At 42.3% G+C, this 288,358-nt stretch overlaps 2 protein-coding genes and 1 long non-coding RNA gene across 9 annotated transcripts; 2 read left to right on the forward strand and 1 right to left on the reverse strand.

The window, feature by feature from the left end:
• The first annotated feature begins 10,158 nt into the window (after positions 1 to 10,158).
• Positions 10,159 to 217,377, forward strand: SGMS1 (sphingomyelin synthase 1). 6 transcript variants are annotated; one of them, XM_030568771.1, is made up of 12 exons: positions 10,159 to 10,323; positions 46,311 to 46,462; positions 101,938 to 102,005; positions 113,918 to 113,996; positions 126,195 to 126,245; positions 147,855 to 147,911; positions 148,297 to 148,592; positions 174,670 to 175,516; positions 195,390 to 195,507; positions 209,566 to 209,719; positions 211,329 to 211,495; positions 215,807 to 217,377. In XM_030568771.1, exons 8-12 carry the CDS (start codon positions 174,876 to 174,878, stop codon positions 215,984 to 215,986), a joined length of 1,260 nt encoding a protein of 419 aa, XP_030424631.1. In that variant the 5' UTR covers positions 10,159 to 10,323; positions 46,311 to 46,462; positions 101,938 to 102,005; positions 113,918 to 113,996; positions 126,195 to 126,245; positions 147,855 to 147,911; positions 148,297 to 148,592; positions 174,670 to 174,875; the 3' UTR covers positions 215,987 to 217,377. The 6 variants fall into 6 exon arrangements, with proteins under 6 accessions (XP_030424631.1, XP_030424630.1, XP_030424628.1 ...); XM_030568770.1 differs by lacking the exons at positions 10,159 to 10,323; positions 46,311 to 46,462; positions 101,938 to 102,005; positions 126,195 to 126,245; positions 148,297 to 148,592 and adding an exon at positions 155,841 to 155,873 and having other exon boundaries at positions 113,945 to 113,996; XM_030568768.1 differs by lacking the exons at positions 10,159 to 10,323; positions 46,311 to 46,462; positions 101,938 to 102,005; positions 126,195 to 126,245; positions 148,297 to 148,592 and having other exon boundaries at positions 113,945 to 113,996.
• Positions 75,288 to 85,960, reverse strand: LOC115654458. The gene is made up of 3 exons (XR_004001194.1): positions 85,949 to 85,960; positions 79,460 to 79,465; positions 75,288 to 75,490 (listed from the first exon to the last, which is right to left on the reverse strand). It is a non-coding gene; the product is annotated as an uncharacterized LOC115654458 (long non-coding RNA).
• Positions 217,378 to 224,506: 7,129 nt separating the features above from the next.
• LOC115655515 (putative neutral ceramidase C) lies at positions 224,507 to 283,205 on the forward strand. Of its 2 annotated transcripts, XM_030571041.1 has the most exons (23): positions 224,507 to 224,574; positions 234,340 to 234,423; positions 248,244 to 248,355; positions 249,341 to 249,519; positions 252,775 to 252,848; positions 253,673 to 253,822; positions 254,848 to 255,024; positions 256,076 to 256,203; positions 257,436 to 257,513; positions 260,039 to 260,159; positions 262,461 to 262,586; positions 263,251 to 263,337; positions 267,632 to 267,736; positions 267,866 to 267,947; positions 268,593 to 268,708; positions 270,368 to 270,462; positions 271,172 to 271,211; positions 272,009 to 272,104; positions 272,297 to 272,392; positions 273,114 to 273,263; positions 274,485 to 274,544; positions 277,260 to 277,348; positions 282,783 to 283,205. In XM_030571041.1, the coding sequence occupies exons 3-23, from the start codon at positions 248,258 to 248,260 to the stop codon at positions 282,970 to 282,972; spliced, it is 2,337 nt and encodes a 778-aa protein (XP_030426901.1). In that variant the 5' UTR covers positions 224,507 to 224,574; positions 234,340 to 234,423; positions 248,244 to 248,257; the 3' UTR covers positions 282,973 to 283,205. The 2 variants fall into 2 exon arrangements, with proteins under 2 accessions (XP_030426901.1, XP_030426902.1); XM_030571042.1 differs by lacking the exons at positions 224,507 to 224,574; positions 234,340 to 234,423; positions 248,244 to 248,355; ... (7 more) ...; positions 262,461 to 262,586; positions 268,593 to 268,708.
• Positions 283,206 to 288,358: the final 5,153 nt, after the last annotated feature.

The raw sequence follows: 288,358 nt of genomic DNA on the forward strand, positions 1-288,358 counted from the left end.
AATAGGTGTGGCTCTGGTGCTGGAGGAGAGTCAGGAGGGGAAAATTCTGCCTGCTGTGTTATGTCATTCTCACTGTCAGTGAGTGTGGCCAGGTCAGGTGGTGAGAGTGGCTGATCAAAGAGTGCGCGCTTGGTGCCAAGGAGAGGAGAGTCAGGCTCTGGGACCATGAAAATGTCAGCATGGTTTAAGAACTGTTGCTGCTCCATGGGCTGAGGGGGTCGGGGTGTGAGCTGATGTCCGCAGAGATTTCTGTTTAGCCTTGGAGGGTGCTGGCGGACTCATATAGGTGCCCTCCAGTGGTGGTGCGTCTGCAGTAGGGGTTATTGTCAGTCTTGGTGCTGATGGTCTTGTCAGTACCAGGGTGGACCATGCAGTTGGTACTGAGTCCATCGGCAGTGCCGCTAGCTTCGGTGCCAACCCCCCACAGCGGGCAGCTTTCCTCATGTCCTTGTTTCTGCGCCCCATGTGCGCCGTGCCTGAGATGCTGAGGCAGTTGTCTGTGCCAGTCTTTGGTGCTGTCAGCACAGAGGGAAATGACTTCACTGGAGACCTTTTTTGTTTGTTTAGGTCCCTGTGTGGAGAGTTTGAGGCTTCCTGCCTCTTCACATGAGAGGGTGAAGCCGTGCTCCTGGTCGGTTCTGACCTGGTAGGGGAGTGTGAGGGTGAGGGTTTACTTGTGCTTGTCTCCACTGGTGGCTGCAGGGATTTCTCCATTAGGAGCATTTTCAGCTGTAGGTCTCTGTTACGGGCAGCCCTGGCTTTCAGGCTATTACAATGGACACATTTTTCAGGGACATGTGTCTCGCTTACTCACTTCCCACACAATGAGCGTCCATCAGACCATGGCACAGACTCATTGCAGGAGCCACATTTTTTTTAATCCAGAGGACTCCAGCATCATGAAGCTATGACTGCCTGGGGAGCAAGTCTCAGCGGGAGATGAACTTGAGAGAGAAAAAGTTGTTGTTTTTTTAAAAACTAACAAACAATGAATAACTATTCTAAAGGAAGGGAAAGAACTCGGATATTTCTAGCTAACTATTTCTACTTGTTTCCTTCAGTGATCAGGGCAAGAGGTTCAGCACTGCCCCGAGTCCCATCTTCAGCCGAGGATGGTTGAGAAGGAACTGAGGGGGTGTGGGACACGCGCACACAGACAGACCCTAACGCTGCCACATGACAACAGCTGGGCATGTGCATCCCGACTGGGCACTGCTACCGAAGATCAACAGTGCCAGGATGCACCGTCACCTGGAGTGGAGCACCCACGGGGACAGCCGTCGAAGAAGAATTTATCTTTATAACTGTAGGCCTTTACAAACTTGCCTGCACCTTTGCAGAATATTATGATAGCTACAAGTATGTGCAGCAAGGATTCTTGAAAACCTAACACTTCCTGTATATGTTTTAGTTAGTTATATTATATAATGTTCAAGCTAATCAAAAGAAATTGCAGGAGGTTTCTGCTTTCTGTCCCTTCAAAGATAAGCCAAATGTCAGGAAGATAACCTCCTCTTAGCCATAAAACCATGTTTATTACCCCTAAGAGTGTTTATAAAAATCTAGAATGCATTCTTTTTCATTCTTATTTTGCTTTAATTTTTACAGCAAGTCATTATGCTATGTTTTGAAGAGTGGGTGTGTGATAGGTGCTTATATAGAATATTTAAGAGTTTTAACTGCAAATTGTATATTGTAACTGATAAATACCATTTAGCATAAAAGGTAACTAAACCACAATGTCTTATCAAGACCAGGACACTTCCCTTTGTAAAAAATATTTGTTGCTACAAATGTAATCCTTGTCTCAAGAAAACAAACCATGTAAAATATTTGTGTCTTAAGAAAAGACTTGATTGTGTATTTAAAAAAAAAATGTAAGGATGCTTTGCCAGAGCAATAAATCTAGCTTATAAAGTGGGCTTTTCCATGCTCCCAAGAAATATCTGTAAGTAAGCCCACGCAAAAAATTCCAAAAATTTGCTTGTTGAAATGAATTTTTATGACTCTAAAAAGTCATTCAGAAAAGCCTCAGAAAAACATTCAGTTAGAAATGTTTTAAACCTTTTGTCTATTCCTTAAATGTTGAAATGGCAAAAACCTTTAAGAAATGCTGTAAGAAGCCATTTGAGTATAAAATATTTATATTAATGGGGAATTGATTAATTAGCAATCTGGCAAACTCAAGCAATTCCCTCACCCAAGTCAGGAAGACACAAATAATAATCTTTCCAAAACTTGTTATCAAGAATCAACAACTTCTTTAATAACTATTCAGACTAAGTGCTCTTTTAAGAATTATTGAATTTTAAAAAGGCTATTCTGAGACCTAAAAACTTTATATAAAAACAGGAGTATTTGGACTTCTTGAAAACAGTTTCATTGCCTATTGAATGCTAATAAAACTGAAAGAATACCTCAGAAAATGGGCTGAATACAAGGAATTAAAATTCTAAATTTAAAGATGTTCTGAGAATTTTCTGCCACAAAGATGACAAACGAAATACAACTGTCAAGGAAGAATTACAACACTAATGCATATATGTATTAACAAACTAAATGCGCATAAGACTAAGAGGATCCTAACAACAACCCATAATGGTACTGAGCCAATGAAAGGATGACAGCAACTAATTTTAAATCTAAAGAAGCCTGAAAACAGGTTTATTTTCCTATAACTTCATGAAAATAGAAAGGAGAAGAGTATACAAACTGAAATAAGCACTATCTTACACACCCTCTGCTACCCTGCTTAAACACATCAACACTCATCAATTTATCCTGACCATCCCTACAAACAAGTTGCCATAGACAGCTAAAGGAATCTAATATCTGGGAAACCTCAAGATAACCAATCCAAGGAGAGCCTCTGGAAGACTTCAACAAGCACTGATGAAAAGACATTAACTAAAGACACTACCAAGGGATTCGTTTTTTTTTTAAACTGTTCTGATGATTTTAGTGGTACAGTATATGGACGTGCTGTTATAACTAAAAATATTAACAGTTTCTCCTGTTTAATCACCAAACCAATAGACTATATATTCCTGGATAGGAGACAAGAACTAACCAGAGAAAACAGTGCGATTCAACTGGATTTAAGATTCTTACCATTTATTAATGTGCCTGTCTCAAGACAGCGCCTTAAATGGATTCTTCTAAGTGATGGATTAAATATTTTCTATGATTTCATGGGATTTAGTAAAATTATTTACCTTGCTCTCTACAAATTGGTTATTAATAATAACCAATAGGATCTAGCTGTCCTTAAACTACTTTTGCTCTTTTATAAACAGTCTGTTTTCTTTTGCTACACTAAGATTGAACTCTCTCTCAATAATTTTGGGAAATTAAGACCTTGATCTCAATTTACAAAGAGAAATGTCCCCCACCAAAGGGGTGTCTACTCTTAAAGGTGTAGTCTCTGGTAATAGCTTCCAACAGATAGGGCCGGCTCCAGACACCAGCCAAGAAAGCTCATTCTTGGAGCGGCAGATTCTACAAGGCGGCATTCCATCCAATCCTAGGGCGGTGTGACAGAGTTTTTTGTTTTTGTTTTGGTTCCCCGATCCGGCCGTCCTGTAGGGGATGGAGGAGGGGAGCACCCTGCAGCAAACTCAGTAGGGCAGCCCGCGTTCTTCCCTCCCAGCTGATTGGAGCAGCGCAGCAGAGGTGTAGCGAGCGTCCTCCGACTGGAGGGGGCCCCGCAAGGAAGGGGGCCCCTAAAAATGGCAAAAAAAATGTAAGGTATAACTAGGTAAGTGACATTTATTGACGCTATTGCACAATCCATGTTGGTTTTACTGACAAAACCGTGAAGTCATTATGATACATCATAATGCTATTGGCTACATCAGTTATCTGTCGGTCAGTTTCGAATTTTAGTTGGACCCATTCAAAGAATGTGTATTTGCGTTCATAATGGCGGTCGGCGGATAAATGTTATTAATTTAGTTGTTTAGTTTTTTATCGTTTCCAATGCAGAAGCGTGCTTTGTGATGTCTAAGAGAATGTATAAGAGCTAGTAAACGAAAGGCAGCAAAAGATGCCGAGAAGGAACTTGAGAAAATAAAAGACAAATTCCGTGCTGGACTGTACCCTGTGCAATCCCATTAACTGCAATGGAATTGCACAAGGTATACATTAGTACAGAATCTGATGCAGAATATTTTTCAATGTTTTCCATTAGGCATCCCAAACTGAGTTGTGACCTTCCAGTTCTGGTGTAAAACATGTTCTTACTTGTCATGTAATAGATGTGTGCACTTTCAAGACTGAGTCAAAATATTACCAATCTAGGGTCCTACATGTTCTCCAGGAGTATGGCATGTAAGCAAATCTCAATATTGTAAAGTTGAAACATTAAAATTTTTTTCTTCTGTACAGTGGATGTTTGTTTTGCATGTCACGTTTGGTTTGGTTTTTCTTTCTATTTGATGATGATGTGGGAAGGGTAGGTTGTAGAAGAACATTTCACATTTTGATCCGAATGCTCTGAAATTTATTCTCATCCAGATCTCTTCTGGGAGTGAGTTTCAGATTCATAAGCCAATTGCCGAAAAAGCTGTTGCTCATATGCAAGAGTCTCACTCCTGATGTTGCCAGCTTGATGGACCAGTAGAACGTAGCTGCCATAAAAAAATTTGTTCAGGCAGGATGAAAATGTCCCCAGGTAACTTCAGTTAATGCCTGGGAGGACTCTGACCTAATACTGAAGAGAGCCAGTGAAGAGAGGAAAACACTGAGGTGATGTGTTGTTGATGAGCAGATTGCTGTATTCTGAATCAAAAGGAACTTTCTTAAAGCTATCAGAGGGGTAGCTGTGTTAGTCTGGATCTGTAAAAGCAGCAAAGAGTCCTGTGGACCTTATAGACTAACAGATGTATTGGAGCATGAGCTTTCATGGGTGAATACCCACTTCGTCGGATACTTTCATTATAGTAATACACTATAGCTAGGAATCAGCCATGCCAGCCACAAATGCAAGGATCACCATGTGTAAAGGCTGATTCCCCACTCTGGCTCTTAGAGTGCAGAAGGTGGGGGCCTGCAAGGATTCTAAAAATTAATACTGGCCATTCCAGGCTGGTATTAAACTCCCAAGGTCACAGTTTCTCTCTGACCTTGGAGGGGTAGATGCTGCCACCACCCAAGTGCAAAAACCCCTGTAACTCAGGAAAGCTGGGGAATTCCTCTCTGTAGGGTATCCTCAAGCCCTTTCTCCCTCCCTCTGGGGAAAAGTTGAGAAAGAAAACAAAGGAAATTAGCTGTTGCCCCAAGCTAATTAGACAACATATGCACAAACCAACTAGGACATCAAAAATCCAATCCTGTTCTTAAAAAATAGTAAATTTTGCTAGATATAAAAAAACCACTTACAAAATTTAAGTATCAGTACTAACTTTTTTGAGGTCCAGCTTAAAGGTTACAAGCAAAACAAAAAGCATTTGGTGTTAGCACAGGGGAGTCCACAAGCCAATAAGAAATAATCCTAATCACGTCTTTTCAGACATTCCCTGATTTACTTACATATCTGGGGATTCCAAATACGTAGTTCTAGGTATGATCATATACCTGGCTTAAAGCTTCTCATAGCATAACTCCAGCCTTGTCCTGCTCTTTCCCAGAGAACCACAACAGATAGACAAAGGGAATTTTTTTCCCAATTTTAAAATGTTCTAGCCCTCCCATTGGCTCTTTTAGTCAGTGCTCACTCCTTTCCTTTTACCTGTGGGCTTGTTAACCCTTTATAGGTAAAGCAAGTAATGAACAGCTCCTGATGGGTTTTATAGCTAGCTGGCTGGCTGAGTGTCCATAAAAGGGAGCTCCCCCCAACCCCTTCATTTATCACACCGTGGTTAAAGCAGAATTTGACAGAAGTGAGGGCAGTATTCTTGCCAGCTGTAGATGGAAAAAGGTATTTTTTGCAACCATAGCTATTAGGATATCCAGAAGTAGTGTGGAGTCCAAGTGAACATGAAGGTTGTGAACTGTGGAGGAAAAATTAGGGAATTGTTATAAAAAACAGAAGACTCAGCTTCTGTTATAAATACAGATATACATTAGACAATGCTTTTATAAAGAAGACCCCAGAGTATCAATACTAAATTAATTGACACATTTAAAAACACCTTCATAATTCTTGTAATAACTGATTGAGTTGTTGGTTTTATTCTACTCTGCAGGTCAAGGCAAAATGTAGTAGTTCTTTTTTATGCTGTTTTTCTTTGCCTTCTACTGAATTAGTATCAGAGGGGCAGTGGTGTTAGGCTGGATCTGCATGCATCCGATGAAGTGGGTATTCACTCATGAAAGCTCATGCTCCAATACGTCTGTTAGTCTATAAGGTGACATAGGACTCTTTGCTGCTTTTACTGGATTAGTGTACACTCGTTTGTTCAATTAATCGTAAATAGAATTTTAAAATTGACTCTTAAAATCATAAAGGAAAATTAAAATTGATATGCTGCTACCAAGTAGCCACTATTGATGTTACAGTAGCCTGGTACTTAGATACACAGAATCCAAGGCCAGAAGGAACCACTGCATCTCCACTGAAGGTAAGACAAAAAGTAATGGGCTTAATCTACAGCAAGGGAGAATTAGGTTAGATATTAGGAAAAACTTTCTAACTGTAAGGGTAGTTAAGCTCTGGATAGGAAGGAAAAAGGAAAGTTGTGGAATCCCCATAATTGGGTTTGAACAGGTTGGACCTGTCAGGGATGGTTTAGATTTACTTGTTCCTGCCTCAGGACAAGGGGCTGGACTTGATGACTTCTTGAGGCCTCTTCCAGCCCTAAAATTCTGTGATTCTATATTTTTACTTTCACAAACTTTTAAATCCGGATGTGGGATTTATTTCAGTGAACCAGGAGAAAGCTTTTGATAGACTTGACCGTGTCTATCTTTTTAAAATATTGGAAACATTTTGGATTGGGCCAGTTACTTTATATATATATTGTACCATAATGTTTTAGTGTTTTAAAGATTAAAGGAGGGTCTTAGTTGCTGCTTACCAGTACATAGACGTGCTCTTCAGGGGTGCCTTCCGTTTGGGATGTTATCGGCCCTGAGCCTGGAGCCACTCTTGTACCTCATAAGAAGCCCACTGACAGGCTTGCCTTTGCCCAAGGGGCCAGATGCTTTCCTGGTTTGTCTGTCAGCCTATATTGATGACATCTCAGTTTTTATCATGTCTGAAGGTGATGTGCAGGCAATTTGCACCTGTCCAATATATGAACAGGTATCCTCTGCTCGAATCAATTAGGCAAAGAACAATTTGATCTTACTGGGATCTTGGCAGTGTAGTAGTTCCCAATTGCTGCCCTCGCAACTGCAATATTGGGGGCATCTCTGGGATGAAAGTGCTGTTTTTTTATTTCTTATCTGAACAATATAGATGTGGGAGACATCTGTGGAGGGTGAAAGGCCTCCTGCAGAAATAGTACTGGTTGCTTGCTGGACTTCCTTTTTGAGGATAGGCTTTGGTTGCCAACAAATTCATGACCTCAATGCTGTAGCACCTACCGCTGTATCTGGACCCTATATCAGAACTGCTGGACTGGATTCAGAGTCACATCAACTATTTTTTGGAACTGTTACATCTGGTTTCCCTCTGATTTGCTGTTCTTGCTGTTAGATTAGTGAGAAAGGGTCATTGACCTGGTGAGTAGGGTGTCAGCTTTTTGCCTTTGGTCTGTTCAGTGGCTTTCTTTCTCTTGCTGGGGAGATGGGCTTTGACTCTTATTTGTTCTGATAGGACATGGTTATTTAGCCTTGATTTACCTACATTCTACAATGGCCTTTTCAACTCCTGATGACTCCTGCAAAGTGCTCAGCCAGACAAGGCATTTTACAGTTCATGGCTCTTGGACAACACACATTTTTGTAACCCTCTTTTCCCCTTCAAGGCTGTCTCCTCCAGGAGCCTTCTTCTGCTTTTACCAGGTTGGGTAGACCAAGCTTATCCTGCCTGATTGCTCTGGGTTGGTTGAGTTGGAGTTGGTGGTAGCCATCACTATTCAGATTGGAATCTGATCTGGGTGGTTATGGGTAAGACCCTCTCTGATTTACAGTCTCAGCAAGCTGCTCAGTGTCTGCAGAGGGTTTTTGAGTGACAGTTCTTGCAGATGGCACTCCTGCATTCCCTTCACAAGCTATCTTCCCTTTTGTGACCCAAGATTTCGTTACAGCTGGGCAGGCTCTTATCCTCAAAGCGTCTGACAGATGCTTCTTTTCCACTTATGAATAGGGCCCTTCCATGTTCACAGCCATGAAAAATGCCTCACGCAACATGAAATCTGATCTTCCCTGTGAAATCTGGTGCTCAGCTGGGGGCTTCTACCCTATGCAAGACTCTAGCTGCTAGTCCCAGCAGGGAATATGGAGGGACAAGTCTTCCTCTTCCTGTACAGGGGCCGCACTCAGGATGGGTCTGACACACCTCTGGGAACCTTCCCTCTCTGCAGGAAGCTGCACAGCTCAAGCTGTCACTTCCGCACATGGAGAGGCTATAGTTCAACCTGTCACAAACAGCCACACACACACAAACCCTGCACAGAGAGGCTGTGGCTGAAGCTGACACATACACACACACCCCTGCGTGGAAAGGCTGTGGCTTCAGCTATCAGTCCTCCATGCTGCTGGGAAAACTGGACATATGGTAACCCACCCCCTGCATCCTGTGATCCTCACTTCTGCACTGCTGCTGGCTGTGGCACTGGCTTTAGAGAAACAACAAGGAGTCCGGTGACTCCTTAAAGACTAACAGATTTATTTGGGCATAAGCTTTTGTGGGTAAAAAACCCCACTTCTTTGTTAGATACAAGAAGAAGTTGCATCTGAAGAAGTGAGGTTTTTTTACCCACGAAAGCTTATGCCCAAATAAATCTGTTAGTCTTTAAGGTGCCATCAGACTCTTTGTTGTTTTTGTGGCTACAGACTAACACGGCTACCTCCTGATACTTGGCTTTAGAGAGGCAGCTGGCCAGCTCAGAAGGCAGCACCTCTGAGCAGCAGCGCAGAAGTAAGCATGGCAATCCCATGACCCCCCTACAATAGCCTTGGGACTCCCTCTCCCCATGGTTACAACACTACTGTGAAATTTCAGATGTAAACATCTAAAAAGGTGAAATTGACTATTTTTAAAAAAACCCTGGCTGTGAAATTGACCGAAATGGATCTTGAAGTTGGTAGGGTCCTACTTAAGAACAAGAAGCAGCTCTATGGGTTCTGTGTCAAGATGTGGCATTATACTGCCCAATCTGATCTCCCCACACTACTTGGATACATTAGTCCCTGAGTGACTCCATGTCCCTAAGTACTTGGGTGACTTGGCAGTGGTGAGTCTTGCTTCTTAGCAATTGCTTTGTGAGCCACATCACCTGAGGGGGAGTGTAGGCCTCATGCCTTCTGTTTGGCCTCTGCTATGGCCTTTCGTTTTCTCCTCCATTGTCCGTGTTTGATTCCTCTTTGATTTTTTACAGCAGCTTCCCAAGGATTTCAGTCTGGGTTTTTGCACGTCCCTGTTAATTCTGGGAGTGAGCTACAGCACTCGCATGTGACCTGTTTCCTGCCTGGGCAATTTTTTTACTGGGTCAGACCAAACTGGCCTTTTTGACGGCAGGGGCGGTGGGTTGTGATGCTTTGGTGCTGTTCTGTGCACTACCTGCCCCCCGGCCTATACCTTTTATAACTTGTAGCTTGGCCGCCTTGTGGTTCATCGGTGCGTTCGCAGTGTATTGGGTGAACTTGGCGGGGGTGACGCCTGGGCTGTGTTTATCTTTAATTACAGCTGCTGCGTTTACACTGCAATACATGGTATCAAATAACACTTTGTATATGTTTTATATGCTTCCTTCTGGAGTTTACACGTCATGTTTCTCAGGCCCACAGAGGCATGAAGGTGCAGACACCCTCCCCAGCTCGCTTGTTCTGCAGTCTCCGCCCCGTCCAGGGCCCGTGTGTGCGGGGCCGGGCTGCCGGCGCTGTGGGCAGATATCAAGGGGCCGTGGGGCTCCCCCTTCTGCGTGCGGGCCGCTGCCGGGTCCCCCCGGGGGGCGCGGAGCGCGCCGTACCGGCGGCTGATGGCAGCTGCGCAGGATGACACGGGCCCATCACGTGGGTGAGCCCTCCCCGCCCCTCGCCGTACGGGACCCACGGGCCGCTGCCGCCGCCGCCCAGGGGACTCCGCCAGCGGCCGTGCCGTGCGCCACAGCTCGGAGGGTCCTGCAGCCACACGGAGCCTCAGCGACCCGTGCCCAGCACCCCGACGCCCATCAGCGCTGGGCTTCCGCTGCAGGAGGCGGCCCGGCCCGCAGCATGGTGAGTGCCAGGAGCCAGCCGGCCTGATCCTGCCCAGGGCGCCGTGCCCGGAGGCAGCCCCCGTCCCTGGAACCCGGCTGCGCCTTCGAGAGCCCAGCGAGCGGTGGGGGCGAGTGCCGGGTGGGGGGCGAGCCGGGGCGGGGGACGGGCAGCGAACCGGGACTCGGTCGGTGGAGACGGGGGCGGGCAGCGAGACGGGGCTGGTGGTTAGCGAGCTGAGTTGGGGGGCAGGTAGTTAGTGAGCTGGGGAGGGGGTGGTTGGCGAGTCACGACTGTGGGGGGATGGTTTGGTGCTGGAGGATTATCGCGCTGGAGTGGGTGAGGGGTTAGTAGCCAGGGCGGGGGGTAAAGATAGGGTGTTGGGTGGGTTTTGGGGTCAGGGAGGCTGCTGGCTTGTTAGGGTGGGGAGGGTGTCAGTGTTCCAGGACAGGGTGGGGACAGTCAGGGAGTTGTGTGTGCGGGGAAGGAATGGGGTTGCCGTCTGGATTACAGTGTTGTGATGTGGCGGTGTCTGGGAGGCTGGAGGTTTAATGTGCCAGATCAGAAAGTAGCTGATGAGGGAGTTGTGAGCTACTGAAGGATATGCTGGTGCTGGCAGAGGTTAGTGAGCTAGTTTGCCATTGGGATTGGGGCATAGTGCCACAGTGGAGAGACAGCTGCTGAGGGAGAGGTTTAGTGTGCCAGGTTGGATGGGGGCACCCAGGTGATGGATGAAAGGGCTTAGAGTGCCCAGGTGAGGGTTGCTGCTGGAACTGGTATGTTTAGAGAAAGAGGGTAATGAATATGGCCTTCTTGGTTTTAAATGCTGTAATGTCTGGAACCTCACATTGCAACAAGGGGGAATGATCTTGTCACTATCCTTTCTACTGTCAAAAGATAGTTTTAGGATTTTACAGACATTATTTTCAGTGATGGAAGTGGCCCAGCGATGTGTTTTGAGTTACAACCTGGGGCAGACAAGCAGCTGCAGTCACAAGTTCTGAATTCTTGAGGGAGAGAGGAAGGATGTGAGTGAGTGATTGATAATGACATCTCTTTAGGCCAAAGCTGTTGGTTACATCTCTACTTTAACAAGGGAGCAGTGAAATGGGTATAGTTAACCTAGACATTTGTGGTATGAAATTCCAGATTGGGAATTAAGCAATAGGTACGAAATTCTCTTTTGTGAATGCTTCCAGACTTTCTCCTCGCTACAACCCCAGAGCTATGAGAAATGAAGGACGTATCAGTAATGAACGGATTCCTCCTTGGCTCTTAGGTAGATTGATTTTGTTTCTAGGTGGTTATTTGAGGCACAGTTGCAGGGAGGCTGCCTATTTGTGTAAGGGAGGCCTGGACTGAAGAATCCTGGTGTTGCTTCCTCTGACTCAGCAGTCCTACCTCAAAGACTCATGGATTGTAGCCCAACCAGCCAAGAACTCCCCAGAAAGGGTGATCTGTTTACAGTAGCCCTTCTAAGGACTATACTGGAGTCAAATAACAAAGACCTCATCTGAATTGCCATCTTTTATACAAAATGGCAATTTTTTTGTTTCCTATGTGGTTGGGGAGGCCTGTACTGAAGAGCCCTGGTGTTGCTTCCACTGAGCCAGCAGGCCTAGCTGAAGACTCATCGATTTGTGTGTGTGGGTGTTACAGGGCTGGGGATGGTTAATATGCTTTGTGGTAGTGTGCTGGAGTGGGCAGGGCTTAGTGAGCTAGGGCAGGAGATGGTTAGTGCTAGGGCTGGGTTACTGGACCACAGATATGGGTTATTATGCTGGAAACTTCAGGTTTCCCATTTCTGTTGTTCGGAAAAGTATATGGAGTCACAGACACCCCAACCCCTTAAAAGTTTTAACATTGACTTAAATATTCTACCTTATTGCATTTTAAAATTATAAATGGAAGTATGGCCCTGAAATTACAGGGCTTTCTGGTGTGCACAGTTTATAAATAAGGAGAACAACTGTATAACCATTGTAAAGAATGACAGGTGTATACTTCCTTTTTTTGTGTGGAAAGGGATAGTCTCAGCTCAAATTTGGCTTCGGATGTGAGTTTTGTAAAACAATACTTCTCTGTTGCTCTTAGAGCTTTTGTCATGTCTTCCTGGAATCTAGATTGAAAAATAGATTTTTTCAAACAAATAAGCACTGCCTTGTAGGATTCATAATCCCAGCATAGAACTACGCCTGGATCCTGCATTGACTGTAGTAGACATTGGGAGCTCTCAGCACCTTGCAGGATCAGACCCAATTGTATTAGAAGCTGAACATGAAACTGACCCATTTATATATCTGGGCGGAAAGATATTAAAAAAGTTTACAAAAATCTTGTAATTCTAAGGTGCTATTGTAACAAATAAAGACAATTAAAAATAGTATGAAACTGACGTTATGCTCCTTAAAATTTTTGGGTGTTGCTTGTAAAACTAGTGATCTAAGAGAAGAAATACCATTCAGAAAGACAGAACTAGCCTTTCAAATTTATCACTGGGACCTGCATACAACTCCCAATTAGCCCATAAAACTTTGCTTGCTGAATGAAGGGCCAAGTTTTGCTTATTTTTGTAGGTAGTTTCTTTATGATGTATTTATATTATAGTAGCTTCTAGAGGAACCAACCAAGATGGAAGTCTGCTGTTTGCTAGGTGTTGTCGTCACCATCATCATGATGTTCCTATTACACTTCTGGCATTTAGGACAGTGATGAAGCTCCTCCACTCCTGTCTGTTTCTGACAAGTCTTTCAATGGTTCCCCAGCCATGCCCTAGGTTTTTCAGCTCGAGTTCCACAGCACTTTGCCATGTTGTTTTCAGGTGGCCTCATTTCAGCTTGCCTTCAGGTGTCCATCTTATTGCTACTCTGGTGATAGAATCAGTTTCCATCTGAAGCACATGACTGATCCATCTCCAACGCCTCCTGGCAGTGACGGTGCTCAGATCCTCATGACTGCACTGTGTCAATAGAACTTGGTTTGAGGTTGTTCTGGCCCAAAAGATATGGAGGATTTTTCTGAGGCAGGTTGAATGGAATGAAGACAGTTTGGACATACCATATTTTCTCATTCCCCAGCATTCTGCATTATAAAGTAGTGTTGAAAGCAGGGTGGATTTGATTTAAATCACTAGTCAGGAAGACTATTTATTCATGGATTTCTACATAAAAGTGCATTCTTGTTGGTTGTTATAACCTTAATACATATTCTTCACAACTCAGAGATAGATGTAGGTTTCATTTTTAGAAGATACACACTGTACATTTTTAAAGTGATTTACTTTGAAAACTTTTCAGATTAGTTTTACAGCTATATCAGAAAATGAATGATTGGTTATTTCATTTACCAAAGGTAATTGAAGCAGATATTTATGAAGTAATTGGGAGGTGAACTGTCTCCCATTCAACAGGTTAATCATTAATATTTGGAGGATTTTCTTGCCATGCTGTATTAGGAGGAAAACATCACCAGACAAGCATTTAAACTGTTTTATTTAACTAAAATAACTTTATGTATTCTGGATTTTTTTCTTCAACAGCAAACACATTATTATATTTTAACAAAACAAGCATATTAATTTTTGAATTTTAGTTAAACATTCAAGTTTTTTAAAATCAGGTTTTTGTTAAAATTGTTTTTAACTAAAATAGTTAATTTTTTTTTTGTTAAGAAACAAAAATTAAATCGACTATGTCAGCCAGGTCAACATGAGAAACTTAAAATATTGGCTTCTGCAGCTAATTTAGTCGTTCACCTTCATTTTCCTTCTTTGTTCATAATCTGGAAAAGAAAAACAAGCTTTTCTGCTTTTTCAGGTTCCAAACGATTTCTCAATTTGGAATGAAATAGTCCAAAGGAAGAAAATAGTCTTTCTACGGCGGCAGAAGAAAGTACTGCTGCTAAAAGTGAGATTATCACTTCAGCAGTCTCTGAATCCAAGTGCTTAAGTGACTTCCACCAGTTCACTGGTGTGACTTTCTTTAAAACATCATCAACAAACATATATTTCTTGAATGGTTCACCCTTAGCTCTGAAGTTTATTATAGCTGGCATTATGGAGGGATGATTGCTGGATGTCCACGTCATAGCCAACTCCTCTTCTTCAGCAGTTAAAGTTTGACCCTGGTACTGAGTATTAAGAATACCTGTAAGAAAATGAGCTGGCAATAGTGCTGTTCCCATTTGTTTTTTTTAATGCTTGTAGTTTAACTCTGTTATTGCATATTTCTCTTTTTAAGATCTCACTAAGTTCCTTCAAATTTCAAAAGTATCAGCAGTAAAACAGCTATTTTCTTGCATTTTGTTCAAGGCTATAGAAATAGTCTTCAGGGTACTCAGCATGTGTTCAACATTTCTCTCAAGCCCAATGTTGAGAACTTTGGCTGTGATGATGCCATCTATTTTTTCATGATTTTGTTCACAAACTATCATCAGATTAGGCAGTTCGTGATATAGTGCTCAAAACAGTCCACTACTGAGTTCGATCGCACGTCTTGTGGGTGAGTTAGCTTGGTTCCTTCCCACTTTTTTCAGAGTAGCTGCTGCAAAGTGGTTGTTATGGAAGTATTTTGCAATTTCAGCAACATTAGGCTTTATTTCTGGAACACTGAAGTCTTTGGCTAGGAGGTACATGAAATGAGCACTGCAACTGTATGTTATTAGCTTGGATTCTCTTCTAAATAATTTCTTCTTATCTTGGGTACATTTGCAGCATTGTTTGTGACCAAGCTGCGTACTGAACATTTGAATTTTTTTTCATAGTTTGTTATAGCTTTTACTGCTACTCCTTGTACATAAGTATTCTGCTGTGTGTGCATTTCCTGATTTATCAATTGTTTCTGTAAGGAAGACTTTCCCTTCTTCTGTGGTCATATACGTGCATACAACAGGATCATTGTGGACATTACTCCACTCATCAAGACTCAGGTTAACAATTTCATCCTCTAGATCTTTTGCACACTGCTCGATTTCTCTTCCATACATATCCAGCAATTTGCTTGCAACATTTGCTCTGTTGTGTGGACTGTATCCTGGTCTTAATGACTGAACCGTGTTAATGAAGTGTAGGTTCTCAATCATACAGAAAGGAGAGTTCTTTGTATAAATAAACCAGGCAATTTTTTCATTAATTACCTCTTTTTGTAATCTGCTGGTTCTTATCACAAACTTATCTATGGCTGTTTCTGGATGATGGGAGTTTTTTTTCGTTTTCCCACAGATATTATGGCTATATTACATACACAATGTGACTGAAACACTATCATTGGCAGATAACTCTGAAACTAATAGAAGATGATGGTGATCTTGAAGATGGCTAGTCTTCAGAATCCTGTATGTTGAGGACAGAGTCTCCTAAACAAAATAAGTCAATGCCGTTATTTAATTATTATTACCAAACTGCTCATTTAATATTACTCATTGCATTCACTGACACTCAGTACTACCTTAAAGGTGACATAGTAAAAGAAAGATCTGCCTATTTCAGCTATTTATTTTTTTTTATCACAATTGCATCTAAAATTATGTTACCATAGAGTAACAACTATATTTTTTTCTCAGACATGAGAATTCAAGCATAGTCCAGAAAGAAGACAGGCAGTCCTTAAGAAAGAAGTACGAAATAAAAAAGATTACCAACCTGAAGATCCTGGATGTTCAGACGTGTTCCTTTCATCCTCTTCAATGTATCTGCCTACTGTGAAGGAACACTTCTCATGATGGTGTTTCATTCGGGCAACCAGGCCTTGCATTTCTTTGTTGCACTGTTTGCATTTTGCATGCATGCCTGTCTTACCCACAGATAGAGGAACTTCATTAAAATATTCCCAAACAGGGTCTGTTTTACAGCCTGCTGCCATTATAGGTTTTTCCTTCTAGTAAGAGAATGGTATGGTAGATCTCAAATCAATGAAGGTTACACTCAGAAAGACCTCAAGACTTCTGGAATATGCTGCTCAAACAGTTTCACTTTTGTTTCTGCTGGCTGCCCCTCCCTTCTCACATTTATCTCCAAACTGTTTCTCCTTGTCCAAATCTATTTCGCCCCCAACAATCTTCTATTAATTGAACTTTTTGAAACTTTGCACTTTTAGAGAGAGGTAAGGGATTGACTATGTACACAAATTTGCAGAGGCACAATTGGGTTGAGTCTGTTATTTCTCACCTCTCTATATTATTTATTTAAAACGTTTTTGCTGTTAACAAGCATGTTATCTCTGGAGACAAATCTACAGTTTGAGAACTGCAAAACTAAGCATCTCCAATGGTATCTTCTAGACTGAGCACTGAGTCCCATTGGGTGGATAGAAAGTTTAACCTAAATAATCTATACAGAAGTCCCTGGAACCCCATAAAATTGGGTCCCCAAACCATGAACTATTGGAACTCATATACAAAATTTTTCTTAAACATTACATGACTATATTGTCTTATACTATAGAGTTAAAATTTATAATCCCTATTCCATGATGAGATATCTTTGAGCTATAATGTATCTTAATTAAAACTATAGATAGAACACTTTTTTAGAAAAACATCTATCAGAAACATCCGATTTATATTAAAAAAAATTAATTTCTAAATTTATTTTAAAAAAATCATTGATTTTTATCCACCCTGGTTGAAAGTATGCAGCTCTGATAGATCTTGAGGTTGGTTTTTGTGTTGTATTTGATGATTTCCAGACTGAATGTAAGCTCCTGAAGGTGTTCCTGGCTTTATTGATTTTTGTCACGAATGTTCTGACTCGTTCCGCTGTCCTGGCTGATGGTGCTGCCCAATTATGTGACTGTTTCTACATTGGTGAGAACATAATCCTCTATCCGTGGTGGGGAGGCAATATTAAAGGTCATGATAGCTGTCTTATTGCGATTGATTTTCAGTCCAATTTGCTGGCTGAATGTATGTGTTGTAATAGACAGTCGCTGCCTCAAGGAGTTTACAATCTAAATGAACAAGAAAAGTAAAAAATGGGAGAAAAAGAGGTGGTACTGTCACTATTTTGTTTGATGGAGAACTGCCATACTGATGAGTTACATAGGGATTGTGACTTGCTGGAATCACTTGCCAGATCTGGAAGTTTGACCTACATATTCTGAGTCCCAGTGCAGTGCCTTAACCTCAAGACCATCCTTTCTCTCAGATTGACTGGCATCAATATATCGGCCTGCATCAACAGAGTTCCTAGAAGTTGCATCAAATCTGTTGAGGCCTTTGAGTCCTGAGTAGGTGAAAATGATGATTGTTAGTTTTCTTTATAATAATCTGAAAATTACAAAAAAAGGAACTGATCCTTCACAATTTAAGTCAGAGTTTTGCCATTGATCTCTGTAGACTGGATCCTGTGTTTAGGGTTGCCAACTTTCCAGTTTCTCAAAACTGGACTCTACAAAATGGACCCTGCCCCCAATCAAAGGCTCACCTGACTATAAAGAGAAGAGGGAGGTTGAAGGGAACCATGTCTCTCCTGCTCTGTCCATCAGCGGCTCTAAGGGTATGGCTACACTTGCAGCTGTGCAGCGCTGGGAGTTACAGCTGTCTTCGTACAGCTGTGTAGGGAAAGTGCTGCAGTGTGGCCACACAGACAGCTACCAGCGCTGCAGTGTGGCCACATTTGCAGCATTTGCTGCGCTGTTGGGAGTGGTGCATTATGGGCAGCTATCCCACAGAGCACCTCGTCCCATTTTGGCGTCATGGGTTGTGGGAAGGGGACGGAAGGGTGCCCATTCCGCTTCCTGTCCCAACGCCCCGTGATGCATCACTTCACATCCCAGCAGTCACTGTGTTTCCATCCACGTTTGGCGCCATTGAGACTCTCCCAATGGTTTCTGTGCAGCGCGATTTCTGTGGGAAATGGAGCCCGAGCTGCTGAGGAGTATGCTGATGAGTCTCGCCAACACATCACGTTTGGCAGTTGAGCTATTCCTTCAGCTCCAAAGTGACAGTGAGGAGTCCGATGATGATATTGAGTCACCTGACGCATATGACACTAAATTGCTTGTGGCATTTACGGAAATGCTCAGCACCGTGGAATGCCACTTTTGGGCTCGGGGAAACAAGCACTGAGTGGTGGGATCACATCGTCATGGAAGTCTGGGATGACGAGCAGTGGCTGCAGAACTTTCAGATGAGAAAAGCCACTTTCATGGGACTGTGTGCTGAGCTCGCCCCCACCCTGCGGTGCAAGGACACGAGATTGAGAGCTGTCCTGCCAGTGGAGAAGCGGGTGGCTATTGCAATCTGGAAGCTGGCAACTCCAGACAGCTACCAATTGGTCGCAAACCAGTTTGGAGTGAGAAAGTCGACCATTGGAATCGTGTTGATGCAAGTTTGCAGGGCCATTAATCGCATCATGCTAAGAAGAACCGTGACTCTGGGGAACGTGCAGGGCATTGTGGATGGCTTTGCACAAATGGGTTTCTCTATCTGTGAAGGGGCGATAGATGGGATGCATATTCCTATTCTGGCACCACCTCACCTAGCATCCGAGTACATTAATCGGAAGGGGTGTTTCTCTATGGTTCTCCAGGCGCTTGTGGATCACTATGGGCGTTTCATTGACATTAACACAGGCTGGCCTGGAAAGGTGCATGATGCACGCATCTTTCAGAACAGTGGCCTGTTCAGGAAGATGCAGGCCAGGACTTTTTTCCCAGACCGGAAGATTTACAGTAGGGGACGTCGAAATGCCCATTGTGATCCTTGGAGACCCCACTTACCCGTTAATGTCTTGGCTCATGAAACCGTGTACAGGGAAGCTTGACAGGAGCAAGGACCGGTTCAACTACAGGCTGAGCTGGTGCAGAATGACTGTGGAGTGTGCTTTTGGCCGTTTTAAAAGGGCGCTGGCCATCTCTGTGTGGGAAGCTAGATTTGGGAGAAAGCAGCATCCCTGCAGTTATATCTGCATGCTGTACCCTCCATAATATTTGTGAACGGAAGGGTGAAACATTCAATCAGGAATGGACCTCCGAGGTTCAACGCCTGGAGGCTGAATTTGCACAGCCAGAGAGCAGAGCTACTAGAGAGGCCCAGCACAGGGCTACAAGGATAGGGATGCCTTGAGGGAGGAATTTGAGGCTGAAAACCAACAGCAATGTTTGGTGCCTTGCACAGGAGTGAAGTGCAGTGGTTACAATGTTAGTAGGAATCTGTTTTTCCTAAAGTGATTTGCAGTGCTTGTTTTTTTCCTGGGCTATGGTATCTTTCACATTCTGCAATAATAAAGACTGTTTTCAAAGCCAGGAACTCATTTATTGAAAAGAAAATAACTTTATTGACAGACACGCAACATTTTGGGAACGTAAAAGGGCACGGGGGTGGGGTGATGAACTGTACAGTCAGAGGTTTGAATACGTCCTGTCTTGAGTGCTGTGCAATGACTGCTGCACTTCAGAATGAAAATACTGCATTGTAATAGGGGTTGAGTGCAGAGGGTAAGGGTCGTAGTTCTCAGGGCTGGTTGGTGAACGTACAGGTGTTGGGGGCAGCTGGTGGTGGTAAGAATCTGGATGCTGGGGAAGGGGGTTGGGAGCTGATATTGGAGCACAAGAGCTTTGGGACGGGGGAGGGCAGGGCCGGCACGGTAGTGCTCTGCCTGCATGGCTACGAGTGACTGGATAGAGTCCGCTTGGTGCGCCAGGATGCTTATCAGTTGCTTTGTGCTTTTCTTCTTAGCTGCTGCGTTTCTCTGGCGGATTCTGCTTTCCCTTTCCCTCCAGTCCTGCAGTTTTTTACTCTCTCTGACAGAGTGATCCATAACTGCTTTCAGCATGTCGTCCTTGCTTTTTCGTGGCTTCTTCCTGAGGTTTTGTAGCCTCTGAGCAGTCGATGATGTGGGCAGTTGAGTAGTCAAGGACACTTTTCGAAAAGCAAAAATGGCAACCGTTAACAGAGGCAGCATTGTTTATAATCTCACCCAGACAGTTATTCCTACACAGGGAAGGAGTTTACAGTCTTCACTTTAGCATACTTTTCCCATACCAGAGCGCACATAACCCACAGGAGCCACGAAATGGTGAGTAAGGGGGACTGATTGCTTCAGGGATGTGCAGGGGTTTCTGTGCGTTGGGGAAATCAAACTGCTGCAGGGGGCATCTACACTGAACACTCTCCCAACATTTTCCACAGGAGTTAATCCTGGAAGATATCTCGCTGTTGCGGGTCACCTGGGAAGAGCGGGAGGGTCTTCTACAGCAATGCGGATTCCGCCCTGTCTCCTATGCAGCTTGCCTGTGTGCAGCAATGGTCCCCCCCACCACTCGTGGCACAGTGGCACGGACGCGTTAGCCTGACTGGGACAAGGACCACAGTGGCTCTCCCTATAAACTTGCGCAAGCACATTGCCCACGCTCTGGCTGAACCTTTTGAAGAGATTACCGAGGCCGATTACCGCAACATGATAGACCACATCAATGGGCTATTCCACATCTAGGCATGCATGCAGCCCAAACACCCCCCCCCCCGAAACATTTCCATCCTGAAAATAAAAGCTGCTTACCGGTAACCCATTCCTCTGCTTGTCCTTCAGCAAGTACTGGCTGCTGCAACTGGCTACCTTCCTCCTGGCTTGAGAAGAGCTCCTGGCTGCATGCTTCCTGGAACTCCAGGGTGTCTTCCCCCACCCCAGTACCCTCAGTCTCGGTTTCCTCCCCCGCTCCCCCTCTCCCTCCTCCTCCTCCTCCTCTTCCCCTTCCTGCCCCCCCTGCTCTGAAGTGTCCATCGTGGTTGTCGGATTGGCAGTGAGGTCACCCCCAAGTATCACGTCCAGCTCCTTGTAAAAACGGCAGGTCGTAGGGGCAGCGCTGGAGCAGCGGTTTCCCTTGTGGGCTTTGCAATATGCACTCTGCAGCTTCTTCACCTTAAACCTGCACTGCACCCCGTCCCGGTCATGGCCCCTTTCCAGCATAGCCCTTGAGATCTGCCCATAGGTATCGTAATTCCTACGGCTGGAGCGCAGCTGTGACTGCACAGCTTCCTGACCCCAAACGCTGATGAGGTCCAGCAACTCGCCATTGCTCCATGTTGGGGTTCGTTTGGCGCGTGGAGGCATGGTCACCTGGAAAGATTCACTGATTGCACTCCATACCTGGCTGAGCAAACAGGAAGGGGATTTTTAAAATTCCCGGGGCATTTAAAGGGCGGGTCACCTGAGGCCAGGGCAGTAGAGTGCAAATTGATGAGCAAAGTGGCTGAACAGGCATTCTGGGATACCTCCAAATACCTCTAGAGGCCAATTACAGCGCTTTTGGTGGCCACACTGGTGGAGCAGCGCTGCATCACCAGCGCTACAATCGTTATACCCTAGGCAGAGCAGGAGTACAGCCAGTGCTGCAGCCAGAGAGATGCAGCGCTGTATGTGCCTTGCAAGTGTGGACGGTGAGTAAGTTGCAGCGCTGTAAACCCACCACCAGCGCTGCAACTCTCCAGTGTAGCCAAGCCTTAAGGCAAAGAGTTTGAAGGGAGTGATGGGGGCAGGAAGCAGGGGGAGAGGGAGGAGCTTCCTGCAGCTGGGGAGGTTCCCAGAGGTGGGTCTGACCCGTCCCTGAGAGCAGCCCGTGCAGAGGAAGAGGAAGTGTCTCTCCCCAGGTCAGCTGGGACTAGCAACTGGGGCGCCTCTAGCTCTGCCCCTCCCCGTCTCTGGGCCCAGTACTTTTGGGTTAAATAGGCCTTGGGCTGAGGCAACAATGGAATTGTAATAACTAGACTTTTGGTGTCCAGTCAATATTTCTGACTGGAGACTGTGTAGGCCGCCTTAAAACTGGACACCTGGCAGCCCTATCTGTGTTAAGAGTGACCTTGATTTTTGTCTTCTGGATTGAAATTATGTATGCTTTTCATGCATATTATACCTCTATGCATTTAGTACACCTCTACCCCGATATAACACAGTCCTCTGGAGACAAAAAAATCTCACCACATTATAGGTGAGACTGTGTTTATATCAAACTTGCTTTGGCCCTCTCTGTTCCTTGTTCCCTGACCACCTCCTCTAGAGACTCCTGTCCCCTGACTGCTCCGACCTCTATCCACACCCCCCACCCCCTGACAGGCACTCACCGGCAGCGGCGGGAAGCAGAGCATCCCGGCCCCAGCCCAATCCACTCTGCCACCTCCCAGCTGCAGTGCTCCACTTCCCGCTGCCGGTGAGTGCGGGGAGGTTGGGGAAAGGATGCCCCCCTGCACTCACCTGCGGTGGGAAGTGGAGCGACGCGGCCCCAGCCCGCTCCACTTTCCTTGCCTCGGCCCCAGCCATGTTGCTGGGGGGATGGGGGGGAAGGTCCTGCACTCACCTGCGGTGAGAAGCAGAGCGCTATGTCTGGGAGCTGGCAGAATGGAGCTGTCTGGGGCCGCCACTGGTGAGTGCAGGGAGGTTTGGGAAAGGATGGCCCCCATACTCACCTATGGCGGGAAGTGGAGCTCCGTGGCTGGGAGGTGGCCGAGTGGAGCGGGCTGAGGCCGGGCTGCTCCACTTCCGCTGCTGCCCGTGAGTGTGTGTGGGGGATCCCTTCTCTCAAGCCCCCTCCCCTGAGCGACATGGCTGGGGCTGGAGTGAGAGAAGCAGAGCTGGCTGCTCCCGGCCCCCCCGCTAATCTCCCGGACCACTCTAGGACTGCGGATTCCCCCAAAGTGCCCCCCCACCTCCTGTCTCCCAGACCCTGGGGGTGGGGGGAGCTCCTGACTGCCCCCGAGACCCTCTGCCCCTTATCCAACCCCTCGCCCCGGCATGGCCCGGCACCCTTAACACGCTGCTCAGAGCAGTGTGTCGGAGCTTTACTGTGTTGTATGTGAACCCATTTTATATTGGGTTGCATTATATCAGGGTAGAGGTGTAATTGGAAATTGGAGAGAACATACAAAAATCTTATTTGGTTGAAAGTGCAAGATAAAGACTTAATTTTTATATTCAAAGGACTACATCTGAAGTGACTCCATTAAGGTCTAAGAGTTTCCTGGAGGTTTGTGTGTGTAACAGAATGAAACTTGGCCCAGAACTTTTTCAAACTGGATTTATAATGTATACAACAAATTATGGTTCCAAGCTGCTTGTATTGTGTGCTTTGTTGTTTTTCCCCTTAGTGCCCTAGAAGCAGTGTGGAACTATATATGTTTTCATTAGTTTTTATTTTTAATCAATACCTATTGCATATAAGGAAATGGTGTATATATAAATTAAATTAAAAATGTATTGTAGAAGTTAAATATTTAATTTAGAAGTTGAACTGTAAATTAAAAATTTAGCATGACTGAGATTTACACTTTATTTTCAAACTTTATAATTGCCTTCTTCATTATTTGCACATACACAGACACACACGTACACTGAGATTTTCTTTGTGAATGTGTTGAAAACAAACCTGCAACTGTTAGTGATCAGCCTTCACTTAACAATTAGTACCAGTATGAAGTATGACAGCTATTTCACATTCTGAATATGACTTCATTGGTACCTTTCACTAACATATGTTGGGCTAATGTGTATATCACATTATCAATATGTGTTATCTATACTATATATGCTAATACGCCTTGAGTAAAACAGTATTAATATAATATTAGGCCAATTTAGGCTATGTAACTCCTATGTCTTTTTCTAATCTGCTAAGTATGCCATACCACATTGCCTTAGCTGAAGTAAGTTTTGGCTTAGGTAGACAGGAAAACTGTTAGTAAACACTTACACGTTGTGATCCTATAGCAACTGATAGGGAGTTAAATGCTCAGAACCTAGTACTGGTATGTCCCAAAGGACAAGATATGACTGTTCTATGCTGGTATAAACCAAAAAGGTGCCTTCATGTTCCCTGGTACCTGTAACGTGTGTGCTCAGAACAAAGAGATTAAGGGTGCACCCTGGTACCAAAATAACAAGTTAGAAAGTTGATTGATTAAATGAAGCTTCAGATATTGTATACAGTTCCCCTTTGCTTGTAGACAGGTAGGATATAAAAAGATGGCTTTAGCAGTGTAACTTTGGGAGCATGCCTTTCCTGTAAGGTGAAGGTGAAAATGCTGCACAAGGTATTATATTGAACCTTTTCTCTGTGCTATATTATTATTATTGATTTTAGCAATAAGCCTCACTGGTATTGGTTATTTGGTCTCTTAAATATATTTCAGAATGAACCAATGTGTGGTCAAGCAACTGGCTGTACGATTTAACAGGGACTGCCTATGGAGTCTGGTCCTAAGGAATCTTGGAGACATCTGTGTGGTAGCAATTGGTGAATAAAGACTTTTTTTTATGGGAATCACTGTAATATCTTGTAAAATACCTGTTAAAACAATCCAGGGGATTTTTCCCTTCAGATTATATTTATTAGGATAAATCAGTCTGGGTTGTAAAATCTTGATAAGCCCATTTAAAAAATGCTAGATTAGTTGCTTGATATGGTGAATATTTGTTCTCTTCTAATAACTCTTAGCATGATACTTGTTTGGTTGAAAAAGATTGTTTGGCTCCATACGAGCCATATTATGTAGTCATGTTTTTGAGGTCTCACAATGGAGTTGGCCTAAACTTTGTGGCTGTCACAACTAATGCTCATCGGAATACAAAACATTAGCATACACAAAGCATTATCCTTTGTCAGAGAACTCTTTGCGCAAAGACCAGTACATTAAGATGAGGCTATCCATTTTGGTTAAATCTCTTCATTTCTTTCTGTCCTCTGCCTGTTCCTTTTCATTTGTCTCTGGAAACACCAAGAGCTATTGCTAGAGGGATTTTACACTACTTAAAGAGGTAATGACTGCAGTGATTCCATTTCTGGTGAGACCAGACCAAGAGCTGGAAATCTGGGCAAGACCTCGTTCTTGTTGCAGTCATCAACCTCTTTGGGCCTTTATTACTACTAAGGAGGCATTATTAACAAAAGGTGGGAATCATAAATGTTTCATCCCTAGCTTACCTGAGTTGGAAGTAGGTGAGGGAGAATTACCTGAAGCAGTGGCAGCTAGAAAAGCTGATGTGTATCTGTACTTCTTTGGATGAAGCATTTCTAGAACTTTCTGTTCCTGAGGCTTCTTAGGGCTTCTCTTCACTGTATTGTTAGCTCAAGTTATAACTTGAGTTTTGCCCCTTCACTGCACCCAGAAATCTCTCACTTGAGTTGAGTGGTGCTTTAGGCTTTTGCTAGCTAGCCAGTGGGGGTGCGTTGGAGCTTGCGTGCTGCTGACCTGGAGCTAGTAATACAGTGAGAGATGCAGCCACTCAGGGCTGGTCCACACTAGGGGGGGGAAATCGATCTTAGATACGCAACTTCAGCTATGTGAATAATGTAGCTGAAGTCGAATATCTAAGATCGGATTACTCACCCGTCCAGACGGCCCGGGATCGATGTTCGCGGCTCTCCGTGTCAATTCTGGAACTCCGTTGGGGTTGATGGAGTTCCGGAATTGATATAAGCGCGCTCGGAGATTGATATATCGCGTCTAGATTAGACGCGATATATTGATCCCCGAGCAATCGATTTTAACCCGCCGATACGGCGGGTAGTCTGGACGTACCCTCAGTGTATAAGTCACAGCTGCTAATCCTGTCACTGGGCTGCTGATCAAACCCGTGCAGGCATTTCTCAGGAGGTGCCTTCTCAGCACTGTTAGTTATAACTCTGTCCATACACAAAAATCTCTAACTCAAGTTAAGTGATGCTTTAAGCTTGAGCTAGTTGGCCCACTGGTAGGGCCTTACTAAATTTGACCATTTTGATCAATTTCATGGCTGGAAGGTTTTAAAGTGGGTCAATTTCACGTTTTCAGATGTGTATGTCTGAAATTTTGCAGTGTTGTAACCTTGGGGCCAGACCCAAAACAGGGTTCGGGGGGGAGGCACAAAGCTGATGTTGGAGTGGTCCACAAGATTGCTACCCTCACTTCTGTGTAGCCGCGGAACTTCCTGCAGCCTGGGGAGATTCCCACAGGTGGAGGTGGATCTGATCTCCCTCATGCTGCTGGGAGCTTTCAGAGCTGAAAGCAACTGCGGAGCTTCCTACAGCTGGGGGAGGTGCCTGGAGGTGGGTCTAATCTCCCCCTGAAAGCAGCCATGCAGGGGAAGAGAAAGTCCTGTCCTGTCTCAGCCTATCCAGGACTAGCAGCTAGGAGCCTCTGGCGAGGCCACTCCCAGCAGCACGGGGGAGGTTAGACCCACCTCCACCTCTGGGAATCTCCCCTGGCTGCAGGAAGCTCCGCTGCTGCTGTTTTCAGAGCTGGACTCTGAAGGCAGCACAGCTGCAGAGCTTCCAACAGCCAGGGGAGGTACCCAGAAGTGGGTCTGATCTCCCCCCGACAGCAGCAGGGCAGGGGAAGAAATAGTCCTGTCCCTCTCCAGCTAGAGGCACCCCCAGCCCTGCCCCTTCCCTGCCCCTCCAATAGCTAGATTTCATGGGGGAAGTCTGATTTAATGGTCTGTGATGTGTTTTTCACAGCTCAGTGGGTAGGGTCCTACCAAAATTCAAAGCTGTGACAAACACGTCATGGGCCATTAAATCAGATCTCCCCCATGAAATCTACTATTGAAAATGTGAAATTGACACAGCACCTAGTCAAACTCCTCATAAAATGGGCATGATGTTGTTGAGTTGACGAAGGTGTGGTTATGGTCCCTTGTTTTCCAGTACTTGGTCTTGAGCAGCTTAATTTTTTCCCTATACTGGTCACTGGTCTGGTAAAAAGTTACCCGCTTCTTTATTCTTTGCTGGTATGCGTGGTCATTCCTGGTACTATTACCTAAAATCCACTGTTGTACTGATCTCGCACCAGAGATTAATCAAAATCGGGATGTGCTCCTGTGACCATGAAGTGGCATGCTTTGCAAAGGACGACTTCTGCTTGGTTTCCATTACAAATGCAGAAGTTTCTCTGAAGGTGTGTTTGCAGCTCCGGAGTCAGAAAACAATGGAAAGGTGGACCTTGATTTAACGAGCTACTGCACTACAACAACGACACCATACTGCTGGATGTTTTCAGATTAGGCAGTATTCAAAACCTAGGACCCGGTGATCAGTGGCTAGGTAACTGGGGTTTCTACCCTAACTTGTGCAAAAAGTCTAATTTGAGTAACTAAGTTTTCCTGCCTAAAGGTTCTCCTCATAGCTTATTTGCTTTCTGTCCTAAATTGTTGTACAGCATGGCTGTGAACTGTAATTCTGTTTTATAAAGTACTTCAGGAACATTCCGAATGAGAAGTACCATCCAGCTACATCATCCATGTGTTTTGTTTTCCCCATCACAAAAGCGCACTAGTTTTTCATAGGGTTGCTTATATGTACTTGGACTTTCATGCTTTTTTGACAAAATAAGAGTGTATTGAAAAAATAGCTGAAAGAATCAGTGTTGGGGGGGGGGGGGAAGAATTACAGAGACTTTAAAAGCAAGAAAAAACAACAACTTTTAACACACAAGTAGGCCGGGGTGCTGGAACTATTTGTATAGTGGCGGTGCTGAGAGCCATTGAACCAAACTGTAAACTCATATATAATGGAAACCACTTGAAGCCAGGGGGTGTGGCAGCAGCTGTAGCAGTAGGTCATATTTTTGGATCTGTCAGACAAGATGGTATCACAAATTAAAAACACAATTTAGTTATAATGTAATTCAGATAGATTACAACTAGTACTTATGGATGTTTTTACTAACATCATGATAAATTAATTCTATAGCTTGGGTTTGCTGAGGGTATAGCGTAAAAGATAGCAGCTGAGTTTGTTTGCTACCTAAATAACCTAAAGCACAAATGAAATTACAGAAACTACCTCAGTCTGGTTCACTTCAAAATAGAGTACAGTATGCTAAAATGAAGGCTTAGATTTTTGTCATCTGCGTTCAGCTGAAACCATTTGGTGCATTTGTCATCCTTTTATATGTAACACAGAGGGTCTTGCATTTTCTATCTGTACACACTTGAAAATGGTCCAACTGTCTTGAGTACAGTGACTTGTGTTTAATGGCATACGAAGCTTACAGGATTGTATAAAGAAAGTGCTTCAAAAACAAGATGGATACCATTTTTTAAAATTAGATTTTATTATTTAAATTATTTTTTAAAAAATCTGTTTAAAATGAAATCTGAATTTTATACAAAACGTGGAAATGTCTAAACTTATTGTAATCTCTTAAAATATTTAAATAAAAATATACACTGAATCCATGAACATTTATCAAAGAAATTTGAGTTAAATGCTGCTTTTCCATATACAGAATGGACCAGGAAAGACATCTAACTTTTGAGGTCAAGCTTTGTAAATGTGGCACAATAGGTCAGTCTAAGTAATTTAGGAAACTGTCTCATTTTCAAGAGATTTAGGTCAGGCTAGGAATTTAAGCTCCAGTCACTTTCACTGAGGCATATTTGAAAAATTTCCCAAGCTGCCCTGAATAATTAGTTCAATTCACTGACTGCAGTTAATTTCTCTGTTTAATAAATAATTTAATTGTGAATGTGAAACATGTTTTGGATACATAAACTTCTCTTATTAAAACATTTAAGGTTGTTTTTCTTTTAAAAAAAATACATTTTCTATTGTTGATAAATTATATAGTCAATTGCTTGACCACACTTTGGTTTGTTGTGATATATACTCAGAAGCCCAAATAAATAACATCAGTCAGTTCTAGTAATATGGTACAGGAAAAAATTCTGTATGATACCCCAGTCTCTGAAGACCAGTTCCATGCAGCAATGTAACGTTCACCTTATAGAGGTGTGTGCTTTCCATAATCATATCTTTAAAGCCATCTTTTTATATTCAACATGTTTACCAGTATTATATGTCACCTAAAACTGGATTTAATTAATTTGCTTTTGACTTTGTTTCTGGTACCCTGGTGTTTTCCCCCCTCCCCCCTTTGTTTGTTTGTTTTTTGTTTTTTTGAACCTATCCATTCTAGGTCATGAAGCACCTTTAACTTTGTTCTGAGCACATGCATTCCCGGTATTATGGGGCATGAAGACACCTTTTATGCATATATCAGGATAAACAGATTTTTTTAGGGTAACTCTGTTTCTGTTGCTATGAGGAAACAGTTATATGCCCTGATACTACCAGTTTTCCTATTTATTTAAATCAAAGCTTACTTCAGCTAATGCAAGGCATTATGGGATACTTAGCTTAACTTAAGTGAACAGGATTAAAACGAAGGTACAAGCCAATTTGAGCTATATAAGTGCCATATTAATACATGATAATATGCGTATTTAAAGGCTTGGAATATAAATTGTGAGTAGTATTATCAGCATGATATATTTGTATGTTAGTCAACAGGTGCCCACTTGTCGCCTTGGTGATCATTCAAGGTGACGCTTCTGCCAGATTGATATATGAAGCAATGGTGAGGGCCTTTATATGTGATTAAAAGCATTTTAACAAACTGCATAAGCAACAAAGCATAATCAATACAGGTAAAACTAATACCCCTTGTAACACAAGCAACACTTTCAATATCACCTCTATCCAGGTGTGGGAAGTGGGTATTTCAAGATCCCCTCATGAATAAGGTTATTCCAGGTTTGTTCTGCTTTGTGCGTGTTATTTCTGATTTGAACCATGTGTGTCTTTTTTTCTGTTTAGTAGTGTTTTTAAATGTAAGTGGGTTAATATGTACATTAAAAACTTGGAGATAAGTTTCAATTTCATTCTGGTATTGGAGCTCTTTGGGTAATAGAGTCGGTTTGAAAAACTGGGGTAGGCATTCTTATAGTGTGTCCCACAGTGCTACATAAATGGGGATAAAGCAGAAATTTGGAGTAATGGCATTACAAGCGAGGCTTCCATATAATATTTCTACATAGTACTGCCTAATTTTGTTATAGGTTACTTTGCTGCTGATTGTTGCTGTTTGGTAAGTTTTTTACTGGGCAGGAGCGGCTAGCTTCTGTGCCTCATTGTATTGGGCTGAACCACTGTGACCACATGCTGGAGTTGTGGTGTCACAACCATCCCTTGCTTAACAAGATGTGTGCAGTGCGCTTGAGATTTGCGTTGCTGTGTGGTACACCAATAGTTTACGTAGATCCAGTTATTTGTTATAGATGTTGTCTTCCAGATAACCTACTGAATGGTTGGTAACCAATTTATCAGATATTGCTGTTAGGATCCAATCTTGGTGCTAAGTGACCATCTTAATGCAGCTTATCATAAATAAGCAACATATCATTCACCATTTTCTAACATACTAAAAAGTACAGTTAATAAGAATCTGAACATATTAAGCTATATAATTGCTTCAATAAATGTAAATAGTTACAGTGTACCCTTCTAAGTGGCAAAAAGCTGTAGCAAATCCACTGTCAAGGCTCTATTTAGTTGTAAATCAACATGTTTTAATGGTTATATCAACTAGTGAGGCTGCACCTTTGTTTGGAAAATAACTGAAGTACAAATGGAAAACTTCATTTAAATTGAGGCTTTCCACTTGGTGGTTGAAATCATGATTTAAAGTGGTGATTTAAACTGCCTTGATTTAAATCAGTATACCCTGTTCAGAACCAAATTAGTGCAACTGACCTGTTCTGGACATCAGAAAATTTATAACCTCTCCCATCTCCTTGTCTTAGATACAATATACAGTCATGGGCATACAATTCAGCCCTACAAAGCTTTACACTCATTTAATTTCAAGAATGTAAGTAGTCTCTTGAATTTAAGCACATGCATAAGCGAGTGTAGGACTGTGGCCTTTGTATGCTAATAAAGTGTTCCATGCAGTAATACCACGATAGTTAAATTTGCTCCCAGATTTTTATTTTAAACTTTTATAAAACCTGGTTTGAGTCAGAGAATTAATTTCAAAAGCTTCTTGTAGTTTAGAAGCTGCTCAGATTTTCTAGGACATTTGAAGGGAAAACTCCCCAGTTGAGGTTGTTGGTTCTAGCTATGTTTTGTATGTATCAGGTTTGTGTTTTAAATGTTGACATAATGATGTAGACACAATGGTAGAAGGTTCTGGATCACACAATGTACCTGAAGTAGTGCTTACTACAACACTCTAGGATTTCAGAAGATGCATTTGAAACCCACCATACTATTTGGCTCTTTATTACCTTCTAGGGGCTAGGTCAGAAGAGCTATTGGATGCGGTTCTTCGGTATTAACAATAAGTTCATGCTTTTGTATCCAGTGATGGCAGGTTCAGTCTCTGTAGATGTATAGGGGGATTTGAATGATAGCCAATCTCTGGTTCTTCAGAGGTAAACTTCCCTGGTGGGCATTTTGTAACTTAGGCCACGTCCAGACTAGGGTATTAAAATCGATTTTAGATACGCAACTTCAGCTACGTGAATAACGTAGCTGAAGTCGAATTTCTAAAATCGAGGTACTCACCCGTCCAGACGGCGCGGCATCGATGTCCGCAGCTCTCCATGTCGATTCCGGAACTCCGTTCGGGTTGATGGAGTTCCAGAATCGATGTAAACGCGCTCGGGGATCGATACATTGCGTCCAGACTAGACGCGATATATCGATCCCCGAGCAATCGATTTTAACCCGCTGATGCCGCGGGTTAGTCTGGACGTGGGCTTATACTAGCATAATGTGTCTCTGTCCGCCCTCCAGTGTGACACACATACCACACGAGACAATATCCGTAGCTGGGTCATTTGTAGGGGAATAATCTCTGGGTTTCTGACTTTAACAGCATGTGTTTCCACTACATGAACTGAAGGAGTAGGGCAGGGGTAGGCAACCTATGGCATGCGTGCCAAAGGCATCTCGTGAGCTGATTTTCAGTGGCACTCACACTGCCTGGGTCCTGGCCACTGGTCTGGGGGGCTCTGCAGTTTAATTTAATTTTAAATGAAGCATTTAAAACATTTTAAAAAGCTTACTTACTTTACATACAACAATAGTTTAGTTATATATTATAGACTTACGGAAAGAGACCGTCTAAAAACGTTAAAATGTATTACTGGCACACGAAACCTTAAATTAGAGTGAATAAATGAAGACTGGGGCCTCAATATGTAGGGTTGCTAGGCTTTCACTTCCATTGCTGACACTTTCCAAAAAGCTGTAAGTTCCGTGAGTTTATCTAACTCATTGTGACATAAAACCTTAATGGTGATCTCAGCAGTATTAAGTTGGAATAGCTTTGCAACTGAATGGTTGGACTGTGACAATCAGAATATGAGGTCACTGCTGAAGTTTTACATGAGAGAGTGAGTAGGATTAAGATGGATTATGGATTGCTTTCTGTATTTTTGGAGATGGAAGTGAATACTTTCTGCAGCATCGTGTGTTATCAGCAGCGTTGTAGGCAATGTGAAAGTTGCAAGGAATGCTGCGCACTTGTCCCTTAATTTGTTTGCATGCCTTGAAGGAGTTGAATAGAAGGGGTTAGGTCCTGATGCAACCTTAACTTTCACTAAATGTAATTTTTGTTTGTTTATATGATGGATCACATTCTGCTCCCATTTACTTTAGTGTGAATCTAGAACACCTCCATTGTCTTCCATAGAATTGTTCCAGAATTTATGAACTTAACTAGGGGCAGGATTTTATATGCATGGCTTGAGTCAGTTTGTCATAGCCCTATTTTATTACTTATAACCAATTTCAATACAAGTTGCCTCCGGTAACAATAACTGCCTAAGAAAAGGTAGGTGAAAGCCAATGAATGCTATAAGTGAAAACATGGATTTTTTTATAAACATATATTAGTTTAGTTTATCCTTCTAAAAAGGGATTGAGGTTTTCAAGTAAAGCCAGGGCTAGTGTTTTTCGAATGGTCTCCCTGTGATGAATATTTATTCTCAGTTGTTTATTTTTTGAGGGACATGAAATAATAATTGCTGCTCTTGAAGGCTTTTTTGTAAACTTTCTGAAGATTTTGCTTTATTTATTAAAACTTTTCATTAAAACACAGAACTTCTAAATGACTGTTCATTTAAAATTGAGTTCAGAGAGAACTAGGTAACGTGTTTAAAATGTCTCTAGTTAAGCTTTATTTTTACTGTGAAATACAAATCTTAAAAATACATATACGGACAAGAATGAACCAGTGCCCCAGTATTTTCACCTTAGGGACCTGATTCTACAGTCAATGATTGAGTGGACAGAGTAGAGCCTTGCAAGCCAACCTAAATCTGTCAGGACCCAACTACAAGTGTCAGGTTCAAGATCAGGTCTGAAAATGACTTGGCAATCTTGGTTAGGGTCAGCTGTGCTCAGGTCGGGTTTGGATCTGGGTCTGGGCTAGGTTTAAAATTAGGCTCAAGCAGACCTCTAGGGCATGTTCCTATTGACTCTCTTGGGACTCAGTGTGGGCATAGAGTCAGTACAGTTCTAGTTGCAGGATCTGAACCTAGGACTGCAATTACTGGATTTGTGAATGCAAATACAGGGTTTGGTGGGTGTATGTGCATTTTTATTGGTAGACACATAACCACCAATAAAATGTTGATTCTTGCTTTACCACAGCAATCTTACTTGCTTTTGTTTGTATGGCTTCTTTATGTAGCTTTTATTAACCCCTCCAAACTTCCCCCACACCAAAAATTATTAGAGGAGTTCTTATGATAAAATTGAATGGTACGATAAAAATGAGCTAACGTGACTTGGCATGACAGTTACTGGCATGCCTTCTGGTGAAGGTTTTAAGATGGGGTATTTTGACATGTATTCCTCCTAGCTTTCTTCTCCTTTAGGCAAGAAATCATCAGATGCCAAGTAAGGTTTCCGCAAGATGGAATATTTTACACACTGAACATTTTATTGCTAAAGCAGCATTTTTAAAACAGCTGTTCTGATTGCTATGATTTATGTTGGCAGGGTGAGGGCAGCACTGTTCCTCTTGGATGGCTGTCTGTTGAAGTAAGATCTCTTTGGACACCTCTCAGTGTCAATTTTTCAATAAGGGAAAGGAGCAGAACTATTCAAGAATCTGGGATAACTCTTGCCTTCCTTCTAAGCTTAAATGTGACTAATGAGTATGTTGTGTATGTATTGCATATCAATGACCAGGTTTTAAATAGGGCAGTAAATATAAATGCTTTTATAATGTGATGTTGCAATGTCCCCATGTTATACAGGGGCCAGATTCTGCTCTAATTCAAGTCAGTGAAGATTTGACATTGAATTCATTGTGAAAGTGTTGGGTCCAGTACACTGAAGGTTTCATACTTTGCAAAGAATCACAAAATTCATAAATGATAAGCCCATGATCTTAGTTACCTTCTCAGGCAAGATGCTGCAAATGCTAAGTTTGACTTGTGCTAAATTTTACAACTATCTTTCAGAGCAATATTCTGATAATCCTCATATAAGGGGGAAAGTGTATATGTATTACATACACAGTGGTTGCCAGTTAAATTAGCATTTGTCAACAATCATCAGTTATCACCCACTCTAGCTGTAGGGATATCTGTGTGGTGACGTACAGCAAATGCTGACTTTTTAATGGCAATCGTTATATAGTAGAGCTCCCTATTATTAGTTTCTGGGCTTAAAGTGCTCTTGTGGGTTGTTTAGGAACAGTTTGTAATTCTTGATTGTGCTCACACAATGGGAGAACTCTTTGTGGAATTAATAAGAAGGTAGAAAGGGAACTTATGAATATGTTTAAGTACTGGAAAAAAAGGTATGTAATCTTGAAAACACATTTATTTTTGTGTACAGATAAGATATGGTTGTATTTCCATCTAGAAGTACTTTAATGGGATGTCTCAAAATCAGGATGGTTCTTTTTTATTGATAATGTGAACATTGTACTTCACTGTGTAATATCTCTTTTAGGGATAAGGGTTGCCTTAAATGTTGTCCTTATTCTTGGTGGGATGTTGCATATTTTTATTATTGTTGTTATAAAACAAACTTTATTGCACAGTGACTTTAGTGAAGTCCATTTATTTTGCAATTAAGTTAAAAATCATCTGGAGTCTGCTGTGCATCTCCATTCTTACAGCTTATGGGCACGTTCATAGAGGCCACTTTCAAAAGACAATTGCCAGCTAAAGGCTAAGTAAATGAAGATAGTTGATAAGTAGTCTCTTTTAAAAATATATATGTTTTCTTTTTTTCTTCATGCTTTTGCATGCTGTTTGACATCTTTAATTGCTGAATGGGGAGCCAAGTGCTGTGGGTATAGAAGACTTCTACTTGGTGAAAACATATTTGTGCCGATTGCAAAGTTGACTTGCTCATCTCTTTAAAAGTGTGTGATCTATACTATCACAGTAATATGGAGATGGTTGTAAATATTTGTATATTTATAAAAAAGCATCAGTCACAAAATTATATTTCAGCAGTTTAGTTTACTAGGATAAAAATAAGCACATGCAGTAATAAATGTATACAGCTATTTTTGTGTATGTTTGAATGTACTTATAGCCTATGTTCTGTGATGTACTGTGAACATTGTCATTTAATTTGATTTCTGAAGTTAACTTTTGGTGGTCTGTTTTCTGCTGCAAAGATTCTCCAAATGAAAAGGCGGTCAATCAGCTTCTCTGTGTTCAAGTTTCAGTGCAGGTTACTACAGAGGAGGAAACACCTTTCTTAGTCATCAATAGGCAAACTGTTTGTGCAATTCTGCATTTCTTTCACTGAGACAATTTTGGTAAATTAGTCAACTTGAGCAGGGATTGCAGAATCAGGCTCTCTATTAACATTTTTGGTAGTCTCACTATCCACTTCCGTAGACATTAAATCACTTTCAACTGAAATGTAATAGCCGGTTACAGTTGCAGTAGAACTTTGAAGAAATGGTGTATTCCGATGATGGAAAAATCAAAATCAGTATCTTCACAACTTCTGAGAGGTATAATGATCTGTAAACTAAATACAACTGATGAATGCTTACTTACCAAATGTTTTTATTTGTGCTTACAATTTGTAGTTAGGATTATCAGATTGTTTGCAGTTATGGCACCATTGTCGTCTGTACAACAGATTGCTGTTTCATGGGGTTTATATAGTAACTGAACTATTAATAATTCTGTGTATATGATCTGAAGCCAGAAGTAAACATTTTAATGTTATTAAAACAGCATTGTTAATATATACCAAAGCTATATAGTAAAAGTCCCAAAAAGGATTGGTTCAGTTGTTTCAGATGTTTGTATCAGTAAGTCAAAAGACTGTTCTGTCTTGGAAAAATGTTAAAAATAGTGGGGACTAGTACAATTGTGTACATAAGGGTATGGGAAAAATTACTAAGTTACCAAGTTGCTTTGTTCAGAGCCAGTTTTAGTCTTTCCAGAGCCTAGTTCTACTTGCCTCATGGGGTTAATTGGTTATAGGTAGTTAGTTGACTCACCTCCACATTAGTGTAGAGTAGAATCGTCTCAGTGTAGGAGTTGAAATATTTCTCAGACAGCTGCTGGCTTCAGAACTAATCCTACTAGTCTGAGTGAAAAATTCTTGTACAGCCATCCCCTCGTTCCTTTCCATACCACGTAATAATAGGGTCCTCTTCACTGCTATAAGTTGCAGTGCCTGCCTACTTTGTTCTCTTCCTTCCAGTAGGCCATGCCAGGTGTCTCTTCCCAGCATAGGGTAGAAGAGGGTGCTGCCATCAGCTGTATTGGGCTCTCTGCTTCTGCACCATGAGTTTAGGTCGAATTTAGCAGAGTTAGATTGATTTTAACCCTGCACCTGTCCACACGACAAAGGCATTTTTGTCGACTTAAAGGGCTCTTAAAATCGATTTCTGTACTTCTCCCCGACGAGGGGATTAGCTCTGAAATCGACCCTGCTGGGTCGAATTTGGGGTAGTGTGGACACAATTCAATGGTATTGGCCTCTAGGAGCTATCCCAGAGTGCTCCGTTGTGATCGCTCTGGATAACACTCTCAACTCAGGTTTCAGAGTAGCAGCCGTGTTAGTCTGTGTCTGCAAAAAGAACAGGAGTACTTGTGGCACCTTAGAGACTAACAGATTTATTTCAGCATAAGCTTTCTTGGGCTACAACTCACTTCTTTGGATGCATAGAATGGAACACACAGAGAGAAGATATTTATACATACAGAGAACATGAAAAGGTGGAAGTAGCCATGCCAATTGTAAGAGGCCAATCAATTGAGATGAGCTATCATCAGGAGAAAAAAAAGCCTTTGAAGTGATAATTGAGATGACCCATAGAAGGTGTGAGAAGCACTTAACATGGGGAAATAGATTCCATTAGTGTTATGACCCGACCATTCCCAGTCTCTGTTTATACCTAAGTTAATTGTATCTAATTTGCATATTAATTTGAGTTCAGCAGTCTCTTTTTGGAGTCTGTTTCTGAAGTTTTTTTTGTTGCAAAATTGCCACCTTCAAGTCTGTCGCTGAGTGGTGCCACTGGTTTTTGAATGTTATGATTCCTGATGTCAGGTTTGTGTCCATTTATTCTTTTGCGTAGAGACTGTCTTGTTTGGCCAATGTACACTGCAGAGGGGCATTGCTGTCACTTGATGGCATATATCACGTTGGTAGATGTGCAGGTGAATGAGCCCCTGATGGCGTGGCTGATGTGGTTAGGTCCTATGATGGTGTCACTTGAATAGATATGTGGACAGAGCTGTCATCGGGCTTTGTTGCAAGGATAGGTTCCTGGGTTAGTGTTTATGTTGTATGGTCTGCGGTTGCTGGTGAGTGTTCGCTTCAGGTTGGGAGGCTGTCTGTAAGTGAGGACTGGCCTGTCTCCCAAGATCTGTGAGAATGAGGGATCATCTTTCAGGACAGGTTGTAGATCTTTGATGATGCACTGGAGAGGTTTTAGTTGGGGGCTGAAGGTGACGGCTAGTGGCGTTCTGTTATTTTCTTTGTTGTGCCTGTCCTGTAGTAGGTGGCTTCTGGGTACTCCTCTGGCTCTGTCAATCTGTTTTTTCGCTTCAGCAGGTGGGTATTGTAGTTTTAAGAATGCTTTATAGAGATCTTGTAGGTGTTTATCTCTGTCTGAGGGATTGGAGCACATGTGGTTGTATCTTAGAGCTTGGCTGTAGACAATGGATCGTGTGGTGTGTCCTGGATGGAAGCTGGAGGCATGTAGATAACTCAGACGAACTGGCCAGGTAGACAGGAAAAGCCCCACAAACTTTTGAATTTAATTTCCTGTTCGGCCAGCGTAGCGAGCTGATCAGCACAGGTGACTATGGAATGCCAGAATCTCAAAAGAGGCCAGCATGGACCAAATGGGAGGTACTGGATCTGATCGCTGTATGGGGAGATGAATTTGTGCTATCCCAACTCTGTTCCAAAAGATGAAATGCCAGATGTTTGAAAAAAAATCTCCAAGGGCATGAAGGACAGATGTTATAACAGGGACCTGAAGCAGTGTTGCGAGAAGCCTACCAAAGAACCAGAGAGGCAAATGGCTGCTCCAGGTCAGAGCCCCAGACATGCCGCTTCTATGATGGCATTCTAGGGGGAGCCCATACAACTACCCCACTACTGTGCTTCCTCCTCTCCCACCCCTCCCGATCTACCTTGGCAGTTATCCCCCCCCCATTTGTGTGATGAATTAATAAAGAATACACAAATTTGAAACAACAATGACTTTTTTGCCTCTGCAAGCGGAGATCAAAGAGGGGAGAGGAGGGTGGTTGGTTTACAGGGAAGTAGAGTGAATCAAGGGGGCTGGTTTTCATCAAGGAGAAACAAACAGAACTTTCACACTGTAGCCTGGCCAGTCATTAAACTGGTTTTCAAAGCTTCTCTGATGCACAGCGCACCCTGCTGTGCTCTTCTAATCACCCTGGTGTCTGGTTGCAGCCAGGCCATTTGCCTCAACCTCCCACCTTATGTCTCCCCCTTACTCTCACAGGTATTGTGGAGCACACAGCAAGCTGTAATAACAATGGGAATACTGGTTTCGCTGAGGTCTAACCGAGTCAGTAAACTGTGCCAGTGAGCTTTTAAACGTCCAAAGGCACATTCTACCACCATTCTGCACTTGCTCAGCTTATAGTTGAACTGCTTCTTACTGCTATGCAGGCTTCATGAGCCATGCGAGCAAGGGATAGGCTGGAGTAGGTGTGACCGCGCGGTGCTGCCGACTGGGAGAGCAGCCTGAGACAGAAGCCTCCAGCTGGCATAATATTCCAGGCAGGACTGAATCTCCATTAGACGAAGCTTAAAAGAAGAGAATGCCCTGGAGTCATTCCTATTTTTGTCCAGGCATCCCGACTGACCTCATGGAGGCCGGCCAGGAACACCCATGTCTGCTCAGGCGCCCCCGACCAACCTAAGGTCGGCCAGGAGCACGCCCAAGCTGCCGCCACCGGCTAGCAGTCGTATTGTATTGTTGACGCTAGCCTTGGTACTGTGAACGCACACTGCCAACTTAATGCGCTTAGTGGGGACACACACAATCAACTGTATCAAATCGATTTCTAAAAAATCGACTTCTATTAAATCGACCTAATTTCGTAGTGTAGACATACTCTTAGTTCCACCCTTAGAGACAGAGCTGGAGCATGATGGAGAGAAGTTGTGAGGCAGAGACCCTCCTGTGCATCTTTTGGAGAGAAGAATCTAGCCTTGCCAGCTGCTTCCTTCCTGCGTATAAAGGCAAACTATAAGGGGAAGGTAAGCTAACACATCAAAAACAGTTGAATAGTATAGATTGTCCAAGGGAATCTGGTTCAAAAAGATGGAGTAAAAATAAAAAACAAATTCTGTTCCCTAAGGTAATGCATAACTATTAAACAGATTTCAATGGTGAATATACACACACATCTTCAAGCAGAATATTTGGTTCTAAAAGCTTAACTCTTTTTTTTTTTATCTTTCACCTTTTGAGTCTGACATTCAAGTTGCTTCTTTAGGCTTCCTGCAAGTTGTTTCATTCACAGTAAGATATTACTATTATTAAATCTTTAAAAGGATCACTTTCTTTCCCTGTTGGATGGTGTACTCCAGTGATGGGCAACCTGTGGCCCATCTTAGTAATCCGCTGGCGGGCTGCCGGACAGTTTGTTTACATTTGCATGGCTCCCCGCAGCTCCCAGTGGCCGTGGTTCAATGATCCTGGCCAATGGGAGCTGTGGGAAGCGTCGCGGAACTCTTAGTTACAAACAAAGAGCCTCAGACTTAGGAACATGTTGAATGATTTCATTGTTTTAGAGGGACAAGGTGGCTGAGGTAATATCTTTTATTAGACTCAACTTCTACTCCTGCAGGAATTCTGTGCTACTGCACATGTGCAGAGTTCATGTCCCCCGCAGATTTTTTTGCTTTCCTGCAGGAAAAAATACCTTCTGATAGGAAAGCAAAGGGAAGCCACAAGAAGGGTCATGCGCCCCTCCACTGTAGCATGGGTGCATTGTTTTGGGCATTCAGAGCAGCTGATGGAGAGAGAAATCACCGTGGGTCAGGGGCCGGACTAGGGACACCCCAGCTGGTGGCTGCTACCCTGTGCTGGGCTCATCTGCTAGTCCTGGCTGGGTTGGGGGCGGGGAGGACAGACTTCTTCCCCTGCAAGGAGTGGCTGGGGCCGGATCAGACCCACGCCTAGAAATCACCCCTGGCTGCAGGAAACTCCAGCACCCCTTTCCACCACTTCTTGCCTTCATTGCTTCTCAGCCACAGGGGAGAGGTCACTGTGTGGGGAGCTGATCCCGTGTCCACCCAACCCCCTTGCATCCAGACTTCCATATACAACCCCCCTCATACTGAGTCTCCCCCCACTGAGCCTTATACCCTGTACCCATACCCCCCGCTGAGCCCCTTTCTTTGCATCTGGACCCCTACCGAGCCTTTCCCACTGAGTCTCCTGCAATCAAACCCCCACCCCAATGAGCCTTAGCCCTTCTGCACCTGGAGCACCCCAACAAGACCCCCCCCCCCCGCATTTGGACCCCCCCACCCGATTCAGTACTAACCAGCTGCACCTGGACCCCCACCCTACTAAGCCTCACACCCCCAGTGCCTGGACCACCCTACTGAGGCCCCCACCCCACACCTTCCTTGCTGAGCTCCAATCACACTCGGACCCCCCAAATGAGCCCCCTGCACCAAGACGCCTTACCGAGCTTCTTGCACTGAGATTGCCACACACACAACCTTCTCAACCCACACTTGAGTCCCCCCACACTAAGCCCCTCCACACTTGGATCCTGCTGGGCTGAGCCTGCCTGCACGTACCTGGTGTTCCTGGCGTGAAGGGGCAGCACCCTAGGTGTTTCTGGGGGCAGGCCCAGCCTTTGACCTGTGTCAGAGTCAAGTGTAGTCTCACTTCCAAGTCCGTGTGCCAGAGGGGAGCTGCAGGGCGATCTTCCACCTCCATGCAGCCTGGGCCCTGTGCTCTCCACTGCCATGCTGGAGCCTGCAGAATTTTGAAATATTGTGTTCAGAATCTTTGTCACGTTGGCACAGAATTTTTTATTTTTTGGGCACAGAATTCTCCCAGGAGCAAATTTCTGTTGGTAAAAGAGAAAAAAGTTTTTGAACAGCACTGATGTTATTTTTCAGCTTTTCAAATGTTATCTTTTCGTCACTTAGTTGGTATAGATAGCTTGTGTATGTGTTCTGTTATAGAAAGCAAGTTGTTGTGGTCTGTATTTTACATGATTATGTAATTCAGCTCATTATAAAGACTAAACCATGTGCTTTACTAGCAGAAGGAAAGTAAGGTAATTGTGCTCTGTCTTTGTGAGTCTAAAGTTCAAAAGTGCAGGTGGACTGCTTATTCTTAGTGACTGCACAGATAGCAGTGTACCATTTGAGCATGTGAGTGGTTCTGTTTTTCTCAATGCTGTATAAGCAATACATGAGATTCTCTCAAGATTGTGTGTTTCCAAAGTCTAACGTTTGGGTCAGCTGAGTATAATGAGATATACTGTAAAAGACCCTGACTTTAAAAATGAAGTATGTTGTATTATATGTTGTTCTAAAGGCATTTGTTTGTGGTTTTACTAAACTGTGTATTAATTAATAGATGCCCTTTTCTCTAATAAAATAGGCACCTTTTTGTATATGTGGTACTCTAGATGTCATCTTTTCAGTTAAAGAAACAATCTAAAATTACTGTGTTAGGAAACCTAGTGGCAGTCACCAGTAACCATCTCCAACAGTACTACTTTCCCCCCATAATAAACAGTCCCTTTCAAGTCCTCCAACTCCAAACGCCTGAATAAATAGAAAAATCTTGTATCATGTCTTGAATGTTTAAATCTGGGTTACTTCAATGAGGAGTAAGTTCCAAATCTGAAGGCGGCTAATGAAGAAAGCGGTACTAGCATCTCTCCTCTTATTTTTAAGTGAAGGGGCTCTTGCTCATTGCTTAAGCTGATCTTGGGTGTGCAGCTTTGCATAGAGAGCGGCAGTTTCTCAAGTAGGCGGGTGCTAAAAATGTTAGGGCTTTATAGGTCAAAACAAACATCTTAAATTCTGCCTGGAAACCAATAGTATTGATATTGTGAAAGCAGGATTCCTTTGTTCGTGACACTGGTTAGTTGAGTAGTTTCTTGCTGGATACTATGCTGTGAAGTACATATGTGCTTGGGGAACATAAATACAATCTCATACAAATGAAAATCATTCAGAAAATTACTTACCCAATTGTATGTTTTATAATTATTTAAGTCTGCTACAGTATTTTGTTCTGTCACTTGTTACAGCGTACAGGAAGGTAGACATCATTAAATGTTAGTTCTTGGGTGCGTCTGGGCATCTGTGTTTGTACAGCCAATTACGGGCTTTCTGTATTATCATATTAATAGTTACCTATTAACATGGAAGAAAATGTGCAGTGTTCAGCTGATATCTCTCTAGAGGGTTGATGTCCATAAAGTTAATAGATATGTAGAAGTATTACAGAGGTCAACCTTGCAAAAAGAGGAAAGCTGCAGCAGCATATTATAAATGCTGTATATATAGGGGAATGATTTATTAACCACCCAACCCCCATCTGTCTATATGTTAGCTTTCTGACTACGAGATGCTGGTATCCACAATAGAGCAAAGTAAGTAGGTATGCTGCAAGACATGGCTGACACAAACAGGAATTGAGAAATTTTTTAAAATCACTGCATCTTCTGCAAGGATATTGCTTGTCTTTCTAAATTCATATTCCTGTATTTAAGCACCATACTAAAGCGGATGACAAACTACTGGAGATACCACACAGAAACGTTAAAATCTAATCTCTTTTGCCATGATAGAGTCCTCATTTTATTTGGATTGTATGAAAGAGCACATCTATGCTTAGGGAAGTGGAACATTAAGCTTAAATCAACATAATAGGTAAATAAGTATAGCAAAGTTGAAACACCATATCTGCTGTACAGTGCAAATCTCATCTAATCATCAAAATAGAGAAAAGATGTGGGGAGAGGAAGAGAAATCCAACTGCCTTTCCCACCAAGGGGACAGAAGGGTATCACACGTATTCATTAATTATTTAAAAACACATTAAAAGTATTCCCTTAATAACAGACACAATTGAGGTTGTGAAATACAAAAAGTAGGGAAGTGGAGAATAACAAATGAGGTCAACTTAAAAAAACCCCTTAATATTTAAGTCAGAAGAATGATTAGAGAAGTGGGGAGAGAGTTTCAATCTTTAGCACTCATTGCAGGAAAGGCAAGTTAATCAGGGACGTGATACTGAGATTCCTAAAAAAAGGTGGCATCAGAGTGCAGATATGTGTCACCTGGCTAGTCTCTAATAAAGGTAAGGCTTACACAATTTAGGCTTTAAAACCTATGTATGCCAACTTAGAATCAACTTTTTGCTTTAGAGGCAGCGTGAATGTAATATGATTGCTCAAACCAGCTGTTGTATGCTGAGCAAGCTGCCAATGACAGAGAAGAGATTCAGCTGCAATAATCAAGCCTCCTGGTCATGAGGGCATGTTTTGCTAATTTATTACAGATTAAATAACTCTGCATATGCAATTGAAGAGACTTTCAAGCTGTGTCTGACATGGTTTATCATTGATGGGATGGTCAAGGTTAAGCCAACATTCTTATTTTTCTTCATTACATCAGAATGAGTCCTCTTGAGTATGTCATTGGGGTCCAAATGCAGCTGTAGTTGAATAGCTGTTGTTTCTCCATCACCCCAGCGGAACAGGAAAGTGGATTCCGAAGTGTAAATTATTAAATTGCTGGGATTTGTTGGCATAGGTATTAAATTTGGCTAAAAACACACTGTGCCTACATGCAATACTGTGTGTGTAATATATATATAAATGACTTCAGAAATATATTTAAATTGAGTGTCTCTTCAATTTCTTTCTTCCATATATATATTGAAGAGACACTCAATTTAATTTTTTTAAAATTGACTAATTTTTTAAAACAAATGAGTTTCTGTCAGAGTACCTTTTAAATAATATGCTCTGAAAGTATTTGTAAGCAGTTATTTAAAAGTAGGTAAGGGTTTTTTGCTTCTTGGTTCATGTTTACAAAGCCTGTTAGCAGTGGAGGAAATGCAGAGGAAACACTGAAACTGTACAGAGTGTTGGAGGGTATGTCTACACTGCAATTAGAAACCCTCAGCTGACCTGTGCCAGCTTACTTGTCCTGTGGAGCTCGGGCTGTTGAATTGCAGTGAAGATATTCAGACTCGGACTGCAGCCCAAGCCCTGGGATCTTCCCATTTCTCAGGGTCCCAGACCTTGGGCTGCAGCCCAAGTCTGAATGTCAACATTGCAATTAAATAGTCCCTTCACCCAAGTGAGCTCCATGAGCCCAAGTGAACCTTGGGTCAGCCATGGGTTTTTAATTGTAGTGTAGGCATACCTAGAGAGACAAGGTGAATGAGGTAATATCATTTATTGGACTAACTATTATTGATGAGGGAGACAAGCTTTAGAGCTTACCCAGAGCTCTTCAGGTTTGATAAAGTATTGTTAAATATGCAGAACAAACAAGATGGGGAAAAAATAAATCTTTTTGTTAATTTCTGAGTTATAGTAATTATAGGTCAAGTACAGAAGGTACAAACCTTTCAGACAAATGTGAGTTTTTTTCCAGACAGTGACTCTATAAAGATAAAAGGAAGATACTGAGGATGTCCCAAAAGTTAATGTTACTAACTAACTTTACACGACCCTCAAGTTAAAATGTTGCATAAGCTTCAGGTTCAGAAATTTATAACAAAACAAAGTCTTCCTTAGTATTGCAGTCATTCCTCCCTGCCCTCTCTCTGCCGTAAGTCTCTGACTCATAGCTCCTCCCCAGAGTTCCTTCAAGTTCTTTCATGAATTTCTTAGGTCAGTGATGCCCAACCTTATTACAGGAGGGCCACGTAAACCTAAGCACAACCTTGTGTGGGTCAAACAGATTCTACAAATTTTAGTAAGATTTAAAGTCACCTGTAATGATTTATGCTTTAAGTTGACCTTGTTTCATAAGTAGATAGGTTGTTTCTGTGTACAGTATTGTGTAAACTAAAGTGATGTAAACATGATTACAAAACGCTAATGAATTGGCTGTTAATATATTGTGTTGAAGCAGGACACAGGGCTTATGAAATGGTCTTGTGGGCCATGGGTTGGGCGCCCCTGTTTTAGGCCTCCATACTCATAGCTACAAGAGATTTATTTCATTTTCTTCTCTCAGCTTTCAAGCCCTATAGTTTCCCAGCTTCTCAAGCACCCCCAAGTCACAGTACTTCAGACTGGAGATTTTTATTTACCTGATCAAACTATCTTATTCTTCTCTCCTCTCCCCTTCACAGCTTGTTTAATCACACTACTTTCACACTAAATACCGGCATAACAGGGACATTTTGTAAACAGCTTGTGACTCTGAGGGAAAGCAACATGGAAAACTGACATCATTGTGGCACCATAAATTCTGCTAGTTTGAGTACAGAAGCTAAAAGTGAGCTGTAGAGTATTGCCAATATAGCTTAAATTTCTCTATTTAATTTGTGATCAAACTTCAGTCACTTTGGGAGAGAATTTGGGATGGAAATTGGTAGGTATGAGTCTCTCTCTCTTTTATTCCATTCTTATCCCTCTTTCTTTGCCTTTTTCCCATTGAAATATTTGTTATAACTAGGGCCATCAATTAATTGCAGTTAATGAATGCAGTTAACTGAAAACAAAATTAATGCGTTAATTTTTTAAACTGCTTTAATAGCATACATCTGGTTGGAGGGAGGCATGGGCTGCAGAGGAACCTGACAGTGTCTGGTCAGATGCAGTAACCCAATCTGCCTCTGGAGGGTGGGAAGAGAAGAAGAAGGAGAGGAGAGAAGAGGAAGTGGCTCCCATCCCAGCACCGGTGGACAGGTAGGGATCTTGAACCCACCATTGCCTCCAGTGAGTCCCTCACTCTGGGAACTGATCCCTCCTGCCTGTGCTGTGCCTCAAGATTCTTCTAAAGGAAGAACTAGAAGTAGGACTGAGTGGATTTGTAGATTCTAAAATATTACATTGTTTTATTTTTGAGTTCACTTAAAAAAAATTACTTTTGTAAGTTCAACTTTCATGATAGAGATTGCACTACAATATTTCTATGAGGTGAACTGAAATACTATTTCTGTTTTTTTTTTTTATAGTGCAAATATTTGTAATAAAAAATAATACAAAGCATGGTACGCTTTATATTCTGTGTCGTAATTGAAATCAATATATTTGAAAATGTAGAAAATATCCAAAATATTTAAATAAAAGTATTCTATTATTGTTTAGCAGTGTGATTAAAACTGTGATTAATTGTGATGAATTTTTTTAATCGCTTGACAATCCTAATTATAATTTTGTGTATATCATATATACACATTATTCATTATAAAAATAAGCACATGCAGTAATAAATGTATACAGCTATTTTTGTGTATGTTTGTATTTATATCCTATGTTCTGTGATGTACTGTGAACATTGTCATTTAATTTGATTTCTGAAGTTAACTTTTGGTGGTCTGTTTTCTGCTGCAAAGATTCTCCAAATGAAAAGACGGTCAATCAGCTTCTCTGTGTTCAAGTTTCAGTGCAGGTTACTACAGAGGAGGAAACACCTTTCTTAGTCATCAATAGGCAAACTATTTGTGCAATTCTGCATTTCTTACACTGAGACAATTTTGGTACATGAGCAGGGATTGCAGAATCAGGCTCTCTATTAACATTTTTGGTAGTCTCACTATCCACTTCCGTAGACATTAAATCACTTTCAATTGAAATGTATTAGCTGGTTACAGTTGCAGTAGAACTTTGAAGAAATGATGTATTCTGATGATGGAAAAATCAAAATCAGTATCTTCACAACTTCTGAGAGGTATAATGATCTGTAAACTAAATACAACTGATGAATGCTTACTTGCCATAAGCAAGGGGAGACCAAATGACTTGACAAACTAAATAGAAACTTTGTCAGCAGCACTTCCACTGTGAGGCATAACTTTGTTTCAGTAACTGGAAATTGTGTTTTCCTCTTTTAGCCAGGTCATATTGTGAGAAGATACTTGCACAGCTCTAGAAATAGAGCTAACTGGAAACTCCTGTATCCACAAAACCTGACCTTGAATGTATTTGTTCTTTTTTGCTAGGATCTGCACCAGGGTTGGTAACCTCTGGCATGCGGCTCGCCAGGGTAAGCATCCTGGCGGGCCGGGCCAGTTTGTTTACCTGCCGCGTCAGCAGGTTCAGCTGACCGCGGCTCCCAATGGCCTTGATCCGCCATCCCAGGCCAGTCAGGGTGGCGAGAAGCCGCGGCCAGCACATCCCTCATCCGTGCCACTTCCCACCATCCCCATTGGCTTGGGACGACGAACCACGGCCAGCCAAACCTGCTGATGCGGCAGGTAAACAAACTGGTCTGGCCCGCCAGGGTGCTTACCCTGGTGAGCTGCGTGCCAGAGGTTGCCGACCCCTGATCTACACTCAACCGGGCTCAGAACAGTAACTAGTTTATACTGGTGTGTAGTTTTTTTTCATGCAAAGCTTCTATATGTATGTTTAGGGGAGGAGAGGTTGCTATAGCTTTTCTGAGAATGTTTTATATATATCTTTATTTAGCGTGGTCCTTAGAGGTTACAAATGGAACTGAGCAGAATAAATATTATGGAAATAAATATGGTGTAAAAAACATCTAGTGAAGGCCTAGATTAAGGGAGTGGTAATGCATTGTAATATAGTACACCTCCTAAATAGCTAGCTTGAGACAAGATCAGTTTGGTGATGATAAAGTAGTTAATTACAATGACTTTCGGTCTGTGTGAACTGAGCTGGGGATCTCTGTCAAACTAGACAGTATTCATGTCACAGTTACTCTTTGAATTCTCAGCAGAAGGAACTGAGTGGCCATGGAGATTAAGCTGCTCTTCAATTTCCTGAGGTGGAGTATCCTGCTCAAGGTTTGGAATAGTGTAGGGAAATTTGTCCTGCTGTTCATGCTGTGCTGATTTTCAGATAGGACTACAGTCTGTATGGTTGTCAGTTTGGCACACTTTGAGGCCTAAACTCACTAAAATATAAATAGATTTCATAGATGTGATCAATTTTCTGTTTCAGTTTTGTACATTATGTGCTGACCTATTTGCAAACCCTTTTTTGATATATGAAGGAGGATATACGAAGGATTGCAAATCCTTTTTTGATATATGAAGGATTGCTTTTCAGGTGTGGGCTATTTTATTTCAGGAGTGTTTTGCAGAGGGTGGAGATGGGAGTGTGGCCTTTTAAAATAGACCAAACCTTCCTGGAGTTGTGATCACTCTCTCTCTCTTTTTTTTCATTGCGCACTGAAGCCCACAACTTAAAATACAACATTAGGGTTTTCACTGGAAATGCTTCAGGAAACGCTGCAGGTATTTTGATATGTTGGTTTTCTGCAGTCCGTGTTACACTGGAATGCCTATTCTGTTTTGTGTAACCATTTTTTCCCTTGTGTAAAGAAAAATGGAAAGCTAAAGTGTAGTTTTTAGTGTCATGTGATGGATTTTTGATTGCTTAGCATTTCAGTACTATTCCATTGGCATATATTTCCTTTTTTGTACGCTATATAAAGCCATTGATCTTTTTAAAGAAAAAGTGGAACTGTAAATACTGTATAAGCAGTCTGGTCCAGAACCTGCCTTTTCATAGGAAAGGTGTACATGACTGTTCGCCAGTGTCAGAAGTAAACTGATGTTTAAAAAGTTTGTAAACTGTGGGGTTCAGATCCTTGAGAGCCTTCGTTTTTTTCATGTTAAATTTACCTCAGCTCATGGTACAAGTACTGTAAGTAGCTTTAGGTTCTTATATAGTTTGTCAGGGTGTTTCTCTTTGGAATTAGTTTGCTTTCCTCCTAGGAAGGCTAAGTACTTCTTAAAGAATCTGTTTCATAGTAAAGATTCCTTCCTTCAACTACTTTTTGTAACATGCAAAAAAAAAAAAAAAAAGGGGGGGGTGGGGTGAGGAGGAGGCCTTCTGTTGCAGTGTCTGTTTGCTTATTTAGCCCTCGTCCAGACTAACCCGCGGCATCGGCGGGTTAAAATCGATTGCTCGGGGATCGATATATCGCGTCTAGTCTGGACGCGGTGTATCGATCCCCGAGCGCGCTTACATCGATTCCGGAACTCCATCAATCCGAACGGAGTTCCGGAATCGACACAGAGAGCCGCGGACATCGATGCAGCGCCGTCCAGACTGGTGAGTACCTCGATTTTAGAAATTCGACTTCAGCTACGTTATTCTCGTAGCAGAAGTTGCGTATCTAAAATCGATTTTAATTCCTAGTCTGGACGTGGCCTTAGTCTCCTTAACTGCCCCAGGTCTATTCCAGTTGAAGTCAGAAGTAAAAAACTAGGCAAATTTTGGAGACAGCGCAAACTAAAGCTTCATTGTATAAATCTGAATGTTCTACAGAGAAATAGCTTGTATCATTTCTTAGCAAGCTTTTACAGCAGTGAAAGAAATATGGTGAAAGGTATTTCATTATTCTAGTGCTGGCCATCCAGTGAAATTTTTCTGGCATTTTTTTTAATTTCAAAAGTGTATTATTTAGTAGTATTTTGCTGCAAAAGATATATGTGGTAGAGCTACTGCAGTAGCAGAACATTATTGCCACATCTCTACTTTAGAAGAGGACAAGCTTTTTGCCCCTTGTTTGTTTTGCTAATGTGTTTTTAAAATGATAGTGTTGGGGATGGAGGGTAGTGGCTAATTTGACTGCTCATGGAAGAGTGTGACTGGTGGGTCTTGCTGTGGTTGGGCATTGCTTAAATTCATTGGCAGAGTTGCAGGAAATTAAGCCCCAAGAAGGACTGTAGACAGAAAAAGAGCGTTTCTCCTTTGCATCTTACCAAACTGAAGTGAAGAAGATCTGAATAACTGAGGGACCACTCAGTCTTACAGAAAAATGTGTTTAATTATCATACTGCAGGAGCAACGTATTCAGAGGAGAGACTCAAAGGTGTTGGTTTTGTATAAATGGGTGCCCTGGTATTTGGTAAGAAAGTGCCCCCATGTTGCTTCCCTCACTCCTCCTCATTCATCGTTTCTCTGTTTTATGCCTCTGCAATTTCACTTGAATCAGAGTAAATACCTTGATCGGGGTTTAAGGGATTGTGCTCTGTGCAAACTACAAACTGTAGTCAGTGGTAGAATGGGTCAGGGAAGGAGACACCACTAAATGGGAAAGCTTTGAACTCTAGAAACAGGGCCCCTCTTGATGCTCCTGGAACTGTAACATCCTTAATATTTCTGTCGTCTGACATCATAGGACCAGGATGGCTAATTTAAGTTGTACCAAATTATAGGTCTTATGCTGGAAAATGTCCAGTGCAGAATACTAAGCTCCTTGTCACTGATGATGGTTTTAGTGTTCAAAACTCTGGTCTTCAGAGAACATTTTTTCTATAATAGTTTCACATGATGTGTGTGTTACTTTGTTGCTTTTGGGATGGATATGAACGTTTAAGGTATGTGTTTGGGTATACGAAGATTAAATTTCATTACTCAGAGCTAAATTAAGTTCAGGAGTGTAGGAAAGTTTCTTGCTCCATATGAGTACAGAAACCACTTCTTGGTAAACTCTCACATAGAAGGATTGTGCCTGTACTGCTGCAGCACACTATCCTTCCTCTACAACACGAGAGTGACACAAACATTTTCATACTAGTCTTTCTGTCAGGATCTCTGAGCAGCCCTGGAACATTTCATCCCTTGTTGGGAGAGGACAGAAAAGACAGACTGAATAGAAGAGACCAAGTGACCCCATCCTTCTTGTTTGCTAATTTCTCTCTCTCCTGCTGAGCTCTAACCGCCTCTCTTCTTGTCAGCCCCTTGCTCTCACCTGGTTCCTTTTCCTCCCAGTACAGACATGCTTTGGTCTTCTCTAGTTTAAAACAACTCACTCTTGATCCTTTCTTTGAAATAATCACCCAATCCCTTTTCCTTCCATTCATCTTCAGATTTATTGAACATGCTGTTAATTCCCAGGCAGACTGTACCTCTGGCTCCTCCTGGTTTTTTGCGTGTACATGCCCTCTAGGTCTCAGCCCTCAGGTCACTTTTCTCTTGAGATGGAATCATCCAATTCTCCCACGCTCAGATGAGGTGGCAGGTTCTGTGTATCAACTGTAATCACCTCAGCAAGTTTGACTTGTGTCCAGACCCTGCTATTCTGTTCTCTCTCTGGGGCAATGGTCATGTAATCAATAATCAAGCAGCCTCCTAAAACAAAGCATCATTTATTTGGAGCCAAAGCACTTCAGAGACAACATATCTTTAAAAATAATAAAATAGGCTGTCAGAGGGTAGCTGCACCTGTATTCCCTTTCCTTGGTCCCTTGAGGGCACCTACTTAAAGGTTTCCTGCTCCTAGCCATCACTTCTCCTGGGCAGAGACTTGCATCTTACTCTGTCCTGACCAGGAGTTTTAAGACTGCACAGCTCCCTGGATTTACACACTACCTAAATAGGCCAGTGCCTGTACTTTGCTTTCTCTCCAAAGGCTATGCTAACTATACTACCCACAGTTATAAGTTACTACACAGATTCTTCTGAACAAGCACATTTTTTCTTAAGGTAAAAGCAATACAGTGAAAACATAACGTGTATAAGAACTTGTATTTTTTTAAAAGCTTACCATAGGTCACCCATAAATACTGTGGGGCTCTAGTAGGTCAAGTTCTTCCAACCCTTCCGCAAAGATTGTAGGTTCCTCCCCATCTTTGGACAGAAAGTCCTGTCTGAATGTTGGATCAGAAAGAAGGCCCTGAATCAATTGAAACTCAGGCTATTTATTCAAAAATCTTTCTTTTGTCTGTTGGCCACTAGAAAATCCATTTTGACCCAGAATATGCAAGCCTCCCCTGGCAGTGATATTTCTCTCAGGAGCTTTGTCATAAACAAATAGTTAAGAGTTAATAGAACAGGAGTACTTCATGTCTCTCTTGCCTGTAAAGGGTTAACAAGTTCAGTGAGCCTTGCTGTCACCTGACCAGAGGACCAATCAGGGGACAGGATACTTTCAGATCTTGAGGGAGGGAAGTTTTTGTGTGTGCTGTTAGTTTTCGGTTGTTGTTCACTTTGGGGGCTCAGAGGGATCAGATGTGCAACCAGGTTTCTCTCCAATCTCTTTGATACAGTCTCTTATATGTCCAGAATAGTGAATACTAGGTAGATAAGGCGAGCTAGGCTTATGTTTGTTTTCTTTATTTGCAATATGTATTTGGCTGGGAGGAGTTCAAATGTGTATTTTGCTGAAAGGATTTTAATTTGTACTTGTATACTTAGGCTGAGAGGGTATTCCCAGTGTCTATAGCTGAAAGACCCTGTACCTATTCCATTTTAAATTTACAAAGATAATTTTTACTGTTTTTTCTTTCTTTAATTAAAAGCTTTTCTTGTTTAAGAACCTGATTGTTTGTTTTTTTTTATTCTAGTGAGACCCCAGGGGACTGGGTCTGGATCCACCAGGGAATTGGTGGGGAGAAAGGAGGGAAGGGGGAGAGAGAAGGTAATTTCTCTCTGTGTTAGGATTACTTTCTCTCTGAGGGAGAGTCTGGGAGGGGAAGAGAGAAGGAGGGGGGAAGGTGGATTTTCCTCTCTGTTTTAAGATTCAAGGAGTTTGAATCACAGTGATCTTCCAGGGTAACCCAGGGAGGGGAAGCCTGGGAGAGGCAATGGTGAGGGAAAGGGTTGACTTTCCTTGTGTTAAGATCCAGAGGGTCTGGGTCTTGGGGGTCCCTGGGCCAGGTTCTGAGGGGACCAGAGTGTACCAGGCACTGGAATTCCTGGTTGGTGGCAGCGCTACAAGTACTAAGCTGGTAATTGAGCTTAGAGAAATTCATGCTGGTACCCCATCTTTTGGACGCTAAGGTTCAGAGTGGGGATTATACCATGAGAAGCTTATAACCTGATTGTTTTGCCTTACTCACCATCTGCTATTTTTTACATCCTGGAGGACCTGTGGTAATCTGTCCCACTCTTCCTACATTGGCTCTCCTTTCACCTACATCAGATATAAGCTCTTGCTTCAGCTTTAAAATACTTCATAACTTAGTCCAGCCCTAGGTGAGGTAGTAACCTATTGTGAAGTTGATTCCTGCCTTTGCTCTGCCAGTATTCCCAGCCTCTACAGTCCGCCATTCAGCTTTCTTCCTAAACATCTCCATGTTTTCTCTTAGTCTGGCCCTCATGCATGGGAAAAATCCTAGATAAAATTAAGATACCTATTACTTTAACCTCCTCCATATCCATCCTTAAAACTCACCTTACCATGGTCCCTACACACCCCAAACTATTCATCATGGCTAGACAGGTGACTTATTCCTCTTCCCCTTCTTTCCTGTTCCTGCTCCCTTCCTCTCTCTCTATCCTCAATTACAAAACCTGTAACAAAGCTAGGCCAATTCTTCACTAGATTAATTTGTGTCAGATGATCAAATTTTAATTCTTTCTTACACACATTGCTGAAATATCCATTCTCTGCCTTAAACCCTTGCACAGCACCTGAGATTGTCTTGAATGAATAAAATGCATAGCATACTATCTAAACTGATTATAGTGGCCCTTTGGAATGTGGCCATTACTAGGTTGTAATGTGAATAGGGTGTTATACAACATAGCACATCAGTTTAGGACAAGAACTGAAACAGAATGCTGTATCAGGTTGAAAATGTACGGGTAACACAGATGGGCAGAATGTAACTACCAGAATTTTAATTTGACCAGGACAGTAGGACCAACACCCCTATTTTTGTGTTTAAAGAATAAGTTGCTTCAGAATTTTTAATAAATGCAATTTTAAATGCTGTCATCTGTTTATTGTTAGTTCAAACAGGAATTATTTCAGGGAAGTTCTAAGGACTGTGTTCCTCAGGAAGTCAGACTGGATGATCACTATGGTCCCTTCTGGGTTTATAATCTCTTTGGGGAAAAGTCATCAGTTTCTCACTGTTCATTCACAAAGTATATTACTGAACTTTGCTGGATGTCTAGGAGGAAAATCAGGTTACTAAATCGATGTCTGAAGAAAAGTGACTTGGCATTTGTTAAGATGAGATTCTGTTGTGGAGAAATATATTAGGAACTGATGAACAAAGTTTAATAGAAATGCTTTCTGCAAGTGGATCTGTTAATCCTAGTTTGAGAGGGAATTTTATGAGATAGCAGCTGTGCATTTCCATATTATTAGACAGTAGCATTATCATTTATCAGTTCAGACAATGCTGTGACTGGATCCTTAGTTCGTTGTTCTGCAACTGGGAATTTTGCTGCCCTGTTGTTTTTTTCTTTGGGAAAGAATGTTTGTTACAGTCAAAAGGAAATGTAATATTTTTGGACACTTTTTGAGCTCTGCTAGCAACAATGGTCCTATGTTAAATGGCCCTTTGTGATTCTTGGGGATAATTGATTTTTTTTTCCCCTAAACCTGTTCTCTTTTTTTCACACTTTAAATAGCCAAAAAACAAACAAACAAAAAACCAAAACAAAACAACCCCCCCCCCCATACAGATAAGGAACTTACAGTAGTAAAGGTCAAAGGTGTTTAAATCAAAGGATGTTTATATCTAATCCACATAGGACACAAATCAAGGAGAAAGGGGCGTCATCTGAATTGGTAGCCCTGTAATGGCTGGCCTGCAGGGAAAATCAAGTTTACTTTTCATTTGATGTTCCATATTGGCATTTATAAGATTTGAAGAAATAAGATGTTCCCTTCTCCTACATAGGGGAAGAAAGCCAGTAGTTGAAGGTTTCTCAGCCTCCCTTTTTCTCCCCTTTTTTTACTCTCTCATCTGTGTAACATAATTCCAGGAAAGTTCTTCTGTGTGTCACTCTGAAACCTTTTATAACTGTAGAATCAGTGTGAAGCTATAGAAGCAGCTACAAGTGTGATTGAGAATTCTCGTTGCACAGAATAGCACCAGGCTGAATCATCACTGGCTTTCGTGGTCTGTTACTGTCCAGTTTTTAACTTCTTAGCCATTTTGACTTTACAGATTACACCAGTGTTGTGTACAGTGGCAGTGGGGCATATATCTATTGCTGTGCCAAGAGTCCTAGACTATTGTGATTGAGGCCTGGTCTACGCTATGCGTTTAAACAGATTTTAGCAGCGTTAAACCAATTTAACGCCGCACCCGTCCACACTACGAGGCCCTTTATATCACTATAAAGGGCTCTTTAAATCGGTTTCTGTACTCCTCCCCAATGAGAGGAGTAGCTCTAAAATCGGTATTACCATATCGGATTAGGGTTAGTGTGGCCGCAAATCGACGGTATTGGCCTCCGGGTGGTATCCCACAGTGCACCACTGCTGTCCAGAGCGGTCATAATCTGAACTCGGGTGCAGTGGCCAGGCAAACAGGAAAAGCCCCACGAACTTTTGAATTACATTTCCTGTTTGCCCAGCGTGGAGCTCTGATCAGCATGGGTGGTGATGCAGTCCCAAATCCAAAAAGAGCTCCAGCATGGACCGTATGGGAGATACTGGATCTGATCGCTGTAGGGGAGACAAATCTGTTCAATCAGAGCTCCATTACAGAAGACGAAATGCCAAAGCATTTGAAAAAAATCTCCAGGCTACACAGTGCTGCGTGACAAACGTAACGGAAAGCCAAAGAATCAAATGGACGCTCATAGAGGGAAGGAGGGGGTACTGAGGACTCCAGCTATCCCACAGTTCACAGCAGTGTCCGAAAACTATTTGCATTCTTGGCTGAGCTCCCAGTACCTGTAGGTTCAAACACACTGTCCAGCATGGTTCATGGTATAGCTCGTCAATTTACTCCCTCCCCCCACCACGTGAAAGAAAAGGGAAAGAAATCGTTTCTTGACTTTTTTCAGTGTCACCCTATGTCTACTGAATGCTGGTGGTAGACGCGATGCTGCAGCAGTGAAGAGCAGTATCCGCTCCTCTCCCCTCCCCGGTGACAGATGGTACAATATGACTGCTATCCGTCGTCACCATCAGCCTGTGAGTGCTCCTGGCTGGCCTCAGGTGAGGCTAGCCGGGGGCGCCTGGGTAACAATAGGAATGATTCCTGGTCATTCCCAGTAGATGGTACAGAACGGCTAGTAACCATCTTCATCATAGCAAGTGGGGACTGAGCTCCATCAGCCCCCTCCCTTTCCTGTGTAAAGAAAAGATTCTGTCCTGCCTGTACTATCATAGCAGCGGCATGCTGGGCTCCTCTCCTCCACACCGCTTAATGTCCTGCCTGGACTGTCATAGGACCGGGAGGCTGCCGCCCCCTCATTTTATCTCACTAACAAGTCACAGTTTCTTATTCCTGCATTCTTTATAACTTCATGACACAAATGGGGGGGACACTGCCACGGTAGCCCAGGAAGGTTGGGGGAGGAGGGAAGCAACAGGTGGGGTTGTTGCAGGGGCACCCCCCCATGAATGGCATGTAGCTCATCATTTCTGCAGGATCTGACACGGAGCAGCTGTGCTCTCTGATACACTGATTCTCTAATACACTTGCCCCATATTCTAGGCAATATGCCCCATATTCTAGGACTGACTCTATTTTTAGAAACCATAAAGGAGGGATTGACTCGGGGAGTCATTCCCAGTTTTGCCTTTGCGCCCCCGGCCGACCTCAGCTGGGGCACCCATGACAGTAGCAGACAGTACACAATGACAGATAACCATCATCTTACTGCCAATTTACAATGGTAGCAGACGGTACAGAACGACTGATAACCGTCTCTGCTATCATGCAAAAGCAAACAAATGCTGCTGTGTGGTGCTGCAGTAATGCCTCTGTTAGCAGCATCCAGTACACACACGGTGACAGTAAAGAAAAAAAAAGCTGAACGGGCTCCATGGTTGCCGTGCTATGCCATCTGCCAGGGCAATCAAGGGAAAAAGGGCACGAAATGATTGTCTGCCGTTGTTTTCTGAGAGGAAGGAATGAGTGACAACATTTACCCAGAACCACCCGCGACATTGATTTTTGCCCCATCAGGCACTGGGATCTCAACCCAGAATTGCAAGGGACGGGGGAGACTGCGGGAACTATGGGATAGCTACAGAATAGCTACCCGCAGTGTAACGCTCCGGAAATCGACGCTAGCCTCGGACCATGGACGCACACTGCCGAATTAATGTGCTTAGTGTGGCCGCATGCACTCCACTTTATACAGTCTGTTTTACAAAACCGGTTTATGTAAAATCGGAATAATCCCATAGTGTAGACATACCCAAAGAGGTGGCTTAAGCAGGCACCACTCCTTTAGGGGAGAGATAGCTCAGTGGTTTGAGCATTGGCCTGCTAAACCCAGGGTTATGAGTTCATCCTTGAGGGGGCCACTTAGGGATCTGGGGCAAAAAATCAGTACTTGGTTCTGCTAGTGAAGGCAGGAGGCTGGACTCAATGACCTTTCAGGGTCCCTTCCAGTTTTATGAGATAGGAATATTTCCATATATTATTATTACCCTTGCTCTGCAGCTAATTTGTATGTGACAGTTTCATTGGTTGTATGAAGGAGTGTGCACAGATGGTGGATTACTTGGCCCAGCTTCCTTAGTTCTTCAGAACCACCCACAGAGCAGTACAACCAGAACACACAATTTACCCCTAACACACACACAGTCCTTCACCACAGCTTACACCTCACAATCACCACGAGCTGAAAGGAGCACAGATCTTAGAGGATTGTCACTGTGAAGCCTAGAATGTCTGAGTCAATATGAAGAGATAGAAACAGCTACAAGGATGGCTGAGAGTTCTTTTTGTTTAGACTATCACCCAGTTCAGTCATCACTGGGCCACTGAGAACCAGATGGAATGTTGGAGTCTAAAGCTTCTGTGGCAGTTGGAATGTGACAGTTGATCAGAGAAGGTGGGAGTAACAGCTGCAAGGCATAATAAAGAGGTGATTATACCTCCAGCTGGGGGATAACTCTGTGCACAAATTTAAGGGAATATGTACAAACAGCAATATTGCACAGCACGTGGAACCAAGAGCCCCCATTTTTGCCTTTTTTACACACAACTTTATGAATTACACATCACACCTGTGATGTGTAATTTCTTTCTAAAGTTTCTAATCTTTATGGTTATGGAGAGAACTTAAAAATATGAAAATCACACAAACCAATATGATGCCTGACAAAATCTGCAGCCTAAAATAATTGCTCTAAAATGAGTTTTCAACCATGGGCTGCGAATCACTGTTGGAGTCATGGCCACTCTGCCCCTTCTGTATTGGTAAATGGGAGGAGGCACCAGCTAGATTCTGGCTACCTAGGAGCAGGGGTTGAAAGCAACCATATTGGTTTTTTTAGGAGATATCCCTTTCCAGTTGCAAATATCTGCTGCTTTTATATTTCTAGGAATAGTTAATTCCGTTGTTACTAAAAGGGGAGGATGAGGTAACTGAAGATATAAATCATTCTGTGTTCGGAATGGGCACAAAACAGTTTGAACAGCTAGATTAAAGAGTGATTCTACTCTGAAAGTGATGCTAAATTGGCATTGCGGGGAAACGGTTGTGCATATTTTACTTTCTTACAAACAAAATGGCTTTTAACTTCTACTCTTGTGAACTCAACCTGGGATATGAAAGTCAAGCTGTATTTAATAATGTTGGTGATTTGCTTGCCAGAAAAGTCCTGCTCACTCTCCCATAGCTATATTGATTCTGCACTGTTCTCATACAAAACATTAGGGTTTTTTTAGGCCAGTAATGGAAGCAGATATGACACAATATACATAGAGAGATTCTTGATTAAGAATTCTTTCTGACCATAACACTTGAACCAGTGGACCATTTCTCCTGAAATCTGAGAGAGAGAAATTAGAGTTGTAGCCTGGGATTTGGGAGACCCAGGGTCAGATCCTATTTCACCACAGACTTTCTGTGTGACCCTGAGCAAGCCACTTTATTCTCTATCTTTCTGTTCCCCATCTGTGAAATGGGAATAATAGCTCTTACACACCTCACAGGGTTGTTGTGCAGACAAATACATTAAAGAGTGTGTGAAACTCTCAGATACATAGTAATTGGGGGCCATATAAGTACCTAAGATAGAAAAAGTATTAACCTCATATAAGGCTCGACCCAGTGCTCACAGAAATCAATGGAAAGGCTAAGTTAACTAATGCTCATATTAGCACGAGGAGATCCTCAAATGGAAAGCACTGTGAAGTGGCTGCCTGCACAGGAAAAACTTACCAAAAATTCTCATTTGTTCACCTGACAACTCTGTTGACTTGGATCACTTTTTATTACCTTTTCTATTACTCTTCCTTATGAGCAACTTCAATTCAAATGGAGGTAAAAATGGGTTTGGCTGCTAGAACTTCATGTACCCAATGGCTGCCATTATTCTGACATCAACACCACTGTGTTTTTTGTAAATTTCCCCCAGATAGAAGAAGCCTATTGGGCAATGGTTAGATTAGGTTTGTTCTCATACTTTTGGACAGCACAGAGGCCACTAAATGCATGATGTGCTTCCATGATATTGTGTCCCTAGCCAAATCCGGTATATTCTGGGATTAGAGGGACCAGCGTCTGGCTCCATCCAACCTTTGTGTTTTAAGTCTTGTAGATTTTTTTCCCCATCCTGCTTTTATTGGGTCGAAGTCAAAAGTGATTTTTGCAGGGAAGTTGGTAGGTATTTGGTGCATATGATGATGCCACCTTGGAGAGCGTAGGGCAACCATTTGAAAGCACAGTACCTGTTAAGTTAGAAAATAGATCTATACTTGAATTCATGTTGGTTTGATGTTTTTGTTCATTTGGTGATACTTCATTGGAATGGTGTACAACATCTTTTCAATCCTTGACAGTGAGTGGCCATGTTCCATAGATCAGAATACTGACCACCACTGTATATCTGTGGTTTGTGTCTCTACTTCTCAGATGGTTCGGTCTGCAAAAGACATTCTTGATGAGGTGTCCCATTACTGACCATGCTTTTGCACTATGGGCTTCAAGTTCTTTCTTGACGCTGTTGTTGTTTACTTGCATTTTCAAAAGCTTTTGTTAAAATACCTCAGATGCTAACAAGGAAATTAAGTAGCTATCATGTGAGAGGTAATATCATGGATTAGAAACTGGCTAAGGGCTTGTTTAAACACATAAATGGTGTCTTTTTAACTGCGTCAGTAAAATTAAACTGGTACAACCCCTAATGTGGATGCAATTACAAGCAGTATAGCTTACTCCCATATGGGGATGAGAGTGAGCCAATTCTATCTATTACAAGGCATTTACATACCTGCATAACTGTTTCCACAGTAGGGATTGTACTGGTACAACTAAGTTTTTTTTTTTTTTTTTTTTTTTTTTTTTTAAATCACACTCAGCTCTAACCAAAACAGCTATACTAGCTCAAAAACTGTAGACCAGGCCTCAGAAGACAAAGTTGGCGTATATAGTCAATTTTAATTATAGCAAAAGATGGGGATTCATAAGTTTCCATACTAAAAATTACTGGGATTATGAAGAAGCTTTTTGGGCAGGTTATTCCATAGCTGTTGGCCACAAATATCTTGAACCTTCTTCTGAAACATCTGGTACAAGCCACTGTCTGAGAAAGAATGCCAGGCTAGATGGGCCACTATCCAGTATAGGAGTACCTATGTTACTCAGTCCTTCAGACAAGTGTCCTGCCAGGTAAAAGGTAAAAATTATTCATTTTTAAACACATCATTCAATTAGAAATACTTTAATCTACTGTTCAGTTGACTTTTTAATGAGCAAATGCCAGTATATCTTTAAAAATTTCTATTTTTAAGATGACCTTCAAAAGCTGATTTTGAGTCTTCATATTTTTTAATTGAAACTTAAGATCTACAAAGATCCCCTTCTGCTTTATTTTTAATTTTTTTTAAGTCCTTTGTTTTCACAACAAATGCCATCAACTCAGCAACCAAACAATGGCTCAGTGATTTCCTGGTCATCACAACTCAACACATCCTAAAGTTCTTACTTAGGGCCAGACAATGTGTCAAATAGACCCTGGACCAAGAATCCTGCAACTTAATGTCGAAGGAGTCTCATGGGCAAAATGTGAGTTCCTTGAAAGCCTGCTGAAGACTCACAATATTGACATCCTCTTGTTGCAAGAGACCCATGTTAGCAGTGACCAACCGGCTAGGCACTACCATACCTCCGGATACAACCTAATGACTAGCCATTATCATCTGAAATATGGCTTGGCGATATACATCAAGGACACCTGTGATTTTAATGTTATTCCACCAGCCGAAGAGACCATGTTTACCACAATCATCAAAGTAGGGGAGCTCCACATTACAAATATCTATAAAGCCCCTAGCATAAGATGGCCAAAACCAGGGCTACTCAGCACTCCTATTCCATGCATCTATGCAGGTGATTTTAATAGTCACCACACTATGTGGAGCTATAAAACAAATGAAACTGATGGCAAAGAACAAAGAGTAATGGTCTCAATTTGCAGTGGAGGAGGTTTAGGTTGGATATTAGGAAAAACTTTTTCACTAGGAGGGTGATGAAGCACTGGAATGGGTTATCTAGGGAGGTGTTGGAATTCCTTCCGTAGAGGATTTTACGGTCAGGCTTGACAAAGCCCTGGCTGGGATGATTTAGTTGGGAATTGGTCCTGTTTTGAGCAGGGGGTTGGACTAGATGATGTCCTGAGGTCCCTTCCAACCCTGATATTCTATGATCTCATGGACTAGATAGCTGCACAAGACTTACAATTAATATACAAACTAAAACTATGATTAATATTCCATTCAAGCCACTGGTAATGTGGGTACAGTCCAGACCTAACATTCCACTTTTGTCTTTAGACATAAAACACTCTCATCGCATCACGTGAAGTACTATCACCATTTCTGAATAGTCGACACAGGCATCGAAATTCTTGTCTTTTCTGAAACAGGTAGCATGATGGAATTTTGCTAAAGCTGATTGGGATGCGTACAGATTCCTGAGAAAACTGTTGCAAGGGTTCTGGTGAGACCAGAGTGCTATTAACAGTTTGCAGGGCTCCTGAAAGTAGTAGGAAAGAAGACCATTTCCCGAGGCTTTCAGAAAAAGCATACTCCCAGCTGAACAAAAGAGACGCAGGAGTTCCTCCAGCAGTACAACCAAACCAGGAGCTCTCACACCACAAAAGCTCATGTTGAGCTGCCGCTCTCAGGAGCCAATGCTAAGCCCAGGCAACTCCTCTGGTGTGATTGTGCCGCCCCCAGCCCTACTCACTGGTGTGGGCACCAGGCTCACTGGCAGCTGTTTCTGGACACGCTAGTATGTGCAAGCCACTTGCATGCTCCTGGACCCGAGTCTTGTCCATGCAGAAATGCGTGACTCTTATCCATGGATTTTAATTGTGTATCTGTGCATGGTTTTAGGAATGAAAATGGAAATTTGCAGGCCCTTACGGTATTCTGTCCGAATTTTTTCACCATCTCGGCCCCAAAGGAATCCAGTGGCTAGCAACATTGTATTCTGCTACCTTAAGAGCCATACCAAAGCCTGGGAAGCCCACTGATGAAGTGGGAAGCTATAGGCCGATTTCTCTGCTATGCACAACCTATAAAATTCTTGAATGTATCATCCTCAAAAGAATGAGAATGCCCTTTTACTGAGTTAGTTATCCCTGTCAAACAGGCAGGCTTCCGACCAAAACGTAGTTATTGCGACCAAGTTCTGGCACTCACAACTCACACTGAGGCTGGCTATCAGAAAAAACTAAAGACTGGTGTAGTATTTGTCGACCTGTCATCTGTGTATGATACTGTATGGACTAAGGCCCTGATGCTGAAACTTGCAAAAATTATAACTTACTACCAAACAGTTCACCTGCTGTGGACCATGCTGAGTAACAGATGCCTATGGGTTTACTTGGGTTATAAGACCAGCTCAGCCCATATGATAAACAATGGGCTACTGCAAGGTTCTTTACTCAGGCCAACCCTTTTTAATATTGACCTAAGTGACATGTCTCCAACTAAATCACAAAAATTTGGATGTGCAGAGTATCTTGCTATGACAATCCAAGCTCCAAACCTCCATGACATTAGAAGGGTGATGAAGCACTGGAATGGATTAACTAGGAAGGTGGTGGAACCTCCATCCTTAGATGTTTTTAAGGCCTGGCCTCACAAAGTCCTGACTGGGATGATTTAGTTGGGGATGGTCCTGCTTTGAGCAGGGGGTTGGATTAGGTGACCTTCTGAAGTCTCTTCTACCCTAATCTTTTATGATTCTTTGAAAAGTCAGTAACTGAGGACCTCCGAATTATAAACAATACTTCTGGAAATGGAAACTCAAACCAAAACCTGGCAAAATAATAGTAAGCAGCAAGCACATTTCATCTCGATAATAGGAGTACCAAAACCACATCAAAAGTAGCTTTCTGTAGTAAAAATGTGTGACATGATTACACCCCAACATACCTCGGAGTGAATCTTGACCACACCGTCACTTTCCATGATCACCTTGAGAAGGTAGCTGAAGATAAAAATGAGAGCCAACGTAATTCAGAAACTAGCAGGTACAACCTAGGGTGCATCAGCATGAATGTTGTGAACATCTGCAATGATACTTGTATATTTGATAGCTGAATATTTTGCACTGGTATGTAGCAGATGCAGCCACATGCAACTTGTTGACAGCCAGCTGAATACAGTGGTGCATAATGAGGTGCATCATTGGAACCCTTAAATTGATTCCAACACCATGGCTACCTGTTTTGTCTAACATTGCTCCCCCGTTCATATGCCAAACTGCTGCAACACTTGGTGAAGCTCAGAGAATCCAGGAAAACAGATGTCTTCCTATCCACTAAGATCTTGACAGTGCCTCCCCTTTTCCCCCCCAGCATCTTAAATCCCACAGGCTTTCCTGGGATCATTCACTTAGCCTCATGCAATCAGGCTGTGATCAGAAGGGGGCTTGGAAAGCAGAATGGGCTAAACAAGTCTTAAAAAATAAGCATCTTGTGCTGGATCCTACTCAGAAGGTTCCTGGGTTCGACTTTCCATGGACATCTTGGTCTTCTCTGAACCAAATCTGAACCAACCCTAGTAGACGCGGACATCTAGTGCACAAACAGAAAATCAAGGACTCCCTGGTATGCGTGTGTAGCTCTTCATGACAGACCATCAAACGTATCACCACCTGTTGCCAATTTATAAATATGAAAGAGGCATCTCTGCTATAAATTTTTCCACTGCTGATATAGCTATCTGGCTTGATCAGTGTCAGGCAAAATTGTAGTTTCTGCTCTATACCAACCACATGAAAGAAGAAGTTGCAAGTAAGCTGTAGGTGTTCTTTCTAAGGTCACTTAGATTGTACATAAGGGATGAAGCCATTAGTTGAGTATTAAGAATGGTTGCAAATACAAAGTTTAACTGTCCTGTGATTTAAGGAACCAGCTTGTCAAGTAACTACAGAATCCATAATCTTTATGAGCCACCATCAACATTACAGCTTTGAGACTTGTACAATTCTATTTTGTGAACATTAAAGCCAATGTCTGAAAACGATTGGTGCCTAAGGGTAAACTACTAAATCTTAAAGGTGTTAAAATAGAAGTTGCTTAATCTTCAGACATGCTGTGTGCACACTGCACCCAAAGATGTCATTACGACTTATGACACACTTTTGAAAAATCAGGCCACATTTATCTTAGTGTCTAAATATGGATCTAGGAATATAAGTTTAGGCATCCAGATTTGAAATATTGGCCTAAGACTTTCTAAATCCAAAATGTTTAATAATTGTTACAAGGGAGAAAAGGTATAGTATTTTTTGTTGGCCTTGGGGTAGAAGTTGGGGAGGCTTCAATGACATAATTAAGAGAAATGGGAAAGAAACTTTATATAGTATGTGACTGTTTTTGCCAAGTGTCTCTAATGCTGCAGTAGAAAAAAGGAACAATACATTTATTTAGAGTTTAGAATAAAATGTTTGGGTAGAATATTAAATGCCATTTAATAAATTTGTTGGGAGTGGAATTGGCGTTGATTTTTCTATCTTTCAGTATGAGTTGTTTACAAGGAAATCTGGTGTATTACTTTAGTGGGAATTATATTTGAGTGAATCTAATGCAAGAAAAAGGCAAAATTAGTTTTCTTAGCTGTAAATTTTTCTCCTTAGTTGGATCCAGTGTTCTAGGTAGATGTTGTGACGGAGTGTATCAGGCTCAGAGGCCCCCTGCTGGAGGCCTCAGGATCTTACCAAACCCTGTCCCAGAAAGAAGCAGTGGAGCTAAATCCTCCAAGTGGCCTAGAGAGACTGCACAGGAGGCAGCCAATCAGGGAAAGGCTGCAGACCCATATAAAGGGAACTGCAGTTCAGGGCAGAGTAGTTCCATGCTGGAGCCAGAGGAATGCAGACAGTGCTCCTGGCTCACCCAAGGGAGCTGTAGTACCATGGACAGCTGAGTGCTGGCAGGGACCAGGGGAGTAAGAGAGCTTCTGGCTGTCTGCTGGAACTGAGTACAAGACTTCAGACCTACAGTAAGGGTGAAGCATTCGTGAAGGTGAAGGGGCCGTGGGGAAGTAGCCCAAGGAATCATAGCAGCATTGTGAGAAGTTGAAAGGAGACACAGCAGCATGTGGCTGCTATTCGTAGATTACTGGGCTGGAATCTGGAGTAGTGAGTGGGCCTGGGTCCCCACTTCACCAGTCACAGGTGGAGTGGCATACTTTCTGAGGCGGGAGTTGAACCTAATTTCAGAGAGGGGACTGATGGCCCTGAAGAGGGTCAGCAATTTACTAAACATTGAATTGTATTGGACTTTTAATTCCCCCCCCCCCCAGAAGGGGAACTGAGAAACTTAGTGGCCGAGATGGAGAGCTGGGGCAAAAGGGTCCAGAAAGGGCAAAACCATTGCCTCCAGAGAGGAAGCCTTGGGGATATGGCTCAATACCAGGGCTGAGGCTGTTTAAAAACTGCAGATTGAGACTTTTTATCATTGAACTGTTTGTCCTGGAAATGGTTTGGTTTTGTTGAAAGCCCACAGTCTGTGTTGACTTGGCCAGAGGGCCAAGTCACTGAGATCACCTGAGAAACCACTGACAGGAATCACCACAGACTGAGAGGTGCAGGCACACACCCAAACAAGGGGGCACTTGAGTGAGGTGAGTTCCACCCCATTACAGATGTCTTACCTGTAATTTTGATCTCATTTTACCTTTAAAGAGGTATTTTGTGAATTTAGTTGCATCATTGCCATAACTTTGGGTGATATTTTATCTACTACTGTAAATCAGTACTAAAATTACCTAAAGTTTGGAGGACTGCTTTCTTTGAATTTTTAGTTAATTGGCATTCATTCAGCTTTTTGATGCTGCAGTTTGTACAATACATGTCTAGCAGCAGTTTGAGCCTTGTCTCTACATACACCCGTATATAGAAGTATGGTACTAATTAATTCAGTATCGCAATTTGTTCTAGAATCTGTTCTTCAAGCAAAGCTTTGATTCAAAAGTATTGGCTTAATAGAGAATATGATAGAAAATCAAGGCAATATGCTTAGATATTTCCTGTGCCATCTTGCTTTTTGCATTACACACACTTTTTGCTTGTAGGGAGAAACTACAGCATTTAATGCAGCAAATTCTTTGTTCTAAGGCAGATTAGATATGAAAATATTCTTAATATTAAACATCTTGATGAAATATAAGACCAAAAAACCAGATGTAAATAAAGTGTAATTGTTCAATGAGACTCTTTATAAGCAAGCCTTTGCTGTCCTTGCTGCTGGAATCAGTGTAGTCCATTGGAAAGGATACCAGACTGTGAGCGACACACTACCTGACTTCTGTTACCAGCTCTGCCTTTCTTGCTGTGTGATTTTGGTAGGTGAGATGATCTACAAAAAGAAAAGAAATTGGGCTTTTGACCTTTTCTGATGCTTTATGGCATACATGTTTTTGTTTCTTTATGATCCTATAAAAAAATTCCTGCAAGGTGTCTTATTGTTTTTCCATTTAGGATTTTAAATCTTACTGAGTCATGAAGGCACTTTGACTCTTAGTAGGGTACTAGAGATAGAGTGACATCATGAGCCAAGGGAACGAAAGTAGAGCTGTAAGACAAGGGATTTTGAGAGAGAATGGGTAAAACTCTGATGTTTAACAAATATTTTACTGCAGCGACTAAGATTTCAAATAAGGAAGCCCATTTATTAAAGGTTCAGTGCCCTGACTCTTCATTTGAAGATTTACATCCCTTTCATGTCCTAGAAGCCTTCCAGAATATCAGTAAAAACTCAACTGGACACTTATTTCTAAGGGGTGTGTGCGTGTGTTGCGTGGAGTTTTTTTTGTTTGTTTTTTGTTTTTTTAGGATAGAAAAATAACATTCAGCCCTTCATCTAGTATAAAGATGCACAAACCTAGCTTTAAAAAATCGTTGTAGGTCACCATTAACCTCCCTCTTGAATTGATTTTCCCCATCCCTAAAAAGCAGATGATGCTTTACCATATATAAGGGAATAGCACTTTGCATCTCTAGATGATGAGCAGGAAGCATTGTTCATGATTGCTGTTCAGTGCCTGTATCTATCAGTGACTCAGTTAATATTACCGTGAATATGGTCAATGTACAGCAATATTGATTGCAAAGATACAAAACATATAAATAGAAAAACACTTACATTCACTTGCTCATTGAAGGAATTTTGATGGTTTTCTTTGCATCCCTCTCATTTAAGTAGATTAAGTAGTAATTAGAGGCTAATTATTTTAAGTTACTGTTTTCTGAAGAGTAGTAGCAATGAGACTCTTCTGGACAAACCTCTGTAAAACTTTGATCTTATCTTCATCAAAGACTTATTAAAAATCCTTGCCAACTTTTTCAGTTACATAAATATTAACGATGGAACACATTCTCTTCTCCAAGCAACAGCAGCCACTAGCACCCTGTTAATTCAACTTCTCTGTTCCCCTTTCGTAGACAGATGCTATGAATAATTTAGTCATCTGCTAATTAAAGATGAATGTAAGTTCAGCAGGCTGAACATATAAGCAGAGATCCTGTAAAAGAGACACATTTCCTTCCCTGGTAAATAGAAAGGTTTGATACTAGATACAGCTGTTTATCTGGCAATGGATTCTGTTTTGAATTCTTGTTGTTAAATGATTTGTACTCAACTTGAAGACTACCAGCTAATGGTTGCATACTTTCCCCTATATTTACCAGTACATTTAAAAAAATAATGGTAGTTGAAAAACATATGGGCATTATTTATATTTGTTTTGGAAATTAAATCCAAGGATTTAGAGTAGTGGTGTAACAGGATTCAGTCCTTAGAATGTCTTGAATTGCATTTCTGTTAATACTGGACTTGGTTTAATTTCATAACTTTTTACATCATTTTCTTTAGGAAAAGGTGAACAAATGTCCAGTCATTCTGCCACTCATTTTCACTCTTGTTTTGCATTACGCACACTTGTTAAATCTTAAATTGGTAACTCTTTGGGGCCCCTCTTATGCTTTTATATAGCATCGAACAACAACTCTGATTGGGGTGTTTGGGGTATTGCAATAAAAATGAAGAATAATCCATTTTAAGGATCTAGTGTCTGTCGCACTATCTGGAGTGGCTCACAGCTGTGAATGCCTGCTTCAGGGTAGATGGTCAGAAAGCAGGGCAGACACTCCAAGCTGGTGTGTGTTCTATCATTAGATTTCACCAAGCCAGGAACAAATGTGAACTCCTGGATCATTGTACCAGTCTTACCATGGAGTCACAAACAGTCCCCTTAGACTCTCCACTCTATCTTGCCACCCAGAGAAACTGGACTTTTTGATAATAGGTCTCTTAAATAATAATAATAATAAAAAAAATACCACATCAGTTTGCTCCCAGTCCCAAAAGACTATGTCACTTATCAGAGATCAATTGATACTCTAGATCTTATACCAAGGACCGCACTAGTAGCCAATTATATAGTAAAAACTAATGAAAGGTTTAATAGCTAAGGAAAGGAATTGAGAGTTACTGAGAGGTGAAAACAGGTAAAATGTATACATACAAAGGTGAGTCACAGTTTGTAATTCAGAATGGTGTCAGTGATGTAATAAACTGCCAGTTTCCCAAAAGTCTTTTCAGGGTACCAGTTTGTCTCTGGGGATCTTTGCTTTGCATCGGGTACACTTCCCTCTAAGAGTCCAAATAGAAGGATTTCCCCCTGAATCCATACTTATAGCTTCTTGTCACAGAAAACAAGCTCACAGGGTGACTACCCATGTGGGCTTTTCCTTTGAAGACGGAGAGTGAGGAATGCGTTTAAGTCTTTGACCTCTGATTGTCCCACACAATGACCACTTGTTTGAAATTAGCTCTTTACTCTTTCAGTTTTTTCATTTGCATTCTATAAGGCGTCTTTTTCCTTTGATGGTGAAAACAATGCAAGTAACATCCTATTAGTTTTCAGGAAGTTTTAAACACAAAATACACTCTTATACATTTAACAATCATTTTGATCTATACTAATACACAAGTGAATGGGCTTGGCTTTGACATGCACTGGCACCTGGTCTGCTAGCGTCAATGTCATATTCCTGTTATCTCGGCAAATACTCATTATGTCTGTAGTTCATTTATTACTGATATAACTAAATGTCTGTATCTTCTAATAATTTATTTTTGTCCTGAATCCATATGCTCTGCTTTCCAAAGAATTACTAGTTTGCAAGCAGTCCACTTGACTTTTCATGTCTTCCATTTAGTTACAGTTTTGAAATTGCTCAAAAATGTGGTGAATCTTTTTTGTGTTTTCAGATTTGTCCTGAATTTAGACTTGCCTGTTTAGTGTCCTGTGTCACCTTTTTGTGTGACTGCTTTCAGTGATTGTCTTCCCTTTGCTCTTAATCATAAAGTGTCTTGTCTGTCTCCAGCAGATTCTCTTCCTTTGTCAGTTTAGACACTGTAGATATAGCCCTTTCTGCATAGATGTGGAGATGAAGTGTTTATAGATCATTAAATATGTTGTAGCACATGACTTAGTTGTTTTTCATTTAATGCACAGCAGTGCAGTCTTAACTGTTACATAGTCAGCTTCATTAGGTTAGCTCTCGTGCAAGAATTTTTTTCCTTTCTATTGACTTGTTAAATAATTAAACTATTTCTGTGTTTACATAGCCACTGGGATACATCTAGTCATACTTAATTATTTATAAGATGCACTAACAAATTTTCCCACATCTAATAAATACTTCAGGTGTGAGGGATGAGACCAGCATGTGAGGAGATTTGCATGATATCTCAGCTTCATGGTTTCTCTGTTACACCCTTTGAAAAATGCAAAGAGAAGTCCCCTTAAAGATAGCCTTATAGTAATATGCCTGTCCTAAGACAGGAGTATGAGATAAGTTTGTGTGAAAAGTGTGTGTATGTAAAAAAATAAACTCTGGTTGAGTCCACCTAGTGGATGGTCACCAGGCTGTTTTATAATTGGACCCAACCTTTAGATCCCATGTGCGTCCAAGCCAGCTGGGTCTGGGCAGAGTCCAGGCATAGTCTCTGACTTTAGGCATGCTCCCAGGGGAAGATTCTCTGTGTGAAGCCCGCCCTTGAGACATAAGACTCCAATGTCCAATTGCCCTAGGCTCCAAGACCAGTGCTGAACCTCCCAAGCTTCCCCTGTCATTTATACATGCTTCCCCCAGAGCTCCACCCTTGTGGGTGCTCTGGTTTACAGTTGAACTCTTCAAGGACACAAGGTAGGTAAGGAACAGGCTTTGCACAGGCACTGGCTCAACACACACACTTCAACTCTCCTGTGTTGTCTCAGAAAACAGATCCAACAAAACAAATGCCTGAATGCAAATCTCCACCATGACCCAGAGTCCTCAGGTTCTGGTCAGCATCCTTGGGGAAAGGGAAAAGCCTCTCTTGCCCTGCTGCTCCTCCAGCTTTATCCTTCTGTTTCTGGTGATGAAATGGCTCCCCTTGCTAAGAGAGCATGTCTGTTTTAAAAAGCTGTCTGTAACACCTTAACTGTTGCTCCTTCTCTTCTAAGACTTTCCATGCTGCAGGATTTTCCATGCTGCAGCCATATTGAGTTGCTGGCAGAGGGTGTGATGGGTTTGGTCACAGAGACCCCCTTGAGGCTGTCACCTGATGTGCTGGAATTACCTCTGAGCCCTTTTTTTCTGCCAAAAACTGCTCAGCAAGTTACCTATCTCCAGTACCCAGTTCCTAATGGGATCCAACCCCCAAATAAATCTGTTTTACTCTGTGTAAAGCTTATAAATTCATAAATTGTCCATCCCCTGTAACACTGATAGAGAGAGATGTGCAGCTGTTTGATCCCCTAGGTATTAATCATTTACTCTGGGTTTACTAATAAACAAAAGTGATTTTATTAAGTATATTAAGTATAAAAAGTAGGATTTAAGTAGTTTCAAGTAATAACTAGAACAAAGTAAGTTACCAAAGAAAATAAAACAAAACATTCAAGTCTAAGCCTAATACATTTCAGAAACTGAATACAGGTAAATCTCACCCTCACAGATGTTCCAATAAGCTTCTTTCACAGACTAGACTCCTTCTTATTCTGGACCCAATCCTTTGTCCTGGTATAGTTCTTGTTAGTTTCAGCTCAGGTGGTAAGTAAGGGATTCCTCATGACTGGTAGCCCCCTTTGTTCTGTTTCATCCTCTTTTATATCTTTGGCACAAGGTGGGAATTCTTTGTCTCTCTCTGGGTTCCCACCCTTCCTTCTAAATGGAAAAGCAACAGTATGGATTCCAGTATCAGTGACATGTTCACGTGTCCTGTGAGACTTCATTACTCACTGGCTGGCACCCACTTGTGTACAGGAGAGCGTACAAATAAACAGCCATTTACAGCCAATTGTCCAAGTTGATGGGAGCCATCAAGATTCCAAGCCACCATTAATGGCCCACACTTTGCATAGTTACAATAGGACTTCACAGTAATAGTTCATATTTCTAGCTTCAGGTACAAGAATGATGCATTTAGACAAATAGGATGAACACACACACTAGATTACAGTAACTCCTCACTTAACGTTGTAGTTATGTTCCTGAAAAATGTGACTTTATGTGAAACGATGTTAAATGAATCCAATTTCCGCATGAGAATGAATGCAAATGGGGCGGTGGGGGTGGGTTAGGTTCTAGGGAAATGTTTTTTGCCAGACAAAAGACATTATGTACTGTGACGGGGTCAGGCCAGATGGCTACAGGATAGTGATAGAGGCAGATATATTAGCCCCAGGTCAAGTAGGTCCCCTTTCCCTGGGTAAGGTAATGGGGAAGGTTCCAGAACAATCAGGAACTTTCTGGAAACAAAGCAGACAGGCTGATTAGAATACTTGCAGCCAATCAAGAAGCTGCTAGAATCAATTAAGGCAGGCTAATCAGGGCACCTGGGTTTAAAAAGGATTTCTGGTGTGGGTGTGAGGAGCTGGGAGCAAGAGGCACAAGGAGCTGAGCGTGAGAGGGTGTGCAGCTGGAGGACTGAGGAGTGCAAGCATTAACAGACATCAGGAGGAAGGTCCTGTGGTGAGGATACAGAATGTGTTTGGAGAAGGCCATGGGGAAGTAGCCCAGGGAATTGTAGCTGTCGTGTAGCTGCTCCAGAAGGAACTCTAGGTAGCTATAGTCCACAGGGCCCTGGGCTGGAACCTGGGGTACACGGCGGGCCTGGGTTCCCCCCGAAACCTCCCAACTTCTGATCCATCACAGGAAGATCTCTGAGGCTTGCAAAATCCGCCAATAAGCGGAGGACCCACCAAGATAGAGGAGGAACTTTGTCACAATACACATACAGTATAAGTTTTAAACAAACAATTTTAAACAAACAGTTTAATATTGTATGCAGCAATGAGGGGCTGCTCTTCTAGAGAATCCTGCAAGCAGTGGACAAAGCGGGCAGCTGCCAAATGACGTTGTAAGGGAGCATTGGACAACTTTAAACAAGCATGTTCCCTAATTGACCAGCGACTTAACAACGAAACAATGTTAACTGAGATGATTTTAAGTCGGGAGATACTGTATAAGCTTTGTAATTACACCTTACAAGAGACCTTTTGCATAAAGCATTCCAGTTACATTATATTCACACTCCAAGCATATTTTCATAAAGCACATGGAGTGCAATGTCACAGAGGATCGTTAACAGTCAATGATTCTGCAGATAGCAATTCTATTCTACTAGTGTAGAGCTGTTGTTTTAGATGTAGTCTTGGTCTACATTGCCAAGTTTTACGAATAAAACTTGCCTTCTGTTGGCACAGCCTTGTGTGAGTCCATACTCAATTTTGAGTTCTTTTTCATGCCTGCCCTTTCATCTTGCTCCTGAAAATCAGCTACCAAACCATGAACTTCTGTTGGTTAGTTTAAACTACCTCTGCTCTTGATGCTCCTCCACTGGTACAATGCCTGTGTGGATAGTGCACTACCTGTACCAGCAGCAATCCCGCAATTCCACTGTCCTTATGGCAGCAACGGTTCTGGTTAAATGTTTAAACTCTACTATCCTGGTTCACAATGTCCAGAAGCTCATATGCTCTCTTTCCCTTGAAATACCCAGCATGTTTTGGAAATGCTTCCCTTCCTGTATGCTTACCAGTAGGGCCTCATGTGAAGGTGCAGGTAACCCTCCAGCAAACATTTGTTGTTCACTGGTTCAGGAAAGAAGCCCTGGATTTCCTCAGCCTCTATGGGGCCAAGGGGGTGGAAAGGAAGTACTTTGTCCCTTCAAAGGATGACAAGTATCTCTATACGCACCCCCAACCATGCTCCTTTGTCATGGCTTCGGTCAACGAGAAGGAGCAGCATGGTTAGAAGGCCCCGGTGCCTAAATCAAAGGACACTAGATGTCTAGACTTGTTTGGGCGCAAGGTGTACTCGGCCGGAGGCTTGCAGCTCAGGGTGGCCAACCAGCAGGCACTCCTGAGCCGATATGACTATAATTCGTGGCACCCTGTGGAGAAATTCAAAGAGTTGGTTCCACAGGAGTTCAGAGAGGAATTTGGGGCTCTAGTAGAGGAGGGCAAGAAGGTGGCCAGAACCTCTCTACAAGGCTCTCTGGCCACGGCAGATTCGGCAGCTAGGACCCTGGCCTCGGGCATAGCCATGTGCCGCATCTCGTGGCTGCAGGTCTCTGGCTTACCATCGCAGTTACAGCAGACCCTCCAGGACCTGCCCTTTGATGGTTAGGGCCTATTCTCCGAGAAGACAAACTCAAGGCTGCAGAGTCTGAAGGACTCAAGAATGATCATGCGCTCTCTGGGAATGCATACCCCAGTAACGCAGAGAAGGCCCTTCAGACCACAGCCTTAGAGGTCATACCCTTCCCCTCGGCAGAGACAGGACTCCTTTAGAAGACGTGGCCGAGGTGGTAAAAGGAAACACAATGGACACCAAGCCAGCCAAGGCCAGGGCCCTCCCAAGCCATTGGCAAGGCCTAAGCAGAACTTCTGAAGGTGCACCTGAGGATGGAGTACCAGTCTCCATTCATGATCCTTTCCTGTCTTTCCAGAATCGTCTCTCCCATTTCCTCCGTGCATGGTCCTACATAACATCAGACTGTTGGGTCCTAAGCACAGTGGAAAGGAGATTCTCCCTCCAATTTGCTTTCCCACCCTTCGTCCCTATCCCTCTTCAGGGACCCTTCTCATGAGCATCTCCTTCTACAGGAGGTCCAATCAGTCCTGGCTTTGGGAGTGATAGAGGAGGTTCCGGGAGAATCAAGGGGCAAGGGTTTTTATTCCTGCTACTTCCTAATCCCCAAGGCCAAAGATGGGCTTCGGCCTATCCTGGACCTACGCGGACTCAACAGATTTATGGTAAAGTTGAAGTTCCGCATGGTCTCACTAGGGACCATTTTCTTTCCCTAGATCCTGGAGACTGATACGCCGCCCTAGACATGAAGAATGCATACTTCCACATTGTGATCTACCCAGTGCACAGACGCTTCCTTCACTTTGTGGTCAATCAACAGCACTTTCAATTCACCGTCTTTCCTTTTGGCCTATCCACAGCCCCCAGAGTGTTTATCAAATGCATGGCTGTGGTGGCTGCCTCCCTTCGTCGACAATGGGTCCAAGTGTTCCCATATCTCGACAACTGGCTTATTCTGGGTCGCTCCAGGGATCAGATCCAGTCTCATGTTCAGTTCACCATGAACATGTTAAATCGGCTGGGCCTCCTGGTACCAATCCAGAGGATAGAATTCGTAGGAGCAGTATTAGACTCAGGCCTAGCTCGGGCAATTCTGCTGGAATCACGCTTCCAATCCCTGGTAAACATCATTCACAGCCTGCAAAGCTTCCTGACCTCGGCCGTGGAAACATGCCTATGTCTCCTCGGACATATGGCCTCTTGCATGTTTGTGACCAGGCATGCCAGGCTGCGACTATGTCCACTCCAAGCCTGGCTATCAATAGTATACCGCCCATTTTGGGACAGCTTGAGCACGGTGGTTACCATCCCGCCAGGGATAATAGCCACTCTAGGCTGGTTGCTGGACCCCAAATCAGTGTGCGAAGGGTTGCCATTTCATGCCCTGCAGCCCTCCGTGTCCCTAGTCATGGATGCATCATCTCTGGGATGGGGAGCCCACCTCGGGAATCTCCATACACAGGGGCTATGGTTGGCAGGAGAGTTATCCCTGCACATCAACGTACGGGAACTCAGAGCAGTGTGCCTGGCGTGTCAAGCATTCTGAGAGCAAATTCAAGGCCATTGTGTTGCAGTCTTCACAGACAACACTATGGCCATGTTTTCCATCAAAAAGCAAGGGAGAGTGTTGTCTTTCCCCCCCCTCTGTTGGAGGCCACTCATCTGTGGGAATTCTGCATAGCCCACTCGATCTATCTGGTAGCGTCATTTCTCCCAGGGGTCCAGAACACCTTAGTGGACCACCTCAGCAGATCATTCCAGGCTCACGAGTGATTGTTTCGCCCAGACATCATCCACTCTGTCTTCCTGACGTGGGGCTTTCCCCTGTTAGACCTATTCATCTCTCATGAGACTTGGAAATGCCAGGTGTTCTGCTCTCTCCAAGGGCGCTCTCCAGGTTCCCCCTCAGACTCCTTCCTAATTCAGTGGAAGGATCACCTGTGCTATGCCATTCCTCCATTCCCGCTAGTCCACAGGATCCTAATCAAGCTGCGCAGGGACAGAGCCCATCTGATTCTGGTTGCCCCGGTGTGGCCCAGACGGCCCTGGTATACCACTCTCCTAGAGCTGTTGGTAGACTCCCCAATTGCACTCCTGCTGTGGCCAGAACTGATCACTCAGGATCACGATCAACTCTGTCATCCTGACCTGCAATCTCTCCACCTCACAGTGTGGATGCTGCATGGCTAGATCAGTCTGAGCTGTGCTGTTCTCACTCAGTTCAGCAGATCCTTTTGGGTAGCAAGAAGCCCTCTACCAGATCCACATACTTAACCAAGTGAAAGCATTTTTCCTGCTGGTGTGCTAGGAATCGTACGACCCCCCCTACAGGCATCAGTACCTCTCATCTTGGACTGCCTCTTGTCTTTAAAGCAACAGGGCATGGCAATATCTTCCATCAGGGTGCACCTGGCAGTTATTTCGGCTTTCCACCCGGGTGAAAGCGGACGCACGGTCTTCTCCAATGCAATGGTCAGCAGATTTCTCAAGGGGTTGGAGTTCCTGTCCCCATGAATTTGACAACTGGTCCCTACGTGGGATCTTAACCTGGTCCTATCCAGACTCATGGGTGCCCTATTTGAGCCGATGGCCACCTGCTTGCTCCTGTACTTTCCTGGAAGACAGCCTTCCTCGTAGCTATCACCTTGGCGAGGCGCATGTCCGAGCTCAGGGCACTCAGGCACTGTTCCACAAGGAGAAGGTATAGCTGCTAAAGTGGTGTCTGCCTTCCATGGCAACCAGGACATATTCCTCCCTGTCTTCTACTCGAGCCCACACGCCTCTCGACGGGAGCAACAGCTATACTCCCTAGACATTTACAGGGCCCTGGCCTTTTACATCGAGTGAATGAAACCCTTCAGGAAAACATCACAGCTGTTTGTTGCTGTGGCAGACTGGCTGAAGGGCCTTCTGGTCTCCTCCCAGCGCATCTTGTCCTGGATCACATCATGCATCCATGTGTGCTATGACTTGGCTGATGTCCCATCTACACACCTCACTGCCCTCTCCACGTGGGCTCAGGCTTCATCCTCTGCTTTCCTGGCGCATGTGCCCATACAGGAGATATGTAGGGCAGCGACTTCGTCTTTGGGGTACACCTTCGCCGCCCACTACGTGCAGCAGTCCAGGGCTGATGCATTTGCTTCAGCGGTTCTTCACTTCATAATATCTCACTCCAACCCCACCGCCTAGGTAAGGCTTGGGAGTCACCTAATTGGAATCGATATGAGCAAGCTCTCGAAGAAGAAAAGATGGTTACTCACCTTTGTAATTGTTGTTCTTCGAGATGTGTTGCTCATATCCATTCCAAACCCACCCTCCTTCCCCTCCGTTGGAGTAGCCAGCAAGAAGTAACTGAGGGGGCGCTGGGTCAGCCAGGGCATATATCTGGCGCCATAAAGGCGCCACTCCAGGGGGCGCCTCAACCAACCCACCAAGTGTTGATAGGGTAAAAATCTCCCAACGATCGTGCACGTGGCGTGTACACACCTAATTGGAATGGATATGAGCAACACATCTCGAAGAACAACAGTTAGAAAGGTGAGTAACCGTCTTTTTTTAGTGCCAGTTCTGTTGAAGTGAATGGTATCAATGTGAGTAAGCTGTAGAGTCAGATGCTTAACTTGTAGCCATTTACTGTTGTATTTTCAAACAAATATAGACTTCACACACAACAAGTCAATTGCATTTAACAGTAGGAAGTTGAGTTTGATGAGTCATAACTGATTATTGTGGTAGCACAAGTGTAACATTTATAAAACAAACTGCTAGAATACACACTTGTGAAGTAATTTGAAGGGTTGGACAGCAAAAGGCTATTTGTAATAATAGATAATCACCTTAATTACAATTAAATTAGAGCCTCTGTACTATAATTGCCACATTAAGGTCTTGAAATGAAATACTCAAGTCAAGGAATGTGGTAAATTAAGGCTTCTATTGTGATGACAAGTTGGCTTAACTACATGTCCTTTGTGTTTTATAGTAGGCACTAGTAATGAATAATACCTGGACATTTACATTTTTCAAGAGATGAAGTAGAAAATACTACATGTGTGCAATTTGGCATAGTTAAATTGTGGGAGGAAAAAATAAAATTTTTATTATTTTGAGAGCTTGTCTTTGCAAACTTAATGTTGCACTAATAGTCACCTTTTTGTAAAGCTAGATCCAAAATGCAAAATTCAGCTCTGAATTTTGAAAAGAACCCTCTCTCTGTTCCCACCTACACTAATAAGAGAGAGGGTAACTTTGGGCAGGGGGGAGGAGAGAGGAAGAGCGTGTGGTGTATGGGAGTGTTGTGTTCATTGTGTTGTATCAGTCCATTATGGAGATACAGCTCAGTTATGAGAGTTGGATCTGACTAGATTCTGACACTACCCTGAAAACAGCTTTCACCCCCAGCAATTTATAAACTCAGGAATATTTGAATCTGGAGTTTTGGATTGAAACCACTCTAGATTCTTGCATTTAATTTCCTGGGCCATTTTTAGAATAAAAGGAAAAATTCTGAGGAATTCACTTGCCAAGATATAAGCTTTATGAGTTCAGCCATTGGAGATAGTAAATTTATTGCCATGGGATTAATTAGTAGGCTTGTAAAGATATAATGATTCTGGAATTCAGAGCTCAGCAACAGTCCTTGCTCCAAAATTATTCTACCTTTCAGGTTTACAGTTTCCTCCTCAGAAAATGAGTTATAAATTCCTATACCAAAAAAACCTGTACTGTTCACTGTGTGTACTGTGGTCTTGTCTTACAGCAGTTGTGACTTGTGTGGTTGTATGTTAAGGCACTGTCATAAGATACACTTGTTCTAAAATTGCACTGCATTTGTGCTTCATCTTTGATGGTTCACAGCATACTCAAGGAACCATAAAGTCTGTCTGAGCCATGTTTATTTTTAAAGAGAATCTTTCCAAGATGCTGTGTATAGAGCTCAGCTGCACTATTTCTGGCAAAAGCAAAGAGAGAGCTCTTCTCCCTTTCTTTCTCCTTGTTCTTTGCCTGAGGGATCAGAGGTACAGTTTTCACTCTTTTTAATAGCTTGTGAAATGAGGACTCTCCCGACCCTGGAGTCTGAAACAGCTGTGTCAGGAGGAGCTGGTGTCAGTTTCGAAGTTTCAGGGGGTTCTTAGCCTTCCCACTAGTCTGTGGAGCAGCATCGGCACCTGAATGGAGAAATGTCTGCCTATTCTGTACAAGATTTTCCTCTTTTAGTTTTCCTTCTCTCCCAGGGGAGAGGGGGGAAAAGGAACCCTCCCCACCAGTTCCACAGGAGAGCAGGATAGTAAGAGACGCAGTCTTCCAATAATTTCCCAGCTGTCTCAGGAAAAAGATCCCAAGTGCAGTAATTGATTCTGTCACCACCTTCTCCCCTTGTGACTCTCTGTAGTGAAGTGGATGGGCAAACAATTGAATGTAGGAGAAATGAAGAAAATGTGGGGCCAAATAAATGAGTTGGGAAGGCAGTTAGGAGGAAAACAGATGGTGACAGAGAGTGGAAGAGGTATCTGAGAGAGAAGGGGAAAGATAATCCTAAAAAAAATTTAAAACTAGATGGGGAAATAGGGAAAAAGTTGTGATTTAAAAGGATGTGAGAGAGATATATTAAACGAGATTAACGGTTGCTCATCAGTGGTGCTGGAAAGACTGCAACATTGTGTGTGGTGGATGGGGCGGGGCGGGGGGAGCGTACATTTGAATGGCATTGTGACCTGGTGCACAGGTTTGCAATGTTTCAGAGTAGCAACCGTGTTATTCTGTATCTGCAAAAAGAACAGGAGTACTTGTGGCACCTTAGAGACTAACAAATTTATTTCAGCATGAGCTTTCGTGAGCTCCAGCTCACTTCTTCGGATGAATAGAATGGAACACACAGACAGGAGATATTTATACATACAGAGAACATGAAAAGGTGGAAGTATGCATATCAACAGGAAGAGTCTAATCAATTGAGATGAGCTATCATCAGCAGGAGGAAAAAAAACTTTTGAAGTGGTAATTAAGATGACCCATAGAAGGTGTGAGGAGAACTTAACATAGGGAAATAGATTCAATTAGTGTAATGACCCAACCATTCCCAGTCTCTGTTTAGGCCTGAGTTAATTGTATCTAATTTGCATACTAATTCGAGTTCAGCAGTCTGTTTTTGAAGTTTTTTTGTTGCAAAATTGCCACCTTCAAGTCTGTCACTGAGTGGTTAGAGAGGTTGAAGTGTTCTCCCACTGGCTTTTGAATGTTGTGATTCCTGATGTCAGATTTGTATCCATTTATTTTTTTGTGTAGAGACTGTCCGGTTTGGCCAATGTACACTGCAGAGGGGCATTGCTGGCACATGATGGCATATATCTTGTTGGTAGATGTGCAGGTGAACGAGCCCCTGATGGCGTGGCTGATGTGATTAGGTCCTATGATGGTGTCACTTGAATAGATATATGGACAGAGCTGGCATCGGGCTTTGTTTGCAATGCCACTCAAATTTGGCTTCCATGTGAATAGAATAACCAGAGGTGTAGCTTCCCATCCCAAGAGGGAAAATTACAAGTCAGCCCTGTGTGTGTTCTGTTCAGTGATAGCCCTTACCATGCTCAGAATCACATACCTTCCTTTGCCTCTGGCTCAGACATCAGATCCTGCGTGAAAGTGCAGAGCCATTTTATTGACCTTACTGTGGGCAGCCATATGAGATGAAGGTTTAACTTCAGGAGTATAAAAGAAGACCGAGGGTCTCTCTGAGGAAAGGCGATAGAAGACGAGACAGGAAGGAACTTTGGCTGTGGTTTGCATGTTGTTCTAGGATATAAAACAAAATGTCACTCTCCTTCCTGAGTGCTTTTGTTATTAGGTTGGTGGGTAGAGGGAGAAGCACAGAAATCACCTGGGAACTACATCCATTCACATCTCCACCCAATGCTAGAAAGTAACTTCCTGGTCCCCCCGAGAACAGTGAGGAATAACCTTCCAGACACTGATCTGCCAAATGAAAGAAATCTTCAGTTGTGTTGTTTCCATGGGGAAATTGGGCCAGTAATACTGTGAGGCAAACAAACCTTTCTCTTCGCCTCCCAGGTGCCTGCCCCACCAGCCTGACCTTCCTGGAACACTGAAGGGAAGTCACCCACCAGCCTGAACCTTTCAGAGCCATCTCCTCACCCCCACTGTTTACTTTATACTCTCTGCTGGCTAGCCCCTTGCTTTTGGGTGACAGGCCATCCTACTTCCCGGACCTGGCTGGTTCCTGGCAATGAGAGGAGCTGCTGCTGCAGTTTCAGTAGCTGGCAGGTGAGGGCCCAGCATGCAGCACAATGCAGAGTGACTCAGATGCCAGCTGGCCCGTGGTATGTTCTCTCTCAGCTGTGAACCTGTTCAGATTTTTAAATCAGTGGGGAGGTCTATGGCCCCTGTTTAAAGGGGAGGGCATGAATGCCTCTCTCGTCTCCAGCGCCTGTGCTGCTTCTAATCCCTGTGAAATTGCTTCAGGCTCTCAGGCAAATATCACTGCTTCAGTTAGCTGATCCCATACTTGGGAACCATAGCTTGAGCCTTCCTTTTGTAAATGAAACCTAAGATTCCTGAGCACAAGATGCATCCCAAAAAGGGAGAGAAGGTCACTGAACTAATGCAATTCAAGTTCTGATCCTGTCTCAGCAAGATGCTTTTGCATAGTCACTTGACTTGGAGACTCACGAACACCACAACCAAAATTGGTTTGACCTCTTCTGGGTCTTTTCTTCAACTTTAACCACTGCACAAAACTAGGAAGGATTCTATGTAGGCGGTTTCATGAATATTTATTTTCAGCCTGCAGAAAGTCCTGGCAAGACCATGAAATGAATAATAAAACTAAAGAAACTAAATAATTTTGATTAATGTTCTGGCTTATTATTTTCTTCAATGCTTGCAGAACATGCTCTGCCATTGCAAAACTACTTGTGCAATATATGGAATTTTTTATTCTATGGCACATAGGTTTTTAAAATATGTTTCTGCAACTGAGCATTTTGTCAACATGAAAACTCCAAAAGGTCACTGAGAAACAAGAATGAATAGGTAAATATTCCTCAGTTGTGTACGCTCAAACTTACACATGGTAAAATGGACATTTTAAGAACAAACTGTATTATAGTCCTTCATTGAAAGGAATTTCCTGTTTGAAGCATAGAAAACTAAGAAATATGCACATCAGTGATGCATCTGTTAGAACAAAACCCATCTCCTTGCTTGTGTTGTGGTTACCAGTCACTTAACACAAATGGATTGTTTCAACAGCTCCTTTTATTTTTAAATAAGGAAATTAAAAAGTATCTGGCGTATAGATCCGTGGGGAGATATGAGGAAAAAATTAGGTTTGTGATATTAGATATTAATGAAGACTTAGTTTAGAAATGGGTTACAATCTTATACAAAGCTATTCTGGTAGCTCTTAGCAAAGCTTAGCTTGTTAGTTTGCCACTTTACATTGTGACAGATAAGAAGTTAATTTATTTTCCTGTTTGCTGTTAGTGCCTATTATGTTTTCATACATTCTTAGGGTACGTCTACACTACAGGATAAATTCGAATTAGCTTAAACTGATTTTATAAAACAGATATTATCAAGTCGATTGTGCGCGTCCACAGTAGGCGCATTAATTCGGTGGTGTGCATCCGTGGTCCGAGGCTAGCGTCAATTTTTGGAGCGGTGCACTGTGGGTAGCTACTATAAAATAATGAGGCCAATAACGTCGATTTGCGTCCACACTAACCCTAAATCGATATAGTAATATTGATTTTAGCGTTACTCCTCTCGTTATGTAGGAGTACAGAAATCGATTTAAAGAGCCTTTTAAATCGATATAAAGAGCAGTGTAGTGTGGACAGGTGCAGCGTTAAATCAATTTAACACTATTAAAATCGATTTAACAGCGTAGTGTGGACCAGGCCTTAGAGCTCTTTGGGCTGATATCTGATCATACCTGAAGAGACAGGTACGGAATATGTTCTCCACAACAGCAAATGAAATACTTCCCGCAGGTTTACATTAGCTTAACAGAGCAGTGCTCAAAGAGAGTTGGGACCCCATTTAAACTTGCTGGGGTCTGGGCAGTGGAGCTCAGATTACAGGCCCTTTGCCTGGGGCTAAGCCCTTGGGCTTCAGCTTTGGCCTACACCACTCAGGACAGTAGGTCTTTGGCTCCCCTCCCATCCCCGCAGGGTGAGGCTAGGGAAGGCTCAGACTTCAGTCTCCCTTACTGGGGTTGTGTAGTAATTGTTATTGTCAGAATGAGGTCGCAGTGCAATGAAGTTTGAGAATTAACATTTTATCTCGTTCATGAAATCTTTCCAAGCAGCTTATGGTGTGAAGTAAGACAGAAGAATCTGTGACTTTTAGTTGAAAGCCCAAAATATTTTCTTTACGTTTGTTGTCTTTTAACAGTTATGAGAACTTGATTGTGGGGATAACCCTAACATTTACATACAACAAATTCAGTGTGGTGTTTCTTCAGCGCTAACAGTATTACAAATTGTAGTTTAAGATATGGGAAGAACAGTCTCCTGTACTTCCTGTGGCCTTGTCTACATTTGTGGCAGTGTGTAGTGCCTGCCCTGTGAATTAGTAACTTATTGCAGGTATGAAGTTTGCAAACTGGAACTTAACAGACCAGGATAGATAGTTAAAATTGACTTATAGTATTTATATGATCACTTTGACTTACTATGTTAAATATTTTCTCATTACTACATTTGCTGGTATTGCAAATGTGGAATATAATATGGTTAAAGATAAAAAAGCTAAAGATTTTATTTGTTTCAGATTTTACTTACCCTAAGTTAGGGTGAAAATGGGAGGGGGTGTTTTTGTTAACTTTAGTGACATTGTGGTAGATTTCTATACATTAAGAGGGTGGAGAACGCAGTTTCTTAGGAAAGTTGTAGTTTCTAAGAGATTTCAAATGATATGCTACCTGTCTTCAAATGGATAGAGGAGAGGGAATTCAGGATTTAACAGTTCAAAAATAAATTTCCCTTTTCCTAACATGTAAGAGAGAAGCTTTTCCTGCTTTCCTTTTTTCCCCCTTGTGCTTAGACATTTCTTTGTTGTCATCCTTACTTTTGTGGCTGGCAATACCAGATGTAGATTTCCCTAAGACTTTAATTAACTGTCTAAATACATAATTTCGTAAACCATGTTCTGGATGACACATAAAAATAGGACTTACTTCACAGAGTTGTCCTATCTAAAGGTCCACTTCTGCCCTTCCCCAAAGTTTCCTTTAAGTACCAGAGAATCTACTAGTGTTGGTACTCTGATTAAGAATTTCTGCTTTAACTTTAATGCTGACTCTTTTATATTTAGATCTCTTGTTGAGATTCTTCAGTAGTCATTTTATATGTGTGTGTGTGTGTGTGTGTGTGTATGTTTTCTGATTCCTAGTAGAAAATGCATTAGTTATTAAAATTTATTTTTTTTCAAAATGGAAATGTTTACAGTGCTTTTTATCAATGTGGTATTGCATTTGTAACACTGCAGATTTGTTACAGTTTCTGGCATAAATGCTGTTCTCCAAGGATTTGTGTTGTCAAGTTTCTCCTTTTTATGTGCATTGGAACTTGGCAAGCCAGATCTGCATTATTTTTAAACCTTTTGCAAAGTGGCTTAAAGTATGACTTTTCATTAGTTAAAATTTTTAAATGTTATTTACACACTTTTCTTTCATGTATTTTTTAAAGTTTTATTTATTTCTTGCTAATTGAGTTTCTCATACGAATTATTTGTATTATGATGGTGCTTGAGGCCACCATAGAATCCCCTCCTCCCCCCATTGTGTCTAGGCACTATATTATCACAGAACTGGTTGAACATCCTTGGCTGGACACTTGCCAGACTGCTGCGAGGGGGATCGAAATGCTGAACTGCACATGCTTTTGGCTTGTTGGGGCCGGGCAGAATTTAGGAACTGTACCTGACTGTAGAGCTCTAGAGAGGCACACCAGGAGCAGATCTTATGTCTGACACCCCTTTTGGCAGTAGGAATTGTCTAAGTCCTGAAAGTAGTGCTGACTCCCCCAAACCTCCTCAGCAACTCTTGCATGTAACCCAGAATCTCACCCGATGTATAATTTTTCTAGTTTACAGTTTAACTCTTCAGAGGCATACAACAGTGAAAGCAAACAAACATAGACTTTGCACAGGATTCTGAACACAATTTACTCATTGCTTAATAATAAACACAACTATAACCATTTTCCTTGCCTCAGTTTCTTCACCACTCTGGAGAGTTCTTTGGGATTGAGCAGAGTCCCTTCTTCTCCCCCTCCCGTCCAGCATGTGGTTCTGATCCAGAACATGGACTCTCTGATTCTTCCCTCTCCCCTACTTCTCAGACTACCTTCTCTTTTATAACCTCCAGCACCCTTTTTCAGGTAGCCCTCCCCCCCATTAGGTGACTTCATTGCAAGGCTACCTGTCCCCTGATAAAGCTATGAATGTTTTGAAAAACTTGGTCAGATCCACTGTTACTGTTTACATATGCTAATTTATGTAATAAAGGTTTCTAGATATTTGCTATAGTATAGCCTACATACAAAGCAAAGATACATATTTTTGTAAGTGGAATGTTTCTTCTAAGTGTCCTAGACTTAAAAGCTGTGAGTCTAATGGACTAACTGTTCTATTTTGCCAAAGTAGACCCCACATATTAGAAGTTGTACTGCTTTCATGACAGCTCTTCTACTCCATTAGTCGGTTGCACACTCTGTGAACCTGCAAAATGTAACAGCTAGGCTTTTCTTCGGCAAAACAAAATTTAGACATCTTTTACAATAAATTTATTTGATGATAGTTTGAATGCAAAATTATGACCAACAGTGGAAACATTTCTAAATTTCAAAAGCTGTAGATAATTGTGATTTTAAGCTACTTTGCTTACAGAGTTAACATAAAATAAATCTCCTTTTCTCACGTTCTTCTTCCTAGGAAAAGAAATATGTGAATTTTAAGAGGATTTGTTTAACTTTCATAGGAAGTGATGCCTGTTATGAATTTTTACTTTATTGAAAATTTGTTCATCTTTGAAATTGATAAGCATTTTAATGTTTTAAGTTGACTCTTGATATTGTGGGTTCTTATTTTACTTCATTCACCTCTTTTAATGGGATTTGGACCCTAACCAGTCTTGTAATGGTACCTTAACAGTACCACATGTAGCCTTCAAGCTATGAAGGTGCAGGGCTACATTTTGACATCATAGGTTATGTCAGTTGTTGTGGCAGTACAGACGAAAATGAACAAGCCTGTTTAAGTGTTGATTTTGATTTTAAAACCTTTCTCAACTAGTTCCTTTGGAAGTTTTCTTCCCCTCATTTTGTGACTATAGCTGTTCGAGGAATTGAAAGAACCATCACTGCGGCACAATAGTAAATGTCTTAAAACATTAGGCTTCAGTGTTGGAATTGAGGATTTGCAAACTAGGTTTTTTACCTTTGAGAATGTATTATCTTTTGGGTGGAATAAAATGGCCATTTTAGGAAGATGGTCTTGTGACAAGATTCAGTGACAGGAGACTTGGACTGAAATCCTGTCACAAGTGACAAAACCCCATTGACTGTGGTGGGTCCAGGATCTCGCATGTTGTTTATACATGCTGTGTAGCAGACGTTCTGTGTGATCTTAAATCAGTCATTTTGAGCCCAATCATACAGCCCTTACTTATGTGAGTAATCCTATTTAGTTCAGTTGGGCTATTCCTAGGATTGAGCCCTATTTTCCTATGCCTGGTGGGTTGCACGGGGATAATATCACCTACCTTAGAGGACTGCTGTAAAATTAAATTCAGTAATGGTTCTGAAGTCTTTTAATCTCATTTGGAAAGTGGATAATACCAAGGTTCTATGCATTATCAAATGTTGGGTGCTTGTGAAAAGAAAATTACTTTTGGCAGATGCTCTATCAAAAGATTTCAGAGTAGCAGCTGTAAAAAGTATCCGTAAAAGAACAGGAGTGCTTGTGGCACCTTAGAGACTAATGAATTTATTTTGTGCATAAGCTTTCGTCTTAACTCTGGCTTGAATAGAGACTGGGAATGGGCGAGTCACTACACTACTTGAATCTATTTCCTTATGATAACTATCCTTACACCTCTTGTCAACTGTCTGTAACTGACCATCTTGATTATCACTACAAAAGTTTTTTTCCTGCTGAGAACAGGTCATCTTAATTAATTAGCCTCTTAGAGCTGGTATGGTGTGTGTGTGTGTGTGTGCGCGCGCGCCAGTGATGAGCTGCTAAAATCTTAACAATCGGTTCCCTATAAAAAATTCTGATTTAAGGGATGTGCCACAGTATGTATTTTTTGTGCCAATAGGGTTACCATACGTCCATATTTTCCCGGGAGGAATTTTTAAATTTTGCCCAGACAGCGATTTAAGAACCTAAAAGCCTGACATCTCTGGGAAAATACAGATGTATGTTAACCCTACCTAAAGTTCTCTTTTAAAAGGATGGGCCTGAACTAGAAATGAGCTCCGTTTCACCTGTGTGGGTCCCCGCCACTCCCTGGGGGTCTGCTAGGGTGACCAGATGTCCCAATTTTATAGAGACAGTCTCAATTTTTGGGTCTTTTTCTTAAATAGGCTCCTATTACCCCTCACCCCCTGTCCCAATTTTTCACACTTGCTGTCTGGTCACCCTCGGCTGTGCACATGTATGGGTCCCAGCTGCTCCCTGCCCCTGCTCATTGAAGCAGGTGTGCAGGGTTACTGCCCTGAGAACTGCAGGGCACCAGTAGACCTGGAGTTGGCTGCAGACAGGCGTGGGGCAGGGTTAGCTGGAGGCAGGGAGTGAGACACGGGCTGGCTGCAACAGGGGCTAGTTGCAACAGGGGCTGGCTGTGGGCAGGTGGTGCAGACGGGCTGGCTGTGGGCGGCTGTGGCAGGGGCTGGCTGCGGGCAGGGGGTGGCTGCGGGTGGCTGTGGGCAGGGGGTGAAGACGGGCTGGTTGTGGGCAGCTGTGGGCAGGGAATGGCTGTGGGCGGCTGTGGCGGGGGCTGGCTGCGGGCAGGGGGTGGCGGGGTGGCTGTGGGCAGGGGTGGCTGCAGACGGCTATGGGCAAGGGGCTGGCTGCGGGTGGCTGTGGGAGAGGGTGGCTGCAGCTGGCTGGGGGCTGGCTGTGGCAGGGGGTGGCTGCGGGCAGGGGGTGGCTGCGGGTGGCAGGGGCTGACTGCAGGCAGGGGGCGGCTTCAGGTGGCTGTGGGCAGGGAGTGGCTGCGGGTGGCTGTGGAAGGGGCTGGCTGCAGGCAGGGGGTGGTTGCAGGCGGCTGTGGGAAGGGGCTGGCTGTGGGCAGGGGGTGGCTGTTGGAGAGGGTGGCTGTGGGCGGCTGTGGCAGGGCCTGGTTGTGGGCAGGGAGTGGCTGCAGGCGGCTGCGGGCAGGGGCTGGCTGGTGGCAGGGGGTGGCTGAGGGCAGCTGCGGGCAGGGGCTGGCTGCAGGCGACTGCGGGCAGGGGTGGCTGTGTTTGGCTGTCGGAGAGGGTGCCTGCGGGTGGCTGCCGGCAGGGGGTAGCTGCGGGCAGCTATAGCCAGGGGGTGAAGGCAGGGGGCAGCTGCGGGCGGCTGTGGGCAGGGGGCGGCTGCGGGCAGGGGGCGAAGACGGACTGGCTGTGGGCAGGGGGTGGCTGGGGCAGGGAGTGGCTGCAAGTGGCTGTGGAAGGGGCTGGCTGTCGGCAGGGGGTGGCTGCCGGCATGGTGGCAGGGGTGGCTGAGAGCAGCTGCGGGCAGAGGGTGGTGGGGGCGGCTGCGGGCAGGGGGTGGCTGCGTTTGGCTGTCGGAGAGGGTGCCTGCGGGTGGCTGCCGGCAGGGGGTAGCTGCGGGCAGCTATAGCCAGGGGGTGAAGGCAGGGGGCGGCTGCGGGCAGGGGAGGCAGGGGGTGGCTGTGGGTAGGGGCTGGCTGTGGGCGGCTGTGGGCTGGAGGTGGCGGGGCAGCTGTGGGCAGGGGGTGAAGGCAGGGGGCGGTTGCGGGCGGCTGTGGGCAGGGGGCGGCTGCGGGCTGGGGGTGGCGGGGGCAGCTGTGGGCAGGGGGTGAAGGCAGGGGGCAGCTGTGGGCAGGGGCTGGCTGTGGGCAGGGGGCTGCTGCGGCAGGGGATGGCTGTGGGCAGGGGGCTGCTGCGGCAGGGGATGGCTGTGGGCGGCTGCGGGCTGGGGGTGGCGGGGGCGGCTGTGGGCAGGGAGTGAAGGCCAGGGGGCGGCTGCGGGCGGCTGTGGGCAGGGGACGTCTGTGGGTGGCGGGGGCGGCTGCGGGCAGGGGCTGTGGGTGGCTGCGGCAGGGGCTGGCTGTGGGCAGGGAGTGAAGGCCAGGGGGCGGCTGCGGGCGGCTGTGGGCAGGGGGCGTCTGTGGGTGGCTGTGGGCGGCTGCGGGCAGGGGCTGTGGGTGGCTGCGGCAGGAGCTGGCTGTGGGCAGGGGGCTGCTGCGGCAGGGGATGGCTGTGGGCGGCTGCGGGCTGGGGGTGGCGGGGGCGGCTGTGGGCAGGGAGTGAAGGCCAGGGGGCGGCTGCGGGCGGCTGTGGGCAGGGGACGTCTGTGGGTGGCGGGGGCGGCTGCGGGCAGGGGCTGGGGGGGGCTGCGGCAGGGGCTGGCTGTGGGCAGGGAGTGAAGGCCAGGGGGCGGCTGCGGGCGGCTGTGGGCAGGGGGCGTCTGTGGGTGGCTGTGGGCGGCTGCGGGCAGGGGCTGTGGGTGGCTGCGGCAGGAGCTGGCTGTGGGCAGGGGGCTGCTGCGGCAGGGGATGGCTGTGGGCGGCTGCGGGCTGGGGGTGGCGGGGGCGGCTGTGGGCAGGGAGTGAAGGCCAGGGGGCGGCTGCGGGCGGCTGTGGGCAGGGGGCGTCTGTGGGTGGCGGGGGCGGCTGCGGCTGCGGCTGGCTGTGGGCGGGGGGTGCAGGTACTCACATGAGGAGAGTGGCTGGGAGCAGCCCAAGCAGCAGGACGCAGCAGCAGGAGCCCCAGGGCCCAGAGGTCCAAGGAGCAGCAGCAGCAACAGGGCCAGGAGGCAGCCCACTTGGCTCCTGCACTGCAGCGCAGCGCCCCCTCTTTGCCGGGAGGAGGAATTACACCTTTCCCGGCCGAAGCCCATCAAAGCTTCCCTCGCAGGGAAGCCAGTTAGCAAGCGGTTCTAAAGCCGCTTCTAAATTTAACAACCGGTTCCTGTGAACCGGTGCGAACTGGCTCCAGCTCACCCGTGTGTGTGTGTGTGTGTGTGCATGTGCGTATATATGTATATATATACTCTTCTTATGTGTTCCATTCTATGCATCCGGTGAAATGAGCTGTAGCCCACGAAAGCTTATGCTCAAATACATTTGTTAGTCTCTAAGGTGCCATAAGTAGTCCTGTTCTTTTTATCGAAAGATTACACATTCAAATTAAATTTCAGTGTACTATTAAAGATATCATTATAAACATATTGGTTGTTTACATTAATGGTATTGAGTGAATATGGGAGTCAAGGTGAGAGAGAATTACTTAAATGAAGTGCCTGGTGTTGAAAGAGCTTGCTCTTGCGAACTTGTTACATGACACTTGTTCCATCAGCTATGTTCCGTTTATTAATTTATGTATGTACCTACTGAACAACTTATAATTAGAAATATATGTAGCCTGCTAGCTTCTCTCTGGAGAAGTTAATTGTTTTTCTATGTTTAGACATATTAATATAAACTGCTATTTTTAATAGATTATATATTTTTCCATTGTATGCCTAAAAAATCTCATTTAAAAGTGAAGTTATAAATATACTACATTAATTAACTGCAGTGTAGGTGTTTGACCTAAAAGCTCATAGACTACAAGTCTAATGAGTTGCACATCATGAAAGCTTTGTAGCATGGTAAAAACAAAAGCATTATTTTTTTTGGACACTGATTAATGGCAAATTCTTCTGTACTTCTTTTGTCAGTCACCTCTCTTTTGAAATATTATATATAGTACAAATCCTGATGTAATGACACCAGTCTCATTAATTCAGCAAACAAACAGGCACCTGCCCTTCAAATAAGATTTTGAATGAACTGAAAGAAGAGAATAAATTTTGGAACAGAATATCAAACAGTTTCTCTTCTATTTCTGATTATCTAGAAAGCAGTCTCTGCAGGCTTTAGTAGCAGGTGCAATTGAAATAGTATAAATGTGGATTTTTTGGCTATTTCATGCCCCTCTTCTTGTCAAGATGTCATCTTAAAATGTGAATCACATTTTATCTGCACATCTTTCATGCTGTAGTTTTCATTAAAATTAGCAATGGCTGCGACAATTACTTGCTATACAAAAAATGGACTCTTGGGAATAAGGATACCTGAGTTCTGTTCCTTAGTGTGATTGCTCTTAGATATGGCACATTGATTCTGTAGTGCAAGGTGGTTAAGTGGATTAGACTTGGGTCTGCCATTATAGATATGTGGGTTCTATTCTCAGCCAGAAATGACCTCGTGCAACTTCTCAGTTACCTCATTTGTAAAATAGGGGGAATACTTGCCTGCCTTTAAGGTTTAGGTATAAGCCTTGCACAATATTGACTCTTCTTGGTTACTGTGGCTGATTATTTTTGATTTACGTTGGATAGGGACATTGTGTTTGAGTGATTTGACATGATTACGTGTGAGGATGATTATGTAATTTTATGGCATACCTTTTGGTTTTCTGGATTTTGGGAGTCAAAGTGAGGTGGTGTCTGCCCTTAGCAACCTTAGCTGTTAACTGTATTTATAAGTCTGATTTAGAACAAACGGACGTACACTAATATATTGGAAGATGTTACAACATTTCTGTGTGATGGTATCTATATATTTTTGTAGATACACAGAAAGTAGAAAATTACCTTTGTTTTTCTTTATGCTCAGAACAAGCATTTAATCCAAAGCAATGACATTAATATAATAGAACAAAATTACCTTCTCTTTGATTTTTATTTATACACTGTCTGGCATGATAATATGAGCTTAGTGTTCTTGTGTTTACATCAAAAGTACTACGTGGTTAAACAGAAATAATAGACTACATTGTGACAATGGAAGGTGATGAAAAGGTTCCTTTATATTGGTCCAGGAAAAAGGCAGGTCTGTTGCCTTGATATTCACATTCATAAAGCATACGGAGTGCAACATCACAATATATTATGTTGAATTTTTACTGTGTTGAAGATTTTTTTGGGTGTAGCTTAACTAGAAGTTTTGGATCTGAGGCCAGTCCCATAAAATTTGTCAAAGTAGCCTATTTGCCTGTAACCTTTCCAGGAGAAATTGAGGGTGTTGGGTTTCATTTCATTAGTTGCTGTGCTTAAAAAACAAACAAACAAATAAAAACCCTTCTCTTCACTTCGCTCAGTCCAGAAATGAAGACATTTTTTTACCATAAATAAAAGCGTAAATAGATATCTGAAAGTATATTTTATTAACAACTGACATTTCTGAGCTTTTAAGCAGGTGGCAGCTATTGTGCTGAGAAAGTGACATGTTAGTTTAAAACAAACACACACCCCACAACTCTAGACAACTTTTATTTCTTGCCATCAATGTGTTCCGAGCAAAAACCTGTTTAAGCCACAAGTGGAAAAAAAACTGCACGTGTCGGCTGTTATAATAGTGAATGTGGCTGGCTCAAACGAGAGAACCAGGTATCTTTAGCCTGTATATAAAACCATGTTTCATGATCCAGTTGTTAGTTTAAAGCCAGTGAAAAGCTGCAGGTGGCACTAGAAATTTTATTAAAAGGATGAAGAAAGTTACACTGCAAAGATGGTTCTGAAGAAAGTAAAGCTGCAGGCAACTGTCCAGTGTGTGAACATTTTTCAGTTTTATTTTTAAAAGAAATTTTTTTCCATGCAGACATTCAAATACAGCAACAAAGAAAGCAGAACAGCAATATGTATTTAACAGTATCACAGTACAAAATATTCATAGATAAATATTACTGAAGATTATATGATAAGTAATTCCCTGTTTCCCTCTCTCTCCTGCCGCCATGAAGCATCAGAAGTCCAGTCTATCTGAAGTCAGTTTGTAATGCTGCTCTCATGAAGGACCAGGTCAGGTGTCTTCATAGTTGGATTTTGTGCCCCTATATGTTGTCAATTTTTCCATGAGGATAGTGTTGGTTAGCTCAGTCAGTCAAAGGGTGTGGGGGAAGTAGCAGACTTCCATTTTTGGAAAATGACACTTTGGCCACTATAAATGCTGCAACAATCTATTTTCTGGCATTACTCAAACAAGGTGGACCTTCTAGAATATCTGAAACACGGAGGCTTGACATAGCGGGGAGCCCTACCCTGGTTGCTTTAGCATTTTGTAATATCTTACCAAAATAGTTTACTGCAGTTGATAGTGGTGGAATCGAAGAGGAAGGATTTTTGAGAGTGAGAAGAATATCATCTGTCTGTAGACTAATCTTGTAGTCTTTATTGTGATAGTAATTCTTTCTGTCTGATTTATGCTGTTAGTGGTTCCATGGCTATATCAAATAGTAGAGGCAATGGAGGGCACCCCCCAGTACATTCCTTGATGTAACTGAAAAGTGGAGAAGAAAACACTATTAGTCAAAACAAGGGCGCAGGTGATGTGTAAATAATATCAATTCAGGTCAGATATTTAGGTCCAAATCCTAATTTTCTCAGGTTTGCTTAGAGGTATGGCCCTTCCATTTGATCAAAGATCGTTTCAGCATCTAACTTTAGGAAAGCAGCTGGAGCCCCAGTTGTTTGCAAGTCACGAATTAAGTAGAACATGTTCCGAGTATTGTCTAACCCTAGTATGTGGCAAATAAAACTCTCCTGGTCTGCATGAATAATTGATGGAGCAATGTTGTTTAAGTGTGAAATGAGAATCTTTGTCAGAATTTTATAATGTGTTCAACAGAGAAATTGGGCGCAATTGCCACAATGAAGACTGACCTTGTCTTTTTTAAAATTAGGGTAATCATCGCTTTCCTCATGTCCTATGATATTATTTCTTTTGTAAATATTTCATTAGACTTCTGACAGTATCAGTACTGATTGGTTGACAAATGTCTGATAAAATTCTGCTGAAAAGCCATCACATCCAGGCTCTTGGCTCAAATTGAGCAAATCAATTGCTTGCTTCACTTGTAGTGGATAGATAGCGACAATGTATTTATAAATTGTCAAATAGGTAAGTCTTCAAATTATATATTTATTTTATCAGGTTCTAGTACAGAAAGACTGTTCTGTAGCAAAGGGCATATAGTGTTATTAGAGGGAGCCATTTTAATTTTCCTTACTAGGAGTTTGCCCTAATTCATACTGCTTCTGTTTAATTTTATTAAGCATGAATTGAGTCTTGGTGGACCATACATCCATTGTATTTGTATGTTGAGGTAATGAGCGAGTGCAACATGTAATTATTTTGCAACCTCCTCTGCTTTTCTTCCTTCCTTCTGTCCTTCCAGATGCAAATATTAAGATAGTCTTCAGTGTTCCCAATAAAATTATAGTAGAGGAAATGGCATTTGTATTTCCTGCAATAAGTTGGTAATGGATGTTTCAATCATCTGAAGAAATGTAGGGTCTCTGAGTAGAAGTGTGTTTAACTTCCATCTCGAGGCTCTTGTAGTACTATGACAAGCGTCTATATGAAGAAAAACTGGACCATGATTAGAGATAATGATACTACCTGGATGATCACAATGGTCCCTTCTGACCTTAAAGTCTATGAGTCTACCAACTTCTACCCCAAGACATGCAGGAAGTAGAACTGTAGATATCATGAAAAATTTTATCTGGAATAGAAAGCATGAACCATGGAGAATATGTGTAGTCATGCTTTGTAGGTTATCCTTCAGTTGGGATAATGAGTGGTTTGCGAAGGGCTGAGCCTTTTCCCTATAACACTGAGATTTGTCTAAGATCTCATCCATGACCGTGTTCCAGTGTCCTCCTAGTACCACTGAGACATCAACTCTGTCAGAAACAATGCCATATGTTATATGCAGTGTTGTTGTAGGCGAGTGAGTGCCAGGATATTAGAGGCACAAGGTAGTGAGGTAATAACTTTTATTGGACCAACCTCTATTGTGAGAGAGACAAGCTTTTGTTCTTCAAGTCAGCTCTATGTAAGCTTGAAAGTTTCTCTCATCAACAGAAGTTGGTCCAATAAAAGATACTGCCTTACCCACCTTGTCTCTCTGGAAGGGTGCCTGGGCTGCCTGACTTTCCTAATCACGGTTCCTTTTTTCAGGACTTATACTTGGCAATTTCTTTTCCCTTATGAGAGAATTACCAGAGTGGGATCTGATCTCAATTTCTGTGGTGCTTGCCAAGCATCTGATTTGATATTTAAGTATTTCACTGAGTCATCTTCATTATGAAAATCGCAGAATATTTGTGGCTGTATTTAATAATCCCCTGGGAGCCTGTTTGATGCCATTAAATGTTGCTCTCTTCTTGCTTAAACTTGCAGAGAAGTCTGGATACAAAGAAAATTTTAAATCCTGATACTTAAGAATTCCCTTTTGCCTAACACATCAATTTAACTTTGTCATTAAATCTTAGCAATTTACAGATAAGTCTGGGGTGGTGGTTGTTCTCTCCTCCTGGCCCCTGTCACTTGAGCCCTTTCAGTTTCCAGGGAAGGCAAACCGGGATCCAAATCCAGTACCTCAAATAATGTATTCTGGGGAAAGTTAATCATGTTTTTGTCTTCCACTTCTTCCAGGATACCCCCAGGGACTGCAATTTATTCCTGCGTCATCTGTTTTCAAGATCTTCCTGTTTTTTTCAAGACTGGTTAGTCTTTTCCTTAAGGAAGCATTCTGTTTTAACCTCCTTCAGTTGTGTGGCAGGTTTTTGTAGTTTGTTATCTAAATAGGTCAATGGAGCTTTGACTTCTCCCACGTTTTTAGAGAGCTCATATATATCTTGAGATAAAAGATGAAAATTTGATAGTTAGAAAGTCCTTCATAGGTGCAAAGTCCTATGAGAGAGACTGTTGGATTTCCTTGGCCGTACCTTTCTTTGAATACTCAGGCTTGGGGCGTTGGGCATTTCTGTTTTCCCAGCAGGATCCATAACAACACTACAAAAGAGGATCTCCCCCTCCTAATTAGTAAATTTCTGACAAAGTTATGTCTTAGATATGTGGGAGCCACATGGGGGTGGAGGAGACCAGGAGTCAGGCAGCCATCTTCTCTCTTGGTAATATGACCCTCGGTGTGTCACATTTTGAGAGCCCTAGAATGTTGCTTGTAACCATTTCCCATGTTTTAGCAGTTATAATGTTGTATCTCTAGGCCTCATGTACATAAAAAAATTGGTATTATAGTTGAACTGTTTCTTTTCCTGTTGTCTATTCATGTTGCTTCCCCAGTGCTGCCCAGGCATGACTCTTAGACATATAGGCTCAAGGTGCAAGAGTGTAGCATGGAATGGAAATAAAGCTTGGTTATTCTTCATGGTAGTTCAGAGCAAAGCTAGTAAGCTGATATAGGAGTGTGGTTTCTGTATTTTTAAATTGTGTATCTCTGAGTAGTACAAGGAGTTTGTGGATTTTGAAAGGTGATGTCACACTTCATGGACCTGAAATTTCAATGAAAAATGGGAAATAGTTTGTTGATCTCTTTCCCTCATCCCCCATTTTTCAATTAGCTCTAGTATGGGGGGGAAAGAAAGGACGTTCTATATGTCACAAAGTGCTTAGCTCCTGCAATTGATATAAAATTGTTTGAAAACTCCATCTTAAGACTGCTGCACTGGATATGGCTAACTCTAGAGAGATCTGGACAGGAAAGGCCTTATAGAGCATTTTCAGCAGTACCTCAAAGAACTAAAGACTAAGAATATAGGTTTGTTTGTTTGTTTTTTTTTGTTTAATTCTACAGAGGTGATGTTACAGAATATGGTAGTAAGGATTTAAAATGTACATACGTATGCTTTCTTTGGCTATGCCTCAAGGAGAATTAAGATCTGAAGTGAATGAATATATTCTATTTGTTCTCAAGGTTGCTCCTGCTATCGGGCACTTTGTGTTGCTGGAAATGGAACTGAAAGTGCCAGGTCAAGGATAATTGTTGCTGAGTTACTGGAGTATGATCTGTGATTATACAAAAATAAAGGTGAAATTCACCCAGGTGGAAATCTCTGTGCACCACTGAATCCCTTTAAGGAAGTGAAGTGGACTGATGGGGTAGCTATGTTGGGGTCTTTGCACTCTCCGTTTTGACACTGTTTTGACGCAGAATTTAATTTTGAGTTAAACCTTATAGGTCTTCTGTTTCCTAATAAATTTGTGCAAGTGGCATGAGCTTTGGAAAGTCTGAAGAGAAGGGCACCATATTTTCTTATAAAAGCAGCAAAGAATCCGGTGGCACCTTATAGACTAACAGACGTTTTGGAGCATGAGCTTTCGTGGGTGAATACCCACTTCCTCAGATGCATGCATGCATCTGAGGAAGTGGGTATTCACCCACGAAAGCTCATGCTCCAAAACGTCTGTTAGTCTATAAGGTGCCACCGGATTCTTTGCTGCTTTTACAGATCCAGACTAACACGGCTACCCCTCTGATATTTTCTTATGCAGCTTTAGACTTCAACTTTCCTCTGGGTTTTATCAGAGTTGGTTTATGAAATGTTCGGAAAATCTCATTTATGCATTGGCTTTTATCTATAAGGAGAGATTTATAGTCCAAGACATTTTAAAAGGGATGTGCTCATTTCAAAACCATGTTTCAAATACTATCTAATGTTTGGGGAAGTATGCTACGAGATCCAAACTTCAATGTTTGATTCCATCTTTAAGAATCAGTTTTTAAAATCTTATCATTATCTCAGGATAAACCATTTGCTTTTAATAACCCCCAGCGTGTACATGATGCAAAGTAAATATGGAGTTTCAAGATTAGTGTTGCAAGCCTGCATATCCTTTACAGTTGTAGTGTAACTAGGGTTAGTGGCTTTCAGTTTTTGCCCAGTAAAAATAACTTAATGGCATTTGCTACAATGTATAGTTTAGTGATTTTTTTTTTCCCCTTCAGTTTTGCACTTAACATTGTTTGAAACATGAGCCTATCTGGTCCATCAATTTCCTAGTGGGATAATGTCTGTGTTATACAAACTTAACAGCACATTTGGCATTAAATGGCTGGCTGACAGAATGGAGAAACTGAGAATTGAGTGGTCGTGGAAATGGAACTACCCTCATTTCTCTAGGTCAGAATTGGATTCAATGGATGGCTACCAAAGGAGGTGCTCACACTATTGCTATCTATGCTGTTCTGGTACAAGAACCAAACAGTCTATTTCATTGTCAAATCCTTTCAGTCTGACACCATTCATGAGCACTAAAATTATCTTTTTAACAAAACACCAATGTTAATGCATTATATAAAAAAGCACTTTGGTACTGATGTTCTTTGTGGCATTTCTGAATAAACTGGCTTGAGCGTAATTATGGTAATGAGCTTGATTTCCATTTCAAGCCCAGGAAGCAAGTGTGTACTGTTGCTATTTTTTGTATTCAGTTGGTTCTACTTTATGTTTTAATTTTGATATGATATAGTATTTTATACTTTATTGCTGCCAAGAGAAAATGGGCTTGCTGTTGGGTGTTGTGTGGGTTAAAAGTGGGAGGAATCCAAAATCCTAAAGTTCCAGTTGTATCATTCATCCTCTTTACATGTTCCAAGACTCTGAAAGGGTTTACTGTAATGGTTTCACATTGACAGCTCCCTGCATTAGGGAATAGTTGGCATTTGCATGCGAGTTTTTGGGCTGTTACTATGCCTCATTTTGTTGTTTTTTATAACAAGCAACAGAAATTGAATTTGTTGTGGAGGACACAGACCCTTTCACAAATAAACCAGTTTTTCTGATGATAGGCAAGGTTTCTAAAGAGAAAACTTAGTTTAGTGTACTCCTGTCAGTAAACAAGAGCCCATTTTGGGGAAAGCAAGATCACCTAAGTGCGGAAGCCAAGAAAAGTGGCTTCAAGAGGGCAGATGTAAAGCCCACTTCTATCAGGCTCCCATCCCATGCTTATGCACTCCATTAAAATCCAGCTCTACAGATATTCAATTACCTTCCCGAAAAGCATGAAACAATATTTAGGCAAGAAAAGTGGAACCCGTAATAGGAGGAAGATGGCCTTTATCTGAAGGATTAGTGAAGTATATGGCACAAAAGGCTGCTAATGCTGAAAAGGAAAAGTGTGTCGTGAACAAAAATTCACAGTTGCTAATGGGGCATAAGGGCCAACGAACAGACATACTCACTAAGTTAGCTGATGAAAAATGTATCAGCAAAAGAAAAAGCGAGTCCTTTGGACACAGACGCTGATAACTGTTTATTTGGCAAATAAAACCAAGTATGGGTGGGGAAAATAAAGGGAGAGGAGAGAACGTATGGTACGAAAATTGAGACTCATGAAAGATGCAATGGTACAAGGGTGGATCAGGAAACCTCAAGAGAAGGGGTTCACTGTGTAGAGTATAGAAAAAGATCTGTTGAATCTGCATTTCAGGAATGAGGTCTCAGTAATAAGGCACACATTCTATTTTCCTCAGCTAGTGTTGGCAGCCTCCTAGGGATATTATTGCCAGATTACACTAATTACAAAACATGAAGATGCAGTGATGAGGAAAGAGAAGAAATAAAAGGATAAATATAAGGCCACAAATTTATTAGGACCTATGTTCTCTGGCATTATGGCTAAAGCAGGATCTGAGTGAGTAAATAAGTAAAGAGTTTAGAAAGAGACATAAGGATTTGACCGTCTACAATAAAGTTTTATTCTCAGTGAAGAAAGTAAAAAGATCCTCCACTTTTGCGCCGAGACAAGAAACTCAGGGAAAACAATCTGAAGATCAGATGGAGCTGAATTTCTGGTGAATAGTAATGCCTACTATTGTACAAAAAGAGAAGCACTGTATAAAAAGAGAACAAATGTGGTTAAGGAAATACAGTCCCAGTAGGTTCTGAAGAGTAGGTCAAAGAGAAGGGACTAAAAAAGCCAAAATTAATTTGGACTGTCAGAATAGGAGGAGAAGAGCTGAGTTAAGACATTTCTACGCTGAAAATTACAGGTTTTTATTTGGAAAATATTCCTCCAAGAAATGAGATTAACAAAATGAGGTTAAGGGTGGCTATAATATGCATTGGTTGTAGGAGCCATAAGTGGGTTTTTTCTCTCCTTTTATAAATTGAAAAGATTTCTAAAATTAAATAGCTATATCTTGATTTTGGGGAGAATATTAAGATATAACTTGTAAATGTAAGTATTTGGGTCCAATTGGGGGCAGGATTGAGGCCATATAAGCAGATTTAGGAAATAAGACCCACATAACCTCTGCAAATCTCTTCTCAGCAGCCCATTAATAATAATATTCACTGCTTCTGGCCTCAGTAACAGCAGGATTTAGATTTTGTTGGCGAGTACAAGGAGAAAGGGCATACATCTATGGCCAAGCAGAGGCAGCAAGTACTAATAAAATTGAATAACAGTTCATAAAACAGGTGCCGCTTACTTCATTTTATCTTGCCAAGTCTGGGTTTGACCTACCTCTACAGTGATGTCATGCAACAAATATCAGTGTATATCTATAAACTATGGTAATTTGTGCAATGAGAACTAACACATTTCCCCGATGCTGTTTTATTTTTGTATTATGAAAACCTTTCTTGGATACTTCTTAAACGATGCACTGAATGGGAAAAATACCTGTATGTTGACACTTGCATTAAAGTGTTGTAAGTTGTTGGCCTAGTTAAAGATCAGTTAACACTGGTTATTTATACAACTTCTCAGTAAATTGGAAATACAAAAGACTGTTAGTCATAAATAACAAGAGCTTTTCAGTCAATTACTGTAGAGGTAATTAGTTTGCTGTGCAAAAAGCCATAGGTGTACCTAGGAATGTTCTCAGAATGCTTGTCTATCTTGGAGGGCTGAAGCTATTGTGTACCTGAATTTAACTGCTTGAACTAGTTTACTGCTTACAGCCTGTGGTAAATGCAGGAATATAAAATGGAAGTTCTTATTCTCATCTCCTGGTCTTTCTCTCTCTCTTCAGATACTTTCAGACATATTTACAGAAGTGCTTTATTTCTTCATTATATTTCTTCATATATATAAAGTGACCTTTTTAAAAGGTACTTGCTCTGGAAGAAATCTGTCTTAATCAGTCAAATTGTTTAAAGAACAACATGAAAGATAATTTTATCTTTTGTTTTATGTTTTCTCTTAGAGAGTGAGCGAGAGAGAGAGAGGTCTGAAAAACGATAGATTAATCTGGGAAAGTGAATGATGCTAAAAGTAAATAACCTTTCTCTTTTCCATTTTTTGCTTCAAGTGTGCTGCTCAACAAAGAATATACTTGTAAGAAAATTGTCATTGGAGCATTTAACAAATGTTGACAAAATACTTTTAATCAAGTGAATTAAAAAAACATAGTATTATGGGGTAGCTCAATTAAAATTGAGTTTTTAGAGGTGAGAAGCTAGTTATGCAAAAGACTAGGGACCTGAAAACTTAGACACATTGCTATTCACTGTTGAATCCATTATGAGAAGTGCTGTTGATTTAAAGTCTAGAGAGTCTGCCTTTAGTGAACACTTGTTTTTTGTCTTGACTTATTTGAGATGAAATCAATTTAATTTGGCAATGTGGGTTTAATACACACTTGTGTGTGAAGGTAATACAATTATGTAGTGGCATGTCCCTGAAACTTCTAGGGGAAGGAGCTCCGTGTGCTGCTCCTGCCACAAGCACAGATTCCACAGCTCTCATTGGCCAGGAACTGCAGCCAATGGGAGTTGCAGGGGCGACACTTGCAGATGCGGGCAGCATGCAGAACCTCCTGGCTCCTCTGCCTAGTAGCTGCAGGAATATACTGGTGGGAGCCGGGGAGCTCCCCCCATCCAAGGTAAATTCTACCCCACATCCCAACACCCTGCCCCAGTCCTGAGCCCCTTTCCATGTCCAAACTGCTGCTGCTGCTGGGTCAGGGTTCTGCATCAGCTGCAGAAGTCACGGAAAGTCACGGAATCTGTGACTTTCCATGGCCTACGTGACAGACACACAGCCTTCCTTATAGGTTCAGGTGCATAGAGGCAGACTTGCAGTCCCTATTCAGATCTTACTCTGTCAAGTGTTGATTGGCTTTGCCCCACAGTAAAGACTAAAGGGATTGCAGGATATGGATCACTAAATTATTTATTTATTTATTTTAGCAGAATGCTGAGGAGCCCTAGTCATGGAGCAGGATCCCATTGTGCTAGGTAATAAGTAGTCAAAGGATACACTTTTAGTCTGTCAGAAGATACTATCTCACATTTGCATCTAAAATGTGAACTGGAAATTTGTTTTTCCTAACTGATTAGTCTTTTCTCTGATTGCAAAAGTAGAGAGCTTGCTTCTCACCATTTTATGCACTTCAGTGTGTAATTATGATTGTGCTGAAAAGGGGATAATGGATTTTTAGTCGAAAATAGGGTGGTTTTTTTTGAATGGCTCTAAACAAAGAATACAGTAGTAGGGACGTTCATTTCACTGCTTGAAAGCTTGTAAGAGGTGATCTGTATAGGAGATAGTAACATTAAATAGATTCTAAGGCCAAGATTTGCCAAACACAGTGTTTAAATTTAAAATTCTAAGTCCACGTTTAGGCTCTAAAATGATTGGCCTTGTTTTCAGAAGTTACCAGCTCGCATCTCTCATTTGCCTCCCAAACTGTTTGTCTTTAATCTTTTCAGGTGTTGAATAATTTTGACACTGCATTTTTCTGTGGACTATCATTGCATGGTTTCTGTAATCAAAGTAGTAGAAAATAACCTTTTTAAATAATGTCTTGGGGAAATTCTACTGAGTATTTTCCTCTGCAGCCTGGGACATGGATCATTTGGTAGGATCATCTGGGTATATTTTACTTAAATCAATTCCCAATCATTGCAAGGGTCTAGGGCATCAATCCTTCCTGTTCTCTCTCTGCCTGTGGCACACAATAGTTTGGTCTCTTGAAATCTGTAATAATTTGGTCTATTTCTTGTTGGGTTTGGTGTAGGGGACGGTTCGTAGCTTGTGAAATGCAGCTATCTGTGCAATGGTTTTTCAATTTTTGGTTTGCAGTGGCTCACATGAGCACAAATACAATACATCTTGGCTCCATTAACCTAAGTATAGAACATCTGTAGTGACTTTTTGAAAAACGTTCACACATTATGTAAATGCAAGACATGACTTGCGTTCTGTATGTTGCCTCATGGGAGGAGTTGAGCACACTCTGCTTGCACTGATATTCTGATGAATGAAATTATAAGGTGTTGAGCAACTTGAAAGATTATTGGTTAGCTAAACACTAGGGGCTCATCTCCACTAGATAGAAAGGATTGACCCTACTCTGTCGTTCAGGGATGTGAAAAATTCAAGACTAAACGTTTACCACTTGCCACTTATCAACTAGGCAGGTAACCCTGTCAAAGAAGAAAATTGGGTTGATTTGTTCTTGACAAGTCCATGCTGGCTATTACTTATAATCTTTTATCCTCCAGGTGCATGCAAACTGATTGTTGAATCATTTTTAGGTATCCAAATTAGTCTGACTGGTTGATAATTCCCCAGGTCCTCTTTATTCCCCTTTTTTACTCTTCTGGGACCTCACCCATCCGCCATGAGTTCTGAAAGATAATTGTTGATGGGTCAGAGATTGCTTTACTTAGTTCCTTGAGTACTGTAGGATGAATTTCATCAGGCCCTGCTGACCTAAGTACATCTAACTTATAGAATATTAAAGAATATTTACATAATACCTGGATCTTTCCCTGTTTTGGCTTTCATTGCTTCCTGCTTGTTAATATTACTAGTGTTGAATATCTGGTCACCATTAACCATATTAGTGAAGAGTGAAACAAAATAGGTATTAAACATCTCAGCTTTCTTGATGTCATTAGTTATTAACTCCTCCTTCCCTGCTAAGAGGACCTACCCTTTTCTTCATCTTTCTCTTCTTCCTAATATATTTAAAGAAACTTTTCTTACTGCCTTTTATGTACCTTGCTAGTGTAACTAATTTTGTGCCTTAGCCTGTCTGATTTTGTTCCTATAGCTTCTGTGGTTCTTTTGTACTCTTGATTAGCAATTTGTCCATCTTTCCACTTTTTGTAGGATTCTTTTTTTGATTATGTCATTAAAGAGCTCCTGATAGAGCCATATATTAGCATCTCATTATTCTCCTTTCATTCCTTTGCCTCAGGATAGTTAGCTGTCGTGCCTTTTAATATAGGCTAACCATATTTTCCAAAAGGGAAAATGTGACATTACACAGGGCCAGCCTGGACCCCCCACTCCCTGATACCCACCCAGTGCCAGTCCACGGTTCCCCTCTCCCTCCTGCACACAGGATGAACCTGAGCCCCTGTGCCAGGGCTGCCCTAAAGCCCTCCTCTCCCCACCCTGCGCAGGGTCAGCCCGAGGCCAACTGAGCCCTCCCCCATGTCACATCCCACTTTTTGGGCAAAACTGTGCATTTGTCCAGTTTGCTGTTGCCGACTGATGATCAGCTGGCAAAAACAAACTGGACAAATGCACAGTTTTGCCCAAAAAGTTGGAATGACCGGGACAGGGCTTAAAAAAGAGACTATCCTGGCCAACACGGGACATGTGGTCATCCTACTTTAATGTTGCCTCCTTGAGAAACTGCCAGCTCTCCTGAACTCTTTTTCCCTTAGTTTTTTCCATGACACCTTACCTATCGGTTCTGGGAGTTTGTTAAAATCTACTTTTTTGAAGTTCACTGTCCTGATTCTGCTGCTTTCATTCCTTCCTTTCCTTAGAATTGTGAAATCTATCATTTCAACATCACTTTCAGCCAAATTGCCTTCTACCTTCAGATTTTCTACCAGTTAGAATCATAGAATCATAGACTTTAAGGTCAGAAGGGACCATTATGATCATCTAGTCTGACCTCCTGCACAATGCAGGCCACAGAATCTCACCCACCCGCTCCTGTATTAAACCTGTGTCTGGGCCATTGAAGTTCTCAAATCATGGTTTAAAGACTTAAAGGTGCAGAGAACCTTCCAGCAAGTGACCCGTGCCCTGTGCTGCAGAGGAAGGCAAAAAACACCCAAGGCTTCTGCCAATCTGCCCTGGAGGAAAATTCCTTCCTGACCCCAAATATGGCGATCAGTTAAACCCTGAGCATGTAGGCAAGACTCACCAGCCAGACACCCAGGAAAGAATTCTCTGTAGTAACTCGGATCCAACCCCATCTAACATCCCATCACAAGCCATTGGGCATATTTACCACTAGTAGTCAAAGATGAATTAATTGCCAAAATTAGGCTATCCCATTATGCCATCCCCTCTATAAACTTATCTGGCTTCAAGACTAAGCTGGATGTGTCTTTTGCCCCCAGTACTCTCCTTGGAAGGCTATTCCAGAACTTCACTCCTTTGATGGTTGTAAACCTTCGTCTAATTTCAAGTCTAAACTTCCTGGTAGCCAGTTTATATTCATTTGTTCTTGTGTTCACATTGGTACTGAGTTTAAATAATTCCTCTTCCTCCCTGGTATTTATTCCTCTGATATATTTATAGAGAGCAATCATCTCTCCCCTCAGCGTTCTTTTGGTTAGGCTAAACAAGCCAAGCTCTTTGAGTCTCCTTTCATATGACAGGTTTTCCATTCCTCCGTTCATCCTAGTAGCCCTTCTCTGAACCTGTTCCAGTTTGAATTCATCCTTCTTAAACATGAGAGACCAGAACTGCACACAGTATTCCAGATGAGGTCTCACCAGTGCCTTGTATAATGGTACTAACAACTCCTTATCTCTGCTGGAAATATCTCACCTGATGCATCCCAAGACCGCATTACCTTTCTTCACAGCCATATCACATTGGCGGCTCACAGTCATCCTGTGATCAACCAATACTCCGAGATCCTTCTCCTCCTCTGTTACTTCCAACTGATGCCTCCCCAGTTTATAACAATAGTTCTTGTTATTAATCCCTAACTGCATGACCTTGCACTTTTCACTATTACTTTTCATCCTATTACTGTTACTCCAGTTTACAAGGTCATCCAGATCTTCCTGTAGGATATCCCGGTACTTCTTTATATTGGCAATACCTCCCAGCTTTGTGTCATCTTCAAACTTTATTAGCACATTCCCACTTTTTGTGCCAAGGTCAATAATAAAAAGGTTAAATAAGACTGGTCCCAAAACCGATCCCTGACGAACTCCACTAGTAACCTTCCTCCAGCCTGACAATTCACCTTTCAGTATGGCCCGTTGTAGTCTCCCCTTTAAACCAGTTCCTTATCCATCTTTTAGTTTTCATATTTATCCCCATCTTTTCCAATTTAGCTAATAATTCCCCATGTGGAACCGTATCAGATGCCTTACTGAAATCGAGGTAAATTAGATCCACTGCATTTCCTTTGTCTAAAAAATCTGTTAACTTCTCAAAGATGGAGATCAGGTTGGTTTGGCACAATCTACCTTTTGTAAAACCATGTTATATTTTGTCCCAATTACCATTGACCTTAACGTGCTTGTCTACTTTTTCCTTCAAAAATTTTCCCAAGACCTTGCATACTACAGATGTCAAACTGACAGGCCTGTAGTTGCCCGGATCACTTTTTTCCCCTTTCTTAAAGACAAGAACTATGTTAGCAATTCTTCAGTCATACAGTACAACCCTTGAGTTTACAGATTCATTAAAAATTCTTGCTAATGGTCTTGCAATTTCATGTGCCAGTTCCTTTAATATTCTTGGATGAAGATTATCTGGGTCCCCTGATTTCATCCCATTAAGCTGCTCGAGTTTGTCTTCTACCTTGGATGTGGTAATATCTACCTCCATATCCTCATTCCCATTTGTCATCCTACCATTATCCCTAAACTCCTCATTAGCTTCATTAAAGACTGAGGCAAAGTATTTGTTTAGATATTGGGCCATACCTAGATTATCTTTAACCTCCACTCCGTCCTCAGTGTTTAGAGGTCCCACTTCTTTCTTTCTTTTCTTCTTCTTTGTATGGCTATAGAACTTTTTTCCTGTCCGTTGGTCAGAGTCAAGTCTCCAGTGGCTATTCCCGGTTCGTTTCTCCACTTCTGGAGCAAAGAGTTATCCCCAACACATTCCAAGAACTTACTGGAAATTTTCTGTTTTGCCATATTACTTTTCCAACAGATGTCTGGGTAGTTAAAATCCCCAATAACTAACATCTCTTGTCTTTTGGGTATTTTGTTGTTCTAGAAATGCGTCATCTACGTCCCCTATCGTGGTTTGTTGGTCTATGGTAGATTTCTCCATGATGTTGCCCCTACTTTTTACTCCTTTTTTCTTTGCCCATAGACTCTCAATTGGTCTGCCTCCCACTTTCTTCTGAACCTGAGGAAAAAGTGCATATGTTCTTGACAGGGCTGGCTCTAGGATTTTTGCCACCCCAAGCAAAAAAAATTTTGGCCGCCCCCCCTTTTTTCTTCGTGCCCCTCTACACCCGGCCCCACCCCAACTCTATCCCTTCTGAACCCCTTCCCCAAATCCCCAGCTCTGCCTCCTACCCCAGGCATGCCGCATTTTCCCCCCCTATTTCTTCCTGGGGGCCCCCCGTGACCTCCCACCCTAGCTCACCTCTGCTACGCCTGCTCCCCCGGGTGCGCCGGTGCTCTGCTTCTCCGCCCTCCCTCTCAGGCGAGGGAGGGCGGAGAAGCGGCGCATTCAGGGGAGCAGGCAGAGCAGAGATGAGCTAGAGTGGTGGCGTGCAGGAAGTAACGGGATAGAGGAACCGCTCCCCACTCCAGGTCACCTCCGCTCCACCACTGCCGCCTCCCCCGAGCGCCCACTGCTCGGCTTCTTCTCCCTCCCAGCCTTGCTGCACGAAACAGCTGCTTTGCGCACGGCAAGCCTGCGAAGGAGGGGGCAGAAGCGGAGCGGTGGTGGTTGTGCTCAGGGAAGCAGGCGGAGGCAGAGCGGAGGCAAGCTGGGTCGGCAGGGGCACTTTTTCCCCATGCCTCGGAGTCGGCACCTATGATGGCCGGCACCAGAGTGCCGCCCCAAGCACCTGCTTGTTCTGCTGGTGCCTGGAGCCGGCCCTGGTTCTTGATGTATAATGGAAACGAAAAATGTGCTTGTGTATATAACAGATAGTGTCAGATAATTTTCCTATAAAGGTAAATTATAAAATCCCCTCTAAAAATAAATAAATAAAAATTCATCACAGAAGAAAAAGATCACGGTCCCAATCTTGCAAACATTTGACTTCAATGGCAGTACATAAACATGCTTAAATTTATGCATATTAACTAGTATCTTACTATAGACACAGTCCAATTTTAAGTCAGAGGAATTACTCGCCTAGTAAGGTGCTTCTTGTGCAGTCTGAGTAATAGTTGCAGAATCTAGCCTAAAGCATGACATTTTTAATATTTTTAATTTTTAATTTACGTTAAAATGCTCATTTCATCAAAAATTTGAAAGAAGGAAAAACTTTAAGACAACTTTATTCACCAGATTTATGATGAGTCATCAGTATACAAAAGCAAACTGCAAGATAGTGATTCTAAAGGAAAAAATAAAAACCATAATATTGTGGAACAAACAAATATATTAAGAGAACATCAAATAGAGATTAGTTACCACAGTGTATGCCTCTTGTGACACTTAGTAAGGAAGTTTCAGGATGCATGTGTTCTCTCTATAAAAGGGAGATCCTCTTTGTGCTGGGATTTATTGTCTGTGAGGAAGAATTGTAACAGAATAGACCTTGTACATTGTAACCTCTGTATCTTGTGGACTATGATTCCTCTGCCTTTGCTTTCAAGGAGAAGTAAATGTACTAAGTGCAACCACTCCGTTCTTTCCCATGCTGGGAATACCATCTTCCAGTCTAGAATGAAGATTTGTGTTCCACAGGTGACCATACAAAGTCCCTATTATGTGGAACCTAAATGGAGATTTTTCATATAGTAAACTTATTGTAACCTTCATTATTCTTGATTAAAACACATCTGAAATGTACTATAGTAGTGTTAAATACCTGTTCTATTTGAACTGCGTAATACCTTGTCTGTTCTGAAAATTTTTCAACTGAATGAAAGTGAAACTATAACTATATAGTATGTAATCCAATATGACTTTATTAATTATCTCTGGTAAAGAATCTATGGATGTTATTCTTAAAGTTCCGTAATGTAAATTGTGGCATTCGTAATCAGGCTTGTCACAGTTCAACCACCACAGGTGGAAATCTTGAAGTTATGAAGGATATTCCAAAGAGAAAAAGTCATGCCTAACTAGGAACAGAAGAAAAACATACATAGCGAAAGGCTGCTGGTGTGTGTGTATATTCAGCAGAAGGACAATCTTAGATCAGTATTATCCAAAAAAATTCCTGACTATTAAACTTAATTAGAGATTTTGGGGCAAATTATTTTCTTCACTCACATGAACGGAAACTAACCTTCTCCTCCTAGATGAGTATTTGAGAGAGCACCGCAGTGCATGTAGAGACCATGTAGACAGCTCTTATGTCATCCACTCTGCAGCTCTAGAGAGGAGTGAGTGGCGCACACAGCACCACATGAGGATGGGGACCACTGACAGCTGATACACTTTAGAATTAACCCCCAGGCTGCTCTAACTTGCAAGGAGAGCCACACACAGAATCAGAGAGCGGAAACTGGCTCTGTACATCTGAGCATCTAATTTTAACTGGAGTGAGCTGCGAACTAGGTGTTTGCGATGCGAATGAATTCTGTCATTCAGAGATAAAATAGAGGGTTGTTAACACATCTGATCAGACTCTCTCTGCATGAAACAGCCCTGAAGAGATCTCTCCAACCAAAGTAATGAGAAATTACCCATCACTAAGCTAGACTGCACCATTGAGTGTAAGGGCTAGGCTACAGTGGCAACGCTAAAGCACTGCCGTGACAGACCTTTAACGTGCCTTGTGTGATTGCGGCGCAGTGCTGGGAGAGAGCTCTCCTAGCATTCTAAAAAATAATCCACCCCCACAAGGGGTATAGCTCCAAGCATTGGGGCACTGTTTACACTGGCACTTTACAGCGCTGCAACTTGCTGCATTCGGGGACAGTGTTTTTTCACACCCCTGAGCAAGAAGCTTGCAGCGCTGTTAATTGCCAGTGTAGATATGGCCTAAAAGGGATGTATAAAAAAGGTGTAGTACAAAAGGCATAAAGTTAGTGTACAGATACGTAGCTAACAGGCCACCACCTTTAAACCTTGTGACTTTAAACTTTTTCTTAAGAAGGAAGAGGACTTATTTCTTAAGGAACCATTGAAGAACTGCACTGTTTTCCTGAAGATGCAATATCATTCCAGAAAAGCAGCCCATTGAAATCTCTGCTCTCAGCTTTCTGGGTACTCTAGTGGAGAGACTAAATGTAATAAGCACTTTCAAAAAGCTTAGATTTAGTTAAATATCTTTCTTTAAGAAGGCAACTGAACTTCAGAGGAAGACCAGTTTATTAATCGAAGAGTAAAAGTGATTACTAGGATTGTTTGGAACATCTCAGAGTGGAATAATATAAACAGCAAAGATGGCCTTCTTACATAGTGGTGTAAAGTAAAGATGGGAAAAGACTGAAGCTGTTTGAAGACTGAAGTACATAAGATTTGGTTCTTGCTCAGCCCTTACTTGAGACATGATTTTAGATGTTTATGAACAGGAAACGAAAATTCAAATGGAAGTCAAAGGTTGTGTAGTATGTGAACACTCGTAATGTCAAATATTTCTTGATCCATTTGAAGAAAGAGAAAAAAATTGATAGTGTGATTCATCTGAGTTTCCAGAAGGGTTTGGGTTGTTGGTAGGCAGAATTATCAAAATCTTGTTTTGAGACTTGTACACACACACACACACACACACACACACACACACACACACACACACACACACACACACACACACACAGAAAACAAATGCATATTTATATAAATAAAGGGCACTTTTAAGTCTGCTTTTGTTTTGGGGAAAAAATTTGACATGAAAGAAGTTTCTTAAAATAAATTGACCTTTTTGGTTTTGAATTACACCAAGTTAATCAAAGTCTAGGAAGGGGAACAGAAACTCTGTTTCCTTTGCACTTTAAGATAGTGAGATAGTGACTCATGTGGAGTATGACACAGCTTTCTTTTTTAGAACTTTAGTCGCCAAAGCATGAGAGATGTTCTGTAGTATGTTGGGAACGCCTTTCTTGTGTAAATGGTCTGAAAATTAAATTAAATTTTTGGTGGTAATTTCTAATAAAGGCTATATTCTATTGGAATTTTAAATCAGCTGCAGTATTAAAGAAATTAAAGGGCTTTCCTGTTTTATGTAGTATTTTTTTAAATCTAGCTTCCTTCCTACTTCTCTCAGTTTTCTCTTTCCCATTAGGCAAACTGATGTTGCCGGAAGGGGGATATGTGTTTGGCTCAGAATTGGTTGCAATCTGAAGCTGGATCTCTGCCCCCTTATTTCTTCCCCACCTCCCTTCAGAGATTCATCTGGATACAGCAACATTTACTATACCTAACATTATGACTGGAGATAGGCTTACATCAGAATACAGGAATCTGAATACTCCTGAGCTCTGGAAAAGCTGGAATCCAGATGTGAGCTTCGTGACATGATTCCATCTCTAATTTTGATATCCAAAGTTTTGGACCTACTATGCAATGTGGATTTCTGATCTCCTCCTTAGCTCTCTGCCATGTCTCCAGACTAAATGGAGCCTTTCAAGGTTGGAAGAAGGCCTCTCCCTAGGCCAGGTTCCTAAAAGCTAACTTAAATTCCAGGTTAAGTCTTCTAAAGTTGGAGCAGGCCTTTGCCAAAGTTCAACTCCCAAGCTTCACAAAATCTTTCAGAGTTGGAGTCTCTGAGCAAGCATTTAACCAAGCTCCTAGCCAGAATCAATTAACCCTCTCAGTGAGAGACCATTCTGTGACAAGCCGCAGTGCTTCAAATACTCCTTCCACACTGCTCATCGCATAAACAGTGCTTTGCTTATGCACCGCTTTCCCCTTTCTTTCCATGCTGTTTTCTCCCTGTAGTTCCTGTTTGATCGTCTGCTCCTCCTTCCAGTACCATGTTATTGTTCATAAAGATGCAGGAATGGTGCCTATCACTTCCAGAAGCAATTCTTGTTGTTATCAAATGACACAGTGTAGATGATCCTTTGGTGAAGCCGTTGAATTTTGTTTCCTCTCCCTCCCCCGCCCCAATAACCTGAATCCACTATGGGAACTGGAGACCTCAGACTTAAAACATTGGAATCAAGTCTGTGCTTTGGTGCAAGAGTGCTGACTCTGTTTTGGGACTTTCATGTGTTTCCTAAGTCTCTGAATGTTATTGACACTAAAGACAAGTGTTTAGACAAGTTTTTTCATGTCCTCTAGTGGGATAGGGGAGTTCGAATGGCTTTTTCCACTGATTTTTGTGTACCTTTGGGTAGAATTACACTAGTTAGTGAAAAGCAACAAAGAGTCCTGTGGCACCTTATAGACTATCAAATGTATTGGAGCCTAAGCTTTCGTGGGTAGATAGTGACCTGCTTTTCAGAGGTTCTCAGCTCCTGTAGCTCCCTTTAAGCCAAAGGAAGCTACAAAGGCTCAGCACCTCTGCAGAGCAGGTTATTAGTAGTTAATCCCCAATTTATTTTTATCTAGTACTTGAAGGTTTATAGAATCACAGAAAAATGTGTGTGGGATTTTGTGTTTCTACCATTTTTCCTCAAAACAGGATTTTTCATTCTTTGGATGCTAGTCTTATTCCCCTTATACAAGAACTTCTGGTCAAAGCTTTAAGGTCTTGTTGCGTTCTTTGCAGCCCCCATCTCTTGGTGGATCAGAGAATGTATTTGTTTGACTTGTAAACAGCAGCAATAGAAACAATCAAACAACTTGCGCAAAACCACCAGAATATTTTAAAGAGAGAATTTTCTGTTTTCCTTCCTTCCTGTGACTTTTATAACACCATGTTCTTGGTTGCGATAGGGAGTAATTAAAGCAAAACGAACTTAAATATATGCTGGATAATTATGCTGGTGCAATAAATTGGTAAAATTAAGGAAAGCTCTTATATAAGCTACACAGGTTTGTAGCACATTCAGACATGTTTTTATTGAATATAAATAAGGAAGTTTTAGCAGAATTTGTTATTACATCCCTGACAAAAATGGTTGTGGGAACTGAACTGTCTCTTTGCTTTTTGGCAGGTGGAAATACAATAGCAGAACACTAACAAATTGAGAGGATGAAGGGAAAATGTGATGTGTACAACAAAGAAGATTATAGGTAAGCAGTGTTATTTTTCCGTAGGTGGTATAACTGAGCTTGGATATTTCATACCTCATTTAAAAAAAAAAGCAGTTGGACAAAATCATTTAGACTACATCAAGGAAAAGTGCAATAAATTTACATACAGTTTAAAAGTATCAGAGGGGTAGCCGTGTTAGTCTGGATTTGTAAAAGCAGCAAAGAATCCTGTGGCACCTTATAGACTAACAGACGTTGTGGAACATGAGCTTTCGTGGATGAATACCCACTTCGTCGGATGCATGTAGTGGAAATTTCCAGGGGCAGGTATATATATGCAAGCAAGAAGCAAGCCAGAGATAACGAGGTTAGTTCAATCAGGGAGGATGAGGTCCTGTTCTAGCAGTTGAGGTGTGAAAACCAAGGGAGGAGAAACTGGTTTTGTAGTTGGCAAGCCATTCACAGTCTTTGTTTAATCCTGAGCTGATGGTGTCAAATTTGCAGATGAACTGAAGCTCAGCAGTTTCTCTTTGAAGTCTGGTCCTGAAGTTTTTTTGCTGCAGGATGGTCACCTTAAGGTCTGCTGCTGTGTGTCCAGGGAGGTTGAAGTGTTCTCCTACAGGTTTTTGTATATTGCCATTCCTAATATCTGATTTGTATCCATTTATCCTTTTCCGTAGAGACTGTCCAGTTTGGCCGACGTACATAGCAGAGGGGGTATTGCTGGTGTATGATGGCGTATATTACATTGGTGGACGTGCAGGTGAATGAATCGGTGATGGCGTGGCTGATCTGGTTAGGTCCTGTGATGGTGTCGCTAGTGTAGATGTGTGGGCAGGGTTGGCATCGAGGTTTGTTGCATGGATAGGTTCCTGAGCAAGAGTTACTATGGTGCGGTGTGCAGTTACTGGTGAGAATATGCTTCAGGTTGGCAGGTTGTCTGTGGGCGAGGACTGGCCTGCCACCCAAGGCCTGTGAAAGTGTGGGATCATTGTCCAGGATGGGTTGTAGATCTCTGATGATGCGTTGGAGGGGTTTTAGCTGGGGACTGTATGTGACGGCCAGTGGAGTCCTGTTGGTTTCTTTCTTGGGTTTGTCTTGCTGTAGGAGGCTTCTGGGTACATGTATGGCTCTGTTGATCTGTTTCCTTATTTCCTCGTGCGGGTATTGTAATTTTGAGAATGCTTGGTGGAGATTTTGTAGGTGTTGGTCTCTGTCTGAGGGGTTAGAGCAGATGCGGTTGTACCTCAGTGCTTGGCTGTAGACAATGGATCGTGTGGTATATCCGGGATGGAAGCTGGAGACATGAAGGTAGGTACAGCAGTCGGTAGGTTTTTGGTATAGGGTGGTGTTAATGTGACCATCACTTATTTGCACCGTAGTGTCTAGGAAGTGGACCTCCCGTGTAGATTGGTCCAGGCTGAGGCTGATGGTGGGGTGGAAGCTGTTGAAATCGTGGTGGAATTTTTCCAGAGTCTCCTTCCCATGGGTCCAGATGATGATGATGTCATCAGTGTAGCGTAGGTATAGAAGGGGCGTGAGTGGACGAGAGCTGAGGAAGCATTGTTCCAGGTCAGCCATAAAAATATTGGCATATTGTGGGGCCATGCGGGTGCCCATAGCGGTGCCACTGATCTGGAGATATATATTATCATTAAATTTAAAATAGTTGTGTGTGAGGATAAAGGCACAGAGCTCAGCAACCAGTTGTGCTGTGGCATCATCAGGGATACTGTTCCTGACAGCTTGTATTCCATCTGTGTATGGGATGTTTGTGTAGAGAGCCTCTACATCCATGGTGGCTAGGATGGTGTTTTCTGGAAGGTCACCAATGCATTGTAGTTTCCTCAGGAAATCAGTAGTGTCACGGAGATAGCTGGGAGTGCTGGTGACATAGGGTCTGAGTAGAGTCCACATATCCAGACAGTCCTTCAGTGAGAGTACCAATGCCCGAGATGATGGGGCGTCCAGGATTTCCAGGTTTGTGGATCTTGGGTAGTAGATAGAATAACCCTGTTCGGGGCTCTAAGGGTATGTTGATTTGTTCCGGTGTTAGTGTAGGGAGTGTCCTGAGTAGATGGTGCAGTTTCTTAGTGTATTCCTCAGTGGGATCTGAGGGAAGTGGCCTGTAGAATTTGGTATTGGAAAGTTGTCTGGCGGCCTCCTTTTGGTAGTCAGACCTGTTCATGATGACAACAGCACCTCCTTTATCATCCTCTTTTATGATAATGTCAGGGTGGTTTCTGAGACTGTGGATGGCATTGCGTTCTGCACGATTTAGGTTATGAGGCAAGCGATGTTGTTTTTCCACAATTTCTACCTGTGCACGTCGGCGGAAGCATTCAATGTATAGGTCCAGACTGTCCAGACAACCTGCCAACCTGAAACATATTCTCACCAGTAACTGCAAACCGCACCATAGTAACCCTAGCTCAGGAACCAATCCATGCAACAAACCTCGATGCCAACTCTGCCCACACATCTACACTAGCGACACCATCACAGGTCCTAACCAGACCAGCCACACCATCACCGGTTCATTCACCTGCACGTCCACCAATGTAATATATGCTATCATATGCCAGCAATGCCTCTCTGCTATGTACGTCGGCCAAACTGGACAGTTTCTACAGAAAAGGATAAATGGACACAAATCGGATATTAGGAATGGCAATATACAAAAACCTGTAGGAGAACACTTCAACCTCCCTGGACACACAATAGCAGACCTTAAGGTGGCCATCCTGCAGCAAAAAAACTTCAGGACCAGACTTCAAAGAGAAACTGCTGAGCTTCAGTTCATCTGCAAATTTGACACCATCAGCTCAGGATTAAACAAAGACTGTGAATGGCTTGCCAACCAAAACCAGTTTCTCCTCCCTTGGTTTTCACATCTCAACTGCTAGAACAGGGCCTCATCCTCCCTGATTGAACTAACCTCGTTATCTCTAGCTTGCTTCTTGCTTGCATATATATACCTGCCCCTGGAAATTTCCACTACATGCATCCGACGAAGTGGGTATTCACCCATGAAAGCTCATGCTCCAAAACGACTGTTAGTCTATAAGGTGCCACAGGATTCTTTGCTGCTTTTACAGGTTAAAAGTAGTGGTTATTTAAATTCATTCTTCCATATTTGAGTTTGTTAGATTAGTAAGTCTGTAATTAGGATTTGGCTGCTCATTGGGTAGGTCAAAAGTATTTTATTTTAAATACACCCCTACACCATTATAACGCGGTCGGAGGAGCCAAAAATCCCTACCACGTTGTAGCTGAAACCCCGTTATATCAGGGTAGGGGCAGCAGGGCTCCAGCGGTGATTTAAAGAGCTCCGGGCTCCAGCTGCTGAGGGGAGCCCCAGGCCCTTTAAATTGCCAGTGGAGCCCCACTGCCACAGCCCTGGGGTAGCAGTGCCAGGGCTCCAGTGGTGATTTAAAGAGCTCCGGGCTCTGGCCGCTGTGTGGAGTCTGACCCGATGTTATATCGGGTCATGTTATAGCGGCGTAGAGGTGTAATTCCTTTCAAAGAGTATTTGTTGTTCAGAGTCATAGATTTGTCCAGTGTTCACTAAGAGCTAAAACTGAGAGTGATGCATGCTTGGAAACCGTACTATTTACTGAATTTCCGTTACTGGCCATAAAACCAGTTCCTTATTTCAAAAGATTTTGCAATGTGCTAGCTGTTATCAGTGAATGATACAAGTGGGTTGGAATTTCATACCACTACTGTCTATGAAGAGTATTCTGAAGCCTGAGATCCCTTTCTAGTGCTCTTTCATTTAAATGTATTTTGGTTCATAAAACAAATGAGTGGCTTTGAGCAAGTATTTGGTAACCCAAACAACACATCTGCACAGAATATTGACTGTCTAGAATGATGTGCAACATTTATCCCTGTCCCCAGTTTCCCATGTCTTAGTTTCAGCAGTAATTTCAGCCTATTTAAATACTGCGGCTTGTGAGCCAGGTGACCCAGAAAATTGAGGATGCTAGATTTGTTACAATGTCTATGTTTGTCATACATTTCACAGGATCTTTAGCAATACTTTGCCCTGGAAAAAATGGATGATTTAAAAAGGCCTTTGTAATTCCCACTTAAATCTTTTAAAATATCTGTGTTGGGAAATAATTATTTAATTTGGTGGTGGTCCAAAAAAATTGCAGTTGAACCACATTCCTTCTAAATAATTAATGGTTTGTCAATTTAAGAAGGATCTCCAAAAAAAATTCCCAAAATGTTGTATTTAACTTTTGTAGAAAGATCTATGGAGTGTGACTTTATTTTTGAATTTTATCAGTGTATAATTTGACCATGTTTGTTGAAGTGTAAGAGAATATGTGTCAAATATCAGAAGGGTAGCCATGTTAGTCTGGAACTGCAAAAGTGGCAAAGAGTTCTATGGCACCTTATAGACTAACAAACATATTGGAGCATGAGCTTTTGTGGGTGAATACCCACTTCGTTGGATGCATGTAGATGACAAGGAGAATATATGGATTCTCAGATGTGCTCAATACTGGCCTAATTCTCCTCCCTTTGAAGTCAATAATAAAAAATCCTAAGATTTATTTATTAATTTTGCTTGATGTGTTTTATATGTGTATAGTCTATATATTTATAAAGCTTGGTACCTGTTTTGTTTTCTTTTGTTTTTTCTTTTTCTCTCCCCTTTCTGGCTTTCTGCAAACTTAACGTTTAAAAGTAGTTTGAATTAAAAGTCAAATTAATACTAACATGGAAGGAAAGATGCTGAAGTTTAGAGGAATCAAGCAAGCATAATGCCACGCCTAGTCTGATGCCAAGTACACACACAACATATTCTTATACAATCTGTTTGCACTAATTGACATGAATCGGTGCAATCCTGCAAGCTGTATTTTTGCCTGCCTAAGTCTATTGAGAAATCATTTATCTAATTAGATTTCTTACACAGCTTGGGTCCCCTTACCTTAACCAGAGAGAGAGAGACATGTTCTGAATGAAAGATTGTGATTTTTCTTGAAAAAACACTAGATGGCATTTGTTGCAATGTGGAATAAAACCCTGCTTTACAAGGCAGATTGCAGCGTATACAGTAACATTTTAATAATGAGAAACACTCTCTTTCTTAGTTTAATTCAGGAGTTGACAACCTTTGAGAAGCAGTGTGCTGAGTCTTCATTTATTCACTCTAATTTAAGGTTTCGCATGCCAGTAATACATTTTAACGTTTTTAGAAGGTCTCTTTCTATAAGTCTATTTTATATAACTAAACTATTGTATGTAAAGTAAACAAAATTTTCAAAATGTCTAAGAAGCGTCATTTAAAATTAAATTAAAATGCTGATCTTACGCCGCCAGCCTGCTCAGCTCGCTGCCAGCCTGGGGTTCTGTTCACCAGACCGGCAGTGGGTTGAGCAGGGCCTGCAGCCGGGAGCCCAGACCTGGGAGGGGGGTGTTTCAGGGGTCAGGGCTGGGGGAGAGGGTTCAGGTCAGAAGGCTGGGGTGGTGGGAGTTCAGGGATGAGGGCTGGGGTGGGTGGGGGGTGTAGGGCAGAAGGCTGTGTGTGTTGGGGGGTCAAGGGACAGAGCAGAGGGCTGGAGGGTGTGGGGGGTGCAGGGCAGAAGGCTGTGTGTGTGTTGGGGTGTGGAGGTTCAGGGCTGGGGGGTGTGGGGACTGCAGGGCAGAAAGCTGAGTGTGTGGGGGGGTCAGGGCATAAGGTTGAAGGGTGTGGGGGGGGTGTAGAACAGAAGACTGTGGGGGTGGGTCAGGGCAGAGGGCTGGAGTGCTCGGCTCGTAGGGGTGCTCCCAGCCCCCTGCCTGAGCGGCTCAGGGCAGGGGCTGGAAGGGATATGCCTGTTGCACCCCTTTCCCCAAGGCTCCGTCCCTACCTTTCTCTGTCTCCTCTAGGGGACTGCCTGCACTCTGTTGCTCTTCCCCCCTCCACCCTTGCTAGGGCCATCAGCTGATTGGCGCAGGGAAGGGGGGGGGCAGGAAAGAACCACTCTGGGGGAAGAAGTAGGGGAGAGGGAAGCTTTGTTGCCGCAGAACCAAGCTTCTGCCTCCTGCCCCCACAGGGGAGAGCGATGGGTGGGGGGGGCTGAGAGCCAGGACTGCGGCAGGCGGCTGCATGCCACTCAAAATTGGCTCGCATGCCATAGGTTGCCAACCCCTGGTTTAATTTGTTAATGGTTGATGAAACAAGTGGTTTCTGGTAGTTAACTGATATATATTCATAGAAAGAGACTTGATTGCTTGTTGTAGTGAAAGTGTTGTTTAAATTGCGTTTCAGTATCATATGTTTTAAAGTGACCTGTATTGTGCCCAACATTGTTCTAATTTCAAATATTACCTAAGATTGCTTTGAAAATGTTTTGAAGGCAGTAAAACCTCAAACTAATACAGCTATTAATACTTACAATTGAAATGAACAGATGCACACATTTGCAGACTTATGATCCAATAATTTCCCTGTATACAAAAGATCCTACTATGCATTTTTGATCAACTTTAAAACTAGTTAGCATGGTGCATTGGAAAAAGCCCCTTAAAATATAAGAAGTGAACATGGGAATATAAGAGTTGTCATACTAGATCAGACCAATGATCCATCTTGTCTGGTATCCTGTCTCAGAGTGGATACCATTAGATCCAAGAAAAATGATAAAAAAACCCCATGATAACATTTCCATAGGATAAGTTTCTTTCTAATGCCGGCCAGTGGCTGCCTTATGTCATGAAGCCTAAGGTAACTGAGGATGTCCTTATTATCTATAGAAAAAGTACTAGTTTGTTTCTGAATACTACTAACTGAGGTCTTAGTCTTACTATTTATTATTTGTTTGGTGGCAGTAGCTAAAGGGCCTAGTCAGAGATCAGGCCTCCTTGTGCTAAGCACTGTACTGAAAAGACAGTAGTGCCTTCCCCAAAGATCTTCCAGACTAAGCCTCAGTGACATCATGTGACATGAGTTATATAGATTGTGCTATCTGTAAATAAGTTTTATTTATCAGTTTTAAATTTTTCATCTTTCAGTTTAATTGAGTGTCGTCTTGTTCATGTCAGAGAAGGTAAATAGGAATTCCCAGTATACCATCTCTATACCATTCAGGATTTTTTTCCATCCATCATGTCTCTTCTTTTCTAAACTGAAGCAGTCCCAATCTTTTCAGTCTCTTCATATGAAAGCCTTTCCATGCCTCTAACTTTCACAGCTCTCTCTCTCTCCTTCCTTCTATTCCTACATTGATTGATTGGATAGTGTAGCCAAACTGAACACAATACTCCAAGTGAGTGTGTACTGAAGTTCATATTTCCAGTAGTATTTTCTGTCCCACTGCTAGCTCACTGTCCTCAAATTTTGCTAGCTTTTTGACAGCTGCTGCATGCTGAGTATGTGTTTTCAATGACCCTCACAATGACGCCCAGATATTTCCTCAATGTTTACAGTTAGTTTAGCATTGAGAACGAGTAGTTCAGATTATTCCTTGCACTGTGTATTACTTGTATTCATCTGCCGCTATGCAACTTCCGTACTGGCGGGCAGAAGTAAAAAATGAACTACCAAGCCCTCTCTCTAGTTTCTGTAGTCTGCCATTTGGAGACATAAGTTTCAATGTCTTGAACCCTTTTCTTTAATACTCTCTCTCAGTAAGATAATTTATCAATTTCAAACTGATACTATGTAGCAAATTGTTATGGGATGTTTGGGTCATGTTAGCAACGTAGCAAAGATAGTTGTTTGTGCTTTTACTTTCCCTATAGTTTGAGCTACTGCAATATTAATTTAATATTAAGTTTATGCTGTCAGTGACTGGAGTGGAAGCCTCTCGTGTTTCTAATATAAAATTCTTTCCAGCACAGGGAAAATGGGCCAGCTTTCAGAGTCAGTCCTCCCCTCTTTATGCATTCATCATTATGGTATGTGAGCATCTTGTGGGAAGGAGGGGATGAAGCAGAGTGACGACAGTATGACGGAAGGCAGTACTTGACAGGTGTTCTCCCTCTGTTCCACAAGAAACCACACAAACATGCATTGTCTCATAGTGCAAAGCACCATAGAGTCCTATCACAATGAACAGTAAACACAACACATGGGTGTCATTATATGGTAGTCTTCTTCCACATTTCAGTGTTTCACACAGCAGCCTTGAGACATGCGCCATACCACGTCCTGCCAAGTTAGCTACATTGTCGACTCTCACTCGACCTCTGTCCCTGGCACCAGTGCCTGCAAATCTTGCTTCTGAAATCTAGGAGACCACACACAAGGTAATAATTCTTTGACTACTCACTTGTTTTTATCCTCCAGGAAGTTGGAGCTATGGAGTAGAGTTTACAAATACTTTGAGAAGTCATAACCAAGTTTACTATCTTATGTATTTGTTTAGAGCTAAATAAATATCTATTGGCAGCTCGCTGGACACTTACAATACTTAAACTACACACAATAGTCAAACATATTAAAAGGCATTCCTAAAAAGACCACTTCAGGTCCAAAATCACACTGCCTTTTATCTACCCCATAATACCAGCCAAACCCAGACCACCTCTTATTCCTGGAGAAAAAATTGGGTAACCAAGAAAGTCTTGCATTATGCCCTGAGGTTATGGTGGATCATAGTGGAAGTGAGTTGCAAAGCCTAGAACCACTGGATGAGAATGTACTACTGTTCAAATAAGGGATTTTTTAAAAGCTTTTGTGTGGTTCAGATCATCCCCAGTGCTGAGGCAACAACCGGACCTGGAATAGTATAGATTATTGAGCACTAATGCAAAGCAGTCCCTTCAGAAAACACCATTTAGAAAGTGACCAGACATGATCTGTCCTAGCTATGAGTTTCTGAATGGCTGTAAGATCTAAGCTTTTCTATCTTAAAGTATATTTTAAGATCACATTATCTGTGTAGAGGTGACAAAGACGTGGATAATGAACTGTGGTAAGATCTGCCTTTGAAATAAAAAAAATAACATTGTTGTCCATTACTGCCAGGGCCGGCGCTTCCATTTAGGCAACCTAGGCAATTGCCTAGGGCGCCAGGATTATTGGGGAGCGGCATTTTGCCGGCGGGGGCAGCAGGCGGCTCTGGTGGACCTGCCGCAGTCGTGCCTGCGGAGGGTCCCCGGGTCCTGCGGCTCTAGTGGAGCTGCCGCAGGCATTTCTGCGGACGGTCCGCTGCTCCCGCCGCTCCGGTGGACCTTCTGCAGGCACGGCTGCGGCAGCTCCACTGGAGCCGTGGACCCTCCGCAGGAATGCCTGCGGCAGCTCCACCATAGCCACGGACCAGCGTGCGGGGCGGTGAAATGGCCGTGCACCTAGGGCGCTAAAAACACTAGCGCCAGTCCTGATTACTGCAAAAAAAAAAGAAAAAGCATTTTTGGCAAATGCTGTTATCTGGTTCTCTGGAAGCAACTGGGTGTTCTTATCAGCACTACAACTGCAGTCTAATAGGGACTTTATCCATGCCTGAACCTCCTGGAACCCTGAATAAGTGAGCTCTTGAGGCAGATGAACAATTGCCCAGTATTACCCTGAAATCTTTCAGAGAGAGGAGGGACAAGCTTGAGTAAATCCATCTATCACTGTGTCCTGGACAGGAGAGTTAAAGGCAGCTGATATATAAAAGAAACATGGATACTGCCGGAATAGGTTTATTCTATTTGCGTGTTAAAAATAGTATTTGTATTCTTTTGTTGTATATTAGCAAATAAGATATTGTCTGCCCTGTTTTTCTTAAATGCCATGCAAGTTAGACCTGATTAACTGAGAAGGGAAAGTGATTTTGTTTGTATTGTGTAAAACTATTTTATTTAACTAATTAAATTCAAATGCCTGGGAAATGATTAGCAGCAAATGTGCCTTCATTAAAATTTAAACACTCCACTCCTTTTAACTAAAGCCTGAGAGAGCACTTCTGGGACCTCAGACTACTTCCTCAAAAATAGGAAAGACTAGACTTGACATTCCTGACGGTTCAAGGGAAAAAAACAAGCAGGAAAAAATATGTAAAAAGTAAAATAAATTTAAAAAACCCTTAAGGTTGCCTTTCTTATCTGTAAAGTGAGGGAGGGGTGGGGGGAACCTAAACTAACAAAAAGGCATAAACTCAGTTCCCCAATTTGATTTTCACTTTGCCCCCTTTGCCTGAATCCAGTTTGGAAGGGTTATATTTTTATTGGTAAATGTTGATAAACATTGATTTCCCTGTGCACATGGCATGAAAAATTATTTCCATCAACGATAATTGAAATTTACAGATAGGCCAAGTAAGAAAAACGCTGCTTGAGAGTGTTTGATTTAAGGCTATTTATTTAGTATGTTTTGACATATGACGGGAATTTGTGTTTTAATGGTTCAGAGCTTTAACTTTTTACATCTCAGTATCTGACCCCCATAATTTCCCATAACTGTGAACATTGAAATTGATAAATATAGAAAAAATCTTAAAAATAAACAATTATCACCCATCAAAATTATATCAAAAATCAAATTAAGGTATGTTTATAATCAACTCCAATAAATGTCCCAAGCACTCTTCCACTGGTTTTCAGCCGAACTTTCTCCTCTAGGATGTAGAGAAACTGGAAAGGATCTAGAGGCAAGTGATAAGGATGATCAAAGTGATGGAATGCAGCCATATGAGCAAAAGTTGAAGGACCTGGGTATATTTAGTTTAGAACAGAGCAGATTAAGGGAGACATGATAGCAGTCTTCAAATACTTAAAATACTGCCGTAAAAAAGATAGAAAAAACTCTTTTGCCACAGAGGGCAGGACATGAGGCAGTGGATTCAAATTACAGCATAGCATAAGTAGGAAGATATATCTATATATATATATAGATATATCTATATATATATATATATAGATATAGATATATAGATATATACACACACACACATACATATACACACAGAGAACATGAAAAAATGGGGGTTGCCATACCAAGTCTAACAAGACTAATCAGTTAAGGACCCCCATTTTTTCATATTGTGTGTGTGTTTGTCTGTCTGTCTGTCTTCCTACTGTATTTTCCACTGCATGCGTCTGATGAAGTGGGGTTTAGCCCCTGAAAGCTTATGCCCAAATAAATTTGTTAGTCTCCAAGGTGCCACAATTACTCCTCATTCTTTCAACTTTTTGTTGATCTTACCCCAGCTTGAGCTGGCAGATGGATATCCTGCCATGTTCCTTTGCACTATCCCATGATGCAGTTGCTGTCACTTCCTTTTCATCCATTCACTTCTCTGATTCTGATTTTCCTTGTTGACAAGGAGCCACCACATGCAACAGCACATTTATGTGTACTCTGTATGTGTCTCTCCAACCAAGCTGACCCAGCCGCTTCTTTTTCCTGTCCCTCCCCGCTCAACTATTCTCTGGTGTTGGATGAGGAAGAGGGTTAGGAAATACTGCTTCACAGAATAACAATGTTGTCTGCCTTATGAAAACCAGCAGCAAGTTTCTAGCAGTTTGACATGTGTGGCATCTAGTATTATATAGTCTGGAAGGAAGTTAGAGAATTAAATTAGAGTTTTTGCTTTCCGAGTCAGAGCACCAGCTTTAGATTCAGACGTTTACGTGTTGGAGAATGAACATTTGTCTCTGTCCTGGTTCTGAGCTTTGTGATATAATACTTTATCCTTGCTTTCTGGTTTTGGATTAATTTATTTTCCATGTACAATGCCATGTTGAATTTTAGCTTTGATCAAATTAATATAGAAATTTCAATACAATTACTGGATTTGAGAGTACTGTACTAAAGTTTGTAAACTGATTAATAAAAATACATGTAAGAGTTGGAACACATTTAAAGTGAAATGTAAACTGCCCCATGAAACTGTGGTAAACTTCAGAAGCAATTTAAAACTCCAGATTGTTAACTCATCTGAAAAAAAATCCTAGGAAGAATGCATTTTTTAGCAGACAATGAAAATGTTTGGTTTTAAAAGCCCAGTCGGTTGACTCATTCTTTTAAAGCTTTAATGGTTAAACCAGGAAAGCAGTACCACACCCAGCATACCATGAAAGCTGCTTTCTACAGACACATCCATCTCCATTCCTCTAAGCTCTGCAAATTGTAGTGAAATGGATCAGCTCTATCAGCTGAGCAGGTATATGCTTTAAGCTGTTTATAACGGGAAAGAGTTCCATCCACCCACATAAGTCACAGGCTTTCTCCAGCTGAACTGGATTTCCCGGTATGCTTTTTTCTCCGCCTCTCTTCAGTGCTGCTAACGTCATTTGTACACAATACAGGGAGAAAATACAGATGGAGAAGAAGCAATCTTTGAGCCTGGCATGTGTTTGGTGAGAGTGTGCTTTTATTTAAATGCTTTATCTGTACATGTGGAATTAAGCTGGTGTGTGTCGTTTGTAGCTGCTTTTAGGGAGGATTTTGCTATGATTTATTTTAGTTTAAAAGTGAAGTACAGAGGAAACAGCTTGAAAACTATGTGAACTGTGAGCATTCAGTAGAGAGGAAGTATAATGTGAACTTTGTAGTTTGGAGGGGAGAGAGCTTAGTATGTAAAAAGCATGCTGAAACACTCAATTGGAATTCTGAAGTTTGATCTTATAGATACGTGTCCTTGCTGAATGGACAAACTCTACATGAGTTTACACTTAAAAAAGGGCAACTCCCAGACCATTAGCAACAAAGCCAAAGGGAGAAAAATTGTGTCATGTGAATTAGATGGCAAAATGTCAGTAAGTCAGTAGATCTTAAATTTTGAATGATCCTGTTTTAATCATAAGATGTGTCTAAAGCATAGCAGGATGCTTGAGACTGCACAATGGAGTAAGGGTAAAGAAGAAAATACTATTGAAATCTAAAATGTCAAGAGTACATGATTTTTTGAAAAATGGCACAGTATTAGAACTGCATTAAGACCGTTTTTTGGTCCAGTAATGGCCAGCTAGAATGTTAAGTGCTCATCATATCATTACCTGAAGAGTAAATATCTCCAAAAGGAGAGGGAGTTTTTACAGGCACTTTAAGTTTTTTTAGTTTGTTACCAAGATTCCTTAGTGAATATTTGATTTTCAGTTCAGGCTGAAGGTGGTGGTGAAAATACTGAGTGTTTGGTTATGGATTGTGGTTTTTTATTTTTAAATAATTTAGTAGGTATCTTTCTCTAAGGTATTCTAGAGCAGGAGGTCTTTCATATTTTCGTAGCCCGGATATCATGTTAAGAGTCTTTTATGGACAGCTTCCCTTCCTTCTCACAGGTACATATGTGGACCTTCTCATCCAATTAATAGTTGCATAACATCCCTGTGGCAGTTGCTTATGTGGAAAAATAATAGGCAGGTCTCCATAGACCAGGGGTTCTCAAACTGGGGGTTGAGACCCCTTGGGTATCATGAGGTTATTACATGGGGGGGGTCACGAGCTGTCAGCCTCCACCCCAAACCCTTCTTTGCCTCAAGCATTTATAATGGTGCTAAGTATATAAAACAGTATTTTTAAGTTATTGGGGGGGAGGGTTGCACTCAGAGGCTTGCTATGTGAAAGGGGTCACCAGTGCAAAAGTTTGAGAATTACTGCTATAGACCATTAGTGATATTTGGACCCCAGCTGTGTCCTAGCGTTTAAGTAGGTGACATGGGTATTATAGAAAACCTGGTGACTCATGGGGCTATTCTTCCCTCACTGGAGCCAGGGAAAACCTGTTGCTGAGCTGAACAAGTTTCAAGGATAGTATAACCCTTGGTCTAGACTCTTTGGTTTGGTTTTTATGAATTTTCCGAATAATATGTGATACTGTTTGTCCATTTTTTGAGTGAAAAATAAAATGCAATGGTTACTCCTTTACCAGGAGGAGAGCAAGTTGTATTTAAAGATAAACTACTGTAGGAGAATTTACAAAAAGTAAAATGCACACCAGTTTATTTTTTATAGGTGCTATATTTTACTACTTGATTTGTGAAAAGAATGGAACCAAGTTGCAACCAGCCAGAGCAAGGTCACTCTACAGTAAACATTTGCAGAGTGGCTGTCTGCTCTCCTGAGGAAACAGCACAGCACTCAAACCAGTTAGACCATTAGTCCAAGTTTTACTTAAAAATATCTTTAAAAACAATTTCTTAATTTGGACCCCAACTGTGTCCTAGCATTTAAGTAGGTGACACAGGTATTCTAGAAAACCTGGTGATTCATGGGGTTATTCTTCCCTCATTGGAGCCAGGGAAAACCTGTTGCATTTTCAGCCCCTCTTCTGGATCTCATTAAAGTGAAGCTGCTGATTCTGTCCCTGTGGAGGAAGTGAGTTGTGTGACTATAGAGTTAGTAGGTATCAGTAAGCAGGGCTTTAAAATAGAAACATATGTCTAATAATCAAAAGTAGGTCTCAGACACAAGTGCAGGTGAAGTGGAGACCCTAGGATTGAGGTCAAACAGCAAAATTCTTGTGAGAATGCAGCTTCCCCTCACACTTCCCTCCACCCCTAATTCCTATCCGGTTGATCTTCTTGAATCCTCCTGTGAGGCTTGATCTTTAATATTAGCCTTAGGCTAGGTAGCTGATATATTTGTAACACTCACTTCTCAAGCTTCTGGAGGAGATAAGGCCAATGGCTACACTTACAGTTCTGCAGTGCTGGTAGTTACAGCTGTGTTTGTACAGCTGTGTAGGGCCAGCGCTGCAGTGTGGCCACACTGACAGCTACCAGCGCTGCAGTGTGGCAGCATTTGCAGCGCTGTTGGGAGTGGTGCATTGTGGGCAGCTATCCCAGCATTCAAGTGGCTGCAACGTGCTTTTCAAAAGAGGGAGGTGGGGTGGAATGTGACAGGGAGCGTTGGGGAGACAGAGAGAGTGGATTTTTGGAGCTGACACTGTTCTCAGCTCCCTGCCTTGCAAGTTGTAAGGACTGGAAGATACACAGTGCCTACCTTCAATCATTTTAAAAGTTTTGACCTTTCCCCCACCTGTCTCTTATTCACTAAATGCTAATTATGCACTCCTAAATAGCCGTCAGACCACATAAACAGTTGCTCAACATTACCCCTCCCCCCTCTCTCCTCAAGCAAACAGCTTTGAACATTCCAAAGCAATTCTCCTGCCTTCACTGGCTCGCTCACTGGAGCACAGAGCAGCTGTGTTTGTTTTTTAGCAAGTAGCTAAGGGGAGATCAGAGTTCAGCCATTCTTCTGGTTTGCTGTGGACAGGAATTCTGGGATACTTCCTTATACCCCGGAGGCCAATAAAAGCGCTGGTGGTGTCCACACTTGCTGACCAGCGCTGCATCACCAGCGCTGGAATCGCTACACCCAAGGCAGACCAGGTGTACAGCCAGCGCTGCAACCAGGGAGTTGCAGCGCTGGCTGTGCTTTGCAAATGTGGCCACATCCTGAGTTGCAGCGCTGTAACCCCCTCACCAGCAACTCCCCAGTGTAGCGAAGCCCTAGACTGTTTTTCTCCATTACACCTCACTCCTACCTTTTACCATTACTCCTACCACTGAATCTGACATTTTGCCTGTCATCAGAAGTGGGAAGGGGATAAGCCTTCAATCACCTGTTTCTCCCCAGCACCTGTTTCTCCCCAACATCTCTTTTCCTCCCTTATGGAGAACTCTGATGCTTGATTCTGTTGCTTGCCCAGCTTTCCCAAGCCTCAGTGAGAAAGTGACAATGATAGTTGCCAGTTTCACTGCTGTTCACAAAGTTGTGAATAGCAACAGTCAGACTGTGGCTACAGTCTTGTTAATGTGTCTGCTTGCTGCTGCCGCTTGGCAATTTCATGTTCAGTTCACATCAGAAACATTACTTTTCCAATAGTTGTTAACAGCAGTCAGGAAGCCTTTCGCAGAGTAGCATTTTTACTCTACAGAGTTTTCAACAATGCCACATATGCATATATACTAATGTACATACACACAACATGTACATACACTACTTTTATACAGAATTTCTGTAAAACCTCTTCCTGTAGTGGAAATGAATAATTTCAGTTAACATCTTTGAACTTACTGGGCAGCTTTACTAGATTTGCCTTTTGGATGCTTTTATTTTGTGTCCCTTCTGTTGATTGAACCTTCTGGTGTTCTCTGTGCTGATAAATTCGTGGCACTGCGTTGTTTAATTTGAGAGTCACTAGTAAATGAACCTGTTTCATAGACTCATAGACTTTAAGGTCAGAAGGGACCATTATGATCATCTAGTCTGACCTCCTGCACAATGCAGGCCACAGAATCTCACCCATCCACTTCAATAACAAACCTCTAACCTATGTCTGAGTTAATGAAGTCCTCAGATTGTGGTTACATTCATCACTGCAGCACCTGTAACTGGAGACATGCAGTGATACTAATTCAGGCCTTCACGAGGACATTTTTCTTTGGTAATTCTTAAGAAACAATGGTTGAGGTGGTAGAGTTGTCTTTGCACTGTAATGTCTGAGCTTGGCACTGTTCTTAGAATGTGTGTGTCTGTCTTTAGGTGCTGGTTGTATTCTTACTGTCTGTCTTGTCTGGAGTTACTCTATAGACAGTGCTCTAAATTATACATACACAACAAAACACAACACATACTGCTTTTACATGGAACTCTCATAACAAGAATAGAAATGTTTTTTGTAATCAAACCTTACATTCTTCAGAGATTGATGACCTCCTCCTTGCAAAGTAAATCTTTCCAATCATTACTGGCAAGTAGATTGATCCAAGCCGTGCTAATTAATCTGGCTAGTGGGCAACATTTTGTACCACTGTCAGATGGATTAGAAAGAGAACTATCAAACTGTTCCTTTTAAAATTTGAGTTCCCCCTTTGAAATAGTAGGGGTTCCATGAAATTAGGAAGATCATGACAGAAATCAAGAGATTGGCCATGTGGTTTGGAAGAGAAAAATGAATTTTTAGCAAAGGTTATAATTCATAGCTAGGGCAAACTTTGCTCTCAAATAGCAGATGCACATCACCATAGAAGCACAGCAACAAAGTTCTCTAGATATACGATGATGCATGAGCTTTGGATAAGATCCTTGCTTAAAAGAGTGTTCTATATCATGGAAATATTTTTCAGTTAGGATCTTACATTTATTATCAAGGCCATAATTCTTTCCTGAAGCTTCAAGAGGGAAACATTGGGTTAGGTTTGCACTGCAAGTAAGGGCTTATCTACACTTACAGTGCTGCAGTGGGGCAGTTCCCCCACTGCAGCTGTGCCATTGTAGTGTTTAGTGAAGATGCTATCTGTGCTGACGGGAGAGCTTCCGTGTACATAGGTACTCCATCTTTGAGAGGCAGTAGCTATGTCAACAGCAGAAGCCCTCCTGCTGAAATAGCACTGTCTATACCAGGAGTTAGGTCAGTATAACTACATTGCTCAGGGGGTATGGATTTTCCACACCCCAGGGTGTCTTAATTATACCAACATAATTTTGTAGTGTAGATCAGGATTTTGTTTTCAAAAGAAATATTGGAAAAGGAAAGGGAAATCCATATAAACAATTTTATAAGGTTTTCTGCTTTCCAAGGTACTCCCACTGAAGAAGAAAGCTTGAGAATGACTGTTCTGGTATTTATTTATAAACAAAAGCTCTGTGATGAGATTTTTACTTCTAAATCCTTTAGGAACTTTTGAAAATATCCCCCTTGGGGCACAATCCCTAGCTATTAGTTAGTGGTTGTGGATTTGCTTGCATAATTACCAGCTTGTTGTAGAATATTCCAGTGCTCAGCCCTGCCCCTACTCTGAATAGCTGCAAGCGGAGATGGCACTGCACAGAGTCGAAGGCCATGGCTACACTGGCACTTTACAGCGCTGCAACTTTCGCTGTGCGAAAAAACACCCTCCTGAGCACTGCAAGATAAAGCGCTGTAAAGCCTCAGTGTAATCAGTGCTGCAGCGCTGGGAGCGCGGCTCCCAGCGCTGCAAGCTACACCCGTAAGGGATGTGGTTACGTGCAGTGCTAGGAGAGCTCTCTCCCAGCGCTGGCGCTTTGACTACACTCACACTTCAAAGTGCTGCCGTGGCAGTGCTTTGAAATTTCAAGTGTAGCCATACCCTCAGGCTATGTCTACACGCAGAGTTTTTGTGCTGTAAGTTTCACCGGTGACAGGGAACCAGTGAAAGTAAAGCGCTGGTTTGTGTTCTCACTTAATTCCTCAGGCGTCAAGAGAGTGTTTGCATTAGCATCATTACCATCCCCAACGAGAGCAGAGCTCTAGGGCAGCTATCCCACACTGCATCTTTCTCCAGTTTGGTGATAGGGCTTGTGGAGGGAGGGGTGATTCTGGGTCCCTGCACAGCCTCCTCTCCCCAAACACTGATAAGCTCCAGTAGCTCAGCATTGCTCCAAGCAGGCAGGGCCGTCCTTACCCATACACAAACTACGCAGCTGCATAGGGCACCAGGAAATTTGGGACACCAAATTGCCCCAGATTTCCTGGTGCCCTACTCAGCTGCGTGCTGCTCCAGCGGCCAGCTCAATCCCCCAGCTGGCTGAACTGGCCAGAAAAACTGCCCCTGCTCTGCCCCTGCCTCGCCTCTTCCACAAAGCGCTCACTCCCCACCTTCCCCAAAGCCCCACCCCACTCCACTCCTTCACCCTAGCTATTGGCATGGGGGATTGCAGCAGAGGTCGGGCGCACGCGCTGTACACTCACTGGGTGGCAGGAAGTGACCCAGCCCCAGTCCACTCCACTCAGCAGGTGAGTGCTGGGGGGCAGTTCCACCCTCCCCCACAAGTCCCAAAGCTGAGAACCAGGGGAGCAGAGCAGAGTGGGCTGGGGCCAGGTCACTCCACTTCAACGGCTCCGCGAGTGTGGGGCCGGGCCTGCCCTGCAATCACTGGGCGGCAGGAAGTGGAGCAACTCGGCCCCAGCCCGCTCCGCTGGCTCGTGTTTGGGGGGGGGTGGTTTCCCTCCAAGCCTGCTCATGTCTCCCTCTCCCCCCCATCTTGGGTGCACCCTCTTCCCCTGCGGATGCCTAGGGGGAGCCCACGCGGGGGTGGGGAAGGCTGTGTAGGGCACCATAGTGTCTAGAGTTGGCCCTGCAAGCAGGGGATCATTTGCTCTGTGGAGCAGGCACTGTCATCTGGCCAAATAAGTGAGCACTTGCCAAGACAACAGGAAGGGGAGTTTCAAAGTTCCGGGTCTTTACAGTGGGAGGGGCAGATGTCTGTTTACCTGGCAACAGAGCAGCAGACCTGCTGGCTAGAGTGATCACCCAGGCACATACAGTTTTCATAATTCAGATTATGGGGCTGGAAGGTGGGTTTCCTGGGTTATATGGCTTCTGCCTTGTGTGACCTTGAGAAAGTCACTACTCACCAGAGGTCTTTCGACTTAATTAACAACTGTGCTTTTAAATTACTCATTTGCTAGTATAATAGCAAAGTAGTTGTCGTCGTAGTAGTAGTAGTAATAATTAGTGTCATTGCTGCTCAGCATATCTAAAAAGAATAAGTAATCTTAAAATTTTATATTTTGTTAGCACCCTGATTGGGGCCTCCATTTTGTCAGGCACTGAACAAATACATAGGAAGAGAGTTCCTGCTTCATAGAGCCTCGTATCTAAAAAAAAAATTTAAAAATAAATCTAAGTACTAAGAAAATATTTCAAATGTACAAGTGACTTTGGCTCCTAAGTCCCATTTTTTCAAAAGTGATTTAGGCATCGAGGAGATGTGGGCTTCACATCTAAAATGTACAGATAAATTCTAAAATTTAAAATGAAATTGGTTGGTAAAAATTACCAATAAAACATCTTGACAGAGGAAAACACCTTAAATTTAAAAGGGAAAACAGTGCAAATACAACTTTAGAGAAGTACCATACTTTTCTGTGAGTCTGAGAGTTTCATACATTTCTGTAGTCCTGAATAGGGATAGGTGCATAGTTATTTATGCATAGGGAAACATTTGTGTCTGAAATTGGTGCGATTTTTCCCACAGTATTTCAATTCCTGTATAGTGAAATATCATGAGAAGCCTGCATCTTGTTTTATTTCATCCCCATAAATGGTCCCCATGGTAAAAAGCTCATGAAAAACACTAACAATCACACACACTTAAGAATTATTCAGGTTCCTGGATAGCTCTAAACTTGCCATTATTAAGAGAGAGGAGTAATATAAATGCTGCTCTAGGCTATTGACTTTGTGTGTGCAGGAGATATTTATTCTAGGCCTGATTTTTAAATCCAGCTGCCTAAAGTATCCATGCAAAACACCCTGGGGGCAAGAACAGTAATATAGTATACAAAACCTTGTGCAATGGCTATCAGTAGTTACTGGAACTTATCAGTGAAGTTTCATTTTAAATATATTGTGTGTGGTGAACTTCAGTTTGGTTCTCTTTAGTTTTGGCTTAATGAGATTATCTTTAAGGATCTGTTCATGCTTTTTAAAAATTGTAGTTACGAACTTAACTTTATAATGCTGTGTTCTTTATTCAAAGTATTTATTTTGCCTGTGAAGTTTAAGAAACAGTGACTTCTGTGATACTCGTATATCACATGGATGAATTTGGGGTTCTGCAGTTATGACGACTCTGTAACAGATGTCCTGTTCAAACAAAAACACTTCAAGAATCTTATTCTGATTTAGTAGGCTGTTCTCATGAGTTATGATCAAAGATGAGAAGGATCAGATAATGGGAAATGTATTCTCATATCCAATTGATGTGTTGTTGCAAAAAAGATTTTGGTGAATAAAAGTAATTACTGAACATAACTTCAAGTTACAGTAAGTATTTTAGTAACAGGTTTTGGGTGTGTTTATTGATATCAGACTGCATCTGTAGTTTTATTTCTCATATAATAAAATTTCTCAGTAAATTCAACTGAGAAAATCAAGATAAGGCAGCCAATTTACAGCTTGCATAAAAACTTTTATCCCTTGACAAAAATGGATCTTTTTGACCTGAAAGACCTTGTATATTGTAATAGATTCTTTGGACCGATAAGAAATCATCATTCCTACTGTCTTTGCATCAGAAAACAAAACTTTAAAAAATGTAATCAATTAAGTTCAAAATCAGCACTTGTTTGTTCATTCAGCTATAACTGGTGGTAATACCAGTATATTTAATTAACACCAATATAAATCCTTATACCAATAAGGGTCCAGTTTTCCTTTGCTTGACTAGTGTTTTGAGACTCAGCGCAATCCAAGATAGCTAAATTAAACTACAAAATAAAGGCAGCTGAATGAGATTTGGGATGGGACAGGGAACATACCATGAAAGCTTTAGCTACTGTCATGTTGTCAGCTATGTAAATTAAAGCTATAGAACCCTATGTCATAGCTGCTAGATTCTGTGTTCCTAAACAAAGTAAAATACCATTCTGGGCTGTCTGGATAATTAATATAAGGATTTGGCTGCTCAGGAGTGCACATCTGGTTTGACTGGGAGACCTCTGACAGACAAGAGAACAGGCTGTTAGCCATCTTTACAGGAAATGATGGCCAGTGAGGAGCTGGGTTTTCTTTCTTCCCCCAAACCCCGCCCCCCAACTCCCTTTAAAAGGCATGATGCATAAAGGGTAGTTTTTTTTGTTTACCAGGGTGATTGACAAGAATTACCTAGGGGGAAGAATATGGAGCCATTAAATGCAGGACGTCCTTCTTGAGCAAAGAAGGAGGCCAGTTCTAAATGGACCCAGATCAGAGCAGGGCAGGGCAGTAGAGTTCAAACCAATGACTGGAGAGGCGAGAAGAGGCATTGTGAGACATCTCCTGGAGGCCAGTCGCAGCACTGTAATCAACCAGGGTGTACACTGGCACTGCGGTGCTGTACCCCTGGTGCAGAAAACTGTACGCCTCTCCAGGTGTGTTTTTTACAGTGCTGCAACTGCACAGTTTCTGCTCATTAAGTGGCTTGGTAGTGTGTATACCTCAGGAGTTACAGCACAGAAAGCTGCTTTACTACACAAAAACTTGCCAGTGCGGACAGGGCCTGAGAAAAGGGAGAAGGCAATTGGACCATTCCCCAGTTCCTCCTGGCAGTTGCATATACATTTTACAGTGCACATGAATTGGGGTTGTTATGGTATATCTGCACTGCAATCAGAAGTGTGACTGTAGCACATGTAGACATATCTGATCTAGCTTTGGTCTAGCCAGCTCATATAACAACAGCAGTGAAGCTGTGGCAGCATGGACTAGCTGCATGTGTATGTACTCAAATGGCTAACCCAGACTATTTGAGATATAACAAGATCAAAGCTATCCTGCGTATTTCTATACATGCTAGAGTTACTCCTCTGATTTCAGTGGAGTCATACCCTCAGAGATCAGAGACTGAATGGATAGAGAGATTGAACTAATCCCCTAGAAGTGATTTTGAGGCAGATGGGAGAGTATGTGAAAGTTTACTTTTCTGCTTCCCATGTTGTACCTGTTTTGTGGCTAGATGTAGCTTTTGTCAGTGGCATCTGCTTGATAGATTTCCTGAGTGCTAAATTACACCTGAGCTGTTCTTTCCCATAGCTGAAAATACACTGATGGAAACTTGCAGCCATCGTCAAACATCTCACCTCCCCAAGTAGTCTGGGTGTGTACAAAATACATCTCTCTTACAGTCTGAGTTATGTTCTGATGTTTTGTGGAACGGACATAGGTAATTAAGATCTCATATTAAGTACCTTTTCAGTTTCATATACTGTTGCTAAATGTCTTAATTATATCCATTGTTGAGTTTTTATTTTATATTATATTATATTTTATATTTATATTATTAGCGTGGGAATCCCTAGGAGAAAATTGATCAGTAGTTAATTATAAATGTACTGTATTTAATATTTGTGTGGTAAATGACTGGAAGTACATGACGTTAATCTTAAGCATTACTTTTGGTAAGTGCTCAGCATCTCTTAATTAATAAATAGTTCTTGGCCCTGTATTTCAAGTGTATATTAGGTTTGTTTGTAGCCCTTATCTTTCTCCCTTGAATATATTTTTGGTTATTTTTTTGTTAAATAGAATAGGGCAGGGGTAGGCAACTTATGGCACGTGCGCGGAAGGCAGCACGCGAGCTGATTTTCAGTGGCACTCACACTGCCTGGCTTCTGGCCACTGGTCTGGGAAGCTCTGCATTTTAATTTAATTTTAAATGAAGCTTCTTAAATATTTTAAAAACCTTATTTACTTTGCATACAACAATAGTTTAGTTATATATTATAGACTTATAGAAAGAGACCTTCTAAAAATTTTTAAATGTATTACTGGCACGCGAAACCTTAAATTAGAGTGAATAAATGAAGACTTGGCACACCACGTCTGAAAGGTTGCCAACCCCTGGAATAGGGACTAGAGCCAGATAAGTAAATCATAACTTTGCATGCAAAAGAGAACACTGAGAGGGGACATAACAGTTTTCAAGTACATAAAAGGTTGTAACATGGAAGAGGGAGAAAAATTGTTCTTAACTGCTGAGGATAGGACAAGAAGCAATGGGCTTAAATTGCAGCAAGGGAAGTTTAGGTTGGACATCAGGAAAAACTTCCAAACTATCAGGTTGGTTAAGCACTAGGCTAAATTGCCTAGGGACGTTGTGTAATCTCCATCATTGGAGAATTTTAAGAGCAGGTTAGACAAACACCTGCCAGGGATGGTCTAGATAATACTTAGTCCTTCAGTGAGGGCAGGGGACTCGACTAGATGACCTCTCGAGGTCCCTTCCAGTCCTATGATTCTATGCAGATTGTATCTGAAGAGGTTTGACCTATTCTGGCAACAAAGTTTCTTATTCCTATTGGTAATTGTATTTTTGATTTTATCTGCTGCAGTTTACAAATCTTTACAGGAAGGATATTATCAGAACACTTCTAGTGCTACAGGTTTCTTAAATTCCTCAGTTTTTATCTCAACGTTCTCATCTGTATCTTACAGTAATCAATATTTCTGAGATGAAGATTAATTTAAGAGTGAGTTGTGAAATTTTGGTCATCTGTCCCCCAAAATCATCTAGACCAAAGCAATGATAAAAGTTAAATGCATAAAATTACTGAACAAAAAGTAAACCCTCACAAATATCACTATAACAGAATCATTATCTGTCTTGAAATAAACTGTAAACCTCTTTTCTGCTCATGATGAGAACTAAGATTTCACTAAAGTGCTGCATGTGTGTAAGGGTCTATCCCCATTCCTGCGAGTGGTTTTAGGCCTTTCAGGCACCAAGAAATATTTGGATTTAAGCTTAGTGGCAAATAAATATGAGCAATCTATTCTCTGGACTGAAGAGAACAACTTGATATTTTGTACCTTTTCTCCATGGTTTGAGAATGAATACGTTTCTCAGACTACTTCATGGTTTCAGAAAAACATATGCACTAGAGAAAATATCAAACCACATTTTAACTACACATGAAGTATCTCATTTAATAACAAAATAATAATTAAGAAAAATTTGAATAGGTACTCAACACTCTGAGGTTGAAAGGTTCCCCCAAAATGTGCATTTGTTCCTCTTTACATTCATTTACAGAAATTCAGAGATCTCCCAAGACCAAATAATCCTCCTTCATTGTCTTTGTAAAGGCATGTCTACTTGGTGGGCTAACATGCCTTATGGTGGTGTGACTGCTAAAGCACTATACAGTATTGCGTATTAATTGGTCTGTGTACGAGTGACTACTGTGCACTAAAAATTCTCCAGGGAAGAATCCTTCTGTTGATGTAGCTGTGCCTAATTTAGGGGGTAGGTAGGCTTAACTACAGCATGCAGGATATAACATTTTTCACAGCCCTGAGCAACGTGGCTAGGTTGATCTAATTTTTAAGTGTAGATCAGGCCTGAGATAAGGTTTCTGCAGTTTTAGATTTCCTTCCCTAAACTCTACTCTCATTGTTTGTGGGCTATTTCATTACAAAATAACTACACTATATAGCTTCTGGTTAAATTTAGTTCTCTCTTTCTTCTAAATTTAAAAGTTAACTCTTCTTCTTGATTGCAACCTTCTGTGCTACAACAAATTAATGTCCTATTTTTCCTTCATAAAAGAGAGAACATAATCTACTTTACTAAATACTAATAATTAAGAGTTAGTTAGGTTAAAATCTTCAATTATGATCAAATATCTAGATCGGGGTAGTCAAACTTTTTGGCCCGAGGGCCACATCTGGATATGAAAATTATATGGTGGGCCATGAATGCTCATGAAATTGGGGGTTAGGGTGCGGGCTCTGGGGTGGAGTTGGAGGTGCAAGAGTGTGCTCCGGGATGGGACTGAGGGGTTCGGAGGGCAGGAGGGGGATCAGGGCTGGGGCAGGGAGGTGGGGGGCTGGGGGGCAGAGGAGCAGGCTCCAGGCGGTGCTTATCTCAAGCAGCTCCCAGAAGCAGCATCATGTCCTCTCTATGGCTCCTATGCAGAGCCATGGCCAGGCAGCTCTGCACACTGCCCCTTCCGCAGGTGCACTTGGGGTGGGGGCAGCATGCGGAGCACCCTGGCTGCTCCTACGCATAGGAGCTGAAGGGGGCATATGCTGCTGCTTCCAGGAGCTGCCCGGAGCAGGGCAAGCCCTGCCTGGAGCGCTTGAGTGGGGCAAGCGCTGGATCCCACCCCGTAGCGTAAACTGGAGAGCTGGATGCAGCCCAGGCCGTAGTTTGCCCACCCCGATCTAGATCTTGGGTCTGTAACTATTAGATAAATTTCTAGTAAGAAGTTCAACTCAGGGCTTGTCTACACCAGGGGTTCTCAACCTTTTTCTTGCTGAGGCCCCCACAACATGCTGTAAAAATTCCACTGCCCACCAATATCATATAAAAGCCAGAGCCAATGTTAGAGGGTAGCAAGCAAGATAGCTGCCTGGTGTCCCAACCACAGGCAGGCTTGCAAAGCTATATTGCTCAGGCTTCAACTTCAGCCCCAGGGCCCTGGGCTTAAGGCCTGCACAGCGGTGATTCAACTTTCTGCCCTGGGCTCAAGCAAGTCTAACATTGTCCCTGCTTGGTGGACCTCCTGAAACCTGCTTGCAGCCCCCACAGGGGGTCTGGACCCCTGGTTGAGAACTGTTAGTCTACACTACAAAATTTAGGTTGATTTAATTTAGGTTGAGTACAGGCATTGAAGTAATTCAATAGGTTGTTGATGTCCACACTACCCTCCTCCTGCCAGTGGAACACGTCCTTACCAGGAGTTCTTTCATCCCTGCAGTGGGGTATTGTGCAGCACTGACAGCCCCCCCGTCTGCTCAATTTCACAGCACAGAGTCTACCAGCAGTGAAATTGATGTTCTTGTCAACTTTGTGCTATCTATTGTGTCTGCTTAGAGCAGCTGCACTCTGACAGCTGTAGGAGCTCCTGGGGAGAGGGAAGCCCACGCAGCAGCCCAGCTGGGAATCTGGGAGGTAGCAGGGCTCCCACGGGGAGAGAGGATCCTGGGCAGCAGCCCACTTGGAGCAGGTAGGCCAGAGCCTAGGAGGCAGCTAGGCTCTAGCTGGAACCTCCCACCCATCCGAGGGTAACAGCCTGAGCTGTGAGCCAGGTGTGGGGATCACAGAAGGCAACCTACCAGCTTTCTTGTAAATTTCAGGACTCCAGCACTCTGTGATATTGACAAGAATTTTAGCCAGCAGCCTGTGTAAATGACTCAGAGCCTGTCACCTTAACTACTCAACATAAGCTCTCATGGAGGTGGAGTTATTATGTTTGTCTAGTAGGGCACTTAAATTGGTGGAGCAAAGCTGTAGTGTACCAACTCACATAGGTTGACATAAGGCAGCTAATATCGATCTAATTATCTTTGTAGTGTAGATCAAGCTTCATTAAGTTGAGACTAATTCCACTTTAATATTCCTTGTCTATGTGTTCTATAGTAGCTTTTTTGTATTTTTTTTTTTAATGATACTGGCTGTTTGTCTTTTCAAAGTACAGTAGTTGTGGTTTGTGGAATTTTGTAGTGGTGAAACATCCTGTTTTTTGTAGCCTCAGTCAAAGTTTTCAGAGCCTTTTTGACTATTTAAACGCAAGCGTCTTTTAGCACCTTACACAGCTCTGTATACACTTTCTAATATAAATAAATCACAGTCAAACTTGAATTGGAGGACTTAGCAAAGTGACTCAAAGCGATTAGAGAAGTTGGGGCTGCTGCAGGCAGAGAAGAGATTTTTGTCCGAATTAAATCTTGCATCTCAGAAGAGAAAATAAACATACACATTACAATAAAGCAAGTTTATTTTTATCTTCATATTATCCTAAGGGCTTCCAGTAATTAAACAGTAAAATTACTGGAGAGGATCTGGATTCATGGTTAGGAGGGAGTCTGTTTCAGGTGGTCCACTGTAGGAGAATAGGAACTAGTAGGATAAGCATTCTTCTGGCAGTTCATGAGCAACAAATCAGAATCCTGTAAGTGTAAAACACAAACTTCTTAGTAAACACTTTCTGCTGCCAGTGTCCTGTATGGGATTTTAAAGTGATCACACTTCAAAGAAATGCACTAAAGGTTTAACATTGTATCAAAGAAAATAGAATTTCAGCACAGTTATTTTATTGAGTCAAGTTAATAGTATATTGTGCCAAAATATGTCATAGCTTAGCTCCATTTCAGTCATTAGAGAAGAAGGTAAGTGGAGGGAAAATTATCCAGTAATTCAAGATTCTTTAAACTAGAAGCATACAGTATTGAATTAAATTTATTGTGGGGAAAGGTAATGTCAGCTTAGACTGTTAGTGTTTAATGTTCTGTGGCATTCTTAACAGAAATAATTGAACATCAGCACATTAGTGATCCAGTCAGTGTAGTTTGGTTTGAGTGATTTTAAACCTTACTGCAGCATTCATCTGAATGCAGTCTGATGAGCTTATTGGTGAATGATGCCATAATATATTTATAATGATAAAACTTATTTCAGATGAACAGTTCCAGTCATTCTTAAAAACATTATTTGAAAAGAAAAAAAAAAGGTCTTGCATGGTTCCTAGAAAATTTCAGTACTAGACTGTTGTTCTGTCAGAAAGCTGTCTAAAATATTCTGTTGCTTGTTTTGCATGATGATTTTGCTTCTTTGATCCATCTTGGTTTTAGTAGTCTTTCAGCGTAAGGTGTTTCTTAAATGTCAGTTGACCTTTTCGCTTAAAATGTTTCAGCTTGTGGGCCTAAGTCAATGGGGAAAAGTCTGACATAAGTTGTAAGATAGATCTGAAGTCAAAACCAAAAAATGATGCAGATAAGTTGGAAAAACAAGTTCTGAAATAGCTAACATTGCTTTGAATGCTAGCCAATTTTTACAGCTCAGTTCCTTTTCTGCTTAAGTCTGTTAGGTAGCTTATGTAAGGCTCAGTGAGAAATGAACCAAAGCATGAACAGTTTAATGATTCATTCCTCAGAGAATCTTAACTGTATAATGATGAATCTGGCTTTAACACCATCAGCAATATGTTTTTGAAACTGCTACCCAGAAGCCTTTTTTTTTTTTAGAACAAATAGTTAGTTGGAACTGAAATTTTTTTCATTCCATTCAAGGTTTTTGCAGTAGAAAGTACCTGAGTCACTTCAGAGATGCAGATAGTATCATTTTTGCAGAAATCCCATGGAGACCTTAAAACAATTTTCAGAAAACTGAACACGGTGTTAGGAATGTAAATTTTAAGGTTGTTTGCTGAAGATAAAGATTCCTTAAACATTTAAGGAGGAGAAAAAAAATTAGAAGCTGCTCAGCAACTTTTCTACTCAATCCAAGTAAGGTAGACTGTTCCATGTGAAAAAGTAAAGAGAAGAATCTAGAGTGGAGTAGGGCCTTTGAAAAGCTAAGTTGTTACCATAAGAGGTAATCTCTCTTTCAGTATTTTTTTTTCTTTTTTAAGGACTTGACATAGCTTGTTCTACCAAGTATGACATACAGACATTCATCCTTAAAATAAAGCAGAGCGTGAAAGCTCAACAGTGAAGCAAAAAACATTTTTTTTTTGTTTGATGTCACAAGACCAAGTAAAACCACCAGGCCTAGGTGAAGGACATTCTGTAGCCTGAAGCAGACAGTATGGCAACGGGCTGCTCATGATGCAGCGATAGGAGATGATAGAAGGATTTAAAATAACACCTAAACCATAGCATCATAGGAAAGCTATGGAAGAAGCTAGTTTTTTTATTTTGGTGTTGTTTTTTTTTTTTGGACCTACGTAATCAAATTTAGCCCAGAATGCTTGGTAGCATCATAGTAAGTCTGTTGTCTTCAGGAAATAGAAAACAAGTGTGATGGCTTTCTTGTATATATATTTTTTTATAACTTTTAGACCTATTGCATATGGGGTTGACGGTCATTTTATACGGGTTTTAAATAGGTGTCCCAGTATTAGAATGAGTTGACATAGAAATGGAATATAATAGCAGTTAACTACTCAGAATTCTTATAATAAATTTGGTGATGCTGTAAACTTCAAACTACAGTTTGCATTCAGAATATATAAGACTTTTATAGAAGACCTGCTAAATCCATAAGAGAGGCAAAGATGATTTTTCATTGCTAAATAAATGAGTTGGTTGATACTTCTGGCTTTTAGGAATATAAAATTTTGTATGATCCTATGGAGTGTTTCATTGGCCAATATAAAATCATTACCTTTGCAATAGTTTCAAATATAAGAAGCTTGCATACATTGTGAATGAAAAGTCTCTAGGAAATTAAAAATTTTGTAGTTCTTCCTTTTTATTTCTCTGTTTGCTAAGCTTTTTCACCAGTTCTGATCCTTCCCTCTTTTTGGTAATTTGTACTGCCCGCCAATCGACCGCCACATACAAGAATTGGCGGTCGATGCCTCAGCGGTCGATTTAACGGGTCTAGTGAAGACCTGCTAAATCGACCGCCGATCGCTTTCCCGTCAACTCCTGTACTACACCTGATCCAAAGAGTAAGGGGAGTTGACGGGAGAGCATCTCTCATCGACGTCACGTAGTGTGGACCCCGCGGTAAGTAGATCTTAGCTACGTCTATTTGAGTTACACTATTCACGTAACTCAAATTGCGTAGCTTAAATCGGCTTTTCCCTTCCCTTTCCCTAACAATGCCTTAGTTAGTTGGGATTAATTTTCCTGTAAATCCCCATATAGGCAAGTCTTGAGTTTTTTCTTTTGGAAAAAAAATTCAGTCTGTTGTCCTCAAGGCTGTGAAAATAACCTTTAAAAATGTGAAGAGAGTAAAGTGGATGCAGTGTGGTATTCCTGAATCTGTGCAGCCTGGAATAATAGCTCTGAGAGAGGCCCCTGATTTGAGGGACATATATTATAACTATTTTCCTGTGAAACTTTGCTAAGGAATTTAGCAGTGTTTGCAGAGCTGCTACATTCATGTTGTCAGTAGTAACCACTGACACATGAGATTGCTAACACACACTGTTCCATTTTATGCACACGCCTAAGTATTCCACCATTTTCAAACAATCAGTTTCAAAAAGGCAGCTGAAAATGCTTTTGTCTTTCCAACAACCTATTGGGAGATTTCTAGAGAAACTTTTCTCTCAGCCACTCAGATTGATTTATTAAACTAGTGGGTGTTCTTTCTGCCTTGTAAGAGGTTTAATAATTGGTAAGGAGACATGGAGAATCATCTGAGAAGTGACTTAATGTTCAACAGAGAGAGAGGATGTGTGAGGTAATATCTTTCATTGGACCAACTTCTGAGAGTGCTTTTGAGCTGCACAGAGCTTGTCTTGTACACAGCAAACAATAATTAATGTTTAACAGTCCTTTACCACTTTGGCTTTCTTGAATAATACATAGGAGGGAGAAATTTTTGCTGTATCGGGTTATGTGAAACAAGTATATTTTTTAAATCTACATTATTTAAAAACAAATACTGCATTTACAACATTGCTTTTAGATAAACTCTCCTGCCAGTTAATTGACCTTGAGGCTTATGAACCCTCACCTTGGGACTCACAACTCCCATTGAAGTAAATTATTTAGTTGTGAGCCCGCAATACCAGTCTGTTGGTTACATATGTGTCTATACTTAATATTTTGCACTTTTATCTGGAATGCGTATTTTAATAAGGCAAGTAACCAACATGGTGATCTTCTTAATTTGGATTTAGTAGGCTGGAAAAGATAGAAGCTGCTAGTTTGTAACAGCAATTGGTTTTCATAGGATGAAACAAGCTGAAAACTACAATAAAAAAAAACAGTTGAGCAATATTCCTGTGTACTCCTCGCAGAAATGACATTTTTTTTTGATGTTACTGTGTTATAGAGTAAGAGTGGAACAGGAAAGGTTAAAAAGAAAGAAAAATAGTGAGATTTATCAAGACTGGTAAACCTAAAATTAGGCTTAACAGAGTTGACCTGGTTTGAGTGTTTGCCTGTTGCACCATGATCCCTACCTTGCCTGCTTTGTTTTTTATGACAAATGTAGGGTATCCTAATGTACAAATTAAAAGAGAGTCATTTACTTGATTTTCCAAAACGTACAAGCTCTGTCACCTCACTAGGATGTCAAGATTCTAATCACACAGCAGTTGTCATTTTGGACCACTAAGGCTACAGATTTAATCACCCAATAGGCTGTTCTCTAAGAGAAGGGTGGATTGGTCTGACAGTGGTCCCCTTTCCCAGAATCTTGTAATGGCTCTAAACAGTTACACTCCCCCATTTTACTAATTTGAATGGAAGGGAAAGCTGGGTATCATTACTGCTCACACTGCAGCTCTTCATGACATTTAAGAAAGTAAGAATGCTGCATGAGCCTATACATCATAGACAGAGGGCAGTGAGATATGCTGTCTGTTCCGTTGCAGCCACTGATATAGTATGTTGCTGGGTTGGTAGTGTCCATCAAGGCTTAACTCATACCATGTCACTTTTAGCAATCTTGTACGTAAGATTGACAGCATACATTTCATTAGATCTATAAATGCAGTGACTGGTCTAGTATAGTTCACACATTGTAATCATCCCTTTTTAATCATTTACACTTGACTCATCCTGAACCAAAAAAAGAAACTGAAGGTGTAGTAATTTTTTTAGCTTGTAACAGTAAAAGTGCTAATTCTTTATGCATGTGATTATTTTTAAGATTAATAGTTGTGTCTCAGGGCTGGTCCACACTGGGGGGGAAATCTATCTTAGATACGCAACTTCAGCTACGTGAATAACGTAGCTGAAGTCGAATATCTAAGATCGGATTACTCACCCGTCCACACCGCGCGGGATCGAAGTTCGCGGCTCTCCCTGTCGATTCCGGAACTCCATTGGGGTTGATGGAGTTCTGGAATCGATATAAGCATGCTCGGGGATCGATATATCGCGTCTAGATTAGACGCGATATATCGATCCCCGAGCAATCGATTTTAACCCGCCGATACGGCGGGTAATCTGGATGTGGCCTCAGAAATGCTTTTCTCTTGCAACTACAGTATAGTAGAATCTCAGAGTTACGAACTGACCATCAACCAAACACCTCATATGCAATCAGGCAGCAGCAGGGGGAAAAAACAAAAGCCTATACAGTACAGTACTGTGTTAAGCATAAAGTACTAAAGAAAATAAAGGGAAAGTTTAAAAAAAATTTTTTTTGACAAGATAAGGAAACTGTTTGTGCTTGTTTCATTTAAATTAAGATGGTTAAAAGCAGCATTTTTCTTCTCCACAGTAAAGTTTCAAAACTGTATTAAGCTAATGTTAATCTGTAAACTTTTGAAAGAACAATCATAACGTTTTGTTGAAAGTTACCAACATTTTAAAGTTACAAACAACCTCCATCCTCAAGGTGTTCATAACTCTGATGTTCTACTGTATGTACAGAATTCTCTGTTTCTCTGTATATATTGATCAATCAGCATATCTGTCTTAGACCTCATGGGTTTATAACTTGGTTTTTGAAGAATAATTCAGCTGGGAGCACTTTTAAAAAAAAACGTGTTTGAAGTTGCTTTATTTTTGCCCTTGATGCTATAAAATAAATCCCCATCTCAAGGCACATTTTTTGTGCTCTTATTGTACCACCTAAAATAACATCCATGTTTAATCGGGATTTCTGATGGGCTATTGAGTATTCCTTGAGTAAGAACTTGTGAATGTAGGTATTCATAAAACTAAATTTAAAATTGAACTGCCATGTCATTTTAGGTCAGCTAATACTGCACTTGCTTTTAAAAATCATTTCTTAAGTATTTGTGCTGTACGGAATGGACAGAATGGACAGAATACTATGAATACAACACTTTTTAACAATGTTGTACAAGTTCCAAAAGCCAGAGCAGTGATTCTCTTAGTATTTTAAAATGTCAATATTATTTATATGGCAAGTTTTAATAGTTGCAAGTGTCGGGGTATGAAAAATCCACACTTGTGAGCAGCACAGTTAAGCTGACTTAAGTCCTCATGCTGATGCAAAAATATACAAAGGTGATGTACTATGAAAAAGGTGGGTTAATAACCTCCAATTAGTCAGTTACAAAGGGTTGCAAATATAGTTGACAGTTGAATTTCCCATAATTAATGCAAACATCACCTAATGTAATACCCAGAGATAGTCTTAGTCTTAGTTCATACAAACTATTTAGGTGCAAGGGACTGGGCAGCTATGGGGTGGCTGGGAGCTCTGGGACCCCCACCACCCGTGGGGACTCAGAGCTCCAGGGTCCCCTGCCCCCAGCGGTGGAGGGGAGCTGCAAGGTTCCCCTGCCCCCTCCCGTGCGGTTGGGAGCTGTGGGAATCCCTCTGTTGCCACCTGTACCCTCCTGCCCCACAGCGGTGGTCAGGGAGCTGCTGGGGTACCCCCTTGCCTCCGGTAGCTGGGAGCTACCAGGGTACACTCATTGCCCAGAGCGGCTGGAAGGTTGGAGGCCCACTGCCTCCCAGTTGGGGGTACCTTACAGCTCCTTGCTTCTGCAGGAGGCAGCAGGACCCTGCAGCTCGATCACCAGGGCTGAAGTCATGGAGGTCTTTGGAAGGCATGGATTGCAAAAAAAATGTTGGAAAAATTACCACTGAACTGTTCAAATAAAACCTTCTGTTAATTTTCTTTTACAGATGGTGTAAACTTCCAAATATTAAAATATAGGAAAAGAGAAAGCAAGCCCAGTTACTGTAAGTATGCAGATTTCATGAACAATTTCTGAATTTTGTACTATCTCTGAATTAGCTTCAGTAGGATTGCCAATTTTGGTTGCATATGTTCCTGGAGATTTCTTCACATAACATTTTAATTTAAAGATTAATCTTTAATTCTTTGGAGACTCCAGGCCAACCCTGGAGGGTGAGAATCCTAAGCTTTAGTGTAGTTACTGCTCCCTCATCAGTGAAGAGAAAATCAGAGTTATTGTGTACAGTAATTCCCTACTTAAAGTCATCTTACTTCACGTCCTCTTGTTTCTATCTTACGTCCCAGCTCCATTACAGAACATGCTGATTTAAAGTTGTGCAATGCTCCCCTGTAACGTTGTTTGGCTGCCTCTTTGTCCACGGCTGGCAGCCCCCTTATGTCTTCCCCTCCACCCCTCAGCGCCTCACGCCTGCTGACAGACCCAGCGGATCAGCGCTTTCCCCCTGCTCCCCCCACCTCCTGCCTGCGACAATCAGCTGATTTGTGGTGTTCAGGAGGCTGGAGAGAGGAGGGAGGACGCGGTGCCTCCTGAACGATGCAGACCAGCTGATTGCCGAGGGCAGGAGGCAGGGGAGAGAGCGGGGAGGCTACGTGCCGTGACCTTGCCCCTCCTCCCAGCCTCCAGAAGGCCACAAGACTGCTGATTGCCGAGGACAGGAGGCAGGGTGAGTAGGGGAAAGGTGCTGATCTGAAGGGTCCACCGGTGGGTGGGAGGCGCGGGGGGTGGACATAATGGAGCTGATAGGGGGGCTGCGAGCCTATTTAATACCGGTATTAAATTGCTTGTTTAAAATTGTTTAAAATGTATATAATGTCTTTTGTAGGGCAAAACCAAATTTCCCTGGAACCTAACCCTCCCATTAACATTAATTCTTATGGGGAAATTGGATTCACTTAACATCGTTTCACTTAAAGTTTCATTTTTCAGGAACATAACTACAGGGTTAAGCAAGAAGTTACTGTACCAGTGATCCCTAATTGTACGTTGTGTTTTTAAACAGGCCTGGAGTCAGGTATGCGGTAACTACAATCTGTCAGGTTTAAATATTAAATCAGTAAAGATTATGGACAGAGCAGTGGATTCTGTGTCAGTTTATAGGGTACAGCGTTTATAAATCTTCAGACGCATTGTATTTAAACTTAAAAAGGCACATACGGGAAACTAGCTATTTTTATTACTGAGAGTTGTAGAATATTTGAGCCACCTGCTGATTGACATCTAATGAAATGCTCTGTTTTGAGTATGTTTGTAACAATTTTATGGAAATAGGATATGTATCATTCTCTTTTTATGCCCCAGGAGTATTTTTCATTTTTTAAGTCTGGAATTATTTGAATGTAACCTACTTTCTGGGCCAGTAGAGCGAGAAGGGAGTGAGATCTAGTAGTATTTTATACTGTACTTTAAACTGTAGTCTGAAACTGTACACTGCAAATCTCTCGTTTAGCTGGCACTAGGGCTTTTGGATTACTTTAATGTGAAGTATTCAAAATACACCAGTTGGATGCCATGCATCACTGACTAAAAACTACTGCTGCAGAAAAAAGAAAAGTCTTTAGTTCTTTGACAGATAATGAAGTAATTATTTGAAAGAGGGATGACGACTGAGAAGAACCCTACACAACATATGCCATGGAATCAGTAACTGGAATTGGCAGGTTGCTAATGAATACTTCCATAAATACCGTAGGAAGAAATGTAATATTTCTTTCACTTTCCTCTGTGACAACTCCAATACCTGTATGTAAAACAGAAGATGAAAGAAAAAGTAGGCAACCAGATGTTAATAAAGAAAGATGTGTGAGGGATGGTCAGAAGAACTTCATTTTGAAACGCTAATCTCTATATGGTTTCATTAAAAGATTTAGAATTTCTAGAACAGTGCTATAGCTGATATGAGTAACATGTCTGAAATCCTGTTTTCTGTATCTTTTATTGTTTGTATAATCTCATACGTGTATACTGGCTCAGTAACTTTTAAAATATGTTGATATTAATACTTTAAACAAGAAATGCTTCCCAGATTTTGTGACTGCTCAGTGAACAAGCTCTATTTCCTTTAAGCAGCTTAGATTATGGCCTTGAAAATCATTTAACTACTCTCATGGGGAAGACATAATGGTAATTTATTTGCTTCATGGAAGTGTGATTGTCTAAAATTTCTTCCAAATTTAAAAAGAACCTTGTTTAACACATGACATGTAGAAAAATTAAGTACATTGAAAACACTAATTTCTTCTGTGAATATTACACACTTTTGAGGCAAAGGGTGTGTGCATATGTTAAGTGCTGAGCTGGCATAAAAGTAAGACTGCAGTGATTTTGCATAATCAAAGGTAAATTGGGAGCTGTGAAAATTCACAGAAATGTTACTCAGCCTTAGGCCAGAAGAAACTTAAGTGAATTTGGATAGAAAATGTGACATTAAAATCTAGACTACCTTTATCTGTATTGGTCTTTACATGGGGAAACAAAATAAGTAATGAATCTGGTAGGTCTTCAAATTCTCATGAGTATTGCACTCAGCTGTAGAAAATGTTGGGTCTGAACCTGCTTCCATTGAAGTTAGTAGGAGTTTTATCGTTGTCTGGATTGGCAGTGTGTGTGTTTAATTTTATTGCATTTTAAATATCAAGATGTAAATATTGACATGAGCAGACTAAATATGTTAAAGAATTTATAACTAAGATATATCATTAGTGGTCTAATTTTCACCCACCCCAAGTGTTTCACCCACCTCAAGTAAGAAAACAAGGTTTTTAGGTATTTAAGTACTTTTGCATAAGCAATTGCATTAATCACATATTCAAAATTAAATACCAGTAAAGTTTCCTTGTTCTGTAAAGAGACATGAAATTAGAGACATAGAAGTAAAAGTAGTTTAAGACTTGCAATGAAAATTTTTTGTTCATATATTTATGTGCTGGCTAGAAGATATTTAAACTAAATTTAATGTATAAACAAATGGTTAAGTCCCATGTACATTGTATCACTTAATTATGTTTTTAAACCACAACAGGGGACAACAGTGTTGTAATAGGTACACCTACATAATTGGGTACCCCGCAGCTCTGGCAGCATGGGAGAACCCCGCAGCTCCCCACCTCAGGTGGTGGTGTGTGTTGGGGGGGTGGGGGAGGGGGGGTGGAACTCCCAGCCACCCGGCATCTGCCTAGCACCTTCCCATTTTATCATGGATATTTTTATTGCCCATGACTTATCTATGACTTTTACTAAAAATATCTGTAACAGAATCTTAGACTTGACCATAATTTGCCATTTTGTTTTGTTGCCTGGTGGCCAGACAGTGAGTTTCTGTGGGTAACCGTTGAATTACAGTTTTTTGGTTTTATCTAAGATAGTTTAAGATTTACAGTACTGTACATAATTTGTAGCTAAGTAACAAGAAATGCTGCATCTTAAATATTGTCTTGGTTTATTTTTAAATCACCATAGTCATAGTCTGAGTGATTTCTCTACATAATTTTTTTTTTTAAATTCTTAAATATCCTGAGTTACTGGCTTGAGCTCCTTCTAACTTCACTGGGAAAATCAAAGGCGCAGTTATGATGTTTTGTTTGTTTGTGTGGATATAGTCAGCAGTTTACAACTAAGAAAATTAGATTGTTGGAGATATGCTTAGTACACTCACACTTTACAGCGCTGCAACTGGGGTGTGAAAAAACACCCCCCTGAGCGCTGCAAGATACAGCGCTGTAAAGCGTCTGTGTAATCAGGGCAGCAGCGCTGGGAGCACGGCTCCCAGCACTGCACGCTACACCCGTAAGGGATGTGGTTTACATGCAGCACTGGGAGAGCTCTCTCCCAGCGCTGCCGCTCTGACTACACTCACACTTCAAAGCGCTGCTGGGGCAGCGCTTTGAAATTCCAAATGTAGCCATACCCGAAGTAACCCACAGTTGCCTAAGTATTTCTTAAATGGCTAACTGCTTGAACAATTAACTAAGCAAAACTAGCAAGAGAATCTCCAATTTGGTGACTCCCAGGCCATGTCTACATCTAAAATTTTGCAGCGCTGGTTGTTACAGCTGTATTAGTACAGCTGTATAGGGCCAGCGCTGCAGAGTGGCCACACTTACAGCAACCAGCGCTGCAAGTGGTGTTAGATGTGGCCACACTGCAGCGCTGTTGGGCGGCTTCAAGGGGGGTTCCGGGACGAGAGAGCAAACCGGGAAAGGAAACCAGCTTCGCCGCGGTTTGCTCTCTCGGTCCTGGAGCCAGCCAGCAAACCGCAGGGAAGGAGACCTGCTTGCTCGGGGTTCCGGGACCGAGAGAGCAAACCGGGAACGCCGCGGTTTGCTCTCTCGGTCCCGGAGCCAGCCAGCAAACCGCAGGGAAGGAGACCTGCTTGCTCGGGGTTCCGGGACCGAGAGAGCAAACCGCGGCGAAGCTGGTTTCCTTTCCCGGTTTGCTCTCTCGGTCCCGGAGCCAGCCAGCAAACCGCAGGGAAGGAGACCTGCTTGCTCGGGGTTCCGGGACCGAGAGAGCAAACCGGGAACGCCGCGGTTTGCTCTCTCGGTCCCGGAGCCAGCCAGCAAACCGCAGGGAAGGAGACCTGCTTGCTCGGGGTTCCGGGACCGAGAGAGCAAACCGCGGCGTTCCTGGTTTGCTCTCTCGGTCCCGGAACCCCGAGCAAGCAGGTCTCCTTCCCTGCGGTTTGCTGGCTGGCTCCGGGACCGAGAGAGCAAACCGGGAAAGGAAACCAGCTTCGCCGCGGTTTGCTCTCTCGGTCCCGGAACCCCGAGCAAGCAGGTCTCCTTCCCTGCGGTTTGCTGGCTGGCTCCGGGACCGAGAGAGCAAACCGCGGCGAAGCTGGTCTCCTTTCCCGGTTTGCTCTCTCGGTCCCGGAACCCCGAGCAAGCAGGTCTCCTTCCCTGCGGTTTGCTGGCTGGCTCCGGGACCGAGAGAGCAAATCGGGAAAGGAAACCAGCTTCGCCGCGGTTTGCTCTCTCGGTCCCGGAACCCCGAGCAAGCAGGTCTCCTTCCCTGCGGTTTGCTGGGTGGCTCCGGGACCGAGAGAGCAAACCGGGAAAGGAAACCAGCTTGATTACCAGAGGCTTCCTCCTTCCACGGAGGTCAAGAAAAGCGCTGGTAACTGTCTACATTGGATTACCAGCGCTGGATCACCAGCGCTGGATCCTCTACACCCGAGACAAAACGGGAGTACGGCCAGCGCTGCAAACAGGGAGTTGCAGCGCTGGTGGTGCCCTGCAGATGTGTACACCTTCAAAGTTGCAGCGCTGTAACTCCCTCACCAGCGCTGCAACTTTCTGATGTAGACAAGCCCCCAGTAGTGTTACAACAGAGCCTTGATCACATCTTCCCACTCTTCTCACTTAATGGGTTCAAAGGAAAGCATGGCCAGTCCTCATTTGCTTGGGGAAAGGAAGTCTGTGATGTGGAAGGAAGGAGTGTGGACAGGGTGTGGACAGTATGCAATCCCCTATGTGGAACACAGAAGATATGGTCCCTACCTCACTATCTACATGGACAAATAAACACCAAAAACACAGTGCCTCTAGATGATTAGCAGAAGATTGACAGATGTTTCAGTTTTTATGTATGTGTGTTATAGCACAAGATACCTTGGCAGAAGTATTTTTAGTGCATTGTCACTGGGCTAGGTACAGGTCAGAATTTTTTTTCACAACTTTCAATATTCTGCCAGTGGCACACATGGTGATGTACTACACGTGACTCCCAGGGCTTGTTTAAACAAAGTGCGTGTGTGTGTGTGTGTGTGTGTGTGTGTGTGTGTGTGTGTATATATATATATGCAGGAACTCAAAGAATTTCTGTTTAGGTACATTTAGCATCTTTAATTAGATAAAGCTGAAGGAGTGGTCAGGTTTCCAGTGTGTACTTTTTACTTTATATTTTTTAAGCTGTAAAAATGAAAGCTTTTTAGATGTGTTCAGTTATCCAGTCATTCACCATACAGTTTTCAGTTTTGTAGGCAACCAATGACCTGTCTGTGTAATAGTCCTGGCTTCCTGGGAATTTCTTGAACAGACTCTACAGCATTGCAGTCCATCTTTACTTTTAAGATTCTGCCTGATTTACAAAATAAGTACAGATCCTCCTCAGGCACTAGCTAGTTCCCCTACATTAGGAAATTATTGTAATAAAAATACTGGGTCTGCAGCCTAGTTTGGCTGCTTTCGCTGTATGCTATGCTGCTGTTCAGATTTTTTTTTTTTTCATATATAATTGACAGAATAATGCTCTCCAAGGGAGAAAGGAAAGAGATTGCAAAGTTGCAGACAGTTATAGATTTGGACAATGATCTCACCTCTGGTTTGAGAAACTATACATTCATCCAACCATTTTCTCTATAGATACTTAAAGACAATCCATTTTCAGTGGCAGTAAGACAGCATTCACAAGCAACTAAGGAAAAACCCTTTATTTTCAATTTACACATGAGTTATTTATGGTGTGATATGCGCCTCACCCCTCTGAACTATCAGATAGCTGGTATCAATAGTGTGTTTGGCACTGAGTTTTACCTTCCATGTAAATTAGATACAATGCTTACATAAGTGCAGATAATTATTAGCCAAATTTTCAACAAGCAAATAAAGCACAGAGAAACTTGGTAGCTTGATTTCATTTTCGTAATGCATATGAGTGTTTTTTATTACATAGCCATGCTGTTTCCCAAATAATACAATAAAATCATATTTTAAATAAACCTCATGTGACACTTGCCTGGGCTGCCCTCATTGAAAATGCCAAGGTCAGGGCAAGGCAAAAAGGAGAGCAGATTCTACCAAAATTGGTGGATAATACTGAAGTCAGACTCACCAATCAGTCACAAATTGTGTTCCTGATCCCCCCACACTGGTTATCAAGAATCTAAAAAAAAGAAATCACACAGCCCCCATTACTGCATTCCAGTTCTCTGGCTCCCAATCGGCACCTACGTCCAGTACAGTGCGAAGTTATTTAAAAAAACTCTGCTCACTACAAAATATTCTTCTGAACCCCAAAGGGCCAGCCATGTTGCCAGGTCAATATTAGCTTGGATCTTACCCAAATTACCATGCTGCCGGCCAATTCTTTACTGTCTAAAACTAAAGGTTTATTATAAAGAAAAAAGAGAGAACAAGAAGAGGGTTGTTAAATGGTAAAGCAATCAGATACATACAGGGATGTCTAAGTCCATATACAGTAACTCCTCACTTAACGTTGTAGTTATGTTCCTGAAAAATGCAACTTCAAGTGAAAAGATGTTAAGCGAATCCAATTTTCCCATAAGAAAGAATGTAAATTGGGAGGTGGGGGGGGAGTAGGTTCCAGGAAAATTTGTTTTTGCTATACCGTGCTATAGTTGGGAGGTGCCCCTGCCTTACCCCACACAGGCATAGCCCACTAACACTGGAGACAGTGAGGCAGGCAAGGAGGTGCTGTAGGCTGGGAGAAACACTTTGCACAGCAGCAGCTTCCTCTACTCTGCAATCACCAGGGGCTGAGGGCTCAACCCTCGACCCGCCCCTGCCACCCTTTTCCCTAAACCCCCAGTCTTAACCTGCCTCTTCTCCCTCCCCCTTTACTCCGCATGCTGTGTCTAAGGGTTGAGCCCTCAGCCCCTGGTGCTTGCAGAGTTAGTTAAAATTGAGTTCTATATATGTTGTCTCTCTCTCTTAAGGGTTGCTGGTCTGATTTGACCTATTATTAAAAACCTTGTTTGCACTGACTGACTGACTAGCATGTCCCACCTGACACTGAAAATGAAAACTGGCTTATTTTTGCCACAGTTTATTGTAATCTCTACAAAAGAACAGCTGTAGAGGATCCTATGCTTTGAGAAGGCACATACATAGTAATTAACAGTTTTGGTCTGTCTCGATGATTTTTTTTTTAATTTCTTTTTTTTTTTTTTTTTTAGTATTCCCTCTGCCCACCTCCAATGTGTGTGACAGTAAGTGTTGCCAACTCTTGTAAATGTATTCAGTAAAGTAACTTTGGCCTCTGCTGATGGAGCTCTCACCGACAGTGCAGAGCTTCCAGCTTCTCCCCAGCATTCTAATTAATTGTGCTCTGTACCTATCCCATCCCTCCAGGCCAGCAATTAATTCTGCCTCCCAGCTCCTACATCTGTTCATCCGCAGTCCCCACATCAGTTCTGCTCCTCCTGCAGCTTGTGTGGGTGGGGGGGGAACCTTAGGGGACAGCTGTAGCAGGCTTCTCTTCTGCCCCTTCCCAAGCCTGTGGTTGCAGGGATGATGGGAGCAGAAACAAGCTATCCCATTGTTCCCAAGAGGGGAGGGGCCAACACCATAAGTAGCTGAAAAGATTGTACAGTAGCAAACCCAGTAAGTTCCTGTTTGTTTTGCAGGTTGGTAGTGTTCAATAGGACAATGGTTCTCAAACTTTTGTACTGGTGACCCCTTTCAAACTGAAAGCCTGTGAGTGTGCCCCCCCCCATATAAATTAAAAAATGTTTTTATATATTTAACACCATTATAAATGCTAGATGCAAAGTGATGCTTGGGTGGAGGTTGACAGCTTGTGACCCCACCCCCCATGTAATAACCTCTCAACCCCCTGAGGGGTCATGACCCCCCAGTTTGAGAACCCCTGCACTAAGAAGTGGAGGCAAGAAGCCAGCAGATTAAACTCTAGTCACTCACTTTTCCCCTCAATCTCTTGTCCCCCACCTGCTCCTACATGTGTTTGCCCTCCATGTTTCCCTCCCTTTTCCTTTCATCTCCTACTCTCTCTTCCATACTCCATTCCCATGTACCTTTTTTAGTTTGCCCATTTCTCCTTTCATGTCCAACTCCTCAGTGACCTGTTCAGTTTCCCAACACATTTATGCTAACTGTTGCCTCCACGGTTTCATTCTCAGCACCTCCATATTCACCTGTCCCCTCACTTGGTACCTAAAGGACCACCATCTTCCCTGACCGTAGCCAGATTTCAGCCCCACTGGAAACAGTAGGAGGTGACCATCTTTGCAAATGGGAGCCTCACTTGCACCTGCGAAGATTAAAGAGACATGGCAGCCATTTTATTGAGGGCAGCCTGTGGCTTCAGTCTCATTGATAGTAATGAGAGGTGATGGAAATCCTGAGCAAGAGAAAATAAAAATCAGCATTTCATTTATCTCACAGAATATTGTGACTTGTGATAAATGTAAAAGAATTGGCAATACTTTACTATAGGGGAAAGGTTAAATGTAGGAGCCAAGGTTTGTGTGTGGGGTTGCGGGAAGTGTGTGATCATGTAATTAATACATACTGATATATGTATTGTGCTGATAATGTGTATTGGCAATATACGATATATTTTTTGTTAGCCCAGCATATATTAGTCAAGATAAAGTGGTATTTCCATAGTAACATAACAAAGGCCTGCTTAGCAACTATTTGGTTAATAAAATTGTGGGTCAGGTGAAAGCCTAGCACAATAATGTTTGTTAGTGTCTCCATAACTACTTCAGGGAAGCAGGCAGAAGAGGAGAAAAAGTTATATAGATAAACTAGTTTTATGAGTATTAATAGAAGAACTGAATGGAAGGAAATGAGACAAATGAGGTTTGAATGAAAGAGATCTTTGAGTTTGTCATAAATAATACAAAGAATGAATGTTATTTATAAAGGCATTATTTATTAGATAACTATTTATTATCATATATCCCAAATGTCCCCTGTTTTAGCTACTATCAATCTGATGTAACTAAGGTATCAGTGTAACTGTAACTCAGTTCTTCTCACCTGTGTCATTTATCTGTGTGATTCTGTTTGTGTTACCTTTTAACTGCATAGGTTTTAACTGAATTCTTTAACTTTGGGTGGATTTATATTTGTAATTTAGAAAAGATTTTTGTTTCTCTCTGGAATGTTAAAAATGTGCTGATCAGTTAAGGTGATGATTTTTCTTTCCAAAGATGGACATGTAAGTTGTTTCAGCTATGTTGAGAGTATATTTTTATCTTCATTGCAGTCTTCCATTCTGAATGTGAACTTTGTCACTGTAATTCAGGTATTTATTACCTCTAATCTGATCATTACAATGTGTTCCACCTGTGGGCTACCCTTTGAATCAATGGCGTTGGAACAGCTTTTAAAGTGGGGGTGCGGAAAGCCAGAATAAAACTCCAAGCCCTGTATATGATGGAAACCACTTGAAGCCAGGGTGTGCTGCTGCACCCCTAGTTCCAGCACCCCTGCTTTGAATCTACTCAGAGGTTGCAACTGTCTCAAAATACAGCAGCACGATTGCTGAAGAGTCTCCTGCTTAAGATTTGGTGATGCCTGCAGTCCTGTAAGCCAACTTAAACGTTTACTGTAATGTTATAAAGCCTTTTGTTATGTAATCAGTCTGCTGAGAGGCCATCCCACATCCCTCTAGAAATCATCCAGGGTACAATCTCAAGATGACAGGAGGCAAGGCTGCCTGGGAGGGGTCGCAGTAATTTTGAAGTATGCCCTGTAGGTATAGATTTTTCATTGTTAGGAAACGCACACACTAGAGTTATATGCTCTGGCTTTAAACTTAGTTTCCTTTTAAGCTTATATTGGTTTGTAGACCCAGGGCCACCCAGAGGATTCAGCAGGCCTGGGGCAAAGCAATTTCAGGGGCCCCTTCCATTTAAAAAAAAAAAAAAAAAAAAAAAGTTGCAATACTATAGAATACTATATTCTCATGGAGGCTCCTGCAGGGCCTGAGGCAAATTGCCCCACTTGCCGCCCCTCCCCCCCCACCCCCCCCCCCGGGCGGCTCTGTGTAGGCCTGTTGGTGTATTATGGCTGAGGTAGTGGAATGGTACTGGTGGTGTTGCTGTTAATATTTGTATTACTGCAGCATCTAAGGGCTCTAGTCATGGACCAGGTCCCCACTGTGATAATCATACAAATACAGAGCAAAAGAGTCAGTCTTTGTCCCGAAGAGTTTACAGTCTGAGTACTAAGGCAAACTGTTTCATGCCAGCATTGGTGATAGTTTTGGTTATATAGATTTTTGTGCAAAAATCTATCACTAATTAATACTCAGACTGTTACAGTAACTTGTTTGACCTCTTTTTGTTTAATATTTATTATATAGACACTGTTGGCTAGACTTGAAAAACAGTGTTTGCTAAAGGAAGATAAACTCAATTTCTGGAAGACGTTTTGTTTGTTTTTGATTACTTACTGTTGGATCTTAACAATAAAAGTAATGGCACTAAAACCACAAGCCAATGTGCAGTTTTAGAATGTATATAATGTAGGTACAGAGCTTTGTTTTAAGAAATACTTTGTTACTGCCTATGCTGATATTAAGCTTTTGAAAAAATAAAAGTGAAAGCTCAAAGCTGCATGGCTATTGGTGAATAGCTGTTCACAGCTTTTGAATAAAGCACTAATTTCTTAGTGATTGTTGCCTTGATAAGAAAGGGCTTCACTTAGAGAATAAAACTCCAAGCCCTGTATATGATAGAAATCACTTGAAGCCAGGGTGTGCTGCTGCACCCCTAGTTCCAGCACCCCTGCTTTGAATCTACTCAGAAGTTGCAACTGTCTCAAAATACAACAGCACGATTGCTGAAGAGTCTCCTGCAACAAGAATGAGGAACAGATGCTCCTGTACTTCAGGCATGGGACTTGGAGTTAGGCAGTCGGGTTTCTGTTTTTAGATATTTCACTCTATTTCTTGGCAACCTTGGTCAGTGTTGCCAACTCTTTCATATTTATCCTGAGTCATAAGATTTGACTCCTGCTGCAAGCAGACTTGCTGATGTGACAAGTTCAGGTCATTGCACAATTTTGAGGAAGCAAAATAAGAGAAATTGAGGCCTGGTCTACACTACGCGTGTAAACCAATTTTAGCAGCGTTAAACCAATTTAACGCCGCACCCATCCACACTATGAGGCCCTTTATATCGATATAAAGGGCTCTTTACATCGGTTTCTGTACTCCTCCCCAACGAGAGGAGTAGCGCTAAAATCGATATTACCATATCGGATTAGGGTTAGTGTGGCCACAAATCGACAGTATTTGCCTCCGGGCAGTATCCCACAGTGCACCACTGTGACTGCTCTGGACAGCAATCTGAATTCAAATGCACTGGCCAGGTATACAGGAAAAGCCCCGCGAACTTTTGAATTTCATTTCCTGTTTGGCCAACGTGGAGCTCTGATCAGCACAGGTGACCACACAGAGCTCATCAGCACAGGTAGCAATGCAGTCTCCTGAGAATCGAAAAAGAGCTCCCGTGTGGACCGCACAGGGGGTACTGGATCTGATTGCTATATGGGGAGAGGATTCAGTGCTATCAGAACTGCGTTCCAAAAGACGAAATGAAAAAATATTTGAAAAAATTTCCAAGGCCATGATGGAAAAAGGCCACACCAGGGACTCAGTGCAGTGCAGAGTGAAAGTTAAGGAGCTCAGACAAGCCTACCAGAAAAACAAAGCAGCAAACGGAAGATCCAGGTCAGGGCCGAAAACATGCCGCTTCTACGCTGAGCTGCATGCAATTTTAGGGGGCTGCGCCACCACTACCCGACTTCTGTCCGTGGATTCCGAGGTGGGGGTTGTAATCTCAACCATGGCTGAGGATTCTGCGGACGGGGAAGATGAGGAGGAGGAAGAGGAGGACGACCTTGCAGCGAGCACACAGCACTCCGTTAGCCCCAACAGCGAGCTTTTTGTGACCCAGATGGAATTACTCTCCCAGCCATCCCAAGCCGCTAGCCCAGACAGTGAAGCCATGGAAGCGACCTCTGGTGAGTGTACCTTTGTAAATATAAAACATGGTTTAAAAGCAAGTGTTTTTTAATGATTGATTTGCCATGAGGGCTTGGGATGCATTCGCGGCCAGTAAAGTTACTGGAAAAGTTTGTTAACATGTCTGGGGATGGAGCGGAAATCCTCCAGGGACATCTCCATGAAGCGCTCCTGGAGGTACTCCAAAAGCCTTTGCAGAAGGTTTCTGGGAAACGCAGCCTTGTTCCGTCCACCATGGTAGGACACTTTACCACACCATGCATGTAACAAGTAATCGGGTATCATTGCATGACAAAGCATAGCTGCGTATGGTCCCGGTGATTGCTGGCATTCAAGAAACATCCATTCTTTATCTCGCTCTTTTATCCTCAGCAGACTGATATCGTTCATGGTAACCTGGTTGAAATTCAGGAATTTAATTAAAGGGACAGAGATGGCCATTTTCCTACTGGGCTGTTGCTTAAAAGAAATCCTTCCTTGCACGTAGCCAAGCGGGGGGAGGGGAGGAAGGATAGCGCTGAGCTTTTTTGCGTTTGGCTAGCAGGAATCTTCCCAGCTACCAGCCACGCTGTGGGGGAGGAAAGGGGGGTGATTAGCAGTGATCTTCTATGATACCAGCCAAGTGGTGGGGGGAGAGGTAAAGCAATCATCCTAGAGAATTGGATGTGGGGGGTTGGCTTCTGCTGCTTCATGTTAACAGGAAAGAAGCATCAGAGGGCACTGTGTATATGAAGGCTGGAGAAGCCAAAAGACAATGGCTTACCAGGGCCGCATGCAAGCTGAATTCTGGGGGCCGGACGTGTCTGTGAGATCTGTAACACCAGAACCGCAGGCAGTCAATATTAAGATGCAAAATGCGACCTTGTAGTGAAATCACATGTGCTATATAAGGTGAATAGTGTTGTTCACTGTGAAAGAGTATAGCCATTGTTCTGTAAAATTTATCTTTTTAAATACTTCTCTCCCTTTTTTCCCCTCCCTCATGCAGCTACACATTTTTCAAGTCTCCCTGCTCCATCCCGAAGGCTCTCTCAGATAAGGCGGAGGAAAAAGAAGACGCGAGACGAAATGTTCTCGGAAATCATGGAAGTAACCCACAATGAAAGAGCTCATCTGAATGAGTGGAAGGACATGGTAGCAAAGTACAGGAAAGATGCCAGTGAATGTGAGGATAGGAGGGACGAACGTGAGGATAGGAGAGACGCTCGAGATGAGAGGTGGTGGCAGGAAGATCAGAGGTGTAGGCAGGAAGATCAGCGGTGGCGGGATGCAATGCTGGAGCTGCTGCGTGGTCAAACTGACATCCTCCGACGTCTGGTGGAGCTTCAGGAAGAGCAGCGGGGTCACAGAGTGCTGCTGCAGCCCCTGTGTAACCACCCTCACCACTCACCATGTTCCATATCTTCCTCACCCAGACATTTAAGAACGCATGGGGGAAGGCTTTGTGCTCCCGCCCACTCCACCCCCGTGGACAGTCCAACCAAAAGGCTGTCATTACATTGAAATGTGTTTAATGGCCTTTTCCTTCCCTCCTATCCTCCTCCCAAACCACACTCGGGATACCTTGTCAGTTCTCTGCCTCTTTTTATAATTACTTTTTAATAATGAATACATGATTTTTAAACGATAGTGACTTTATTTCCTTAAGCAAGCTGTAATCGAAGGGGGAGGGTGGGTTGCTTACAGGGAAGGAGTCAATGCGGGGGGGGGGGGGCGTCATGAAGGGGAAACAAACCCAGCAGTCACACTGTACCCTGGCCCGTGATGAAACTCATTTTCAAAGCTTCTCTGATGTGCACCACTTCGTGATGTGCTCTTCTAATCGCCCTGGTGTCTGGCTGCGCGTAATCAGCGGCCAGGTGATTTGCCTCAGCCTCCCACCCCGCCATAAAGGTCTCCCCCTTACTCTCACAGAGATTGTGGCGCACACAGCAAGCAGCAATAACGAAGGGGACATTGGTTTGGCTGAGGTCTGAGCGAGTCAGTAATGTGTGCCAGCGCGCCTTTAAATGGCCAAATGCACATTCTACCACCGTCCTGCACTTGCTCAGCCTGTAGTCGAACAACTCCTGACTAGTGTCCAGGCTGCCTATGTATGGCTTCATGAGCCATGGCATCAAGGGGTAGGCTGGGTCAGCCAGGATAACTATAGGCATTTCAACATCCCCAATTGTTATTTTCTGGTCTGGGAAGTAATTCCCTTGCTGCAGCAGTTTAAACAGAGCAGTGCTTCTGAAGACGCGAGCGTCATGAACCCTTCCTGGCCATCCCACATGGACGCTGGTGAAACATCCCTTGTGATCCACCCGTGCTTGCAGCACCATTGAAAAGTACCCCTTGCGGTTTATATACTGGGTGCCCTGGTGCTCTGGTGCCAAGATAGGGATATGGGTTCCATCTATCGCGCCCCCCCCCCCCCCCCCCAGTTAGGGAATCCCATTGCAGCAAAGCCATTCACTATGACCTGCACGTTTCCCAGAGTCACAACCTTTCGTAGCAGCAGCTTAATGATTGCTTTGGCTAATTGCATCACAGAAGCCCCCACAGTAGATTTTCCCACTCCAAATTGATTCCCGACTGACCGGTAGCTGTCTGGTGTTGCAAACTTCCAGAGGGCTATTGCCACTCACTTCTCCACTGTGAGGGCTGCTCTCATCTTAGTATTATGGCATTTCAGGGCAGGGGAAAGCAAGTCACAAAGTTCCATGAAAGTTTCGCAGCCACTGGGAATCATCCCAAACCCGCAAAACTATGCGGTCCCACCAGTCTGTGCTTGTTTCCCGGGCCCAAAATCGGCATTCAGTGGCTAGAACCTGTGTCCCATTACCAGCAGGATCTCCAAAGCGCAGGGGCCCGCTGTTTGAGATAATTCTATGTCCATGTCCTCATCACTCTCATCGCCGCACTGCCGTAGCCGCTGCCGCCTCCTCGCCTGGCTTTGAAGGTCCCGGTTCAGCATAGACTGCACGAGAATGCGCGAGGTGTTTACAACATCCACAATTGCAGTATTGATCTGAGCAGGGTCCATGCTTGCTGTGCTATGGCGTTTGCACAGTTCACCCAGGAAAAAAGGCGCGAAATGGTTGTGTGCTGCTTTCAGGAAGGGAGGGGTGAGGCTGTAGCCAGAACCACCCACGACATTGATATTTGCCCCATCAGGCACTGGGCTCTCAACCCAGAATTCCAAGGGGCAGGGGAGACTGCGGGAACTATGGGATAGCTACGGGATAGCTACCCACAGTGCAACACTCCAGAAATCGATGCTAGCCTTGGACCATGGACGCACACCACCGAATTAATGTGCTTAGTGTGGCTGCGTGCACTCGACTTTATACAATCTGTTTTACAAAACCGGGTTATGTAAAATCAGAATAATCCCGTAATGGAGACGTACCCTGACTCTCCCACAATGTCTGTAATCTACGGAAAAGTATACTAGATTGCTAGTCCAAATTCAACAACTGACTGCTGAACACCGCAACCCTTCCTATAAGCCAAGGTTCTGCTGTCTTGGGGGAAAGCTATTATTCACCTACTTCCCAAATAGGATAACTGGGAGCTTGTAGAACATCACCTCATTCACCCACTTTGGGCAGAGCTGAGAATAGAATCAGAGTTTCTGATATAATTGAGCCAAGTCTCATTGCTTTTGCCACACAATAGTTCAGAAGGAACATAGCAAACTTGATGCTTAGATTAAGTGTGGTTCTGTCACACTTTAGCAGCTAAACTGCTACCAGACAGCAAGTGTGGAAAAATTGGGACAGAGGGTGGGGGGTAATAGGTGCCTATGTAAGAAAAAGCTCCAAAAATCGGGACTGTCTCTATAAAATTGGGACATCTGGTCACCCTAAACTGCATACAGATGTTTGACTCCACTGCTGCTTTCATGCAAAGAGATCTGCCCCTCTAGCTTAAGTGGAAGAAGTTTATGCATTTTCATCCAGAAATCCCGGATTCAGCCCCTGCAGATGACGCAAATGTGTGTGTGTGTGTGGGGGGGGTGATACAATTCGCTATGCTGCCTGTAAAATTTGCTCCCAGACCAGGAAGTGAACCAAAAATCCTAATACCTAGAGTTTCAGTGCCACCTCACAAGTGTAACCCACTGTGTGTGTTGGCTCACCTGTATGGGCTGGGCTTTTTCTGTGCAAATGGCTCTTATTTCTGAAGTAGAAGAAATCTGTGCTATATTCTGACGTTTGTGAGTTCAGAGCTTTCTGATGATTTGTGGGGAGTGGGGAAAAAACATATATGTATGAAAATTAGTGTAAGGACCCAGGAGTTCTTTCTGTAATTTTATCTTGCTAAACATTGCATTTAAAGTGATGTGGATTTTGTGCTAACACTGGCTTTACAGCTGCATTTATTATTTGCACTTGCGTAATGGGAGTTGTTCCTTTAAGACTAGGGTATGGCAGATTGAAAGTGTGTTTGACACTGAGAGCAAAGCCTGGGAGATTAACCTTTTTCCAGAGAGTGAAAGATGCAACCTGTGTAAGTTCCAAAGGTATGAGAACTTGATTTAATAAACTGACCTTTCCAGAAAGCCTTATTCTCAAAGGTGTAACATTAACTGTAGTGGGGACTCAAGGCATTACTAATGCAGGATATACTCCTGAGGGAATTCTGCACCAAAAAATTACAAATTCTGCGCACAGTATTTTAAAATTCTGCAAATTTTATTTGTCAATAAATAAAGGTGGCTCCAGCATGGCAGTGGGGAGCACAGGCCACTGGCTGCATTGAGATGGGAGATCACTCTGAAGCACCAATGGGGACTCAGGCAGTGAGGCTGCATCTGCTCCTGACACGGTGCAAGGGCTGGGTCTGCCCCAGAAACACACTGGGGCCCTGCCCCTCTGTGCCAGGCACACCAGGTGTAGGTGGGCAGGCTCAGCACAGCAGGATCCAAGTGTGGAGGGGCTTAGTGTGGTGGGATACAGATGTGGGGTGAGAGGTTTCTATGCGAGACAATCTGAGTGTGGGTGGCTCAGTGGGAGATCTGGATGCACAGGGGCTTATTGAGGGAGTCCGGGTGCAGGGGCAATGGGATTCTGCAGAAGATCCAGATGAAGGTGGTTGGGGCTCAGCAGAGGGGTGTGGTGAGATGAGGCTCAATAGAGGGGATCTGGGTGCTGGGGAAGTGCTTAGGCTTGATGGGGTGGGGGGTCCAGAAGCAGCTGGTTGGGCTCAGTGAGATGGGGGTCTGAGGGTGGGGTGCTCAGAGGAAGGTCCAGATGTAGGGAGGTACGACTTGTCCAGGTGAGGGTTCGATGGTCCTGCTCCCACTTCTTCCGCATTTCCCTATCCCCTTTTCTTCTCCAATTAACCTTTAGGTCGCCATCTGAGACAGTTACTCACTCTCAGGTGGACCTTCAGAATGAACACTGGGCCCTGATTCCCCTTAAAGGAGCCAGTCACCCTGTGAGAACAAGTAACTCTACATCTGGCTTTATCTAGTTAATTTTCATATCTGTAGAAAAATAGTGAATGTGCATTATTTTCCTCTGCGTCAGATTAGTTAATTAACTCAAATGGTTTCCTGAAGTACCAGTCCCATTCCCTGCCCCCCAGAGTGTTCAAAGCCTATCCCTGCCTCCTGCTTTTCCCATGTTTCTTCCTTTACCCTTTCTGAAGCTTTTATGTCATTCAATGAAAGACTTTATTCTGCTACTGTAGGTATCAAGAAGCTGAAATGACCAAGCTGGGCCTTTCTGTGTGGCAAACATAGAGGATAAATATTGGGGGGATGGCATGATGAAGTGCTTTCTTGTTCTGCATTTGGACAAGATGTTTGAGATTTCTCATAAAATATGAGTGGCAATACCCAGGCAGAATGCCATGAATTTCAGATGCAGTTTTGCCTCAACTCAGACTCGCCCGATGCCTATCTACTTTACTAGCAGCATGGAGTATTTGTGGGTTTACTGTTGGCATTGAGAAAAGAGGCCCCATGAAAATTATGTAAATATTTATTTTTCCATAAACTGTTAATCTAGTATGTCTTTAGATAACTTTTAGAAGCATACTGTTTACTCAGCAGATTGTAATGGATTATGCAACTCTTCTCGTACTCTTTTGGAGAAGTTTGATTTCCAACATATATTCTAGCAGGATGTTTGGCAAAACCCACTTCTCTAAATTGCTGTTACACTGATTTATCACATGGTTTTAGCCTATTCATACGTCTTTGTTTTTAAGAGTGGTTACATCTAGTTGCAATAGCTTCTGTGACCCAAGAACCTCTTAATGCCACCTGGCAAGGGAATATAGAGGGGGAACAGGTATCTCCTGATTCTGGTGTATACATTCTGATTCATCAAATAATATCATGTGAGGTCTCAAATAAAAGCCGGAGTCACATTGGCTGTTAATATCATCATGAAATATTTGTACAGATACTTTTGCATATATACTTAAAATATATGCTTACAGTCTGTATCAAGGTGTCAGTCACCAGCAGAGGTAAAAAACATGTTTCCTGTCAGACGAGATGTTAATTCACCCGTCTCTCTATTAGCTTACAATGATTAGTTTATATACTAACACAATGGATGCCCTTCTACATACAGAGTCAAATGCTAACCAAAAGATGTGAAATCAACAGGAGATAGAAAAAAACAAACCACAGGAGGTTATCCTAGCTAAGAGTAAAGACAATGAACTTTGGGGTTATATCTAAGGGGAAAACCGGACACCCCCTTATCCTGTACTTAGGAAGTAAACTGACATCACATTTACAATTATGAAAACAGGACCTTAAGCAAACTTGGTTGAAAACTCTGCAGAGGTGAGACTTTGAGTGAGATAAACTTCTTTGGACAGGAGGTTAACCTATTAGTTAAATTTAGTTCTAGAAAGTGTATTATGATTTTATTTTATATGTAACCATTTGTTTCCAATATTTTTATTTACTGTCTATATAATCTTCACTCTTTGATAATAAATCTATTCTTGTTTTTACTGTAAACATATATAAAAGCCGAGACGTTAAGCATAGTACTGATCCTGAGTTGAATCGTACAAGCTGGTGTGCTCTTTTTTCCTTTGAGAACAGCAGGCCTGGTAGTTCTGTAAGTAGCCAGTGTCAGGCTGGATATCACAGGGAAATGCTTCAAAGGGACTTGGGGACAGGGGTGAACCTACTGTTAAACTGCAATGCACAGTAAGGGCTGCCATAGCCCAGAGGAGAGTGCTTAACCTCAGAGAACTAACACCCAGCTAAACACAAGAAAGACTCCCTGGCACTGGAGGGAGTGGATCATGGTGTCTCACAGGCCTGAGTACCCCAGTAAAATCTTGTTGTACCAGTTTTCATAGTCTATAGAATATTCTAGTCTTTGTATTATTTTAAGAATTTTGAAGCACTTATAAAATTTGTGGACAACGTGAACCCGGGAGAGGTTGCAGGCACTTTGGAGGACAGGAATAGAAGTCAGAAGGATTTAGATATATTGGAGAATTGGGCTGAAAGCAGCGAGATGAAATTCAGTAAAGACAAGTGCAAAGCACTCATTTAGGAAGGAAAAATCAAATGTGCAACTACAAAATGGGTAATAACTGGTCAGGGTGTGGGGATTATAGAGGATCACAAACTGAATGAGTCAACAGTATGGTGCAATTGCAAAAAAAGGCAAATATTCTGGGATATCTAACAGGTGTGTCTTAGCCCACGTCCACACTACAGGGTAAAATCGATGTTATTAAAATCGATTTTATAAAGCAGGCTTTATAAAATCGATTTTGCGCGTCCACACTAGGGCTACTTACATCGATGTTGAGCGTCCATGTTCCCTGGCGTCCATGTTTTCCCTGAGCGTTGCACTCTGGGTACCTATCCCACAGTTCCTGCACGGGTCCCTGCCCTTTGGAATTATGGGTTACTAGCCCAGTGCATGATGGGATCAAAGTCCCCGTCCTGGCTGGTTCTGGGTACAGCCCCCCCCCCCTCCTGTAAACGGCACACAGTCAGTTCGCGCTGTTTTTACTGGCTGCAGTGAGGGAAACGCCATTTTGCAGCAAGCATGGATCCAGGTCTGCTCTTGTCCTTGATCGCGAATGCTGTAAATAATTCACGCATTCTCGTTCTATCACTGCTGACCCATGATGCAGAAATGCAAGAGAGAATGCTTGAATGCGGGGACGACAGCGATGACGAACTGGAGAACGAGTTTTCTGACACCCCGGGCCCCTGCACGTTGGAGCTCCTGACGGTTATGGGTGAGGTTCTACCCGTTCCGCGCCACTTTTGGGCACGGGAAACAAGCACTGACTGGTGGGACCGCATAGTCCTGCAGGTGTGGGACGATTCGCAGTGGCTGCGGAACTTTCGCATGCGTAAGAGCACTTTCTTTGAACTTTGTGACTCGCTTTCTCCTGTCCTGAAGCGGCATAATACCAGGATGAGACCAGCCCTCACAGTGGAAAAGCGAGTGGCAATAGCCATATGGAAGCTTGCAACGCCAGACAGCTACCGGTCAGTCGGGAATCAATTTGGAGTGGGCAAATCTACTGTGGGGGCTGCTGTGCTGGAAGTATCCAAAGCAATCATTAAGCTGCTGCTTCGAAAGGTTGTGACTCTGGGAAACGTGCAGGCCATTGTGGATGGCTTTGCTGCAATGGGATTCCCTAACTGTGGGGGGGCCATAGATGGAACCCACATCCCTATTTTGGCACCGGAACACCAGGGTGCCCAGTACATTAACCGCAAGGGGTACTTTTCGATGGTTCTGCAAGCCCTGGTGGATCACAAGGGACGTTTCACCAACATCCACGTGGGATGGCCAGGAAGGGTTCACGACGCACGTGTCTTCAGGAGCACTACACTGTTTAAACGGCTGCAGCAAGGGACCTACTTCCCTGATCAGAGAATAACAGTTGGAGATGTCCAAATGCCTATAGTTATCCTTGGGGACCCAGCCTACCCCTTGATGCCCTGGCTAATGAAGCCATACACAGGCAGCCTTGACAGTGCTCAGGAGTTGTTTAATTACAGGCTGAGCAAGTGCAGAATGGTGGTAGAATGTGCATTTGGCAGGCTTAAGGCGAGATGGCGAACGCTTCTCACTCGCTCAGATCTTAGCCAAACCAATATCCCCTTTGTCATTGCTGCTTGCTGTGTGCTCCACAATCTCTGTGAGAGCAAGGGGGAGGCCTTTATAGCGGGGTGGGAGACTGAGGTAAACCACCTGGCCGCTGATTATGAGCAGCCGGACACCAGGGCAATTAGAAGATCTCACCAGGATGCTGTGCGCATCAGAGAAGCACTGAAAAGTAGCTTCCTCATGGGCCAGGGTACAGTTTGACTGCTGATTTTCCTTTCAATTGATTGCTGCCCTCCCCGTCTATGCGGTGTTGCTGCTGCAAGATACTTTGCCTGCAGCATTCCTCAATTGCTTGCTTAGGTTACTTGCGAGAGCTGTCCATTGGAAAACAAATAATTCTGTATTTCCCAATTATTACCTATCTCCACCATTAGCTGCTTCCGTCTGCTGCTAGGCACAGGACCTGCAACCTTCCTTAACTGCTTTTTTATTGAAAATAAAGTTACTACTATGTGTTACAAGAATTGTGTTCTTTATTTAAAATCAGATCCTTTCATCAATCAAGCATCATGCTTGTTGTTACAATACTGTGCTTGAAATTTCATAACTCAGCGTTCTATGGGGGACGGAGCGAGGGAGGTTTGGAGGAAGGGGGAGGGAGGTTTGAAAGAAGAAAGTGCATCAGAGTAGACAGAACAAGAATTCTCATGGACCAGGGTACGGTATGGCTGCTTTCTTTGTTTTCCCTTTATTACCCATATCCCCAATTGTCAAATCCTGATGCTGATAACTAGCTTCCGTGCAGCTTTCCAAAGCTGCTTGCTTCAGTTCATTACCAAACTACAGTCACACTTCCTTAATAGCATGACCTGAGAGTAAAAATAGGCAAAGGTGCCATGGGAGAAGTTTGGATCATTAGAGGAGGGAAAAAACAGGACACAAAGGGCTTTTCAATCTAATGAAAGCCTTCTGGTTGGAGTGTCCGCAGCAGTGGAGGGGGCTGGTGTAGAGAGCCTTCCCCCACGCGTTCTTACACGCCTGGTTCTGGAAGGTGTGGGACAGGGTGAGTACTGAGGGAGGTTATACACGGGCTGTAGGGGCATTCTGAAACCACGGAGCTCTTGCAGCATATCACGGAGGATGTCAGTCTGATCACGAAGAAGATCCAGAGTTGCTGCTCGCCAGCGCTGATCTTCCTGCCACCTGACATCATTTTTGGCGTCCCTCCTGTCTTCGCGTTGGTCCCTCCTGTCTTCGCGTTGACTGGCAGCCTCCCTGTACTTTGCGACCAATTGCTTCCAGTCTCCCTGCTGAGCTCTCTCTGTACGGGTCACTGCCATAATTTCGGTGAACATGTTCTCACGCGTCCTCCTTTTCCTCAGTCTTCTTATGATACCCCCCCCACGTGGATGAGAAGCGAGAGGGAGGCTGGAGAAATGTGCAGCTGTGTGTGGGGGGGTGGGGTTTGGAAAGAGTGATAAAAGAATCATGAGACACATTTCACACAACCATTCATACAGTCTTTCTCCTCACTGACCTGTGCCTGTTACCGAACCTTGAACATTTTACTTTACCACAAGGTCACCTTAGGATTCCTTTAATACTTATTGCTTGTGGCTGAGGACAGAGAGTTCTGCTCAGACGCAGGTCAGGGAAGCACACAGACCTTGTCCGGAGAAAATGGGAAGTTAATAATGGCTAGTAATCCCTGTAGTAGATTGTACTGGTAATCAAGCTACTGTCCTTCCCTGCTTTGCTCTCGCGTTCCCCGAACAAGCAGGTCTCCTTGCCTGCGGTTTGCTGGGTGGTTCGGGGAACCGGAGAGCAAACCGCGGCGAAGCTGGTCTCCTTCCCTGGTTTGCTCTCGCGTTCCCCGAACAAGCAGGTCTCCTTGCCTGCGGTTTGCTGGGTGGTTCGGGGAACGGGAGAGCAAACCGCGGCGAGGCTGCTCTCCTTCCCTGCTTTGCTCTCGCATTCCCCGAACAAGCAGGTCTCCTTGCCTGCGGTTTGCTGGGTGGTTCGGGGAACCGGAGAGCAAACCGCGGCGAAGCTGGTCTCCTTCCCTGGTTTGCTCTCGCGTTCCCCGAACAAGCAGGTCTCCTTGCCTGCGGTTTGCTGGGTGGTTCGGGGAATGGGAGAGCAAACCGCGGCGAGGCTGCTCTCCTTCCCTGTTTTGCTCTCGCGTTCCCCGAACAAGCAGGTCTCCTTGTCTGCGGTTTGCTGGGTGGTTCGGGGAACGGGAGAGCAAACCGCGGCGAAGCTACTCTCCTTCCCCGGTTTGCTCTCGCGTTCCCCCAACAAGCAGGATGGAGACTTTTCTAAAAACCACCTCATGGGTCAGTGTTTTAGGAAAGGTAAAAAAAATTACAATCACCAGAGGACGGTCCCTCAGCTTCATTTTCTGGAGTACTGCCTTGAGATGGCTGGCAGGGAACCTCAGTAAGGGTGAGGAAAAGATCCTGGCTGTTTGGGGGGATAAAATGCTCTGTGCTCTCTGCTGGAGCCTCCTCCTCTTGGTCCTCATCATCCTGATCATCGCCATCAAATAAATCTTCCGTAGTTGCAGGAATCACGACGCCCACCTCTGAATCAACAGACAAGGGGGGGTACGTCGTTGCGCTGTTCCCCATTATTGCGTTAAGCTCGTCGTAGAACCGGCACGTTTTGGGGGCAGAGCCTGACCTGCCTTTTGCTGCTTTGGTCTTCTGATACGCCTGTCTGAGCTCTTTCACTTTCACTCGGCACTGTAACGAGTCCCTGGTATGTCCCCTCTCCCGCATGGCATTAGAAATTTTTTCAAAGGTTTTCTCATTTCTTCTGCTCGAGCGCAGTTCTGAAAGCACCGACTCTTCTCCCCATACAGCTATCAGATCCTGTAACTCCTGTGTGCTCCATGCTGGAGCTCTTTTCCTATTTTCAGGAGACTGCATTGTTCTCTCTGCTGCTGAGAGCTCCACGCTGTGCAAGCAGGAAATGGAATTTCAAAGTTCCCGGGGCTTTTCCTGTTTACCTGGCCAGCAGAAGAGTACCTTTACCTGTGTAGAGCGGCCACTAGAGCACTGTGGGATACGTCCCGGAGGCCATTAACTTCGATGGCCGTCCACACTATCATAAAATCGATTTTAAAAAATCGATTTTGGGGTTACTCCTCTCGTTTTGATGGAGTTCCAAAATCGATTTTAGGGACCCTTAAAATCGATTTTATGCACTCTGTAGTGTGGACGGTTACAGCTTAAAATCGATTTAAAGCTCTTAAAATCGATTTAAAGCTCTAGTCTGGACCTGGCCATATGTAAGACATGAGAGATAATTGTTCTACTCAAATCACCTTGGGATTTCATGTCGCATCTCAGCTGGAGTATTTTGTTTCGTTTTGGGCACCACACTTTATGAAAGATGTGGACAAATTTGGAGAGAGAGCCTAGAGGAGAGGAACAAAAAAAAGAGATTAGAAAACCTAACCTTATGAGGAGAGGTTGAAAGAACTGGGCATTCTTGGTCTAGAAAAGAAAAGGCTAAGGGGGACGTAACAGATTTCAAATACGTAAAAGATTGTTATAAACAGGATGGTTGTCAATTGTTTTCCATATTCACTGAGGGTAGGACAAAAAGTAATTGCCTAAGTTCGCAGCAAGAGAAATTCAGGTTAGATATTAGGATAGTTAAGTACTGGAATAGGATGCCAAGGGAGGTTGCAGAGTCCCTATCACTGGAAGTTTTTAAGAACAAGTTGGATAAACATTTGTCAGGGATGGTCTAAGTATACTTGGTTCTGCTTCAGCTCTTGGGGAATGGACTCGATAACCTCTTGAGAGCCCTTGCAGCCCCACATTTCTGTGATTTATAGCTTGCATTTTGCTTTGTATTGTACATTTTATATTGTTGATTATTTAAAGTTAAGTCCGTATGGAGCTGTTAAAATTACAGATTATAATAAAGCATAACTTTAAATCAGAACTATTGCAAAGTTTGTATGGTTAATATCTACATCGTGGATCTGAAACTACTCCCTCTGCTTAGATTTCATGTTGCATCTAAAACTGGAAGTGTCTATTTTTCCAGTTCAGATTTCAGTCTGACCAAAATCTTGTGAATTTCAATCTTCAAGATGACTGAAATCTCATATCATCAGTCGACAACCTATACTGTCTGCTAAAATATTGTGAAAACATCTTGAGATGAGCATGATTTGTATCAGACTTGTATGTTGTCTCTTTGGTGCTTCTCTAGCTAGAATGCTAAATTCACTCTTTTAAAGAAGCTGCCATAATTCTCACTATAAAACTGCAAAACTGATAAAAACAGGTGATTTACCAAACTTTTTCTTTTTATAAATTATTACTTTAAGGGAAAAAACTCATACCTAGAAAAAACACACTTGCAGTTTTTCATGTGTTTGCTAGCTTTAAACAGTACTTATAATTATTAGTTTATTGCCAAAAATTGTCCTGGGTGCTTGACAGAACAAAGGCAGGGTCCCTGCCCTGAAGCATTTACGGTCTAATATCTAGGTACAATACAAAGAGTGAGCATACCATACAGTAGTATGGAAGGGGTGTGAGAGGACTGGAGCTACATTAGTAAGATCACACAGTTGATGGATGACCATTTAATGATTTTACTATTTGTATTACCTAGCTTGAGGAGCCCTAGTCATGGACCAGGACCCCATTGTGCCAAGCGCTGTAGAAACAGAACAAAAAGAGATTCCCTGCCCCAGACAACTTATATTAACTGTTAAAATGACACATACAGAAGATCAAACTAGTAACTATCTTGAGTATTCAGAAACAAACCTAAATAGAAAAGTCATATGCATTTGTCTGAATTTAAAAAGCTACTTCTTCATGCTCCTATTTAGATATTGCTTCTTTGGGTTAATTTTTTCTTATGAACATAAAATGCAAACTTACTATTAAACACCATCTTAATGCCTTTTTTTTTCGCTCTCACTAGAAAGAAGAATATAAATGCAAAAGAGGTGAACCATTTCCTGGACTGGCTACAACATACTGGTATTTGTACAAAGTGTTTAGAAACTTGTCAACTTGCCAAACTGGTTTTTGCTGCACATCTGACAGGATGAACAAGCAAAAGAGAGGTTTTTTGTTGTATTGGAACAATAGTGACTGCTGCCTGGTTTAAAGTAAACTTAAGACTGCATGAATTTGCCTGACGAAATGAAAGAAGTGACATTCTGGTCACCCAAAGAGGTGGCAAATTGGCTGATGGAGAATGCTGTTCCAGAATACTGTGAACCGTTGGAATTTTACACTGGGCAGGATTTGATCAATCTAACTAAGGAGGATTTTAAGAAGCCACCTTTGTCACGTGTGTCTTCTGACAATGGACAGAGGTTGTTGTACATGATAGAAACTTTAAAAATGGAGCATCACATTGAGGCCCACAAAAATGGGCATGCCAATGGTCACCTCAGCATCAGTACAACCGTCACCACAAGTGAAAATGATTTCAGCACTAAAATCAAACTGAATGGGATGCCAAATGGATATAGGAAGGAGATGATAAAGATCCCCATGCCAGAGCCAGAGCGTTCCCAGTATCCTATGGAGTGGGGGAAGACTCTCCTGGCTTTTCTTTATGCACTTCTCTGTTTCATCTTTACCACAGTGACGATCTCAGTAGTCCATGAACGAGTGCCTCCCAAGGAGGTGCAGCCTCCCCTACCAGATGCATTTTTTGACCGTTTTAACCGTGTACAATGGGCCTTTTCTATTTGTGAAATTAATGGCATGATTCTTGTAGGACTCTGGTTAATTCAGTGGCTGCTCTTAAAATACAAGTAAGTACAATTTTTTGCAATCATGGTGTTTGATATACTAATCACTTTTGGGAGAAGCAGAGGTTTAAGGTATAAAACTGAAATCTTTGTAGTGTTTTTTAAGTGTTCCATTTTCTTGGGGTGATTTTTAAGTCAATGTACTCTTGGCAGACTCAGAGAAAAATCTAAATCTGTATCACATAGTCTATATAGTTTTTTGGAGTATATATGTTTTTTGTTCATAAAGTACAGAAGGAAGCTAATCCTAAATACTGTGGTTAGTATAAATATGCAGGCTTGTCTTTACTTCAGAGTATTCCCCCAAATTCAAGCCCTGGCCACACACAAAAACCATTAACTTTTGAATGTGGGGGTGCTTTAACTCAAGCTGGGTCACAGCTTGAATTAACACAGCTCAATAGCACAACTCCTCAGCTGCTCTTGCAATCATTCTGCATACCTCAAGTGTTCAGTTTGTGAGTGTGTCCACTCACTTGAGTTAGGCCAGCTCAAGTGATGAGAGCTGGAGTTAACTCCATAGTGAAGACATATGCTAAAATGATTATATCACATTTTTAAAAGTGCAAAAGAAGATAAACAAATATAATGAAAAACACACATAAGACACAAACTGTATCATGTGAATAAAACCACATGAATAGTTCCGGGATTTCTGCATCTTAGTTAGCCATTTTAAGATTTATGGGTTTTGTCTTCCATGAGATGAGGAAGATAATGTCCACCTTAAACTACCAGTAGATAAACCAGCTTGGTAACTGATTAACATGATATTTATCTCCTGTTAAGCTCTGTCAATGAAGTATTCAAACCATTGACTTTTACCAGTATCAGGATTTTCATAGCTTGTCACTTTGAAAAGAAAAGAGCAAGAATAAGCATATTTGAGATCCAGAAAACAACTATTAAACATCCAAAAAAGCAGTCTTGATAATCAGCATGGGACAGAATTGAACATGACATCAGTGGGTGCTCACAGAGTATGGACACTAATAAAGTGGCGTGTTAAAGCGTGTCATTGAAAGGAATGGAATGCTACATAAACCTGCATGGCCCTTGACTACAGAGTATGTCAGAATTGTCTACGTGGGCTTGGCAGAAAAGCCTGAGGTGTGAAAATTGCATGACACTTTTGTATAACTTGCTTAATAAATCAAAGTGGGTTTGCACAATTTCCCCTTAAAAAAAAAATCCATATATTGCCCTATCACTGTATCAGTTTAAACCCCTGGCATTCCATGCATCCTATCATCAGTTAATCATTTTTCTCATCCACCCTGCTGCCTGCACATTTCTTCACTTTCCTCTTTTCATACAGTAAAGTAATTCTCCTTTATCCATCTGCATTCTGTTCTGAAAAGGTTTCATATTCTGCCCAACTCCATGATATTTGAGCCACCATAATTATTCCCCTCATTCCCTACAGTCCATCAGTACTCTCTGCCTTTCCCACTTCCACAGTCCACATGTTCTCTCTACTCCTTCATCTTTTCTCCTAGAGTCTGATGCCTGGCTTATTTTCTCAGCAGTAATTCCCTGTTGGCTGTTCCTGTTTCTTCCTTCAGGCAAACTTAGCAGTATAGGGCTGAGGGAAATGGGCCAGTGATTGAAACTCTGTCTTCCCCAGCCAGCTGCTTAGTACTCTTATCTCCCTCTCTCCAAGCTCCCTTTGTGTGTCTCATAGGAGGAAGACTGGGAGCTGAGGGCACAGTTAGGACAAGACAAGATTGGCCATAGGCATTATTGGTTTGTGGTAGGACCTCTAGCTCCTGGAGTAGTGTGATGAGTTTGGAATCTCAAATTTCATTAAAAAAAAACAACCACCAAGCAAGCTTCTAGAGCATGTTGCAAAGAAAACCTTGAAAATATGACAAGTATAACTAAAGCCATAATATTTGCTTGGGTCTGCAGACAGCTTGGAACAATAGCTCTGAGGGGCATGAAATATCCCATGCATCTCTGGGAGTCAGAGTAGCTGGCAGGAGGGCCAGGCATTGCTTGTTCTATAGGCCAGCAGTATGTATATATATGCAATCAAACAAAAGGTTAGAATGTATGTATAATATTTATATACATTTGCTAGAATAATGTGTGAAGTTCTGGTCACTACATCACAAAAAAGAGAAAAGAAATATAAGGGTTCAGAAATAGGCAATGATTATTAGAGACACTGAGCGTGTCTGCTCTGCAATGAAAGACCCATGGCGTGGGCTCGCAGGGTTCTGCTGCAAAGCTATAAAATTGCAGTATAGAGGTTCAAGGTTTGAGCGCCCAGGCTCTAGCTCGAGCCCAAATGTCTACACTGCAGTAACAGCAAGGAGTCGGGTGGCACCTTAAAGACTAACCGATTTATTTGGGCATAAGCTTTCATGGGTAAAAAACCTCACTTCTTCAGATGCCACCCAACTCGTTGTTATTTTTGTGGATACAGACTAACATGGCTACCCCCTGATACTTGATACACTGCAGTAAAAATCCCAAAGCCTGAGCCCCACGAGCCCATGTCAAATGACCCAGGCTCTGAGACTCAGTGCTGCCAGTTTTTATTGCAGTGTATGCCTGCACTGCAAAGACATACATGTGAGGCAAGTTGAAAATTAGGACTGTTCAGTTAAGAGAAGATGAGCAAGTGACTGGAGAGGGACATTCTTCTCATAATACATGAACGAGGAACCATCCAATTAAATTGAAAGGCAGTCAATTTAAACCTGATTTAAAATAAATATTTTAATACATAGTGAATATTTGCATGTGGAACTCATTGCCCCAAGATATGACTGAAACCAAGATCTCTGCAAAATTCAAAAAAGCATTATACATTTCTATATAAAATGCGAACATCTGCAGTTCTGCCAGATAGGTTAAAAAAATAACAGATATGAACCACTAACACTAAAAAATGACAGATATGAAATAATAGATATGAACCACTAACATGGTGAAAAAGAATCTTTATCTGTGGGCAGATTATTCTATAGTTGTCCTTTGCAGAGTTTCTTGAAGCTTCCTCTGAAATGTCTAGGTAATTGACCACTGGCAGAGACAGGAAAACAGACGTGGCAATATCTGATTTGCTAGGGAATTTCCTGTGTTCCTAGTAGGAGTACAGTTCAGGAAAGTTTACATGGATTAATCTGAGCAACTCCAGCTTAAAGAAACACTGACAAATTTGAATTTTTATACTCTCTTTTTTTAAAATCAGACTTCTGACAGAGTACCCTTTAAATGGTGTAATTTTCCAGCTTTTCTGCCGATATATATGAAGGTCTTTCCAACACTAGAGGGTGGGTGGGCATGAGAATGACTTCCAGATGTTCTTAAGCATTACACTGAACAAAATATGGGTGCTTGGAAAATTCAATGCAATAAATTTTTACTCAGCCACTAGCATGGGAGGAATTTTCTCCACCCATTCCTCTGTTGTGCTATTCTGCTCTTTGGTTTTAGTGGTGGCATTTGTATGAATAGTTAATTGTTTCCCTTGAAAACAAAACTATATTCAGACTTCCAGCTCTTGAAGCAATGCACCATTTTAAAGAGTACTACAGTATCATTCAAAAGACTCTTTTGCTATCTTCTTCAAGAAAATGAATTAGAGCTGTTAACTAGCAGGATAGACTTCAACTTCTTTTCAGGAGGATCTGCTATTGTAAAAAATATTCTCCAAAATACTATGAATCCCTTCATCTGATGTTGAATTTCCAAGATGCTCATGCAGGCTGTGCACAAGTACCTGCTTCATATATGCAGATTACATTTGTCTACACTATATGTTGAACAGAATAAAATATGATCAGGGGTTGCTCTTCTAGTGAGAGACGTGAGCTATGGACTCTTTTATTGCTTGTTTATACATTTACAAAAGACATAGTCAAGAATAGCTCTCAATTCTGCTTTTGAGTGGCTCCATGGAGTGTCTCTGTTCATTTTATAGGTCTTAAAGTGATTGTGCCAGTCTCATTCATATTTCCTTCTTTTGAAAGGCTGGGGGAGAAGGAGCTATGGTACAAAATGTGGATACAGATCAGTATGAGTATCAAAGCCCCTATCAGCTAGCTAGTCTAAGGAGAAGAGAGAACTTTATACTTGAGACCTTCCAACCTCCCACATCCTTCCTGGTGTCCAGGAGCAATTCCCATTTTGTGGTTGTCTCCTACGGCCTTACAGATCAAAAGTTTCTAAACTTCCAGAACATGAAAGGATTAATTTTCCTTGTATTGCCTTCGTAGATGTTACTTTCTTTCCATGCATATTTGTGATGACTCACAAGTCAACCAGTGCCTTGCTACCCCTAGTCATTGCCTGGTATGGTAATGTGTCAAGTAATTATACTTGATGTTGCCAAGCTGTTTGCAGTTTAAACCTGCTCTGGTTTAAACCTACTCTTGCTGAAGAGCTACCATGCCCAGCGTGAACATGACATAAAGTTGAAAATGTGGATGATGAGAAGTGTATAGATGCTATAATTTGATGATTATTAATGGATATGTCTGTGAAGGAAAATAAGGACACATCTTTGGCCCTGATGGAAATGTATTATATTGGATGGATGGACTTCTTTCTTGAAGATCAGAATGGAAAAATACAGTTTAAAAGAAGTGGGGTTTCCAATGTTTTTAAGCTACAATAAAAAACTTGTGATTTTGGTACTTTTTTTTTTTTTGTTATGCTGTTTTCCTAGGAAACTTTTGAAACATCGTGTTTCAAACTCTGGTATACTTCCATCACTCTGTGTGGTGTTGGGCATATTATTAAGTTTTCTGCTCTATTGCTGGTAACAAAAAAATACATTTATTTTCATTTTGAAAAGTGCCCCCATAATGATTTAATTGAGCAATCTTTCCTTTTGACACTTTATCCATTTAATATACTGTTTTATACTTGAAACTCCATTACATTTCCAGTGAGTGCTGTGTTCCTAAAAGAACAGCATATAGTGCCCCATTTTGTTGTAAATTGTCTGAGCCCCATTTATTCTTACAATTGTTACTGAAACTAGTAAACTACCAAATCATTTCTGCATATGTACAAAGGAAAGTGGGGGGGAGAGATTTAACACAGTCTTGTTCTTCAGCTTTGTTTGTGGGTATTTGTAACATACCAGGGTATGATCCAGACCAGTGGGGGACTGTGTCACCCCTGCCCTGTAACCTGGGGTGCCTTGCAGTGCCTAGTAGTTGTAACTTCCAAACTGGACTGCCCACAACCAGTCACTAGCATGCAGGCTACTCTCAGATGTGTTTGTATAACTTCAGCCTGCCAGTCACATCTTGGTTATACTGCAGGGTATACACTATAATATATATATATTCATTAGCCTCTTATCTTAAATAGTTACCCAGACACTTCAGCTTAAACACATTGGGTTATATAAAACAACAGAACAAGTTTATTAACTACAAAGAGACAAATTTTAAGTTGAGTAGTAGTAATGCAGCATAACATTCGGACATGGTTACAAGAAAAACAAAAGATAAAACAATTTCTAGTCCCTAACTTAACAAACCATATTAGATTCAAGCAAAATTTCTCACCACGTGCTTCCTGCAAGATTACTGACCAAACTCTTTCAGGTCAGGAAGCCCCCTCTCACCTCCCTAAGAGTCCAATGGCTATTTCCTTTGTTGTCTTAGGTGCATAGAATGTGATGGGCAGGGAGGTTGGGGGTGCCTGGGAGTGTTTGTGCTTCCCTTATATAATTTCAGGTCCCCTATTTGAAAAACATTTTCAGCTGAGAACGAGTAGATAAAGAGTCTACGGGGAAGGACATTCTGACTGGCTTCTTTTCCCCCACCTATTTGAGCTTCCTTTATTTCCCCTTCTGGCTTGATGACTCTGTTTACTGCTTAAATGTAAATTAAGGCACACATATATTCCTTTGTTTAGGAAGACCTGTTTGTGACTTCTGCCAGGGTGAGGCTGTTGGGTTTGGAATGTGTTAATAACATCATTAAGGGAAATCGTATAACTCAACATATGATGTTGCCATGCATATTTTATCAGGACAGTACTGAACAACAAATTATGAGTTTTCTAATGATACTCACAAGGCACATCTTGTACAAAGATTATTACAGTAATGTGTAGGGTGTGAATACAGGGGTGTATTCTGTCACAGTATTAGCTTCTGATAGCACAATACAGTTAATACTGGTTCAAAATAATTCCATGTATCGTCACAGAACTTTAAATGAAAATCTAGCAAGCATAGTAGTACTGATTTCTGAATCACTTTGTCCTATAAATGAAGACAACTCCCGCACACACTATAATTTATTTTCTTTGAATATGTGTCAGTGTCAAGCTTACTGTGCATATGCGTGTGCACAAGATTAGGGGGTTTTTGAAATGGCAGTGCCAGATATTGGGCTCATATCATCCCTTGGTGCTGCCCTTTGATGAGGAAATATATTCCACCTCGCCATTGCTGACATATTCCTTCTTACTGGCTTAGAGCAGAGATTCCTCTTCTTGGGTATTGTAGAGTGCCAGTTAGAGTGCCACCCCAGCTGGAGCAGGAGTGGCACTGGAGCAGCTCACTTCAACCTGACCAGTACCTGTACAGTATGCCAATGTGGCCACATTGGCCTTGCAGAGGACCATCCTCCCACATGTCACGAAGCATATCACCCTCTCCAAAGGAGATCATGCTCCTCAGTGGGTTCACACAAGAACTGTATGTGGTTCCATAGAAATAAGAGGTGTGTGACAGAGGCCAGTTGGCAAAGGGTCTTTTGTTCTTTACCAACAATTCTTTGCCAAACCCAACTTGCAGGATATTTATCCATAAGGGGTAACATGTAAGCACATAACTTGTCAAGATTCATAATTATTGAGATGTATGTATAGGTAATATTTTAAAGAATAATGTACCTATATTGAAACTATGCATTGTAGTCTTAAAGTAAAAATTAGTCACCACTGAGTAATATATCTCAGGGGTGGCCCATTCAAGGAAGGGGGAATTGTCACCTCTCCCTGTATCGCCGATGATGTAATTCAAGGCTCTGTTGACTTGAGTTGCTCCATCCCAAGACTACCAAAGGAAAACTATCAGAAACAATTGCAAACAGATAAAACCACTTGGAAGTAAAAAAAAAAGAAGAAACCTTACAACAGACTGGGGTTCGCCCTATCTATAAATAAAGATAATAGACTGTTTCACTATAGCACAGAATGCGGCGACGCACTCTGAATCTATTCACAGAGAAAACATCTTGTGGCATGGAGGTGTTTTCCTGAAAGTTTCGTTCCTGATTCCTGTAAAGCCATCAGCTCTGCAACAGACTGACCTTTGGGTGAGGTGGGAAGGACCGACTTAATTAGATAGGAAAGGTAACTATTGTTAAGTATAGGCTGTAGTTCACATTTTACTATTTTGTTTTGTATGAGGACAACACTAGATATCTCACTGAATATCAAGGCCAACTCCACTCCAGCTCAAACAACATTCTCTGCCTGCTTCTGAGATCTGCCAGGCAGCAATGTGGAGTAACCCACTGATCTTTATCAAGCATTATGCATTGAATCTAATGGCTAGACCAGATGCCAAATTCAGGAAAGCAGTACTACAATCACTGTTCAACTCTTAGACCTGACTTTAGAGAGTGTCAGCTTAGAGAGACAAGGTGGATGAGGTAATATTTTTTTTTAATTGACCAACTTCTGTTGGTAAGAGAGAGAAACTTTCAAGGAAGAGCTCTGTGTAGCTCTAACGCTTGTTCATCTCATCAACAGAAGTTGGTCCAATAAAAGATATTACCTCACCTACTTTGTAATATCCTTGTGCCAACATGGCTACAATACTGCATCTGGCTGGCACTATTCATTCTCATTATCCGAAGCAGATACTGTTTGCCAGTCATGAACAGTGGATCCACAGACACATACTCAAGAGAAAAGTTGCATTCACTATAGTAACTGTGGTTCTTCAAACTTTTTATTCAGTGTAGATCCCACAACCTACCTTCCATCTCCACTTTCGGAGTCTTTAGCTATCACAACTTTTGAATGGTGAGGGAACTGAGGCAGGGTTCCCTCTTTACCCTTTTGACCTCAAAGAGGAGAACAAGGAGGCACAAAATTTCATTTTGTGTGCATGAGGCTCATGTGCACCTATAGTGTGGGCTGCACATTGACTGCAACATCTTGATGAACCACAATTCTTTGAGTTGGCTGCCTCCTAGATTTGTGGCTAAATTTTTTTCCTATAGAAACATAAATAATTGAGCATTTTAGAGGAAGAAGATTCTGAGAGCTATGTTATGAGTTTAAAAACCTGGCATTTGGGTAAATATTCCAAACCATTATATGCTCAATCAAGTGCTTAGGCTTTTAACAAGGAGACCAGAAATCTTTGACATCATAAGTAGAATTTTTATAATACAACTTCCTTCATTGCCTTTTACCTTTATAGCTGTTAATAATTATAAGAGAGTTTGTATTATTCTCAGGCAAACTATCAGAAGTAATCCCTGATCTTCTGAGATGACAGAGTAACCATGGAGACAACGAAAAAAGCATTCATAGGCATAATTATTTCACTGGATAGTGAAGATAACTGGGAAGTCACTGATATACTATAGGTTGTATGTTAATGTATCAAATGACATTTTGGCTAGTTCCTTAAACATTATCTCCATTTTTGTACGGGCAAGGTGGAGCACTGAAGTTCAGGGTCCAGCTCAGGAAAGCATCCCTTTTTAGGGAAGTTAAGCATGTGTTCAAATGCTTTGCTGAATCAGAGCATTGCTCAAAGCTATGTAGAGAGTTGGTGCCAGAAAATGTGTTGGGGTTCCAAGTTTCCTGATGATTTCTCTAACAACTAGAAAATCATGCTTCCCCATGAATAAGTTATTCCTTTAGGATTAAATCTATTTACTATGGTTTACTAAAGTTCAATATGTTTAACAAGAAAATTTATCTGAGATGATCTATTTTGACTAGTTTTTGTCTTCTCAACAATTCTGCAGTGGCATATGAATAAGCTACTTAGCCAAGGGGCTTAATTCTTAGCTTTTATGTAATATATAATGATATAAAAAAGGAAAATTAATATAGAACTTTGAGGATATTTTTGGCCAATATTTAGTCACTCTATACTATCATTAACTCATTAACTGGTAATTAAGTCTTTGAAAATGTTGCTCATTAGAGCTACAAACCCTGAACCATCCTGAATTTAATATTGACATTTCTGTTCATAAATCCAAGACATGTAAATTAATTTAGCTTGGGGTTTTTTTGTTTTTAAAGAGCAAATTGTGCCCACTAGTAACACATGGGTTGATAGCATTATATGAGTGGATTCTATTCTATTGTGTGCAGATTTGTGTACTGACTTCATCGCCATAGTATTTGGGTGCCTGCCAGTAGTGCTTTAAGCATTGTAACTAATGTCTGACGTGTTTGTTCTCGTATCCTCTTCCCAAGGAGAAACGTGTGTGCAGTGGAGTATTTTTTTTCGTATATGCATAAAATATGTTGACTTTTCAGGCTAGATTCCCAGTGAGATTTACAGTACCATTCACAAAAACAGTGGTGGTGCTGCCCCCCTTATGCCTAATAGCCCAGTGCCCTAACCATTGGAGCTATGGAGTCATTCTCTCTATCCCAATAAATATATAAGTATTTTGTATAAAGTGCGACAGTTTCAACAGGAGAGAGACCCTCCTCAGAATAGCAAATAGCTTGGTGCTTAGCGTATCTGGGGGAGTGGGGAGACCTAGGTTCAAGTCCCAGCTCCAGAGTGGCGATTGGAATCCCTTTTTTTCACATCCTAGGTGAATGCCCTAACCACTGAACTACTGCATATCAAGGGTTTTGTGAATCTAGTCTTCATTTCTTTTGCTTTTATTAAAAATACTCCAAATTAAACATTTTGTTCAACCCTAAATTAAAGTTTTCAGACTTCTTCAATTCATTGAAATGCAAAACAAAAAACATTGGCTACTATTCATCCAAAGCCACATTTTTTTTTCCAGAACTATTAGCAAACTAAAAAATGAATTGGCACAGCTCTACTCAGTATGAAGAAGGGTTGCAGAATCCACTATAATTTAAACTATCTACATACAATGCATAGAAACCATTACACTCTAGTGCAGGGGTCGGCAACCTCTGGCACACGGCTCACCAGGGTAAGCACCCTGGCGGGCCGGGCCAGTTTGTTTACCTGCCGCGTCGGCAGGTTCGGCCGATCGCAGCTCCCACTGGCCGCGGTTCACCATCCCAAGCCAATGGGGGCGGCGGGAAGCGGCGTGGGCGAAGGATCTGCTGGCTGCGGCTTCTCACCACCCCCATTGGCCTGGGATGGCGAACTGCAGCCAGTGGGAGCCGAAGTTGGCCAAACCTATCGACATCGCAGGTAAACAAACTGGCCCGGCCCACCAGGATGCTTACCCTGGCGAGCCATGTGCCAGAGGTTGCTGACCCCTGCTCTAGTACAACTCCTCATAGTTGTGTCTCAGAAGTATATTACGAGTCAGTAGCCATTTGTTAATTAGTGATCTTAAAAGTATTGTCTGAGTCTCTCTCCTTTGGTGTGCTATAACGTTATAAATAGTTGCAGCAACCTTGTCAGCATTTGCAGCATCAGAAAAACAGTAGTATTGAATTTTTACTTCACATTTGCCTTTTACCATTTATTCTGTCTCTTTACCCCAGAGTCTGCTAAACCAGTTAGTTTAAATAGAACTGAAATCAGAGCCATATATAGTTTAATGAAAGGGATGTTCAGCCTTGAGTAGAATGTCTTTGCTTCTTAGTGAAATTGATCTCTCTAATGGAATAATGCCATTCTTCTTCGAGTGATTGCTCATATCCATTCCAGTTAGATGTGCGCCCCGTGCGTGCACGTTCGTCGGAAGATTTTTACCCTAGCAACTCCGGTGGGCCGGCAGGTCGCCCCCTGCTGACCCGTCCGCTCCTCAGTTCCTTCTTACTGCCATGTCGGTCGTTGGAACTGTGGAGCGCGGCATAGCTGTCCTCCATGTCCCTAGCTCTCCGTTGTCTCGTTGTTCTAATAGTTGTATATAGTTATAGTTGTAGTCAGAGTTTATAATATCAGTTGTTAGTTGTAGTACTTGTTGTATATAGTTAGCGGGCTTGGGCTCTAGCCCTCCCCTGCGCCCGGTGCCAGTTTCATGCCCGGTTCGCCAGGGTTTAAACAGTGCTGGGCCTGCAAGAAGCCGATGCCAATGAGCGATCCCCACGATGCCTGCTTGAAGTGCCTTGGGGAATCGCATATCTCTGAAAAGTGCCACATTTGTAAGGCATTTAAGCCAAGAATAAAAAAGGAGAAAGATCAGCGCTTAAAGACCCTCTTAATGGAAGCAGCGCTTAACCCTCCAGCCTCGATGCTGAGCGCCGGCTCCACTGCGGCACTGGACCGCTCCAGCACCAGGAAAACTCCTCGGCACCTGCCCTCCCCGGCACCAGGCCCCGAAGCAAGGCCTTCGACGTCTGCCACTCCAGCCAAGCAGACACGGACGGAGCGTCCGGCACCATCTACTGCCACGGCACCGATGCCAGGGATTCCATCAACTCCGGGTCCAGGAGGTCCTTCGAATTCGGTCCCTCACAGCTCCCCCATAAGATCTGGGGTCGAGCTAATGGTCCCCTCGATGCCAGAGACATTTGCTTCGGCTCGTGACCTGATTGCACTGACTGAGCCTACATTACCTCAACCCCCGGTGCCTCCGGTGCGGGTTCTGCAATCAAAAGGCAAGCCTGCGGCCATGCGAGCTCCATCTCCGGTTTCACCGAACCGGCACCGATCCCCATCACAGTCCTGGCACTGTGGACGACCTCGATCGGGACGCCGCTCGCAGTCCCGGCACCGCTCTCCGCGGCGGTACCGGCATACTTGCGGTGCCGGTCCTCTTCACGGCGGTCCCGATACTCCCGGCATCGCTCTGGCTCGAGCCACCGCTACCGGCACCGAGATTCCAGAAGCCACTCCCATCATCGGCGTTCTACATCCTGGTCTACCTCCCAGCACCACGCTGGGGGTAGGTCCCGGTCTCGATCCCGGCACCGATATGACTCCTGGCACCCGTCCCTGGCACCAAGGAGGTCTCCGTCGTCTAGACCGAGGGGCCCATATCAGTCCCGTTCGGCTCCACCCTGGCCGTCCCGACAGCCGTCTGTCTCCTCTCAAACAGACAGCGCGTACGCTGTGGACGCTGACAGGCCTGCCGCTCTCTTCCAGGATCCCCCTCCTCAGGAGCATGGACCGCAGCAGTGGGGCTTCTGGACCCCTTGGGCATATCATCAAGCCCAAGGGCTGCAGCAGGTTCCCCCGCGTCCAACAACATCAGAGCACAGGACTCCGGAGGCCCCATTGTCTCGTCCTCCCCCGTCCCCTGCAGTGCCAGATACTGGGATTGTCTCACCATCAGGATCCTGATCTCCCTCCAGAGCTGGAAACATTGCTCCAGACGGAGCCTCCTGCAAATCCGCTCCTGCCGGGTGTCTCCTCATCATCCTCCCCAGATGAGGCAGTGGCTGGAACAACATCCACCAGCCCTCCTCCGCTCGATCTCAGGGCGCATCAGGACCTCCTCAGGCGCGTGGTGCAAAACATGAATTTGCAGGCCGAGGAGGTCTCAGAAATTGAGGATCCGGTAGTGAGCATATTATCTGCAGATGCTCCCACTCATGTCACCCTTCCCTTTATCTGGACCATTCAGGCCAACGCCACTACCATCTGGCAGTCGCCGGCATCAGTTCCCCCCACGGCACGCGGCGTGGAACGCAAATACATGGTGCCCTCGAAAGGGTATGAGTATCTCTATGTTCACCCACCGCCGTGCTCCCTCATCATACAATCTGTGAACGAGAGGGAGCATCATGGCCAGCAGGCCCCGGCACCGAAGTCTAAAGAAGTGAGGCGCATGGACCTGCTTGGCCGAAAGGTCTATTCTGCGGGCGCTCTCCAACTTCGGGTGTCCAATCAACAAGTTCTCTTTAGCCGCTACACTTACAACACCTGGGCGGCAGCGGACAAATTTAAGGAGTTGCTTCCACAAGATGCACGTCAGGAATTCGCGGCGATCCTTGACGAGGGCAAGAAAGTAGCAAGAACTTCCCTGCAAGCATCTCTCGATGCTGCAGATTCAGCTGCCAGGACTCTGGCTTCTGGCGTTACCATGCGCCGAATTTCCTGGCTACAGGTCTCTGGCCTTCCTCCAGAACTCCAGTACACCATACAGGATATCCCGTTTGAAGGCCAGGGTCTGTTTTCGGACAAGACTGACCCCAGGCTGCAAAGCCTTAAAGACAATAGGGTCATTATGCGCTCCTTGGGGATTCATACGCCAGTCACCCAGCGCGGATCCTTTGAGCCTCAACAGCAACGCTGGCCCTACCCTCAACCCCGCCAGAGGCAGGACTTTGCTAGACGTCGAAGTAGGAACGGCCGGCGTAGACAATCGGGTAACCAAGGGGGGCAAAACCAGAGCTCCTCCAAGGCTCCCTCTGGCCCGAAGCCTTCACCTAGGGCACTGCACCAGTTTCCCTCCCGGATCTGTCCCCTCCCTTCTCCAACTGTCTTTCGTTTTTCCTCCCGGCGTGGTCCCAACTAACATCCGACCGATGGGTCTTACGCACATTACAAGTTGGATACCATCTGCAGTTTGTTTCGTGCCCTCCCTCCCGCCCCCGTCCTTCGTCCCTCTTCAGGGACCCTTCATGAGCAACTCCTCCCTCAGGAGGTGCGGACACTCCTCGACAAAGGAGCTGTAGAGGAGGTTCCAGAAGCCTAGCGGGGCAAGGGGTTTTACTCCCATTACTTTCTGATCCCCAAAGCCAAGGGAGGCCTCAGGCCTATCCTCGACCTGCGCGAACTCAACAGATACGTGGTGAAGTTGAAGTTCCGTATGGTATCCTTGGGGACCATTATCCAGTCCTTGGATGCTGGAGACTGGTACGTCTCCCTCGACATGCAAGACGCATACTTTCATATAGCCATCTTCCCACCACACAGACGGTTCCTTCGGTTCGTGATCAACCGCTGCCACTATCAATTCGCGGTCCTCCCATTCGGCCTTTCCACGGCCCCGAGGGTGTTCACCAAATGTATGGCTGTAGTCGTCGCCCACCTCCGTCGCAGCCGCATACATGTATTTCTGTACCTCGACGACTAGCTGATTCGGGGGCCATCAGAGACACAAGTCCTCAGCCACGTCCGCATGGTCAGCAGTCTCTTCGCGAACTTGGGTCTCATCCTCAATATAGAAAAGTCCACGCTAATCCCCACTCAGAGGATAGAGTTTATCGGAGCCCTTCTGGACTCTATTCTGGCCAGAGCCGTTCTTCCTCTCTCAAGGTTCCAGACCTTGATGGCCATTATACGACGACTGCAGACAGCACCTTTGACCTCCATACGCACGTGCCTAACCCTACTGGGCCACATGGCGGCCTGCACGTTTGTCACATGGTATGCGCAGCTTCGCATGAGGCCCCTCCAGTCCTGGCTCATCAGTCAGTACCGTCCGGCCCGGCACGTTCTGGACGCGGTTGTTACCATTCCCCAGATATATTAGGTTCCCTGCAGTGGTGGCTGGACCAGTCCGTGGTGTGTGCGGGGCTGCCGTTCCATCCACCCCAGCCTTCGGTGTCCCTGAGAACGGATGCCTCAGATCTAGGTTAGGGGGCCCATCTCAGAACCCTACGGATCCAAGGTCGGTGGTCACCTCACGAACTAGCCCTCCACATCAACGTACGGGAATTGACGGCAGTCCGCCTTGCTTGCCAAGCATTCCATCATCAACTTCAAGATTGCTGTGTCTCGGTATTCACCGACAACACAACGACCATGTATTATATCAACAAGCAGGGTGGCATGAGGTCTTCTGCCCTGTGTCAGGAGACCGTGAGGCTCTGGGACTTTACCTCATCGCATCCTTCCTTCCCGGGGTTTGGAACACGCTGGCGGATCATCTGAGCAGATCCTTCTTTTGCCATGAGTGGTCCCTTCGCCCGGACGTCGCCCTTTCGCTCTTCCAGAGGTGGGGATGTCCCCGGATGGACCTCTTCGCATCCCGAGGGAACAGGAAAAGCCAGATGTTCTGCTCCTTTCAAGGCTGGGAACCCGGTTCGGTAGCAGACGCCTTCCTTATTCCCTGGATGACGCATCTGTTCTACGCATTCCCTCCGTTCCCGCTCATCCACAAGGTCCTTCTGAAGATGTGCAGGGACAGGGCCCACTTGATCATGATAGCTTCAGCGTGGCCCAGGCAACATTGGTACTCCATGTTGCTGGACCTGTCTCTGGCCGACCCTGTCCTCCTGCCTCTTCACCTGGACCTGATCACCCAGGACTACAGCAGGCTACATCACCGAGGCCTGCAATCACTGCACCTCACGGCGTGGCTCCTGAGTGGCTGACCCAATCCGAACTCCGTTGCTCTACCCCAGTGCGGCAAGTGCTCCTGGGGAGCAGGAAGCCTTCCACTAGAGCGACTTATTCAGCAAAATGGAATCGCTTCACCTGCTGGTCTGCAGAATGCAGTTTCCTTCCCACTGAGGTCTCCATTGCCATCATTTTAGACTACATCTGGTCCCTTAAGGAGCAGGGCCTGGCGATATCATCTCTTTGGGTTCATCTGGCGGCCATCTCCACCTTTCACCCAGGGGAGGATGGCCGATCGGTGTTCTCTCACCCTATGGTGATGAGATTCCTTAAAGGCTTGGAGCGTCTCTACCCCCAGGTTCGACGCCCTACCCCTGCCTGGGACCTGAACCTAGTTCTCACCTGGCTCATGTCCCCCCTGTTTGAGCCATTAGCGACTTGCTTCCTGCTCTATCTCTCCTGGAAGACTGCCTTCCTGGTGGCCATCACCTCAGCCAGACAGGTGTCGGAGCTCTGGGCTCTCACGGTAGATTCCCCCCTATATGGTGTTCACAGGGACAAGGTCCAGCTGAGACCGCACCCAGCCTTTCTCCCCAAGGTGTTCTCAGCCTTTCGTGTCAACCAGGACATCTTTCTCCTTGTCTTTTTCCCAAAACCCCACTCATCCCGCAGGGAGCAGCAGCTTCACTCACTGGACCTCCGTCGAGTGCTTGCCTTTTATATAGAGAGAACCAAGCCGTTCCGCAAGTCCCCCCAACTCTTTGTGGCAGTAGCGGAACGTGCCAAGGGGTTACCTGTTTCCTCTCAAAGAATCTCCTTGCGAGTAACATCCTGTATCTGAGCCTGTTATGACTTGGCTCATACTCCTCCGGGTCACGTGAGTGCGCACTCTACCAGGGCTCAAGCGTCATTGACAGCTTTCCTTGCCCATGTGCCCATCCAGGAGATCTATAGGGCAGCGACCTGGTCCTCCGTTCATACCTCCGCTTCCCATTATTCCCTGGTCCAGCAGTCCAGAGATGACGCGGCCTTCGGCTCCGCAGTGCTACACGCCGCGACTTCTCACTCCGACCCCACCGCCTAGGTAAGGCTTGGGATTCACCTAACTGGAATGGATATGAGCAATCACTCTAAGAAGAAAAGACGGTTACTCACCTTTGTAACTGTTGTTCTTTGAGATGTGTTGCTCATATCCATTCCACACCCGCCCTCCTTCCCCACTGTCGGAGTAGCCGGCAAGAAGGAACTGAGGAGCGGACGGGCCGGCAGGGGTATATATCAGGCGCCATGCCGGTGCCACTCTAGGGGGCGACCTGCCAGCCCACTGGAGTTGCTAGGGTAAAAATCTTCCGACGAACGTGCACGTGCAGTGCGCACACCTAACTGGAATGGATATGAGGAACACATCTCGAAGAATAACAGTTACAAAGGTGAGTAACCATCTTTTATCCTAGCTTGCAATAGTTACATCCATGGAGATATAGTCTTTTAGTACAATCTTAAGCCTTCTTTAGTGTATTCCTGTTTGCAAAAATATTTACAGTTTCAAGAGGAAGTAATCATTTGTCTGAAACATATGTACACACAATATATTGTTTGAAATCTTTCCCTCAAAGCAGTAAAACTCTTTCATAATATTGATCTAGCATTGTTAAGTCATGCTGTAATCAGATCAATAACACTGCAACTAATTGACTCTGCCAAAAGCCATTAAAAATCAAATTGTCAGCCATTTGTGAGTTTCAGAAGAGCTCAGTTTGCTGCTGGCTGTTTTGAAACTTTACTTATTTAAGAAGTATTAGATGTTTGTCTGGATTAAGTGCTTTTAAACAATGAAATTTGAAAGCAGTCACAAATAAATACTTTAGGAATCCTTACTTAAGTACATAGTTTTTACTTTAACAGGCAGTTTTAGGGAAGGAGAGCAGCAAGAGTGGGAAAGGATAACTTTTCAATATGTTTACTATAGATCCTTCTTGCAGACAGCTTCTCTTAAAGTATTCTGTGGGAAGTGAGATAATTATAGAATAACATACCTAGGGCCTTGTATGGCAAGTAGAGACAGTATGGGGAAAAGGATAATGTTTTATCTTACCCATGCATTCTACTTTTAACTGGATAAGAAACTGCAAGCTTAGTTTGCCATCATTTCCTCAGTTTTAAACACTGATTATTTTACAAAAGCAAAACCAACATAACATGTAACTAACAAGGTTGTATCAGTTCTTCAGATTCCTTCTATGTTAAATTTCTTTCCTCTACTCTTTATCAGTTGTTTTTGAGAATATCTGAGTGATTCTCTTACTCAGCACAGTGGGGCTTTAATCCTGATGGATCATATATATGCTTGCCAATATTTAATATTAGTGCTACTGTTGTTATAGTTAATACTGCTGTAATTACATTGAAAGTTGGCAGCAGAAGCCTAAGTGGGCCACATTTTGGGCTGGCCACAACCTGTAATCTAAAGTTATGCTTGTATTTTGTGTGCAGTTGGTACTTGCAAAGCCTGCATTTCATGTTTAACATGAATTTGCACTTGTGCATTCAAATTAGGTGGCAGCTAATGATCAGGTTTTCACACTCAAACTTGCAGGTGTAATTATAGAAGTAAATTTTAAAACATGTGATTGTGTTTTCATGAGGCCACTGTGGATCCATGGTATTTAAACCTCCAGTTCTTCAAATGCTGGTTCCTATATGTGTTCCTCATGTGGGTACACATGTGCAGCACGCACCTGAGTTCAGAGATTTTAACAAGCAGTGTCTTTTGGTCCATATATGCACAGTTGGTCTCTTGAGCAAGAGTAGAAGAGGCAGTACAGGTTGATGCCCCCTCAGTTCCTTACTGCTGCATGGTCCAGAGTCAGAATTCAATGTCCTCTCTTTCTTCAGCTTTCAGAGATCCTGCAGATAAAATAGTATATAGTTATTCTTTTTAGATTAGTACAGCTATAGTTTTAGTGTGGTTTGTGTACTTTGCTCCCAGGACCGGGGACTACCTCCCTGCGGTCTGGGTCTATGCCCAAAGTCCCAGGCTTCAAAAACTGCATCTCCTGCACTAGATCCTTCTCTGTCAGTGACGAACACCAATGCTGTCTCTACTGTCTGGGTGAGACACATATTTCTTCTGCGTTTGTTGATCATTTCCACCAATAAATTGCAAACCCTGTGAGCTTCACCTTAGGAAACGCTTAATGGAGAAGGCCCTGAGACCCCTCTGATCTGGGCCAGGGAGACCCTCCTGTACAACAGCCTCAATAAATGAGCACATGCCTAGGAGCAGAGCCTTCAGTTTCAAATTCCAAAGACTCTTCCTTAGAGCTTCCCATGAGAATGAAGGGCATTCTCATGGGCACAAGGAGAGATCCCTGTCAAGGACTGTCCATAAGAGATGCACTCCTTCCCTGAGCCCATCGAGGCAGGGTGAGCCTTCTAAAGGAGGACAAGTTGGTGGCAAAAAGAGCTCTTGAGGTTGAAGTTGATGCAACAGATACAGCATTCAGAAGCTTGACCATTGGTGTTTTTATGAGGGAGATACTTGGTTACAATCCTTAGGCTTTCCCAGGGAAGTGAAGAATACTATGCAGGCCCTTCCCTTTGATGAGTCAAGCCTGTTTAAAATGAGGACTCTTCATTTATTAAAAGACTTGAGATCTATCCTCCACTCCCTATCTATATTCCGCTACCTGCCTTCGGTCCCCTCTGCTTCTGGTTTGGTTGGATTCACTGTAAGAAGAGAAACTGAGGGGACGTCTACTATCACTACCTTTTATATCCTCACTCAGAAGCACAAGGAGACCTACTGCACGTACGAGGACCAGTGGACACCACTCATTAAAATGTCCAGACTCGGATGCATGCTCACGCATATCCATGTGTTGAATACAGATATGGACCACATATCTCAGAGAACTTCCAAAACTAGTAAATAACTTCCATTTGTCATTGGTTGGTCTAATTCAGCTTTGTAATAATTGTATTTCTGTATTTTGGATTGCTGATTCTCTTTCATGAGTAGCATTTTTAATGTATATGAATAAATCAAATATGATTGCTCCTTTTGGAAGATAATTCCATGTTTGTAGATGCAGAGGTACTTTGCAGAGGCTAAAGGAATTCAGCCTCTGGCTTGAAACCTACGTTAGTTTTGGACTGGCTTTGTTTGCTACCTTTAAACTACAAGTTATTTGTATTTATAAGGAATGGTGGTAGGAAGGGATCATAAGTTAGTGTTTAGAACACAGGACTAAAAGGCAGAAATTTGGGGTTTATTCTTAATTCTGCCACTGAGTTGCTGTGTAATCTTAATTGCATTCTGTGCCTGTTTTGCACCTGTAAAATGGGAGATCAAAGATTTTTTAATATTCTTAGATGAAAGCTGATGTAGATGCATAAAGCATTATTAAGCTTGAGCTTGAATTGTCAACATTATATTCTAGACTGGTGCCTTTCATGGTTTTTAGACAAATCTTGGTAGAATTTGTTTCCTTAGAATGACACTTTTTTCCTTGTCTCCAGGTCTATTATTAGCAGAAGATTTTTCTGTATAGTTGGCACACTATACCTATATCGGTGTATTACGATGTATGTAACTACACTGCCAGTACCCGGTATGCATTTCAACTGCTCTCCAAAGGTAAGTTTTTCTCACTGCAATTCCGTTTTGTAGCTTCTGTGTTTTTTTCCTTTTTCCACACGCCAGAGATCCTTAATAACTGTGAACAGCCTTCTTGATTGTAACTCTCATATAAGCTGGAATGGCAGGGACCTTTTCTCACAGATAGTCAGTGCTGTGAATTTGTCAACTCGAGTGCTAGCTGTTGAACAATGCAAAGCACTCCCTTTTCAGGCCTAATTTTTAGTGTTTGTATCAATTTTTAACTATTTTGATTGGGGGATGCCTTTTTCTTTTGTTTTTTTTTACTGAGATTAGTGGAATCTATACATCCTATAAGGAGATGCAGTTACTAGTGTAACGGTGCCATATACCACTAGCTTATTTCTAGAGCTGACCAAAATCTGAAATTTCCATCTCATGGGAAATTCCGGTATTTCAGCTTTTGTTTTCATCCTGAACTGAAAAGTTATCATTTGAAAATTTTTCATGGAATTAAATATTCCCAAAAACTTATTTTCAGAAATATTAAAATGTTTTCTGCTTTTTCGATTGAAACAAACTCTTTCATCATTCCTGAAATCACAATGTTCCATTTCTTTTGGTTGAACTCGGGTAGGATACTACATTGCAATTAGTTGGACGTTAAACTGTATTTCCCCATTGTGGTACATTGCCACATATAATCATAGAAGATTAGGGTTGGAAGAGACCTCAGGAGGTCATCTAGTCCAACTCCCTGCTCAAAGCAGGACCAATCCCAACTAAATCATCCCAGCTAGGTCTCTATCTAGCTGGGCCTTAAAAACCTCTAAGGATGGAGATTCCACCACCTCCCAAAGTAACCCATTCCAGTGCTTCACTACCCTCCTAGTGAAATAGTCTTTCCTAATATCCAGCGTAGACCTCTCCCGCTGCAACTTGAGACCATTGCTTCTTGTTCTGTCATCTGCCACCACTGAGAACAGCCTACCTCCATCCTCTTTGGAACCCCCCTTCAAGTGGTTGAAGGCAACTATTAAATCCTCTTCAGTCTTCTCTTCTGCAGACTCTAAATATGACAAGTTCCCTCAGCCTTTTCTAGTAAATCATGTGCCCCAGCCCCATAATCATTTTCATTGCCCTCTGCTAGACTCTCCAATATGTTCACATCCTTTCTGTAGTGGGGGGCCCAAAACTGGATGCAGTACTCCAGATGTGGCCTCACCAGTGCTGAACAGAGGAGAATAATCACTTTTTCTCAATCTGCTGGCAGTGTTCCTACTAATGCAGGCCAAGATGCCCTTAATCTTCTTGGCAACAAGGGCATACTCATATCCAGCTTCTCATCCACTGTAATCCCCAGGCCCTTTTCTGCAGAACTGCTGCTCAGCCAGTCGGTCCCCAGCCTGTAGCAGTGCATGGGATTCTTCTGTCCTAAGTGCAGGACTCTGCACTTGTCCATGTTGAACCTCATCAGATTTCTTTTGGCCGAATCCTCCAATTTGTCTTGGTCACTCTGGACCCTATCCCTATTCTCCAGTGTATCTACTTCTCCCTCCAGCTTAGTGTCAGCCACAAACTTGCTGAGGGTGCAACCCATCCTATCATCCAGATCATTATTGAAGATGTTGAACAAAACTGGCTCCAGGACCGACCCCTGGGGAACTCCGCTTGATACTGGCTGCCAGCTAGACATCAGCCTGATGATCTAGCCAGCTTTGTATCCACCTTGTAGTCCATTCATCCAATCCATACTTTTTAAACTTGCTTGCAAAAGTACTATGTAGGTAAGTATTATGGGGAGAGGGATAGCTCAGTGGTTTGAGCATTAGCCTGATAAACCTGGGGTTATGAGTTCAATCCTTGAGGGGGCTACTTAGCAATCTGGGGCAAAATCAGTAGTGAAGGCAGGGGGCTGGATTCGATGCCCTTTCAGGGTCCCTTTCCGTTCTAGGAGATAGGTATATCTCCATATTTTATATATTTTTATCTACTGTGGGGGACTGTATCAAAAGCTTTGCTAAAGTCAAGATATATCACATCCACTGCTTTCCCCATATCCACAGAGTCAGTTAACTCAACATAGAAGGCAGTCAGGTTGATCAGGCATGGCTTGCCCTTGGTGAATCCATGTTGACTGTTCCTGATCATCTTCCTCTCCTCAAAGTGCTTCAAAATGGATACCTTGTGGATCTGATTTTTCCAGGGACTGAGGTGAGACTGACCAGTGTGTTCCCTGGATTCTCCTTTTTCTCTTTTTTAAAAATGGGCACTATATTTGCCTTTTTCCAATCATCCAGGACCTCCCCCGATCACCACGAGTTTTCAAAGATAATGGCCAATGACTCTGCAATCACATCAGCCAACTCCCTGAGCACCCTCGGGTGCATTAGATCTGCCTCTATGGACTTTTTCATGTCCAGATTTTCTCAATGGTCCTTAACCTGTTCTTTCACCACTGAGGTAAACATGGAAGTTGTATTTTGCGAGCCTGTTGGTCTCTATTTTCCCCATGGACCAGGCTTCACACCTGGACTATATCTGCGATTCATGCAGAATCACACGATTCCCCTACAGTTTCATCAAAGGGGAGTCCAGAAGGCATTGTGGGATTTGTAGTCCTCCAGAAAGCCTGACCTGTAGGTCCCATGAGGGAATGCACTAGTAGGGAAGGCAGTTTAATGTTTTGTTGAATTGATTTTAAACAAAGCATTTCAGATTAGTTAAACAAAGTGAAATTTTCCAGTTTGTATCGAACTGTCACACAACTATCTTGTTTCCATTTTTCTAATAGAAAATCAAAGGGTCTTGGAAAAACAAATTTTCCAATTAAAATAAATTGATTTTGTGGGCAATAAATTTTCCATTTTAATGGTTTTCTTTTGGCAAATTTCCACCAAGCTCTGCTTACTTCCCTAAATTTACAACACTTAGCTATCTTAGTATAAGCACCTTTATATGGGTATAATTGGATCTGCACTGGGGCGTGGGGGGGGGGGCTATACTGTACCAGTTTGAAACCAATACAATTTAAGTGATCCAAAAACTGTAGACAAGCTGTAGTGCTTGCTCACTCCACAGCATTCCTATCCCTAGCCAGCCTAGATGTTAATTATGGTCATTATTAAGCTTGAGAAAAATAATCTAATCAGCCTATTTGAAACCTCCCCCGTAGAATCTCTTTACAGCTTCGTCCACGTTTTTCTGTATTGGTGAAACTCCGCTTACAGAGCAGAATTAGTTGGCAGGGCATCTTAAAATTCCAACACCCCTTAACCTAGTTTACACTAGTATTACCACTGTTCTTTTATGGGTGGAACTGCACGGATGCAGAAAAATGCTGACATGTTCTTAAAGTAGACAAACCCAAAATGTTTGGTTTCCAAGAGAAAATGTTCCAATGGGTGTGCTGACCAATGTTGGAAATTAGCACTGCTTATATGATGACAGTGTAATCTTTGCCAAATCGTGTGTGGCTGCTTGGAAACATAAGTCTTTGTAAATGGAGGAATGGGAGAGACATGAGAAGGGGAAATCCGCAACATGTGTGATCAGTCAGTCAAACAGTGAGCACTATAAATACAAAAAGAAACCAGATCCTATAATTCCACACTGAGTAAATCTGCCATTTCTGAAAAGGAACGTTCTTTATTTCAACAGAAATTAGGCAGATTTGCCAACGTGGTAAGTGACCTTTATAACAAGGACTAACAAGCTTTGTACTCCATTACTGCAGAGTTTTGATATGTTCTTTGATCTTTCTACAGGACTTCCTTGTAAAATATAGAACACTTTCAATTCCCAAAATCCCTTGTCATCTCCTTATCTGAGTCAGACGTAATTTGAAAGAAACAATTCGGTGTTTGGGAGCATTCTAGGCTTTTATGGGTACTGCAGGAAGTGTTTAGAGTCACCATGAAAGATACTAAACAGATCCTTAACATTAGAACTGTCTGAAAAGTATAATTCATGCCTTCAGTTCAGTTTTTAAGACAAGAATAAGCTCTAAAATAAAGGAATATTAGTCTTCAGAAGACAAATGTATTCAGTAGTTACTGATGTTAGTACACATTTTGCTCTAATTATTAAATGGTTACCGTGGTTATTTTAGGCTGTGAAACTCTTTAAAATTAGATTAAGATATAGCATAAAGAATTATCTGGTTACTACACTTATCCATTAGATCCTAGCTGGTTAATATACTAAGATGTTGGATCCTATGCTTCCAAGTAGTTTTGTAGGCATGCAATACAATCTTTTCTTTGAGTGACTTGTGCCCCTGTTATGCTTGCAACAGAGTGTAAAAAATTCCATTACTTCCATTAGTGGCCTCTTTTGAATGAATGCAAATATCTGATCAGAGTCACTCTAGCAGGTGTGATCAGCCCAGGCAATATCTTCTGAACACTCCATAAAATAGTTAATGATCTTCGGGAAGAAGCAAAAATTTTGTTTGGAGGGGGAGTAGAATCTTCACAAATAGATTTTTTTTTTAAAAATGTATTTGCCATCTGGTGTGTTCCAAAGGCAAAATTAGAAAAAAATTCTCCAGAAGTATCTTTGAGCCTAAATCATCCATTGTATAGATAGTGTAAACATCAAGAGGAAGAGAGATAAACCCAGTCAGATATGTGGAAATCCACCTGGCCCTTCCACCTACTGTTTGAATTGTAGTAAACTAACGTGTGTGCGTTGTGGGCTACACTAGTTTCATTTCGTTCAAAATGAAAAGTAGAAACTAATGTTCTGAGGCCTCTTAGATTTTACAGTCAAACTGCTTGTGGTTTACTGGCAGTGAAAGGGTAGCAAAGTCCCAGGACAGATATGAGATATGGATACTCCAATGCATACATGTGTTCCAGGGAGCACAAGTGGATGGAGGTCAACAGTAGGAATCATGCGGAGAAGAAGGGGCTAACTGTAAAAGATGGCCATGGGTCATCTCTGTCCTTCTCATTGATAATCCCTTGTACTTGGGGTGGAAGACAGGGTTTGCATTTGTGTGGATATGTTTACCCATAGCAGTTTTAGCTGGTTTTTAATAAGCTTTTGTTTGTGGAAACAGTCTGAATGTGTCTAGTTTGTGGTAGTACTTCGCAATCATCTTTCCATTATTAAAGTGGTTTTGAAAACAACACTCTGCCACTCTGACTTTTTTTCTAAGCTTCTTTCCTGTCTTTCACATCACACTTTTCCTTCATATTGTAGTTATTAATGTTTGGCTTATACCATTGTTCAGTTCTCATTACTTGTTTGTCCCTTGCTAACACTTTCTCTCCCTCCACCTATTTCTCCTTCCTTGCATTCGATGTATTGTCTCTTCCATTCCTTCAGTTATTATCTTTCCGTTTCTTACTCCTCTTCTCTCCAGTAATTTCACTTCTTCCCAATCACCCTCTTTCTTCTTTTCTCTAATCTGTCTCCCCAGCCTCTCCACATAGTCACCTTACGCATCCTATTCATCCCAATGCATCTGAACACTTGTGATAGGCAGGAGAATTTTGCTCCAGCCATAGACCACTGGGTAAATTGCTCTTTCCCTGTCTTTGCTGCAGAGAGGGTTACTGGAAAAAAATGGGGTTTTCAGTCATTCTTCAGAGGAGTATAATGAACACAGGTTTTATCTTCCTTTTTTAGGGAGATGGCAAGGTATAGATAGTTCACAGATTGACTTTCTGCAGGAGACAGCGAAGGCACCAGCCTTCCGTTTTTTCTGCATTGGTGGGAATAGTGAACAGCAGCCAATAAGCGATGGTGTTTCCTGGTCTTCTGTGTGAGATCTGCTCTACCTTCTTGAACACTCAGCAGCCTGGTAAAGGAGGCACTGAATTGTATTAAATCTGTGCCTAGGTAGCCTGGCTCGACAGTCGGAGGGAAATGGCCAGCCCACACAGTGAGCGAATGCGCAGTTGTCTGGCACTAAATGAAAATATGACCAGTGTCCTATGTTCCTTGCTGATGTTTGAGCCAACTTGTGGAAATGATACAACAGAGCTGAAAATGGAGGCATTTATAATTTATGGAGGCATTTCCAGTACTGGATCCACTGGGTGGTAGCCATATGAGGGGTGGGTAGTAATAGGGGAATATTGTTAACCAGAACTATAAAGCTTTACAGCTCTTCTTTATGCAGAAACTGTTATGTCAAATTTCAGATGTTATCAGACCACATTGAATGTTAAGGTGGTATTAACTGTTTGATCAAGTTCATTAAATTGGTCAATTCATCCAATTTACTATGGGTTTAATTTCTGTAGGAACAGCATTGTTACTAATTCATCTTAATTGTTTACAGTTTATCAGTATGAATTTAAAGGAAAATAGGGGGTTACCAGATGTAATGAAAACACCTAAAAATTGCAGTCTGTAGCTGGAATAATTTGATTTCTGTTTTAACATACTTATTTTTTGTGGAGGTGTTGGGCTTTAGAATATTTGTTAGATGAGATTTTTCAAAGAAAAGAGACATTGGTATGTAAAGTACATTTTTGCAATCTGTGGCATTCAGTGTACAGGCTTTTATGGTGCTACAGGAAACGATTCCATGTTTTTATAGCTATTGTGTTTATATTCCATTGCTGTTAGGTGTTTGAATTTTTATTGTGAGTTTTGCTTTGCATTGGTCCATTATTCATTGGAAGAAGTAAGTAAGTTGCATGATAGCTCATATAGTAACGTAACCTGTTTTTTCTTTTTTTTCCACAAACACGACTGTTTGCCTGTAGAAACCAGTGTAGCTCCAAAAAAACCTGTATTCTAGGAGCTGGATTTAGGCAAGACTATATGCATTTGATTAATCTGTCAGTTGCAGTTCTTCAAGTGCTTGCTCATATCGATTCCAATTAGGTGTGCGTGCGCTATGTGCACGTTGGTCGGAAGGTTTTTACCCTAGCAACACTCCGTGGGTCGGCAGGGTCGCCCCCTGGAGTGGCGCAGGATATATACCCCTGCCAAGCCAACGGCCCTTCAGTTCCTTCTTACCGCCCGTGTCAGTCGTTGGAACAGTGGAGTGCAGCTTAGCTGATCTCCACTTTCCTAGCCTACTCGTAGTTTCTTACTAATAGTTGTGTATATAGTTATAATCTGTATAATTGTAGTTAAATTTAGTCGTTTTCTATAATATAGTTAGTGTATATAGTTGCGAGGGGTTCGGGGATTAGCCCCTTCCCCACTCCCGGTACCAGAGCTCATGCCCGGGTCACCGGGCTTCAAACCTTGCTCGGCCTGCCACAAGCCGATGCCAATGGGAGATCCCCATGACGCCTGCCTTAAGTGCCTCGGGGAATCCCATCTCTCAGATAAGTGCCAGATCTGTAGGCCTTTAAGCCAAGAACAAAGAAGGAGCGGGACTTTCGTCTCAAACAGCTCCTGATGGAGGCAGCTCTCACTCTGCCCCCCTCGGCACCGAGCGCTGAACAGTCTACATCAGGGAGAAGCGCTCTTTCGGCTCCGGATCGTCCCGGTACAGCCAAGGCCCCTCGGCACTGACCATCGCCGGCACTGATGTCTTCTCGGCACCGCTCGCTCTCCCCACGGGTTAAGAAGCATCATAAGACTCCTGCTGCTTCGGTGCCACCTGCACCACAGTCGGAGCACCCGCCTGCAGCGGACCGCCCGGCACCGACACCTGCCACGGCACCGCCAGCTTCGGCACCGTCGATTCCAGTCCCGCAGGGGCTGTCGAGTCCGGTGCCTGAAAGCTCCCCGGCGCATGCCGTGGTCGAGCTCACTATTCCCCCCACACACACCGGAGACCTTCTCCACGGCGAGGGAGTTAATCGCACTGACGGAGTCTGCACTGCCTCAACCCCCAGCACCGCCGGTGCGGATCATACAGTCAATTGACAAGCCTGTCTTACTGAAACCACCCTCCATTGGCACCGCTGAGAGGCACCGATCACGATCTTGGTCCCACCGGTACTCTCGGTCCTGTTGCCGCTCACATCTCGGCACCACTCTTCATCTCGGTACTAGTCGCACTTGCGGCACCGTTCACCGTCCCGTTCGCCGGCCCAGTACTCCCGGCAGCGGTCCAGCTCCTTGCACCATTCCCGGCACTGCGCCTCTCGCAGCCGCTCCTGGCATCAAGCTTTGAGATCCCAGTCAACCTCCCAGTATCGGTACGGTCGCAAGTCCTGGTCTCATTCTCGGTACCGTTATGGCACCCCGCACCGCTCTCCGGAGCCGCACAGAGAGAGATCATCTAGAGATGTGGCCTCTTCCCAGGGTTTCTCAGCTTCTCCTTGGCTGTTTGGACACACCTCAGTGTCATCTCACACGCACAGTGCTTCCTATGCACATGACCATGACTCAGACGTGCCCAGCCGAGTCTTCCAGGAGACACAAGCTCAAGAAGAAGGGCTCCATCAGTGGTCGTTTTGGACACCTTGGGTGTATCATCAAGCCCAAGGTGTGCCCCCAGAGGTATCACGCTCCGTGCCATCTGAACACCGGGTGCCAGTGGTGACTTAAAGCCGCCCCCCTCCTGCAGGTACGGATGAAGTGTCCATTCCACCGACAAACTCTCAGGTCCCACCTGAACCTGACACCGCCCAAGAACAAGAGCCCACGCAGGACCCTCTTGTACTTGGCCTCACCTCTTCCTCCTCTCCAGATGAGACAGTGGCGGGGACATCCTTCTCCGGCCTTCCCCCAATTGACCTGAGGGCCCATCAGGATCTTCTGAGGCGGGTGGCCCAGAATATGAATCTTCAGGTGGAGGAGGTCCTGAAGATAGAAGACCCTGTGGTGGATATTTTATCAGCTGACACCCCAACAAGAGTGGCCTTGCCCTTTATTCATACTATTCAGGCAAACGCCAATACCATCTGGCAATCTCCAGTCTGTATTCCACCCACAGCCAGGGGAATTGAGTGAAAGTACATGATACCCTCTAAGAGGTACGAGTACCTGTACATGCACCCTCCTCCCTGCTCTCTGGTTGTCCAATCGGTCAACCAAAGGGAGCGCTGTTGCCAGCAAGCTCCTGCTCCAAAGTCAAAGGAGGCTAGCCGCATGGACTTATTGGACCGTAAAGTATACTCTGCTGGATGCCTCCGACTCAGGGTGGCAAACCAGCAAGCCCTGCGTAGTCATTACAACTATAACACCTGGGCGGTGGTCGGAAAATTCACGGAGCTAGTTCCCCAAGACTCCCGTCAGGAGTTTGCTGCCCTTTTGGAGGAAGGAAAGAAGGTGGTAACAACCTCTCTCCAAGCCTCACTGGATGCAGCCAACTTCGCAGCCAGGACTCTGGCTTCAGGAGTCGCCATGAGGAGAATATCATAGCTTCAGGTGTCAGGCCTCCCATCTGAGTTACAACAAACTATACAGGACTTGCCCTTCGAAGGCCAAGGCCTATTTTCTGAAAAGACTGATTCTAGGCTGCAAAGCCTAAAGGACAACAGAGTGATCATGCTCTCGCTCGGAATGCACACACCGGTGACTCAGTGCAGGTCCTTCCGTCTCCAGCCTCACTGCCCTTACCCCCGCCTAGACCGCTACAGGACTTCGGCAGAAGGCATGGCCGAGGCAATCGCAGAAGGCAGTCTGGACCCCAAGGGGGTCAAAATCAGAGTCCCCCTAAACCACCCGCGGGACCCAAACCAAACTTTTGAAGGGACGCCCAAGGACGGCGTACCAGTTATTTCCCAGGATCCTCTTCCTCCTTTTTGTAACCGCCTCTCCTGTTTCCTCCCTGTGTGGACCTAACTAACTTTGGATTGTCGGGTACTACGCACAGTCGAATCGGGATACCACCTCCAGTTTATTTTGCCCCCCGCTCCCACCCCCCATCCTCGTCCCTCTTCAAGGACCCCTCTCACGAGCAATTCCCATTGCAAGAGGTGCGGATGCTCCTTGCCATGGGCGCTATAGAGGAGGTACCGAAAGACTCGATGAGTAAGGGATTTTATTCCCACTATTTCCTAGTCCTCGAGGCAAAGGGAGGTCTAAGACCTATCCTAGACCTGCGAGGACTCAACAAATTCATGATAAAGTTGAAGTTCTGCATGGTATCCCTGGGGACCATCATCCTGTCCTTGAATCCCGGAGACTGATATGACGCCCTCGATATGAAGGATGCCTATTTTCACATCACTATTTACCCACCACAAAGGTGGTACCTCCGTTTTGTGGTCAACCGTCGACATTTTCAATTTACGGTCCTTTTGTGTGGCCTTTCTACAGCCCCACGAGTATTCACAAAATGCATGGCTGTAGTCGCTGCCTCCCTCCGTCATCGTCGGATACACGTCTTCCTGTATCTCAATGACTGGCTTATTCGAGTGACCTCCAAGGCCCAAGTCACCTGTCATGTGGGCATCATCAAGAACCTATTCAGGCGATTAGGCGTGATGATCAATATAAAGAAGTCCACACTGGTTCCCACACAGAGAATAGACTTAATTGGGGCCATCCTGGACTCCAATCTCGCCAGAGCCTGCTTGCCACAGCCTCGGTTTCAGGCAATGGGATCTAAAGCCTACTGAACTTCCCAACAACTTCGGCTCACACTTGTCTCACACTCTTGGGTCACGTGGCAGCCTGCACATTCGTGACCAAATACGCCAGACTACGTCTCCATCCCCTTCAAACTTGGCTCACCTCAGTATACCAGCCGGGCAGAGACAGCGTAGACATGATCCTCACGATCCCCCTGAGCATCCTAGACTCCCTGGCCTGGTGGCTAACGCCCAACCTGGTCTGTGCAGGAATGCCTTTCCACACACCTCAACCTTCAATGGCCCTGACAACGGACGCGTCATCCCTGGGTTGGGGAGCCCACCTAGGGAATCTCTGCATTCAAGGCCTTTGTTCAGCTCAGGAACTGTCCTTGCACATCAATGTTCGGGAGCTGAGAGCAGTCCGCCTTGCATGCCAGGCATTTCAAGAGCATATACAAGGCCATTGTGTCTCAGTGCTCACAGACAACACAACGGCCATGTTTTACATAAACAAGCAGGGCGAAGCATGTTCCCCCCCTCCTTTGTCAGGAAGCTATTCAGCTTTGGGACTTTTGCATAGCCCACTCGATCGACCTGGTAGCGTCTTTTCTCCCAGGGATTCAGAACACTCTCTGGTGGATCACCTCAGCAGATCCTTCCTGTCTCACAAGTGGTCGATTCGTCCGAACGTTATCCATTCTGTTTTTCAGAAGTGGGGTTCTCCCCGCATAGACCTCTTCGCCTCCTGCGAGAACAGGAAATGCCAGGAGTTCTGCTCTGCTCCTTCCAGGATCTCTCCCTGGGCTCCCTCTCAGACGCATTTCTGATGCCGTGGACGAGCCATCTACTTTATGCCTTTCCACCGTTCCCGCTGGTTCACAGGGTCCTGCTCAAGCTCCGCAGAGACAGGGCCCATCTGATCATGATCGCTCCAGCGTGGCCGAGGCAACACTGGTACACCATGTTGCTTGACCTGTTGGTGACCAACCCAATTCCCCTACCTCTTTGCCTGGATTTCATAACTCAGGACCACGGCAGACTTCACCACCCAGACCTGCAGTCTCTTCACCTCACAGCATGGTTGCTGCATGGTTAAGTCAGTCCAAGTTATGTTGCTCTGCCTCGGTACAACAAGTACTCTTGGGTAGTAGGAAACCTTCCACTAGGTTAACATATCTGGCCAAGTGGAAACGTTTCTCCTGCTGGTGTGGCCAACGTAATGTTGTTCCCACTGAGGTACCAGTTCATACCATCTTGGACTACCTCTGGTCCCTAAAACAACACGGCCTAGCGGTTTCATCAAAAAGGTGCACTTGGCGGCCATCTCTGCCTTCCACCCAGGGGAGAACGGCCGCTCGGTCTTCTATCACCCCATGGTTTTGAGGTTCCTCAAGGGCTTGGAACATTTATACCCACAGGTCCGCCGCTCCGCCCCAACCTGGGACCTCAACCTTGTTCTAGCCAAACATATGGCTGCTCCTTTGGGCCGCTGGCAACCTGCTCGCTGCTGTACCTGTTCTGGAAGATAGCGTTCCTCGTAGCCATTACATTGGCAAGACGAGTCTCCAGGCTTCAGGCTCTTACGGTGGACCCCCCGTATACAGTGTTTCACAAGGACAAGGTACAGCTGCTACCACATCCGGCCTTCCTCCCTAAAGTGGTATCGGCCTTCCATATCAATCAAGATATCTTACTTCCAGACTTCTTCCTGAAGCCACACTCATCACACCGAGAGCAGCAACTGCACTCCCTAGATGTCCGTAGAACTCTCGCATTTTATATCGAGCGAACAAAGCCCTTTCAGAAAATACTCCAACTCTTCGTCGCGGTGGCAGATCGTATGAAGGGCATACCTGTTTCCTCCCAGACGATCTCATCTTGGGTGACATCATGCATCTGCACCTGCTATGACTTGGCTCATGTTCCAATGAGCCACCTTACCGCACATTCTACCAGGGCTCAGGCTTCATCTGCTGCCTTCCTGGCTCATGTACTCATCCAGGAAATCTGTCGTGCAGCTACGCATCCTCGGTCCACACTTTCGCGTCACATTATGCATTGGTACAACGATCCAGAGATGACTCGGCATTTGGCTCAGCAGTTCTACATTCTGCGACATCTCACTCTGACCCCACCGCCTAAGTAAGGCTTGGGAGTCACCTAATTGGAATCAATATGAGCAAGCACTCGAAGAAGAAAAGACGGTTTCTCACCTTTGTAACTGTTGTTCTTCGAGATGTGTTGCTCATATCTATTCCAAACCCGCCCTCCTTCCCCTCGGAAGTAGCCTGCAAGAAGGAACTGAAGGGCCCATTGGCTTGGCAGGGGTATATAGCCAGCACCATAACGGCACCACAAGAGGGGGCGACCCTGCTGACCCACCAAGTGTTGCTAGGGTAAAAATCTTCCTACGAACGTGCACGCAGCACACGCACATCTAATTGGAATGGATATGAGCAACACATCTCGAAGAACAACAGTTACGAAGGTGAGTAACAATCTTTTCTGTATTTTGACTGCCTGACCTTAGCTTCAGGGTTTTGTCTCATTCTTAGAAAAAAAGCTAAGTTTGGAAGACATTTTACTATTGCTGTACAAATTATTTGCCTGGTTGACTTAATTCCTTTGCCATTCATCTGTGAGAAAGAGTGACCACTTCACTATTTTCTGGAGATGTAGCTGTAAAGGAGATAGAAAAGCTGTTTTGCTAGGAGTTTTCCTGCTTTCCCAGGATTCCACAATATATTTACGGGGCTTACAAAGCATTCTCAGCTATAGCTGTGTAGCTCCCATTGAGAAAACTAAACAATTATGTGAATTTAAAGTTCCCATTAGAATAATTTTTCTTTACAGTTGTGAACAATATTGAACGTTGCTAGCAAAACATCTGCAGAAGAATGTCTTAAATGGCAGCACTTATAAATATTTATGAATACCAGAGAAAATGGTTTCATCTTACTTATTTTAGTGTTACCATAACTGATAGCACTCTAAAATCATGGCGTATTAATTGCTAGATGGCAGTACCTATGGAATTATTGCTTTGATCCAGTATAACACCTAAAAGATATGTCATGTTGATTATTTTAATTGAAAGTGAATGAGTTAAGGTCTGACTATTTGTTAGTTTCCTTTTCTATCCAAACCATTAGCTATTTGCAGAGAAAGGGGAAGTCCCTGACAGTTGGTTTTCTTTGGGAAGTCTCCATAATTTTGATTTCATTTTTTAGACAATATAAATCTATTTAATTAGAGTAACATGGCATACGTTTTCATCCCAGTAGTGTTTTCTGTATGTTGTAATCCCAAAACAATTCCTTTATTTTTTCACCATTTTTATGTATTTTTGTCTTAAAGTCTCATTGTTATGCCCTGAAGATATTTGGCAGTAGTCTTTGGAACCAATTGTTTTTTTGTTCTAATTAAATAACTTGTGTAAAGTTACCAAGATAAAGAGTTTGATCACATAAATTAGTAAGCATCTTCAAGTCCTATTAGCATCAATGGGAGTCAGGCCTGTTCAGCATTGCATTGGAGATTCTTGACACCTTGTAGGGTAATGCCGTCTCTCATAATCCTGTGTTAACCTTTCATACCTTTAATGCAGTATGAGATAACCTTGGTTAAATATGTTCTTCTCTTCTTCCACCAGCTCTTTGGAGATTGGGAATCTCACCTGAGGAGGATAATGAAATTGCTTGCTGGAGGAGGGTTATCTATCACAGGATCCCACAACATGTGTGGTGACTATCTCTACAGCGGCCACACAGTCATGTTAACACTTACATATTTATTTATCAAAGAGTGTAAGTTCATTACAATGTTTATGGAATTTAATTTTATATATAATGTTTAAAGAATGTTCACTGTCTGGATCCATTAAATAATGAGAGTGAAAAACCCAGCTTGTTCAAGTCTATTCAGTAATGTAAGTCAATAATATGTGCTTTACTGAATATGAAAACAAGTGAAAATGGAATAAAACACTACTGTATTATTTATACTTGGATTATTCATTCTTATTAAAGTATATTTTGACTAGAACATGATATGAAACATACTTCTCACTCACTGAATATAGTGCTTTTGATCCAAGTATTTCAATAGTTTTAAAACACAAGTCTCACAATACATCAATTTAGTAGGTAAATATCAGCATATATGTTTTGCAGAATGGGAAATGTGGCACAAAAAAACCCTACGTGACTTTCCCAAAGATACTGGAAGTTGTGTGCATACAGCTGAAGGGATGATCAGCCCCAAAAGTGTGCGTGTACACACACACACAAAATGGCAGGGAAGAGGATATAGGAAAAAAGGAATTACAGTAGCCATGTAATATGTATAATTACAATCTCACAGTACTTCATAAATGCTTCCGTTTTTATAGACTGAGATAAACTAGCCAAACAGTCACAGATGTAATTTTTTGAGGATTCAGTTAGCCTTTCCTTTTTTTAGTATCTGACTGTTGTCAGTTGGCATGCATATTGCTCTCTCTGTATGCTATCCCAGCCCTGAAAAGAGAGTTGGTTCAACAGACGTTGAAGAAAAACCACATGCATTGTTCAGTGACAAAGGCACTCGGCCAGGTTAATTGCTCTCAAGGCAGAATACTAGTGCCTTGGCTCTGTGGTTACAAATATGCAAACACGAATGCCCAGTGGAAAGGAGTGGCAGTCAGCAGCCAGTGTCTGCTGTTCCCTAGGCCACATAAAGGGTTAAGGCGAAGTAATCTGACATTTGTAGACTAGCAATTTGTGTACCACCTTATGTGTTTCATGACATCTGCTTGTTACCTCCCCTTGTATCTTATTCCAGGCATCTCGGCAAAACATCCCTATTTATCACTTTTGTCAAACCTTCTAATCTGGTGTCAGGATGATCCTGAGCTAATTTTTTAGTGTGTATCTACCCAGTGTCTGTTGTTTCTTAGGAACCTGTTTTAGCAATACTAGCAATACTTTTGCTAAAGTCATGTATCAGACAGTAAACTTGTAGCATCTGCTGTAATACATGGCTTGACTTTGGTTCATGTCATGCCTTAACTTTGATGACTGTGGTTCAGGCATCAGATCATACACCAGTGTGTGTGTCTCTCTCCCCCTCCCTCCCCACCCCCACACACCTATGAATACATTTAAAAAAAATTCTGATTACTTTTCAAATTGAGAAGTAAACATTAATTATTTTGTTGTTTTGCAATCAGATCATTCCTGTCCCAAACCGTAGGGTAATGTAATGACAGCCATTACAGTAAGTCTTACTGTGCAATTCACGTGCCCAGTTGTTGTCTATCAAGCTCCTGTTTCTAATTATAAATTACTGGCTTCCAGAGTAATAACATTACTAAAAACACTAATTTATCAACACTCTTTTATGTGATTAAATAGCGATTATTTTTCTTGCTTTCAGATTCACCTCGGCGACTTTGGTGGTACCATTGGATTTGTTGGGCTCTTAGCATAGTTGGGATGTTCTGTATTCTCTTGGCGCATGACCACTACACTGTGGATGTGGTGGTGGCTTACTACATCACTACAAGACTTTTTTGGTGGTATCACACAATGGCCAATCAGCAAGTGAGTTTTCCCCCAAATATTTTGTTCTCCTTGGCTCTTCATCTCCTTATTTAGAACTTCAATGGATGAATTATGATATGTTGTTTTGAGACTTTTAATCAGGAAATATGAATGGATTCTTCTTCCCTCACATTGTGCCTTATGGGAGAGAAGAGAAGACAAACCTCAAGAATTCCTAAAATCCAAACTTGTACAGAACACTTAAAATAAAAAACTACAGAACTTCTAGTGATGGCAGAGACGCATGACAGGTTTATTCTTCCGTGCCAGTGGGGCTCCATCACTCTTATCTTGATTACCAAAAATGTAGGAAAGCCTGCCCCCAAACAAGCAGTCTGCCTTCATTTTTTACTTAATTTTCACTTTTGAAGGATGTGTGGTTTTGAGTTTTGGACAATGTGAAGAAAGCAAAATTGTTCACTCTTATGGTATTAGCACAACCCATAATTTAATGGGGGTTGTAGAGGGGCAAAGCTTTTCTTGATCTCTAGATGTTCTGTAGCCTGCTTATGCACTTTTAGCCATTTTAAAAATGTCTGTCACCATTACTTTTGATGGGACTGAAGCCAGGCTGGTCTGAGTAAAAAGAGCCTTTGTCTTAAAGCGTCTGCAGGTGGACTTGAAGTTGCACCTAGTAAAGATGGCTGCCCTTTTCCCATTGAAAATAATGGGACAGAAGCCAGGCTGCCCTCATTCTTCATGTGTGAGCCAGACAGGAGATAGTGAGTCTTGTAGAGTTAAACCGATAGCAATACTGACTGACTTATTTTAAATTTAGTCTGCCAAGGTTCAGTAATGTAGAGTCCTGGTTTAAATGGAAAAGCCATTGACTGACTTCAGACTTGGGCAAAAATTTAGTGCCTATTTTTACTCAAAACTATTTGCTGATCCTCATAAAATCTAAGATAGGAATGGAGTCTCTTTTGATCTAAGAGAATGGATCAGTGTAAAAGTATTATATGTGGAATATTGAGATCCTGATTATGTATCCTTTTAACACATTCTCTCCTTATATGCCTGCTATGGCTCCAGTTCACAATAGCACTTGAGCGCATGCTTATTCAGGGCCTACACACAGTGCTGAAGTATGAATGTTCTGTGAATCATCAATGTTCCATCATTTCTAGTATATACCCAAAGCTTCTAACTAGGGGGAAATATATATAGTTTGAAAAGAAAGCTGCTAGATCTTGGTTTATGACGTGAAAAGATGGCAGTATATGGTCTTGACAATTAATGCCAGCAGCAAAATTGTTTTAAGTTGATAATATAAAAAGTAATGCAATCTTAAGGCATTACAATACTTTTTAGATTGTAGTACAAACCTGGTACTGATAGGTTTCACTTCAGTAGTTTACAATTGCAAAATGCATTGATTCATTTTTCTGGGAGCAGTAAACCTAACTTAAATCGCAGTGGTGGAAATTACACCACAAAAGTCTTGTTATGGGAAATGCTTTTCTTTGTTTCACAGAAAAACATTGGTTATCCTGGCCTCCAGTTTTCACAGTGATGATATAATCTGCATATATTGGTTCTGGGAATCATTAAGTGTGCTTGGGAATAGACTAAAGGTAATCCATTAAATCCTGTGTGTGACGATACCAACTGGCATGGCCCTGACAGAGTGGTTCTTTTGTGGTGGAAGACTGATATAGTAGCGATGGTTGTGGACTATTGAGTTTACATTGAGCTGAGGAATATATCATTCTCTAAATGTCCTTTTCACTTTGTCTTGAGAGTTCTTGCTCAGCATCCAGCTGCAGCAAATATGATACTTCATTAGCCATTTCAGGTTGATTGAATAGCAGTGCTGTACAGTTTGGTAATATGGAGGCCCAGGATTGACTTCAGAGGACTTGGGTCCTTCAGTCCTTTTCATGAAGAGTAGGAGAACACTAGACAGGAAGAGATAATCTCTATGGTGTAGACCGGGTGTGTGATATTAGTTCTGTAGTCTTGTCAGGAATAGGGCCGGCTCTACTGTTTTTGCCACCCCAAGCAGCGTGCCGAATTGCCGCCGCGGACGGTGGAGGCAGTCTGTGTGCCATTAGGATGGCACGCTTATTTCCGCAGCGGCGGCAATTCGGCAGCAGCTTTTGTCTTCAGCCAGAAGACAGAAGCTGTGCTGCCGCGGACAGCTGAACATAGAAGCTGCCGCCGAATTGCCACTGCCTGTTCCGTGGTGGCAGCAATTCGGCGGCAGTTTCTGTTATCAGCCGGAAGACAGAAGGTGCACTGCCGCAGACAGCTGAACATAGAAGCTGCTGCCAAATTACCGCCACCACGGAAACGCATGTGCCACCCTAACGGCACATGGACTGCTCCCACCCTGGTCAGGAATCTTATCCCAGAGGCACAATACAACAGATCTACGTTACAGTTAATTCTATATAACACCAGGTAAATTGGTAATATGATTATTGTCATCCATAATCATGGATTATACCTCTATTTTTACTGTATTACTGAGACTTAGGGGGAGGGATAGCTCAATGGTTTGAGCATTGGGCTGCTAAACCCAGGGTTGTGAGTTCAGTTCCTGAGGGGTCACCTAAGGATCTGGGGCAAAATCAGTACTTGGTTCTGCTAGTGAAGGCAGGGGGCTGGACTTGATGACCTTTCAGGGTCCTTTCTAGTTCTATGAGATAGGTATATCTCCATATACACCTCTACCTCGATAGAACACTGTCCTTGGGGGCCCAAAAATCTTACCACGTTATAGGTGAAACTGTGTGGTATTGAACTTGCTTTGATCCACTGGAGTGTGCAGCCCAGTCCCCTCAAGCACTGCTTTACCACATTATATCCAAATTTGTTATATTGAGGTAGCAGTGTATTTATTTATTTATTTTACAGTATATCATCATTATTTTCTCGTGTCTGGTATATGGTTCAGCATTAGCCCATATGCAATTTGGAAATTAGCACAGCTGTGCTGGCTGCATCTGCTGTAGATAAAGTTCTCCCATTTCTAACCTGGATTCACTGGAATGGGTCTATCTTGCCTATTGAGCCTAGAGATAAAATGAAAATTAAACGTTGTTGTATGGGCCACTTGCTTACGTTTCCTGCTTTGGGCTAATATGGTGCTTGCCCATACAACATGGTTGCTGCCTCAGTGTCTGTCCAAAAGTTGACCTGGTTGAACTATAGCTGGCTTAAGTTGACCCAAGACAAGAGTCAAGAGGTGTTTGAGGATTAGGGAAAGCAAAAAGAGGTTATGGCAACGTTTGTTAGCCCCTTTAACTGTATTGGGGTGTGTCTTTCTTTTGTTACTGAAGACATGTCTACACTGCCCCACAGTTCAGCCTGAGGAGTGATGTGATTAGCAGCACACACCAAAGTACTGCACTGTTAACTCCCCCATGTGAATGCCTTAGTCACAAATGTAAAGGTCCCGAGTTCTCACTGATGCAACATTAGCATTATCTCAGGACCTTTAATTTTGTTCCCACAGATTCTATCAGGGGAGCACTGATACCACTCATTAGTCCAAACTGTGGGGCAGTGTAGACATGCCCTGAAGTTGGCAACCCTAGATTGTGTTGATTCCCAGATGATTCCAGAAGCCAAGTGTGTTTTTTGCCAGTTTGTAACTTTTTTCCCCTTCAGGTATGAATCTCTCCAGAGTCATTCATGCTTCAATAACCGCCAGACTGGGTTGCTGAAAAGCTAAGGATTAACCACGCAGAAACTTTATCTACTACATTGCTTGAACACCAAATTATTTACTCATGTTTCACTCAAGAAGCATGCCTGTGCTCCATAAAACTTGCTTGCTTTATACATGGTACTGTTACAGATGTTTCTTTTAATCTGGAAAGTTCTTTATAGTTTGGATCTTCCAGCTGTCTATAAAAATTTTCTCACCTAGGACAACTCCTTGACAGTTGCGACTTGCTGTTCCTATGTAACCAACAACCCCTAGAGGACAGAGAATTCTCATAGGGCTCCCAAATCCATAACTTGCTTATTCACTTGGCGAATAGAGCTGCAGTTTGACTGTTAGGACGTGTTCTGTTTGTTCAGACTTTCATGGGAGGAAGGAAGGAGAGTTTTTTGGGGGCAGTGGATAGGATGCACGTGAAAAATAATTATTTTTATCCAGCTGAAGTTTTGTCAAGGTAGGTTGGTTTTGATATGTGTTCATATTGTTAATGTAAATGTAGAGATAGAAGGCAGGTACTATGTAAATTGAAACAGTAAATTTGTGGAGAATTGCAGAAGATGGTGGCAGACAGTGCTCATTAAAGTAACGAAATTGCTGTGCTTGTTTGTAATTATTTGTTCCTAATTATCTTTGTGCAGGTGCTAAAAGAAGCTTCCCAAACTAACCTCCTTGCACGGGTGTGGTGGTACAGGCCCTTCCAGTACTTTGAAAAGAATGTTCAAGGAATTGTACCTCGCTCTTACCATTGGCCCTTCCCCTGGCCGATGCTACATCTCGGTAGACAAGCTAAATACAGAAAATTGGTGAATGACACATAACAGCTGTTAAAAGTAGGGGGAAAGGAACTGTCCAAAGTGCTCAGAACTCCATGAGAGAAGATGCCATAAAAAAGTGAACTCCTCCGTAATCTTTTAACCATTTCCTTGACTTAACCAATTCAGTTACCTGGAAAGCACTGTGATCTTTTTTTCTCTCCAAAGGATCTGCGTTGGACAACAATAAAGAAAATTTAACTTATCATGCACTGTATACATTTCTTGTTAATAGATTTGGGAATTATATTACTCATCACCATGTTCCATTGTATATGATGCGACAGCATAAATGAAAACTTTTATATCATATGTTCCGGTCTTTCCAGTCACATCTGGGAATAAAACGTATTATTTTCTTGGGAAAACATACTTTTCATATCTCTTGCCCCAAAGATTGGGCTGTAAGCCATTTTCTAGCAAATGTCTATATGAAGGTTTCTAAATACCTGACGGGGGAAAAATTAAAACTCTTTCTACCTGTTACACCAATGTTACAAATAAAATGATAAAAGACAGAAAGGTTTAGTAACTTTTGATTTTGTAAAATCTGCAGTGACAGTGTCAAAACGTGCAAAAAATATAGTATTCTGTTGTAAAGTGATTTTCTAAGTATTTCCTAACTTTATTTTTCAAAATATGTATGAAAATGAAATTTAAAAAGATTTTTACATGTCAGAGAAAAGAGAGTTAAAATAAAAAATGCTTCTTGGAAGAGAGAGATCTGTCTATGTTTCTAGTGCCTTTCTTGTCTTGATTGTATGGTCAGTAGGCAGTCTTAGATGTTCTTATTTAAAATAAAATATTTCATGAAAACACAAATATATGTACTGTATACATTAATAAATTTTACATTTATAACTAAATTAAACTGGAAATTTACTTAAAGTGTTGAAATTGCTATTAGTAGGGAAAAAACAAATCAAAGGCTCAGATCTTGTTCACACATTGTGGGCAGATCTTAGTAAAATGCAAGATTTAAATTGATTTTATTATCTATTCCGTAACTGGATTTTAACTGTCAAGACAACAGCCATGGATTCACTTTTTCAGGAGTTTTACAGATGATAACTGACTTCAAATTGAATAGTTTCTCCATCCTTTAATGAAAATGTTGTTGAAAAACAACAAAAATAATCTATTTCTTTAAAATATATTTGTGCAGAAGCTGCATGTACCTCTAAGTTTCATTCCTACCATACATACTGTATGTTTGGGGAAGTATTCTATGATATCCTTGCCAATGTGCAGAACAAAATAGATTTTTAAGAATGAAGAAGATATCCATTCTGTATTTTATGTGAAGCAGAGTTATCTTCTATAGGGTTATTGTGTATTCACAAGGTGATATTTGTATTGTAAAACAATAATGGTGAAGGAAAATAAAGAGACTTTTAAAAAAATGTATTTTCTATTAGCTTTTCAATATGTCTTAAATTTAATGGTAGGTTTACACTCTAGAGCCTTGTCTTTACTTTTCTGTGTTTTATTGAATGGACTCAGAATTGGACTTTATGGAAACAGCATTCACAGCCAGCCAGTGTTCACATTTTACCAGTCAGTGCATTAATGCTATGGAATAGTAGTAATATTTAAAGGTCTGGTAATAGGTCTGACAGACCTCCATGTGTTGTACAAGGATCAACCATGATCCATATTGAGAAATTGCTTCTAGCTCCTAGATGACATGACTGCTTGTACACACAGGACCCTCTTGCCGGGCTGCACATCTGGGGGATTCAGGCGTGGCTCAAGTCAATCTACCACTCTGAGGTTCACCATCTGGACAAGTTAGTATGCATCTCAGACAGAATATCGTCATCTCTGAATTGGTGCATGCATCCCAGACAGAATATTGTGATCTCTGAATTGGTGCATGTGCCAGGACAACGTGTGGGACTTCCCCTTATCAGGAATCCAACTCCTCCTTTATTTATTGTTGTCATCTCTTATGAGTCCTGCATTTGTACCCTTAGCCTCCGGCTGCATTATTACACCTCTCAGCAAAAGTGGCTGCCTGAGGCCATCACCTCTGCTAGAGTAGTGGGGAACTGTACATGCTGGTAACAGATCCCCCAGATGCTATAATCTATGAGAAAAAAGTGCACCTTTCCAAGGTGGTATCTGATTTCTACCTCAATCAGTCTATATACTTATCAGTCTCTTCCAAAGTCACATGCTCACAAGGATGAGCCTTTTACCTGGACAGAACAAAATCCTTTTGGGTTTCTTACCAGCTCTTCATATTGTATGCAGAGCAAATGAGACATCCTTTCTATTGCAGCATGACAACTCTAAATGGATTGCAAGGTGCATTGTCACACCTATGCTGCCAAAGATATCAAATTTCCTGAGAAGCTATCTGCATTCAACAAGAGTGCGCTTATCCATCCTCGTTTCCTTTTGTGGGAAATGTTCCTATTGTTGCCATCTGTACAGTGGTGACTAGGGTCTCAGTCCACAGATTTGTTAGACAATATGCAATTACAAGTGCATCAAGAAAAGACACAAATGTAAGGGGAAAAAAGAGTCCATCTTCTGATCAGATGCCTAGTCCCATGTCTATTGATAATGGCTTAGTAATGGAGACATTTTGGGAATCACCCACAGCAGTAAGGGGTTCTGTCACCTCTTACCTTGTGACATTCGGTGTGTCTATGCTGCCATGGTTCAAAGCCCTGACACTAGTAACCAGCCTACAAGCATAAAGGTCTCTCTGGCTTCCACCCACCTATTTACTTCTTGCAGGGTGACCCCAATAGCCCTTCTGGTCCCAAGTCTCCCCTTCCCTATTAACAGGGTTTGCAGTGTTTTTATTTTCTTTTTCTCAGACTGTAGTAATTCATGGTTACACAAAGTGGGGGAAACTCCTTCCTTCCTTCCTTAAGCCATGTCTATACTTACAAGCTTACAGAGGCACAGGTGTACCTATCCAACTGTGCAGCTGTAAGAGCACTCATGTCATCATGTTATGCCAACGGGAGAGCAGCTCTCCTATTGACATAATAAAATCTGTTCAAGGAGCGGCAGTAGAGAGCATCTCCTGCTGACATAGCACTTTGCATGAATAGTACTTTGCACACAGGTGCTTACGCTGGCAAAACTTATCTTGCTCAGGGGTGTGTTTCATCTGTATGACAAAAGTTTTGCTCACATAAATGCTATTTTAGACATAACCACAGTTTTGGAAAAGCATGCCCTTCGTTTCAGTTTCTTTGTCTTTCCATTAATTTAATGGTCCACCATTCTCTTTCCTTGGGTTGTACAATGTTAGATGTTTGGAGTTAGTTTAATGTAAGCAACTAGCCTGGGAGGTGCCCCTCCCTGCCTGATTGCTTCCCCACACTCCCGTGAGATGATGCTGTTGCACACCCTAGTTACAATTACAGTTTTCTAAATGTATATAAATGGATAATTCATCTTGGAATGACAATTAAGTTCAAAACATTACTAGCTTTTATAAAAGACCTTATCTGACACACATTTATACCCAATAACATTGTATACAACCAGTTGATTCACTTGCTTGTTTTTTGGGAGTGCGTTGCATGCTCTTATTCTCTGCCTGGCCCTGGATTGTCCTGGTAGTCATATACAGTGTAATGGGATATGCAAGCACCAGAAGAAGAAATGGCTATTCTGCTTCTCATAACAGTTTGTTCTTTGAGATGTTTTTCATATGTGCATTACATGGCACATCCTCCTTCCCCAACACCTTGGAGTCTATCATTGGTATCCCAGTGTAAAGGAACTGAAGGATGATCAGTGTGGCTCTGCTCTTTACACACTTCATTTGTAGCACGAGGAAGCCAGAGAGTAAATGGACCCATGCCTATGGGTACCACTAGGGGATACTCTCTGGCTTCAGTGCATGAGATACACATACACCTGCAGTGTAATGGACATACACAACTCATCTTAAACAGCAGTTACGAGATGGTGAGTTATCAATTCTTAAAAGTTTTCATATGCTGTCAGTTTCTGGACAGTCTCCATCATGCCTTGTTTTAGGTGGGACCCCAGTCTCTTTCAGCTATTTTAAATGAAGAGTGTGTTCACACCTAATGGGTTTCAATAAAATATAGCCCAGATCATAACATTTGCAACTACAGGGCTAAAAAGTTGATGTAAAAATTAACAAAACTTAGATGTTGATAATGCTTGGGAAAGATTCTCAGGGGTAAGTGACTAGATTATCTAGATTTTTCATGATCACACATGAAAGATCATTGGCATTTCTATGCATATATGAGCATTACATTAAATTGAATCTGCTCAATTCTGCATTAAAGTATCTGACTTACTGCATGAATTTTGCTAACGATGTTTTGATTAGCACAGTGAGTTTTCATTAAATCAAAGAAACCTGTCTTGATTAATACTTTCTGTTGTCGTTGGCAGCAAATAACTGTTGGGTAACTGGAATTACTCTTGTCCAGTGGATACCGTTTGGAAACATGGAAAATAAAATTCAAGATGAGACAAAACTGGACCACCCACCAGTAAAGGGGGCAATTAAGAAGGATAAAGGCGAAGCTACATGATTTCTTTACATCAATATCCCTCACACAGAATGTTGGAAAGATACCTATTTAGTTACTGGAAATAAAGAAGGAAACTAACAAACTAATGCTTCAAGAAAGGAAATACTGTAACAAATTGATACATTAACTAGCAACAGGACACTAGGACCAGGTGGTGTATGAGTTCTGAGAGATAGGGCAAGTTAAAATTTAACCTGCAGGGATCATAAACCACTGTGCAGTGGCTGAACATTTGGCGTTTGATATAATAATTAGAGAATAACCACCATAAGACATAACTCAGTCCCCATAATCAAGGAGAACTTGTCCTTGTGTCTCTGAAATTGTTCAGATATGGTATATTTTCTTTGGTTCTACCATCCTATTTCTAAAGAAGTTACAAAGAGCTGCTCACGACCATTTAGAAAAAACACATGCACAGGAGTCTGTTTCAGTCTGGGGTCTCGTATTCCAAGACTTAAAATTTTCATCCCTTTGGAACTGCCATGCCCTCAATCTCCTTTAGACCTCCTCAGACCCTTTATGACCAGTTAGCATAGTTGCTTCCCCGCAGAAGCTTTGTCTGATGCTGCTCCATCTCTTTTCTTGGGAGACTGTATTTACTTTTGACAGTTCTGCTGGATCCTTTAGTGGTCTCTCGTCAATCATTCCAATTAGACTATTTTTCAACTGGCTTCAGATACAGATTGTCCTCCCAGTCTCTCTTGAAACTGGGTTGTTGCTCTGTCTCTGGATGACTTGTTCCGGGAAGGATTGTGTAGGTGAAATTAATATTTCCTCTTGTTTCTCTTTTTCTTAGTAAGTCACATAATTCCTGTGGTGTTTTAGAGGACCTCTGGCCTGCAGCTATTGAATAATGTAAATTATTTTCTCTAGTTTTGTTGAGGCATGTTCCCCTCAGTAGTGGGAGGCTCTAAAGGCTGGATGCTATATTTCCGGCCTGCCAGGAAAAGCCTTTGAGGTCAGAATCAGAAAAGTGTTTGAGACAAGAAGAGCAGGGATCTAGAAGTGCAGTGAGGTTGATGCCATAGGGAGATGTGCACCAGTGCACACTTGCTCTAGGCAGTAGAAGCTGTTTGGTACAGTGTTTCTGATCTCATACCTAACCAAAGAGACAGTCCAATGTGTCTGTTTCAGTGCATCACTGGAATCATTGACACTTGCAGAGGAGAGGTGCTTCAGTACCTTAGCGTCTCTGCCTCCTTATGGCAGCACCAAGCATGAAGTGTGGCAGCAAGACAAAAAGGCAGCCCTTAAAATGAAGGCAGGTTTCTGATGGAATGGATATTGATCTTATGGGATCAAGCAGCTTAGCACATCGTGCCTGGGTAGAGGGGTCTGGCACAAGTGCATAAATACATTGCATCCTTATTTTGGCACACTGACAGCATGTGTAAAGCCAGGTGCCTCTGAATCACTCCTGGCCTATAAGCCGTAACACTTTGAGGCCAAATGCCCTGGGACATTGCCCTCCTATCTCAGAGCCCTGTGTAGGCAAGTAGAAATCCTGTGTGCATGGTATCTAAAAAGAAAAATTTAGTACAGTGGGGGCTGCTTAGGTGCTTGAGGGTTTTCAAATCCAGTAACTTCATTTAGACAAAAAAACTGGAAGCGGAGCACTTTTGAAAACCTGGCCCTAGGCTGGGATATAACTGCTTTCAAAGTACATAAATAGTATTACATACATACAAAATACATACAGTATTTTTAAAATACATACAGAACGTGCAATACCTGTTCACAATCTGAAAGATCTTTGAACTCTCATAGAACCTCTGTCCTGCAAATACTAGACACCAAATCAAGATCCTTTTGAGCAGTTAAACTGTAATTAAATTCTAGGGCTCAGTTCTATCTCCCTTACATTGCATAGTACCTTTGTTTCACAGATGGTGCTATTGGCATTGACTGGACTACTCACAGAGTAAGATACCACACAGTGTGAATAAGGTGAGAGAAACAAGAACCAGTCCTCCAAGTTCTTAACAGCAAATCGTATTGCTTGCTGCCAGAAGTGTTTGTAGGGCTGGGCTCATAGCCTGGGTGTTTATGAAACACTTCTTTTTGAATAAATTGAAAAACATTGTTTTTGTGCTAGAGAGAATACTTGATTACTAGATAATCTTAACTTGGGCCATAAAGAAAAAAAAAGTGATCCTTGAATTCCAGTTGATAGAATTAATTTAGAAATTAAAAAATACACATTCAGTTAATTAAAAGTTGAAATTCAATGAATGCTCCTCACTGGTTTGAGAGAACTTTAATAATGCTTTGGGTATTGCAAAATGTCTCTGAAAGACACAATATATTTAAGTAAGATAATAGATCAATCTGCAGAAATAAACATTACTTACTAATTCAAATATATTATTAATGGAAATTAACTGGGTGTCTTCAAAGAGCATGACTTATAGTCAAGCTCTAGATGCAAAACCCGCTGGAAATAGTAATAGTAAATTGTAAATACAAACATAATACTAGTCAATCTGAGTAGTATTACACCTTCTTGTCAACGGTTTGAAATGGGCCACCCTCATTACCATTACGAAAGTGATTTTTCCTCCTTTGGTGTTCTACTGTTGAGAATATCCGACTTCCACCTTAATTGAATTGTCTCATTAGCACTGCCCCCCCACTTGGTAAGGCAACTCCCTTACCAGTGTGGTGCTGTGCTCAATTCAATGTTGATATCAGTTGGCTGAGTGAGTGTGTTCCCTCTGTGTGCTGCCCTGGCTCTGCACAGAAAGCTGACACAACAGACTCTGAGAGAACCCACAAAGACCACAGACTCTTGTAAGGTACGAAGGCACCCGGGCCAGGTTTATTGTCAAAGAGAAACACAGTCTCTAGCTCACCGGATTAGATATCCAAGGTGCTGCTAGCTAATACGTATGTGCTCCCTGGAAATGGACTGGCTCAGTCAGTGGCGGGACTTTCCACTGCCCCCTAGGCCAGACAAAGCTGTCCACTCAAGGATACATTCTTATACACGGTTACAAACAAATTACACACCACTCCTGACGTATCGAAGTGCAACCGCTCTACATTGCTAGGTACAACGCCTCTATGCCGTATGGCACTGCCTCTCACCTTGTACATGTTGGTTCGAACAAAACTCCATCATATTACCCTTTTGACCCTGTCTTTAGGATGGGTCAGCTTGTTGCTTGTTATCTGTTTGGAATGTACAAGTATCAGTGTTCCGATACCATATGTTTATCTCTCTAGTAACCAATACCTTGTAGGTATATGTTTATGCAACATCAGCCCTTTCCTTGCCAGCTTTTGTGAGCAGGGCCTGCCTCTGGCTCAGAGCTTAACTTTGCTTTATGTTAGCAAAGTCTTGACCATTACTTTAGCTCAGGCTTTAGGCCTCATACTGGGCCTCTAATACAAGGGTTTATGTTTCAGAGCCTCATCTTACTACACTCCCATCTTTTCATATCCTGTGTATATATACCTCACTACTGTATTTTCCACTCTATGCATCTGGTGAAGTGGGTTTTAGCCCACGAAAGCTTATGCCCACGAAAGCTTATGTCTCTAAGGTGCCACAAGGACTCCTCGTTGTTTGGCTACCACTCTGAAATCTACTCAATCTGAGAGGCCCCAGGTAGAGTGAGAGGCAATTGACTGTGCAGACGCAGGAGTTTGGACTGACGGGGAGCTCCAGTAAAGACAATTTTTTTCTTTAAAAATGTATACAGTGTGAGGAGGAGTTATAAGGCTATGTTCAGCAATGGATAAGTGGGGGATAAAAAGTAACTAGTGGTTAGGAGTGTAATTGCTGTAGGAGCTGGATTTTAACAAGACCTACATTCCAAACCAATCTCTTTGAGGTCTGAGTGTTAATGACTGAGTCAGAGTGTTAGTGACTGAGTCATAGGCCTGGTTGTCTGACTGAGTTAGTTGGTGGGAGGTTCAAAGTCCTTGTGTGCTGTACTAGTTTGATGTAAATGCAGAGATATCTAATCAATGTGCTTCTCCAGATGAAAGGCAATTGACAGAGTGAGTACTGAGGAGTTTGGACTTCAGTGGAAGTTCCAGTCAGTGAGTATCTTTTAAATTAATTAAAGATCTTTTAAAATTTTGTTTTGGAATATAAACTGCAATCTTTAAAAACAAGCAAAATAAGTGGCTGATTATATAGGCAATAACTCTGGAGGAGCAGCTGAAAACTGTAAAGTTCAGTATTAGTTATTTTGAAGCTGCCTGGGAATCATGGAAATGTAGGACAGGAAGGGACCCTGATAGGTCATCTAGTCCAGTTCCCTGCACTCATGCCAGGATTAAGTATTATCTAGACCATCCCTGACAGGTGTTTGTATACCCTGTTCTTAAAAACGTCCAATGATAGAGATTCCACAACCTCCCTAGGCAATTTATTCCAGATATTAACTATCCTTACAATAAGGACATTTTTGTAATGACTAAGCTAACTCCCCCTTGCCGCAATTTAACCAGTTACTTTCTTGTCCTGTCCTCAGTGGCTCAGAAAAACAATTTATCACCCTCCTCTTTATAACAACCTTTTACTGTTATCATGTTAGAATGAGCCTAAACATGATCAAAATTATGCTTCTTGGAAAATATGGGCAGCTGAATATTTGATTGAGAAAGTCTTCAAAGTGCTGGGATGGTCTAGAGGTCAGCTAATATTTTCATACATTGGTAAAATATATGTTGTGACTGGCTAGCAGCACTTTGCTTTGAATTTTATTAATGTATTTATTTCCAGTTCTTTTTATTTTGCAATGTTTTCTGTACTATCTGCTTTTATTGTCCCAGGAGCAAAAGAAAGGTATAATTGCTTTCTTGAAATTGTACCTTAAAAGTCTGGAAAATAATGATATGAATATGGAAATGGCCAACAACTTGGATGTGCTAGGATTGTTACAGCAAGGCAGAGGCCAATTTCTCATAGTGTTTTTCAATAGAAGATTGGCCTGAAAGTGAGACATGAAAGATACATATCAGATATAAATCCTTCTTAGCCATTAAATCCTTTCAATCTAATGAGCTTTTAAAGGCACTAGACTATAGGAAAAGGATGAAATGAATATTCCAGTTACTCACTAGGAGCCCCACAAATGTATAAAAACAAATCAGAAAAGCATCTAACTGTAAGTTAATAGCTTAAAAAAGTATAAACTTAAACATTAGTGATTGTTAGGGGACCCATCATTTTTGATCACAGGGTTTTTCTTCTTTCCATGTATCATATAAATATCTGTGCAAGTTGTGTAGATAAGTGTATGTTTTAGGGCCAGATGCTAGCTTGCACTATTGCAGATGTACGAGCTGTATGAAGCAATAGAGTACATTGATCTATTTCCTTTCTTGTATTCTTCAGAAAGTGGCAGCCATTATCCTGAATTGAGCTGTCCCATATTGAAAAGGGGCATGAAGTTGAGAATGTTGCCATTTCCCTTCTCCTCTACCTCATGGACCTGTTTTTCCTACACTGATCAAGTTTTTTAATCATTTTCATTACCATGGTATCTAATGCCTTCCAAGAAAAATTAAACTCTTCTCAGGCACTGCTTTGGGAACTTGCACACTTTCCTATTCATACTCACTGCGGGGTGGGAGAGAGAAATAGTGGTGCAGTTTGTTACTGTTGATATAGCATGTAACAGTGGTTGATCTAGTGCTCTCCCCAGAGCATCCAGAGACATTCACCTGGGGCACAGCTAGTCTAGAGTTTACAGTGGCATAGCTGCACCAGTGCAGCTAAGTCGATGGCAGAGCTCTTAAATACTCCAGCCCCTGCAAGTTTCTCCCACCGACAGCACTGTCTACACCAGTGCTCGTGCTGGTGTAACTTATGTCACTGTGGGGTGGGGGGGTATGTCATTTATTCACACGCACCCTGCAACAACATAAGTTAAGCTAATGTAAGCTGTAGTGTAGACATAGCCTTTGTCTTTGTTCCCTGATTGCTGGAATCCATGTACATTCTGTCTTAAGCATCTGTTACCGGCTGCTGTCACATGGGTTACTGGTCTAGATGAGCCACTGATTTGATCTAATATGTCTTTCACTATGGCCATGTTTACACTAGAGACCTTGCAGTGGCAGAGCTTTACTGGCGCAGCTGTGTTGTTGTACGATCTCCCGAGTAGCTGCTTTAGGCTGACAGAAGAGACTCCTGTCAATATAAGTAAACCACCCGCAATGAGTGGCGGTAGCTATGTCGGCAGGAGAAGCTCTCCCACTGACACAGTACTGTCCACACTGATGCTTCTGTCGGTGTAAGTTATGTTGCTCGAGGTGTGTTTTTTTCACACCCCTGAGTGGCGTAGGTTACACTGACAAAAGGGCTAGTGTTGGCGTCGTCTTAGTTACTGTGTTACTTTACATTTGCCTCCAACAAGAGATCAGTTAATATTGAGTTTTCTAACTTACAGAGGGGACTGAACACTACATTCTGTATCAGTTCAGATTGTTGCATACATTAATACATCTGACATAAAGCCTCAAAAGCAAAGAAATGCAAAATGCTAAATCATGTAACAATATATAGCTTCTATTCCTCCACTCAGAGAGAGACCTTCCCACTAACGCAACCATGCACCACAGAATTTCACCCATTCGGGATGCCAGTGCTCCAGCAATCCCTTCCCAATAATTGGAGTTGTGTTTCCTCATAACTCTCAATGTTTTCCTGGGAGTTGTTCTTTTGTGTGTGCTGTCCCGTCCAGTTAGCACTTTCCAAAAAAAAAGTCACCATCTTTCCTGAACAACTGAACCAGTTTCTGTCTACAAACCTTGCTGTCTTTTTCTCACTAGGTTTCAACTGACTTTCTGAAATATTTTGTGGTATAATTTGATTTTTATGAAGGGCCTACATCAAACTAGAATGCATTGCCATGTCTTAAAAAACATCTTCCCTTTGGAAGGATTCCAAAGTGTAACATCTTTGCCCTTAGAGATTACTTCACCCACTACTGCCATGCAGAGCATCTGTTGCGGATGCACAGGAATCATTCTGAACCAGAAAAGTACATCACAGCTCTATATAGTTGTATTTAACTTGTAATTTTGAAAAATAAAAGGTGGATAAGATCAGATCATGGATGAAGAACAGCCAGCTGAATCTGAACCTGAGCAAAGAGAGGAAATGCAGCTTGGCAGAAGAAAGTATCTGAATTTGCAGCCACAGTGCGGTGACTGAAGGTTCACATCCATAATTGGTCAATTCAGTCAGTAGTTTAGCAGTAGTCTTGGATTCTGCACTGACACAGAGCTCTCACTTTGCAACAGAAGCAAGTAATGTTTTCTACTATCTCTGGTTAGCTAGGAAACTTTGTCCCATCCTGGTGAATGCAGACCTAGCCTCAGTCATTTATGCCTTTGTCACCTCTCAGCTGGACTACAGAAATGCAGTACACCTGGCTTGAAACTTTCAACACTTAAACTCCACTAGTACAAAATGCTGCATCACATCTCGTCAGCGACACAGGCTACTGTGAGCAGATCACACCTGTTCTCTGCTCTTGACACAGGTTTCCCACAGAATTTTGAATAAAGTTCAAGGTCTCTGTCTTTATCTTTAAAGCACTCTGTGGTCAGAGTGCAGGATACCTAAAAGACTTTTTAAAGTTCCAGGATGAAGACTGTGGTCAACAACAATAAGAGTAAAGCTTGTCTATGTGGAATGGTATGAGACAGCGCATTGAACTCCCCTAGGAACTAAGGATTCCAAATCTCACCACTTTCCACTTTCAGTGAAAGGTCCATTTCATTGAACTTGCCTTCTCTAGTATAAACACAAACATGTATGTACAAGAGGTCCTGAAAAACAACCAAAGAATCAAACAAACTTACCAAAACAAGACACTGCACTTTACATGCTTCTCTCTCAAGGGAGAGGATGAGAGAACAAACAGTATAGTCGCGTTGCACTAGAAAAAGGTGCCCAGATGCCACAGTGACTAACAACCTACATCTAGCATAGAATATGTGACATCCAACCAGGCATGCAGGGGGTGTGACAGAACTGATGAAAGTGTGTCATTCCCACAACAGCCTGAATCTGACCAAACCCATGGGAGAGTATAAACAACCACTAGTGATATAAGAAATTAATAGGCTAGTTTTGATTAACATACAGAGCCAAGACAAGCAGCCTCCTAAAAGAAAATTCCTTTATTCTGAATGCTGCCATACCAAATTACCATCAACTATGTGACCATCACAAAGACCATCCCTTCAACCACACATTGGGGTACTGATCACCAGGTGAGGCTGAGCTGCATTTGGCAGAGGACCCAATGGTCTTTGCATTCCTCTGATCGGAGGGTTGGGAAGGGACCAGTTATCATTTATGAATTTAGTTCCTTTAGTTTTAGACAGGATCTTCCACAAAGCAACAACTCATTTCACTAAGATCCTGCTTTTTATGGAAGTATTGGGTTGGCAAAAGAGACTGTTACGTCTCTCAGATGAAGATATATCAGTAACCAACCATACACTAAACATGAGCTTCTCCATTATTACTAACTCCTCTTCCTGTCCCCCTAGATTTCCTGAGCAGTGCATGAAAAAAGATGTAGCCGTGTTGTTACAGCAGACACAAAAGATTAAAGGAAAAAATTTATCTTCTGACTTTAGTCGAATACCTCAGCCAAATAATGGCACCCACAAGTGTTATTGTTTGCCAGCATGTTTGTTTTTGTGGAGTTCCATAAGCCATTCCTTCCCACTGAGAAAGTCACAGATTTTCCGCTCAGGAGGTCCAGAGCCGTGGGACAGGTGTGGTGGGAGGCAGAAATCTATCTTTTTGCAGCACAAAAAGTGGGAAGATGACTGGGGAAACTAATGGGGACCCGGGTATTTGAAGGAATATGGTACAACTTGAGAGGGTGGGAGGGAGCATGGGGCTTGTTTGGAAGGAAGGAATGGGAGAACCTAAGGCAGCTAAGGGGAAAGGTAGGGGGTCTGGGGTTGAGTCTTGAATCGGGGGGCCTGGACGAGTGAACATTCTGCTCCTACTTCTGAATGTTCCACACTCCTTCCCATCCCCATCCCCCCAATGCTTTTGCCTGATCCCATTAGCCTTCTCCATTCTTACTTTATTCCCTCTTGAACCCTCCGCCCCTGAATTGGTGACTGAATATGCCAAAAGTATACAGAGGTGTTCCCCTTCTGCCACCAGAAACAACTGTAACCCTGGTAACAGATGCATCTACCAAAGGTTGGGGAGCCCATCTGGATCAACTTAGGCTCAGGCACTTCGTAAATCTCTGAAGTTTTGATCCATATAAATATATTAGAGCTTCAAGCCATTCACAGAGCATGCATGATGTTCATTTCCACCATCAAGAACCAGGGGGTTCCAAGCACTCACCAACAGCGCCACTGTTTTGTTTTATCTAAACAAACAGTGGTGTGTGAAGTCCAATCAGTTATACCAAGAAGTGATTCACCTGTGGAATTTTGGCATAAAGAACAATAAAGGCCTTTCACCTCCCAGGAGTGAGGAATACTATTGCAGATTGTCCCAACAGGAGCTTTATAGACCATCATGAGTGATCCATAAACAAAGACATTCTGTACCAGAACCTTCATCACTGGGGTAACCCAGTAATAGACCACTTTGTGACCAGCCTGAACCAAAAATGCAAGAAATTCTGCTCCAGAGCAGGCTGCAGCCTGGGTTCTGTAACCCAGATGCTTTCCTGCTTCCTTGGTTGAGTCTTCTGATATGTGTGTTTCCTCCCATTCCTCTAATTCTGAGGTTGATCAGGAAGCTAAAAAGAGACTCAGCAATTATATTTTTCATAGCACCAGTCTGGCCCAGTACTGATACACAGACCTACATCAGCTCAGTTTGACCTCGCATAGGAGTGGACCTGGTCAAGGACCTTCTGTCTCAGAACCAAGGCATTTTACTGCACTCCAACTTACAATCAGTGTACCTCATGTCATGGACTAACTCGGAGAGAGCAGTGAGGAAAGAGTTTGCTCCCCAGATATCTAAGCCATTTTGATGTGCAGAAGAATGGCTCCCTTATGCAAGTGTAACCCTTCTGCCCCTCTGAGTTGGCAGCAACAAGGGCCAGGTTCAGTATCCAGGGGTTCCGTTTCAATAACACAATGCATAACCGGCTCGAGCCCCCACCCAGTGACCTGGGACACTTACATACCACACCCCCCTGGGTGCCTCTAGGAGGCAATACTTGCCCTCTCGCAAGCACGGAGTCTGAGTGTAGCAAAATCCTTTTGATAAAGGAAGGAAACAATGCAGCATCCCATTGGAGAAACACCACCAACAGGATTATAACACAAACCATAAGCAAAAACCCACCTCCAAGTACTTTTGGCAATGTCCTTTCCCCCTCAGGGTCTTAAGCCCAATCACCCCAAAGTCCAACAACCCAAAAGTCTCTGGTCAGTGCCACTCAGAATTCAAAAGTTTATCTGCAGAGTTTTACCCCCCACCAGCCTGGGTGGAAATGGGTGGGGGGAGTCCACACAAGGTGTTAAGGGGCACCTTACATGGGCCAGGGCTAACTGCTCCACCTCTCCTTGGAGTTCTGCTGCAGCCTTCACCACAACCAGCTCCACCGCTCCTCCAGCCGTCCCTGCAAACCGCTTCACTCTGCTCACTGTTCCATGGGCTGCTCCAACGTGCTGCAAACTGCTCCACTCTGCCAGCTGCTTAACGATAGGTCTTCAGTCTCCCCCACTAGTTAACACAGCACTTAGTAGGGGAGCCTTGGTGCTGGTGCACCATTGGCCCAACATGAATTCAGCTCAGCAGTCTCTAGGTGGACTCGTAATGGAATCAAAATTAGCTCCTCTCTTTTACAGTGGAGAGAGGAGGATGTGCAATTGGTGTTCCAGGCCCTCAAAAGGGGCCCATACCATCAGGTACACACACACCACTCCCCAGCCTCTCTCAATTCACTGGGTTTTGGAACCCATGTCCCTCGTCTAGCAAGTGTCACTTAATTTATATTGAGATATCTCTGTCATAAAGCCGTCTCGTAGTTCCTCATTCACATAATCAGGTGCCAACACTTTATTTATCCTGCCCCAATAACAAAGAAATTGAGGATCCCAGAGCTGTCAAAATAACCATCCCAGGCTGCCTTGGGCTATGCTGGGCGTGCCCATGCAAATATCTGAGATTTCACACTTCCTGAAATTCTTTCCACCCTTCCCATAATTCACCACCAGATGTCAGGGTAGAACTCATCCTGACTTTGCTTACACAAGAAAATGAAAAAGATTGTCAACCTGGGCTAACTTTTACCACCTGTCACCTAGCAGCACAGAAATTAGATCTATATCAGACCTCGTGCTGTTGATGAAATCCTCCGACCTCTCCATCAGTTCTGTGAGGATCAATTTAGCATCCATCTCCACGATACATCCGCCACTTTTCTGTCTTTTGTATCTACGCTTTCTTAAAGAGCTTCACTCACACGTATCCTGTCTCTTATCTAGTACCTTCATAGAACTTGAATTTGGTTTTGTCCCATCTGATGGATTCTCCCTTTGAACCGTTAGCACCAACTTCCTTGTCACAGCAGTCAATGAAAACAGCATTTTGGTAGCAGTTACTTCTGTGAGAAGGGTGTTGAAGCTCCAGGCACTACTAACTGACCTCCGCTTCACAGAGTTTCACAAAGACAAGGTCTCCCTGACACTGCACCCTAAATTCATGCTGAAGGTTGTACCTGTCTGTATTCCACGTCAGTCAAACTATTCATCTTCTGGTATTCTTTCTGAAACTACATTCTTAAAAAGCTAAAGAGAAGCAGCGTAGTTTGGATATTTGGAAGGCCTTATCCATTCACGTGGAATGTGAAGTCTTTCAGATCATCTCCTAGCCTTTTTACAGCCTTTGCTGAAAGGATTAAAGGGCAGCTGATTACAGCCCAGAATATGCCACACTGGATTTCTGACTGTATCAAGCTCTGTTGTAATCTATCAAAGGTTTCTCTTTCTCTGACAATATGAGCTTATTCCACTTGGGCTTATTGCGCTTCATCAACCTTCTTGAGCAATGTATCAGTTGGGACATTTGCAAAGTGGCAGCGTGGTTTCTGTATATACTCTTTCCAGACACTACAATATCACTCAATATCCCAGGAGGATTTCAGTTTTGGCAAATAGGTGCTGCAGTCTGTCTTCAAGTAATCTGAAGTCCCACCACCTTTAAGAAACACCCTACAGTGGACTGTGGATGCCACACAGCACACCTGGAGACCAGCAGTTACTATATGGGACATTTTTTCTGTCCAGTGCTGTACACATTTTCATTCTTTTCATGCAGTCCTAATCGATTCTGAGAAATAGGGGATTTGAGCCATCACTCTTACTGCTTGAAGAGTTGCTAATGTTAATTATCTGAGATATGTTTATTTCATCTGCAAAATCCATGAGCTGCCCTGCGCAATTCAAGACAAATAGCATTAGAGCCAATCTAGAGCACTTCCTGGTGGCTGATTTCAGGCAGTGTCCTTGACGTGCGATAACTTTGTTTTTTATTTCTTTGAATATGCAGGAAGAGTTTCTCACTTAACCTAATTCCCTCTTTTTTTTTTTTTTTTTTTTTTTACAATTTTAGTGAATGTGTTCTTTGATAAGCAATAAACATTGCACATTTTTATACAAAAAATCATTTAAATATCTGATATTTGATAGGATATATATGTACACACACACAGTATAGCTTTTTTTTCTTGCAGACAGAACACTATTAATTTCAGTCAATCTTACTTTTAACTTCCAAAGTTTTAATATTTGCCATGATAAAGCTGGTTGTGACTAAGCTAATGTCACTAATGTTCAGTACAAACCAACCAATTCTTCGCATTGACACAACCTGACCACCTAATTTCCATTATATCAACATGTGTAAATAGAGGAGATGTCATGCATAATGATACACTTGTAAAAATGGGGGTGTGTCCTGTAGTTTGGTTGACAGACATTCTCAGCCAGGTTTAGACATGCAGAGCAGCGAGCTATCAAGATTGTGAAATACACAATGCTCTTCTTTGTTTTTTGTTTGTATTTATGCTATTTATTTATTTAGGGAGTATTAACAGGTTGACAAATCCTTGCCATGTAAACATTACAGACAAAACAATAATCATTACAACAGTGAGCTTTGATCCAGAGAAGCATTTAGTAATATAATCATCATATCTCTTTATTAACAGGATGTTACCTTATTTGAGACAGTATCTTTAAACTATCCATTACATGCTTTTTTGAGTTGATAATTGTAGCCAGGAGTTAGAATATGGCATTTTAGTTACAAAATCGTATTTTTTTTAAGTGACCACATATTTTGCATTTGTATTCTATATTTGTTCCATAACTACTAAAGCTCTTCTGTTCGATTTTTATATGCTTACTCTCTACCTGAAAATAGTTGGTATATTCCCAGGGATGACACTTTTTTTAATGCTATGATCAATCAAATATTGAATGTGTGTAAAAATCAGGATATGGCAGTCCAGAATGTAGTCAAATAATTTAAATTCTCTACTTTTCTATAAAAGTCACATTTTTGTATAGATCTGATAACAGCACAGTAGAGAAGAGTATTTGGTTTTTATAACACCTTTCATAATGGAATGCTCTTGGAACACTTTACCAAGTAATGATTTAAATGCTCTTATTACATTCTCTGTATAGGTTAACAGACTGATTGTCTGAACCAGCAGTGGTTCTCACACACGTTTGGCCTTCAGAAACATTATCAAAATTCTGCTTTTTTCACTCCTCCTGCCATCCCATCCAGAACCTCTTGGTCCTTTCATGCATTCTATTAGCTATGTTCTCTAGCAGGAATTTCACTGCCTGGAAGGATGGTCCAATGATTAGAGCACTAGTCTGGGTCTCAGAAGATGGTTCCCTGCTCCATCACATAAGGTATGTATACATCTGAGCTGTAGACATATTCGCGTAGACATATTCATGCTAGCTCTGTTTGAGGGTTCTGCAGGGATTGATTCTTGACCCCATGCTATTTAACATTTTTACCACTAACTTGGAAGAAAACATAAAATCATCACTGATAAAGTTTGCAGACAACACAAAAACTGGGGAGAGGTAAACAATGAAGAGGACAGACCACTGATAGAGAGTGATCTGAATTGCTTGGTAAACTGAGTGCAAGCAAACAATATTCATTTTAATATGGCTACTTGTTATTGTATACATCTAGAAGCTAAGAATGTATAACATACTTATGCAACAAGGGTGTCTATCCTGGGACTCAACAACTCTGAAAATGATTTGAGAGCTGCTGAATGTGGGCTCCCAGTGTGATGCTGTGGCCAAAAGAGTTAATGCTACCTTTGGATGCCTAAACAGGGGAATCTCTAGTATGAGTAGAGAGGTTATTTTACCTTTGTATTTGGCATGGTGAGATCACAGCTCAAATACTGTGTCCAGTTCTGGTGCCCACAATTCAAGAAGGACATTGATAAACTGGAGAGGTTTCAAAGAAGTGCTACAAGAATGATTAAAGGATTAAAAAACCTGCCTTATCATGATAGACTCAAGGAGCTCAATTTGGCTTAACAAAGAGAAGTTTAAGGGGTGACTTGATCACAGTTTATGAAAACTATGCAGGAAACAAATATTTGATAACAGGCTCTTCTATCTAGCAGAGAAAGGTATAACATGATCTAATAACTGGAAGTTGAAGCTTGACAAATTCAAACTAGAAATAAACCTTGTTTGTTTGTTTGTTTTAACAATGAGATTAATAGGCCACTGCACCAGTTTACCAGGGTTGTGGTGGATTCTTCATCACTGGCAATTTTTAAATCAAGATGGGTTGTTTTTCTGAAAGAGATGCACTAGGAATTATTTGAAGGTCAGACTAGATAATCACAATGGTCCCTTCTGGCCTTGGAATCTATGGATCTGCAGAATGGGATAATACTGCTTTTCCTCAGCAGGGAGTTGTGAGGATAAATAAAATTGTGAGGCGCTCAGATACTATGTTAATGAGGGGGGGCATATATAAGTACCTATGAGAAACAAATACCTTTTTTGAAAACTCAGCTCCATTCAACCAGAATTTCCTATCTGATCCCCGCTGTAGCTGGGAGCCCCAGGCCCTTTTAAATCACCCAGGTGGGCAGCAGGGCCCCTAGACATGTGCAGGGCGGTACCGGTGGCAGTGAAGGCTGCTGGGCGGGCACGTGGAAGCCCTGGCTATGCCGGAAAAGCAAGCCCAGCAGCACAGCCGGCAGCTCGCTGGGCACCAACCAGCGCAGGTGCAGCACTGCCAAAATGTCAGACAGACTGTGTCTGCGTGGGCTGGGGGCCCATTGACTGTTCTGCTTTGGGGCCCGGAATTGGTGTTTTGTGGTTTTGAAATGTCATAACAAGACTTGTGTTGTGTGACAAAGTCAGACCGGACAGCTGTAAGAGAGAGGAAGAAGGTCCTAGAATGTAAAGGCCCTTTTCCCCATGAGCTGAGAACAGGTAACCTCAGGTCAGCTAGGGACACTTGAGTCCAATTAAGAGAGAGGGAGGAGGGATGAGAGACAAGCTGCAGCAGGCTAGTAGCATTGGGAGGAAAAAGATTCTCCTGGGTGGAAGGCTGCTCTCATCCCTGTAGGGGAAGCAACCCAGCTAACTGCCTGTTCAGGATAGAGGTGGCACCAGAAGCAAACATAACAAGGCAACATCTCAGGGTATGTCTACACTACAAAATTAGGTCAATTTTATAGAAATCAATTTTTAGAAAATCTGCTCTCAGCACTGACCTGCTTCCTGACCTGCTGCTTTTCTGGCCCCTCTGGATCTGGCACAGCTCTGCTCCCCAGCTCAGCTTGGGCTCCTTCTTTCTCCTTAGCTCGGCCCATCTCTGTCTGACCCAGGCAATTCCAGCTCACAGGGAGGACAGGACCCCTCCTCCCCAGCCTCCTGACTCCCTGATTAGCCTGCCCGCCCTGTCAATCAGGTTGACCTGGAACATTGGCCTCTCCCCATTGTTCCTGGGGACTGTCAGTCTCAGGGTCCTGATTTCCCATCGACCCTTCCCCTTTCTTTTCGTACTGGGAGTTAGTACCACGCCCACTGAGTTTTAGTAAGGAGACACAGTCCCTTACATTTAACCAAAGAATGAGAACGTAACACATAGAGCATTAATAAGCAGGTGGCAGTAGCTGTGGGAATGCAGCCAGAAGTTCTAGTTCCACAGCAGAATGTACAAAATGTTCCAATCTTAAAAAAAAAATGATTTAAAAATTCAGTGTTTCTTCAGGAAAAGAAATGTCAATGTATTATTCATCACACATAACCCCTGCATACCATTAACATTCATTCAGTGTTAAGCAAACAAAAATAAATACATTTCAATTATACCCTGGGTAGGTGAAAGATCACTTCAGAACATCATGAACATGGAAGATTGTGCCAGCTTGGTTTCTTGCAGATACCAATTCCCCAAACTGGCTATTATTTCATTAACTTACAATCATTCATGGCCTATGAATCTACAAATACACTAATGAAGAAGTCTTCAGATATTGAAATAAACATGGCAAAAAACAAAACACCTTTGGCAATTAAGTGTAGAACAAAGACCATGCTTTCAAAAGCATGCATGCACCTGAAATCATGTTCTCAGTGCACATATGCATTGAGTGTTGCACATATGCACCAGATGAGAGTGTAAGTGGTGCACAGGAGCTTGAGGCCCTGTCATCCTGAGGCCATACAAGTTATTAAAAGACAAGCTAAAATGTGAACGATGTTCATTTACATTTACTCCACACACTGCTCACCCTGAAATGCTTTTGGCTGAGATCAGAGGTAAGTTGGAGGTTATCGATTTATTTGGCAAAACATGTTTAGAGTTTTACTTTCACATTATTGTTCTAACTGGTGTCTGGACAATAATAAAATATCAGAACGGCAACTGCTTTACAAAAGAAAACTGTTCTATATAGCACGAAGAAAAGCATCCCCACTCCTCTTCCTCCCACACCCAAAAAACAATAAAATTAAATATTTTTTAGTTAGAATCCAGCTCAGATCATTAATGATCAAAAGCCATTACCCTCCAATGATTGTTCTTTGCCAGTGTGAAATGCAGTGGTTTCAGTCCAGTTCCTAGAGGGAGAAGTACTGCATAATTGATAACCTTACTGGCTGTCACGGATAAGTGCCCAAATACTGTGATTAACAGAGGAATTCACTCTTAAGGGCTTCTAACCTAGTCCATCTCATTAGTGCCACATTGATTAAAATAATCAACCAAGTATTAATGTGTCAATAACCAAATGCCTAAAGGCAAATGAAATGGTGTAGCATAAAGATAAAAAACACTGTTAGATCAGCTTCATTACATTGTGTGGACAATATTGTTCTTTAAGATCTTTGACACAGTTGATGAAACAAGAATGAATTCAATATAAATTTTCCTCCGTTAAAGCTAGGAACCTTTTTTTCTTTCTCCTTCAACATTTCACTGGAACAAAGAAAAAGTGATACATTAAGGTAAAGCCACTGATCAATTTGACAGGTAAATTCAATAATGTGATAGCTAATCAATATTGTGCAGTTGTTTTACGCGCTGAATGTATCATCAGGAAACATGATGTAGTGTATACCCTTGTCATGGTATAAACCCCCACTCTGAACCTTAGCGTCCAAAAGATGGGGTACCAGCATGAATTCCTCTAAGCTCAGTTACCAGCTTAGTACTTGTAGCGCAGCCACCAACCAGGAATTTCAGTGCCTGGTACACTCTGGCCCTCCAAAAACCTTGCCCGGGGACCCCCAACACCCAGTCCCTCTGGATTTTAACACAAGGAAAGTAAACCCTTTCCTTCACCGTTGCCTCTCCCAGGCTTCCCCTCCCTGGATTACCCTGGAAGATTACTGTGATTCAGACTCCTTGAATCTTAAAACAAAAAGGAAAATTCACCTTCCCCTCTCCTTCTCTCTCCCCCTCCCAGACTCTCCCTGAGAGAGAAAATAATCCTAAAACAGAGAGAAATTAACCTTTCTCTCCCCCTTCCCTCCTTTCTCCCCACCAATTTCCTGGTGAATCCAGACCCTAGGATCTCACATCAGAATTTAAAAACACAATCAGGTTCTTAAACAAGAAAAGCTTTTAATTAAAGAAAAACAGTAAAAATTATCTTTGTAAATTTAAGATGAAATATGTTATGGTGTCTTTCAGTTATAGACACTGGGAATACCCTCCCAGCCTAAGTAAACAAGTACAAATTAAAATCCTTTCAGCAAAATACAGATTTGAACTCCTCCCAGCAAAATACACATTTGCAAATAAAGAAAACAAACATAAGCCTAACTCGCCTTATCTACCTAATACTTACTATTCTGAGTACATAAGAGCCTGTATCAGAGAGATTGGAGAGAAACCTGGTTGCACTAGTCACTCTCAGAACCCAGAGAGAACAACAACCAAACACTAACAGCACACACAAAAACTTTCCTCCCTCAAGATTTGAAAGTATCCTGTCCTCTGATTGGTCCTCTGGTCAGGTGATAGCCAGGCTCACTGAACTTGTTAACCCTTTACAGGAAAAAGAGACATGAAGTACTCCTGTTCTATTAACCCTTAACTATCTGTTTATGACAACCCTGCTTTATTTTTTTGTGCTGTGTCAAGATACGTAGCAGCTATTTACCTACTATACAATGTAAGCTCTCAGAGACTCCTTTTAGTGGTTCACTGTGATTTAATTACTCATAGGAAAGACTGGTAGATGCCAAGCTGTTATTGAATAAAAATCACTTGTGCCAGGAAAAATGCAAAAATGCAACCTGAACAAGGTCTGCACAATCATGGACATTTACTAGCACATGTTCCCTTTAGTTTTGTATTAGTTTAAAATGGAAATCAGTTGCAATGCTTCGCTTTACGTGCCAGAGAGAAACAGTTGAAATGCTTCTTTTAAAGTTTCAATATGCGGCTACTGTTTCACTTAAGTTTTTTTGTAGTGTAGTAACCAGCAAGGTTAGACACACAGAGACCAATGTGGCTTTTGATGAAATGTTCAATGAATTGTTCCTCTTAATTTCAGTTTGTGAAATGATTTTTCACTAATAACTGCAGGATTAGGAAGAGGGGGAAAAAGAAACCGTATCCCATATCTGAAAAAGGTGGGGAAAAAAGGCAAAGGAACAGTGAAGCACTTTGAGATCCTTGGTACTACTTAAGTTCAAAGTATTACTAGAAGTCAAAAGTGATTTCTGTTGTTCCTACCCTTGCAGTGATGATTAAGGAATTTTGGAGCAGTTGATACAGCAGGTTCTGGTGTGTAACAACTACCTGGCTAGTGTCCTGTTTTCTCCTGGGAGAACAATGCAATGATTGTTCATGTTTGCAAACAAGATCCAAAGGACATTTAATGTGACCAGATGTTCATGGTCCTGCATGATGAGAAGTTAAGAGTTAGGGATGTAAAGATTCCTTCCACTCTTATATTTGCTTACATCTGCATATGAACTTTAAATCTTTCAGATTGCTAATATACGCAGGTCATTTGATTGTCACATTCCTGATGATTTAGAAGTACAGTCTTACTGCTCAAGGAAATATATATTTATAAAATATATTTTTATATATATATTTTTACTTTTACTCTAATCTTCGTTGATTTCTTTAGTGGAATGCTAGAACCAAAGACCTTCAAAGGTTTGTTATCTGTAATCAAGAGGGCATCAATTGAAGCCTTTGAACTAAGAGAACAAACTTCTTTAAATATATTGCGTATTTCCAATGCAGGAAAAATAGTCTCAGCTATAGTCCATTTATCTTGGAACTGAAGGCTTCACTATCTGTCTTATCTATTGAGGTGAAAGAACCTTCTAAGTGTGATTGTTTTACAACTAAAAATACTTCCTTTGGTCCTGCAGACTTGCAATTAAGCTAATATTTTACTAAAATATAAATTCCACTCCCTAATCTTTGTAACACCAGCTAACTTTTGCTAGAATAAGTGCTGTCCTAATGCCACCAAAATCCCATCCTTCCACTGCAAAAAATCAAGTTAGTTCTTCTCTTAATAATAGCTCATTTTTTGCTGCTTTCTACTGTGTATACAAACTTAATGGAACACTCGCCTGGTGACCTAGATCCTAATAAAACACTCTAATTTTGTGTTGTTATATTAATGTGGCTTATTAATGATGCTGCAATAGAATAAAGGAAGGCCTAATGTGAGATTTAATATAGTCCCAGCATAAATACAAACTGATGTATAGTATAATGTATTTGAAACTACTTTGAAGTGTGAAGAAGTATATACATTTTCAGACACTTTCTCTGATATGTCATGTATCACGTAGGCACCTAATAATGATTCCACTCAGAGAGACTCAGGAAAGCGAGATTATACTGTGATCTGTTTAGTTTCTGTAAAACAACTGTTTCACAACCAGTGGCACTCATTTCTCCAAGATCTAACTGCCTACACAGTCAATGAAGCAGAATTTGTAAGACACTACCAGTGCCATCTGATGACATACAATAATACAGTATGGTTTCTTGCAGCACTAGAATTCCATTTTTTTCTATAGCTTTCAGCTGTGAAATATTATTAGTCTTCCTTGCCCAAAAGCTGCTCTAAGTTTTTGTGTATGGTTGAAATTGGTTAGTTAACATAATTTCTTTAACATCATCTTTGTTGTTACCACTTAATACCTATGAAGGATACAATGTCCACTTTAGTTGAGTGGAAAATATAGTTCATACTATTGACTTCTTTATTTTATTTGGGGTGAAATAACCGATTGAGAGAGTCTGTGGTGGTCTGCAAACAAAGTGATATTTCACTGCTTCCTACTTACTAAAGCCTAGAAAGCTGTAATTTTCCGTTGTTTCTCTCCTAGTATAAAACCGTATCTTCTAAAATGAATAGACTTTGCACAGTGAATTCCTAGTTATCATTTGGAAAGCAGCTGAAAGGAGGATTAACTCTCCTGGCTATGATGTATAGTTTTTGGAAACTTGTTGCATTCCACATATGAACGTGAGTGTGTGGGGGAGGGGTTAGGGTTCGCATCTGTGCAGTACGCTCCTGTTTATCCAAATGTCCTGGGGAACATCTGAACATTTCAGATAATTGGACATTTGGATAAATGGAAGAGCTATTTTGAGCTGCAGTTTCACTGACATAGAAATTTGGGGAATGAAAGAAGTAATGCTTAATACTTTCTACCTTATTAAAAAATAAAAACTTTGACTATATTGAACCATCAACATTGCATTAAAATCACAGCGGACATAGTTTCATTATCTATTTATCTTTTTTTTTTTAAATCTGCCTGCCATTTGTGAGAATTTCTTTTTTTGTGCAGCATTCTGACATAGCTGATGCAACAGTAGAGTCTGTAAATTTCTGTATTGATCCAGTTTCTTAGCCAGATGATAACTTTCTCCAGGTAGTTAGTGGCCTCACCGTCACTTGGGATTCTCACATCATCTGGCTCCACTTGAGTTTGTTCATTGCGGATTTCACAAACTTTGGTCTGCTCCTGCTCTAAGATAGATTGCAGAACGTCACAGTCAGACAAGTCACTGTATCCCTGATCAGCTCCCTCAGTCTGGACCCAGTTTTCTACCTCTTGGGCATTAAACGAAAATTGTTTAGCAAAGGAATAGAGGTTGCTGACTGCTGCTTGCTCTTCACTGGGGGTATCAGACTCAGAGGCATTTTTGGGAAGCTTTAGCAGTGTATAGGTAGCACAGCATTTTTTATTTTTTTTTTTGGTGATGTTCAGATATCCTTCCATGACTTGGCCACCATATGGATGGTAACCTTAATGGACATTCACTTAATAATGTAAGTCACAGTTAGCTTGTTGCTTTAATCATTAAGGACATAGTGGAGCAATTTGCCTCTGTACCTTCTTTAGTATTCCCATCATCTCTTAGTCCATTGGTTGAATTTTTGCTGGGATGTTAGCCAGCAAAAATTCACATTATATGGACCATCAGCAGGTCTTAAGCTCTGTCAGTGCATAGTCCTTTCGAACGAAGAAAGGAGCATGCAGCAGGGACGAAGTTATCAACAACGAGTCACAGAAGAGCTCAGTGTTCATCCATGCACTCCTTTGGGCTCTGTAAATCATGGGAGGAGAGGTAAGGTTGATGTTCTTAAAACACCTGGAGTTGGCAGACTTCCCAATGAGTAGGAGAGGTAGCTTATATTCTCCTATGATGTTACTACAAGCTAATATAATCAGGCTCTCCTTGTTCTTTTTGAAGCTTGGGTCACAGCACTAGTCAGAAGAGGCCACTGTCTTTTCTGCCCAAACACCACTGCCCATGGCAGAATTCTTCTGTCAAGAATATCTACAGCAGGGGTTAGGTTAGTATCTCTCGGAGGGGCAGGGGAAGGGTGTGGAGTTTTCACATCCTTATAAACACAACTATATAGATATAAATTTCTAGCGCAGAATGTGCCTCAGTTATTGCAGATAACTGCTCATACGGAGCCACTGATTAGTGACTGTGCCAGCAATGCCCCTCTGCCATGTGCATTGGCCAAACCGGACACAAATGGACACAAATCTGACACCAGGAATCATAACATTCAAAAACTGGTAGGAGAAAACTTCAACCTCTCTGGTCACTCAGTAACAGACTTAAAGGTGGCAATTTTGCAACAGAAAAGCTTCAAAACCAGACTCCAACAAAAAACTGCTGAACTTGAATTAATATGCAACCTTGATACCATTAACTTTGGCTTGAATAGAGACTGGGAGTGGCTCGGTCATTACACAAATTGAATCTCTTTCCCCATGTTAAGTATCCTCACTCCTTTTTGTCAACTGTCTGAAATGGGCCATCTTGATTATCACTTCATAAGTTTTTTTTTCTCATGCTGATAATAGCTCATCTTAATTAATTAGCCTCTTAGAGTTGGTATGGCAACTTCCACCGTTTCATTTTCTCTGTATGTATGTATATCTCCTTAATGTATGTTCCATTCCATGCATCTGATAAAGTGGGCTGTAGCCCACGAAAGCTAATGCTCAAATAAATTTGTTAGTCTCTAAGGTGCCACAAGTACTCCTGTGCTTTTTACTGATTAGCTCTAACTGCTATTTGACACATTATTAGTAGGCGATTAATGTACAGGGGGGTGTGGGTGTGTGGGAAACATTGTGGATTCAGATAATTAGGCTTTTTGGAGAAAGAGAATTCGAATAACGGGAATTTTACTGTATATGTATATATTTGCTTATGTAAAAACAAATGTTCAGATTAACAGTTTTGCACTAAATGTAGGTTTTAGATCTTAACCAGATTTTAGGAAATCTAATATTTTTGTCTATTTTCATTACCTAAAGCATACAGTGACTATCAAAGAGCAGTACTTACTGAAGTTTAGAGAAAGAAGGGAGAAGTATTCTTCTTTGAAAGTTGCTGTTAGCACACATTAACTTTATGTAATGTCACTGATACAGTGATAGCTATAAATAAATTTGTTTAGTAAGTTGTAACCTTGTATGTCAAAACAGGCCAATTTTTGCTGATGGCAGATGCAATAAATTCTTTATCTGTATCATTGGAAAGAGACAATATATCAGAAAATGTTATATCTTGAAAAAGATTATTCTGGAAATTGCAGAGTCAAACAGTTATTTATCTGACCTTAGCATGTTGAATTTGATTTTTCATTCCCAGGGGCAACTGTTTGAACTGTTTGAATCCTATTAGACAAAAGTATGTATCAATTTCAAGTGGCAGTTGTCAGAATCTCCTGGTTTTCAGACTGTACGCAAACTGAGCATTTAAGAAAAATTGAGATTTACACCTGCATTCCTTGATTTCAGCGTGAATTCAGGATATTCAATGGGAGTTTTGGGTGTTTCAAGAAGTAAAAGGCAAGATTCCTACTGTGTACTACTTTTTTTTTTGTTGTTGTTACAAGCTTGGGCAACAAACTGGTTTCAGACACAGGTTGGAACCTGCACATAATAGAGCCCTCACTAGCCCTTTGGGGATAGTCAAATTAAAATGTTGTTTGAGCAAGATTTTGTTTGTCCAGCTAGGTGCACACAGGCTCATAGGCCTACTTAGATGCCTAATGGAGTACGCTGTGCACATAAGCTAACTTTCTGGAAAGCTACCTCAACATTGCAGGAGCTGGGTAGATCTGAGGGTATGTTATGGCCATCAGATCTGAGCACTAGCCTGGAACTCTGAGTTCTAATCCAACCCAGGGCAGAAATCTCAAGTGAAAGAGACAGTCACATTGGTCCAATCTGCCTTTATAAAAGTCTTTTTTTTTCTTTTTTTTTTTTAATTTTGAGGAAATGTAATCTGAATACAGCAGAATATTCAGGAGGTACTGAAACTATTTTCTGAACAGATGATAAACTACACAAGCAAATGCTCACCGGGAGACAAGGGTAATTAGGGTGAAAGAGTGGATGGGAATGTGGGAGACAGGTTGAGGGATCAGATGATGGGGAGGGGATGAGGACTGGGGGAGTGAGAAGGGAGGAGTTTAGTCAGGTGGGACACTGGGAAAGGCAACACAGGGCTGGGTGATAGGAACTGTGGGAGAATAGGGGCAATATGTTCCCCTCCAATATGTGTGCCATAATCTGAGGGTACCCAGTGCATCCATAGGGGTGTGAACCCGCTGCCTGCCCCCTTCACATGAGCCAGGTTCTCAGGGACTTGCTTTTCTGTAGGGGAGGGGGTCTAAGTCTGTCTCCGTCTCCCCATGTGAGCCAGGGTCTGAGGAGCACCTTTGGGTGGGGATAGGAGCATAGAACTGGCATGCCCAAAGCACACACCAAGAACAAACTGCTGACACTGGGGTGAAGAGCTAAGAATTGGCGTTTGACGTGTATCAGAAATTTTCCAGCATGGCGGATGGGGAAGGTGGGGGGAATGGAACACCCACTGACCTGAACAAAGCTGTTCACACATCTCTAGCTATTGTTTCAGGCTGTATTAATCTGCAGCAGATGTTCATTGACTGGGCCACTTCATAGCAGGCTCAGAGAGGTATGCTGATGATGGATGTGGAGAGCCAATTTCCTTTCATTCTCCTTCTAATTTCATAAAATATTATGGAGCACCAGCTCTGCTCTGGCCTTAACTGTATGGGCTCATCTATGTTTAATATGTTACAATGACACAGCTGCGCCACTATATTGCTTCAATGTAGACTCTACCTATGCTGATGGGAGCTGTTCTTCTGTCGGTGTAGGTGAGAGAGGAAAGTGATCAGGAACAGTCAACATGGATTCACCAAGGGCAAATCATGCCTGACTAACCTAATTGCCTTCTATGAGGAGATAATCGGGTCTGTGGATGAGGGGAAAGCTTTTGATACGGTCTCCCACAGTATTCCTGCCGGCAAGTTAAAGAAGTATTGGCTGGATGAATGGACTACAAGATGGATAGAAAGCTGGCTAGATCATCGGGCTCAATGGGCAGTGATCAGTGGCTCCATGTCTAATTGGCAGCCGGTATCAAGTGGAGTACCCCAGTGGTCGGTTCTGAGGCCGGTTTTGTTCAATATCTTCATTAATGATCTGGAGGAGGGCGTGGATTGCATTCTCAGCAAGTTTGCAGATGACACTAAACTGGGAGGAATGGTAGATATGGTGGAGGGTAGGGATAGGATAATGGGGGCAAAAGACATATCTGGCTTTAAGAATAAGCTTGATAGGTTTATGGAAGGGATAGTATGATGGGATAGCTTAATTTTGGCAATTGATCATTGATTAGCAGCAGCAAAGTATGCCATGTGGGCTGTGATGGGATGTTGGATGGGATGGGATCTGAGTTACTGCAGAGAATTCTTTCCTGCTGGCTGGTGAGTCTTGCCCACATGCTCAGGGTTTAGCTGATTGCCATATTTGGGGTCAGGAAGGAATTTTCCTCCAGGGCAGATTGGCAGAGGCCCTGGAGGTTTTTCGCCTTCCCCTGCAGCGTGAGGCATGGGTCACTTGCTGGTGGATTCTCTGCAGCTTGAGGTTTTCAAACCACAATTTGAGGACTTCAATAACTCAGACATAGGTTAGGGGTTTGTTATAGAAGTGGATGGGTACGGTTCTGTGGCCTGCTTTGTGCAGGAGGTCAGACTAGATGATCACATTGGTCCCTTCTGACCTTAAAGTCTATGAGTCTATGAGGATATAGAGGGACCTAGACAAATTAGAGGATTGGACCAAAAGAAACCTGATGAGGTTCAACAAGGACAAGTGCAGAGGCCTGCACTTAGGATCCCATGCACTGCGACAGACTAGGGACTGAGTGGCTAGGCAGCAGTTTTGCAGAAAAGACCTAGGGGTTACAGTGGATGAGAAGCTGGATATGAGTTGACAGTGTGCCCTTGTTGTCAAGAAGGCTAACAGCATTTGGGGCTGTATAAGTAGGGACACTGCCAGCAGATCGAGGGACGTGATCACTCCCCTCTATTTGACATTGGTGAGGCCTCATCTGGGGTACTGTGTCCAGTTTTGGGCCCCATACTACACGAAGAATGTGGAAAAATTGGAAAGAGTCCAGTGGAGGGCAACAAAAATGATTAGAGGGCTGGAACACATGACTAATGAGGAGAAGCTGAGGGAACTGGGATTATTTAGTCTGCAGAAGAGAAGAATGAGGGGGGATTTGATAGCTGCTTTCAATTAGCTGAAAGGGGGTTCCAAAGAGGATGGATCTAGACTGTTCTCAGTGGTAACAGATGACAGAGCAAGGAGTAATGGTCTCAAGTTACAGTGGGGGAGGTTTAGATTGGATATTAGGGAAAAACTTTGTCATTAGGAGGATGGTGAAGCACTGGAATGGATTACCTAGGGAGGTGGTGAAATCTCCTTCCTTAGAGGTTTTTATGGTCAGGCTTGACAAAGCCCTGGCTGAGATGATTTAGTTGGGGATTGGTCCTGCTTTGAGCAGGGAGTTGGACTAGGTGACCTTCTGAGATCCCTTCCAACCCTGATATTCTATGATTCATCTCCCCAAAAGGCAGTAGCTAGGTCGACAAAAGAATTATTCTGTTGACTTAGCGCTATCTACGTGGGGATTTAGGTCATTTTAACTATACTGCTCAGAGGTGCGGGATTTTTCATTCCCTGGCTGACACAGTTAAACCAGCCTAATTTTCTAGTGTTTGAGTTTCGCTGATCTTGATGTTCTGGAAGCGCACAAGCTATTAGCCAGCAAACTTAACTCTGTGGCAATGAAGTTTGTTGCCATTTAATAAAGTACTAAGGTTGAATTACAAGGTAGAGTTTATAGTACTTTTAGAATCTATTAGTTCATTGTTAATAACAGCTGTTAATGTGATAAGATATATGTTATTTCAAAATAAGCTTTGGTAGTGCCATGGAAGAATGAGCCCTTGATATTGCTGTTTATATTGTACAGAGATATTCACTCTTAGAACTGAACTTCTAAACTTGGCAGCCTTGGCCCAATAATAGTGCAAAGATTAAAAGACCAATGTTTTGACAAACCATGGACGTACTGAGGTTGTGCTTGGCCATCATGTCATGCTCAATATAGAGTAACTTATAAACTGAGCTTTCCTAAGATGTTGATTTTGATAGACGTTGCTTAAACTTGCCTCATGATAAAAAATATATTTGATAGCTCCTAAAATTTTGATGTATGAGCTTCTTATTTTGTACTGTCACTGACTCATAGGGGTAATAATAATAATTGCAATAAATCTAGAAAGCTTTCATGTTGCTGTAAGAATAACCTGACTTTTCTTCAGACCTCTAGAAGTTCATGAACAAAAAGAAGGGGGATACAAAAGCTGTACATTTTCCCAAGGGATTATTAAGTTTCCAGAATTCTGAAATCTTTAATACATTATATACTGTAAGGTAAGATTTTCTGTTTTGAGGTTTAGTAGTTACTATAAAGCAAATACTTTTGGTGGTGATGTTTTTGTTTCAGCACTTTGCTTCTAGCCACCTTGAAAAATGCGTGATTAACCCCCTCCTCCCCATTTAATCCAGTTAGGCTGTGAAGCACTGATTCAATATAGTTTGCTGGGTTTATAATACCATGGAATTGAATGCCAAATTTTAAGTTTGAGTTTGTAAACCAGGTTGTAAATGCAAAAAAGGGAAACCAGAAAAACCCTTTGTGAATCATAGGGATGAAATATGACTGTTTTATCATACAAATGGAGGATGAAACAAACAAAAAAGTATTTAATTAGCAAATTGGTTTGACACACAGACTTTTTTGATATGTTATTTATAATTGACATCTTTTAAAACTATGTGGCACTTTCCCAAAGAGTTTATCTCCTTTCAATCAGTTGTTTCTAGTGTGTATATATCATCTCTGCAGATTAGAAAAATGGCATAAACTGAGGTTATAGACTTCTTTTGTACAGAACAACCTCTGTATTTAGAGTAAAATGTAATAACATTTGTAATCATGAAACCTGAATAGTTTGTGTTTGCAAGTTTAAAAAAAAAGTCATTTGTACAATGAATTCTGTACTCGTTCAGTGGTGCTCTGACATGTGCACTGTAGGAAATGCTGTCAGGATATAGGCTGCTATATTAACCTCAGATACTCTGTGAATGGAGGATGTTTCATCCACTGAAGGGCTTCCAATCAGTTAGGGCTTATTTAAAAGTCAAGCCCGTATAGTGGGAAACCCAGGATGTGGTAAAAGAGATCCTCCTGCATCTGCTGTTCTCCCTATCCAAATATGCCCTAGATAGGATACGAGGAGGTCCCTAAAGGGAAGGACTTTGGTATGATCTGAAGTTAGCTGTAACATGGCCTAAACTTGCTTTGGACACACTGAACTGGAATCAATGTGCTGACTTCTATTTGAATTTCTTATAGCTGCTGCTGCTGCTGCTTCTTTGTAGTTTTTGTTCCTGGAATGGGTGAAAAGTGCAAATCCCGTTTCTCGTACCTGGAAGTGGTACTCATTGTCCTCTTTATGCTGATGACAATAATTGCTTTGATTCTTCTAGTTCTTCTCTTTGCCCCTAAAAAAACCAAGACTACAGACAAAAAAGGTAAGTTCCTTTAAGGTATTTGATACCATTATCAGATGCCGTGCAACTGTTTTGATCTAGAGAGTTTACTGGGCCTTGGTAAAGCTTCATGAACAAAGGCTGAAAATGCATTTGTTACAAACTAACTGGAAGTATGTGAATTTATTATACTTATTTCTATTATGTTGGTGTTTAGTTAGAGGCATCAGCTAGGATATGATCCCATTGTGCCGTGTACTATACAAACACATAGTGAGTGAGATTCCTTGCCCTCAGGATTTTACAGTGTAAACAGATATGATAGACTAACATGGAAGAGGAAACAGGGAAATGAAGTGACTTGCCCAGAGTTACACAGCAGAGACAAGAGTTTCTGTCCAGTGCCCTCCCCATTAGACCAGTCGTTTTCAAACTGCGGGTTGTGACCCAGTACTGGGTCACAAAATGTAAGGCACTGGGTCGTGGCAGCTCTGGTCAGCACCGCTGATCAGGCCATTAACAGTCCAGCTGTTGGTGCTGCCTGGCTAACACAGGCTAGTCCCTACCTGTTCTGACACTGCGTTGTGCCCCAGAAGTGGCCAGCAGCAGGTCCAGCTCCTAGGCGGGGGCGGGCCAAGGGACTCTGTCCGCTGCCCCACCCTGAGCACCGGCTCCACACTCCCATTGGCCAGGAAGCTGTTGCGGGGAAGCCGGTGCTTGTGGGCGAGAGCCGCGCAGAGCTACTTGCATGCCTCTGCCTAGGATCTGGACCTGCTGCTGGCTGCTTCCAAGGTGCCACGTGGTCTGCGGTGCCAGTACTGGCAGGAAGCCTGCCTTAGCACCTCTGCTGCACCATTGACCAGGAACTGCTCGAGGTAAGCCCATGCCCCAGCCCTGAGTCCTCCCAAACCCAGAGCTCCTTCCAGCACCACAAACATCTCATCCCTGGCCCCAGCCTAAAGCCCTGCCCTCCTTCCACATCCCTACCCCAGCCTAGAGCTGCACCCCTCACCCCTGCACCCCAACCATCTGCCCCAGCCCTGAGCCCCCCCCCCACCCCAAACCCTCATCCCCAGCTCCACTGGGTCATGGGCATCAACCATTTTCTTCAACTGGGTTGCCAGGAAATAAGTTTGAAAACCACTGCCCTAGACCATGCTGACTGCCATATATTGCTTAACAATCTAGTGATATGAATCATTAAATGAAAAGGGTCTTGCCCATAGGTCACTGGGAACTTAGGCTCCTACAACTGCATTTTTTTCATGGGAAGATCAATCTTTGCATTAACTGAATATGTAATCCAATTATGCACATACACATTAGTTTGTACAGTCTAAGTACATAGACATAGGTATTTTTTCTTTTTAGACAATTTATTCTTTCAAGAAAGTAAAATTACATATTAGAAGAAAAGTAACATGAAGATGACCTCCCCCAGCGGGACACCTTTCCAGAAAATGGGACATGAGTGGAGCTCTCACCTTCCAGACTGTTCATAATTTTCTGCATTTCCTTAGCAGCACACATGATGATGTCACTGATTCTCTTCCGCTGAATGCTTATTCCAATTAGTGGACCAAAGAGAATTATGACACAGCTGTCATGGATTTTCATTTATTATGCTCAAATTCACAGTCCTTTCTCCATCCCATCCACACAATTGCCCATGTTGGCTGAAATTTCAAGAGTGTGGACATCAAACCCTTTCCTTTAACAATGCAACTTAAACCTCCATGTACACTGTCTCCCGACCTTGGTGATTCTGAGGGTTTGTCCCTGGGCCTCTAGTTTCTTCCACTTCTGAGAGCCCCTCTAATCACTTGTGTACCCTGGATTGTAGTTACTAGGACCCACTTGGTAACATGAATCCACAGAAGTTACTGCCTGTCTGTCCAAGGTCTTAGAACCTTCCACCCTGTTACAGCCCTGTTCTGTCCAACCTGTTCTAAGTCTCTGTATGAGGCTCCTTTGTATGTAGATGGATAACAACAGAGGGTGAGACTGTGTCCTGCACCTCAAAGCAGCACACTCAGAGTCTAAAGGAAGGATGTGCTACAGTGGTTTTAAGAAGCCTTTGCAGCCTCCTCGTCCTTGATTGCTACAAAGGCTACAAAGGGTTCCAGCATAATTTAAATAGTACTGGGGGCATAAGTTACAGCATCCGTCTTGAACGGCACTGGGGGGCACTGTGTGCCTGAAATCTTTGCAGTACTGTAAACAGTACCCTACCCGGACAACTTACCTCACACCCCCAGCACACTCCTTATTGCAAGTCTTTCAAAGGGCACCTTGGAGGGCAGCCTTATGGCTGTTACCCTCAATATCTGCAGCAAGAACTCTTCTTCTGGCGTGTGTAGGGCCCCTTTGTGCTGCTCCAGCTCTTTTACTGGTGTAGAGGAGCAGGAGTGGGGTGAGGATCTGACTCCAAGTATTAAATGTTAAGATTTGAATAGGCCCAGGGTTTTAATGGTCTGTTTTTTCATCGTTATTTATTACAAGTTTGGTGATTTGTTTTTCTGATTCAAACAACTGTCAGTAGATGTGAAACACTGAGTTCCACTACCTATCTTTGGTTCTTTACAAAACTACCTGGGTTCCCATCCCTTTCTAGTGAGGATGAATACGAAACTGAATAATGTAATCAGCAGAATAACCTCTGAGTTATTTATTTTGATGTTAAATTCAATTCAGTTTTCACTTTCCCCACAGTTTCAGTTTTGATATTCAAAAGAGTTTTGCCCTAACAACAATGCAGAACTGCATCATAGAAGTTGTCGAGGAGAAAGCTGTAAGGTTAGCATATTGAAGAAGCATCACTGAAAAAAAAACTGTCCCATTAAGATTAGTGAGTTGTACTATATACATAGGCATGGAACATATTTTTCAGCAAAAACTGGCAGAAGCTCTATGTGCATGTAATAGTGAACTATGCTGACATGAACAGAATATTGATAGATGTATAGGACTTGTTTCAAAGGTTGGCATACAATGATTGTGAATTTTCTTTAGCCTATAAGTAGGACCATAGGTTGCCTGCCCTGAATGCAGGGATCTGAAATCCCATATATGCCACAGGTAGCTAGTTTTGATATCGGGTTCAATGATGGTAAATCCCACAGCCATTTGGCAACCATAATATAAAGTACTCATCATACACAGCAGTTATAAATAACAGAAAATTTACCTGATAATCCAGTTCCTCCTTTCTCAGTTTTGTGAAAAAAAAAAGTCTGTTCATTTCCGATATGTTCACTGCGTTAGTGTTTTCACTCATATTAACTCAAATCCCTTCAGCTGCAGTTTCTAAAAACTACCGGATTGGTGTTGGTCGAGCTGACTGCACTGGACCAGTTGCAGAAGTCCCTTTGGTATGTATAGGAACTTTATAATAAAGTATCTTAGAAACATATTATCTTAGTATTCTTTCATGTACCAAATCCCATGGCTTGTATAGCACTGCTATACAGGGTGTTTTCTTTCTTTAATGAACAAATAGAACTTTACATTACGTGGGGCATGATCACCTTTTGTTTTCAGTCTGTCAATCTGCATAGAATGAATGTTTCCACAAACTTTTCTCAGAAAATTTGCTTTAGTTGATTTCTGTTTTTGCTGCCCAGATATTTAAATACTAAATCACCAAGTATTAATATTAATCAGTGTTTGCTGGACAAGAAGTAGGACTGATTGGACTTGTAGGCTCTAAGGTTTTACATTGTTTCATTTTTGAGTGCAGGTTTTTTTGGTACATAATTCTACGTTTGTAAGTTCAACTTACATGATAAACAGATTGCACTACAGTACTTGTATTAGGTGAATTGAAAAATACTATATCTTTTGTTTCTTACAGAGCAAATATTTGTAATAAAAATAAATATAAAGTGAGCACTGTATACTTTGTATTCTGTTGTAATTGAAATAATTGTATTTGAAAATTATTTATATATGTAAAAATGTAAAAATATTTAAATAAATGGGATTCTGTTATTGTTTATCAGCGCGATTAATTGCAATTAATTTTTTTAATCACTTGACAGCCCTACTTAATATATAACTTATATCATCCTGTTTTTAATGGTTAGCTGTAATTTGGATCCTGTGATGATTTTGCTTGGAGAAATATATGCAAGTAGAAATATGTATCAATAAATTGGTCAGTGTGGGGTTGGCCTAATGCTATGTTCTGCCGCAGATGGGCTATGCCAATCCAGACCAGCTGGCAGGTGGAATTCTCTCTCGTCTGTATAGTCGAGCTTTCATTGTGGCACAGCCTAATGATTCCAAAAGAGTGGTGTTTGTTAGTGCTGACATAGGCATGGTGTCTCAAAGACTTAGGCTGGAGGTATGTGAATAAAATCAATTGCCTTTTTTGTGTTAGCTTTTTAAAATTATTATTATTAACAATAATAAAAATAATTATTGTCACACTTACCCCAGTCAGGCTTGTAGCCTCATTGTTTTAGATGATGTATAAACATGTAGGAAGAGGCACTCCTTGTCCCAAAGAGCTGACAATCCTTTGATGGGCAAAAGAGGGCTTTTATTATGTTTGGATTAGTAGAAAACTTAGCAACGGCTCATGCCTGATAGTCCCCTGTAATATTTGCTTTCCAGTTCTATTTAGTGGTGCTAACAGGTCTACTGAAATTCTGAAAATTTATTTAGAATAAAAATTTGTAAATCAAAACTGTATCAAATGGTTTTCTGTTCAGAGAACAGAACAGGTGGCTTCTAGACGATGTTTCAGTGCACATTATGCCACCTCAGGTAATTTAATTATGATGAGTTTAGTTTCAGCCAGAAGTTAACATCAAGTATTTTAATCTCACATATGTCCCAGGCACCCAGAACTGGTCGTAGGGATAATGTATGATGGTCATTCTTGTCTGTAGTGGCCAACGTGCAGTGGCACATATCGTTTTCTTGCCTGTAGTGCCTTCTTGGTAGCTGGTGAGATAGTGTGGGGTGAATATCGTCAATTAAATGTTTCCGATTTACATTCTTAGAAGATCAAACTAGTGAGAGTGTCAAGAAAGGGTAAATGGTAGGAAGAAATGGGAATCCTCTAGGTAATTTTCATATGTCTTGTAATAATAAATAAGACTGGCTATAAATAAACCATAGCAGCCTTTTATTGGATTTAACAACTTCAAGGGTTCTTTACCAAGTGGTCAGATACACTTCCAATTACTCAGTGGGGTAGGGGTTAGGAGGATGGATGTGGGAAAGGAGAACTGTGCTATCACCACAAAAATACAAAGAGAAAGAAACCCAGGATTATACATATCTGTTACTGCCTTGATGCAAGGACTGACCTTTCCGGCATGATAGAAAAACACTCTGTAATTACTGTCTCCTTCCTTTTAGGTAATCAAGCAATTGAAGAGTAAATATGGGGAGCTATACAGACAAGACAATGTTATACTGAGTGGCACTCACACCCATTCAGGACCTGGAGGCTATTTCCAATATACTCTCTTTTTGCTAACTAGCAAGGGACTTATCAAACCATCCCTTAATGCCCTTGTAAATGGGATTGTAAAGGTAGGTATTTTCAGTTAAATTTTCTCCCTAAAATGTATGTATAGCAGGGATAACCTTTGTGTTATATTTTTATTTAGTAGTACACCTCTACCCCGCTATAACGCAACCCCATATAACATGGGTTTGCATATAGTGCGGTAGCAGTGGGGCTCCGGAGGCGCTTTGAAGGGTCCGGGGCTCTAGCTGCTGCGGGGAGCCTCGTGCCCTTTAAATCACCACTGGAGCCCTGCCACCGCTACCCCGGGGCTGTGGCAGTGGGGCTCGCCGGCGATTTAAAGGGCCCAGGCTCCGACTGCTGTGGGGAGCCCCAGGCACTTTAAATCACCGCTGGAGCCCTGCCGCTGCTACCCCAGGGCTGCAGCAGTGGGGATCCGCCAGTGATTTAAAGGGTGCGGGGCTCTGGCTACTGCGGGGGTCCCGGGCCCTTTAAATCACTGCTGGACCCCTGCCGCCACTATCCTGGGGCTGCGGCAGTGGGGCTCTGCCAGTGATTTAAAGGGCTTGGGGCTCCCTGTGGCCAGAGCCCTGGGCTCTTTAAATCACCACTGCAGCCTTGCCACCACTACCCTGATATAACAGTTTCACCTATAACATGGTGGGGATTTTTACTGCATTATATCGGGGTAGAGGTGTAGAGGAGTAGCCGAGAACTGTCATGGGGAAATTAGTTTTAGTGTTTCATGACATAATCATCTTATTTGTTAAAATATTTTAGATTTATCGTGATTAACTTGGTCAGATTAGCAAACAAAATGCTGCACTATTTCCTCACGAAGAGATGATTTAATATTACTTAAAATGTTAATTAAGTTTGACTGATATTAGCTGTTTTAATTTCTAAAAGATAACACTACATCAAATGTAAAAAAAGAAAAAAAAAGAAAAGTGCAACAAGCAATAGCCGCAGATCATCTGTTGTAGGTGTAATGATTCATCTTTCCATATCTGGACTTCTAGTAAGGTTCTTAGACACAGAAGACTCAAACTTGCTTTCCATGTGGCACCTCTTCACTGTTACTGCACTGATTTTCCTTGCCTTTCTGCTTTTCAGAGCATTGATATAGCACACGAGAATATGAAAGAAGGAAGACTTTTTATCAATAAAGGTTTGGTAGAAAATAGCCAAATCAACAGAAGTCCTTACTCTTATCTTCAGAATCCAGAGTCTGAAAGAAACAGGTGAGGAAGAATGGGGAAGCTATAGCTCTTAAAAACAAGCATGAATTGTTGGCAAAAAATATTCTGGGGACACAGTGTTGAAGAACTACATTTCTGTATGTTATCAAAGGCAAATCAAATGTGGAAATAGCCCTGACCTGGGAAATCTAGATCCAAACTTCCCCCCACCCAGGGGATGATGGGGTCGGTGAGTTTTTAGCAACAATAAAGTGCAGGAAACTGCAATTTTATGCTGATGGTAGACAACCCACCCAGGTGGCTCGTGCTTCACTTTCTTACCATGCTCCTGAGTACATGTGCTGGTATCTCTGGTATCTTTCTGTGCAGAGGATCTTCTACTCTAGCTAGCCTCATACTGGATTTTTGAAATTAAATAAAGAATTTCAAGGTTAGCATTGTGGTCAGATACACCCTCTTCCGACTGGCAACACTAATATGTTTAAAAGAAACATTTGGGCATAATTACTGGCAGCTGAGAAACTAAACAGAATTACTGGGCCTGATTTTCAGTCACACAAGCCTTCTTTATGCCCCCTGTCAGTGTAAAAAGGCCTTAAATGGGGTAAAATAGCCCCTGAGAATACCCCCAGGGGAGGGCCTTCCTGACTGGGGAAGGGATTCTAAACCAGCACCACTCATAGCCCATGGTGTTTCTAGGACATGGGGTCACACAACACTACACTTTTTCTCTGCTACCCATGGTCCATAGGAAGCCTCAGAATGCAGAGCATAAGTTACAGAGGCTCAGAGCTATTCTAAGGTTGCATTGGGGGCTGCCCCGCTCCCCACACAATTGCCACTGAATATGGGTTGCCCAAAGGGACCTACAAGTCATTTTTGTCACTCCCCAGTCCATTCCTACCCTTAGCGCAGAAAAGCAGTAACTGAGAATCTGGCCTCAGTGTTTCATTTAGAAAACATGTCACTGCTATAAATTCTAATTTTGGTTAGACGGTGACAAAAATGGAAAGCAATATCTACAGTCTTTGTAGAAAGTAAATAGTTTTATATCACAGCAAAATGAGAATTCAGTTTTCTTCAAGGAAGCAGCATATAATACAGAATGTGACTTTGTCACTGAATTCAGCAGTTTTTTACAATAACTCCTTGTAAATATAGCAGTTGGAAACTAATGACCTCAATTCGTTTTCTTGTTTGGCACATAACAGAGTCATTTACAGATTGTGATGTTCGCTGTGGCACTAAAGTGATTTATCTGTTTTGTTGTCCAGGTATTCATCAAACACAGACAAAGAAATGGTGGTACTGAAGATGGTAGATGTAAATGGACAGGAGCTAGGCCTTTTCAGGTACTGAATATGAAAGTAAAATCCACTCCCAAACACTAAAATATAGGCTATGCCCCCAAACATGTCCTATCTATTGATTGCGTTCTTTGTAGTCATCAAAAATGTCCATGTTAACCTTTCTCCTTGAGGGCGTTCATTCAAATCCCTCTTATAGGCCCAGGGCAGTGGGGGCTAAGGTAGCTTTAAGTCACCTTTGCACCCTACCTGCGGCCTGTTTAAGTTACCCAGGCTGCCTTATGGGCTGCAGCACTGTCCAAGATCTCCACAGGTCAGTGTGCTGTAGCCCTGCCTCTGGTGCTCCCCCTACACCAGGGCTTGCGAGGGAGTCCTTGGAAAGCAGCTCTACAGCTGTCTTTCCTCATAGCATCTGCGCCAAGGGACTCCTCCTCTAGCTGGATACAGGGCTTTTAGGATCACCTTATGCTACTCTGACCCTTTTACCTAATGCAAAGGGGCCGGAGCAGGGGGTGAGGATCTTTCTTCTAGTGTCTAGCTCTATAAAATGCCCCATATATCATGTAAAATATGCCATTGTCTCACTAGGGCCCTGACTTCATACGCTGAAATATCATGTAAGATGGAACATGTTGGGTAACTCACTTTCTATTAAGAGATTTGAAGCTGAGTGTTCGGCTGTACAACGTTCAGAAATCAAGGCCAGGCAAACAAATAACAAAACTTGCAATACTTACCCAACTTTTGAACTTGCCCATTTAGCTCAGGGCATGAACAGCTGAGTGGGGTCCAGCTCTGTCACAAGGGACCTGAAGCTTTATTGTGCAAGGAAATTTTTGTACATCTTTTTTCACCCTGCTGCGCACAGTTGTACACTGTATAGGTGAGGGGAAAGGTGTGTTACTTAGGCAGTTTGTAATACGGAAGAAGCCTTGTTATTTTGCAAGACTTTGTATGCATTCATATCACGTATCACAAAGTGACATGAAACATCTCCTTGCATTAACCATCACGCCGCAGATGTATTAATAAACATTGCTAATTTACAAAGTATACCTCTTTACTACGTGAGACTGGTGGCAATTGCTGAGCCTAAAGCTGAAAAAACGATTTGCTTCACAAACTCCTCTTTTATAATTCTCATAACTTTTCAAACCTTTCACCTTTTGAGTTGAACATTTCCATGCTTGGTCCTTGCTTTTTCTTTCTTTGTGTGAGCAAAATTGCTTCAACCATTTTTAAGTGACAAATGGGGACAACGTGCACTTTCCCACTGTGACCATGGACCATGTGACCAAGAGTTGGCATGTATACAGAGCTTACTGGGTGACCAGTATGTGCTTTTAACTTTGTTGGGGGAAACTGAAGCTAACAAAATTATGAATATATGAAAATGCAGAAGTATGTGCAGTTAGACATTCAAAGATGCAGTGAGCATATGACCACAGGTAGTGAAATACACAAGAAGGCATTAGCTTTTAAGCAAGGGGAAGCTGATTTGCTCTGGGGAAAGAGGATGGCAAGCTGTGTCAACGAATGGCACATGGAGCTTTAAGCTTCCATGGGAAAACATTGGAAGTTGTTTCATGTACAATCAAAATAGTGCAATATACATGTCAGCTGTGCACTTAGGGTCTGATCCAAAGTCCATTGGGGTCAATGGAAAGAATACCATGGACTGCAGTGGGCTTTGAATGAGACCTTTAGCCTGCCATTCTATTCTTTGGTGTGCTGACATCTGTTACAGAACAGGGAGCTTAATTTTTTACACCTCTATTTTTTCCCATAAAAAAAGAGAGAGAAATAAAATGCAAAAAAAACTACTAAATTAATTATGTATGTCTAATTTCACAAAAGTCAGGAAAGACAGAAGTTCAAGATGAAGCAACAAACTTAATTTTGCCTCCTTGTTGGTATGTTTTAGAACAGTCATGTTACTGTGTGTGAGTGTAGCCCACAAACCTGGGACCTTGGAAGCTTAGTACATGAGCCTCTACTGCATGAGCTAAAAGTCACATAGCTCTCAGCTAAGGCTGTAACAGACTCATTAATTTCCAGGTGGTCTTGCTGCCACTAGAGGGGACAGAGCACCACACCCAGAAGGAATGTGGTTTACATGAGCACAGGTTAATTTAGTTATTAGTATATCAAACCTAGTAAGAAATGATATTGGGTTATGTCCTCAGTAGCCTGCAGCTTGGGGACTGGGGCCACACAACGCCCTGATCCTCAAGCCATCAGGCACTGATCTGTTCCTGAGAAGCAACTCACAGCAGCCTCAAGCTGGGCCAGCTGCAGTGGTCCCTAAGGTCTCATGAATTTGGAGTAGTCTTTGGCAGTAGGGAAAGAATGGACTTTTCCAAGCTTTAGAGCATATCAGCTGGCTGTAGCTAAAGGTAGATTTTGATCAGATGTCTGAATTCAAGTGGAAGCTGAGAGACATTTGCTGATCTAGCTCCAAATGGCTAACATTGGCTCTTTTCCCCCAGAGGAAAGATACAAGCAGGTCAGCTATAACTAATATTAGTGAATGTGTTTCCTATAATATTTGTTTTCTGATTGTTTATTAGCTGGTTTGCAATTCATCCAGTCAATATGAACAACACAAACCTTCTCGTAAATAGTGACAACGTGGGCTATGCATCCTACCTGTTTGAACAAGAGAAGAACAAAGGACTGCTTCCTGGAGAGGTTGGACTATGTTGTGGCTATCCTGAGGAGTGGAGGATAAAACAAAAATAAAAAAGGACTAATGAAATGTCTTTTATGGATAGACACAATCTCATTTAAACAGTGAGCATAGACTGCAGGACAAATACTGCAGATGCACAGAAAAGACGTATCATACATTTTACCATCTACTTTTTCCAATTATAGAAAAGAGAAATTACAAGGCAACTGCTGACTATTTCTTCCCAAAATAGCAATTGACAACATTTATTTAGATTTCAAGGGACATTGTTGATCTGTTAAGATCCAAAATTTGATCTAGATTAAAAAAAGAACCAATTTTCTAGTGACATTTGGTTCTATAGGAACTACTCACATGCATAAAATTGAGCACACAGGTAAGTGTTTGTAGGATTGGGGCTTTGGTCAATTTCACTTTATCATCAGTTTCTACGCAGTTCTGCTTTCTGGTTTTCGTAGATTCTTGGAATTCTGCAGTATTTGGAATTCAAACAATGTAGGACCATATTATTTCTTTGAAAAGACAAGGTTTTAATTGAAATGTAAATGCATATTTAAAATAGAAGTGGGTGAACCTCATGAAGTACAAGTGTGTTCAGAGCCCTTTGGAACTATTTTAAAAGTTTTTTTTCTAGTAGGTGAACAATCTTAAAAAGCAAACCTGATAGAAGTGGTGCCCTATTTCTACCCAGCATAGAATATGAGTTCACTTCTTTTCCTTTAGAATTTTTCTGTTCGATTACATTTTCCCCTCTCACAATTGAAAAGCAAGCTTAATACCCATTAGATAGAGGCCAACTTTCAAACTAAAGATGTTTGAATGAGTTGGAAATTGGACAAAAAAAGTTTGCTCATACTTACATGAAAGCATTTCTTTTGATGTTAGATTTTATAAAAATGTTTATTAAACCCAAGACCCCAGTTTTGCTGCCAAGGTTTCAATGCTATTCTTACTTGAACTAGCTAGACCAAAGCAACTTTGGATGTGTCTACATGTGCTGCAGCCATACCTCTGACTGCAATGTAGACATACCCTAAATTGACGTTATGGATGGTGAGATATGCCATCCGTAAGGGCTTATCAGAAAAGTTAAGATGAATCAACTAAAGCTGTGAAGTTAAAGCACATTAAAAACTGTGTGGATGCTCTTATTCTAAAGTAAAGTGACCTTGAATGAAAGCGTCCACATAAAGTTTTAATGCACTTTAACTTATGCACGTTAACATCACAATTTTAGTTAATTCATCCTAACTAAGAGGTGAATACTGTATGTGATGATTTAGTGTTACATTGGATAAGTGTGTAATCTGTCCTTGATCACCCATTGAATTTGCTACCTTTAATGCTAACTTCTGCTGTCAGTTTCTGTGCTCAATGGCTCACACAAATCATCAGAACAGAGAATGTTCTAAACTAATCATCGGCTAAATCTGTTAGTAGAAATCATAGTGAAAAACAAGAGGTAGAATGGGAAAGTCAAGCAAAAATAACAGCAAGGATTGCTAGAATTTAATATCTATAAATAAGAATTTGAAACTGGGGGAAAGGAGGGTTACTGAATTGAGAGAGGATGGAAGGGATGTAATTTATTTTATGTAATGAAAAGAGATAAAACAAGAGCAAAGGGCAGAGTGTCTTTATTCCTTGCCCAGTCACAGATTCACTACATGACATTGGGCTAAGTCACTTAATCACTTATGCCTCAGTTTCCCCATCTGTAAAATGGGAATAGCAATACTTAATTACCTCTAAATTGCTGAGAGGTGTGAAAGATTAATGTAACATGCTTTGAGATGCTCAGGCAAAAGAGAGAGATAAATTCAAGGTAATTTGAAATATTTAAAAAATCCTTACTGCAAAAAACATAAGGCCTACATTTTCAAAAGTAATGGTTTTTAGGCGCTGAAGATTTCGAATGCCCAACTTGAGGCACTGAGTTAGGGGGCTAGGTGCTCAGCATGTCCTGAGAATCAGGTTCCTTTAACTTAAGTCAAGTTGGGCACCCAAAAATTCAGTCATCCAGAGCTCCTAGTGAAGTTTTCAAAAGTGACCAATGTCCCATCACTACCAACTATATATGATATCAGTGATGATATGATTTTGCACATGTTGTCTGAAGTCCTGGGGGGAATTTACATAAGCAGTTTGTTATATAGGCAGTTCATGTTTATTTCACATCTTCGAATTGCATGATGGGATTTTTTTTTATTGAAACACCAGTATATATCTGATGTCCACAGGGTGATGGCAATCAGTGCAAGAGACAGAAAAAGCTATAACACTTTATTTTCTTTTGGCAGGGATCCTTTGTAGCAGCCTTTGCATCATCCAATCTGGGAGATGTATCACCCAATATCAAAGGCCCACACTGCATAAACACAGGAGAATCATGTGATAACCCCCACAGTTACTGTCCAGTAGGTGGGGTAGGTATATATTATTTTATCTACATTTCAAGTTTTAAGGTAGATTTTAAGTATGTAATTGCAAATATAGGACTAGATTGTGGTCCGTCCGGCTGTAAAAGTATATAAGGTACTGCTATAGTCTCCTGTACTGGTTACCCATATAGGCAGCCTCCTCAGGGCTGCCACTAACTCTTACTTTGCAGTGTTATTAGCATGCTGGGAGATGTATCCTGTGCTATGGGTAAAGTGCTGATTTCAGGGAAACTGGGGGGCAGATTATGACTTTCAATATGCACCTGGACTGTAATACAAAGTCTCTGGAAAGTTTGGGTATAGCATAAAACAATATAATAATACAGTAAATAGCAAAGGATACTGTACGGAGGGCAAAATCCTCCATTCCTGAACTTACTGCAAGTTGCCACAGAAATTCCAGTCTTCCATGAAATTCAGCACTGGTGTGCTCAGAAACCACAGGTCTTGCCACAGAATTTAGTCCTAGTTTATAAAATAGTGCCTGGGGCATGGTTTAATTTGTGTATTAAAAGAAAAGAGTTTTTCATGAAAGCGATGACAATGATTTGTGCCTTCATTCACAGTACAATAAAAGCTTTATATTGCTAGAAGGATGTCTTATCCATTTACATTTGTTTAATTATTTGCTTTAAAAAATCCGTAACAGGCTAAAATGTGCATGGCTGCAGGTCCTGGCAGTGATATGATTAACAGTTCAAAAATTATAGGACAAAACCTCTATTTGAAGGCAAAGGTAAGTTAAACTGGACTCTTTTTACTTGTGTATTGAAATGCAATGATTGGAAATGCTAGTAAACATTTTCTTTTTGACAAGCGAGTTTCTGAAATTTATTTTTGCTAGAGATATTCTCAAAACATGGGTCAAGATTGTAGGCCTAAAGCTGTGCACTTAGATCCATATTTATGTACCTAAGTAAAAGTTGTCTGAATTTCAGAGCAGTTACACTTCTATTTAGGTGCCTAATTTTAGGCACCAACATTTGAAAGTGCCTCTGTGTTCCTCACTGTACATTTCTGTAAAATGTGGATGATACCTCCCTACCCCACGGAGAAGGTGTGACAGTTAAGTAGCTAATGTTTGTAAAGAGCTATCTAGGTCCCAAAACTCACAAGTACCCATGACCCTTTCATGTAGCCCTTCAGTGTCTTGGGTTCCCCAGAACCCCAGCTTATCTGGAATATCAGTCCTGGCAAAACTCTTCCAAAATCTAATAACTGGACACATATGTCATCACAAGTATCTGGGATTTACTTCTGCCACAGCAGGCTAGGGAATAGAACCAAAAGGTTCACCTTTCCCCACACTTTACATAAATTATTATTATTATTATTGTTATAATCAGCTAGTAGAGGCAAACCTTTTTCTACAGGAATGGCATTATTTATTTGTTTGTTTGTTGATTGCATTGTGGTAACTGTGACCTAGGAACCTCTTGATGCCAACATGCAGAGGACACAGGGTTACACAGAGTTTTGCAAGTATCCCCAGCGTCAGAAATCTGCATAATAATTCACTAAAGAGTAGCAAGAGGTAGTAGCCCACTAGTCATCACAATCACTGCAAAAGGTATGAATACATAATATGTTCTTGAGGCTGGTAACCAAGAGTACCAGACCTCAGGGATGTTCTTTTCAGGCAAATGGTAACAGATGCTTATCTCCCTGTCTGATAATTGTGCAGTGGGGATTGTTCACTTCACAAGGCATGCAAATTTGCATACTGAGCCTGAGGCTAATCAGGAGATTACAATAGTGACAGGAGAGGAAAGCCACAGGAAAAAACAACCAGCAGGGGACATCTTATTTATGAATAAAGACAGTGGATTGATCTGCTATATCTAAGGGTACCAAGAGACACCCAGAATCCCTAACCTAGGAGACAAGTTGACAGTGTTTCTTGTCTCATGAAAAAGGAATCACAGCCTGCTTGGCTGGAAAGCACTGTTGAGTGATACTTTATTAGACATGAGAGTAACTTGTTAATTAAGCCTAGGATCTAGAATGCATGTTATGGTATTATTTTGTATGTAACCATTTGTTTCCAACACTTGTTATCACGTCAATCTCTATACTTTGTGAAATAAACTTGTACTAGTTTTCACTATAAACTTATCTAAGTGCTGTCTATTACGTGGAACAGAGATCTGAGGTGTAACTGGTAAGCTGGGGCATACTTCCTCTGGGAGCAGCTGATCTGTGAATACTGTGAGTGCCCACTGAAACAGGAGCTAGACATTCCAGGGAGATGCTCCAAGGGCTCAGAGGTTGGAGAATGCCTATTCATAACCTGTAATGAGTGAGTGGGGGCTGTGTAGGCCTAGAGGGGAGTGTGGGGGTTGCCTCTAGCCAGGGGAATCTGAGCGGTGACTCCTAGCTGGCACAAACAAAGCTTCCTCATGCTAAGGGCAGGTGGTACCAAGATGTCTCACAGTCCTGAGTGCTCCTGGGAAGCATCACAGTAATGTTCAACGGCCAGAGGCAGTACTTCCATTGGGCGACCCTAGGCGATCACCTAGGGCACCAGGATTCGGGGAGCGGCATTTTGTGCTCTCCCCATGGGGTGCGCGGGAGCTTCAGGTTCCGCTCCTGTTGCGCTGCTGAAGAACGGCCTCCGCCGACATGCCACAGTAAACAGCGGCAGGCAATTGAGCTACCGCCGACATTTTGGCAACGGCTGCCGCTGTTGCCTACAGCATTTTGGCGGAGGGTCTTTCTTCGGTGCTACAACAGGAGCAGAACTGGAAACTCCCATGCGCCCGGTGGCGAATGCGCAAAATGCCACCTTCCCCCACCCCCCTGAATTCTGCCTAGGGCGCCAGAAACCCTGGCGCCACTCCTGTCAATGGCCCAGTTAAGATAGAGACCTCACCATGATGCTAGATGGTGGGAGTGGTATAAGAACGAATATACAATAGAATATGTAGGCTAGAACTATGTTGTGCACTCTAATATGTCAGAACACAATAAATATAGGCTTTCTCCACCTCATAGCTAGACATGCCTAAAAATGCTTTTCTTTCCTCAAAGAGCTAACCTGAAATGGATCCTCCTTTATCCATGCTATCTATTTTAATGTTTGTCAAGGGCAGCAGAGGAGGAAGTCATTGCGCTCGGAGATTTCAGTGTCAGCAGCTTGCAGGAGCTGGAACAGATTCAGTAAATTAATGACAACAGCAGACTTGATTATAGCAGTTTTCTTTTTAATTGCCATTTTGAGTGTTTGCAGTAGAATTGCTCTAAAATGACAGTGATTTGTAGGTTAGCGGATATTTGAGTCTAATTGTACATTAGGGACTTGTATGTGTAACTAATTTAGAGAGAAATGATATTTGCCATATATGACCATTGTGGGTGGTGGCACTATTGGATTTCAATATATACATACCATAGTAAAATGATACTTCACACTGTTACATGAAATGTTACCAAATCTGTGTAACTTCTATTAATATTTTGTATGTACTAGTTTTATGAACTATGAAAATCACTCATTGTGGAAGATATCTTTTAATGAACAATTATATATGAATTGTGAATTTAAATAAAGGAAATTATATCTTTGAATTATGAATATCTAATGATCAAACTAGAATTGAAGAATTGGGAAAGATGTTTTCAAGCAGGTACATTTCCCCAAGGAGAGGGTCATCTGGGTTGGTGTTAAGATGAGAGAAACAAAAAAACTTCTACTATAAAATTTGATGAGGCAACTGCTGTTCCTTAAGTTTAGTCATTCCTTTTTGTTACTAACTTTATAGAATATCTTCACAAGAGCTTTTCCAGGTACTTGAGTGAGCTGTGCCACCCGTTTCATTTTGTATAATCTTTCTCTACTCCCTATTTGATATTTAAAGCCTAATTTAATTTTGAAACTGCAATTCAGAGGTTCTGGGTTGGTGGACTGCCAAAGGTCCGCAGAAAACTTGCATTTTTTTCTCCTTATTTCCATACAAATATATTCAATAATTTCCCAATATTATTATTGCCTGTAAGTAATAGCTGTAGTTGCCACAGAGATGTTATGTGATCCGGAATGGGAAAGGAGATGGTCTCTGCAACTGGGAAAAAGAAGTGGAGGTGGTCCCTGAGGACACTCTCTCTATTGAGATATGGTCCACACTACGGAAAAGTTAGACAACTACAGCTCTAGTTAACTTATTTTTGGACCAGTTGCTGGTGGACACCCTCTTGATTTATTCATTCATGGAGGAGGGAAGTGAGGTTGGTGTGAGTGACCATCTGCCTATTGCTTATAGGCAAAGACACTGATGGAATCCTCTGCTCATGGGTCACAGAAAGCCCGATGATGTTGAGAGATAATAAAGGAGCAAAAAGACTTGAAAATAACAGCTGTTATCTCAGGAGAATAAAATTAACATTTAGCTGAAAAGAAAGGAACACACAAAAGGTCCCACTAAAGGCTCCTTCAAACACTACTCAGAGAGGTAAAACTTAACAACAGAGAGGGTATGCAAAGAGTGGCCCCAGATAAATAGGGATGGTGGGGCATTGTTCATGCCCTAAGCCAGGGGTTCTCAAACTGGGGATTGGGACCCCTCAGGGGGTCATGAGGTTACTACGTGGGGGGTTGTCAGCCCCCACCCCAAGGCCTGCTTTGCCTTCAGCATTTATCCTGGTGTTAAATATATTAAAAAGAGTTTTTAATGTATAAGGGGAGTCACACTCAGAGACTTCCTATGTGAAAGGGGTCACCAGTACAAAAGTTTGAGAATCACTGCCCTAAGCAATGTCTGATAGCTTGGGAAGGATTTGGCTAATAAAGCACTAATCTCTGTAACTGACCCACACCACAGGGACATGTTCTCAAAGATTTAGGCACATCATTTCTTCTACCTGAAGGACTAATGGCTTCCATCTGCTCCTAAGGGAGCTGAAATTGTATTAGAATAGTTCATATTTGTCTTGCATCTGTTTTTAACAGGTTGTTTGTGGTTCTGCTTCACTAAAATATATTCTTTAGTTTTTGCACCCAGTGTTAATCAGGATAATATGTGTCTATGTTTTAGGAGCTGTATACTTCAGCTTCCCAGGAGGTAACGGGACCTCTCCATTCAGCTCATCAGTGGGTGAACATGAGTGATGTCACTGTCCAGCTCAATGCCACCCATACAGTAAGTACTGGGAATTTCCATCCTGCAGATAGGGAATCCTCATCAGAATGTTCCAGGTTGAATTGTTGTGGTTTTACATCTGGAGTTGATATAGGGTGTATAATCTAATTTTAAAATATTTTTATTAAGGGTAAAACATGTAAACCAGCGTTGGGCTACAGCTTTGCAGCAGGTACTATTGATGGAGTGGGATTCTGCAATTTCACACAAGGTAAGCAGAAGAACAGAGTCTGCAGACCTTGTTCACTGAGGTTTATTGTTTCTGTCGCAATAATGCCCTCAGTCTTGTTCATGGAACTGTGCAAACATAGGAAGACACAGTCCTTGCCTCAAATAGCTTACAGTCTTAAAAATACAGACAAAGACTGGGTGATAGGGATACAGTGTATAAGGAAAATGGCGAAGGTCAGAACTGGAACATGTCTTTTTACTTCCTCATTCATTCTTTATTTACAAATCCATCCGTAATTGCCTCTCTACCTAACTATCGTTTAGCTTTTATTTAATATTTTAAAAATCTCCCTTTATTTGCTCCCTCTTACCATTAGTTCTTGATCCAGTGAGGAGGATGGTCCTTTCTAGTTCTATAATTCATGGTCACTACCCACATACTATGATCACAGCCATGTTCGAAATACTTTTTGGTTATAGCTGGAATTTTTAAAAACAACCTGTGGGAGTTAGGTGTCCAAAATCCCATTTTAAGATGAAAGAATTCAAATCCCCAAAACTCCCCTGAAAATCCCAGCCTAGATACATTCATACTTTTAGGAAATGCAGTTGAGAAATTAGACTTTGTCAAATCTACACTGAGAAAAACTGAAGAAATTGAATTAAAAGAGGTTTCTACTTACAGGTTCACTAGAAGGGCAGCCATTCTGGGAAACTATTCGTAACCAGCTACTTGGAGAGCCATCCAATGAAACAAAAGAGTGCCACAAACCTAAGCCAATCCTTTTAAATACCGGAGAGGTAGAGTGTGTTGGTGTATATCACTATGAGCACAGCTTGTGCTTAACTATGCTGGATTTTCCTGCCAAGAGAAAGATATTCATTTTAATTCCAGCCATAATTAAATTAATGATGCAGAAGTAAAGACACTGAATGGTTGTATGACACTAATATTTTAAAGGGAATCTTACTTTAAAAGACATGAAAAGAAACATAAATATATGCTTATCAATACTCTGAAAAAGTAGTAAAAGATACAGGCTTCTTACTACAAAAGAAGCATGTTTTCCCATACATTATTATTGTAGAACTTAAAAAAGGTGGAAAAGATATGCATGCTTCATAATGAAGGAAAAATGTCTTTACAATAAAATACAGTGCAGAAAATGTCTGAGAATATTTGTCCTTATATAAAGATTACTACTGAGATGTTAGGAAGGTCAGTTAGATCTTTGGTTATCTGCCAAAATATATAATTTCATGGTAGAAGAGTTTTCGACTTGTGGAAATGTCTGATGAGAAATTTTGGACTAAAGGAGCAATGACATTAGAATTTCAAACCTTGTGGCTTGGCTAGTATGTCAAAGTTCTGGAATATTTCATTATATAAATGTATTTATACATTTGTAGCTCCAATTACAAAAATGGTTAGAAAATAACAAAATGGGATTTTGGAATCTGGAAAATTCAATCTAAAGAGAGTCTATCCATACTGTAATGACAAGGAAGTAGTCTTAGAGAGTGGGGGGAAAAGTGAAAACAAAGTAAACATGAATGAAAATCACATTAAAGAGAGGGAAAAATTTCAAATGTGCCTGAGTGAAGTATGATCTTTAATCCCATTTTCAAAAGAGACTTAGACATCTCACTGAAAGCCAATGGGATTTAGGCTCCTAAATCACTTGGAGGCTTTTGAAAATTTTACTCATGAGCTTGATTTTTTTTGTAAACAATAGCTTTTTGAGCTTCCAGCTCCTAGGCATCATGTTGTTTTCATCAGAGTGCTCATTGCTCCTTCCTCTACGGTGTTGTTAGACTGCGCCAGGAATGTTTCATACAGTTCTGGGCACTTCATTAACAGAAAGATATTAACAAAGTGTTTAAATCCCTGGAGGTATTGACCCGTGGAGCAAAACGTAAAAGAACTAACTTTCTAGCCAAATACCAACTGAGGAGTTATATGATCACTGCCTACAAGTATCTGAAAGAGAGAGGAATTATTTAAAGTAGGTAAATCAGAAATGATGAGATGAAGTTAAACAGAGTTAAAATTGGAATCAAATCATTTTAATGGTGACATCTATGAGACTGTGGAATACTGTCCCAAGAGAAGGGAATGAAAACCCATTGCTTCAGTCATTTAGAACGGAACAGAACAAAGCATTTAAGAACATAGGATAAAGAACAATGTTGCATAGGCATTTAGACATACTAGATAATACAATAGGTTTCTTCCATCCTGATTAATATGGTTCTGGTTGAATGATTTAATGCATGGGTAGTACAGAAGATAAAGTGAGACAAAGCATTAATTTTCTATAGCCAATGTAAATTTCTTACAAAAATACATGTTTGCATTACTGTTCTTATGAATACGGAAAGAAAAAAACCAGATTGTACCTCATTGGCCCTATTAAAAAAAAAAAGTAACACTATATTCTTTTTTTTTTTTCTTCCAAGATTTCATTACCTTATCCATGGCATCCTGAAATAGTTGATGTTCAGCTTTTTACCATTGGGTCCCTCACAATAGTTGCTTTTCCAGGAGAGCTGACGTATGTACTATTTTTACTCTTATTTTGTTTAACAAAGCAGACAGTTTTATATATCTAAACTACCATACTCACAATATTTGTGTGTGCATATTTTTTACGGAAGGAATATAAAGCCAGAAACTACCTTATCACTGGTACGATGTGATATGCAGCCACTGTATGTCAATGTCCATTCTAATGCTCTAATGCAGGTGCATTTGTGTGTGTGTGCATGTGCAGTCTTTAGTTGAATACATGAGGATTCCCTCTTCCCAATTTTTAGACCAGTAGTTACTGATCTATAGTTGAGGTTGAAACTAGCTTCCCATTCTTATAGCTGAGCAACTTTTTTGACAGTACCATTTTCCATCAGAAAATGCAGTTTCAATTCAATGGCCAAAATTAGGAAAATGCTAGACCTCAGCCAGGGCCTGCATGAGACCACATATCGTGGATAAATTATTTATAGTCTCCTTTCCACTTTTCCACATAGCGAGGGTGATTTCTAAATGCCAAACTGTTATAAAGGGGAGGGGTTTTTTATTGGCTCTAAATATACAGATAATTCAGATGATATTCAGCTGAGCATCCAGGTTTTGGGAGACTTGTGTGATCCAAACCTTTCCTATGGATGCTCGTCCATCAGTGATTCCAACTCACCTTGCACTTGAGTATATCACACTTTCTCTACATTACTGGAGTTTAACATTACTATCTTAATACCTCACAGGACAATGTCTGGACGGAGACTACGGGAAGCTATTAAAAGTGTAAGTTACTGGCTAAAAACTTGAAGAGAACTTTTCTAGACAGCAGAGTTTATGGAACCTTTATTTTCTTGAGTTTGTCATCTTTCTCTTGCCTCCTACTGATATTGTTCCTTGGGGTGTAGCTGGAAGGTGTAATTTCCTACTTGAGTAGACCCGCCCTCTCAAGCTATGATTGAGCTAGTGTTCAAAAAGTAGAAATATAGCTGCAGCAGCATGAGTGGCAGGACTGACTGATTGCCCGAATACATACCTAGAGTTTCAGATAAAATTGTACTCAGGGTGGCTGGCACCTCCTGTCACTAGCAAGGTGGTGGCTACTTTTCTGGTTTTAGCATGCTAGATCCCACTGAACTAGTGTAGGTGTGTCTTCTGTGGCTGGAGCTTACACCTCCAGCTCCAGTGTAGAACTGCACTTGGTCTCACATATTATGAAGGTATTTTTTTTTAAAGCTAGTTGTGTATCTGACACCTGTCTATCAATCAGCATAGCCCACCTCCCAATATGGCAATAAATAAGGCCACCCAAACAAACATGGGTAAAATCCTGGCCACACTGAAATTAATGGGAATTTTGCAATTCACTTCAGTGGAACCAAAATTTCACCCATTAACTCTACCAGTGTGGTGCCACCATGAGAACGATTAGAAACACTGTGACAATCATAACATTATCCATACATCATACTGAATGTTATTTATTATTTTTATTCGTCTTATTAATGACCAATATATGATGGATATAATTGTATATTTAATATTTATGAAAGTAATTATGTGTTTGTACTCATCCTTCTTAGGAATTTGAATCCCACGGGACCCAGGGAATGAATGTCGTAATTGCAGGCTTGTGCAATGTTTATACTCATTACGTTACTACTTATGAAGAATACCAGGTAAACAAAATAGCTCTAATATAGGGCAAAGATATTTACAGGCCATTTTTACCATTCATTTTACTTTTCAGTGATAATTCATGGGAGTTTAGATGCCGGTGGAATAATTTTTCTTTTTCACAAAGAAATGAAAACAGCAGCACCAACAAAATCTGTGGAAGAAATACAGAGATCTTTTAATCTGTCTTGTAGGCTCAACGATATGAGGCAGCATCCACCATTTATGGGCCACACACTCTCTCTGCTTATATTCAGTTGTTCAGAGGACTGGCCAAGGCTATTGCTACGGTAATGAAAGATCATTTGATTCCAGTGCATACTTTCATATTTATATATGCTTTAGAAGTGAGGTTTACATAATTTTTCCATCCTATTATTTTAAATGCCATGGTCCTGATTCTCTGTTCTGATCTAACTGCCTGTATTGTTCTGGCAGTGCAAAATCACCAGAAACCAGCCTAATCAGCTCCATGGGAATTTCCCTTCAGTAAACAGAATCTCCAGCTGGTACAGAAGCAGGATCATAGCTCTCTGTGTCCCAACTCCTTGCCCTGCTATGAGGGTGATGTCAGTGTAGCTGGAAAAGTCTATGCACTCTGACAATTTCTGGCTGCTAAAACAATCCTGGTGATCTGTGGACAGCTGCATGTACATTAGATCAGCCCTTAAGTTGTTGCAGCTTTTGCTTGGGGCTGAACAGGATGCTAGCTAGAGCAAGAACCGAGGAGCTGCAATTTGGTGTAAAGTCATATGGAGATAAGATTGAAGAATGATGTGGTGCTGAAAGTAGCATATAAACAAGAACCCTCTCACTGTACTTTTTTTGGTGACTTTCTTATTCTTGGCATTACAGACAATTATACTCACTGTAGTTAATTAAAAAGGCACATTTGGCTTATTGGATTTTGTGAAATACAACAGCATCCATATATGATGTTTTGTCACAATTGTTTCACAGTAGAATTGACAAACAATATTTCTGCTCATTAAACAATGTTCTTTTTTCTAGAATACAGTTCAGGATTTGCCAAATGGTCCAGAACCACCATTCATCAATGTAACCAACATGACTTTGTTACCTAGTGTTCTTGCTGATGTTGCACCAGTCAGTAAAACATTTGGGGATGTGTTACAGGAAGTACAACCACAGTACAGAGTGGTAAGACTATCTGGGGAAATAGCATTTATTAACTACTAGTCTAAATACTTGTCAGAGTCTTAACCATATTCTTAATTAGTGTGGGGTTTCTATAGAGATATAGGGTAAAATTCTGCTTGATTCTCTGTTAATCAAAATTTACATCAGGATATATAAGAGCAGAATCCGACCCACGATATCTAGACTAAGTAATCTTTTGAAGGTTGGTTGTAATAGCAACTCAGCTTTCCCCTGCGTGAGTTGCAAGAAAAAGTGAAACTGAAATAAAATTATAATAAAACAAATGAGAATTAGATAGGTATTCTGATGTTTATATAGCTGACATGAATTTCCAAACGCTCCTTTTCTTCCTTATTCTTTATAGCAATAAACTAAACATGCCCCTTGAATATGAAATTCACATATGAATGAATTACTGAGTAAAGAAGGTGCTTCTGAGAAATGTATAACCACTTCAGTGTTTTTATGTTAAAGTTACTTGTCCTATCCACCAATGTCTGTATATTGAATGTAGTTAAAATCAGGGAATTAAAAGAAAAAAGCCTGTGACATCTCTCCATGAAGGAGAATCTTTTTATTTCTATGCATAAAATGAGGATTCACTGTGAAGTAACAATTGTTGTGTTATAATGTTTTGAAGCAGAAACTTGGTTGTCCTTGATATACTTGCGTTGGAATCTGAATGAGATAAAATGTCATAAGGATTAATTATTTTAAATACTTGGTAAAATTAGATTATAACATATTCAGAACAAGGGTAGTGTCATCTTATCTGTACTCTCTTGGGTGCAATAAAAGCAGGTAGAAGATGGGAAGCAGCTACAATGTAGTACTTTAACCTTAACATCCCACCATCCTGCCTTTGTTTTTTTTAATACAGGAACTTAATCTCACAAAATGGAATTAATCTGGCAGACAGGAGAGGTGGAATATTAAGGCACTGTACATAGTGGAATTCATGATAAAAACTCTACAATCCAATAGCAACTATTAAAATAATACAGAAATGTTAATAAAGATGTCTTAAATCATTGATGTCAAGTATCAGAGGGGTAGCCATGTTAGTCTGGATCTGTACAAAGCAACAAAGAGTCCTGTGGCACCTTATAGACTAACATAAGCATAAGCTTTCGTGGGTGAATACCCACTTGTTGCTTAAATCATTGATTTTATTATGTAACATATAGTTCACTCTCAAAATAAATTCTAACATTTCCTCAGGGAGAAGTCGCTGAAGCAACTTTTGTAGGTGCGAACCCCAGAAATTCTGCTGAGAACACTGTAAGTATAATTAAATGATGTTAGATTTTTCTATTCTTCCACAAAGGCTAATGTTTAATGATTGTTCTGCTTGCTTACATGGAGGATTTTGAGATGCACCTTTCTAAAGAAAGGTAAGGAGAAGAGAGAGAGAAAAACAAGAGAAATAGAGGGAAATTAGAAAAAGAGCAAGTGATGTGGAGATAGAATAGGTCAGACATGGAAAGAGGAAAAAGCAGCAGAGATGTTAGGCCCGATCTGCACCAGAAGATTAGGGCGGCATAACTATGTCCCTCAGGGGTGTGGAAAATCCGCACTTTTGATTGTATGTCATAAAGCCAGCCTAGACAGCATTAGGCTGACAGAAGAATTCTTGCATCTTCCTCTCGGGGAGGTGGATTACCTACAGTGAGCCCCTCTGAAGTGCTACAGCAGCGCAGCTATAGTGGCGCAGCTGTGCAGCTGTAGTGTTTTAAGTGTAAACATATCTTTACAAACACACACACAACTCTCAGAGAAGAAAATATTATTTGAGCTCTTTTTTTTATTTTATTTTATTTTATTTTATTTCAGTGGCCAGTTGAATTAGTTGTAAACTGCAGGGAAGAGTCACTGAAGTTTTAAGTTTATAAACGAAGATTCTTGCATATTATACTGTAACCCTTCTGCCAGGCTGAATTGATAGCAGAAAGGGCCAGGTTCAATACATAGGGGTCCCTTCCCTACAACTTAATGCAAACAGCTCGAGCCCCCACCCAGTGACCTTGGAAAATCTTACACACACCCCTGGGCCCCTCAAAGAGGCAATATTTCCCCTCTCGCAAACACAGAGTCTCGGTATAACAGAAAATGTTTAATAACATGAGATAAACAACATAGCATTAAATTGGGAAGACTCCTCAACTAGGCCGTGTCCTTTTCCCTGGGCTCTTGAGTCCAGCAACCCCAAAATCACCCACAGTCCCAAAAGTCTCACAACTCAAAAGTCTCTGTCCTGGGTCAGTGCAGCCCCAGAGTTCAAGAGTCTATCTGCAGGGGTTTTCCCCCCGCCTGCCTGGGTAGAAAAGGGCACCTTACATGGTCTGGGGCCAACTGCCCTGCCTCTCCATGGGATTCCGCTTCCGCCTTCCCCACGAACTGCTCAGCTCCACTCCACTCCGCTCCGCTCTGCCAGCTGCTCTGATCCACCAGCCGTCCTGTGATCCGCTCCAGCCGTCCCCGCAAATTGCTCGGCTCCGCTCGCTCTGTGGGCCACTCCAACCATCCCACAAACTTCTCTACTCCGCCAGCTGCTCTGCTTCGCAATATAACTTCAGGCTCCCCCACTAGTTAGCACAGCTCTTTAGTGATTTCAGCTCTTAGTGAGTTCAGCTCAGTAACCTGTAACTTAGATTCTTAAGGGAATCAAAAATCAGCTCTGATAGTCAACAGTGGAGAGAGGAGGGGATACAATTGGTGCTTCTGGCTCACACAAGGAGCCCACTCCCTTATCTAGAGAGTGTCACTTAATTGATGGTGAGACTCCCTGTCACAAAGCAGTTTCACAGTTCCTCATCCACACAATCAGGGTGACAACACTCCACTCCTCCCGCCCCAACAACAAAGAAACTGGGGATCCCACAGCTGCCAAAGCAACCATCCCAGGCTGCCGTGGGCTATGCCAAATTGGGTGGGTGTGCCTATGCAAACACGATCAGCCCCTGAAATTCTTTTCCACACTCACCATAATTCACCACCAGATGTCAGGGTAGAGCTCATCCTGACCCTGCTTACAATACTAAAACTATCATACTATAACTATGCATTTACACTAAGATGAATACTGCACATTAAAATAATACATCCCAGGTAAACCCTTCATTTTAGAATGTTTATAAATCACAACCAATGATATCGGTAAAGTCTTCTAAATATAATTTTCTAAACTTCCTGTAGCTAAATGCTCATTGGAGGTCCCCATTGGTTCATATAAAACCATGTTCACGCTGTTTGTACCTACGTGAGTTACTGACTTCAGCCTATTCTTTGGGGCCTTACATTACCAGAAGCCCTTTGACTGTACCAGCTTGGAAGTTTGTTCAGTTGTTAAGGGGATTTTGAGCATTGAACAGGAAAACTGCACAAAGAGTTCAGTCCTAGATAATTCATGACCTCTTCATACCATGTGAGTCAAAACTGCACATATGAGCAATGCAGAAACCTTTTCTCTACATGCTGGTGCAGTTTAATGCAAGTCCAAGCTTTCATTCTCATAATCAAAGTTCATATTGTTACCTTTTCTTAAACATTTTTAAAAATAGAGAACGGACATGTCATATTGGTTATTTTTATTGGAAATTCATTAAATACCATATACACCTCTCCCCTGATATAATGTGACCTGACATAATGCGAATTCGGATATAATGTGATAAAGGAGCGGGGGCGACGGGGCTGCGTGCTCGGGTGGATCAAAGCAAGTTCGATATAATGCGATTTCACCTATAACGCGGCAAGATTTTTTTGGCTCCCAAGGACAGCGTTATATTGAGGTAGAGGTGTATTTTGCAGTCTTCTTGCAATGAATGTGTCCTTTATTATACCCTACATTACATGTACAGCTTAGGCTAGTTATGTTTTGCCAATAAAAAATTAAAACAAATTAAAAACCCTGTTCTTCAATTTTAAGTTAAGCACTAGAAAGCTTACATGATTGGTCATTCAGTATGTGACTAGTTATATTAATTTTTATTACAGACTCTCAAAACCTTCCTTACAGTCGAGAAGTATGAGAACGTTTCAGGAAATTGGCATGTAATGTATAATGATGCCTCCTGGGATACCAAGTGAGTAACTCTCCCAGGACTGACTCTGTTTCATAAATTTCAAGGATTCAGTGAGCTGCTTATAAAAACCCCAGGGACCAAGTTCTGGCACTCTTTTGCATTTTCCTCAAACAGGTGTACACCAACACCGCAAGAGCATTAATTGCACACGCGCATTCTGACTAGCCACTGTCTCATGCACAGTACCACAGTGTAGTTTATGCCTATGCTTGTAGAAAAGAGTAACCTGCACACTCTGTGGATACTTGAGCTATGGCGGTAAAAATGCTCAGATCACAGCCCCCAGACCTGCCTTTGAACATCAGCAGAAGCTCTGTGATGCAGCCTTCTTTTTAGATTGGAATGCAGGGGGCAGAATCAGAGTTGGAATCATTCTGCCTTGCGATTCCCCTTCTGGATGTGACTTTCCTTTAATGTACATAAACAGGAGGCAGATTTTGGAATTGAAAAGCTGTATAACCATGATGAATTACCCACAATTACTATCAATAAAATTGTGGAATGTAAGATAAATGAATAATTCCTGTAAAAACAATGGATAGAACTACCTCCTTCTGCAAAATACATTCATTGTTTTAATAATTTTTAATTAAATACTGCATTTTGCACTATAGTACTTGTAAAGTAACTTATATTGACTTAAAAGGTTGCCTCAAGCCCAGAGTCATTGAGATGCAAGATATTGGTTCACTAGAAAGTTAAAAATCTTTGGTCTCTGCACAGGACTTGGTTTAGGGGTGACTTTATGCAGATTTTGTAGTTCCCATATTCTGGGGCTGCCTGCCTAGAGACCAGTTGGCCCATGGCATAAATTAGAGCAACCTCAGGGCTGCTTTAACTATATGAAGATGCTGTTCCAGCAGCTGAGCATAGCTGAATCACAAAGATTTTGGCCACATTACCCCTCCTCTGACAATCGCCTCTGCACCAGTGATGCAAAATGGAGGGGGTGCAGAGTGTTGCTACGCCAGCTTTATGCCACATTGAGATTCATCCTTTGCCATGGGAATTCTCAGCAGTGGGATCCACATACTTTGTAATCTTTTATATCCAGTGAAGCGATGCAAGCAGGCTATAACATGATTGACAATTAGGCCTGAGGAGTCTTGAGATCTAGTCACAAAACTTTAGGGCTTTTGATATTGTGAGTTTCTGATTGAGATATACCCTCACATTCCCCAGCCCCTATGCATTACAGAATAGTAACACTCCCTTCAGAGTTAGGCAGTGGAGATCACTCAGTTTTGGTGTTACTATGTCCATTTCCATAGTGGAAATGTAACAAAAGCCAGCTCTGCTTAAGCCAGAACTTTTTTTTTTAATACAGAGATCTGTATGGCAACGTCTATTGAACATGATGTCAATGACACTTGGCACACGCTGAGTTGAAAATAAATATTAAAAATGGCATTTAAAAAGAATCCACCTCTAGAAACTAATTTGTGATTTCGTAAAATCTTATGCAGAGCTCTCATCAACACAGCATTGAGAATGAGCAACTAAATTTTATTTCTTCTTAAGGAAAATCATGGTGTGAACCAACTTGACAAACCCCATTTTTGTTAAAACATTTTTATTACATTTTCTAAACAATTTGTATTTAATGTCTGGAAATTCCATGGAGATAGTACTATCTGGCTCTCACATTGAGCTTTTCATCCATAGAGCTCATAGTGGTTTGCAAAGGCAGGTAAATATTATTATACCCATTTTACAGCTGGAAAAGTGACTTGCCCAAGATTACTTAGGAGGTCAGTGGCAGAGCTAGGGCTAGAACCCACATCTCCCAATTCCTAGTCCAATGCTGTCATAACCTATTCCCAGATTTGGACCTTAGCGTCCAAAATATGGGGGTTAGCATGAAAACCTCCAAGTTTAGTTACCAGCTTGGAACTGGTAAAGCTGCCACCACCCAAAAAATTAGAGTGTTTTGGGGCACTCTGGTCCCCCAAAAAACCTTCCCTGGGGACCCCAAGACCCAAATTCCTTGAGTCTCACAACAAAGGAGAATAAACCATTTTCCTTCCCCCCTCCAGGTGTTTCCTCCCTATTTCCAGTCCTGGAAACAGAAGTCCTTCCCTCTTCACCCAGAGGGAATGCAAAGTCAGGCTAGTAAATCTAACACACACAGATTTCCCCCTGACTTCTTCCTCCCACCAATCCCTGGTGAGCACAGACTCAATTCCTTGGAGTTCCCCACTAAAGAAAAACTCCAACAGGTCTTAAAAAGAAAGCTTTATGTAAAAAGAAAAAAAAATACATAAAAATGGTCTCTCTGTATTAAGGTGACAAATACAGGGTCAATTGCTTAAAAGAAATATGAATAAACAGCTTTATTCAAAAAGAATACAATTCAAAGCACTCCAGCAACTACACACATGTAAATACAAAAAAACAAACCTATCTTTTTGTACTTACAACTGGGAAACAGGAGATTAGAAAGGCAGGAAACAGAAATCCTCTCATAGCCGAGAGAGAGACAGATTCAAGACAAAGAACAAAGGACTCACACACAAACTTCTCTCCACCCAGATTTGAAAAAGTCTTGTTTCCTGATTGGTCCTCTGGTCAGGTGTTTCAGGTTACTTCTTTCCAGGTGAAAGAGACATTAACCCTTAGCTATCTGTTTATGACAAATGCCCTGTTCACTGGTCCACATTGCATAATAGTTGGATATTAAAAGGAGGATATAAAAGGTTTCCACCAACACTGTTGTTTTTTGGAAAAGTATTTAGTGGCTCTGATGTATGTCCCCAAAGCGGAGAAGTTTCATTAAAAAAAGGGGGGGGGCAGTAGAAATCAAATGTGTGGTAGGACACCCAGCCTTTTGGCGAATGCATGTATCAGGAAGAAAAGATAGTGTGATTGTCAGATCCTTGTTCAAAGAAGTTACTGCTTAATCTGATTAAAAATGATGATTTATTTACCCGAGTCTCCTAAATATCAGCCAAAGAATGGATGCCAAAGAGGTCCATTTCAGGATCCTGTGATGTTGGAGATATTTCAATAAAAACAACTTACACTTCCAAAGGAGAGAGACAATGTTCCCAGGATAACAGACTTACATCAGTAGATTCTGTTTCTCTGAATTTATGATGGCTTCTTCCTGGTAGTGCATAATTTTCTCTGCCTGAGTGCAACCAATTGCTTTCTGAATCTGATCTGGTACCTAAAAGACAGTGATATAAATCTAATGTCTCCTGAGACAACTTCTGACACACTTTAGTAGCATACATAACAGCACTAAGCTTGGAGCTTTAGGAGATGGAAATCATGCCTGTGTTTGTGGAATACAGACTGACATTCCCCCTTTCTACCAGAGGTTATTCTGGCCTTTTCCAGTGTATCTATATGTTTTGGGGGCTGCGGGGGGTTGTGTTGCTCTCTTATGTTGTCACAGTATATTAGGATCCCCATTTCTGTAAATTTTCCTCCTCATATAACCTACTCAGATAAAGGTAGCGTTGTGTTTCATTACTTGTAAGTATTATGTGTAGTATGTCTATGCTTAGCAGCCTAATAATAATTCCAGAAAGCGGGTAATGCTACAAACAAGGAATTTCTCCTTTTTTTGAGTTACACAATTTAAGACATTTTAATAAAATTTCTATGAAAATTACCACAAACTTGGGAGAGAAACTTCAGTCACATACTCACTGTTACAATATTGAAAAGACTGGGTACCATCACAGCCTTATTTTTGTGAGTGCACAGATAAATACCATAGGTAAAGAGGGAAGACAGTGTAAACCATTGTGAACTCCATGTATATTTAAGGGAAGCATTTTCCAGTTACAGTTTTCCAGAATAATGATCCTACTTAATCACACATGTTGTCGGAGAGCACACATCTCTGAGAGCCACACCATTTAGGATTTAGAATATCAGATCACTGGGTAGATGTTTATTATTGTTTGTTATTGGTAGCACTGAGCAGGGCTGCCCAGAGGATACAGGGGGTCTGGGGCAAAGCAATTTCGGGGGCCCTTTCCATAAGAAAAAGTTGCAATACTATAGAATACTATATTCTCATGGGGGCCCCTGCAGGGCCCAGGGCCTGGAACAAATTGCCCCACTTGTCCCCCACTCTGGGTGGCCCTGGCACTGAGGATCCCAGGATCCCATTGTGTTAGGTTCTGTACAAAACTGAACAAAAACATGGTTCCCACCCCAAAGAGATTACAATCTAAGTACCAAACAAGACACAACAGATGTTGACAGTCTCAATAGACAGGACAAAAAGAGAATGAATACGAATCTATTTTATAACCCAGAGAGGTGTTTCCCATTGGGGCTAGCTGAAAAAAAACAATTCTTTTTCACAAAAAAGTTTAGAGGTTTTGAAATTTGTTTTTATTCTGACGTAGAACGAAAATGAGACCTTTCAATACAACTTGTGAAAAAGCATTGGGGTGTGTATGTGTGAAATAGCGAATAGTGTGGTGGTTAAGGCTCTCACCTTGGATATGGGAAACCTGCCTGATTTAGAGCAGAGCCTTAAACCTGGGTCTCCCACACCCCCAGTGAGTGCCCTCACCACTGGGTTATTCTAGGGTCTCACTCTCACACCAGAAATTCCATCTTACAAAGCTTTACCAACAACTTTTTTGTCAAAATAGATACATAAAACATTTTACAGAAACAAGTATTGTCAGCATTTTTTGGACTAGCTCTGTTCCGCATAGGACATGCATCTCTGCTGAGACACATTGGTGAGGGCAGTGGGAGGAAGTTTGTGCTGTTGTCTGATGTATACAGCACATACTCTATGGTTAAAAAAACTTCAGGACCCAGTTATATCAGTCTAACGCAATTCAGTTTCCTGACCCCATTTTTAGCAATAAATATGAGGAAGGGGATGTGTGATTCTGACACAGGTCTGGGACTCAGATTATTTAGGTTCAATTTCCAGCTCTTTCACAGATTTTGCCTGACCTTTCACAATTTTCTTGCTCTATCTGTGCCTCAGTTCCTTTTCTGTTAAATGGGAACAATATTTTCTTATCTCATGGGGAAGTTGTGAGGGTAAATTTATTAATATTTAATAACCATGATAATGATATTGTGAAGTGCTCATTTAATACACTATGGGGCCACATAATTACCTAGACAGAAATATTTTTTATCTACAGAAATAACCACTTATTTGTCATTTAGTGTTCCCTGGTGTATTTGCTGTGCATTGTGTTATTAACAAAGCAACAAAAAAAAATAATAAAAAATCACAGAAATAAAATCCTCTTGGGACAAATTGAGCCAGAGTGATTATTTAGCATCTATGTCACTTAACTGGTAGTAAAAATCTTTCTGTTCCATAGTGATTTGGCATTCAGATATGTTTAATTCAGCCAATTAGAGATCTTGGCTGGACTATTGCAATACACATTAACGTGGATTATATTTTCTAACATGCAGTTTATTATTTTTCCATTAGATTTTACTGGACCAAAGGATTTCTTGGTCGCAGCCAGGCCAGAGTAGAATGGCATATTCCAAGTTCTGCTGAACCAGGGCTCTACAGAATACAGTACTTTGGGCACTACAAGGTTCAACCAATTCTGAAGCCAGCTCAGTTTTATGCATTCAATGGCACATCTTCAGCATTTGAAGTTGTAAAATTGTAGATACTTTTTCATTGGGAAAAAAAGTTGCTTAATAGGAATAGTGTATGTGTTATTGATTTTATACAAATATATAATTTGGAATTGTTGTTAGAGCCCCAATAATTCAATGTAGTTCTTGTTCTTTGGAATGATTTGATCTATTTGATCTTCAGTCTTCCTTGGCTGATCTGATGTATTTCCATTCTGGTTGCTCATGTCCAGCCCTGTTATTGTTGCAGTGAACTCTCACTTGAATAAATGATTCACCATCTTTTTAAAGTCAGCGATTGCACTTGAATTTTCATTCCTTATTAAATGTGTAGCACTAAGAAAAAGTTGTTTCCTAATGGAGGCTGTTTCAGACAATCCAGTTCATATAATACTGTTATGATCTGGATGAAACCTTGTTATGACAATAGTTAGTCCCCCAGTTGAACAGAATGGCCAGAAGCTTTCCCAGCCTCAGCACTGACAGTTAAATTTTCAGATTTGGACGGTGGCCATGTTGACATCCTTTCCTTCAAGCTGTAAGCACTGACTGTCTTGCTTTTTGTTTCTCTCTCTCTCTCTTTTGTGTGTGTTGTCCCTTCCTCCCTGTAGCGGGGTGACCACTCGCTCCAGCCGAGAACGGTTGGAAAATCCCTGCAGAGGGCTGGTGCTGGGCAAGGGAGTAAAACCCTGGCTGACTGGGGGAAGTGGCTGCAGCTGCGGCCACGCCCCAAACTAAGCAACTGGGCCTTAGAAGAAGGCCAGGGAAGCCAGAGGGTGCAGTCTCTCTCTGACTTGAGGGAGACAGGCCTGGCTGCTGGGGAACTCACCTAGGGGACCTAGAGGGAGGCAGGGCTGGGGAAAGGCTGTAGGAGCTTGGAAGCCCTAGGCCAGCAACTCCTCAGGCTGCAGGGCCTAGTTCTAGGCCTCCTAGGTAGTGGGCTTGCAGAGGGGCAGCCTGAGCATGGGTAAAGGCAGCCAGTCCAAACCCGTTGTTGCCTGTGATGATCGGCTTATACGCTGCAGTCTGCCCCAGGGCACAGGGACTAAACAGAGACTGGCAGTAGCCATGACTGAGGTGACGTGGGGATAGAGGTGGGGGTTCCCCTAGGGTGGGGAAACCCAGTAAGACTGTGTTGTACCAATTATATTAGACCAGTAAAAACCAGCAGGATCTTATTAAAGGGGACAAGGCAAAGATGCCACATTTATTATGATAACAATTTATGACTAATAACTAATATCTTAATTCTTATACACACACATTATACCTAATACCTACACACACATATTCACATTATACCTAATACCTACACACACACACACACACATTCACACACATCAGGTGTTCTGCAGCTGCTGCATAGTTACCAGTTCTGAAGATAGCTTAAGTTCATGGCTTGATTTTGCAGTTTGGGTTTGTAGCTTGTGGCAGCTAACTGGCCAGGAAAGCTGGGCATAAGACTGAGCTGGATCTCTGTTGGGCAGGCACCGATGTTCTTCCATGTTGGCAGCAGAATGTTACCCAGAGTCTCTCATCTCACCCTTCTTTTTTATAGGCTTTTAGTTTGGATTCAAAGTCTATAGGTCTTGCTGTGTCACGCTGCCTCTGGGTTTAGATTGATCACCCATCAATTGCAGGCGTGACTTTCAGCCTTGGACCTGGCTTTGATCTTCCTTCTGTTCTGTTGTCCTTTTCTTTTTAGGGTGGATGCTTCTTACTTTGTTTAGGGCTGTTGTCTAGGTCTTCAGCCGTTGGTATTTGAACTTTATCTCTTCAGGACAGGCTGGGGCTGGAGGTTGATTCCATCATTCATACATACCTCATTCACACATCTAAACTAAACTAATAAGATTACAGCAGGGTTTTCAAAAATGAAGGTTGGAGGAAGCTTTTACAAAATGGAGTGAGTGTTTTAAAATGGGGTTTGAATTACAATATGGAACAGAAGTTACAGTATAGGCAAGTGTAGTGAATGGTGAACAGAAGTTACATTAATAAAGTGAACAATTGAAAACAATTTCATTTATCAGTTCTACAACTGTGGGGTACTGCAGGAGGCAGAACCCTGAGAGAACAGCAGCGGGGTCCTGGGAGGGACACAGGGGCCAACGGCAAGCGGATCACCGGCCTGCAGAGGGCGCTCCTGGGTCGAAGAGCTAATTCCCAAGGATGACCAGCAGGAGTCACCACAGGAGTGAGTCTGCACTGTGCTACAGTCCCCCTGCCCACCTAGTCGTAATACCCCCAGCAGGGCCGGCTCTAGACACCAGTGTTCCAAGCATGTGCTTGGAGCGGCACTTTTCAGGGGTGGCATTCTGGCCCTTTGGGGGCGGCACTTTTCAAGGGGCAGCACTCTGTTGTTGTTGTTTGTTTTTTTTTTGCTTTGGCGGCAGCACTCCACCCACTTCCCCCCCCCCTTTTTTTTTTGCTTGGAAAAGTTAATTTCAAGCGAGACACTGGCGGAAACATTCTTATATACTTCCTCATCAAAGAGGTCTAGGAGATTGATGATTTTCTTCTTAATGATTTTGTACCAAACCAGTTGTACTATTTTTTATGGATAAATAGATGCCTTAATTCTCACAGTTGAAACCACTGTAAATGGTGAGTGACTTCACTGGGAAAAAATGATATTACAATGGGGGGGGAAACCAGTGTAAATAAGATGCAACTCAGACCTAGGGTTTCTATATTCAGTACACTGAACTTGGAAGAGTGGTTTTTTTTACTAGCCTTTTTACAGAATCCTCTTTTAGCAGCCAGCCAATGGTCTAAAGCAGGAAGAAGAGGGTCAACGAACCTAAATAAAATATTATCATATACAATAAAACAATCGTATTTTTTTAAAAGATCACATTATTTTCCAGAAATGTTGCTACTCAAAAGATGAATATACCATGTAGTCTCAGCACTGTCATCCACCTGCACCCAGGCTCCCACTGGAGTGACTGGGGGTCTCATTTGGCAAGGAGTAGCAGTTTTACCCTATTAGGCTGAACTTGTCGGTTAAGGTGCAGTTCAAAATGAGATGTTTTGAATGATCTTTCTGACCAAATCAAAGGAAATCAGATTATTATTGCTATTCCTTAGTATTGCAGCAGCTCTTTGACTTGGGCGCCCATCAGGGATCAGGGCCTTAATTTGTTAGGTGCTGTACAAACACACAGTAGAATGACCACACCTGCTGCAAAGGGCTTACAATAAGTACTGCACAAATGGGAGTGTGTGTTGTGTGGGGAGAGCACAATAAAATGAGTATGTTTTTGCACAAAGTATCCGTGTTCACAGTGTAGCTCACCACCTGCCTTGCTTTTATCAACTGGCAAGGTTCTGTTGGCATCATAACCCAAATGAGCTTTACAGAGAGAGCTGAAAAAGGTGGCAGCTTTACAAATTTCTTTGGGGAGTTTGTTACATACATTAAGGGCAGTGTGGGATGAAGCCCTGAAGTCTTGTGGATTAATAGGTAATGAAGGCTGAAAATGTTGATGAAGAAAAGATGATAATCAATGGCACTATAAGATTACTGATATAATAGGTGGAGTGGGGCTAAGCTTTGTAGGAACCTAAAAAACCCACAAAAACATATTTTTAATGGGGTCAAAAAGGGAGCAATGTCAGAGTAGGAGGGAAAATGTGAGTAAATCAACAAGATATTTGGTAACAGCAATTTGAATGGACTTTAGGAACCTTTGCTTTAAGCAGCTGACAGGACATCCACAAAGAGATGTCAGAGAGACAAGTGAGCTGGCAGACTAGATGGAGGGCAGCAGAAACATAGTGATCAAAGCCATGAAAGGGGCTAAAATAATCTAGAAAGAGGTTATAGAGACAGAAGAGGAGGGAGCCAAGAACAGAGCCCTGTAAAATGTACTGTATGGATCCAACAAACCAGACACTGAAGGTACAATCAGAGAGGCAGGAAGAGAGCCATGAGGGACTGGAGGTATGAAAGCCAATGACTGTCAGTATTTCAAGAAATAGGGAGTGCTCAGTGGTGTCCAGGACCCTTGAGAGAGATCCAGGTGCATGAGAAATGAATAGATCACTTAGTAGCAAACTGATACTTGTTTGCTGATTTGGATTTCGTTGTCTTAATTAACAAAAAAAGACAAATTACAGATTACATATGTGTATTTAAATTAACTGTGCTCTGTTTTCCTGTTGGACATTTAGAGCTCCCTATAGAGTATTATCTAAATAATTCTTAATATTTTATATGATATATAGCAACACGTAAACATTTTATATGCAATCTGTGGAAGTCTGCAAAGCCTCATTATCCAAAGAATTCTGCCCTTCTCAAAAATCAGTGGAAGAGAAGGAATTCTTCATTTAAAATCCAGCTTCAAGTAGGTGTCAGACACGTCTGCGTTCACATGAGGAGTACAAATAAATCTTAATATAGATTTAGGAAATAGACGGTGCTGGAAAAACAACAATGCCTTGCATGTTTCCTCATAGAAACCTAAGAGTTAACGCCACTATGGTTTAAGAAAATTCAAACTGACTTTTATAAAATGAAAACATTACAAGAAAAATGCTTTTCTGAACAAGGAACCCACACACCAGTATTATTTCTGTTTTCAACACTGATAATTGTTGCCCCAGTGCCAAGAGATAGCAGATGTCCTGGTCTTGCAGGTTTGCTTGCCCTTAGAGGGAAAATCAGTGAGACAGTGTCTCGGTATACTCTAAGTGTAACTTGATTTATTTATGAATGTATAACCAGCTGTGGAACAGAGGCGGCCATGGCTGTCATGCACACAATATCGTCTTTTCAGTGCGTGCAGCTCACACGGGTCTTTAAACACAGAATCTTATATAACCAAAATTAAGATTAATACAAATATTGCTCACCTGCCAAGAAAAAGAACTTGGCAGACTGTAATAGGATGACCTAGTAATGCCTTTCACAACGGGGTAGTTTTTAATATTTTATTTTGGGATTCTAGTGCACTGTACACTTCACTGGAGCTTTGTCTGTATGACTTACAACATCAGACTAATTTAATCAAAATACAGTTGTCTTGTCCAGAACTGCAAATGTGGGACTTTTCAGATTCTCTGTGTAGACCTATCTGTTACACCATGTTTTTCTATGGGATGTTATTTTGAAGCATATCCAGCTTCCCTGTATGTAGGCACCCCAGAGCTGCAACAAAGTAGCTCCACTGCACAAGGATGCTGAGGGAAAATTCCAGAGGTCAGACTGGTGCGCTCTTCGTCCTCTGTTACTATGGAGCATACTCTTTTGCAACTTTCCCATTGGTAACATAGAAGCATATAGGGGACTGGACTATGAACTGTGAACTAGGTAGTTCCACTGGCTTAAATCTTTATGCTTATGGACCTCCTATTGAGCTGAGAAATACTACACAACTACAAAGGGTAAATATCTACAATAAATTACTG

Source organism: Gopherus evgoodei, chromosome 7 (assembly GCF_007399415.2).
Source record: "Gopherus evgoodei ecotype Sinaloan lineage chromosome 7, rGopEvg1_v1.p, whole genome shotgun sequence".
Classification (NCBI taxonomy): Eukaryota; Metazoa; Chordata; order Testudines; family Testudinidae; genus Gopherus; species Gopherus evgoodei.

What these genes read in the sequence shown, in the direction of transcription:
- LOC115655515 (XM_030571041.1), top strand. Translation starts at nt 248,258, where the DNA reads ATGAACAAAAAGAAGGGGGATACAAAAGCTGTACATTTTCCCAAGGGA. An exon ending in CAGTTGCAGAAGTCCCTTTG is followed by an intron (nt 252,849 to 253,672) that starts GTATGTATAGGA and finishes GTTCTGCCGCAG; the next exon opens with ATGGGCTATGCCAATCCAGA. An exon ending in TACAACCACAGTACAGAGTG is followed by an intron (nt 273,264 to 274,484) that starts GTAAGACTATCT and finishes ACATTTCCTCAG; the next exon opens with GGAGAAGTCGCTGAAGCAAC.
- SGMS1 (XM_030568771.1), top strand. Translation starts at nt 174,876, where the DNA reads ATGAATTTGCCTGACGAAATGAAAGAAGTGACATTCTGGTCACCCAAA. An exon ending in ATTTCAACTGCTCTCCAAAG is followed by an intron (nt 195,508 to 209,565) that starts GTAAGTTTTTCT and finishes TTCTTCCACCAG; the next exon opens with CTCTTTGGAGATTGGGAATC. An exon ending in ACACAATGGCCAATCAGCAA is followed by an intron (nt 211,496 to 215,806) that starts GTGAGTTTTCCC and finishes ATCTTTGTGCAG; the next exon opens with GTGCTAAAAGAAGCTTCCCA.